At 42.7% G+C, this 288,358-nt stretch overlaps 6 protein-coding genes and 3 long non-coding RNA genes across 14 annotated transcripts in view; 7 read left to right on the top strand and 2 right to left on the bottom strand.

Annotated features, from left to right (window-relative positions):
• Nucleotides 1-2,078, top strand: part of LOC147304541 (ubiquitin-conjugating enzyme E2 E1-like) — a 15,221-nt gene extending 13,143 nt beyond the window's left edge. For all 3 annotated transcript variants that reach the window (XM_086281136.1, XM_086281138.1, XM_086281137.1), the window contains exons 4-6: nucleotides 1-21; nucleotides 327-474; nucleotides 1,342-2,078. The exon at nucleotides 1-21 is cut by the window's left edge and continues 112 nt beyond it. In XM_086281136.1, the coding sequence (XP_086137262.1) occupies nucleotides 1-21; nucleotides 327-474; nucleotides 1,342-1,439 (267 nt within the window). In that variant the 3' untranslated portion in view covers nucleotides 1,440-2,078. The remainder of the gene's footprint in view (nucleotides 22-326; nucleotides 475-1,341) is intronic.
• Nucleotides 2,079-2,114: 36 nt separating this feature from the next.
• On the bottom strand, nucleotides 2,115-6,300 carry nkiras1 (NFKB inhibitor interacting Ras-like 1). The gene is made up of 4 exons (XM_086281139.1): nucleotides 6,162-6,300; nucleotides 5,858-5,958; nucleotides 5,385-5,626; nucleotides 2,115-3,839 (listed from the first exon to the last, which is right to left on the bottom strand). The coding sequence occupies exons 2-4, from the start codon at nucleotides 5,949-5,951 to the stop codon at nucleotides 3,597-3,599; spliced, it is 579 nt and encodes a 192-aa protein (XP_086137265.1). The 5' UTR covers nucleotides 5,952-5,958; nucleotides 6,162-6,300; the 3' UTR covers nucleotides 2,115-3,596.
• Nucleotides 6,301-6,627: 327 nt separating this feature from the next.
• rpl15 (ribosomal protein L15) lies at nucleotides 6,628-9,417 on the top strand. The gene is made up of 4 exons (XM_086281135.1): nucleotides 6,628-6,762; nucleotides 7,546-7,727; nucleotides 7,825-7,961; nucleotides 9,056-9,417. Exons 2-4 carry the CDS (start codon nucleotides 7,556-7,558, stop codon nucleotides 9,359-9,361), a joined length of 615 nt encoding a protein of 204 aa, XP_086137261.1. The 5' UTR covers nucleotides 6,628-6,762; nucleotides 7,546-7,555; the 3' UTR covers nucleotides 9,362-9,417.
• A 17,209-nt stretch (nucleotides 9,418-26,626) lies between these two features.
• nr1d2b (nuclear receptor subfamily 1, group D, member 2b) lies at nucleotides 26,627-36,131 on the top strand. Its single transcript, XM_086279245.1, has 8 exons — nucleotides 26,627-26,988; nucleotides 29,046-29,276; nucleotides 31,561-31,649; nucleotides 32,005-32,149; nucleotides 32,829-33,529; nucleotides 33,896-34,081; nucleotides 34,161-34,371; nucleotides 34,890-36,131. Exons 1-8 carry the CDS (start codon nucleotides 26,970-26,972, stop codon nucleotides 35,084-35,086), a joined length of 1,779 nt encoding a protein of 592 aa, XP_086135371.1. The 5' UTR covers nucleotides 26,627-26,969; the 3' UTR covers nucleotides 35,087-36,131.
• A 10,075-nt stretch (nucleotides 36,132-46,206) lies between these two features.
• thrb (thyroid hormone receptor beta) lies at nucleotides 46,207-162,325 on the bottom strand. Of its 4 annotated transcripts, none has more exons than XM_086279248.1 (11): nucleotides 161,933-162,325; nucleotides 90,496-90,559; nucleotides 74,144-74,213; nucleotides 72,188-72,238; nucleotides 56,270-56,370; nucleotides 56,049-56,196; nucleotides 55,220-55,425; nucleotides 54,166-54,252; nucleotides 53,892-54,038; nucleotides 53,484-53,742; nucleotides 46,207-51,975 (listed from the first exon to the last, which is right to left on the bottom strand). In XM_086279248.1, exons 3-11 carry the CDS (start codon nucleotides 74,148-74,150, stop codon nucleotides 51,734-51,736), a joined length of 1,248 nt encoding a protein of 415 aa, XP_086135374.1. In that variant the 5' UTR covers nucleotides 74,151-74,213; nucleotides 90,496-90,559; nucleotides 161,933-162,325; the 3' UTR covers nucleotides 46,207-51,733. The 4 variants fall into 4 exon arrangements, with proteins under 4 accessions (XP_086135374.1, XP_086135375.1, XP_086135372.1 ...); XM_086279249.1 differs by having other exon boundaries at nucleotides 54,166-54,192; nucleotides 161,933-162,319; XM_086279246.1 differs by lacking the exons at nucleotides 72,188-72,238; nucleotides 74,144-74,213; nucleotides 90,496-90,559; nucleotides 161,933-162,325 and adding an exon at nucleotides 58,171-58,683.
• LOC147304546 (uncharacterized) lies at nucleotides 122,048-126,225 on the top strand. The gene is made up of 5 exons (XM_086281001.1): nucleotides 122,048-122,462; nucleotides 122,651-122,975; nucleotides 123,225-123,337; nucleotides 123,443-123,619; nucleotides 125,051-126,225. Exons 2-5 carry the CDS (start codon nucleotides 122,967-122,969, stop codon nucleotides 126,153-126,155), a joined length of 1,404 nt encoding a protein of 467 aa, XP_086137127.1. The 5' UTR covers nucleotides 122,048-122,462; nucleotides 122,651-122,966; the 3' UTR covers nucleotides 126,156-126,225.
• Nucleotides 161,544-164,302, top strand: LOC147304547 (uncharacterized). Its single transcript, XR_015126789.1, has 3 exons — nucleotides 161,544-162,447; nucleotides 162,954-163,083; nucleotides 163,517-164,302. It is a non-coding gene; the product is annotated as an uncharacterized LOC147304547 (long non-coding RNA).
• A 33,211-nt stretch (nucleotides 164,303-197,513) lies between these two features.
• The window catches only part of LOC147304548 (uncharacterized), a 109,725-nt gene continuing 18,880 nt past the window's right edge, over nucleotides 197,514-288,358 (top strand). The window contains exons 1-2 of the long non-coding RNA XR_015126804.1: nucleotides 197,514-197,660; nucleotides 286,890-286,977. This is a non-coding gene — a long non-coding RNA (uncharacterized LOC147304548). The remainder of the gene's footprint in view (nucleotides 197,661-286,889; nucleotides 286,978-288,358) is intronic.
• Nucleotides 233,899-235,674, top strand: LOC147304549 (uncharacterized). The gene is made up of 3 exons (XR_015126980.1): nucleotides 233,899-234,793; nucleotides 234,956-235,452; nucleotides 235,535-235,674. It is a non-coding gene; the product is annotated as an uncharacterized LOC147304549 (long non-coding RNA).

Raw genomic sequence — 288,358 nt, forward strand, 5'->3', positions numbered from 1 at the left:
TACCCCTTCAAACCACCCAAGGTGAAACTGAATGCTTGCTATTCAAAAGACATGAACGAATGTTTTATTTCAGATTGTTCACTAGAGGGCGCCTCTGTCCTGTGGAGAGTAGCTACATGAATTTTAGCAGCTTAACTAAGTTTCAGACCTCATGTGGAAACAGTTTAGCCTCATGTGTGACTCTTTTCAAAGAGTGTGTGGGGAGGGGGGGCATGTAGTGCTGGCCTTTAAACCCACGAGCTGCTGCTCTTCTGTAATGTTGACTCTTGAGTGACACTTGATTGTAACGAGCTGTATTTTTATGGAGTTTCTACCTGTGTGATCAGGTGACGTTCCGTACGAGGATCTACCACTGCAACATCAACAGTCAGGGCGTGATCTGTCTGGACATCCTGAAGGACAACTGGAGTCCCGCCCTCACCATCTCCAAGGTCCTACTGTCCATCTGCTCCCTGCTCACTGACTGCAACCCAGGTGAGAGCTTCACGTGCATACAAACTCTGTTAGACTTACAAAACCGAGATATCGAAGCGTGGATCAGATCCTGTCCAGATATCGACGAAGCCAGGGTCTTCACTGCAGTTGTAGCTTCTACTCTGACATGCAGCAGAGCGCTAACGTTGGCAGCAGAGTCATCAGTTTAGATGCATGTGCGGCTTGCTGCAGCTTTACCGTAGTCAAATGAATCAGCACGTCTGAAAAGCTCGACAGCAATGCTGTTTCTCTCAGCCACATCAGGAAAGCTTCTCTTGTACTTAACATAATGTGCAGTTCCATGAATTTCAGTGTTTGGGTCCTGATACTCCACGGTGTGTTCAACAGCTGCCACATAAAAACTGAAAATAGGACCATTTTTGTGATCCAGCTTTAAAATGAATAAAGACCTTTTGTCATGTTGTTTTCATGCTTTATCCATGTAGGACTTCAAAGGAAGCTGTGGTACAATGTAACTGATCAGGTTAAACTCCTGTGGCGTGGTGGTGCAGTGGGAAGTACTGGTTTGACCCACAAGCAGATAAGACGTTGGGCTTCTACATCAGCCACGACGTGTAGCTTCAATGGTAGAATAAATGTGACCAGCTGTGAGCGCTCAGTAAGGCTGTATTTCAGACCAGTGCGTGTCCACGGTGAGCACTGTGGAGTGTCCTGGGCCAGAGGGGTTTTTTCTTCTACGTAACAACAAAACAAACACACACGACATTCAGCCTGTGTGTGTTTGTGATGACCGGTTTCATCCCAAACAGGACTGTCACCCACACACAGCTCTGTGTACTTTGCTGTAGTTTTTCAGCCCAGCTGGAGGTGTGTAAATAAAGTAACGTGTTGTTGTTTTGTTGACAGCTGACCCTCTGGTTGGAAGCATCGCCACACAGTACACAACAAACAGACCTGAACACGACAGGATAGCCAAACAGTGGACCAAACGCTACGCCACATAGTGGCCCGAGCTGCTGCTGATTGGACGACCTGGGAGGAGGATTTGTTTTTTTAATCTTGGAACTGAAGTCTTCAATCCTGACATTATGTTGTTTATTGTATTAAGTTATCCTTTGGCCTGACTATAATCAGATCTGCCAGTAGCACATTTAGTGTCTCCTCTTTGCATAGTTTGCCCGTGCTTGACGATGGGCATTAATACTTAACTACTAGATGAAATGTGTCAGCATGATTCCCAGTCAGTGGTGTCAGTGTAAATTTCCACTTGTATTAAACTTCCAGTTAGTGTTGCGAGCTGCAGCCGTAGTTTACAGGCTGCACTTCTCAGTATTTGTGTGCTGCTGAGAATAAAGAGAAGCTAACGTTTACCAGCACCCATTTCTGCTTAAGCTCATTCACATATTGAAGTGACCGTCTGAAGGTTTTCTTACTTTGTCACAGCGAGCAGTCACTCAAACACTGGGATAACTGCGCTGGGACCCGAGGGCCGCTCTGGCGTTTGCTGCCACGCTCAGACTTAGAGAAAGTTGTTTCCACATGTAGACGTGTTTAGGTGGATGTTGGTTGTGGTTTGTGTTCTGTACCGATGAAGAGCAGCACTGTTTCTCCCTTTAAGGATTAAACATGACCAACCAAAGCGACCCACTTGTTTCCCATCATTTCAGGAGCTGATAACATGAAGGGGCTACATTTTATTCAGTGCATCCTCAGACTGTTACAGAGCAGAGTACATTAGCCAAGATATTTCACCTCTGTTCTACTAGCAGCACATTAAATGTTATTACTGTTAAAACACTTTCAGGACACGTCAGATCATCATTCATCACCATTTTCACAAGTAAAGGAATGAGGCTCAATAAAGTGACAAAAATAAATTAGTTAAAAATATTTCCTCTCAACAACGTCTACAGTTAGAAAGGCAAACACATCCCTGTCGGATTAAACCGACTGCACTCCTGCGTGTACAGGAAACATCACGAGTAAAGGCAGTACCATGACTATTATTGCTACCAGGCCATACTTGACCGCCGCAGTCGTATCAGAGGACAGGAAGGATGCGGCGTTCACACTGAATGGGAAACGACAGGTTTGTACTGGCCTCCTGTTTTTGAAGGGAGAACTCATATTAGTAATCTAATAACAACACGTCTCCTTAATGTGTAACGCTGGGGGTCAAACCCTCCCAAATCTTTGGTTCTCCATTGTTAAGATGGTTTGAACCTCCCCGTGTGATCACCTGTGCGCACGCAGCTTTTCAACGCCTGCTTCTCTACCAGGTTTGGGCCCTGACACCTCTCTAATATTTGGTTCAGTTAAAGTCACTGTCCACGTCAACAGGTACAGACGATAAAGGATCGATCCATCCAACAGAACATTTCATTTCCTGAAGTTCTTTCAAAGTTTTCTTCAGATCTGCTGTTTAACACTGATCTGTGAATCATTCAAGCATACAAAGGTGCCTAACTCAAAGGACGAACAAGTGTGACACTCATTCCTGGAAAAGAGCCGTCTGTGACCATAAACACCTGGATTACTTAGTTTCACTTCATAGTGGACACATAACCTGTTTAAAAATCTGATTATTCTAGCTCATTAGCTAACTACTTGCCAATCATGTTAGCCAATGAGGTGTGGTGTTACAGTGAGCTCCACCTCTCGCTGTCACCACCTTAGTTTCAAAATCCTGACAGCAAAGACACATCTACGGCTTCATCATGAGACTTGATGAAGTGGTGATGTCACAGAGGCGGCATCCATCTGTAGTTTCATCAACAGCAGGCACAATCCAAAACTTGGCAGACGTATGGTCATGATAAGCACGACAAACTGCAGTCAGAAGAAACGACTATTTAAATAAAAATACATAAAATTCTTCTGAGCTTGTACAGAGATGAGTGACCGCAGCAGCGCTGGAAGGATGTATAACCTACTGAATATTTCCAGCGTGCCGTTACCCTTAAAAAGTTAAAAAAGAAAAACTGTACATTCCTGTATCAGAGGAGTGCCTGTGTGACCACATCCTTCCTCCAGGGCTGTACTCGAAGCAGGCCATCAATTATGTCATCAAGCAAAAATCCCAAACGGTTAAACGAGTCCCACTGCTAAACCGAAATCCCGTCCACAGCGTGCTGCTGGGAGTGAACGCAGGAAGGAGTGTGTCAGATGTCATTGGATGGGGACCCCTTGCTCTTACGTCCAGGCAGAGGGAAGGCCGACTTGCTCTGAGGCTGCGTGAGGCGGCTGGTGAGCTGGGTGAACGGTTCGATGAGCGAGGTGCGTTCAGTGACGCTCACCTCCCACAGCTTCACCTTCTCGCCTCGTGCCCACTGCTGTGCTGCCTCGTGCTCTACCTGACGACGCTCCCGCAGGTCTGTTTTGTTCCCCAGCACTATGACCATCACCTGCACCCAAAACAAAGCCACGTCACTTTTAAGTGATCTACATTTACACAGGAGAAAACACGAATACATGCAAGTGTGGAATTTTAGAGTCCAACGTCTCTGTAAAGTTTTTGTTTTTCCCAAATATCCGCCTGTCCGAGAATATTCTACACATTCAAGGGTTTTTTTAATCCAACATTATAGAAATATACTGAGGCTATCAAACTACGAAACATGTTTTTATCTCTATATATCAATACTGTGTCTACTCGCAGTCAGGAGGCTTCATGTTCGCTTCTTACTGCGTTTCAAACAGTCGATATAAAAGCTCACACCCGTGGTGTTCCCCCCCAGCTGCGACTGTGGACGCTCACTGGAGCTTTTCCCACACATGTCAAATCGTTTCTGGGCGAGATACCCAAATTGCACCCGATGCATCCATCAGTGTATGAGTCTGTGCTTAAAATGCATTTGTTTTAATGCTGCGTCGACCTCACACAGCGCAGGTGTTTCGAAACATCCTTGTCACATGACCACGGCTAACTAAGGTTTTGGTGCATTCCATCCCAGTTTGAACATCTGGCTGACCGACTGCTTTTAGGTTTGGTTGACAGTGTGCAGAACAAACCTGATGACACTGCAAAGTCACAGAAAGCTTAACAGTCAGCAGTAGCAGCGAAAACACCCACAGTGGAACTGCTCATGGCACTGTGGAGGTCCATAGACGCCTCACTGAGGCCTTTGTTTCAACAACGCGTGATCCACTAATTTAGTGATCAGAGATCAGGCTGTCAGAATGTGATGAGCGGTGAGGATGACTACAGCGAAGCTGAAACATAAGTCAGTTTAAAACTCAAATGCTAATGCTATCAGAGTTCAGGTTTGCAGCTTCCTCTGTGTCTAAACAAAATTCGGTCAGAGCAGATAACAAACTGAACTATGGAGAATAAAATGCCGTAATGTTAAATGTGTCAAAAAGGCTAACAGGCCCTGAACTCAAACTGGTGGAGCTGCCCTCTCCACCCGTGATATTGTAGCAACATAAAGTAGCTTCCCTAAGTGTTACACGTCGACTCCTTTCTCCACCTTTATCTTCCTGTTTAGGTCTGCTCTGTCTGTGGGTTGTTATTCGTGTACGCTGAGGTTCTCTTGGTGCTGCTGGTCATGTTTTTTGGAACAGTGACCTTATTATATGCATATCTTTAAAATGATACAAGTATTCACTTTTAAGAGCAAACATGTTTTATACTCATAAATGTATAGATTTGTCTATATAAAACCATTCAGATGATTTCTAGCAAGTTTTAAAGACACGTCCAAACATGTCTTATCTCTTTCTATTCTCCATAAGGTCCAGTTTACACTGTTTAGTACTACACTCACTGTAAAGCTGTACAGCTAAGAGGCGGAAACTAGAGCTGTTAAGAAATACTCTAAATGTAATTATATTATTTAACCAGGCAAAAACTAGACATCTGCTCACAGAAAAAGAACTTGTGAAGTTCTGGGATGATATGCCAGCAATCTGTGCAACGTTTGCCCGAGCAGACTTCAACCCAGCCTCACCTCTTTTTTATCTCTGGACTTATCTATTTCTTTCTTCAGAACGTCCACCCTCTTGAAAGACTCCAAGCTGTCAACACTGTAAACAAGCACAAAGCCATCTGCCACTGAGTAGTAGTGCTTAGGGAGGTCTTGTCCATCATTCAGTCCCTTGGTGTCATAGAGCCTGAGCTGTTCCTTGACACCTCGGTCGGTTTCCACAGAGGCCACATACACGTCCTCCTGTGTCTCGTTAGACTCTGACCCTGAAAGGTACAGACGAAAAATAAAAAGAGTTACTGAAACAGCAAATGAGGATCTTGGCAATGAAGCATTGGAATGCTCTCATACAGCATGATGTATCAACACCATGTAATATAAATATACCAAACAATTCATGTCCTGGAAGAATGTACGTATGCTATGCCAAATAAAGAGTGTTCAAAGCTTCGTCACAGAAACAAGTAACATCACGCCCCTGTACGTCCAGTCCTCACCTACACTGTGGTTTCCGTACAGCAGCTGTTCCAGAATAGCAGTTTTTCCCACAGCCGCCTGGCCGCACACCACAACTTTACAGCCTTTTCCCATGTCGAGTCTGTGACATCAAGACAGAAGGTCACGGTGTGTACAGAAACGCGTTAGAACCACAGTAACATCAAAACGCCCCTCAAAACATCAACAGACATGTTCACCCTTAGCTTGTACCTAGCTGGCTAAAGCTAGCTATTGTTTAGCCAGCTAGCCGAAATACGAACACATATTTTTAAATTCTTTGTATGTTTGAGAAAAGTCGCTAACTTTAGTGAGGAAGATACGAGGCTTCCGTCAGGTCTGCAAGCGTAGAACCACGACCGGAGGATCCATTCTGCTGTGAGATTATAGAGCGACAGGTTCTGTCAGAGCGCATGCGCAGTTCACCATACGTCAGAGCCCTCGAAGATCACCAACTTTGCTCGCGTGTACGTTATTATTTATTTATTTATTTATTTATTTATTTATTTATTTATTTATTCATTTTATCTGTAGAAAATATGAAAGCTGATTAAAGACAAGTTAAAATTACATTTAAAAAAAAGTTTAGCGCATGTTATTAATGTTGACTTTGTAATTGACTCCTAATTAATATGCAGTTCGACGCAGTAAATTATGGCTCCGAATTTGTCTTTATGTTTACAAATATTTTTGCTTTATATTTGTAGGAATGAAATCACTGGAAACTGGACAATGAGCGCGTGTTTGATTCTGAAAATTACCACATAAGTGACAAACGCGAAAAGTCGAAGAGAAAAGAAGACCACATTTCCCAGGAGCACTGCGAAAAGCGGAAGTACGCTACTGCCGTTTTCCTTAAGGCATGCTGGGTACTTGCCCTCTCTCTTTCCGGCTAGTACGCCATCATGTAAGCGAGTTTTTCTGTGCTTGTGACCAAATAGTAATCCGTTAAAATCATCATGTATACCCGTTCATCTGTATCTGTGACTCGGGCTGTAGCTTAGTGCTTTGTTATCAATCTGTACTCTGTGACTATTTCGTGGAAAAAGGTTAAAGGCTTTGATTAGAATCCTGTGCTTTAGTGGCGTTCAGATGCTCTCTGTCTGGTAGCCAGGGACCGCTAACGTGTCGTTTCCACTGTGGTTTATTTATATAAATGTAGAGTTCTAGCGTTTGGATCACTGTCCCACGTACGCGTGCATTTCTGTGGAGTTATTTCTGTGGGTATTTATGCGACAAAGAGCCGGCCAACTGCGGTGTGCTGCTGTCGGCTATGCTAGCCTTGTATACAGCTTATGCTAAGCGTGGAGTGGCTACATCTGCTGTGTCGCTATTTCATTCTCTTCATGTGTCTGAATGTTTTTGGGGAAACCTGAAGCATGGACGTGTTTGCGTAGCCTTCATATTCTGAAGGTATCCAGTCCAGGTCACGTCCAGCCATGTGCCGTTTGAAATGTAGTAATACATGAATTTCTATTTAAAATGTGCCGAACTAATCTTGTAACTTGCCAACAGTTCAGTGATTTAAAGACTTGTTAGACCGTACCTGTTGGGCTCTTCAGCGTAGCTGCCGTAAACAGTGTTGCTCTGCTGAACTGTTGGTTGCACTGTAAAGGAAGGTAGCGCCTAATGAGCTTTTAATTAACAAGCTGACAAAAATGACTTGACCAAAGTTTCTTTTTCTTCTCAGATAAATCAACATGGGGGCATATAAGTATATGCAGGAGCTATGGCGTAAGAAGCAGTCCGACGTGATGCGCTTCTTGCTCCGCGTCCGCTGCTGGCAGTACCGTCAGCTGTCCAACCTCCACCGTGCTCCCAGACCCACCAGGCCAGACAAGGCTCGCAGGCTGGGCTACAAGGCCAAGCAAGGTGAGTGCTGTGCCTGTGGTTGTTCGCCTCCACGTCTGTCACCTGTCATCATCTGTACCCGTTCGGGTAATTGCATATTTTTGTTCGATCGAAACAGGCTACGTGATCTACCGTATTCGTGTGCGCCGTGGAGGTCGTAAACGCCCCGTCCCCAAAGGTGCTACCTATGGCAAACCAGTGCATCATGGTGTCAACCAAATCAAGTTCGCCCGCAGCCTGCAGTCCATCGCTGAGGTACGTTCATACCTGCTGATCCAACCTTGGTTTCATGAAGCTACACCAAGCGTCAGATAGTTCAGTACTGAATGTGACATTGAGCATCATTAAGCCTGTTACTCATTTTATTACATTAATGTGAATATCGTGTTAGTAATATGAAAGGATGCCTTACTTTACTGCCCACAGTAGCTTAGTGTGATGGTGGATTAACAATGTTAAAGGTGTAGTTGCCACTCACACCCCAGCAAATAGTTTTCATCAGTGGTCGTATCTTGTGTTGAAACCTACAGAATGATGTGATCTGTGAAATGAAAAGTGTTTGGATTCCTGTTTGTTTGTTATAATATATTCTTGGCCAATATCCTGCACCCCTCAGCAGTCCTGTATAAATGTGCTGTGCAATGTTAGACGCTGCATTACTTTAGTATGTGCTCTCTGTCTTGATGTAAATGTGTGTACAATTTTCCTTATTGCAAAATTGTCCGCTTACAGATTGGACAGGTTCTCTGCAGAGTGTTAATGGAACACTAACTGCACTGGTCATGTTCATGCAGCTGGTGGGATGAGTGGGCACAGTGGGATTGACTTGACAAACATGGGCTTATCCACAATCTTTAATCACCACTTTAAAAAACGTGCATCTGTTTTTGGAAGAAGCAAGAATACTGCACGCTCTCTTGTGCAGCAGCTTTCATAACGTTATCACGTTTACCTGTGATGCTACACCTAGCTCTCTGACTGAAACTAACTTCACAGGATGTTGGTGTGGAATTTTCTGAAGGGGAAACATCCAGTGAACATGTCTGGCTGTGAAATGGGAAGTTGCAGTGGTTGGAAGTTATTTTTCCCAAATGAAGCTGTGGCGTTGGTGAGGTTTGAGGCCTGCACTCGTGCAGACGTCTTTCTCAGTGGTGAAGGCTGCTTGCTTTTGTTTTCCTGACGTGAGCACACAAAGGTTAGCGGTGTGACGAGTGGCTCGGGCAGGTCTGACATTGTCTGTGGGTTTTGAATATTGGATTCAAAGCTTGTTGCCAACAGGAGCTAGCAGATATTGAATGCTTTAGAATGTGATTACCCTGCTAAGACTAAACATGACTTTTATTTTGTAGGAGCGTGCTGGCCGTCACTGCGGTGCCCTGCGAGTGCTCAACTCTTACTGGGTGGGCGAGGACTCCACCTACAAGTTTTTCGAGGTGATCCTGGTCGATACCTTCCACAAGGCCATCAGACGCAACCCAGACACCCAGTGGCTCACAAGAGCGGTGCACAAGCACAGAGAGATGCGTGGCCTGACATCGGCGGGTAAGAAGAGCCGCGGCCTGGGTAAGGGCCACAAGTTCCACCTGACCATTGGAGGCTCCCGCCATGCAGCCTGGAAGAGGCGCAACACCCTGCAGCTGCACCGCTACCGTTAGAGCGTGCCAGCCATGCCTGTACATTTACAAAAATAAACGGCTCTTTTTATGGGGGTGATCTGTGTCGTTTCATTGTGTTTGTAGAACGTGAGCACGCTCTTTACTGATGCTCTTTCAAAGGGTTATCACAAGTCCTCGTGCCAGACCTGTGCAAATGAAGACATTTACACTTTACTGGATTAGGAACAAGGTTATTTTAAAATAACTGGGAGCTTTCTGTACCTGTGGCACTCTGGAGAAAAATAATTCAGATGAGCTGCAGCTCAACGTCTTTGAAAATGTAAGTTAAAAACTAAAGAGATTATCATTTAAAAAAAACACGACACGATATGAGACATCACAACGCAACACAAACAACACAACACAGTATATTAACTTGGTAATAAAAAAATAAGTATGTGTATTGCACACTGTTATTATTGCACATTAATTATTATTGCAGGCTTTTAGAAGCACTGTAGTTTCCTTGTACTTAGTGCTGTAATCGAAGTGATTCTTAGTTGGTACTAAGAAGCCCAAACAGCCATCACACGCTGGGAGGAGGCGAGCTGCCTCTGTGCTTGAGCGTTGTTTACACCAAACTCTGAACCTGCCATCCCACGAAACATTTAGCAAATCTGTTGCTTCGGTTTCTCATAAGTATGTGAGGAGTGGTACCTGGCACATGCTTTGCTCCATAGAACAGCAGATTTTGAAATACTCAGTCTGGCAACGAGGGGTGCTTCAATCAGCGTCTCCCCCCATATTGATTTCATGCTCCATATTTCCCCACCCAAGGTTCATTAAGTTCTGTATTAGGTGGGTGTATTGTCACGTTACCTGGGGTTGAAGACACTGGGTCAGTTTTGCTCATGTTGAATAAAATACAATAAATAAAAAGTATGTTTACATTAACCAGTACAAAGGATCGGGTGTTAGAATAACCGTGATGCTAATAGAACAGGCCTCACTGAGAGCCTGCACAGTCTGACCTGTGTGGTGCAGAAAGAGTGACAGTGACACACTGGATGACTTAGAAAACAAATAAATGGTGACTGATCCAAACAGAGTTTTAAGAAGTAAAAGTATTCCTGTGTATGTGACGGGATTCATGCTCATGTGAAGATGTGCTGAGGACAAATTGAAGTGAAGTGAGCAGGTGGGCCGTAGAAGTTCGTTCACAGTTCCAGGTTCCAGCAGGGACACTAGAAGGAGGACTGAAGTCCAACCTGTGAATTCATTCTGTGCTTTTCATCTGCTCGTTTGTGCCGTGGTAGACGGTTGGTTCAGAACGATTTGGATTTCCACCACACTTCCTCTGGATGCCCGGCTGCTTTCCTGTTGGGTGACTATCATCAACTGAGAACACGGGAAGAGGTGCAGCTTTAGGCTAAGCATAAAAACAACATCAGCACCAGCTCAGTATAGTTCAAGTGGTTTGGTTATTTTTTGTGTGATTTTAAAGTCTAAATTGTGAAATAACCAGTGCAACAGGACTCGACCTGCAGGGTTAGCAGGGAACACACCTGGATGATTTTGACCCACATCAGCTCTGTCTGAGTTCTGTATGCCTGCTGGGTAAGAGCCATAGGATTTGTTTAATCCAGAGGGTGGGGAACTCGAGGGCTGGTGTCCCGCAGGTTTAGATCTCACCCTGGGTGATGAGTTCATTACCAGGCCTCTGGCGAACTGCAAGACATGTTGAGGAAGTCATTTAGCCGTTTAAATCAGCTGACACGTCTAAAACCTGCAGGACACCAGCCCTCGAGGCCTGGGGTTGGACACCCCTGGATTAATCAGAGAGCCAAAACTGAGTGAATGTAAAACTCTATTTATATGAAACTATGATAAAAACTGTGACACTGATGCTCAAAGTTGGTCAAAGAAAAAAAGAAATATATATAGAAACAGGAAGCAAATGATTATTTGTTGCAGTTATATTTTTAGTCATTCTGTGCTCATGAAGTTTGAGGCGTCAAACATCCTGACTCTGAGATTGATCATGAAACGACCCAACAGGAAAAGAAGTTCGGTTTTCCTTAAGAAGCTTGTGGTTGATCCAGAGCGCTGCAGGTAGAGTCTGACAGGGACTAGCAAACAGAGACCACAGACTTCACTGGTTCCCCGTTAAATCCAGAATCAGATTTAAGATCTTTCTTCAACGAGAGCTTGACTGATCGTAAAGACTACACAGTATCATTTTGTGCTTCTGGAGCACTTTGCTGTCAGACTGCAGGCCTACCTGTGGTTGCTAGAGTTTGGACCCCTCACCATCAGTGTTGGGCAAGTAATTAGTTACTAATTACTGATTACATCTCCAAAAAGTAATCCTGTTACATTACTGATTAAGTAATTAGTTACTTAGTTGTTTTTCAAAAACATGAGTTACAACCTGAATATGTAATAAAGCAACAGTGTTAGCTTTCAGCTGTGTTCGACTGTTTCTGCATAATCCATCATATGAAACTGAATCCAATGAAAAAGTATTTTTTAAACTTGTTTTATTAGTTTTCATCTTTTTAACTTTATGCATCATCATCATCATCATCATCATCATCATCATCAACTTTATTTATAAAGCACTTTGAAACAACCACAGCTGACACAAAGTGCTGTACATTGGAACTGTAAAATAAAATTACATGAGATATAAATAAAAAACAAATAAAAGAAGAGTGAAATCATTAATTAAATAACTACTTCAATTAAAAGAGAAACTAAGTCTCACTGAGGTTAAAAGCCAAGGAATAAAAGTGGGTTTTAAGACGTGATTTAAAAGTGGACAGTGAAGGGGCCTCTCTAACATGCATGGGCAAATTATTCCATAATTAGGAGCCACGATAGACAAGGCCCCGCCCCCTCTGAGCTTCCTCCTGGATCTCGGTACCTCCAGGAGCAGCTGGTCAGCTGACCTGAGAGACCGACAGGGTGTGTGGGGATGAAGAAGCTCAGAGAGGTAAGGCGGGGCAAGACTGTGTAGACATTTAAAAACAAACATAAGAATTTTAAAATTAACTCTAAAAGACACAGGCAGCCAGTGCAGAGAGGCCAGCACGGGGGTTATATGCTCTCTTTTTCGAGTTCCTGCTAGGAGTCGTGCAGCCGCATTTTGAACCAGCTGCAGACGTGAGAGCAATGACTGACTGACCCCCACATAAAGTGAGTTACAGTCGTCCAGGCGGGAAGAAATAAAAGCATGGATCACTGTTTCAAGGTGCTGCCTCGAAAGAAAAGATTTTAGTCTTGCCAGTCGCCTTAAATGATAAAAACTGGACTTCACCACTGCTCTGATTTGGTTGTCCAATTTAAAATCACTGTCCAACTTAAAACCAAGGTCAGTAACAACAGATTTAAAATAGACTTCCAGGGATCCTAAAACAACAGAGGAGGACTCACAGGGACCACTGGGTCCAAACACCAACACTTCTGTTTTCTTTTCATTAAAATTTAAAAAGTTTAGAGCCAACCAAGCTTTAATGTCATCTAGACATGTTAAGAGAGGTTTTATGGAGATGCCATCCTTGTGTTTTAGTGGCAAATAAATTTGGCAGTCATCGGCATAACAATGAAATGAGATCCCATGCCTTCTAAGGATAGAACCCAGAGGCAATAGACACAATGAAAAGAGCAGTGGCCCTAAAATTGAGCCCTGTGGGACGCCGCATGACAGAGGAGCAGAAGACGATTCGTAACCGAGAAGGCTGACAGAGAAAGTTCTATCTGATAAATAAGACCTAAACCAATTGAGTGCAGTGCCACCAATACCCACTACATCATGTAATCGAGAAGTTAGAATATTGTGGTCTACGGTGTCAAAGGCAGCAGTTAGCTCAAGCAAGACAAGAACAACATGGTTACCAGAATCACATGCCAGAAGGATGTCATTAAAAACCCTTAGTAATGCAGATTCTGTGCTGTGAAGGGTTTTAAAACCTGATTGAAAAACCTCAAAGATGCCATTTTCATCTAGAAAATCTTTCAGTTGACTAAAAACAATTTTCTCTAAAACCTTGGAGACTAAAGGCAGCTTGGAAATAGGCCTATAGTTCGCTAAAACTGTGTGATCAAGGCCAGGTTTCTTAAGCAGTGGCTGTACTACTGCATGTTTGAAATGTGCAGGAACCACACCAGAAGGCAGACTGCTGTTAATAATGTCAAGGACATACTGTTGTATACTAGGAAAAATTTCTTTAAAGAATTGTGGAGGGACAGGATCCCGTGGGGAACCTGTGGGCTTAATATGGCGAACCACATCCTCTAAAGTGGAGAGCGTCACAAGCTCAAACTGAGTGAAAACAGCAGCGCAAGGGACAGAGACAGAGGGGTCAGAGTCAGGAGCTGTGATAAGAGCCCTGATGGTGACAACCTTTACAATGAAAAAGTTCAGAAAACCATTGCAAATCTCAGGAGAAACTTCCAAACAGACATTCAAAGGAGTATTAAGAACAGTGTCAATGGTCCTAAATAACACACGTGGGTTATGACAGTTGGAAGAAATAATATTTGCAAAATATTCCCTTTTTGCCTCTTTAACAGTGTTCTGGTAGCGATGCCAGCAGTCTTTGAGAATTTGAAATGATACATGCAGTTTATCCTTTTTCCACCTCCGTTCTGCTCGACGACATTCCCTCTTAACAGCACGACTGCTCTCATTAAACCAAGGCTCAGGTTTAGCCTTAAGCTGCCTGGTTTTTAAAGGAGCCACAGAGTCCATGATTTTTTGACAGCAAGAATAAAACCAGGAATTTAGCTCTTCTGTATCAGAGGAGACAAAGTCAGAAGGGCCGCCGAGCTGATTAAAAGCAGCAGAAAACTGCACAGCAGTGGCGGGGTTAATAACCCGACAGCACCGAGTAGCAGCGCCAGGTTTAACTGCGGTATATGTCAAACCAACGTTGAATAACACAGGCATATGATCTGAGAGTGCACAGTCACAAATCTCCAAGTCAGTGACAGGCAGACCATACGACAGAACAAGGTCCAATGTGTGTCAGTGCTCATGTGTAGGGCCACGTACGGACTGTACCAGGCTAAAAGAGTCAATAAGGCTTAAAAAGTCCTTTACCAGTGGCTTATCAGGACAGCATACATGTATATTAAAATCTCCAACAATAAGAACTCTATCATAGTTGGGCATAATCCCAGCTAAAAAATCAGAAAAGTCGTTTATGAAGTTCTTATTGTATTTCGGGGGGCGATAGATGACAGCGCAGAAAACCGGGTTTGTACGACTCACCTCAAACGAGGTAAGTTCAAAGCTGGAGAACGAAGGCTGTAGAAAACACTGCTTACATTTAAAATCCTTTTTGTAAACAGTCACTGTGCCTCCACCTCTGCCTGACGTCCGTGGCGAGTTAAAATAGCAACAATCCACAGGTAAAAGTTCAGATAGAACACTGGACTCACCAACACTCAGCCACGTCTCAGTCACACACAGAAAATCCAGATCACGGGAACTGAAGAAGTCCCGAAGAATAAAAGTTTTGTTTAAAAGTGATCTGGCGTTCACCAGGCCAATCCTAGCTGGAGCTGGAGTTGGAGCTCGGGGTTCAGGAGGTCCAGAAACCCGCCGCAGCGATCTCAGGTTCCGATAATGTTGACAGCGGAGGTTTAGCCTGGGAGGGCATGGGCAGCGAGGCCGAGGAGCATCATCATCAAAGCCGACCACAGGCACCAAACAGGCATCAACAGGGTCCAGAAAACGCCGAGACGCAAACAGCCTTGGCAAGAATCCATGCACTGGTCGGAAAACAGCAGAATAATTCTTTAGGTAAACCTTTAGCTTCACCAGGCGACCGCTTCGTTTACCCCGGCGACAATGACGCTTTCGCCGGGAAGGTAGTGTGGGAACCCGGTACAGGTAACCCGGGGTTTCCGATGCAAATGGGGGCAGGGGTTGCTGCCCACCAGCTCCAAAGGACACAATATTTTGGACCACAGGTTTGAGGTCCAATAGTGTCTGGCGATCATACCTCAGCAGAGACTTTGTTTCATGGATGACACAAATTAGAAATAACATAAACAGGAACAAACTTGGCAGTGACAGACGAGCAGCCACACACACCGGCACCATCTTGCCATTAACAGACATTAACATGGAAACCTATCGTCTGCATGTTCCAGCAGATAAAATCATGTTTTGTGTTTACACTCTTTCAAATAGATGCGAGTAAAACAGCAGAAAATAAATAGAATCAAAGACTCAGCAGCTCTTAAATCTATTGCCACCTGTTTATCAGGAGTGGGGCGGGTGGAGGTTTGCCCACAGCGGTCATGTCAGTGGGGGGTCCGGGGGTTTCTCTGTGAATGTCACGTTGCCGTGGCGGCGCGCTCGCTGCTCGCTCAGATTTGAAGTTTCATTTTTTCGCTGCAGAAAGAAGTTTCCTTCCCACACAGAGTGAACAGCAGACGCTGATGTTTGTGTCACTTTTAACAGATTCAAACTCACAGTAATCTGATTACTTCCGCAACGCTGCACGGTCGTACTCTCTCCATCACTCCATGTTATCCACGTCTGTTGCTGCCACGGACGTCACACGCTCGTACGTCATTGTCATGAGACACTCTCACAAACAAAATCACAGTTTAGTAACACTGTACCGCAGCGTGCTTACGGGAATGTAACTGTAATGTAACTACTTTTTCTGCAATAGTAATCCCTTACATTACTTGTTACTTGAAAAAAGTATTCAGATTGCGCTACTGCATCTATAAGACGTATCTCACCATACGTCTTATAGATGACCTGAGCAGCACTGACCAACCATTCTAAGATCAACGCACTCCCACCTCTACTTCCACGCAACAAATCCCAGCTGCTTTTAACCGCATCCTACAGTCCCAGCAGCTGTGCAGGGAATCCCACCTGATATCAGTCACATGTTTACATTTGTTAAAAACACTAAGGTTCTCCCTCAGGATACATTCTGCTTTGGAAATATAATATATAGCATGTGATGATATATGATGTATGAAACGCACAAGAGGAGGGAATTCTGCAAGAGCTCAAGGCCAAATCCTAAATGTCATCTAAGAAGTTAAAACCTCGGTCCTGTTCCGTTTAGTGATTCAGTCTGACATGCAAGAGACCTTTTCAGGACACAGTTTAAGATAGATGTTACCTGTAACTGGGCCAGTGTTTGTATTAAATGTATCAGTCATTTAAGAAAAAACCTTAATAAATTATCTCATTCATGCAAATACCAGAAAAATAAAAGTTTCATTTGTGCTATCAGGAGTGGACTGATACATAACTAATATACAGCTTACTACAATCTGTGGCAGGCAATAAGCCTGTGTGCAGCCATAAACCTCCATAAAAGCAAAGGTTCTGGATGAAAATGTATCCAGGTCAAACAAGATAGCTACAGTATAGATAAGATAAGATAAAGATTCCTTTATTGTTGCTGTACTCAGGCATTGTACAGAGGAACTGGATTTCAGCAGACTAGCATACTTAAATTCATTCATTCATTCCACAGATTAAAATAGTGAATATAAAAGTATAAATACACATAAAATGCAATTCAGCAAAACCCAAAAAACGATATTGCGCTACAGCAGTAAGCAGCAGCCGTCATGTCTCCCGTGTGCTGCTCCTAAAAACATCTATTTTAAAGTTTCAGTGGGAGATCCAATAATAAGTTCCAATCATTCTTGCATAGCTGAAACTAGCACAAAGTAGAGGAAAGACTCCATCTGTTGGTGAAAAGGTGAAATTAGTTTGAATTTTATGATTAAAAAATGATTAGACACAATAATGCCTCTAATATAATATGAATATATAAGGAAAGATATGGATATATTTACTGGTGTACTGTAAATGACCACAGGTCTTTATCAATAGGAAACTTGTGAAAATACAGTTAAACGTCCACAATTTACAGCAGGTAAAATATTGAACATGTGACTTTTGTTGTGATTTGGCGCTATATAAATAAAATTGAATTGAATTGAGGGTTAATGCGACGTCCACCCACCCTTTGTGAGGTTTAGGAGGAGGCCTGGCTCACAGGCTCTGCTCTAATTATTCCCAGTGGTGTTCTCTTAGGTTGATGTCAGGACTCCACTTCTTCCACACCAAAGTCATTGACCCACATTGCTTTGTGCACTGCAGTCATTGAACAGGAAGGAGCCATCCCCAAACCGTTCCCACAAAGCTGGGAGCGTTAAATTGTCCAAAATGTCTCTGTATACTGAAACATTAACAGTGCCTTTCACTGGAACTAAGGGACCGACCCCGTCTCCTGAAAAACAACCTCACATCAAACACGTCGAAGGTTTTCTACCTGCAAGTCAAATTTGGCAAACAAAACACTGGATTCTCTTGGTGAAAGAAAGAGTGATGAATCTAGTTTAAACTTTGAGAACTGATGTAAAAACCAGATAGAAACCAAGTAACTATGTAACAGTCCATGTGAGTCAAACGTTTGAAGACATCTCTAATAGGCAAGGCAAGTTGTGAAGTTACCTATTGATACAAAGTATTTCCTGTTTTCTACGTATGTTTTGAACCAGTTTAGTACAGTTCCTGAAAGACCTGCCCAGTTCTCCAGTCGTTTGAGTAATATGTTGTGGTCGACTGTATCAAATGCTGCACTGAGATCCAGTAAAACTAAGACTGACATTTTTCCACTGTCTGTATTCAGACATATGTCATTAAACACTTTGGTCAGAGCGGTTTCAGTGCTGTGGTTCTGTCTAAAACCTGACTGGAAGGCATCGTAGCAATTATTCTGTGTTAAGAAGTAACTGAGCTGTTGAGAAACTGCTTTTTCAATGATCTTACTTAAAAACGGGAGATTTGAGATCGGCCTGTAGTTGTTCATTTGTGTCTTGTCAAGATTGTCAATAATAAGTAATAATTATTGACAATTATTGACGGCTCTGTTCTAGGATGCCCTCTGGACCCAGTGGAGGTGGTGAGTGACAGGAGAACGGCGGCTAAGCTGTCATCCCTGTTGGACAACATCTCCCACCCCATGCAGCAGACTGTGACAGCACTGAGCAGCTCCTTCAGTGGGAGACTGCGGCACCCACGGTGTGGGACGGAGAGATTTCGCAGGTCTTTCCTCCCCACTGCTGTCAGACTCCATAATAAAGACTTTAACTGATCAAGCACACACATCCACACATGTGCAATAATACTAAGTGCAATAATCCTTTCTGGCATCGTTGTATTTTTACTCAGTTGTATATAGTATTTGTATTTGTATTCTATTTTTATCTTATTGTATATTTATTTTATTTTATTCTACTGTATATAGTATTTTATTTTATTCTATTCTGTACAGTTGTGTACTGTATTTATTCTTATTGTATTCTAATTTTTGCCTCATAACTTTTGCACTGTCCACTTCCTGCTGTGACAAAACAAATTTCCCACGTGTGGGACTAATAAAGGTTATCTTATCTTCTCTTATCTTATCTTAATAAGTAACATTTTGACAGTTTTGTACAGTTTTGGTGGATACAACCATGTTCATGTCAAAGCTGTCATCAGAGTAAACAATGACTATTTTAAGGACTCCGATATTTCAGCATCAGGGTGTTTGAACACATTTGCTTCATAAATCCAAATGTGTCATGTTCTTACTTTCTACTGCTACTTATTACAATTGCAGCAATGTCAGACGATCACCAGTATAACCAGTAACTCCTTTAGCTACACATTAATCGAGCGGCCAGCCTGTTCCCAGTCTCCTGCTAGCTCTATCATGCATGTACTCGCTTAAATCAAAGCGAGTACCCAGAACAAATATGGACTTTCTGTGCTACTGCTGACCAGGGACATTGTTGGACCATAACCTGATTCTCTGAGACTTTCCATGGTTAACTGGTGAAAAAGGCTTATGACGTAAATGCAAGGCCACTTCGTCCCCATTAAAGTACTGGTATGCTGACTACTAGGTGAACAAACCTTCTAGGTCATGATGACAACACCTTAGCTAAAACATTGTTTTCCTGACCTACATAGTGAAAGAGAAACCTGAGAACAGCAGACAGCTCTCACGTTACTGCCTCTCTATTGTCTGCTTGTAAACTAGTCTGCATAGTAGTGCTAACCCCTGACCCGTCCTGCACGACAGAGCAAATCAAACAAACAACCACAAAAGAAAGAAAGAAATTAGAGATTGAGACGGTGCAGTGCGTGTGCGTGTGTGTGTGTGTGTGTAGTCAAGCATTTTCATGTCATGCTAGCTTAAAACGATGCAGTGTGTGTATTTGCAGAGGTGTTGCACGATAAACAAAACCTCCACCCAGGCAGCTCCACCCTCCAGGCCGTATTTACTTTTAATACTTTTATTATATTTTGTACATTTGCTGTTCTTTGTAGTTTTCATGTCCTGTAAGGACTTTGCAGTGCACTGAAAATAATACATTTTGGAAGTCAGATGTAAAAGTGAGATCAGAGTCAAATGTGACATGAGTCCCCACATACAGGTATCATTTCATTAATATTACTAATATAAACAACAGCAGTAGAGTTTTAAAGGTGACAGTTTGACCTGTGGGCTCACAGTAGTGGTCAGATCGTTCCTTTATGCTGATATGTTGTCAACACAAACAATGGCAGCTAGAAGCAGAGCTTTACATGGCATGATTATTATGATGATTATGACCTTCAGAAGTACAGGTCAAAGGTCAAATGTGACATGATACTTTAAATGTGCCTTCATAATTGCTAAGTTCTGAGGCTGTTCTCAATTTTCCAAGGGTGAGTTATTAAGATGGATGATTCCACTCTACACTTGTGCTTCAAAACTTCGTGAACTGTGGTGTTCACAGGCGAAAAGAATGACAAACGTGCACACAAGCAAGATCAAACCCCCCCACTCTCTTTGGTGGAGGCAAGAATACTATTCCCCAAAGTTTGATTCTGTTCATCTGGAGGTTTTCAGTGGGAGAAACGTTTCGTCGATGGTCATGAGATGAAGGAACTGACCTCACAGCCCATTGTTCCTTCAGTGCTGCTGGTTTCAGTCATTGTGCAAATGTCCTGTTTAAAGGTTGGAAGCCTGCAGTCAGCTGAGACTGGAGACGTCACCTGATGATGAAACGTTTCTCCTACTGAAAACTTCCAGATGAACAGAATCAACCTTTGGAGATTTATTTAAATAGATGACTGAGCATCGAGACGTAAACATATTCTTCTTATAGTTATTATTATCTGTCACTGTTTTAGAGTTTTTGTGTTTGACTGAATCTAGTGTGAATTTACTTTCATCCTTGTTCCCCTTACCGAATTTCCCAGAGGAACCCACCCGAGGGATTAATAAAGTTCTATCTTATCTTATTTCCCAAGAAGTCCCCACAGTGGGTGGATCTATTAGATTTGGTATAAGTTTTACACAGGATGCTCTTCCTTATGCAGTGCTTGTATTTTGTGGGGGTGAGACTGGGCTGATCTTAGCTTGTGACCCTCTGAGGCGAGGTCTTTCATGTGTACACCGTGCAGCCATAACCTAAAACATCATCAGAGTTTGAATTCAATTACATTTGATTTATATTGTGCCAAATCACAACAACAGTCACGCAGGCACTTCATATGGTAAAGACTCTGCAATAATCCAGAGAAACCCCAACAATCACATGGCCCCTCTGAGCAGGTGCTTTGGTGACAGTGAGAAGGAAAACATTCATTTTTTTATAAATACAGATTCACAAAACTCATTTCCTTTTCACAAGATTGATGGAGCAGGAGCAGAATGCAGAATTTCAGCAAGAAAAAAAGACGAATACAAAAGCATCCACAGGTGTTCACATGGTGCCAAAGCCCTCCAGGAGTAGACATCACAGGAAATCTACCAAAACTTAAATTGCAATAAATAAATAAACAAATAACATAAAAACTAAAGGTGTCACAGCTGTTACTCTTCACAAACAATACTACCCCAACTGTCTCACACGGTGGCAGAGAGGTGATGATCTGTATAACAAAGTGTCCTGAGTCAGATGTGAGGCCCTGCGTCTGTCATGGTTGAGTTCGGGCTGGGGCCATGGAGCAGGCTTGGAGCGGTGCTAGCAGTTAGACCAACTTTATTGTGGAGTGGGCAGGTGTAAAGGGGCGGGGTTATGGGGAAGTCGGCCAGGCACGGAGGGAGTTGGCAGCTGACAGTAATGTTCAATAAAGTGCAGCTAAGTGGAGAGTAAATAGGTAAGGACGGGCTAGCAGAAGCTTTGGCAGAGCGGTGGTGCCAGAGAGAAGCAGGTGAAGTGAAATGTGGTCATTTCAGAGAAATCTTGAACGAGCTTCCAGACGAGATACTGCGGATGAGCCGACAAGACAGGTGAGGGTGAAGCACGTGAAACCACGAGGAGCCGATCATCACCATGATGGTGGAGAAGAACCACACAGCCCAGCACCAGGATATCATTAAAAGATCTGAAATCATACATTTCTACACTGTGTTGTATTCCTGAGTGACTGACACGTGTCTTTGCTACAGCATACAGGTATGAGTCCGGCCTCTGTGGCAGTCAGGTGAAGAGGAAACTTAATTCTGTTTACAAGAAACATTGTGAAGAATCTGTTTTTCCAAAACAGCTGCCGGTTGTCAAAAATCCACAGTGTTCATTCTTAATGAGACTCTTTTCTCTCGTAGGTATATTGCTCAGCTTTAAGGCGTGCCCCGTGCTTCTGAAAACAAGATGAAGGCGTTCACAAACCGCAACAACGATGCACTGTAGACCACGCAGTGAGCTGCAGGCTCACAGGGGAACCACAGAAACTACTCCGATGTTTGTGTGAACATCTTTAACCAAAAACAGAACAGAGTTGTGATCAGAGGGACAGAAATCACCATCACACATATTTAGTATGTTTTAACTCTCGTTTTGACTCTATGCTAAGTGAGTCTGACAAAGCTGTGACTCTTCAGTTTCTGAATGTTCCAGTAAATCTACCAGCTACGTGCTTCATATGCTGTAAGCAGTAGAAGCGGTTCAGAGTTGGATACAGTTGACATGTTTTCATATGCATGTGACGGCTTGGTTCATTTATTTTTACTGAAGGATGCAGCAGATACACTAGTACACTGCTGTGTAACATCAGAGATTTGTGCGAGTGTCACACTAGCTCTTGGTAAACCTCCACCAACCCACAGCTGATAAAACCAAAAGCTTCTGTCATACGTTCTCTAAACAAATTACATGGTCACTTACTGAATTTACATGGTCCTATAGATGAACTACAACACATGACATTTTACACTGTTTCATTCAAGCAACGTGTGAAAAACCTACATACAGACCAGTGAGAGCGCTGCTGCTATAATCTGAACTCAGATAAGAAGGATGGATGCAGAGAAGAAAGGGGGGCAGCCATGTGACCAGCTGAGGTGAGGAGAGGAGGATCAATTATAAGACAACTTTCATGTACCCTAACGCACAACCCAGTTATACAACGACGCATTTAGTCATTTATTCCATCCACGTTTTTCCGCTTATCCAATTTAGGTTGCAGGTGGGGGGTGGAGCCTATCCCACCCTGGACAGGTTGACAGTCTGTCACACAGACAGACAACCATTCACACTCACATTTCGACTCACCAGTTAACCTGTCCTCACTACCTGGATGTTTGACCGTGGGAGGAAGCCGGAGTGAACTCCACATGTAAAGGCCTCGGCCAGATAGACGTAGATGGTTCTTACACAGCGCTTTTAGTCTGACCACTCGAAGCACTATACACGACTTGCCTCCTTCACCCTTTATACAAGCACTTTTTATAAGCCTTCTCTGTGTAAGTGCTTTCTAGCTAACATTCACACATTCAGTGATGTTTGGCATACAGACTGGTGCAGCCAGGGTGTACTGTCTTTCCCTCTTCACACTGCACAGAAGAGGAACCGGCAGCAAGGTTCAACACTTTTCTTCCATCAAGACTCTGAAGACCATTACCATCACAGGTTTAATGATGTAGAAAGTGTGAAGCTGAAACAAACATAACACAATTACAATTACAGTATATTCTTTAAATCTTACATATACACTGTACCTACAAGTCTACAATAATCTAAATCAACGTAGCGTAGCACTTTAGCTGCAAGAATAAGCATTAGCCGTGCTCTAAACATGTGGTTTCAACAACGTATCAAAGTTACACATTAAACTTCCCTCATGTCACAAAATACAACCACAGAACTACAGATAAGCATCAAATAAACAATATACATACAGACGATGCTCCAAAAGACGAAGGATTGAAGGCAGATGCATGTGGATTCATGGCAGTCTCCTTGGCCATGTGCAAACTTCACTAAACCTTACTACTTCCTGCTTCCTGTGATGTCACCAGGTATCAGAACTCTTAAAGGGACAGCTGCCCTAACACTATCGGCACACAGGGATCAAACCAGTTAGCTTTACCTCCTGAGCTACAGCAAGAAGGTCCTTGGATGGGAGCCTTCTTGCTGTGAGTTAACAGTGCTAACTACCATGCCAATGGGCTAGCTACTCATTTAATTAAGTATAAAATTAACATCTCTATGAGAAAAAAACCCTTTGTTTTCAGTATCCTGTGGGGCAACTTTGTGAAGTAATAACTAAACAGTTCTTGTAGCTGTTGTTCAGTCCTCGATGGCTTGAGCTCATTCGGACGAACTTCAGCCGTAAGATGTTGGTGGGTTTCCTCACATGTTCTCCATTTTACTGGATAAAGATCATGACTCTTAAAGTCAAAGTTTCTACTTTTTTCTCTTTGACATTTCTTTGTTAGGTTGCTGTTTTGCTGAAGACTTAGTTTAGTGAAAGACGTTCTGAGATTTGCCTTTTGAAGCTAATGGGACCAGTTTCCTAATATGATCCCATTAAGTTTTTATCTTACAATATGAAGAGTTGTCCACACAACATTGTTCCAGTAGCCTTCTAGTTTGTTACATAATCACAAACAGAGTGGTTGCTTTATCCTTCAGCTCCTTACAAGCTTCGTCCTCCCAGACTACAGACTAATCTTTGTTGGTTGGCCAGCCGGGGAAGGTAAAGATGGTCATCACGCCCATCATTTGTACCAAATCTAAATGCTTTAGTGACGGTTCTGTATCATTCTCAACCTGATAAAGATCACCAACAGAGGTGCCCACTCAAACCAGATTGTTATCCAATCGCAGAACACGAGTGGGTGTTCCTCAACTGTTAGATGGGCTGATTTACAGTTAGAGCCATGCCTGGATATCAGCCAGGGCGTACAGTAATTCTTAAACATGACTTCATTCTGAGCACTTAATGCTTGAGTGTCAAAATGGGGATTTTTCAAAACCCTGTACAGACTAAACTTTCCTGTTATTACTGTTCTCATTTATAAAGTTGTGTTTCATCAACATGAACATTATACCTAACAGGTGAATGTCGGGACAGTATGTCCTGGTTTCTTAACATAAAACTCATTGCTGCAGCCAGAGGCAGCACAAATATGGTCCTCTTAGACCAGGGGTGGGCAACTCCAGGCCTCGAGGGCCGGTGTCCCTGCAGGTTTTAGATGTGTCTTGAACCAACACAGCTGATTTAAATGGCTAAATTAGCTCCTCAACATGTCCCAGAGTTCTCCAGAGGCCTGGTAACGAACTAATCATGTGATTCAGGTGTGTTGACCCAAGGTGAGATCTAAAACCTGCGGGACACCGGCCCTCGGGGCCTGGATTTGCCCACCCCTGTCTTAGACTAGTTTTTAGTTTTAGTCCCCTTGTTTTCGAGTGAGTTATCGGTTCTGTCACTAGTTTGCTAACGTAAACTAATGTAAGTCTAAGAGCCGTAACAAACCTACTGACCCTGTGATGCTACGTTCTGGCAAAATGGTGCTAAACATGATCTAAAAAACGTTAACTTTCAGCTCTTATTTCTTAAACGCAGCTCCCAGAAACTGTTGCATCTACGTCAGCTTTTAGAGCAGGGCTCCATGGTGTAAATCAGCCTTTGTAGTGTTTCACCACTGCTTTAAAGTACCTGTGTTTTCACTTTTCAGACCCAGAAGATATTACATCTTTTATACGAACAGTATCAAACTCTTTGTAGCGTGAGTGGACCGGAGCAGAAAAAGCTTTGCTCAAACGAACCGTCCATTTACAAAAGAGATTTTAAAAAAATGTCCATTTCTCTAGATTCAAACTTATTACAAAATCGACAAAAGTGCAGAAGTTGACTTTGGAAAGAAAAAAGATATTATGTTGCAGCTGAACTATATGTCAAACATTTTAAATAGTAATAGTAATGCTGGTGTCCCTGCACGACTGTGTTCAATCTAATCAAAGTGGTCTTTTCTGCAGCTTTCAGACTTGCAGTGGAAGCTTTAGCAGGAACATCAGTGCACTGTCACATAGATAAATATAAGGTGTCCTGAAACTTTTGGACTTCAATGAAATGTTTCAGCATATGATAAACGCTATCAGGAGGAGATGCTGTGTCGCAACTAGTGATGTGCGATACCACTGATTTCCTTTCCGATCCGATACCAAGTAAAATTCAGGGTGGTATCAGCGATACTGATCTGATACCGATACTCTGTACAAAAACTTAATGTTTCATTGCATTTCATAATACAATATATAATTGTATTATGTAATTGTAATAATAACATAACCATATTGCTTCATAATGATTAGAGGACATCAGACAACTTGTTTTTATTGCTTAATAATGCAGAATAATCATATAGAAATAAAAAAAACTGACGTTGTGCGCCATTTGAACATGCTGCCTGCCTGCAGCACTAAAGGACTCTGCGAGAGATGTCTGTCTCGCCCTAGCAGCACCTGTCCCTGTCCTCCTCTTCAGTTCGCCTCAACATAAGCTTATCATATTCTGTGATGTGATTTACTCCGAGGTGTTTGACGAGGTCAGTGGTGTTGCCACAACAACGTGTCCACACAGGACTCTGTTTGCGCTCAGCCATTGTTGTGAGTGTGCATGCCAGGGGCTGCAACACATTTATACAGCCGTATTTCGCATATGACTATGAAAGGCGTAAGAGGAAGTAGTTCCTTCCAAATTAGACGATCCGAATTGTATAGTTTCTTTCCACTGCGTTCATTTGAATAGAAAAACTACAAATTTACCCCAGAGTACTAAAATATCGATAATATAATATGAGAATCGATTCTAGAACATAAATTGCTGGTATCGGAAGAATCGATATTTCAGTATCGATCCGCACACCACTAGTCGCAACCCGCTCGTCTTTTCTGACATTGCCGAGTATCTTTGCTCCGTTTCACTGGTGAAAGTATGTCAGTGGGTTACATTGACACAAGTGCAAAGCTGCAGGGAGGGGAGGGAGGAGTCAGTGAACTGGGTCACATGGTTTTCACACTGATCGCTACTCGAAACAGAGCAGAAAGCCGTCGAGCACACGCCTGGACTGGAGCTCCAGGAACGAGTGAACGCTGCACATTTGATCGTCGCCTCGGCCGATTTTCTGGTTGTTTTAGGGGGAAAGTACATCTCCACCGGGCTGCTTGTAAAGCCGACCGTAGCGTGTAGGGTCTGAATTAGGCTTATGTCTTTGGTTCAAACTTAAAGACGGTTAGTTTCTCTTACTGGGACCAATCAGCGACTTTTCAGTTGCTGAACACTAAAACTGAGAAAACGGCTTTGGCACCGAGGTAGCAGAGGAGGAAACCCCCAGACTCACAGGACATGGAGTCCACCAAAGCTGGTAAGTACGCCTGACAGCATCTGCACCCGGCGACGGGGGGCGTACTGTACTTACCTCCTGCCTTTGGCTTCAGTCGAACCGGAAAAGTAACACGACCGGTCACATTCTGACTGTATTTCTTGTTTATTGTGGACTTTCTGTCGAACCCACTTGTTACTGTTAAAGTGGGTTAGGGCCACCGTGGGCGGTTGTTGTTACACCAGTGTTTGGCTTCCGTGGCACTGCAGTCATCTCGGCTCACATGGACCCGCCAGCCTAGCCATGTGCACTTGTGTTTACGCTCCCCGTGCGTCTCAGCTCATTGGCCGCGCGGTGCAGTGACGTAGGCGTTGCATAATTTCTCCCAGCTCGATGTGTGCAGTCTCGCCGTGATACACGTGAGGCCTCTCATGGCAACGCGAGCTGACCTAGTTTTCCCGGGGAAAGCGCATGCGTGCTCCAGGTGGGGTGCGTTTAAACCCCAACACCAGCAGCTGTGGTGCTTTGCTCATGGGACGGGGAAGGCTTTTTGTGTAAGAAACGTACGTTAGTAACATGATTAATAATAAACGTCGCGATATGACCCGCTGTATTCAGTTTCTATGTTACCATTGATTTAATAAAAACAACATTGAATAAAAAAATAATAATAAAAAACCGGAAGTCCACAGTTGTCTTCGTTTGCTCAACTCTCGAGCTCATCGTCTGTCCGCTGACAGCACTCGAACGAAGATATTTCCCGAGGGCCGTAAACGCAGCCTCGGTTGTTTCCAGCTCGTATAAAATGATCTAATTACGCAGAGTTAGATAAACATTAGAGCTGGAGACGGTCACTGAGTTAGTTACAGGTTTGACTCATATTTTCCTGTTTCACTCATGATGCTGGATACACAGTAACCTGATAATCCCATGAACTAAACCTCATTTTTGAAGCATTCAAAGAGGCTGCGTGAGCTCTGAGTCATCACTGGCACTTTTTCACCTCATACTTTTCCTTTGCTGTGTATTAATGGGGGACAATTTTTATATATTTCTTTTAAAATGAAAAGTGTATAAATGAAGGCATGTATTCGATCTGTTTTTACGACTGTGAATGACTGAACTACATACACACCCCTGCCAGGCTGACATTATGTAATCGCTGTTACCTAATCATAAAGAATGGGAGAGGAAGAAATCAGGTCAGCCTGTGCTGAGGGTGGAGCTCCCTGGTGCAGCAGCCCGTCTCTGCGGCGTTTACTGGCCCAAGAAATGTTTGTCGTATTCTCGTCTGCCCTCTTTACTTTAAGCTGGTTGGTTTTCACACAGGGAAGGTGTCTGTAGCTGGGGGGGTAAGTCAGGGAGAAAAGCGCCACCTACAGAAAGCATGGCGACATTACAGCGTTCAAACAGGGCTCAGGTTATACCGATGAAATAAACGGTGTAACTGACAACGAGCAAAAGAAGACACGCACATCTGGTAGCTTCTTGTGATTGCAGTAGAGTGTGACGATGAAGTGAGTTTCCTTTTTGTCCTAATGCAGAAACAATCAGTAAAGTTTGATAAAGTGCACATTAAAATCAAATCAGAAATGTGTTATCAGGCACGAGATGGACTCATTTTATTACAGTGAGGTCACCCATTACTGAGGTGTCTGTCAGGCCCTCAGCTGAGCGTTTCTCTCCGTTGCCGTCTTGCTGTTCTGAGACTGCATATGAGGAGCACGGGGTGGGTCCTGAACCACACACTCATCCTCTGATGGTTGTGATTGGAGGAGCGGTTAGCCACTGAGCAGCTCCTGGGTGAGCGTCCTTATTGACTCTAATAAAGACCATAATTGACTGAATGGATTCATATGACCTGAAAGTAAAGTGAGGAAAGCATTTACAGAGGTCACAGGGACACGAGGGCTGGTTGCAGACCATTAGACCAATACAGGTCACGTTTCAGGAGCTACATTCATCTTTGATACTGTCTATTTTCCTCATAAAATACATGAGAAGTTTTCAGTGCAAGCTCACACAGTAGGCTTTGCTTCGTTGTTACAGTCCCTGTTCTCACAGTCCGTTTCCTCCCCTCTCTGCTGATCGCTCGCCAGGAGGCGTAATAGCCTACATCAGCTCGTCCAGCTCTGCCTCCAGCCCAGAGTCGTGTCACAGCGACTCCTCCAATGGCAGCTACCAGTCGTCCTCCCCGCCCCGCGGGTCCCCGCCTAGCCACGGACAGCTGAGGCAGCCGCTCGACCCCACGATGGCCGTAGGAGGCCTAAAATTGCCACGGACTCAGAAAGGTGGACGCTCGTCGTCCACAGCAAAGACTGGCATCACAAGTAAGTTGGACACTCTCATATGTGTCTTCAGATGCTGCCTGTGTTAAGTCTAGGAATCAGTGCAGCATGTCAGGCCAGTGAGAGCATTATATGACTTAAACATCTCAAGGACATTATTGGAATCTGCCCAAAACAAATGTTGACATTTTAACTTCCAGGTAGCTTGTTTCAGCCGCCGTCACTTAGGGCTGAACGATTATGGAAAATAATCTAATTGCGATTTTTTTTGCCCCAATATTGCGATTGCGATGCGATATGCGATTATTTTTTAAGGTCTTTGTCTTCTGTATTATTAAACAAAGACAAGCAATACATCATATAGTATGGCCAATACTATATTACATTAATTTTAAACTGTTCTTTCCTGGAAGACAGACCTCTGTTATGATGACATGAGGTGATGCATGAATTGATGACTGACATTTTTATTTAACTTCTTCAATCACAACAGTATATTTGAACATACACAATAGTTTATTTTTAGCTTACAAACATCTGAGCATAAAGTGCTGACAAGGAACCCTGGTGTAAACATTAAAATGAAAGTCAGTACAATGTGCAGATTGCAGAAATATACATAAACAAAATCAGTGGCTTTACCACACTCAGTTTTTCGACATCTGTGAACTACTAGACAGTCATTCAATTAAAAAATAATATTAAATAAATAAAAAATACACACATCTTACTGATCTCTGCAGTCAGTAACATTACACATAAAGTGCAAACATAATAGCAATTGTATAAACACACACACAAACACGCCTTTAAAGTTTAAAGGCGTGAAATTGGACGGTCTAGTTCTGATTAGCGTCACCGCTGTCTCGGTGGAGTTTAATAAACTCGGCCGTCTGCTTCTTGCTATCTAAAATATAACCAGACACTGGTGTAAATTCTCGACTGTCTCATACTTCTGTTTAATAAGTTTTCTGTTTGACGTTTAGTCAGCTGTGTGAAAACCAAGGAGGAACCCACCCGGGGGATTAATAAAGTTTTATTTTATCTAATCTAATAACTTTAATCTCAGCCAAACCGATTTACTCACGAACAAACAAAACACTGAAAAAAGCCCAACAATAACATTTTTAGGTTGTCTAAGTGACTTATATATCACGTTTAACCCGAGCAGCGAAACTCCGCGGTGATCTGAAAATGATGTGCCGGGAGTTGTGCCGTTCTCGGCCGCATCAGTAACCCTCGAGCTCCCGGCTAGCTGTCGAGCTGGTGGGTAGCAGACGCCTCTGAAAACGTCGAAGCACTTTTGCAAATATGGGATATCTTGATAAACCGAGCAGATATTTGATGTTTACACAGCTACTTTCTCGCCTGAAAATATGTTAAAAGTTTATTTTGTGACCCAGAAAGATTAGTATGAGTAATTTTAAAACTTAGTAGCGGACGCCATTGCTGGAAACTGGAGTTTGGCTGGGCCGCGCTATGAATTCTGGGATATGGTAGTAATTTGGACAGCCTTCGGCGCGTCGCTGTGACGTAATCGGTCTACAAATGTGGCCTCAGGAGGATGCAGCCCATGAATTTGGACATGTCCAGAGTATAATCGCAGCCTTTGCGGTTAGAAAATTGCACTTGATCATGTCGCGATATTATCGCAAATGCGATATATCGTTCAGCCCTACCGTCACTGCACCAAGAACATCTCACAACTAATGTTCTCTCTCTGAAGACGGTTGAAATGAAACCAGAGGCTGTTTAGGAGAAACCCAAGACGGAGCCAGCACGAGCTTCCTGTAGACGGCTAATGACTTTTACATGTGACGTGTTTGTGTCTATAAATAAATTCTCAACATAAACCTTCACAGAGCAGTTTATCAGAAACAGCAGTGTGATGTTGAGGCTGTAGTGACGGGCAGGGATGTGAACTGTACCACATCAGGGCTCGCAGAATCGCTAGCCCCACGGAGCTAGCTAGCTATCTCAGCCCCGCCCGTCAGGCTATATGATAACCCGACGGGCGGGGCTGAGATAGATTTTGGTCGCCCGACCAGAGATATCGCTAGCTCCGGGACGTCGGGCTAGCGATTGTGCGAGCCCTGCACATAATATAGCACAGCAGGTTATTTGAGAGTGGTTTAGTTTCCTCTTCTTCTACTCCTGTACCAGGACTGATGCAGAGGGTTTGGGGTTTTTTGTGAGTGGCGGCACCTACTGTTCAGGAGGAGCACTGGCGTAATGACTCGATGACCTCGTTGGGAATAATCGGTGGGTTCCCAGTTTTGTTTTTTTTTCCAGATAAACTGTAAGAATTTGTTTTTGTATTTCTCAGAAATCAACGGCCTGGTGCTGCTCTGTAAAGTGTGCGGGGACGTGGCCTCTGGATTTCACTATGGCGTCCATGCCTGTGAGGGCTGCAAGGTGAGGCTGCCTCTTTGATACGACGCAGTGTGAACTCGCAGGCAGCACAGGATGAGTCTCTGTGCGACACAGACACGAGCGTTGCGGCGTCTTTGGTTGAAGCGGGTCACTTTAGCCATCTGCACAGCTCAGACTGAAACTAGTTCACTCTGCCTTTATTTATATCTGTTACCCATCATGCTTCATGGTGCTGTGTGGCCCAGTTAGCTGGAGAACAGTGTGCTACATACCACAGCGCTCCTTAGAGGGCGAACACGCACATAATTCAGACAGTTATAAGTCACACTGTAGAAACTGTTCATTTATCTAAGAAAGAGGACAAAAGTAAGCTGCCTGTGTCTGTGAACACACTCAGGGCTTCTTCAGGAGGAGCATCCAGCAGAACATCCAGTACAAGAAGTGCCTGAAGAACGAGAGCTGCCCCATCATGAGGATCAACAGGAACCGCTGCCAGCAGTGCCGCTTCAAGAAATGCCTGCTGGTGGGCATGTCCAGAGACTGTGAGTACCCGCGCTCGTTCACTGACTCGCGCTGTGTTCGGTGAAGAGATTAGCGAGGCTGGTTTCACAGAGTAACGCTCAGCACGCCATTTTCTAACACGTAAAACAGGTTACGGTCAATTTCAAAGCTATAAAAGCGAATAAGTGTCATTTTCTAGTCAGACGGTTGGTGGTTAGATTCCCCCGTCTGCTTGCCAAAGTTTCCTCAGGCAGAGTTCTGCTCGTGTGAGTGTTAGCAGAGAAACAACGTACCTGTGTGAATGCGTGTGAATGGAAAATGAGGCATTCTGCAGGAGAGCGCTACATGAAAACCAAAGTGTTCAAAATACAACATTAAGAAACGCTTTTAACAAAGAAATCACGAAGCTCAAACTTTTAATTGAGCCTTTTCTGTTATTTTTGTTTTAAAAAGATGCCGTTCATTAGTCCTTTTGGCTCAGTTAGTAGTGACAGATGGAAATAGTCCAGCATCACTGACTGTGGAAGGACGTTGGAGTTTAATGATGACATGGTTAAGGGGCAGTAATTCTCAGTATGACTGGATTTGTTTTGAAGGCAGTAATCATGAGGTGTGAAGCTAACGGTTGGAGAAGAGTAAGATGTCCTCCTTTTAAATTCCTGTTTAACGAATGTCTGAGACTTGGGCAAAAATCAAGGAGATTCTCTTCTCGCTCTTCAGCTGTACGCTTCGGCCGGATCCCGAAGCGAGAGAAACAGCGCATGCTGCTGGAGATGCAGAGCGCCATGAACAACATGATGAACAACAGCCAGCTGCAAAGCCAGCTGTACAGCAGCCAGAGCCTGCCCATTGTTAAACCGCTGCCAGCCGGCGCCACCGAGCCTACCTCAGACGATGCCGTCCCCGCCGTCTCCTGCTCTCCTTCCTCCTCACCTCACTCCAGCCAATCAGACTCCAGCTTAGACCCAGAACCCGCCGCGTCGATGGACACCAGCCCCAGCTCGGCCTCGCCCAGCGCGTCGGACAGCAGCGAGGAGGAGGTGATCGGCTCGGTGACCAGGGCCCACCAGGAAACCTTCATGTACAACCAGGAGCAGAGCAGCCTGCCATCCCAGGCCTCGCAGCCCGCGAACACCCTCGGCTGTGGCCTCGCCAAAACCCCCACCGACAACCAGACGCAGGAGCGGCAGGGCACCTGGGACCACCGCAAGAGCCCGGTCACGGTGGCCCGGCACTCCACCTTGAGCCTTGACCCCCAGGGTCAGGAGGTCAACCAGTGCCCCTTCGGGCTGTCCAGGACGGCTGCCACCAGCCACTTTCCAGCATATACACATGGAGCTTTCAGGGCACCGTCCACAGAAGGCTCCACCAATGGATCGTGCAGCATCGCCCTGTGGAGAGGAGGCAACAGGATGCATCTGGTAAGCTGAACAGAGGGCAGTGGATGGTAACAGTTTAGGCAAGCCATTAAAAATCAATGTCAAGGTGTAAAAGCGGACTTTGTAAAATAAAAAGCCTTTTAAATGAAAGTGTCTGTTTGTTGTTTGGATAGATGCTCCTGCCTCTGTATGCATGAATAGATGTGAATAGAACAGCTGCTTTTAGGGCAAAAACAAACTCTAGAAGTCTCACCAAAACAAAGCTTCTGTTTTAGAGCGCAATGAAAATCACTCCGTTTGTCCCAACAGCAGCATGAAGCCATCGTGTCTGTGATTAGTTAGTGAAAAGGAGGTTTCAGAGGTGTGGATGCACTCGTGTCCAAACTGAAGGCCCGCTCTGATCCGCAGGTTTGTCCGATGAACACTTCGCCTCACGTGGACCCTCAGAAGTCCGGCCACGAGGTGTGGGAGGAATTCTCCCACAGCTTCACCCCGGCGGTCAGGGAGGTGGTCGAGTTTGCCAAGAAGATCCCAGGCTTCAGAGAGCTTTCCCAGCATGACCAGGTCAGCCTTTTGAAGGCTGGCACCTTTGAGGTAATTCATTGAATTTTCTTACGTATTGCAGTCTTGTTTAGTCTGTCTGTAGTAATCTGGGGCACTCTGTGGCCTGCAGGTGTTGGTGGTTCGGTTTGCCTCGCTGTTTGACGTGAAGGACCGCACTGTCACCTTTCTCGGAGGGAAGAGGTACAGCGTGGACAGTCTGAGGGCCCTGGGGGCCGGGGACCTGCTCAACTCCATGTTTGACTTTAGTGAGAAGCTCATGAACCTGGGTCTCAGTGAGGAGGAGATGAGCCTGTTTACTGCTGTGGTTCTGGTCTCTGCAGGTGGGTTATCAGACGATCCATCCACTGATAGCGACGCATAAACCACCGTCAGTGTTTGTATCCAAAATGATGAGAACAGGTAGAAAAATTGGCTCATTAACTTTGTTTTTCCTGCCTGAGCTTTGACTGCACTGTAATGGTACAGATTGGCGAGTTGGCGCCACCTGCTGTTTATCTGATGAACACTCACAGCAGGACTGAGCTCAGCTGTTTCAGTGTAAACACATTTAAACTGAGTCAGGCTTTAAAATATTCCTCTGCTGTGACCTGAGCACACGTGAGGCAAACGGTTTCAGTTTGTGCAAAATTGCATTTATTCCTAGAGCATCACGGACACGCTGAACACTGACTTTGGTCAATCATATGCTGTAGAGTGACAGTCCATCATGTCATTATCACAAACACGTTAACCTGACACGAGACTGCGACTAACCACGCGGGTCACACGGCCGTTTTTCTTGTTTGTCAACGTATCGCTAACTGAGGCCTCTCCTCCCTGCTACCTCTTCCTCTCCCAGATCGATCTGGCATCGAGAACGTGAACTCCGTGGAGGCCCTGCAGGAGACGCTTATCCGCGCCCTGCGGAGCCTCATCACCAAGAACCACCCCAACGAGGCCTCCATCTTCACCAAACTGCTGCTCAAGCTGCCCGACCTGCGTTCCCTCAACAACATGCACTCTGAGCAGCTGCTCGCCTTCAAGGTCCATTCCTGAACTTTCCTAAAGTACTTGACGCCGTCCGCCCCCACTTCACCTGAAAACATTGCACCCGAGACAAAAGCAGCCCTAAAGGCCGCCTGGAGCACCAGCTCCACCCGACCACACCTGCACGGGCCTTTGGGTTTAGCTCTTTGTCTAAAAAGTCAAGTGGAAGTTGTACTGTAGGGCGTGACGGCCTGTGTGACGGTAATGCAGACGCACAGACACTCTGACTGGTGTACATGTCTCTCGTGTTTGTGTGTAGCAGCTGTACAAAGATTAGATGCACTTTCCTGTATAGTGTCGATGGTATTTTTGCATTCATAGTGCAATATGTGACTGCTTCTGGGTCTGAGTCTAAACGTTTCCCTGCGGTGGTGCACGTTAAATTGAACTGGTGCTGCTCTCGCGGGACGAAAAACGCGCTGGAGGTAAAGTTCTCTTTAAAAGCAGCTGAAACTGAGGAGTCTGTGCAGGAAAGCTGCTTTCAGTTGGAGCAGCAGGGAAACCTGAACGTGGCGTCTTTGGACAGATTTGGGAAGCAGACGCTTGATTTCATCCACGTGTGTTCGTGCCATGATTTGTTTGTTTTGTGTTCTAAATTATTTGGGCATTGTGACAAATCGAACGTGTCAGAGTCGCTCTTTACTGAGATCAGTATAAATGAAGACTGAAGCCATGAAATGAAATTGTGGACTTTGTCTTCTTTCTCGTGACATCTCCGAGAGTCTGGACAGAAATGTCACCTCGTAGTCACCAGCAGCTTCTGCACGCTTCGTTACACGTCTCTACGTTTTTACAGAGACTCTGTTCTGTAGCTGATGCAGGTCCATGTATGACGATTTCACATAAGTCTGATTGTAAAAGTGTTTGTAATGTAAAGACATGAGCAGAGCTGCTGGTGAAACACTCAGCCTTTTATTCTCCACGACTTCTATTATTGCAGTGACATGTTCTGAAAGGATGCAGTATGCATAGATTTCTATAGAAATATATTATCATATAAACATAACTGTATGTGTGTGTATATAAATAATATGAATGAATAAATTTTCTAAATGGTGTGTACAAGCTGTGGTTATTTAAAACGTGTCGTTCCCGATAATCATGACGACTGCATCTTACCTATTTGTAGGAAAATGTTCTCTTCGGCAGTTAAGAAGCCTTTGCCTCGTCTCCATCCTCTGACCTCTGACCTGCGTCTTCATTTTCAAAATGCATCATGAGGAGGACGGGGGAGGCCTACGAGGAGCTGTTCCTGAGCATGACTCAGATAATCAAACTTTCTGCTTGTTACTGTTTCTCCGTGTGATTAAAAAAAAATATAAAAATATGCGCACTTTTATCTGAGACCACGTGCAGCTTTAGTGCAGTTTGAGTAAAACAGTGATCTCTGAAGCAGGCGACACAGAACTCAGTTTGAATTTTAATCGTCTCGCATACACGTGAATATTCTCTTCTACTTATCCTTGTCAGGGTCGTTGGGGGGCTGGAACCTGTCCCAGAGTGAAAGGCGGGGGCACACCCTGGACAGATCGCTAGTTAGTTGCAGGGACAGAGAGACCGCACTCACGATCACCAGTTAACCTCACCCCACTAACTGCACGTCTGTGGGAGGAAGGCGGAGTACCCACACAGACACAGGAGGGAGAACATGCAAACTCCACACAGACCCCGGCCTGCGACGCTGAACCAACCACCTTGCTGCGAGGCAACAGCGCTAAGCAGAAATACTTGGATAATGATACTTCCTGTAGTAACTGCAACTCATTTAAAGTGCAGTTTCAGCTTCATGATTGTATGAACTGCTCTGACCGTCTGAGCTGGCCTGTGTGTTTCTTCCTTTAAACAGTGGATCAACCACAGGTGTGTCATGTGATTTATTTCTAACGACATGAGGGAAGAATCCAGACATTTCCTGTCAGACTGCTTGTCAGTCAGCTGTCCTTCTGAGCCTGTGAAAATGGGAGGTTATGTATAAAAATGCCTGTAATTCCTAAACAGTTGAAATAAACGCCTTAAATGCATTTTAATCACATTGATGGAATACAGATGCAAAATCACACCTATTATCCTCTCCTGTGCTCTTCAAGAACAGTAAAGTAGAAATGAAAGTAAAACGTGTGATCGTTATGGATCACCAATAGCTAATTAATCATGTGAAAGGTTCAGACAAGAGTAGAAATTTCAGACGGTTTTATTCAATGCCTCAAGGAGTGAATAAAATAGGACCTTCACAGCAGGGTTGACATATAAACGCACACACATCTATGTAATTCTCTCTTAAAAATGCAGCACTGAATGAAATGAAGGTTTGACTATGGCCTTTCTTTAATACGTTCTTGTGACACCAGAGGGATTCAGTAAAACGAGGTTTAGAAAGGCGACGTCTGAACCAAGTCGTGCTTATCATCCATCAGCAGATGGCAACAGTGCAGCTCAGTCTGCGTCCCTGGCTTCCGGGAGTGGCACCGAGTAAACAGACACTAACATTCACTCGACCAAATCACACAGAGCTCCAGTGTTACCACCGAGTGATGGTGGTAACACTTAAAGTTTTAAACTCAGACCTCTGTCTGCGATAATCAGTGAGAACCATCGGCTCCACCCACGTGTCCACTTCAGTTTGATTGCTGTCCTGTAAACAGAGCACAATCTGGAACCTGTCTGTTCAAACATCCTCTATCGTGTGTTCACTTATGACTTCACAGGACAAGAGCTAGACTCTATTAATGTAGTGCCGTGTCTTTATATTTTCTATTTTGCAAGGAAAACAGGAAATTAGTTCATAAATGTATTGAAATGTGCAGACACATCAATGATAGTCAATCCAATTTTATTTATGCAGCACCAAATCACAACAACAGTCGCTTCAAGGCGCTTTATATTGTAAGGTAGACCCTACAATAATACATACAGAGAGAAAAGCCCAAGAATCATATGACCCCCTGTGAGCAAGCACTTTAGCGACAGTGGGAAGGAAAAACTCCCTTTTAACAGGAAGAAACCTCCGGCAGAACCAGGCTCAGGGAGGGGCGGGGCCATCTGCTGTGATTGGTTGGGGTGAGAGAAGGAAGACAGGATAAAGACATGCTGTGGAAGAGAGACAGAGATTAATAACAGATATGATTCAATGCAGAGAGGTCTGTTAACACATAGTGAGTGAGGTAGAAACACCCAGTGCATCATGGGAATCCTCCAGCAGCCTATTGCAGCATAACTACGGGAGGATTCAGGGTCACCTGGTCCAGCTCTAACTATATGCTTTAGCAAAAAGGAAAGTTTGAAGCCTAATCTTGAAAGTAGAGATAGTGTCTGTCTCCTGAATCCAAACTGGAAGCTGGTTCCACAGAAGAGGGGCCTGAAAACTGAAGGCTCTGCCTCCCATTCTACTTTTAAATACTCTAGGAACAACAAGTAGGCCTGCAGAGCGAGAGCGAAGTGCTCTAATAGGGTGATATGGTACTACAAGGTCATTAAGATAAGATGGGGCCTGATTATTTAAGACCTTGTATGTGAGGAGCAGGATTTTGAATTCTGGATTTAAAAGGAAGCCAAAACAGGAGAAATCTGCTCTCTCTTTCTAGTCCCTGTCAGGACTCTTGCTGCAGCATTTTGGATTAGCTGAAGGCTTTTCAGGGAGTTTTTTGGACTTCCTGATAATAATGAATTACAGTCGTCCAGCCTGGAAGTAATAAATGCATGAACTAGTTTTTCAGCGTCACTCTGAGACAGGATATTTCTAACTTTAGAGATGTTGCACAAATGGAAGAAAGCAGTCTTACATATTTGTTTAATATGTGCGTTGAAGGACATGTCCTGCTCAAAAATGACTCCAAGGTTCCTCACAGTGTTACTGGAGGCCAAGGTAATGCCATCCAGAGTAAGAATCTGCTTAGAGACCATATTTCTAAGCTTTTCAGGGCCGAGTACAATAACCTCAGTTTGATCTGAATTAAGAAGCAGAAAGTTAGCGGCCATCCAGGTCTTTATGTCTTTAAGACATTCCTGCAGTTTAACTCATTGGTGTGTGTTATCTGGCTTCATGCACAGATAGAGCTGGGTGTCATCAGCATAGCAGTGTAAATGTATGCTATGTCTTCTAATGATGCTGCCTAAGGGAAGCATGTATAATGTAAACAGAATTGGTCCTAGCACTGAACCCTGTGGAACTCCATAATTAACCTCAGTGTGTGAAGAGGACTCTCCATTTACATGCACAAACTGGAGTCTATTAGATAGATATGATACAAACCACTGCAGTGCAGTACCTGTAATACCTACAGCATGTTCTAATCGCTCTAATAGGATATTATGGTCGACAGTATCGAACGCTGCACTGAGGTCTAGCAGGACAAGCACAGAGATGAGTCCACTGTCAGAGGCCATAAGAAGATCATTTGTAACCTTCACTAAAGCTGTTTCTGTGCTGAGCTCTGAAACCTGACTGAAACTCTTCAAATAAACCTCTGCAGATGATCTGTTAGCTGTTTGACAACTACTCTTTCAAGGATTTTTGATATGAAAGGAAGGTTGGAGATTGGCCTATAATTAGCTAAGACTGCTGGGTCTAGAGATGCTTTTTGAGTAAAGGTTTAACTACAGCCAGCTTGAAGGCCTGTGGTACATAGCCGATTATTAGAGATAGGTTGATCATATTTAAGATTGAAGAATTAATTAATGGCAGGACTTCTTTGAGCAGTTTTGTAGGAATGGGGTCTAAAAGACATGTTGATGGTTTGGAGGAAGTAATTATTGAAGTTAACTCAGAAAGATCAATTGGAGAAAAAGAGTCTAACTTAACATCAATGGTACTAAGAGTAGCTGTAGATGATATTACATCTGTGGGATGGTTACTGGTAATTTTTTCTCTAATGATAAAAATTTTATTTGTGAAGAAGTTCATGAAGTCATTACTAGTTAACGTTAAAGGGATGGTTGGCTCAAAAGAGCTCTGACTGTTTGTCAGCCTGGCTACAGAGCTGAAGAGAAACCTGGGGTTCTTATTTTCTTCAATCAGTGATGAATAGTAAGATGTTCTGGCTTTGCGGAGGGCTTTCTTATAAAGCAGCAAAATGATGATCCTCTAAATTTGTGACACGCCATTTCCTCTCCAGCTTACGAGTCATCTGCTTTAGGCTACGTGTTTGAGAATTATACCACGGAGTCAGGTACTTCTGATCTGAGACCTTAGTTTTCACAGGAGCTACAGTATCCAGAGTCGTACGTAGTGAGGAGGTAAAATTATTAACAAGATGATCGACCTCTGTTGTTAGTCAGCATTTGCTATGAGCACCTTTATTCTTCAGCACAACCTGAACTCTCTCAGGCAGCTGTCTTTAAGCAGCCTTCAGGACAACGCTCCGCATCTCTTGAGTATCACTCCAAAGTGCTTCTTTGTAGGTTGGCTACATTTTGCTCTCTCTCTGTGATCCACACTTCTTCAGGGACGCTGGCTCCCTCAGAGTGCTCCACTGTCTTTGTGTTTCCAGCTATTCTTTTATTGCATTGGAATCATCATCATTGCCAATAAGGTGATTTCCAGATGGTTTCACATGCTGGATCAAAATCTGGCTTTTCTGTTTATAACTGGGTCAAACTATGAAAGAGGCTCCACCATATTTTATACACGACTGTAGACCTTCACCTTCCCTTGTCCTCGCTCACACATATCGATGACAATTCAAAACAAACATTTCAAATTTGACTGATTCAGAAGTTTGCAGATGACACGGCCATCATGGGGTGTATCTGGGATGATCAGGAAGAGGAGTACAGAAGTAACGAACTTCAACATTATGCACTCCACACTGTATATAAATGCCACTTGTTTTGCTCTGTATATTTTATATATTTTATTATTATTATTATTATTATTATTATTTTATTTTTTTACTATTTAATTTGTAAAAATGTGTATACACACACACACACACACACACACACACACACACACACACACACACACACACACGTAGGAAAATATTTAGTATACACATCCAGAAATGCATACACTATTATATATTGTACATATATTTATTAGTTTCAGGTTGGCCATTCTTGTATTTTGCTCGTTTGTGTTGTTGTGTTTGCACATCTCTGTTGCTTGTGGGGCTCGCACACAAGAATTTCACTCGCATGTGCTGTGCCAGTGTGCCTGCACATGTGATGTGACAATAAAAAGTGATTTGATTTGATTTGATTTGATTTGATTTGATTTGAGAAGTCTGGTGAGGAACTTTGTCGCATGGAGTCACACAAACCACCTGCAACTCAACACCTCAAAGACTAAGGAACTGGTTGTGGACTTCGGGAGGTCCAGAGAAGGTCCACTGCCGGTTCAGATAGAGGGGGAGGAGGTGGAGGTGGTCAACAAGTACAAGTACCTCGGGCTGTGGGTGGACAATAAACTGGACTGGTCATGCAACACAGAGCACCTGTATAAAAAAGCCCAAAGCCGACTGTACTTCCTCAGGAGGCTGAGGTCTTTTAACATCTGCAGGAAGCTCCTGAGGATGTTTTACCAGTCGGTGGTTGCTGGAGTACTTTTCTATGCTGTGGTGTGCTGGGGGAGCAGCACAGCAAAGAGGGACTCATCCAGGCTGGAGAAACTGATCAGGAGGGCTAGCTCTGTGGTCGGCATGAAGCTGGACACTCTGGTGACAGTGGCAGAGAAAAGGACATTAAAGAAACTGATGGACATTATGAACAATGCTGGGCATCCTCTGCACACGGCCATAAACAATCAGAAGAGTCTGTTCAGTGACAGGTTGCTTCTCCCAAAGACAAGAACTAACAGACTTAAAAACTCCTTTGTCCCACACGCCATCAGACTGTTTAACTCCTCTCTGGAGGGGAGAGGGAGGGGAAACAGGAGGACAAAGGAGGGGGGAACAACTAAGCTGTAGTGCCTCTTCACCTCACTGTACAATACCTTGTGCAATACTTTTGTAAATAGTCAACAGTGCAATAGACTCAATACTTGAAATGTGCAATTCACTTGTATTTTTATTTTTATTCCTATTTATTCTATTTATCCCCTTCGTATATTTTATTTATATTTGTCTCTGTATTTATATATATGTGTGTGTGTGTGTATATATATATATATATATAATATTCTGTAACTGTAACTTCGGTCGTTGCTGTGCTTTTTGGAAGTCGAATTTCCCAGAGGAACCCACCCGAGGGATTAATAAAGTCCTATCTTATCTCTCTTATCTGATTAGTTATAGTGTAAGGCAAACCTCAACCTATTCTCCCCGTTTCCCTTCGCTAAGAATGACCTCTTGATGGCCCCCCTCCAAACGAGACCATACCTTATAGTTCAACAGCAGCAGGACCGTGATCACCCCAATTCTCATGGACTTCACTTTAATTAATTAATTTTTATGGAGATTCACCTAAAGAAATGGGAATAAACGATATCATTTTAACGTTGTCCCTCGTGTGTAGACAACACTGGTTCCTCTCTTACATTAAATTCCTGTTTTATGCTTTAATGATTGATAGGTCAGTGTTTAATGGTTTAACTAACAACAACAAAGAAAACGTCTTTAAATCATCAGGCACAAGAACTGGAATGAAAATTAGGAGCCAAAAAAAACTTTGAAAGATCATCAGAAAGCTCAGGGAAATATTACTTAAGACCACTTTTTACATCCATCCATCCATCCATCTTCATCCGCTTTATCCGAGGCCGGGTCACGGGGGCAGCAGCCTAAGCAAAGAGGCCCAGACCTCCCTCTCCCCAGCCACCTCCTCCAGCTTATCCGGGGGAATACCAAGGCGTTCCCAGGCCAGCTGAGAGATATAATCTCTCCAGCGTGTCCTGGGTCTGCCCCGGGGCCTCCTCCCGGTGGGACATGCCTGGAACACCTCACCCAGGAGGCGCCCAGGAGGCATTCTTGTCAGATGCCCGAACCACCTCAGCTGGCTCCTTTCGATGTGGAGCAGCAGCGGCTCTACTTTGAGCCCCTCCCGGATGGCCGAACTTCTCACCCTATCTCTAAGGGAGAGGCCAGCCACCCTTCGGAGGAAGCTCATTTCTGCAGCTTGTATCCGCGATCTCGTTCTTTTGGTCACTACCCACAGCTCGTGGCCATAGGTGAGGGTAGGGACGTAGATCGACCGGTAAATTGAGAGCTTCGCTTTTACACTCAGCTCCCTCTTCACCACGACGGACCGGTGCAGCGTCCGCATCACTGCAGCCGCAGCCCCAATCCGTCTGTCGATCTCCGGCTCCCTTCTCCCATCACTCGCTAACAAGACTTGATACTTGAACTCCTCCACTTGGGGCAGGAACTCATCCCCGACTCGGAGTGGGCACTCCACCCTTTTCCGGCTGAGAACCATGGCCTCAGATTTGGAAGTGCTGATCCTCATTCCCGCTGCTTCACACTCGGCTGCGAACCGTTCCAGTGTGAGCTGGAGGCCCCCACCCGATGAAGCCAACAGAACCACATCATCCGCGAAAAGCAGAGATGAGATTCTGAGGCCACCAAAGCGAAAGCCCTCCGCCACTTGGCTGCACCTAGAAATCCTGTCCATAAAAATTATGAACAGAATCAGTGACAAAGGGCAGCCCTGGCGGAGCCCATCACCCACCGGGAACGAGTCCGATTTATTGCTGGCAATGCGAACCAAGCTCTTGCAACGGTTGTATAGGGATCGAATGGCCCGTAGCAATGGGCCAGACACCCCATACTCCCGCAACACCTCCCACAGGACACCCCGAGGGACACGGTCGAATGCCTTCTCCAAGTCCACAAAACACATGTAGACTGGTTGGGCAAACTCCCATGCACCCTCAAGTATCCTCGAGAGGATAAAGAGCTGGTCCAGTGTTCCACGACCAGGACGAAAACCGCATTGTTCCTCCTGTATCCGAGGTTCGACTAACGGACGAACTCTCCTCTCCAGCACCCTGGCATAGACTTTCCCAGGGAGGCTGAGGAGTGTGATCCCCCTGTAGTTGGAACACACCCTCCAGTCTCCCTTCTTAAAGATGGGGACCACCATCCCGGTCTGCCAGTCCACGGGTACTGCCCCTGATCTCCACGCAACATTGCAGAGGCGTGTCAACCAGGACAGCCCTACAACGTCCAGAGCCTTCAGGAACTCGGGGCAGACCTCATCAACACCAGGGGCTCTGCCACCAAGGAGTTGTTTAACTGCCTCAGTGACGTCGCCCCCGGAAATTGGCGGGTCATTCCCCTCATCCCCAGACTCTGCTTCCTCCTCGGAAGACGTGTCAGTGGGATTAAGGAGGTCCTCGAAGTATTCCTTCCACCACCTGACAATTTTCGCAGTCGATGTCAGCAGCGCTCCGCCAGCACTATACACAGTGCAGGTAGAGCACCGCTTTCCCCTCCTGAGACGCCTGACAGTTTGCCAGAATCTCTTCAAGGCAGTCCAAAAGTCTTTTTCCATGGCCTCACCGAACTCCTCCCACACCCGAGTTTTTGCTTCAGCCACTGCCCGAGCCGCATTGCGCTTAGTCTGTCGATACCTGTTGGCTGCCTCCGGAGTCCCACAGGCTAACCAAGCCCGATAGGACTCCTTCTTCAGCCTGGTGGCTCACTTCACTTCTGGTGTCCACTATTTGGTTCGGGGATTACCACCACGGCAGGCACCAACCACCTTACGGCCGCAGCTCAATGCAGCAGCTTCGGCAATGGAGACGCTGAACATGGTCCATTCGGACTCAATGTCCCCAGTCTCCCTCGAAATGCTGTTGAAGCTCTGCCGGAGGTGTGTGTTGAAGATCTCGCGGACTGGGGCCTCTGCTAGACGTTCCCAGCACACCCTCACTACGCGTTTAGGTGCACCGGGTCTGTCCAGCGTCCTCCCCCCGCCACCTGATCCAACTCACCACCAGGTGGTGATCAGTTGACAGCTCAGCCCCTCTCTTTACCCGAGTGTCCAGAACATATGGTGACAGGTCTGGTGATACGATTACAAAATCGATCATCGACCTGCGGCCTAGAGCGTCCTGGTGCCACGTACACTTCTGGACACTCTTATGTTCGAACAAGGTGTTCGCTATGGTCAAACTGTGATTTGCACAGAAGTCCAATAACAAAACACCGCTTGGGTTCAGATCAGGGAGGCCGTTCCTCCCAATCACGCCCCTCCAGGTCTCGCTGTCGTTACCCACGTGAGCATTGAAGTCTCCCAGCAGGACAACAGAGTCTCCAGGTGGAGCACCTTCCAGCACCCCCCACAGGGACTCTAAGAAGGCTGGGTACTCTGAACTGCCACTCGGCGCATAAGCGCAGATGACAGTCAGGACCCGTTCCCCGACCCTAAGGCGCAGGGAAAAAACCCTCTTATCCACCGGGAAAAACCCCAACGTACCGGCAGCAAGCCGAGGGGATATTAGAATACCCACCCCAGCCCGCCGCCTCTCACCAGGGGCAACTCCAGACTGAGACAGAGTCCAGCCCCGCTCCAGGAGACTGGTTCCAGAGCCCAAGCCATGCGTAGAGGTGAGCCTGACTATATCTAGCCGGTACCTCTCAACCTCACGCTCTAACTCAGGCTCCTTGCCCACCAGAGAGGTGACATTCCATGTCCCTATTGCCAGTCTTGGTAGCCGGGGATCAGTCCGCCAGGGCCTCCGCTCCTGGCCGCCACCCGGCACACAATGCGCCTGACCCCTATGGCGCCTCCTGTGGGTGGTGGGCCTGCGGGAGAATGGGCCCATGTCTCCTCTTCAGGCTTTGCCCGGCCACCAGACGCTCGCCCTCGGGCACCCTCCCCGGGCCTGGCTCCAGGGCGGGGCCCCGGTAACCCTATCCCGGGCAGAGTAAACTGTTCCCTTGATGTTCTCTTCATAAGGGTCTTCTGAATCGCTCACAGGACCAATTTGCCATGGGAGACCCTACCAGGGGGCAAAAGCCCCCAGACAACATAGCCCCTGGGATCCCTGGGACACACAAACCCCTCCACCACGATAAGGTAGCGATTCACGGAGCAAAATTAAAGCAAAATACAAAGAACGAGGTGGGCTCAAGTCTTTTGCACAGCACTGCACATTAACCTGTGTTTCATAAAATGGGTGCACAGTGAACCATTCAAACAGCCATACAGAGCACCTACAAAGTCTGAATAAGTGAAGACACCAAATCAAATTCTCTCAAAACCATCTTTATTCTTAAGACCCAAATCACAAATTCTGCAATCATCCCCCATCAGGCAAAATCAAAATCATCAGTCCTCCAAGCTGAAAATGTCCAACAGCCGTTTGAGGAACACAATATTCTTTGTTCTTCCTTTTTTTCTGCCACAGATTCACTTTCACATCTCTCTGCACCTCCTGGTCGAATTCCCGGTTTGCATTAAACAGATGACTTAAACAAGAAGACACTCAAACACACAAGGAGAGAAGAGAAATCTGTGCCGACTGTGGATGACCGCCTCCTTCTGACCACGCTGTCCCTAAACGTGCTCATGTGTGGTTTCTTTTGGACATGAATCCAGCTAATTTAACTGTTTTTATCATTTGTTTTTTTAAATACGTCTCCATCAGATGTGGAAATACATTTGAGAGCAACACTGTATCTTTTTAACACTATGCAAAAACAATATGTTCATATTATGCTAACATCCGTAAAAAAAATCTGCAGTCTGAAAATATACATCCTTTTCCTTTGTACTGTAAAATAGCTTCTCTATGGCGCAACTCTTGCTATTGGTTGTAACTGAGAAACCTTACGAGCAACAACTCACGGGAGATATCACGGCCAACATTCACCTCCTCAGGTAAAATGAACATGTTCCTAACCAGCGGTGAGCAATGACGACGTTTACGTGCACCACAGCTCTGCGTATGTGCTCAGTGAACACAGCCAGGATACAAGATACCCAATTTATAGCCGTCCCGCAAAAAAGGAAAAAAAGAAAAGTGAAACTATGTATCAAAGTGTAAAAAAACATGTCGATTATTTTGGATTAAAGCTGCATTCATCATCCTGCTGTGAACTATTTGACTGTTGCAGATCTTTGCAAGTTTTAACTCCTTGTTTTGGTTTCACTTCCTCTTCAGTGCTTTTTTCAGTAAAACGCTCAGATAACTGATCAACATGCCAACAAAGTCATCGGGAGAACCCAGAGGAACGTGGGTAGGAGCTGTCAAAGAGCCCGGCTGCTCTCCAGCTTTTTAAGCTAAACTTTCAGGATTCATATTAGAGCGCCCACAGACTGAAATAACTTTACAGGTTTGATGATATATTACTACATCAAGGCCATCATTTGCCTCAACCATAAAACTGACAGGTTTATTGTTATGAACTGCTCGACTTTATTACATTTATGAGTGAAAGTATTACTGACAGGTTATTTATATTTTTTTTTACAGAAACCAAATAATGCCCTCCTCATTGTTTTTATCCAGGTCACTGTTTCACACTGGTTCTTCTTCATGATTATTGATTATTGTGTTTTTCAGCAGTTCTTTAACTGTGACCTGCATTAGTTTTACAGTATCTATGTGACTTTTATGATAACTGTGAGACGTCTCTACCTTCAAGTTCATTCTCTGACAACGGGGCTGGCTGCACAGACAGGCTGGCTCCATCCATCCAATCACAGGGCTAGGCTTTAGATACAGTACTGTGCAAAAGTTTTGAGCCACCCTTGCCTTTATGTTTTGCCTCCAACGAGTAAGCCTGCAACGCTCTGACTTTCATCTCTTCTTCTTCTTTGTGTTAAGCTACTCCACACTGACCTATAAACCATCGGGCAATATTCAAACTGTATGTTTAGCATGAGGGAGGTGGTCTCAGTAATCCCCTCGTTGTAGCTGAAGTCAGCAAATTGAAAAATGCAACAAACTAGAAAGTAAGGAGGAACACGGGCTGATGTGAAAGAAACTGACGGCTGTCACTGTCCTGATCACACAGTGGCTCATTTTATGCTTATGATGAGCATCCTGAACATGAAGCCACAAAGAGAATGACTGCGCTGTCGGGCAGCTTCAGAGAGGGGGTGTGGTTTCACAGAAATATCATCAGCCTGTTAAAGAAACCTTTGTTCAATCTACTGCACGCTACAAAAACACATTACACATAAAGCTGTTAATCACCTAATTTTGGACTTTCAGTGGTTAAAATCTGTGCAGCTTTCTTAGTGTCTCTTTACCTGCACAGGAAAACAGAATCATCTGCACAAACTCGGGAACTGTTATTACATTTGACAGCAGTAACAAAGTTCCAGTTTTGATTCCCAGGCCAAAATTCCCCGCTCATGAGGTAGCGGCTAATTACAGCCCAACAACTATCCTGGTGGAGGACTGGCAGGCCAAATCAAGAGCAAACACAGCTTTTTGTTTTTCGGGCTGCAAACAATAGTTGCTGCTACTTTAGCTGAATGTCTGAAAAGTTACACTGCCAAATTCCTGAGACTAGACTAAAAGTCTTTAGTTAAAAAAAGACGTGAAAGAGAGCCTAAGAACCGGGAACGTGCAACAACAAACCATGTTTACCGCATAAAAATGATGCTTTTTACATGACTTTGTTCAATCTACATGTTCTAACCAACAGAAGCACACCAAAGGGACATTGAAGTCCTGAGCTGAGATCCTGGGACTGTTGGGTTGAACATTAGATAGTCAGCCAACTTCTGATGTGTTTGTGCAGCCAGCCCCTGCTACTGAGACATGAAGACATTTATTTCATTAGAAACACAGGTGATGTTACGTTAATGAGTCTAGCTCGTTGATGTTGGATGCGCGTTCTGACAGCTTTCGTCGAAGGCTTCTTCACATAACAAAGTCTTTCGTTGGCTGCAGACGCAGGGGTGCATGTAAACGTGGCCAACCGTTACGTTTCTGAATGGCTCCGTCTCAGCGGGGCCCGGCCCGGCCCTTCATGTCGACGGGGACCAGCCTGAGCTCGGGTGCCTCTCCCTCTGATTGTCTGTGCATTTATCTGAATCTGTACAGTTTGCGAGGTGTATATGTGTGAGGTCCGGGTCATTCAAACACTGCAGCAATTCTATTGCTTTGATAAAAAGGCATCACTTCACAGAAATGAGAAGAAACAAAATAAAATACAAGCTGCTTTGAGGAGTAGTGTGAAGCTCGAAAAAGCGAAATATAAAGAGCCGAGGTCTGTCAGATTGCAAACGGCAATACCATACCGAGGCTTTTTCAAGAAAAAAAACAAAACCAGAGGCTAAAGAACAAAGAGCTCTACTTTTCACAATCTCACCAGCCTCGTCAGTGTACCTTGGTGATGGCGAAGCATACAGTTTACTTGGCCTCTGAATGCCACAGGTCGGTCACAGTCGTGGAGTCGGACCCATGTGTTATCTGTGTGAGCGATACACCAATCAGCCACATCACTAAAACCAGTTACAGGTGAACACTGGTCTTCTCTGCTGGTAAACTCTCCCATTTACCAACCCTCCAACCGAGGCAGACAGAGGCCCACTCCAAAAACCACTGCCAGTACCCGAGTGGGACCCAGCATCTGTGCCAGTCTTATTGTTGTGGCTGATCAGTTGCTGCACAACAGCTGCACAGATGTACTGTACATTCTGTATATGTGCATGTGTGTTACTGTACTATATGCATGCCATCCTGCTCTTATTCAGACATGTATATAACAATACGCTTCAATCAGCCATAGCCCCAACTCACCATAGCACCATGACTTCACTGTTTTAATAGAAAGCCCACGTCCACTCACGGAGACACTAAACAAACAGAAAAAATGCTGACTAATTATCTGACTTTGAGGCAACATGGCTGAGATGAAACACTGAAATCTAATGCTGGTCTTATAGTTGAAGTTCCAACCGCAGACTGAAACACAGCAAATAGGACAGCCTGTGTGTGGACCGACAGGGAGCCAATTTATACTCAACTAAGGAAGTGGAGGGAGGATGCAGTGAGGGCATTGTTCACCTGGTTTTGGCACAACATGCAGTACTGTGACACACAGACGATCCTGGCCTCAGTGCCACCGTGTGACGAGTCTCCGGCACGACGAGCGGCTCATTTTAATGCTGCTTCTGCATTCCATTCACTGTCGCTCACGTCTACATCGCAGTTTTGGTTTTGTTGTTTCGTTGTTTTGTTTCTTGTCGAAATAAAGACAAACAGAAACTCGAGCAAGATTTTTTGCACTGTACAGGTTTGAACGCACAGAACCTCTGCATTTTCAGTTAATCTGTCAGAGTTGCATATGAAATGCTTTGAGGTTGTGCTAATTAATCATTAGTCTATAAAGTATCAAAGCACCGGTCATATCATGCTGTCTGACAATAAGTCCAAAGGCAATTAACAACAAGCGAGAGACACTCTCTCAGTTTATTAGTGTCCACACTCTGATTTCATAAACACTCTTTGCTTTCAGCCAGACACAAAGATGCTTCCTGCTCATAAACAGAGAGCTGACCTTTGACTATTTCGCTGGCCCATATATGCTGCTGTAGTGCAACAGTATTTATGCAATATCCTGCAAAATGCCACATATCATTTTAAGGGTTGAGTAAGTAGACTTACTGTTAGCTGAAAGCCCAGCGTGTGTGTGTGTGTGTGTGTGTGAAGGGCCAGAGAGAAGTTGTGTTTGCAGTGTGCACTGCCACCGTGTGAAGTTTGAGGGGACTCATTACTCTAGTAGAGACACTCCAACAGACTAGTGTCCTTAGATTTGTGCGTCATGCAGACTATCGGTTTATCCTTTGACTAAAAGCATCCTGTTTAGCGCTGCCTCGTTAAGGTTCGCCTTACCTAACGAGCCACTTTCTTCCAATAGGACGGCTTCGGGAAGCCTGGCTCAGGACGAGCTCTACCGCCTGCAGCAAACGAGTGTCACAGAAGGTGCGAGAAAAACCTTTGGAAACCTCGATTTAATAGCAGTCCAAGTGCTGGGATTGTTTTTACATATATTTAGTAAATGATTTGAAACTTTGGTCATGTTTAATAGGAACAATCAGCATTGCAACATCAACTGAGAAAAGACACACAGGTCCCCTTTAATATTGCAAAATCCTGCTCAGGTTTCTCGCTCGGAGCGTGTCTCGAGCTGACGTTTGTTTTTCCGACAGCTCTGGAATGCAGCGTTGCAACTTAACCTCGTAATGTGCGGCTGCCGAGAGACTTGCAGACACCTGCGAGCTGCGGTCCGTTAGAGTACGCGTTTTTAACGGTCACAGTAGGATGGCGAGGCACCGGACAGACTGGACACTCACCAGATGGACGAAGGTTGATATATTAATGCGGTAAAGTGGAGCGGGTTTGCTGACGGCGTCTCGTGTCGTGGATGAGGCGAGCAGCCGAGTATTTCAACATAAAGGAAGGAATATACAACATGTGCTTGGCTTCTAACGAACAAACAAGTGTTGATAAGATTACCATGATGCAATAATGAAAACAAAAAACCTAGAGTCAAATCTGAGGTGAGATGTTATATCCATGACAACAATAACAGAACAAACCAGAAAAGTCAAAAAGCTATTCACATGTACCCGCACTGTCAGGAATGGTTTCATCCAAAAATAGACCAGAGAGCTACTCTAAGGTGGAATGAAGTGACACTCAGTAGTGCTGTTAGAAGGTTCGTTGTGACGGGCTTTCTGCTGGTTCCACCCCTGAGACCACCAGGGTGCCCAGGCGCACACACACGCACGCACACACACACAGAAATCCACTGGTCAGTCCTCGAAGACCTCCAGAAACAGAGGAGGGAACAGCTCGGTGGGACACTCCACTTTCATGTGGAGGAATCGGCTGGCGTGGCAGGTGCCGATCATCCGCAGGTCTGTCACCTTCATTAGCAGCTTGGGCCAGAAATGTGCCACTTTGTGTTTGCGGTAGTTGATATAATGTTCAAAGGCCAACAGGAACTCCTCTTGGCAACGCTCGATTCGCTCCACACTAGTTAGGCCTGGACGATCTGAAGACACAAGCACACCAACAGTGTTGTTATGCAGCGTCCTGCAGAGCTGTAAAGCGTTTGTCCCTGAGGAACAGTGCTGAGAGAACCCTGATAACCTTTGGTCTTCCTTTGCTAATAGGAAGGATGGCTTACAATAGCTTAATTACAACTCACAAGGGTCTATCTATGACTGATTTGATTATGTGTTTGGGATCACTGTCATACTGGAATATGAAGATCATCCCAGTTGGATCCAAATCTGACTTAACTGGATCTCCAGCACCACTGGCTGCTGTGTGGATGCTCCCTCACCTCCTTCCACCCAGTTATTGTGTATTTGGCATATCTGAGCCTATTCCTCCTGTTTCCCTCACTTAGGCATGGCTTCTTCTTCTGCGATGAAGCCCTGTGCATGAGGAAGCAGCCTTAACACAACTGTCAAATACTGTTCTTCTTCTTTTGTCCTCGTTGTTTTTAAGGACACGCTGCACACCGCGCACAGTTTCAGTCAAAAGCTTTTTATGGAGAATCACCTGGTTGCTGTATTTGTCAATTCCTGTATTATTTGGGATGATTTGGAACAAATGTGGTGGAGGTAGGGCTCTGATCAGGTGTGTGGTTTATATAAGTAGATATATCTGTAAACATATATATCGTTATACGTGTTACCGAGGTTATAAAAAAATACATGTAAGAAATTATAATGAAGAACTTGTGATGGAGACGGCATGAACAGGAGGTTGGATTAAATGAGCTCGTGCTGCTCGTTTCTGAACATGTAAGTTATTTATAATTATTATTGTTTTGTTTGTTTGTCTGTTTTTTCTCTCTTGTTGTTCTTATACTATTTAAACATGTCCAAAATAAAGATCCAGTACAAATACATTGTGTTCATGCCTTGAATGACTCTTATGTCATTTCTGACTGAAAATGAGTTAAACACAGGCGCAGCTGTGGATACACTACAGTGTCAGTTATTATTTATTGCAGTACTCACAATTATTTTTCTTTTTTGGTACAAATAGTACGAAACAAAAAAAATTTAAAATTTAAAGATGATCAATAAACACAAATAATTAACTTTCTATCCCAAAGCGATTCGTTGCCCCAATAGCAGTGTTATCTAACCGTCAGTGGATACTGTAAAGTGTCAGGACAGATGGGTCTGCACCATAAAGCACACGAGTATTGATCTTCAATGAGAGTATTACAGAGAAATGCCAGTGGAGCCAGAAACAAGCTAACAGGCCAAAGCTCCTCACAATGATTACGGTGATTAATTGATTAAACTGTGGTTTGATATAGATTTCATGTCAAAACCAAGTATTCACACAAGCTGTGCAGCTGCAGATTCACGCTGCTGTACTTCCTAAAAATCTGTTCCCTGTAAGCCGACGTTACCAACGGTGTAATAAGAACGCAGTAACGCCGCTGTGCTAAAACAGAGCGAGACCTAGAAGAGCGAGAAAGAAAACCCTTTAATAACCTCTTATGTACTCGGATAAGTGTGCACTCTAGGCGATTACCGGATGAAAGCAGGATAACAGCTTGCAGAAGAGCCACCTCAGAGTCATCCAAGTTAAAGGAGGACAGCGACACGCCAAGGTCAAAGATGGCGTCTGAGACGACGCCCAAGCCTCCGTTCTTGAGCTGACCTCGTGTCACTGCCATCTCGCCGTTGAGTGTGAGGGTCTCGCTCTCTGGATCGTAGCGAACAGCAGCCCGCAGCGACATGATCTCCATGCAACAGCCTTTCAACAGGATGATCTGGTCTTCACAAGGCAGCTGGGTTAAAGAGAAGAATGGCTTATTTAGGGACAGGTGGAACTTCCATTATGTCAAAGACTGTGAAAGATTCATATTCAATCTGAATATACAGCTTTAACCACTCAGTGACACATTCACAGTCACCCTTTCCACTCAAACAAACCTACCTCACAGAACATAGGCAGTTTTTTGGCAAAGTCCACCACTCGGGTTATGGCAGGGGTGATAATTTTTGTAAACTGACTGAAGGCTTCTATGTCCACTTTACTTCCTTCAGGTGCATTATCCGTGGACGCTTGACCAATATCCTCAGGCTGAAAGAACGAGGAGTGGACATCAGCTGGTTTCATCGCATCATTTGTTATTTATCCATCGTTTTACATGTAAATGGCTGAAAACCCGTCGTTAGGCTCAACTGAACCGTGTATCTGTGTGTCTTACCTTAGCTTCCTTCACCCCCGCTGCACTCTGGTCAGAAGTATAGAATAAATTACATGTTATTTCATTAAGAAGCATTGCTTCCTCGACCTGTTGGATAATCAACAGGAATCGTGAAGTTTCAATGAAGAACCCGTGTCAAGCCAACTAAAATAAAACAAGTTAAAACTGAAGACAGATGAAAGAGTGCGCAGACAGAAAACAGGTAAAGACAGAAATAGGACACGAGTTTCCACAGCAAGACTCGGGACCACGGATCAAACGGGTCCTCGGGAACGCTCTTCATCGGATCTTTGTATGAGACCTCAATCAAATCTTTGGTCACGTTTTCAACACTTTTTGAAACAAATTGCATGAAAAACAACAGTTTGCAGACAGATTAGGCTGTGTTCATGTTGCTGCAGGGAAAGTCTTTCCCCCCCGTTTCCCCAGTATCCTGAAAAATAAGCCTTCTTTTTTTGCCAAACCCCGCCGATCAAATAATTCTGCGATTAATGAGCGTTCCCTTTAATCGTGCCATAGAAACTCAGTATAACGCCAACAAACAGCTGACAGACTCTCAGTCCGGACAGAGTAATCAAACTTAACAGAAAAAGCAAAATTAGTCAAAAACAGAGTGAGGTGTGAAATCAAAAGCTACAAACAGAAAGAGAGGAAAATTTAACAGCACGAAAAAAAGCAAGTCATTAGTATTAGCAATTAAAAGTTGCTGCTCGGCAAAACATAAGACAAGAGTAAGATGTTCCAATATAAATTAGTGCTGCTGCGTTGAGGAAACACTTTTCTCCATCGTCCAGCTAATTCTCCCCACTCTACAAGGAGATACAAAAAAACACATGGACATATTAACATAGGGAACAGTGGAACAATGGTGGTGGAAGAGGAGGAGACGGGGACATGAAGCGGAAGGGGGCTGGGACGGGTTGGAAGCGGGCTGAGATGGGCGGGAGGGGGAGGTAGGTGGGGGTCAGGGGGGTTGGTGGTTTGAACAGGGCACAGTAATCGATACAATCAAGGCTTTGGTGAGGAGGGAAGGAGGAGGAGGACGATGTCTCACCAGGAATTTCCGCTTCTGCTTCCAGTGGTTGCCCTGGGCGTTTGTGGCCATATGGGCTTCGGTCACCATACGGATGAGGTCCCACTCCTCTTGGGTGGGCTCCAGTCGGTCCCACGCCGTCTTCTGCAGTTCCTCCCTCCGACGGCGCTCCCGGTTCTCCTCGATTAGCTTCCGCTTGGCAAGCCGCTTGCTGTCATCCAACACCACTGGGGCAAATAAAGGGGGTCAGCAGGGGTCCAAGGGAGGCCAAGAGAGTGGACGGGAAGGAAAAGGAAAGAGGGAGAGGAGGGGGGAGGGTAGGGGGGCATAAAATGATGACTCGCTGAGGTGCAGAGTTGTTCCAACACAGAACATGACATCCCGCTGAGGTGACACTTGTTCATGCTTCATGATTGTTCTTGTGTTTTGAACCGTTTTATGTTTTGGACGTTCAGAAAATGATGCAGATACAATGTAGCAGGAGGCTTTAAGAGTCAAATGACCCACACATGAAAACAAACTTTCCATTGTATGAAAAATGTGAAAGGCACAATCAAACAAAACGTGAATATGGAGACCATTATTTGTTTTTCCATGTGGTGAAAAATCATCACTGCTTTTATTTGGAGTAAATATATTTCAGGTGATGACAAACCCTGATGAACTTTCTTTAAATCCAACTTTTCTTTGTTGATTTTGTTACTAATTCTGCACTTTCTTTATAAATGGCATTGTTTTTGTAAATAAATGTCAGAATTCTTTTTTTCCAATTGAAGAACAGCAGAAATGCAAAAGTGACATAAAAGCTATAAAGACAAGAGTCAAATATCCTGTTACTGAGGCCACTTACAGTCTGTTGCCATTCCCACTGCAATGCACTTCTTGAAGCGACATTCCTGGCACTGGTTCCTGGTCACTTTGTCAATAACACATTTGCCCTCGTACTTACAGGCGTAAGTTGGATTGAGATTCTTCTGGATTGTCCGCCTGAAGAATCCCTAGAAAACAGAAGGCGACGTGATCAGAACAGGGAGACGGCGAAGGCTGAGGCCATGTGGTCACATGGTTTACCTTGCAACCTTCACAGGTAATACAGCGATAGTGGTAGCCTGTAGCTTTGTCCCCACACACTACGCATAGCTCATCCTTGTCCAGGTAACTTGGTATGTACCCTAGAGAGAAAAGAAGGAGACAACTGGATTTGTTTTAATTTTAAAAATAAGGCAAACGAATGTCAAGTAAATTTGACGACTGCCATTCACAATGTTTGTCCAAACACATTCATTTTTTATTAGATATTAATTAAAATTGGGGCAATGTACTATTCTTTGCACAGTAGTAAAAAGATAATTGTATACACACTCACACACACACATATATGAATGAATGTGTGCATTTGCATAAAATACACACTACAGAATGATGTAACATGACTCGTTGTAGTCCTGTTAAAAACTACACCCCCCATGACTCAGCAGTGGGCACGTCTGTCGCTGGCCCATCTTCTTTATAATATTTCTTCACTTTGTTGAGATTTGCAGGGAAGTTTTCATGCACAGCTCTGACACTGAGTTGAGGTCTAGATTTTGATCAGGCACCACTCCCCCCAAGGCCTTAGCTTTAGCTTGAGTCTGGAATACTTTTGTATACAGAGACGTTCATGGTCAGCTCAGAGACTATAACGTATTCAGGATCTGTGGCTGCTAAACGAGTCCAAATCATCACTGCTCCACTGCTGTCCTCGACAGTTGCTATGCAGCATTTGTACTGCCCTGCTGTGTTTGGTTTTCTCCAAACAAGGTGCTTTATCTCTTGACATCGCTGCTTTGCAAAGTTCTTGTGGTGTTGAGGTTTGTTCCTAAGTCTAAGCCATGCTGTCATGTTATTTTAGAGGCTTTCTTCTGGCAACGCTTACAAACAAGCGATAGTTGTTCAGTTTCTTTCTAATTCTACTGCTATGAACATGCTAACTGAAGCCTGTAGAGTCTGAGATGTTGGTCTTGGATTTTTGGCATTTTCTGAATATTGCGTAGTTTGACGATGGGGTGAATTTGTTGAGACCTTGGCTCTTGGGAACCTGTGGAATTGTTTTAGTAGTTACCTGAATGCTCTAGATGAGCAAACTGCCAAAACCTGTTCTTTTCTGTAGGTGGTCACACTTGCTAACAGCAGAGTGTGGAGTGGCAGGTAAACGCTGATGCTTCTAACACACTTCATGGAAAAATCTTTGTAGACTCTAATATTGTGGAGTCTATCTTGTATTTGAGATTGGGTTGAGTGAATTCTGTCACCAGGACAGCAGGTTAACAAACCGATCAATATCTTTTGTCAGCCTTCTGTTGCCTCAACAGCAATCAATAAGGAACCCCGTCTACCTCAATCAAACACAGCTACAAGCCCTGATCACAGACCAGCGCACGATGCCTTATGTCTTGGATTTATGCTTATCGGACTTAATTCGAAAATCCCAGACATCATTGATCGATGATCAAGAAGGACCAATCATCAGTTTGAGCAAGTGTATTACAAGTCTGTTATATTATAGACACACACACACACACACACACACACACACACACACACACACACAGACACACACAGCTAAACTCAAATACACACACACACACACACACACACACACACACACACACACACACAACTAAACTCAAATACACACACACATGTGCACACACACACACATGTGCACACACACACACACACACACAGACACACACAGCTAAACTCAAACACACACACACAACTAAACTCAAATACACACACACACACACACACACACACACACACACACACACGCTTGCATACACACAAACCCAGTTAATTACAGACAGTGGAGACTGTTTAAGTTACTCGCAACTTCAACAAGTTAAACAACCTGAACACGTCCGAGCTGCAGTTCCAGCCCCTCAGGTACTTTGTTAAAGAGCTAAATAATCACAGCCTGCATGTCGTACCTTTTCTGTGCGCACTCTGCATCCACCGCAGGTGTGAAAATTCAGGTTTGATCTCGGGGAAGTACTCAGGCTGGTGGAAGTGACTGAGAGGGACCTCCATGCTGCAAAACTCACTCTTAAAAACAGAAGGACCCGCGGCGTAGGAGCACGAGTAGTGCTGGCTGGGGGACCAAGCCTGCTCCATGCAGGGTGGATGATGAAGGGGCTGAGGCTCACAGTTGCCATACCCGGACCCTTCGTCCGAGTACATGCAATATTCCCCACCTCCCTGCACCGAATAGCTTCCGACGCCGGTGTGAGGCATCTCGTACATGTCCGGAATGCAATAGTTCATGATGAAGACCTTCAGCAGAGCACCATAAAAACTTCTGGGTCTACCCGGAGAACTATCTGCTCTCAAAAAAGAAAAACCTGAGCTGGCATCAAGCCACGAAATGAAGAAAATAACTCCTGATCTGAAAGGACTTGATGGAGTTGACCGTACTTAGGAGCAAACGCTTTATCCAACAAATCCACAGACCACAAACAACACCTTGCAACTGCCCCACCCGCCACCACCCGGCCGAATTGGGAAGCAGAGATTTATGACGACATAGGGCTCTAATCTTACACTTCACAAATCCGTGATGTACCACAGACAGTGGCGATGTCACAGATTAAGACATTACATGATGCACCTACTGTAAGAAACATCTCACACACACAAATCTAAAGAAAAGCTGGTCCACGAAAACACAAATGGTTAAAAAACCTGCCTGAGGAGGGGTCGCATATGATACAAGAATTATCTTAACCGCGATCCTTTCCTAACCTCATAACCTTGGCCTTTACATTTTGACCATTGCTTATCCTCTGGGTATTTTAACAGAACCGACTAACAAGTTCCCTTAGGTCAGTTTATTCTTGAAGCCACTTGGTGAGTACTACAACACTAAGAAGGTTCTAAGAAGGGTTTTAACACATGGCCCTGATTTTTCACCAATAAGACTCTAATGTGTATTTAGATCCTGCTGTGCAGCTTATGGAAAGATAGGGCACATATTAGTGCAATTATTTGGGATTTACTTAGAATAATGAATACCTGCACAAAAACCAAAATAACATTTTGGTTTAGGTCAGCAGCTAAATCAAATTCAGGGATTGCGCCATGAAAAACTGTGCGAATGCATGTAAATGTACAAAATAGCACTAAGATTTATTGTCTCTTGTTGCGCGAAGAATTTTAAATTGCTGAAAAACATTTAGTGTGGAAATTTGTAAACCAAAAATTCCAATTTATTTGTTTTTCTTGTCACTTTTAGACTCAACTAATTGTTTGCAAAATTAGTTGAGTCTAAAAGTGTTTTATATATCTCTATATATTTATATATATCTATATATATAGATTTAAACAATGAAACATTGTGTGGTCCGTTTCTGTAAAGGCACTTATTAATCCCAGAGAGGTTATGCTCAGTCATACTAATGAGGCGTCCTCGTCAATAATAATGACAGCCTTGAGATTTAAATGTATTTCAAATTTGCACGGTAAACAATATTTTGTCACACACAGGTGTTAAAGTGGCAAACAGCGGGTCAGCATCATTAGAAAATATGAATTAAGAATGGAAGTCACTGACATTAATATGCATCTCGAGGCAGATGACCAAATATTATAGTCCATTTATGAATTACAGTAAATTATCATTTCATGTCAAATCATTGAAACTCTGCATGATGCCATGGACGAGCTTTTAAAATAAAAACTCTTTTTTCTTTTAATTTAGCATCACCAATGTCTCTAGTTAAGACTGACCAAAAAAAGTAGACCACCTGAAAATAGTAACAGTGCCACAATCACCTATTACAATCTGTTTAAAGGTCTGTTTTGGTATGTTGCATATCCATCCAAGTCAACCAAAAGATGTCATCTCTCCAGCGTATCCTGGGTCTACCCCGAGGTCTCCGCCTGGTGGGACATTACTGGACCGCCCCACAGAGGAGGTGCCCCTGGTCATCATCCCATCCCAACTGCCTCCTGTCGACACAGAAGAGCACGGGCTCTACCCCAAATATCTGGACTCTACACCCTGTCTCTGTGGGTGAGCACAGCTCAATCCAGCCACAAACCACTCCAGTACAAGCTGGCAGTCATTACTCCATGAAACAACAAAACCACGTCATCTGCCAGAGCTAAAACTGAACCAGACACTATGTGCCCCATGACTGTGCTTACAATTCTGTTCATAAAAATGATGCAGAGCATTGGTGTCAACGAGCAGCCCTGGGAGAGTCCAACACCCACCAAGAAACAGTCAGACCAATGCAGACCAGCTCTGGTGTTGCAGGGACAAATAGCTTGCAACAACGAGCATGATATCCCATACTCCCAAAGCACCCGCCCTGCACAATAACTTAAGGGATGTGGTTGAATGGTACTAGTACTACTACTACTCCCATCCAATGTTGTGCAAATCTGCGTTGCGCACAAAAAAAAAAAAAAAACTAACCTGAATTGAAATTAAAATTAAAACTTTAACAATTCTGTTTGCAGTGTGAGTCAGTGACTGGCTGCTCCCGTATGGGATCAGAACGATGCCACCTTATCCCAAAGTCCAGCCAATGATGTGATTCACATTCGTATATACGCAGCTGATCAACGTGGCTGACAGGCTATGACAGCGTCCTTATGTGCCGGTGTTTTAGCAAAGCGGCTGATGTGGAGTGAAGCCACGTTAATGACAACGTGTACAACCATTGGAGATGTGAGCAGGACAGACGGAACAACTGACGGGAAAAGTGTGGACTTTATACCAGTTTTTAAATCGTGTTGATCGGCCACGTAAAACCAGAGTTATGATAAAATATCTGCAGTGTTTGGTTTTCTTCCTGAATACTGTCGTTGTTTATATTTACTGCAGGAAGAAACGGTAAAAACGGCGTTTTATAAGGAAAACGCTCGAAAGCCTGTGAGCAAAAATACCAAAACTCCCAGCCTTTCCTATTGGTGGAAAAATGTACCATGTGGACCAATCAAAGAATGATATGGCAACATGGCCTTTAGTTGTTTAGGACGGGGGAAGTTTTAGGAGTGACGGCGTGTTTGAGATGTGAGAGATTTGAGACGTTTAGCACAAATCTTGTGTAGTTAGTGTGTAGTCAGTGTGTAGTCAGTGTGTAGTCAGTGTGTAGTTAGTGTGTAGTTAGTGTGTAGTTAGTGTGTAGTTAGTGTGTAGTCAGTGTGTAGTTAGTGTGTAGTCAGTGTGTAGTTAGTGTGTAGTCAGTGTGTAGTTAGTGTGTAGTTAGTGTGTAGTCAGTGTGTAGTTAGTGTGTAGTCAGTGTGTAGTCAGTGTGTAGTCAGTGTGTAGTTAGTGTGTAGTCAGTGTGTAGTCAGTGTGTAGTCAGTGTGTAGTTAGTGTGTAGTTAGTGTGTAGTCAGTGTGTAGTTAGTGTGTAGTCAGTGTGTAGTTAGTGTGTAGTTAGTGTGTAGTTAGTGTATAGTTAGTGTGTAGTTAGTGTGTAGTTAGTGTGTAGTCAGTGTGTAGTTAGTGTGTAGTCAGTGTGTAGTTAGTGTGTAGTTAGTGTGTAGTTAGTGTGTAGTTAGTGTGTAGTTAGTGTATAGTTAGTGTGTAGTTAGTGTGTAGTTAGTGTGTAGTCAGTGTGTAGTTAGTGTGTAGTCAGTGTGTAGTTAGTGTGTAGTCAGTGTGTAGTCAGTGTGTAGTTAGTGTGTAGTTAGTGTGTAGTCAGTGTGTAGTCAGTGTGTAGTTAGTGTGTAGTTAGTGTGTAGTCAGTGTGTAGTTAGTGTGTAGTCAGTGTGTAGTCAGTGTGTAGTCAGTGTGTAGTCAGTGTGTAGTTAGTGTGTAGTTAGTGTGTAGTTAGTGTGTAGTCAGTGTGTAGTTAGTGTGTAGTTAGTGTGTAGTTAGTGTGTAGTCAGTGTGTAGTTAGTGTGTAGTTAGTGTGTAGTTAGTGTGTAGTCAGTGTGTAGTGTAGTCAGTAGTGTTGTTGTGTGTCAGAACAATGAGGTGCCTGCTGAGTGTTACAGGTGTTACAGCAGTGACACATCTGCTGCTGTCAGGCCTGCAGGTATCAGGCTGTTGTTCTCCTTCATCTCATAGTGGACACAAATTATTTTTTGGAGCGGCACAAATAATTTGTGTGGCATCAGATTTGATGCAGAACAGCTGATTGTTCTGTGAATAGTTTGAAATGTTTGTTTAAAAAACGCCTCAGTAACTTTTTTGCAGAAGTAACTATATAATTAATTACCCAACATTGGTCATTATTTACTGTATTTTGCAGACAGAGTTACAGACTCTCTCCCAGACCACAGACTCAGAATACAGTCAGAGCTTTATAAAAAAAAAGAAAAAAAGAAAGAAAGTTGTGTTTTCAAAATTGGAGTTCAAATTATTTTTCCTTCCAATAGTGTTAACATGCTGCACAGGACAGGAACACGATTTTTATAATTTTCATTGTAAGTGGGCTAAAGCAGTTAATTAAAAGTAGTCTAACATAAATGCTGTAATTTGATTACTTTAATAAACATGTAACTTGGATGGATTGGATGCTGGCGTGACCACAGTGCTCACGTCTGCTGTTGCTCACAGTGGTCCAAGGGGACGCTCAGGGAGCTTGTGTTCGCTCAGACACGTGAAACATTAGAGGGAACATTGCTCCCACCCACGCTTAAATATCCTTGACAGGATGAAGAGCTGGTCTCAGTTTCTGTGACCGAGACAAAAACTGCTTCTCCAGAATCTGAGGTTTTAGTACCAGGTGGATACTCGTCTCCAGTACCCTGACATAGTCCCAGGGAGGCTGAGAAGCACGATCCCCTAAAGCTGGTAGACTTTCTCCGATCCCCCTTCTTGAAGAACTACCACACCGTGTACCAAATTTCACACTTAATTTTATATTTAATCAAATAGGTAAGAAATAATAATATACATCTGACACACAAGACATAAATATGTGTAACAGACGTCTCCCATCCAAGTACTAACCAGTCCCGACCCCGCTTAGCTTAGGGCTGGGTATCGTCACTGATTTCTAGAATCGATTCAATTCCGATTCACAAGGTCCCGAATCGATTCGATCCACGATTCGATTTAATTCGATTTGATTCGATTCGATTCTGGGAAATTTTGACAGTCAGAAATATTATAATTCAGATCAGTACATTTACATATTTTTGTATCAATAAAAAGGAAGCTGACACACGCAAGACTTTATCAAAGGTGTGAGCATCACAGCGAGGCCTTTGTGTCAAAGTAGCTGAAGATAAAACACAGAAAAACATGAAGGAGATTTTCCTGTTCTGGGATTTTATAAAAATATTCTGCAGTACATCAAAAACGAAAGAAAACCATTAATCAACACATGAACATTACCTCTGAAGTTACAGCGGTTTTATTAGAGACACGGCTAAGCGTTTTGCATTTTGCTTAATTTTAAAAAGTTTAAATTTGTTCAATATTGAACAGCAGAAATTAGGTTTACTTTTCAGAAGTAAGTAAAAGGGAAAAAAAAACGTCGGCCGACAGCGCTGTAAACAACGGTAGACTTGTGTGTAACAAGCAAGCGAATAATGCAGAAAAGAGAGAGAGAGAGAGAGAGAGAGAGAGCTGTGCATGAAGTGTGATTTTTATCCTGAAAAGTCAGCAAAAGTCAGAGTGAATTCATGACGATGTTTATGTGAAGCGTGGTTTGGATCTTCTTTTGCTGCTGGTTCGGTCAATATTGTTTGGAGAGAGATAAAACTAACAGCCATATGATCAGCGCAAAAAGGGCGTAAACACACAGCACGGACCCGCGGATCAGAATCAGCGAGCTGTCGGCTTTCAGCCCCGACCGTCAGCTGAGAAAAGCGACATCTAACTGATCCTGATCCGTCGGCGCTGTGTGTTTACGTCTTTGTGCAGAAGCCGTGCACCTGCTCTCATTTACTGTCTTAGCTGTTTGGTGGTTGTTGAAATTTTGTGATCTTTCACCTGAGATTCTGGCATTTCGGGCAAAATAAATTTATATTAAAAAATCGATTCAGGATTTTAATGAATCGATTTTACGTTATCCAAGCTAGAATCGATTTTAATCGATAAATCGATTATAAAAACCCACCCCTAGCTTAGCTCCTGAAACCAGACAAGCTCAGGGTGGTACGGTGGTAAACTAACAGATGTCCAAAGTTATTACATTTTAATCTGAAACGTGGTGGTGGGAGTAGAGAACCACTTTTCTATGCCTTGTGCAGGACTCACAAAGTTTGTACAAAAAAGGGAACTCATTACATACAATAATCCTCATATACTGTAGCATCTACATGTGTGTGTTTATAGACAGAAGCTGGCTAGTGTAAGACCAGCATGAGTAAAGAGTTCATGGGGAAATACGAGAAAGCTTTGTTGCTGTGCTAAAAGAAAACGATCTACTGTGTTATTAATAAACTTTCCTCATTACCATTTTCCTCTTTCTCTGTAAAAGTCTTCTGGATGTCTGCCTCTCTGTGACTGAATGTTTTTAACAGACAACCTTGACCTTGATTGTTGTTTATTTATGGAAAGCTCTCTAATTGTTAATTGGTTCTTCATTAAAGACAGGAACAACAGATAGAACAGTTACCGTTAAATACAGGCTGCTGTCAAACATGCTTTGCTGTACTTGTAAGACTCAAAGATTTCTTATTAAAATGCAAGTTGGAAAACTCCTGAGATCAGCTGAAGATCAGTAATAAAAACAACAACAATAAGGCTTTAAAGACAAGTGATAAGTAATAATAGTATATAGCTAAAAATACCTGTCGTGGAGGTGAGTTATAAAGCTGCTTTATCTACTTAAACAAAGAGTAGTGACTGTGTAATAAGATTGAACATTTTGACTTGTTCCGTTAAAAATACGTTTCAGTGTTCAGCGTTTGATTGATCTGCCTGGGAGAACAGTTAAAAAGGCTTATCGTGGGATTAGCAACTCCATTAATGTAATAAGTGTGAGTGTGTGACCAGTAGATGTGATCAACATGCAACAGCTGGTAAGAGGCTGGTCCTATGAGGCAAATCTTCTTGCAAAGAGGGCTTGATACCAGTTTAACTTTTTGATGAGGTGATGTCCTGGTCCTGAACTAATCTTGTTTGTAGTTTCTTAACAACTGTTAAGCATTTGTCAGACAGAGTTTAACGCCTGTCAATAATGAAACAATCTGTTGTCTGAGTGGATGGTGTGACTGTCTACGCTTTTTTCTATGCCACGTTTTGGACTTTTAGTGACGAATTTAGTTCATTTGTCACATTTTTTAATCTCCAATTCTTTGTCTTCTTCGTCTTTGTCACATAAAGTGAAGCTTTATTAGATGCTGAAAAGCTGTTTAAATGCAGTATTAAAACAGCATAAATAGAAAATAACCTTAATATTTGCATATGACTCACATAAATATCATTTATTAAGATATTTATATATATATTTCTTTAAATATATACTTTTGTCACTGAGCTTTGAGAAGACAATCTAGCAAGTGTAGCAGATCTGAAAGCACTTATGTCTTTATTAAAATTAAAATATTAAAATAGAGAATGTTAATATGGTAAAATGCAATATACTCAGATGCCCGGTGTATCACTTTTAGTATCTGGAAAACAACAAGTACTAAAAAAGGAAAATCTACAGTAAATTACGAGCCTCTATGAATTTTCCTACTTACCCGGGGTGGTCACATAAATGCCAGCTGTCTCTTTTTTCCTCCCCTATGTAAAAAATACAAATGTACAAATACGATCCAGCATGGTCTCTAATGGATGACTCGAGGTATTCCTGCCAACAGCTGAAGTAACCAGCGAGGCCTTTGACCAAAAAACGCCCCAACTTTCCGTGCCGTGCACCTACGAGACGAACTTCGCTCCCAGTGGCTCTTTACCACACTGGCCCCGCGGCGGGCTTTTGTACATTCCCTCCCTTGATCGTTTGAGGACTCGGGGGTTCAAAGCTGGTCATTAACAATTTTTGGGTGTGAGGAATCTCTTTTATCCAGTTAACATGATCTCCAGTGCCAGTTGTCCCTGGCTACTCTTTGTTACCTGAGGAGGCCACATTAGTTGGTTAACCTTTCCCTTAAAGTTCAGGGTAAGCTGAGGGGAACAACAGAAGGCTACCCTCAGTAAAGGTTAAAGTTGGAGAGGATTATCCTGCACTTCAGGATAAGGTGGGTGAACTTGTTTTGAATCCTGCTCTTCCTTTTTTCTCATTATAAATACTGTCATTGCCTTCTCTACACAACTCCACAAGGATTAGACGCCCAACACGCCCAGAACTGCAAACATTTGCTGAATGAATCATCATATTGTTAAAGAAATATCACCTTGTTTATGAACACGAATCGCAGAATTTAGACAAACTTGTAGGGTTGTGTTTATATTCTACAACCTGATCCTGTTATGAGGGATCGAGTGCAGATCACCAGCAAAGTCCAAAAAAGGTTTTCCAGGCGAGACAAAAAATGCTGTTCTTACAGGCGTGTCCGCTTCCAGCACCGATTTTATTAAGAAGTCTAGAGAGGAGCGACTGCTGAGAGGCAGTGTGCAAAGCATCATGGGAAGAGAGTTTAAGAGCCAAATATTACTGAATGCGATTTTGCATAATACACAACTGGAAAATGAAAACAAAGATGACAAAAACATTTCAGGTAAACTTAAAACGCTCCACATTCAGGACATGATACAAATGCATGAGGGGGCGGGGGGGTGGGGGGTGTCATTTGTTTTTGTTTACGTTTGGAAAAATGGAAACGTGATGATTCATATTATTCATTCAGAAAGAATACAATCAAAGTTAAATCTGCAAAAGGGATTTTTCTTATTAAACAGAGTTCAACACCATCTAAAGAGTTGTCCTTTAACACATGAAGCACACAGACAGATGCTCTACACTTTCCGCTCCTCTGTTTAGTTGAAAAATGCTCTGAAAGGAAACTGAAAAGTAACTGTCCTTTAACTGTACGCTCAAACTAATTTCCAATTAAACATTCGTTCCATCCGCCATCAGTTCTGCCTTTTGGTCTAAAAGAATCATGAAAACTTCCTGTTTGACGCTAAGATGACCTTCAGGGTCATCCGTCACATGAAAACCAAAATAGTTCCAAACGCCAGATCTGAATGAGGGTGGGGGAGGTTCAATTTGCCATGTTGCAACGAGCTTAGCTTCTGTCTTGCTAACTTGCGCTGGGCTCAGTGGATCTGCGCTCGACAGTGCAGCCTAGGCGGAGTAGTCGAACGCAGATTCACTGAGCGCTCAACACAGACAGCATCGTCAGAAGAAAAGTTGATAAAATAAATTACAAATGTTGTATTGTTCGATACATATGCGTACCGAACCGAAAGCACTGTATCGAACGGTTCAATATCGATACGAATATCGTTGCACTCCTAATATATATATATATAGATTTTTTTTGATTAATTGAGTGAGCCAAAGCATGGCTGCTGTTTTCTGTTGTGTCCACAGTACCTACAGAAAGAAACATCTACCTTTAGTCAGATCTGTGAATTTGAAAGGATTTTGTATAAGTTCATACTCAAGTTTAACTAAACAACAACACTAAAGCTATTCTGTTATACCTGTATGTAAAAAACACACTGCACCCAAAATATTTCATAGTTCAGCAAAACTGATCAATCTAATAAACTTAAACCTGCTCCATCCTCCCTACTCTGGTATTTTAAAGAGTACTTACCAGAAATATTAAACAACCTAACTAACAGGGCTGCAAACTCCCAGCAAAAAGAAAAAATAGGGAACCACCCCCCGCCCTCCACCTCATGATGCTTAATCAACTTTAATTTAATGCACATGTAAAAAAAAAATGCACAGAAATCAATTATTTTTCAAGAATAATTAAACAGATTCAACATCTTTCTTCAACAGAACTGCAGACTGCACAGATGGTTCCCAAAGGAAAAAGTACTACAGCTTACTAGGGTATATTAGACTTAACAGTTACTATATACAGTAATGGACTTCTATATATTTTACATCAGATTAAAACTTTGGGTGTCAGATTCAGATAATTATTTATTAAAAGCTCGACATTGTAAATGAGAATAAGAAAGAAAAGTATGTCTTTGTGCCCCTTTCCCTGTTAATGCCCTATCGGCCCCCTGGCTAAACTTTGCTAGATCCGCCCCTGCACAGTTACCAGCGTCAGCTGTAGAAAAAGATCCTGGTGTAGAAAGTAATATTAAATAAATTCTAACAACAGTCAAGCTTAAACGTGCTGCTGTTGTTCAGCCGCTGGTTTCCTCTTTCTGGCGCAAAAACAAAGAAGAGAGACGATCAGCTGATCATTGATCAGTTTCATGACTGAAGTAGCAGCAGGAGAGAGAGAGAGGCAGTCGCTCCATATATCGGTTGTTAAGCTTAACGCTGGAATGCTTTACAAACATTCAGAGATGAACTTACACACTTGCTTTACTTCTCTCTGGGATCACTTCCTCAGAGATGAAATGCCGGTTTGGTAGCGAGGCTACAAACACACAGCCGCTCTATCACGTGACCACACTGCTGCGACGTGCTGCGGTTATGAGCAGAGTTACGCCGTGTAGTTTAGTGAGGTGCTTTTTTTGATATTTAATGTTTAAATATGTTTATATTGTCTATCCTGTAAAATAGTCAGATGTCTATTCATATTAATGTACAGAATTCACCTGCTTGCTGCTACTACTGCACATTCACCCAATGTATATACTATATGTATATATATATGTATGTGTGTGTATATATATATATATATATATATATATACACACACATACATATATATATATATGTATGTGTGTGTATATATATATATATATATATACATACATACATACATACATACATACATATATATATATATATATATATATATATATATATATATATATGCTGTCCTTGTGTGTTAGCCCTGCGACAGACTGGCGACCTGTCCAGGGTGTACCCCGCCTCTCTCCCTATGACAGCTGGGATAGGCTCCAGCGCCCCCCCGCGACCCGGAAAAGGATAAGCGGAAGCGAATGGATGGATATATTATATTCTTCTTTTTTTGTACATTTTTTAAATTTTTAATTTTTTTAAGACTTGTGGTGGTCTGCGAGCAGACGATGGTGATCTGAGGGGATGAAAAAAGGAAAGAAGTTCCATGTAGGCGTGTTAAACTGCAACAGTTTGAATATATTCAATGAATATTTCAACAACGTAGTGCACTCTTATACAAAACAACACCCACTTACCTGTAGCTTTATTACAAACATGTTTAAAGTGTAATTTTAAAAAGAACAAAGACCTCTTTCACTTGTAAGGTTGTATCAGTATCAGAGTGTAATGAAGTGATCTGGTCACAGGCGCACGGTGCACCAAACCAGGCTGGTATCCACGTCCCATAAATGCAACAGGCGTTTAGTGTGGGTAAGAATGATTGCAGTGAACTCACCATCAAATCTATAACACAATTACTTATGAAAGGAAAATCAATGTGTTGCCGTGGCAACGTCTGAACCTGACTGAAATGCTTTCATACAGAAAATGATTCCTGCAGACTTTATTTTTCACACATGGCTTTTGCTGGTTTCCTTCATTTCTATTAAAGAAATAATAATAATAATAGGTCATGTGATTATAATAGGTCATGTGATTATAATAGGTCATGTGATTATAATAGGTCATGTGATTATAATAGGTCATGTGTTGTTATCATCTGAGGTTTTTGATTTTAGGAGCTGCTAATGACCTGATGATTTGGATTACTTCCTGATATGTGAACAATGAACACACACACACACACACACACACACACACACACACACACACACACACACACACACACACCTTATCACTTATTGAACAGCATTCTGTAAGGAGACACTTTAAGAGCCAAATGTGTTCTCATAGTTGCTGACACAGCATTTCATCTGTGCAGCAGTTCGGGGTCGACTTCTTCAGCTTTCAGTGGGTGACAGGGCTGCAGTGCTGTGGAACCACGGTGTTGGTATATGTGCAGAATGTGGTCAGCACTGTCTCAGGAAGGAAAGCTCCTTCTGAATATAATAATAATTATGGGATCTTTATAGGTTTGCTATGTGCACTTATGCAACCCTGTCACCTTTTAAGGACATTTCTTATCACTCCTTAAGCCCCAAGATGATTCCAAGCTACAGATCCTGCATAGCTGCTTAGACTCTATTAAAGCTTGGATGGCAGACAGCTTTCTCCGACAGAAGTTTGTGCTCCTGACAGATTTGTGTCTAAGGTAATAGAAACCTTTGGTCCCCTTGCATACGTCTGCTAAACCCTCTGTCTCCGGGTAACTTCACACTTTTACATTGATGCTCGTGTCAAATCTCTGCTTCACTCTTGTTTTTAAACCACTTAAGAAATATTGCCAAGTTAATCCCACAGTGTCACACTCTGAACTGTAAACTGTTATTGGTGCATATATTTCAACACTGTAATTCACTGTTCACTAGTCTAAGCCAAATGTCTCCAGCATGCTGCGGCGAGGCTTCTTCGTCCTCACATATCACTTTTAGAGCTCTGCATGGAAAAGAACCTGCACACATCTGAGTATGTGCTCAGCAGGTCCCTGGGTCATGTGATCAGGGCTGTGCATTACGCTGAAAATGAAGGAGTAACAGTGACCCCAGAATCTCTCCCTCTGTGGGCTCTCCCACACAGCTGAGAGTCAGCTTTTTAGACTTGTGTTCGACTGACCTTTGTTTTCAGGGTTCTGGTTAACCCTTTAAGACCTACCACAGAACCAAGTCCGCCAGAGCTTATATCATATTTTTACAGGCTGTGGAGCCATTTTTGGGAGCATTTCAAGTTGCTATACATCAATACAACTGTTATAGCCCATATTTTAATAATATGTATGCATTAAGTCCATAGTAATTACATAAATTGCAAAAAAGTGCAATAAACTACCAAAAAATTGAAAATTGTTTTTGTTTTTTTAACATATATTTCTAGTTAGAGAAATTTAAGAGGCTTATCCCTCAAAACTGTAAATACAAAAAAGTTTCACAAAATAGTTTCCCACCACAGGAAATTTATTTTGAGTGTCTTCATAGTTCTATTTTTGAAATACACCAATTTTTATATACTGCAGGAAAAACGGAAATAAATATTATACTGCAAATTTGCAAAAAAGCAGCATGTGCATCAAAATAAACTATTTCCAGCAGTGCAACATGAGTCCTCAGCATCCCAGAAACGACACAGAAAGTCATAAAGTCAAACATAACTTTTAAAAAGACCAGCATAGGCTCATGAGGCCCTGATGGTAAAAAACTACATTTCCACGAAAATGACGTCACTTCCGGTTTCGGGCAGGTAATGGCGGACGTGCGAATGTTCGCGCTGACGTCTATTCCAAGTATGAAGTGTTACGAACAGCTGATGGATCGGCAAAGCGTGTTTCTGGAATATTATGTTTTTGTTGCTGCAAGTGCTTTTTATGCTGTTTTTGCAAAGCTATATGTGGAAGGAAACCGTGACCGAGGACAAGCTGATGGCATCAGATGTAAGTACAACTCCTCCGGTTTCATATGCAAAAAAAATTATTGCGCTAGCTTACGTGGTTGCAGAGCTACCGGGATTTAAAAATAGTTACACAAAATTGAGCGTGTCTGCTCCGACCGGCTCTAAAGGGTTAAAGGTGCAAATAAAGCTTTACTTACTTATACATTTTGAACCTCTTTCCTCTTTATTATTATTGTTATTATTATTACAATAAGTGAATGTCCCACTTTTTGAAAGCAAACTCTAAATGAGCTGATGTTTAAACGTCTGAGTTCAGTTACTCTACGTGTTGTAACGTGATGTCTGCAGCTTCCCAACATCGGTGAAACTGAAACGACTGGGATATGATTTATTTTGAACTGAATCTACACAAAAATGTTCTTAAATCAAATAATTCCAGTTTTTGAAGCCCTTTCGAAGTTTTTCCTTAACAAATCCAAAGCTGCGCCATGCTGACAGAAGAAGGAAACAGCAGTGTAGAGAGGGAGGAGAAATATTACCATTTTGAATGGCCTCATCTTTCCAGCGGGGGGAGCATTTTTCTGCTGGCTCTAAAATAGATGGGAGAGGCACTTTAAAAAACACAAGCGACGTTGTCATAAAACAGCTGAGAGAGAGAGAAGCTAATGCTGCTCTGCTTCGTACATGAACTTAAAAGCTTTCAGAAGTTGTTCCAACAGAGCAGCAGGTTCATGTAAAAACTAAAACAGCATCTCAGATACCAAAGCAGTCGTTGTCCCCTTGGAGCTTACATGGTGAATGAAAGCTTAAGTTCATTTTGTCAGTGTGATAACATGTGAGTGTAAGTCTGTCGGCTATGTAGGGATGGCCAGGTCACTGAGGTCGCCCAGGCTGGTTAAATCCAATTCCAGCCCCGCTGACCTCACTGATGCCCAATTTGCTAGTTAAGTAAATAAATGCAGAGCTACATCCTGTCTTGGCTGTTTAATATAGGGCAGCATGGCTGCGTGCAGCGTCCTGCCATCTTCACATTTCTTTGCCTTTTTGATGCTTCGATTTGGCCGAATGAAGTGGTGCTGCTGTGTGTGTGAACAGGGATGAACCATGTTATAGAAATGAATGGTTAATATGTGTGTGTGTGGAAAAGAGCTGATTTTGCCATCAGGCTCAAGCTGAGACCTTTTCACAGTTTAACACTGATCACCTTGATTAAAACATTGTTATCACTCTAAGACAACGTGGACCTCTGGTGGTGAGGGCAGACTATCACTGTCCAACCAAAGTGTAGAGTGTGACATGCAGTGGTCGGGGTTTTGTACTGGTCACTGATCTCTACCAACAAACACTGCATCAGTCCTGCTGCTCGAAGGGGCCTCCCTGCTACGAGTGTGAGCATCTTCTGTCAGTTACAGCTACCAGGTTAAAATGTTAGGTTATCTTTACAAGCTGATTATTGAGACCTGACCATGTTTTTAAAGCCAACAGCTACAGTCGAGGGAAAAACTGGCTGAGCAATCATTTAATAACAGGTCAGGAAATGGAAAAAGTGGATTATTTCTAAGACCAATACTGATATCTGGTGATTTCTTCTTCACTAGCATTTGTTATGTGCTTGTTTCTGTTTCTTTGCTATCGTAATATGAAAATGCAGTTTAAAAATAGGTTTTAGAAAAGTTGAGTTTCATGGTAACGCAGCAGCAGTTTTAACTGCAGCTATGATACGAATCAAGTTCCTATTGGTGCAAATTCATTTGTTGTACTTTCCAAATCCCTTCTTGTAAAAGGATGGTCATAATTCAAACACTTAAACTTATTATTAGGTCTCGACTCCCTTTTGCTTCCTCTCTGCTTCCACAGCTTGTAGCACCATCATGCAGTCTGTCCTGGATCTGCACATCGGACTCAACTCTGTCATACTGTACATGTTAAAGCAAATATTAGCTTAATGGAGTTGCACACTACTAATTTGATCCTGAACTGCAGTAAAAACTGATTTTTAAAGAACTGTTGAGGAGTTAATGGTTTATTATCTCAGTTGTTTAACACCAGGCTGAATGACTGACTGCTGTCAGATTATGTGCAGAAACTGTTGGGTGCCACAGCAAACCTCACACTTCATTTCTGACCTCGTTGCCGAGCAGCTGACAAATAAACTGTGAAGCAGAGGTCCTGATGTCAAACCGGCTCAGTGAGAAGTGGTGACACAAAGTCATTCTGCTGGTTACTGTGTAGCAAGTCACATATTTACTTCTGTTGTCTAACACAGTGTTCTGAAAGCACTCGGCGTTGGATTACTCGCGTTACAACAGTGCTAACCTGTGCGCTTGTACTTTGCTCAGTGTTGTTTCCCCGATCAGAATTAACCAGTAAAACAGAGTATTTGCTGTTTTTTTAGTTTTCACATCAACTTTCACACCAACTAAAAAATAGAGAATAATAAGACTTTTCTTTAGGTTCCATCATATTTGGAGTGAAGCTGGCAGTGTGAGCCTTACCTGACATACTGGTGGGGCTTCAAGGCAAAGACGTCATCCTCAGAGCCTCATCAGACCTCTGGGTTCCTACCTACCCAAACACAGAAACAAACGCTCAGTCATTCTTTATCTAACAGAGCAGCTTCACACACATCTCTGAACAGCGTCTTTTCCTCACAGCTCGTCATTTTAAAAACATAAAGTGTACAGGAGTGATCACCCAATGTTAGATTAAACGAAACTGCACAGGCTGCCAGCTCTCAGTTCTCGTCCTCTGTGCAGGATGACATCTAGTGGTTACATGCTCATGTTACGTCTCAGGGTCCAGGTATCATTTCTTTCCCTCTGAGGTTTTGTTAGTGTGCATCCAACACACAAACAACACACTGCACACACCAGGCGTTCAACTCTGCTGCAACGTCCTTGTTTCACTGTTTGTCAGCTAAAGGTTACTCTTAGTAGCAGTTCTTATTTGCACTGATGCTCCTTTGTGTAAAATAGGTGTTTATAATGCATGCAGCACTTAAAACAACTGCACTCATGCAACAACTTCATGTGCCAACAAAGATCATGTGACATCATCACAATCATGGTGTCCAACATAAGGCCCGGGGCCCAGAATTGGTTTGGCCAAGACTCCAATCCATCCTGCACGTTTCACAGCTTTCTGTGACGATAAAGACTCTGCCTGACTTTGCCGTCCACACGACACCACAGAAGAGAAAGACAAACACTGAGACGAGAGACAAGCTTTTGTTTTTCCATCATCTACTATAAAATGTATGTTTTTATTCTTGTGGTCTCACAGTTAATTAACAAAACTGGGGGATGAGCTAACTTTTACATCGTTATCATGTAAAGAAACTTAGATGTACTGCTATATTAAAATATCTCAGGGATTAAATGTTTTACACTGACAGGATGATTCATCCTTTGAGCTTTTAATGCTAGAATGACTCACAGGGTTGTGGTGAGAGGCTTAACAGCCAACGAGACCAACAAGGACGACCCACACAGAATGTTAACTTCACTATTTGGCTTTTAAAATTCAGATAATGTCTCTTGTCTTTTCACTGGGCGATACATCTGATGCTGAGTCTGATAAACAACTGTCAGTGCAGCGGTTTATTGAAAAATGAATAATAAATAAATGAATCAAAGCCACAGCAGCACATCCACAGTGCACAGTGCAGCACGCTATCTGGCTGTTACTGTACCTGACCAGGGTGCAGCTGAAACTGTAACTTGCTACAGTAAGACGAGAAAGCAGGAAGCTGAATGTCCTTGAGCAGCTGTCCTCAGGAGGCCACATATGCATCACACTTTCCTGTAGCTGAAGCCACAACAAGAGGACTCCACCTGATTGAGATTGGACTGATAAGAACATGGAGGGCCGCTCTCTGCTCACATAAGCACGTATCCTCTCACTGCACGCCGATCAAACCTCACGTACTGTCACTGTGCTACACCTGACACTTGCACAGCCGATAAAAAAGTGTCAGCATGAAATATCTTCAAGGTTAATAAAACGATTGGAGGATGCAAATATTATCATGAACAGGTCAGGATGCAGGCTTCAACACATTATAACTAAAAAGAAATGAATAAAAACTGAAGTCAAGCAGAGGTCAGATTAACACTCACTGAACACGCGTGTGGGTATTCCTGAGGACCATCTCAAAGGTCTGGATGCAAACAGGAATACCTGAGTGTTTGTTCCCTGGGTGGTAGGTGCCTGGAATCTGAGGTTACGTGTGGTGGTAACATCTTTTGGTCAGGCCCTGTATACAATCTGCACTTCAATTCATTATGTGCTTGAAACTAATAGGTTGTGTTAAGCAGCGGTCTCCATTAGAATGAGCATTAATGGTGGAGGGTTATGGTGTGATGTTGCTGTGTAAGTAACATCACACATTTTTTAAAAACACGATGCTGCACGAGGAAATGCATAGTCTTCATTCGACAGTCACATGTTCGGCACTCTTCAGAGGAGGCGTTTGAGACAACCTGATGCCATCAGACAGGAGGTCCACAGATGGTGAAAAGGATACAGAGTTGATACAGCTCAGTGCTCTTTATGACTTTCTATAATTACAATTTCTGCACATTACTGTCCCGACTTCCACTGCAGGCAGCATTAGCTGCATTAGCTGAGAGCAGAACAGCCTACTAGACACTTTTTCTACCTGCTTTTGAAAAGACAGAAGCACTGCTGGAGCGATGGTATTTCTCATATTTCTCTGCTTGAAGTACATGTGCAGGTACTGATTTTTACTCTTGAGTTTCCTGGAACAACTAAACTGAGGTCCTGAAAGAATCAACCTTTTGTCTTTTGCTTGATGAAAATGCACCAAGTTGTGACGATCATCAATTTAAACTGTAGCCTTTTGTTTCTCTGAGTGTCAGGTTGTGCACCAGGTTGTGTACAGAGTGCTACACAAACACCATAAATAAATGTGAAATTCTCTCATAGCTGTACTTTCATCAGATAACTGAAGTCAGAAAAGTAAAAACGCTCGGGTAGGGACACGACATGCTATACAAATGGCTTCAATACGTATGGTGGATTTAAAGATCGCATGTGTTGTGCTTCAGCTTGACTGGGCTGATGGAGACCAGGTTTGGGAAAATCCAGACCAAGACAGAATCACCCACAGTTAGGCCAATACAGTCGAACACAAAGATGAATGAAACTCAAATGGTCACCAAAGTCATCGAGTTTCAGATGAAAGCAGCTTCTGTCTGTTGTAATCAGATTTGAGCCGCAGCTGCAGTCAAATCACAATCATGTGATCTCCGGTCACAAAGTGAAACCGTAGTCAGTGCATGCTGTCCTTTACAGATGTCACATCTTACAACTGCAAGCTCACTGAACTCTGTTTGCTTGGAAGCTAGGTTTATTCAAGGGTTTGCACTGCTTTGAGGCTGCGTTTTTCCTCCTGCGGATGACGACAGAGTCGTTTTCTGAAGACGACGGGTCTTGTTTACAATCCTAAATAAGCCTTTGTGAATATGTGTATATTTATCAGCTATAACAATCAGACCCTTACGAATTGATTAGAGCCTTAAAAACGTGATAAAATCGTAACTCCTGTGCTGTGGTATGGTTTCAGCATCAGTCCTTGTTTATGGAGAACCTTTGGTGAAGGTAAGTACTGCTGCTTTTCCACAATCTGAAGTCTGAATTAAGGATTCGATAGATTTCCATGAATTACTTTCAGTTTGGGTGTAACATGGAAGTGGACACCAAAAAGCCTCACACTGTGTGACTACTGATGGTGTTTATCTTATTCAACCTTATTACTGTTGGTGTTAAAAATAATTTCTTCTCCAAAATGTCCAGATAGACACACTAACAAACCAACACTACATCAGGTACCATCACTCTGAAATGCTGGTTCTTACTCTGAGCACTCAAAGCGTTTTACACAACTTGCACATTCACGTTTTTTTCTATGCTGCTTCCTATCTAACATTCACACTCCGATGGATGCATCGGAGAGCAACATGGTCATATTTGGCATGCAGACTGGAGCAGACTGGGATTGAACCACCAACCTTCCAGTTAGTAGGTGACCTGCTCGACCACCTGTCACTTACAGCCAGGCCACAGACACATCTGAGGCAACAACAGAGGGAAAACAGAGTGGCTATAAAGAACGAGATGTGACTTACATGTATGTGTTCAGAATCCTGAGGTAAGGCAGGAAACAGGAAATAGGCCTGTAATAGGGCACATGCTGTACACTTCCTCGCTGCTATCATCCAAGGACCAGATTAACTGATAGTTACTGACGAGTACTAAATGAGGCATTTCATTGTCCATTTTTATTTCCTTTATACTTTTATATAAAAGTTCAGCTGTCTGAACTTGTAACCTTGTTCTCTCAGCATTGAACTGGAGAATTGCAGATTTTAACTGCTGAGCATTTTAATTTCCCTTCATTATCTTCATTGTCTGTTATTAGTTAGTTTTCCTTATTTTCTTCCAGTGTAATTACCTTGTAAAACCTTTAGGCAGAGGGTAACGGATACGCAAGAGACACAAAATAAATGAAAAGCATGCTCGTGCATCACCGTGCTCCACTTTTAAACAAGTTTTCTATCTGTAATGTACCGTCACCACATGCGTCCTTCAAACCAGACCCAGCTGACAGAAACTGAAGCTGCATGAAAGTCTGGATCAAAGGTTTGCTGCACACACTTAAAGCCGTTGCAGTGGTGTTTAGCTAACAGAGCAGCACAAAATCATACAATGCATTTCCAGGTTTGCTTACATTAACATTCATGCCAACTTTTACAAGTGCTGAAATGTAAACATGCCATTACTGTCATAAGCACGGTCACTATCAAAGTGTAGTTTGGTCACACCTTAATTCATTTCCTTGTACTGTAGTCCAGCTAATTATTCTTTTGGCAAGTTCAGTAGCCCGGGTCTCGTTTTGGTTTGGTCAGTAGCTCCTTTTCTGTGTCTGAGTTGACTACCAGCACAAAAATCAATCAATCATCAAGTGTCCAAGTGCAGTAATTTATGACCACCGCTACATGTTTCTACTTGCAACTGTCCATCCATCTGTTATCTTCCACTTACCTGGAAAGTCTCCCAAGGGAAGTACTCAGGAAGCATCCTTACCAAACCCACCTATTAACACACAGGAGCAGCAGCTATACTCTAAGATCCCTCTGGATGTCTGAGCTCCTCACCCTATAACTTAAAAGTTTGCTCACTTACCAAGAAATGAACAGTCTCTAACTTTTAACGTAAGTTCAAACTGTATATCAACCAAAAATCCACAAAAAAATAATGATACCAAAGTCATAATTTGAATATCATTACTACTTTTGGAGAAACCGTGTTGACAAGCACAGTGGTAAGACGTTTCTTGTAGTTGGTCTCTAGGTTTGCGAACATCTCAGCGAGAATCTGGCCCACTCCTCTTTATAGGAATGAAATCTTTCAGGTTTCTTGGCTGTCGCTTGGACACTTGAAGCTTCAGCTCTCTGCACCTACAGACCTGAGGTCTGGAGACTGGCTCGGCCACTCCGTCATGGCTTCTCTGAGTCATTTGAATATTCACTGGAAAGTTTAAGTTGGGCCTATACCTGAGCTTTCTTAGGCACATGACCTGGTGGATGCTGCAAGATTTCAATTCATTAAGGCGTAGTGTGTTATCAGTTTTTGGTTGTAGTCCCAACTGCCATCATTGGGATCACTGATCAGGCTCCACCCAAGCGGTTTCGGGCTGATCCCTGACCTTTCTCATCATCCTCACCCCATGAGGCAAGATTTTGTATGGAGTCAAACCAAAAGCAATTTAAAGTCTTTTTTTCTTGCATCTCTGTTGTCACAGTTGTCACTTTTTCACCAAGCTTCTTGCTTCTTGTGGTCTACAATGTTTTTCATTGACTTTCTGGTCTGGCCATGGAGGTGGGGAGGTTGGAATGGAAGAAATGAAGTCTGTGGACAGGTGTGCTTTATGAACACGGAGTATTTGTAATTGATTGATTGTAGTTGTTGGGTTATAGGACATCACTGAATTTTATTTCATTTCATTGAATAACATGCAACTGTAATGTGCTTTGTCTGCAATTTAGATTGATATTTTGACTCTCTCCATTACAGTGAAACAGTGACTCTCAAAGTGAATCTCGACCAGCGCTGCTACCAGGGAGCTTCTTAACTAACGCAGCGACCTCTGTCAGTGTGATAGATGTGGCTTCCCATGAGTTTTCAGGCTCTGCCTTCTCTATACTGGAAGTTTTGCCTCAGATCATCAAAGTCCTTTTTCCACTGCTAAACAATATCCCAAATCTGGGTCACCAGTTCTTCCCTCTGGCTGAGCACAGCTTGAGCCAAGCCCTGGTTTCCCTTCCTGAGTCCACGGAGAGCTTGCCAGAACAGGGCTCCCAAAAGTCCTCTTCTGTGACCTGCTCTGCTGACGTCCTTTTGGCCCTTTAATACTGTCGCTGCTTTCTTCAGCTTCAGCTTCGTCTAGCAGCCGCCCTGCCCTTTGATTTAACTCACTAGGCAGTGATCAAATAACAGGTCTGCTCTTATCAGATGATACAACAGCAAAGTCGATCATTGCCATGTACACTATGCACATCTTGTGCTTGAGCATGGTGTTTGTTATGGCCAACCCATGCCTAGCACAGAACTCAAGACTCTTCCTTCCATCATGCATCTCCAGGTCTCTGTCAAATTGTTAAAGTCTCCCAGGAGAACTATGGAGACTCCAGGTGGAGCCTCTTCAAAGACCCACCAACACCCAAATAAGATGTCTGTGGGTGGTGCATCCACGGAATCACGTTTTGACATTTTCGAGCAACAACACAAACAAGAATTTCTCTCTTTTTTCCATGAATTGGCCCACTGGCATAGTCAGGGTGACTGAAGTTGTGAGAAATATATTTCTTTGATTTTATAGCAACTTCTGTTTTTTGAATTACCTTCTAATTATTCTGTTATAGGGCATCTCATTTTAACTTTTCTCATTTTAAGGGTTCACGCATAAAATATTTGAAATAAGCCTGGAAATAAAGGATTTAAAAAACGGTCCAACAATGAAGACCTCGTTGTTTGTTGTCACAGCCCATGTGGCCTCACTTGCTACTTGTGGCCTTATGTGAGAGTGAGAACACTTTCACACACAGCTCTCTCTTCACCACACCAGACCATTACAGTGTCCAATCTCGCCGTCATTTCCCATTTATCCTTTTCATACTTGTGAGCGTCCTCCAGATACTTGAACTCTTCTGCCTCGGACACCAACACGGAGATGGCACGGGGAATTTTTCTGTCTGAGGACGATGATCTCAAACGTGCTAATTCTCATTCTGGCCGCTACACACATCACCTGCATACATCAGACATGAGATCATATGGCCACGAAACACAACACCTTCAGCCTCAGGCTGCCCCGAGACAATCTGTCCACAAAAATTATGAACGTAATCGGTGAAACAATGTTAACAGAATTTTTAAATGTTAGAATATCTGTCACAGATAAAGTATAGGGGTGATAAAACAGTATTCCTGCATAAAATAATAATGGGAGCATAAACGACCAGTTATACTTGTTGTATATAAGAGCTTGGTCACCTGAGGTTCAAGTATAGTTTGCTGCTAACTGCTTCGGAGGCAGGATTGTCAGTTTTTACTCATTTTGATAGTAAAACAACCGTGTAGCTTTCACAGTTCAACCATAGTTCAACAGTTCATCTCTGCACTGAATTTGTGTCGCTTGACAATTTAAACTAATGCACAAAACAGACAAATAAATGATAATAAAAATGATAACTGTGGTTGTTTTGAAAAAGCCTTATCTAAAGCCAAATGTCAGCCCTGCCCAGTCTTCAGTTTACATCATGCATCATGAATCAGCACTTACAAGGAACAGTCAACAATAACCGTCATATTGACCAATATGCATGTTATTTGAACTGGCATTTAGATAAGAGTCCATCTTCATCGGACGGCCACTACGCCTGGAGCTCTAATACTTGATTTACAAAGCTGCAACACACAATGCGACGTGATACACGCTCATCATCATGGCAACCTGCATCACACAAGGGAGAGCAGATGGTGCTTTCATTAAAGAATTCAAGCTGACAGAAGAATCAGCTGAATGATCAAGTCTCCAGTGCACTTATCATATTACATTAAATTCTCTGTACACAGAGGCTGCCCACTGTGGTTTGTTATACTGCGTGCACCGTGAGTTGAGTAGGTCCGAATAATCTACTGGGAGCAATGGGACCAATAAGTCATGCTCAGCAGCAAGAACACACATCATGGATGACAGCTGGAGCTGCCAGTCACCTGCAGACCCATGAATGATATTTGGTGCCTAAAGTCATCATCAATAAATATTCCTATTTAAGTGAAACCTTTTTATTTTCACTTACTAATCTCCTCAGAGAGACACAACCCATCTGTTAGGCTTCATTTTTAATAGACAGACGTTGGCAGGCGTGGTTGTGGCACGGCTGCATTGGGAGCTGACGCACTGGAGCTGCATCGGTTCATCACGCCGACCTGCATAAATGGTACTTGGTCCTGAGTGTGGGGTTTATTGTTGATGCGAGTACGGCTGGCAGTGGGAGAGCTGCGGCCACTGTGTGTGTACAGCAACCGTGTGCGTAAATCGTGTGGCGAATAAAAGATGCTGGAAAGCATGGACATGTGGTCAGGTCTGCTGTGCATTCACTTAAGTGGTGCCGAAACCCAGGACAGGCAGCAACAGGAGCAGGCAGCGGTGTCACGCTGCAGGACCAGACCGAGCACCATATGGAGGTGATTAAGAATCTGGCAGCTCGGATCCAGTCCTGGCCGACACCACCCCACCAGCGTCCCCCGGTGGCGTGGGTGTGGAGGAGGTCCGGACTGTTCAGGCCCCCGTGCAGGCCCCCAGGGTGCGACCAGCCAAGGTGCAGCCTGCCTCAGCGACCATACCCACTCCTCAGGTGGGAGCGGCTGGGGCACGGCAGGTGCCTGCACCTTGGATTGACCACAACCACGCCCGCCACACAGTCATGTGTACAGCAGGTAAAACAGGTACTATACACGTCTTTAAGTTTCTAAGTAAATGCATTTCTAAAGGTGCCTCTGACCTGAAACTCTCACCAGATGCTGGTAACACGATGCACATGCATTGCTCAGGTGTGATTTCGGCCCATTCGGCCACATAAACAGTCCTATAAACCCCAAGCTTCAGTCCTTCCACAGAGTTTCAGTTGGAGTTGATTGGCTGGGCCATGCTTTATTTTCTTTCTGTAAAACCAGCTGAGCGTTCCCTTGGATGTGTTTGGGATCACTGAAATGCCCATCATTGTTTCAGCTTCATCATCCTGGCAGCAGATTTTTATCAAGATTGTCTCAGTACATTCTTCCATTAATCATCCCTTCATTTTTATTATTAATATACAATAATAATGGGTAGCTCAGGTGGCAGAGCAGGTCAGCCACTAATCATAAGATCGGTGGTTTGATCCCAGGTTGCCTCCTGGCTTCATGCCAAATATCCTTGGGCAAGACACTTCACCCGTTGCCTACTGGTGGTGGTCAGAGGGCCCGGTGGCGCCAGTGTCCGGCAGCCTCGCCTCTGTCAGTGCGCCCCAGGGTGGCTGTGGCTACAATGTAGCTGCCATCACCAGTGTGTGGATGTGTGAATGACTGAATGTGTGAAGCGCTATACAAATGCAGGCCATTTACCATTTTACCATAATATACATAATGACCAATGTTCCCTCTAAGCTGCGCGCGTGCGTAATTGCGCACTGCTGGTCTCTGTGTACAGAAAATCTGCGTTGCGCACACAAATTTTTTTTAACCTGAATTGAAATTAAAACTTTAACAATTTTTTATGAACAGCTGTGTGCAGGCAGGAATAGGACCCAAGGTGCCGACACTCGGAGGCAAAACTTGAACTCAAAACAGCTTTAATGCTAAACTCAAATGCAGCATAACTGGATATATCAAAATAAACTTACACCAGAAGACTGACAGAACACACAGCAAGATAAGGGTAGATCCCAACACGGACAAACTGAAACACAGGGCTTAAATACACAGAGGGAGCAATCAGGGAATGGGTAACAGGAGGGAAACACAGCTGGGGCAAATCAGGCCTGACGAGACAAAGGAAGCATATCTCACAGTACAATAATATTGAATGGGTGCATTGTTGTATTTTGTCATGTTTCTCAGGTCTTTGTCTGAATTTCTACGAACATTATTGCTAAGGATTGTCTTATTGCATTGGAGTCACACTGGGTTAAATATGTACACTTGGGTTTTAAGGGGTATTTATTATTTTCTTCTTTTTTTTTTCTTTTTTTCTTTTTTTTTTTTTGGGTTGTATGGAAGCCCCAAACGCAATTTCATTGTTCTTGACAATGACAATAAATAAATAAATAAAAAAAATAAAATAAAATAAAAAAAGCAAAACCAGATACATTAACATCAGACATGGACCTTCAAAATAAAACAGGAAACATAACACAGACTGGACTAAAGACACAGACTCACATGCAGGCACTACAACAAAGGGAACAAAGACATGGGACCAGGGCAGACAGACACTGACTGGACACGAGGATATAGCAACTAAGGATTACACAGAGACATAAACCATAAGACAGAACTCTAACGAAGAAACCAAAGAATAGAAATGATAAATAATACAATAAACTCAAAACCCTGGGTCAACGACCCAGGCATCCTAACACAATTCTGTTTGCAGTGTGAGTCAGTGACTGGCTGCTCCCGTATGGGATCAGAACGATGCCACCTTATCCCAAAGTCCAGCCAATGATGTGATTCACATTCGTATATACGCAGCTAATCAGCGTGGCTGACAGGCTATGACAGCGTCCTTATGTGCCGGTGTTTTAGTAAAGCGGCTGATGTGGAGTGAAGCCACGTTAATGACAACGTGTACAACCATTGGAGATGTGAGCAGGACAGACGGAACAACTGATGGACAAAGTGTGGACTTTATACCAGTTTTTAAATTGTGTTGATCGGCCACGTAAAACCAGAGTTATGATAAAATATCTGCAATGTTTGGTTTTCTTCCTGAATACTGTCGTTGTTTATATTTACTGCAGGAAGAAACGGTAAAAACTGCGTTTTATAAGGAAAACGCTCGAAAGCCTGTGAGCAAAAACACCAAAACTCCCAGCCTTTCCTATTGGTGGAAAAATGTACCATGTGGACCAATCAAAGAATGATATGGCAACATGGCCTTTAGTTGTTTAGGACGGGGGAAGTTTTAGGAGTGACGGCGTGTTTGAGATGTGAGAGATTTGAGACGTTTAGCACAAATCTTGTGTAGTTAGTGTGTAGTTAGTGTGTAGTTAGTGTATAGTTAGTGTGTAGTTAGTGTGTAGTCAGTGTGTAGTCAGTGTGTAGTTAGTGTGTAGTCAGTGTGTAGTCAGTGTGTAGTTAGTGTGTAGTTAGTGTGTAGTTAGTGTGTAGTCAGTGTGTAGTTAGTGTGTAGTTAGTGTGTAGTTAGTGTGTAGTCAGTGTGTAGTTAGTGTGTAGTCAGTGTGTAGTCAGTGTGTAGTTAGTGTGTAGTCAGTGTGTAGTCAGTGTGTAGTTAGTGTGTAGTTAGTGTGTAGTCAGTGTGTAGTTAGTGTGTAGTCAGTGTGTAGTTAGTGTGTAGTCAGTGTGTAGTCAGTGTGTAGTCAGTGTGTAGTTAGTGTGTAGTCAGTGTGTAGTTAGTGTGTAGTCAGTGTGTAGTCAGTGTGTAGTTAGTGTGTAGTTAGTGTGTAGTTAGTGTGTAGTCAGTGTGTAGTTAGTGTGTAGTCAGTGTGTAGTCAGTGTGTAGTTAGTGTGTAGTCAGTGTGTAGTTAGTGTGTAGTTAGTGTGTAGTCAGTGTGTAGTTAGTGTGTAGTCAGTGTGTAGTCAGTGTGTAGTTAGTGTGTAGTTAGTGTGTAGTCAGTGTGTAGTTAGTGTGTAGTCAGTGTGTAGTTAGTGTGTAGTTAGTGTGTAGTCAGTGTGTAGTCAGTGTGTAGTTAGTGTGTAGTTAGTGTGTAGTTAGTGTGTAGTCAGTGTGTAGTTAGTGTGTAGTTAGTGTGTAGTCAGTGTGTAGTCAGTGTGTAGTTAGTGTGTAGTTAGTGTGTAGTCAGTGTGTAGTCAGTGTGTAGTTAGTGTGTAGTTAGTGTGTAGTTAGTGTGTAGTCAGTGTGTAGTTAGTGTGTAGTCAGTGTGTAGTCAGTGTGTAGTTAGTGTGTAGTTAGTGTGTAGTCAGTGTGTAGTCAGTGTGTAGTTAGTGTGTAGTTAGTGTGTAGTCAGTGTGTAGTTAGTGTGTAGTGTAGTCAGTAGTGTTGTTGTGTGTGTCAGAACAATGAGGTGCCTGCTGAGTGTTACAGGTGTTACAGCAGTGACACATCTGCTGCTGTCAGGCCTGCAGGTATCAGGCTGTTGTTCTCCTTCATCTCATAGTGGACAGAAATTATTTTTTGGAGCGGCACAAATAATTTGTGTGGCATCAGATTTGATGCAGAACAGCTGATTGTTCTGTAAATAGTTTGAAATGTTTGTTTAAAAACACCTTGGCTGCATTTTTAGGTAAACAGCTGCAAAACACTTTGTTGTTTGCATAACTCAGTTACTTTTTTGAAGTAGTAACTATATAATTAATTACCCAACATTGGTCATTATTTACTGTATTTTGCAGACAGAGTTACAGACTCTCTCCCAGACCACAGACTCAGAATACAGTCAGAGCTTTATTTAATAAAAAAAAGAAAGAAAGTTGTGTTTTCAAAATTGGAGTTGAAGTTATTTTTCCTTCCAATAGTGTTAACATGCTGCACAGGACAGGAACACGATTTTTATAATTTTCATTGTAAGTGGGCTAAAGCAGTTAATTAAAAGTAGTCTAACATAAATGCTGTAATTTGATTACTTTAATAAACATGTAACTTGGATGGATTGGATGCTGGCGTGACCACAGTGCTCACGTCTGCTGTTGCTCACAGTGGTCCAAGGGGACGCTCAGGGAGTTTGTGTGTTCGCTCAGACACATGAAACATTACAGGGGACATTGATTATGACACGTGCCAGTGTCGCACGCTGAAGAACAGCCTCACACTATGATGTTCACACCTCCACACCTTGGTACGGTGTTTTGGGGATGAGAGCCTTTTGGCCTCCAACCACGGTGTGCATTACAGCATCCAAAGCGTTCGGTTTTGACCAGACTATATCCTCCCCGTATCTCACAGGCTTGTCTAAGTGCGATGGATCCTGCATGAGTGAGCGCATGTACAGGCCATGTTAGTTGAGTGCACAGCTCATCGTTTTCTTTAAAATAATTGCATCTGTCTTCCTGTTGGCCATCATGAGATGTTTCTTGTGTGACGTGTTGGTAATGACCATCAGTTGGGACTGAACCAGCCTTACTTTCTCATTTCTGACAGATTTCTGCTGGTGTCATGACTGTCCTGCCTGTTTGCACCTCCCTTTCTTCACGTGTTCAATACTTTCCCCCTGTTTCATTTCTTATTATTATAAGTTAATTTATGGATTTGATTTCTTTGGATGGGTTGTTACCAACATTTCACATCAATAGCACCTTTACAAATATATAATACAAAAATATTTACTTAGAAAACTGTGTTCTATACTTACTGTACGTACTGTACTTACTGTTGTATTTCCTGCTTGCAATATACTGTACATCATGCTGGAATGGCCACAGCTTCAATTATATGGTTGCAGAAGTCTGTGACTGTAGCTGGTGGCTTTAGATAACTGTCCAAACAACTGCTGACTGAAATCTATGTTTCTTTTAATTAGAGGATGTTAGATTAGTCACAGGCAGCTAGTGCAGGGAGATATTTACTGAACTTGTATTTGGGCAGTAGCATCTGACCCAAGGAAACTTGGAATGCAGACTGTTTTTTTTCTTTCTTTTTTTTTTACTTACTTCCGAAAAGAAAGCCTCATTTCTGCTGTTCAATACTGAACAAATTTAAACTTTTTAAGATTATGCAGAATTGCAAAATGCTGTGTCTCTAACCCTCTGTAACTCTGTAACCCAGGCCAGGAAAACTGCCTTCATGTTGTTCTGTTTTATCCTCAGCTACTTCAGCACAGAGGCCTCTGCTGTGACGCTCACACCTCTGATAAAAGTCTCGCAAGTGTCAGCTTTCTTTTTATAGATATAAAAATATAGATATGTACTGATAAGTGATCAGAATTATAATATTTCTGACTGTCTGAGGCAAAATTTCCCCGAATCAAATCAAATCAAATCGGATCGATTCTTGAAATCAGTGAGGATACCCAGCCCTACTTTAGTGAGGAACGTAACTTTCAGGTCCCTTCTAATTTACATGAAATGTTATCTGACATAATTACCGTGAAGTACAGCCAGAGCTTAGTATCACAACCTGCTTCTTGATTAAAACCTTTTATTGATTTAATAAAAAGAAACTGGGTGACTATGATTTCACTCTTATTCCGTTTCATCACTGCAAATAATATCAGCATATTACTTATCCTATGAAATGTTTCAGTCATTAAATCCAAAATGCACTGTAACCATAACTTCATTAATTCAACTTACAGCTAATAATTTGCATTTATGAATCAGTGATATGGTAAAGCCCTTCATACAACATGCCTCATTCATCCATTCACACCCAACTTATACAAGAACCTTTCCCCCCCAGTTCTTCCTAACATTCACACTCTGATCAACGCGGCACAGAGTAACGGGACACTTGGACTGGAGCACGAACCTTTCGATAAGAAGCTGAGCAGCTCTGTCTCCTGAGCTACAGTAAGAATAAAAGAGAACAATCAGGAATCGCTCGTTTTTATATGTTTTCATATGTTTGATGGCAGTCTCCTCCTAACCTTAGCATCATTCTTTAATGTGCAATGTAGCACTGCAGCCTAGCACCCTGCTATGGTGAATAAAAGCTTACACAGGCTTGTCTAATTAGCAGGCTTGGTAGCACAGTAGCATAAACCACCGGACTTCCACCCAAACGAGTTAGCTGCAGCCTGCTATTTGTAGACACGTGTCTGTGATTTTGATTTTGAATCAAAATTACCTTCAGGTTGACAGATTTGTTCCACTTTATAGTATGGTTTCAGTTAAAATATGTCCTTTCACAACAACCAAGTATAAAATATTGATACAATTTCAGAGTCTGAAAAGAGACACTGAAGCAAATGTGCCCTAAACTCTTTTAAATGTCCATCAGGGACATCTGTGGTTGCAAAAAAGCCTTATTGTCCTGCAGACAGGAGAACAAAGCTCTGCGCCTTCACCTCACCAAATGTGATGAATCCATGTGCTCAGTCGCTGTTCGTGACATAAAGACACAGTGAGGGAAATAATTACTTGATCCCCTGGTGAACTTTAAAATTTGCTCATTAAAAAAACAAAACCAGTCTGTAGTTTTTAATGGTAATTTAGAGAGAGACAGACCATCAACACAAAGCAGACAGCCAGTATTTGATCTCCTGGCCAGAATTCTTGCTCCCATCGACTTGTTACAGTCAGTCAGTGACAGATACTCTTGATCTCAACTCATTCTGTGTCCACATAATGAATTTCTTCCATTCCAACCTCTCCACCTATCACAGACCAGAGAGCTGTCAAAGGACACCAGGGACAGGATTGTGAATGTGCACAATGCACCACTGGTATTTGGCAGCTTGTCTAAATGATTCAGAGGTGGCTTGGTAGAAAGCGCTACGGTCAGATGAAACCAAAATCAAGCTCTCTGCCACCGACTCAAGTGGATCCGCTTGGAGGACAGAAAATGCCAAGTATGACCCAAAGAACACAATCCTCATAGCCAAGCACAAGGGTGGAAATATGCTTTGGAGCTGCTTTTCTGCCAAGGATACAGGACAACCTCACCGCACCGAGGGGCCAGCGGACGGGGCCACGCGCTGTAACACTGGAGACGGGGAACGGACGGGTCGTCCAGCACGACAATGACCCAACACATGTCAACATCTGGTATGTAGAATAAAACTTTTCTAAATGATGGTCAGGAGAGAGGATCATCCAGGGCTGATGATTTGTGACAGAGGATCTACCTCGTGCTCATCACATCTGATCTCAAGACACCAAAGACTTTGTAAGGAGACTTTACAAGAACGTTTTTTGATGCTTCTTCTAAACGGTCTATGCGCTGACCGATGTTCTGGGCCCATTATAGCACCTGCAATAGTCATGTTGTGTGCAGTGATACCGCCACAGCTTTTGTCAAGCCTTTATTTTGTTGAATGAACTGCAGTGCTGACACAAGCATACCTGTCTATATTTCATGTCTTCATGAAGAATGCAGCTATCCATAGGACTATTATTATTATTAGGACTAGAACTATGTTTGCTTTTGTCATGGTGGAACCACAGTTAGTTCATTTATCGTTACATACGATCGGATTGGACTGTTAGTGGAGGACAAACGTTAGAAGAAGCAGAAGCAGGTAAACATGACAATATGTTTGACATCGAGTTCTTCAGCTGATGTATGTCCAATTTTATTTACCACGTACACACACACACACACACGTACACACACACACACACGTACACACACACACACACACACACACACACACACACACACACACACACACACACACGCACACACACACACACACAGGCAACAAACAGAATAAACAGAGCCTGCTGTGGCACATAATGACTTAGGCTAAGATATAAACAAAGATTTGAGTTTAATTGTGTGTGTGTGTGTGTGTGTGTGTGTGTGTGTGTGTGTGTGTGTGTGTGTGTGTGTGTGTGTGTGTGTGTGTGAGATGCTGTGTATTGGCATTCTGCAAGCTGCAGGACTCTGACTGTGCAAAATGAAGCAACATGAAGGTCTTACCAAAATAAGTCAAGTCTGACTCGGGGCCGTGCTGAGGAGCTGCTGAGCTCCCCCAGAGAAACACCTACGAAAACACAAGGAAACACACACTGAGATTTGGGAGAGTAATGACAAACTAAGATGATAATCACAGTCTAGCTATGAAATCCCAGTAGGGTCCCAGTAAGGTTTTGAACATTGGAATGAAATATTTAACTAAAGCGTAGGTACAGTTGAAATCCAAACCTCACGCTGAAGCAGACACAAGGTGGGAAAGCTCTTCCCTTCTATAATTTGGATTTCCTTTTTGGACTGGCTGCCTTGCAATGGATCCATTTGTCTTTTTTCTCTGTGTGCAGCCTTGAAGTCAACAATGGCCATGAATATCATAGTGATGACAACACAACATGTGCAGGGAAGCAGAAACAAATCATTTGTTAACTTCATGCTGAGATCACGGGGAAAGATGAAAGACGCCTACAGGAGAGAAGCTGGTCTGATGAGTGAGAGGAACACATTCAGTGCAGGGCAGTGGTGATCATCCCTCTCCAATGAAACACTAATCACTCGTAATCAGACTTACAGCTGATGTTGTGTCTGCAAACAGGAGTGTGTATGTGTGTTTTTCACATCTGCACTGGGAAACGTTGCTGCCACACTTTCATCTGACAGACAGTAATTGTTTTAATACTGCCGTCTATTCAAAACAACAGTGCACAGCCCTGATTAGTATGTAGTGTCTACAGATTTCATGCACATGCATTCATTCAGGTGCAGCTGAAACTGCAGCTCAGAGTCAGCTGCAGCTCTGTTGTGTTAGCTCACTGTTTGCTGCAATCACAGGTGACAACAATTTATTACAGCAAGTTATAAGGACAACTTTTTTTACCCAAGATGACAGCACACGCTGTTTTAGGCAAACTGCAGGTGTTATTTCTACAGTGTATACTGGCTTTACTTATGAAGGCTGTACAGTGTCTGTGTATGCACTTGTATTCATAAACAGTCTGAGAGGAAAGCAAAACAAAAACAGAGTCATGGGATGTACTGCATCTAGGACTGGGCGATATATCGAGTTTTTAAATATATTGATATATTTTTATACGAGATATAAGATCTGACAACATCGTTTATATCGATATAGTCTGTGTTACGTTATATTTATACTTGTGGAGTTGCAAGTTTGCCTCTCTTTCGTCCACTTTTGTCTCTGCGCAGCATTACTCTGCCTCGCCCATCGCTTCACCTGCAGGCAGCACAAGACGGACACGGCAGCTGTCAAAGAGGAGCTGCTCGGTAAAAAGAAAACATTTGGAGATTATTATTTTAATGCTGGTAGCGTTAATCTGGTTAAAATGACGTTAACGGCATAACTGCATTAACACGGCAAATCTCTGTTACCGCGGATCGCCCCGTGCGTGGGGATGGACAGCGAGCTGACTGCGCTAACCGCGCTAACAGTTAGCGTCTTTTAGTTTACATTTTGACTGCACAGTTGTGAGCTCTTTGTTACGCACAAAAACAACATAGTTTTATTTTATTTATGCAGCATTATTATTTAATAAATGCTGATAATTTATTTTTTTTCATGCACATCTGCGCTGTATGTTAATAAAAGTGCCTGTGTGACATCTGGGACACAGCTTTGACTAAGAACTCTCTGTTTGTTCTTGCTTTATGGCTTAAAAAAATATCGAGATATATATCGTAGATCGCCATCCAGCTAAAGAATATTGAGATATGAATTTTGGGCCATATTGCCCAGTCCTAGCTGCAGCCTTAGCGTACTTTCCACTTTTATATACACTCAGCAAGTAAAAGTCTTAGTCCTGCTTTAGGATCATACTTCTAAATTAAGGCTTGTGGAACAAATTTTTAAAACTTGCTTGCAGCAAACATTAAAAGCAGGAATGAAGTTGGTCCTGGAAACCTGTTGCTTGACGATTGCTCATTAGTTGGTTAATTAGGAGAGCACAGGGAGGGGACAACACACAGTGTGGGAGAGAGGACATCGTTTAATGTAGTCGTGGTGCGTTCAGTGCATCACGGGAAGACGGACGAAACATATAATGAATTGATCGTTCAGAGTCACCTGACCACAAGGGAAGCAGTCTGATTATTGGCATTATTAGCAGTACTGTTAGTAGTATGACAGCTGTTACAATTATGGATGTGTCTGTGGGAAGGCTGTGAATATAGATCTAATATATACCTGTTGGAGCTAGTGAAATGTAGGCCTCTGTCAGCCTGGCTGGAATAAATCAGAAACTCTGAGTACAGGCAGACGAACAATAGTTACGGTGAACAAAGCTAAGTGTAAAATGAATTACAGCCATGGCTGCGTCTTTGGCTGGATTCTGACACACGGCCACTGATCCATTGAAACAGTCTTATTGCAACTATAGGACAAAAACCAGCAGGTTCAATCATGCACACTTTATTGTTTTGCTCTGCGCTGCTGTTGAAACTGTTATTCTTTGTAAATGTGTAAATAGTGCTTTTGCTGATATTTGGTTACGTCAGCTGAAATAAGCAGACACGGCTTCTTTCTCACAGCCATACTGGGGAAAGTTTGCCAGTTATCTATGAAGCTCACATTGTTTTCTAGACACCACCCGACAGATAGCTGTAGACCTGCGGCTACACGTGTCGTCACTGGTCAAACTGGGGAGAGGATCTTCAGAGTCTGACATTGTTCTGGCACAGTCACACAGTGATGCTACTATTAATCTTAGTGGTCACTGATTGAAACAGGTGGTGTCATTATAATTCAAATTTTACTAATTTTACATTGATCCATTGCCAGTAGTTGGCCACAGGAATACTCTGGTCATTCAGTCTTTAGCGCCACATTTGTAAGGACACTGACGCCAGGATGTCTCTTGAGCTGTCGAGAAGGAGAAACCCATTTAAAGATGGCTCCTGGCGGTGCATCGAGGGCTTTGCCGTGCTGGCCACCCAGCTGGGTGCTGAGGAGGACCGAAAGACATCAACATTAGACTGTCTCTAAAACTTCTACACCTGGGCTTGTCCAAGAATCAACACACAACTGTTCTTAATACTGATTGGTAGGTAGGTGTTCATTTTCTATGTTCATCTCAAAGATAACCTGCTGTGGAGAAGGTCAGGTCTGCAGTTGGAGTTACTGTCCTGTGTACATCTGTAAGAATGTAGAACTGCAGTTCAATCCAAAGCTACTTCACTAGGCTCCAAATCGTGCTTCAGACTTTGGCTCCCTACTGGATTTGTTCAGCTTTAATACAAACGTAGTGTTCATGACCTCAGCCTGGTGGAGCCTACAGCGTGTTTGGACTTCAGCTGTGCCTCATGTGACCTGTAGTCCTATTGGACTGGTTAATGTCAACAGTCTTTGTGGTGTAGTAAAAATAAAATCTACTTTATATATTGTGTGTATGAAATTGCTCTACTTTGTGAAACTTGAACGCAGCTACAGTTATAACGTCTGTGTACATATGGGCCCAGAGAATTCTGCTTCCAAAATATGTTCAACAAACAAGTGTTTTTGGACCGAGGGCCATCTGTTGTTAGTCAGAAGTGTGTGTTTGTGTGTCTTGGAGAAGAAACGCGAAAAGCAAAGACATGACAAGAAGGTGTGTGAGTGTGGCTGAGGGGGGGAACCCTAGACGATACACTCAGTTTCCATAGTGATCGGAGTTATATTTGAAAATGTGACGCACATTTCAACATCCACTTTCGCCTTTTGCTGTTAGTCATCTTCATGAGTTACATGTGTGAAAGGTTTACAGAGAAGAAAAGTGAGATAAGAATGACCTTCTCTCTGGGCCTGGAGAGAAAAGTCAACGAGGGCTTTGATGTGCTGAGCTGTAATGGTTGTAAATGGTTAAACATCTGGATGGGCACATCTGTTGATCCTGCATTGATAATAGATTGCATTTATATAGATTGCATTTATATTATGGCGCTTTTCTAGGCACCCAAAGCGCTTTACAATACCACTATTCATTCACTCTCACATTCACACACTGGTGAAGGCAGGTACAGTCGTAGCCACAGCTGCCCTGGGGCAGACTGACAGAAGCCAGGCTGCCATATCGCGCCATCGGCTCCTCTGGCCAACACCACTAGGCGGTAGGGTTGATCCCAAGTCGAAACTTTATGCTTACAGCCTGATGAGTACTGAGTGCTCAGTTCCTTCACTATTAGCTCGCAGACTCCGGTACTGTGCGCTCTGACCTACTGTGCTTTACACAAGACCCAGGGATCTACACTGCAGTGTTTCTGAATGTCATGTTATGCAACATTACCACATTTTGGAAGAAACCAGTTTACAGACCAGAGACATACTGGACAAACAGGGCGCCTACACAACTTTTCTGAACCAACTTTGATCAGCGGTCCCCAACCTTTGTCGCTCCACAGACAGGTCAGTATTATCAGGCACCGGAGTTTAAGGTGTGGCGGATAAATACGACAAAATAACAGATACAACAAAAACTGTGGTATTTTGTAAATATAACACTAAACGCAAATTCAGTGTGTAATTGTGTAACTTTATTAGCAGCGTCCTCCTGAAGTGCACCAACAACATTGAGAGTAACGTCCTCCTCTCTGCCCCTCAATGCTCTCTGGTCGCTATGGTAACACATTTCTTTCAAAATAAGACGCACAACTACAACACGGGAAAGACCCAGGGAACCGAGTTAACGATAAAAACCCTGAAAACCATCAATTTCACACCCGAGCCTCAACTCTCACGGCCCGGTACCAAACGACTCACAGACCGGTACCGGGCCGTGGGCCGGGGGTTGGGGACCGCTGAATTAAATGACCTTTGAAATATTTTAAAGATAAAGGAAAAAAAGATGCGCTCAGTACAAACTCTAGAAGCAAAACTCATCGTTATATTCAACAGCTAAATAAAAGCCCCGAAAAGACTTTTTACAACAAGAAAAACTAACAAACAATAACAAAAGGAGTTGAAGGCGACTAAACTAGCTCTACATATTTAAACTGTGGTAACGGATGAAGAATGGGAACCACAGAGACGCAGTAATCTGATTAAGAATGAAGACACATAAACCTTATAGGAACTCTTTAAAAAACTCCTTCAAGGTGTCAAAACAGAAGAACGTAAGCTCAACGGTTCAGATAACTGAATGGACGGTGAGAGTGCCATGGGCCAATGAGAGACCCAATCAAACAGCGAGAACCACAGTGAGCTAGGCTGCTCAGAGTTAACTCTATCAAACCCTGAACAAACCAGCAAGTGAACATGCACCAACACTGACGGCACTAAAACCAGGTTCCTAATATTGTGGCAGCTCATAAGAGCGCAGCAATGTGCTAAAAGTCCAGACACTCCAGGAACAAACACAACATAGAGAGCAGCTCATCACCCCAGCCCTCAAACTTTCACAATCCCAGTTCGATGACATATCTGAATGGGATTGGACCGACTCACCGAGAGCCCGCAGCCTTCTTACACCGATGTCTACCAACATGTGATTGGTCCTACATTAAGTACTGAGAACACTGTAAACCTGGAGTTGGAGTCACTGTGATGTAAGAACTATGGTGTGACCAGTTTCTGCATTATGCTCTCGAAAAATAGGTTTCATATTTGCACATAGTGACATAATTATAATATCAAGAAGAGGCCAGTATCAGTCAGTACTATCAGCTCCGCGTAATATTTACAGCTCCAGAGGAGACAGTGTGTGGATGGAGTGCACACACTAAGACATGGACATGCTAAAAATATATGCAGGCAAGCATGTCATGCATCTGTTTGCCTGCTGAAAGCCCCACGTTACACACATGCACTCACACACAGACGCCTCCCTTCGAGCTCGCTGCTGCCTTTGCCTCTGTGAGCGAGTGCGGGTCGCGTCAGGACAATTCCCCTGCATGCAGACTGTTTGCAGCAATAGCGTGTTTTTTTGCCCCATTTTTTCAGCCTCGTGGACACTGTCTGAGGGGCCAGAATGGGGGAAAAAGGAGGGAAGAAAAGAGTCCTTTTCAAATTGATGACAGCAGTTGCCGCTAAGGGAAACTATTGAAAGGAATATATAAAGCAACATCGTAGCATCTACCCACCACACAATCCTCTCTTCCAACATCAAAGTGCACACCCATCTTGAGCTGACAGAGCTCCAGATCACTCCAGTGCAGGCTGGGTACGAGAGGACAACTAAGGACATAGGCAAGGGACTTTAAGGATACTGCAGTAAGCTGCTCACAATGGAGGGAGAAAGGAAGAAAAGAGCGAGAGAAAGCTGCAGAGGAAGGATGGGAGACGAGATGAGAGGGGGGGCAAGATACTGGATTAGTGAAGGACAGGGGATAAACTAAGCACAAATATATCATTTGGAATGAACTACTGCTTCTGCTACTCCCTAAATATGAACAATTACCTAGATTATTTCTACCATACCACTTAAAGGGCGGGCCAATCCTAATGAAACTTATGTCTTCACACACAGAGGAGCTCCACTGAGACGTATAAGCCACAGTTTGATGTGTATCTCCTTCAGCCTCGTGTCCACACCTGTTTTTCTCCATTTTGTGTCTTTTTTTTATCTGGCACCTAAAGACAGTTAAATGGTAAATGGCCTGTATTTGTATAGCGCTTTACACAACCAGTCACACACACATTCACACACACATTCACACACTGGTGATGGCAGCTACATTGTAGCCACAGCTGCCCACTGACAGAGGCGAGGCTGCTGGACACTGGCACCACCGGGCCCTCTGACCACCACCAGTAGGCAACGGGTGAAGTGTCTCGCCCAAGGACACAACGACCGAGACTGTCCGAGCCGGGGCTCGAACCGGCAACCTTCTGATTACGAGGCGAACTCTTGGGCCACGATCGGCCCCACTAGGTTAAAGTACCCAGTGTCAAACGATTCACCCCAAACACAGAGCAGGTCTCTTTAGACCAGACAGAACTACTATCCACACGGGAATACATGTATAAAATAATAAGAATGGATCAATTAATGAAAGACCAAAAAATGAATAATTAAATGCCAGATTTTACTTTGCACTGAATTTGATTAGTTTTATCTGTTTACATTGATTTCTGCATACAGTTTGATCTTATTACATGTAATAACGTCATAAGATGCCAAAGACACGCAGGTACCGTGGTGTAAAAAACAGGATCTGATGAACTGATTGTCCTACAGCTGCTGATCGTATCTTTTAAACGTTTAGCCTCTTTTACACAGTCTGAAGCGCTCCGTCGAACCTTGTTTACACTGTTTTACCCGGCAGTGTTGTTAACATTGACCTTGTGTGCCAGCTCGCTCTTCTCGGTCCTGCTGCTGGCCTTTAGCAGTCCAGCTCCACAGTGACGGTCGCAGCTCTGACACAGCAGCATATGCTGGATGTTGCTACGTGAGATGGAGGAGTTGTGCGCGCACTGACACAGAAGTGTGAATTATTTTTCTGTTGATTCAAAGGATGCACGTCTGCTGCTCAGTGCAGTGACAGTGTTAACAACGTTACCTTCGTATCATTACCATAAACAGCTAAGAATACAGTTCAGTCTGGTTGGGACAAATGGATCCAAATTTGCGTTTTGATGTTTTTTGGCTTGATCACAACCTGCAAGTGGGAAATGACATATCGTTTACCCACTGAACCAATTATTTGAACCTGTTTTCACTCAGCTAATCATGGGAGCTTTTCATTTAATGCTTCTTCAGCTGATCATGCCTCAGACACACCGGCCTAGAGAACGGTCAGCAATCTCCCGACAGCCCCTGCTGCAGGCGCCTGCTGTTTGCGTGGAAGTCGCCATTTACAATTTGTGCTAGTGTGTCCGCCGCAAACACGAGAAAGTTCGCCTTCAAAGTAAAAGGTGCACCTTTTATGTTTGGTTGCAGCCACTGGTTTCCAGTGGGTCACTGACCAGTCTCTAGGCCTGTGTGAGTGAGGCTTTAGCAAACTGTTTATTCACAGCGACTCCCAGCAAAGTCCAGCAAACACCACCAACTGGTTGGAGAATACAGCGTTTGTTCTGCTGTTTCCTGCCTGTCTGTAGGCCTGTGAGACTTGGAGCTTAAATTAAAATAAAAAAATGATAATAAAATACAAAAGTTACAATTTTCTTTTTTGATGTAAAAAAATAAAATGGGTATAAAAATAAGCAGTATAATATGTCCGTGTATCAGTTTCTATGTATTTATTTGACTTCTAACTGCACATTTAATAACATGTCTAAATAAACTGAATAAGGCTCTGCGCCCTGAAGTTGTTGCACTTGAAGCAGCGCCTAACTCAAGTACTTGTTAGCTTAAAAAAAAAGTACTTCAACACAAAGTAAAGAACTAGTTTATCACTGACAGCCAGGATTAGCTTTAACTACATCGATTTAAACAGAACGCAGGATTTAAACACACAGAGCTAATCTCCACAGCTATGTTTTTACATTGTTACTTTAAAGACGAGATCGGTCACATAGCTCAGGATGTCCTCACCATCACCACACAGTCTTCCTTCCTTTTTGAGAGAAAAAATGAGACTGGATATACAGAGCAGCTGGACACGACGCACAGCTGCACAACGTGTCAACGATCCATTGGGTTGTATATAGAAGATCCACAGTTTTCACGAATGCAAAGCCCTGTTGTAGCACCAAGTAGTACTGTCAGCATGTACTCTGTGTTTCTTGTTTTGTTTAAGATAGCACACTGAAATAACACCCAAATTCAAAATTTGGGATAGAGAGCATTTTAGTGAATCACACAAGACTGATACTAAGATGTGAGTCAGTCAGGTTACTGGTATTTGTGCCATTATCTACCATTAAACCATCTGTTGGATCATTTGATGCAGCTGTTGAAAGAAAATCTGGCAGGTCTTTTGCATGTCTTCAGTTTGTACACAACATATTTCTCATCAGCATTACAAATCAGCTGTAATGTGTGTTCCTCCTGTTTTTGTCAGGTGCATCATTGTGATAATGTCTGTCACAGTATGTGTGTTCAAGCAGTACGATGGGTAACCAGCCTCATAGGTTTGACTGTAACAACCAAATTACATAAATACTACACAGTACTGATGTACTCTAAATGAATCAGTGTCACATTTCGGTAGCAGAGCACATCGAGCTTAGAAAAGGAATAAAAATGAGACCATGTGACCGTGTGTTAGAGAGCAACAAACACACCGGCTGGAGAACAAAAGCCGTACCGAGCGTGGTTACAAAAGTCGACACAGACAACGCTGTCTGCAACATTTGTGATGCAAAATGCAAAGCTGACCATGGCAAGACAATCAAACACAAAATACAGAGTGCAGTGTATTTGACAGCCTGTCTGCAATATTTAAGAAGAAGAAGATGAAACTTGTAGTGAGGCATTGTTTGCTCAGAAAGAAACACATTATATGAGAGGTTTGTCCAAACCCTCAGTATGTAACCATGACCGATAACAGTCCCACTCAAAGTATCATTTAATACTGTAACATGTACATACATACTGCCAACAATGATATCAACGTCACAGAACTGTGAGACGAAGGCTGGCGTGGTTTCTGAAACGGAAACAAAACGCTTCAGTTGAGAAATGTGGACCTACTGTGGAAGAAAGAAAATTGGATTCATTATTTCAGATCCATGGAAATATGGAAAAGGATACTGCTGCCTACCGGTACCAGATTCCAGGTACAGTTCAGAGACGAAAGTTACTCAGGAACATCTGCAACATGTTAGAATAATGTTTGAGTTGCACAATCATCCCAAACACTGGATTAGTCCGATGTGGTGGGAAGTAATGTTCAGTCTTCTTCTACACAGATTACAGGTCTATCCAGGGGAAACGCTGCGTCTGAGCTGCCGGGTTCATGTGGAACAAACATTTCTTCCCAGTAACAGAACATACTCGCTCTGCTCTAACTCGGTAAATTGTTGCTGATGGGAAACACATACTGGGTTATATGGTGGACCATCACGGACATGAACAGTCTGTGTTTGTTCATAAAATGACATCCTGTTGGCAGTTTATGCAGAATTATCAGTGCAAAGCAACCACAGGACCAAAAGCTAAAGCATAAATAACTGTGCAAGCATGTGACACCATTGCTCACAGTCACAGTTAGCTTACAGCCAGCGTGAAGTCTGGGAATCTACCCAACACAAAAACACGAGGAGAGCATGTTTTTTTCATTATATGAACACAAGCACAATTTACATTAAAAAAACATTATTTCTGCTGATAAACAACAATAAAGTCCTCAAACAAACAAACAAACAAAAACTTCTGCTGTTATTTGTGTGCAGAAAAAAACTGATTTGAAGAAAGGACCTTTGGACTCGAACTGCTGACCTTTTTTTAGTATTTTAGCTCCTTTCATTCTGTAATTGTTTCATGTAAGAGCAAAGTTGACCCAGTAATATCAGCTCAAAGTCTGTTCACAGAACATGCTGCACTTTGACCTACATTATAAAACACATGGGTAAGAAAAATAGGGCCCAAGGGCCAGAAATGCTCTGTGGAACATGTCTAAGCCGGGCCTGCGATCATACAAGGAAAACTAAACATTTATCAGAGTAGCAAGAAGGACGGCGCCTACCCAAGGCATCACCGGGCAAATGGCAAGACAGACCCCGGAAAGGTGGCCAATCTACTGCAGCGCTAACACAAAGACATGACACCTATGGCCAATCAGCAATGAACCAAAGGCCATGTATGATTTTGCACTGTAGAAATCTCTGCTGACCATTATGCTCTGCAACTTCTATTTGTTTTGGGGTTTTCTTTAATGTGAGACCTTTTGCTTCAACCAGCCGCAAAGAAAAATGTTGCCCACCCCTTCCCCATTCATCTAGAACAAGCATTCTGCTCTTTATCACACATGCAAAGAGTAGGAAGTGATCGAAACACTAAACTGAGACACCTATAGGAGAGCCCACACTTGTGTTGTGGTGTTGCCAGGTTCCCTGGAGAACACACTGGGCTGCAAAGACAGGACAGAATAGAAAAACGGTAAGCTAATAAGTAAGATGGGTGGCAACCTTCCCGTACCAAAGAGCTGGATAAACAAGCAGTTTTTTCATGGCGGTGGATGTTTGGTGTAACATTTCAGGCACCACAAATCCAACAGACACTCGTAAAAACAGAGAAAAAGAGTAAAACAAGTCTGTTTAAAAAAAGGTTCATGGGGAGAAGGCCGAGCTCAAACTAAAGTAAAGAACCTCTGCGACTCATTCACAAAGTGTTGGTTTGACTTGTGTTCAAATAGTGCCAAAGCCTGCCTGACTGCAAGTAGGTCAGTAATGGTCAGCCTACGATTTTCTCCAAAGCTCCTCCTGATTGGGTAGTTTCCATGTCTCTGGGGCAGAAACCTGGATATCACACAAACACAACCCCTGCTTTTTCTAGGAGCCCTGACAGATTTTAGGAAGCACATGTGTACGCACACATTTAGCTATAACTCTCCACAACTTTACATGCATTTGGGGCACAACAGCTCCCACACACACCCAGACAAAACATTCAGTATCCAGTCTCATGACATACAAGTATGTGAAAGCGATGATGTCAGGATGAACTAATAGCTCTGATTCTGGATGTTAAACATTCGGCTTTAAACCCTGGAAGATCTGCATGTTGCTTTCAGGCTCAGAAAAACAGCTGTACAGTTAATGCTGTTCCTTCACGACTACATCAGATCTCTGTGCTCTTGTCTTCAGACAATCATTACAGTTACAAGAAAGACTTTGTCAGGGAGACATGAAGGAATGGACAGCTGCCACTAATCAGTCTTGCCCCAAGGTCAGGACAGACAGGACACAAACCAGTTCACTACACAGACCTGTATACAAACGAGCATTTTATTCAACTTTGCCCTACTGTTCTAATGCTGTACAAATATTGTATATAGGTCAAGTTTAACTTTAATGCCAGTCAACATGAAATCTGTACTTTTGACCGACAGAAAACTGTCCTCACATTGATAACCTCCATGCCTGAGTCATAGATGTACTTAACGAATGTGGTATAACGAAGGAGGAGAAAGAAGAAAATATCCAAATGAAGTTAAAACAAGCTGTTTTGTTGTTGTCTTGTCCTGCATGCACTGGGCTATAACAGCTGCTCCTTCACCAAAGTGACTAAATGCCAATAAATGTGTTGCTGCTTCCTCTCCTGGCAGCCGATCGTGTGCTTGGATCCACTAAGACAAGTGTAAGTGCTTCTGACCTCGATTTGTCTCAAAGCAAACACTTCAATGGTCTTTACTGGCACAAAGCCTTACTAATCACCCCCTCTGTTTGTCAACTACCTTTAACAACCCATAGCTTCTTGGTACGAGTCATCAACTTTATCCCACTGTAGATACTACACCTTTGTACTTCAGCCTAGTTCTTAGAAATCTGTACCGGTACGTTAATTTTAAACCTGGAGCTGTTTTGTAGTTATTGACATGAGGATACAAGCCTTACAGGAGTCTCTGCTTCATTCTATAGTACGGCATTGACTAAGTTAGCTTTAGTTTTAGATTACAACACGTTGTTGGGTATGAAAACTGTTTAGTTTTAATTGTTTTATAATGAGCTGTATCGCTGTACAGAAGCTGGTTTGTGCTAAATTCAAAGTTGTCAGTTGACAAGGGTTAAAATCATGTATTTTGTGCTGTGGTGGTTGGTCCCACTGCCTTACAGCAAAACGGTCCTGGGTTCAAATCCTACAGTCGAGGGATAAGAATGATGACTCCAAAGTAGCCACAGGTGTGTTAGCCCTGCAACAGACGGGTAACCTTCCTCAGGTATACGCTGCCTCTCACCCAATGGAAGCTGGGACCTCGAATTAAAAAAGAAAACAGATGTTGTCTTAAATATGTTTTATGTAATTTTCAATATAGCCATAGCTCATGAAGCACAATGTTGAAATGAAAACGATAGTTGTTAATGTAAGTGCAGCAGCTACTCCAGCGTGTAGATATTTTCCCAGTAAGAGTAAAATTGACAGCTGGCGTTTGCATGTATTTAAAACAAAAAGAGAAAAATCATTTTTGTTACGATGCATTACGCTGAGTCAGGTCATAATGCAAACCTGTGCAAAGTATAACTTAGCATATATGAGAAACTATGAGATAATATGACACAAAACACGTGACAGTCATTCTTCAAGAGACAGAAACAGAGAGGTAAATGTTCTTGTTCTTATAAAGCACCTTTCTATCTAACCCAGTACTCAACGTGCTTCATACAACATGCCTGAATCTACACTTAAACCTAACATTAAACACCATCATATTCAGCTTTACTTAGAAAGCTCCTCCCAGTGAAGACCTGAGCCTCTTCATCTCTGCCACCACCAGCTCGGCTTCCTGTCTTTTCGTTAAGTGCTTTTTGTTGATGGAATTATAGATACAGAGAGGGACTGTCAGTGCTGGCAACAGCTTCATTTTACAGCAGGGCAATGAGCCAAAACAGAGTGTGGGTGCAGTAAAAGCACAGTAGATCCCCATCAGTCACGGACCGGCCTCCCCACAGCCCAGACCGCGACATTACTGAAGCAGCATCAGCCCCATTTGCTCCTGGCCAGCAGATAATCTAGTGATTCCTCCATGATATAAATATTATACTCAGTTGAGTTTGAGTTAAGAGAAAACAGCCTTTTAGATCAACTCACTACAGCGACAATCCCAGTCTGATTAATCGATTTAGTCTAAGTAAGCGAGCTCATGCCTGCTGTGTGAGCCTTTAAAAAGGCCCCACGTATTCTTTAGATGCCACCAATGATGTGGATGATCCATGAAATGACTCCGATCTCTCTTTGGTGAAGTGTGCAGGTGATTTGTTCACTGAGATGGATGTACAGTCTCAGACCAAAGCACAATTTGAAGACGATCATTAATCTGAGCAGAAACAGACAAATAAAAAACAGTGCTAAAGATCCCGAGTGAGGGTTTCTTCACATGAATCTTTCAGTCTTCTTCCGCTTTAGGGGATGAGCAGATCACCTGCCAACCTTCTCCCATTCTGTCACACCAACCCTCTGCTTGTCGTCCTTCATCACATGCATGAACCTGTGCTTTGGGCTTACTATTTTACTCCTGCTGCCATTTCCGTCTTCAGCAGATCCACTTTCCCTCCTCTGCATGTCCAAACCAGTCCAACCTTGACTTTGTCTCCTCTGATGTACTCTTTTATTATTGTGTCCTTCCCAGTCACCGTCAACAAAGAGCCCAGCGTGTTTTCATACTTGGATCATGCTTCTCATACGATTTTGTTTGGACAGACTGAAAACAGATTCTGCATCTGGGATTTTTTCTGATAATGTAAAAATTTGGTGAAGTATGCTGGTGCTGTGGTAAGCAATGCTGCCTTACAACAAGAAGGTCCTGCGTTCAAATTCTGTGTGGAGTCTGCATGCATGTCCCCAAGACTCTCCCAGGGTACTCCAGCTTCCTCCCACAGTCCAAAGACATACAGTTAGTGGGGTTGGGGTAACTGGGAAATCTAATGTGCCAGTGGTTGTCTGTGTTTCCCTCTTAGCCATGTGACAGACTGGAGACCTGCTCAAGATGGGGTGAGATCTGTAGTGGGAACAGCATGAAGAGGTGGAGGTACACACTGGAAACTCAGTGGAAGTCAGATATAATATGTGTGCGAGTAAGAAGGAGACCAGTGGAAAGGTGAACATGTACAGAGCAGAGGCAGTGAAAGCAGATACATGGTGTCAACCATCGAAAGCAGGGCTGGGCAATCTCAGTCCACGAGGGCCGGTGTCCCTGCAGGTTTTAGATGTGTCCTCGAACCAACACAGCTGATTTAAATGGCTAAATTACCTCCTCAACATGTCCTGAAGTTCTCCAGAGGCCTGGTAACGACGAATCATGCGATTCAGGCGTGGTGACCCAAGGTGAGATATAAAACCTGCATGGCCCTCGTGGACTGAGATTGCCCACCCCTGATCTAAAGCATCTGAAATGGAAGAAGAGACTGTCGGCAGGGTGGAGTGGGTGGACATGAGTGTCAGGGGTGGCTTGTGACAGACAGGATAGTGAGACCTGCTGTGATGTATGGTTTGGAGACGCTGGCACTGATAAACAGGCAGGAGGCCAGTTTGACAGAAGATTTTCATTTGGAGTGAGCGGGATGGACAGGATTAGAAACGAGGATATCAGACAGACTGCTTGGAGACAAAGTTAGAGATCAGGCTGACTGATCTGAACATGTGAATGTGCAGCATGCAGAGAGTTGTATGTGACACTAAGACAGGAGAAAGGATACGGAAAGCTTCATATGGAGCTGCTGGGAGGAAAATTCATGGATGTAGTGAAAGAGGAAATGCAGAGGGCTGAGCTGGAAGCGTACGATCTGCTGTGGCAGCCCTAAAGGCACCAGCTGAAAGAAGACGAGAATTACTGAGAAATTTCTCCTCATTTGCTTCTTTTAGATAAAGAAAGAAAACTCGGTTCTTCTAATCTGTGTTAACAGAGATAACTGAAATGAATCTGATGATTTATTAAACACAAAATTAAATAATGACGTGTTCAAAATAGAGCTGGGCGATAGAACGATAACGATATGTATCGCGATATAACTTTTTCTCGATAGAAAAATTTAACTATCGCGATAGACCTCGCCGCTCTTGTCCTCTTAATAAAAAAAAAAAAGAACAGCCAATCCAAATTAAGTAGCGCAGAGCCGAACCAATCACAGCCGCAGCGTCACGTCGCGTGGCTTGTTACGTACAGCACAAGTGCCAAGCCGCACGTGTGTTTGTTTGGGAAGCAGCCAGCGCGTAATGGAGGAAATGAGTGTGCCGACTAGAAAAATCAACCGAGCGTGACCGAAGAGAAAACAGATGATGGTTCCAACGCCGGAGAGATTGTCGAACGGAAGAGCCATAGAAGTTCCGTAGTGTGAAGGTATTTCAGCTATTTCAAGTCTGACAAAAAACAGAGTAGCGTGCACTGTAAATGTGCCGAAAGCAAGTCTGGAAATACAATAAACTGGTGCATGCGTCACACTGTGCGCCACGTTATTGTTTCGGTGAAATGAATTTCTACAATACTGTTAATTCTACTCTCTGCAGTGTTTAAATGCTTACATATACACACAGTTACTGTCCCTCCACACATACGACTCTGTTCTGCTTCTATGCCCCAGCTTTGTTTACTTTTTCCCACCGAGGCTTCTAGACTTCTGATTGGCCAACATTTCTGCACGGTTAGGAATCTAGCGCCACCTGCTGCTTTGGCATGTTCATAGCAGCGTTTTCCTTCATTTCTGCCTTTATGTGTGGACGGGATTATTTTTAAAACGAAAACGGAAAATCTCCGTTTTCAAAAATACCCGTGTACGTGTGGACGTAGCCTCAGTCTCTGACTGGAAGCGCTAATTCGTCATTCGGCTTTTGTCAGACTAAAGTAACTGTTAAAACTGTTTGAAAAGCTCAGCTATACAACAAGGAGAGATTGAGAATTTCCTTTTAGTTCTCAGTTTATTTGATATTGACAAAAGTTAGTCAGTTTTGTCTGTTCTTCTGTAAAACAAACTAAGATTTATTTTTAGAATTAATATTTTGTTTCTAAGTGGAATTGACAGTTTAGTCTGTTTTGTTTGTTCTATTTTGAAACTTAAACGCTTTAGCGGCTGCCTTTTGTGTAGTTTGCAATATTTGCCTTTATTTATCTGAAAAAGTCTCATGTTCCTTAAGTACATCTACCCTGTTGAACTTATTATGGGAAATAAATATTTAAATAAAAACAAGCTGCTGATTATTTCACATTTTACTTGTGAGCAACGGCACATTTAAATCTTACAAATATAGTTATTTGGCTGATATCGTGATAGATATCGTTATCGCCTGAAATGAAAAAAACATATCGTGATATGAAAAAATCTTATCGCCCAGCTCTAGTTCAAAACAATAGGATAGTAGTTCTTTATTCTATTGTATATAGTATTTTATTCTTGTTGTATAGTACGTTATTCTATTATGTCTTTTCTTAACTTTTACTGCTTTTAAAATTGTACTTTCTGCCGTGACCTGAACATTTCCCACCCGTGAGACTAATAATAATAATCTTATCTTAATAAAAGCCTCCATACTTTTATTATCCTAAAATATATAACAACAGAAAAGATACCTTTCTTTCATTAATTCTGAATAAAATGTAAATATACTGAAATGGACATTACAAGCAAAAGTAAAACAGTTACATTTTTTACTTGCCACAGGTTTTGGGGATGATCACACAGGAATTAACGATATTAAAGAAGTGGTTTGATATAAATAAATTATCATTGAATCTAGATAAAACAAAATTTATGTTGTTTGGAAACCAAAAGAAAAACATCAAAGTAGAAATATGTGTTGACAATGTATATTTAGAAAGAGTAAATGAAATAAAATTTCTTGGGGTGATCATCGACCACAAGCTCTGTTGGAAGCCACACATTACTTATGTTCGGGGGAAATTGGCACGGGGCATTGCCGTCCTGGGAAAAGCAAAGCACATGTTGGATCAGAAAGCACTGCACATTTTATACTGTGCTTTACTACTGCCATATATGAGCTACTGTGTAGAGGTCTGGGGAAACACATACAAAAGTAACACACAAACAATAACTATAATACAGAAAAGGGCCATTAGATTAATAAATAATGTAGGGTACAGGGACCATACAAATGCACTCTTTGTCAAAATGCAAGCTATTAAATTCCAAGACTTGGTGAAGCTTAAAACAGCGCAAATAATGTATAAAGTCAGAAATAAATTGCTTCCCAAAGAAATCTGTAAATTATTCATAGAAAGAGAAGGTGGGTATAACTTAAGAGGGAAGTGGAATTTAAAAATACAAAGTGCTAGAACAACTTTAAGAACTATGTCAATCTCAATTGCAGGAGTTAAATTATGGAACAGTCTAACAGAAGAAATAAAAGACAGTCAAAACATAAAACAGTTTAAAGTAAAATATAAAAACCTAATTTTAAATAAGTATAAGAATGAAGAAAACGGGGTTAACCCAGGACGGTAATGTTGCTGGTAATGGTGTTGCGGTTCTTTTTTGGTTTTTTTGGTTTTGGTTTGTTTGTTTTTCCATAACTTGTGTATCTGCAAATATACACATTCTGTATTTATCATATGAAAGAAACTATACTGTGGAGGGGCTTGCTAATTTCTTGTTTTTGATTGATGTATGTTTTGTTTTGTTTTGCTTTATTTTTGTTGCATATGTTGTTTGTTTAATTTAAGACAAAAAAAACAATTAAATGAATGAGAGGTAAAACTTAAGGGGGCAGGGACAAATAAGTAAATACTTCTACCTACTCCTTTTCAAACAAATAATGGAATAATAGTTTGTAATGATTGTGAAGGCACGTGTTTGAAATAAAAATGAACTGAACTGAACTTGAAGCCACTAAAAGAAGTATAAATGAAGTGAAATAGTCATCATCATCATCATCATCATCTGTGTGGATCCATAAGTGGAGCTGATAACACATTTGTCTAAAGTGTAAATCATCCCTGGCTCAGGCGTGAAGCAGATCCTGTAACAGTCGTGTCAGGAACGCTACCCGACCTTATAATCCACCAATCGACTCTTTCACGGTGTTTTTTAACTCTACTGGAACAATCAAAGTGATTTATACAACTGCATTCACCCATTCATCCTTTTTCTAAGTGCTTTCTAACATTCACACACTGACAGATGTATCGGAGGAACTTGGAGTTAGTATCGTATCCAAGCATATTTCCCACACTGACTGAACCCCCAACCTGCCAGGGTGTAGATTACCTGCTCTGCTCCACCCTCTAAAGTGGTGACTCTGGAATAAGACATTTTAAGTGACCACATTAAAGTGGATTTAAATGGGAATAACTAGGAAACCTGCTCCAGATCACCTGAGGGAGCTACCTGGACAACAGCTGATGGTCATTCCTTGGACAGCACAGGCATTACATGGTTTTTCAAATCGATCCTCTTTACTGAAAGCTGAATGAACTTCCTTAACATCTATATCTCCAAACAACAACGTCACAACTATTGTGATTAGAAGAACCTTTGCGTTCCTCTTACAGTCATTGACCTCACCAATCCCGTTTGATCAGAAGCCATAACAGACCGACTGTTTCCTGTGTGGGTGTGGTCTGTGCTCTCCTCCAGGCTGAGGTACCACCCTTCAATGCAGCTGACTCCTCTCAGCACTGAGGCCTGGGAGCACTTAAGGTCAGAGAGAGTGGAGCACTTCAGTCCTTACAGTATGCTGCAGGTTTATGGCTGCTCTGTGGTGAAGAGCGTGTTACACTAACTACATCCTTCTTTAGAAGCTTTTTGAAGCGTTTCTCTTTGCTTTTGAAAACACAAACAGGCTGAAGGTGTGTTTGTTTCCTAAAACAGTGGGTTTTGATTTTGCTCCGATTCAGCCTCCTCGTGTCCTCGACACTCGTTGTTACTTCCCGTATCCCCTGGACATCCATTCTGGAGAATGTAACAAAGACATATTGAGTCATATTGCTGGATCTGTGGCTAATTAAGGCAGCGTATGGACTGCAGAGACTGAGAAGAAATCAGTTCTGACCTGAGAAACCACACAGAAAGAGGGGGTGGAGATGGTGCCAGGGCAGAGCCAGCCTCCAATTAAGACCAAAATAGAAAAACAAACATTGAAATCAATGGGCTCTAATGTGTTATTAGAAGGCAAAAAGCTGCTTCTGCCACCAGCCTGAAGGCTGATACAACATGTGTGTGCTTTGATTGTGATCTGCGATCCCAGCATTTGGAAAATAGCTTCACAATATGTTTCTCAGCCTTGTTTTTTTAATCCAGTACTTCCTTCATTCTCTGAGCCTCTCGATCGCCTCCTTTTCTCCCTTCCTGCACATAGTTTGGCAGGCGCTTTGCTATTTTCCCTCTCCTGCTCCAAGGACTGTATCCACATCAAATTCTGCTTTTGTTTTTACATCAATGGACCAAAACAATTTTTTTAAACTAAGAAAACAAACAAATAAACACCTAAGATATTTTTTCTCACTCGTAAAATTATTAAAATGTCAAATTTCAGCATTAAAAAACAAAACAAAACAAAACCTGGCTTCAACTCAATTTAACTGTATTTATACAGCCCCAAATAAAAGCATTGTGTCAAGCAACTTTATATTGTAAGGAACAGACCCTACAAGCAAGCACTTTGGCGACAGTGGGAAGGAAAAACTCCCTTTTAACAGGAAGAAACCTCCAGCAGAACCAGGCTCAGGGAGGGGCGGGGCCATCTGCTGTGATTGGTTGGAGGTGAGGGGAAGAAGAGAGGACAAGAAACATGCTGTGGAAGAGAGACAGAGATTAATAATAACTAATGATCAAATGCAAAGTAGTGTATAAACACAAACAGTGAATGATAAGACGTCAGAGAAGAAGAAACAGCCAGTGCATGATGGGAAACCCGCAGCAGCGTAGGCCTATTGCACCATAGCTAAGGGAGGATTCAGGGTCACCAGGAATGGTTTGATTACAGGACAGCTTCTCAAGTCTTAATGAATGTACAGTTTTCTGTAATTAGGCAAATATTTTATAAGAAATGTCGAGCCTTGTATAGACGTTAAATATTTCCGTGAACAGATACAGATGAGCTATTTTAAATAAGGAATACAAATTGTGTCATGAAAAAATAAGCCCCTGTGAACAGGTGGGAAACAAGTCTGAATCCATGCTCATTGTCCACTCTGGACCCATCCAGCACAGAAAGTCAAAAACAAAGAATCTCTAAAATACATTTAATCCCATGTAGAGCTGGGCGATATATCGAGTTTTTAAAAAATATCAATATATTTTTATACGAGATATAAGATGTGACAATATCGTTTATATCGATATAGTCTATGTTAGGTTACAATTATACTTGTGGAGCCGCAAGTTTGCCTCTCTTTCGTCCACTTTCGTCTTTACACAACGTTACTCGGCCTCGCCTCTCCTTCAATGAACACAGCTCCCCCTCCTCCCCCATCGCTTCACCTGCAGGCAACGACAAGATGGACACGGCAAATCTCCGTTAACGAGTTACTGGACGGCGTCAACGTGTTAGCTAGCTAACCACGCTAACGAGCTAACCACGCTAACGCCATGCAGCCCAGAGGTGCTGCACGGACTAAAATCCTTTCATTCTCTCAAAAGTTGACAGCGCGCCTTATGTATGAATTCTGGTTGTGCTTGATGGCCGCGAACCGATTTTTTGTGGAACACGGCGCTCAGCAGCTTGTGGGGATAGGTTAATTGGATAATCCAAATTGTCACTAGGTGTGAATGTGAGTATGAATGGTTGTCTGTCCCTGTGTGTTAGCCCTGCGACAGACTGGCGACCTGTCCAGGGTGTACCCCGCCTCTCGCCCTATGACAGCTGGGATTGGCTCCAGCACCCCCCGCGACCCTGAAAAGGATAAGCGGTAGCGAATGGATGGATGGATGGACGGCGCTCAGCAATCTGTTGGTAAGCTACGGAGCTGCACCGCTTGATGGTCGGAGCAAATGCTCATAATTTATTTTTGAGTAAATTTTATGTACATCTGCTCTATGTTAATAAAAGTGCCTGTGTGACATCTGGGACACAGCTTTGACTAAGAACTCTCTTTTTGTTCTTACTTTATGGCTTTAAAAAAATATCGAGATATATATCTTATATCGCCATCCAGCTAAAAAATATCGAGATATGAATTTTGGGTCATATCGCCCAGCCCTAATCCCATGTCAGGCCTTCATTCTCTGTAGATCATCTCCAACATCACAACTATGAAAGATATTTGTTTGTTTCACTCTGTGCTCGAACAAATCCTCCACAGTCTGGACGCGATGCTCAGGTCAGCTATCATCGCCATTGCTGTGCACAGCCAGACCTGCTCTGTCTGTAATCACTCTGCAAGAGGAGATTCCAGAAGACAGACACCTGTCCAGTGGAGCTGGAGAGGGCTCTGCAAAGTCCTTAACTCATCAGTAGGACTGGTATCTTCTCTTTTGTGCCAGAAGGAACAGAATGATCGCTACCAGAGTCGTATTAAAGGACGTTGAGCAGGCCATTCGTGTGACTGTTTCATTCAATTCATGCAATTTTACGAAAATGAGGGCCAGCAAACACTGGAGAAAATGTTAAAAATGTCACCTTTAGATTGTATAAAAAGCACATTAGTTCTAACCCTACTCGTAGCATTGAGCTTCACTGCTTTTTGTAGCAGCAGCTGAACTGCACAGTGAGAGTTCTTCTGGATGTTAAGCAGGTTTGAAGTTTGCAGAGCCACAGCCATATACCATTTACTGTTATAAACAACCTCTTCTGCTGTGGCATACATTGGATGTCGTCTCTCAACATGAAATGCTTTAAACAATCAAATTAGTTTGAGCTTCTTTCAGGTCTAAATCCATTTCGCCTTCTGTGCCGGCACTTGAGAGTGAACAATGCATCCCATCCTCCAGAAGATGGCAGTAATACTACTACTGCACTGAAACCTTAAACCCAAAGTGAAACTACAGCCATTAAAAGTTCTGAAAAATAAGCAAAATGAAATTCAGTGCAAACCATCAGAGAGAGCTAGCATATCACCATAAACCATCACACAGACATGCCCGAAACACCTGACCTAGGAGGCCCATCCTAGTCGAACACACAAGCTGCCTCAGCAGGCTTCTGATGGAGAGAAGAGCAGCAGCGCTTCCCTGAGTCCCTCCCAAATAACCGAGCTCCTCACCGAAATGCTTTGGAGGTCACCTGCTTGCATCAGCCGTCTGATTCTGTTGCTACACAGGATTGTTGGAGTCAGGTGAGCGTAGGAACCATTAAATCTGTCAAATTCCAACTGCCTTCTTTTCTCATGAATAAGAACCTGAGATAATGTCCTCTATTTAGAGCACCAAGTAATTCCAATGCAGAGTGGGAGGAACAACTCAACGTCTTTCCAAAGAATAGTTTGTAACCATCTTAATAATTCCACGTCATAGAGATTCACGTCAGTTTTATCCTTTTGAAATCACATATCCTCGTAAAATTAGGATGCTTAAATTACCAAACGATGGAAACCACCAAAGAGAACTCCCCTCAAATATGTTCCTGACAGAGGTTGTGCATGAATTTTCTTTGGGTTTTGAAACAAGTTTTGACCATCCAAGCGAAAGTCATATTATTCTTAAAATCAATTCCTTTTTCCAACCCATATCCTCTTGGAAGTGACTACAACCACTCTGGCAAGATGTAACTCACTCAAGGCATCTTGGAGCCCCGACAAAAATGCTGGTTTTAACCACAACACCCAGTTTTGGAAATCTGGAGCACATCATAAAAGTAATAACACCAACTGCAACAAGTAGGACAAACGGGGTCTTTTTTAGTCAGTGTCGATATTCAGTGTTTTCACATTACTTGTTTAACCTGAAAGCTTTGTGTCACTCTTTCAATTCTGTGTGTGTGTGTGTGTGTGTGTGTGTGTGTGTGTGTGTGTGTGTGTGTGTGTGTGCGTGTGTGTGTGTGTGTGTGTGTGTGTGGCCAAACTAGGGCAGTGAGTCCAGCTGAAGCCTCATGCACAGCTGCAAGTCTAGAAGAGGCCTTTGTGTTGTGCTACATTCACGGCCCCTGAAGGAACAATAAAACTGTAAGTCGCTACATAAGACAGGGTGGTATAGCAGAGTAATGAGCACATTTTGAATATCTAAAGCCAAGTGTAAGGTCTTCACTGCTGTCTTCCCTGATAAATATCCCCATTATCTCATTCTACATTAGTGCTGGGTCACATTACTGCATCCCCCGGACTCCCAGCCAGGGAAACTGCTCACACTCACACCATCAACATCAGCTAAGATAAGTTAGGTTTGCTGGTAGTGTGTGAGCTCGTTTGTTAGTTGAGGAAATTTGACCGTGGCCAATCTTTTCTTGCCAACAGGCTGCCAACAGTAATTCACATTTGTATTCTGGTCTGGTGCCAATTTGTTTTCATCTTCCTTCATGAAAAACAACAGTTTGATCACTTAAAAGGGAGTGAGTTGCAAACATAAGCAATTTTCGCTCTAATCTTTGTCAGCAGTCAGTTTGCTCAGCTGTATAGAGTGCATCTGCACAAAAAGGTGAAATTAGGCTAACAAGTAGACCTTGACTGATTAACTTTCTTTAATGAAATGGAAAATATGGAGGGAAGAAAGTTAAATGCAGGCTATAAAACCCATCCCAAAGGCTCATCTCGATGAACACTGCAACACAAATGAACATTGGAATTATTTATCAGTTTGACCTTAAAAACTCTGTGTTGCTCACCATGGTGACAGCAAACTACAAAGAAACTAAAGAGGTTTCTCCATATCTTCACTCAACTACCTGGAGTTTTAGACAGTGTATCTCAGAAATGCTGTGCAAATGTAAATAAAAACACAAAGCAGTAATTTGCAAATATTGAATCCATATATGAATCTCACAGAAAGCACAGACAATGTATTTCATGTAAAATGTTGGCTGATTTTCAATGTGACGCAGCAACATGTCTCAAAAGTTTGGACAGGGCTACAAAGGCTGGAAAATGAAGTATTTCTAAAAATACACATCTACAAGAACATTTAGATGTGGGTAAGGGTATTAAAATGACTGAGTACAGAACGTGTATCTTAGAGAGGCAAACTACTTCAGACGCAGATTAGCAGAGATTTAGCAATATGCAAAAACTCCCAAAATCTTGGAACAATTTCAGATTAAAATACATCAAATGAAACTGCAAATATTTGGGATCTACAACAATATCACAAGAACCCAAGAATCCAGAGGAATCTGTGTGCACAGTGGACAAGGCCAACATTCAATACTGGATGCCCATGATTGGGTCCTGCGCTAAAAAAAGAGAGGAAAAAAAGCATTATTCTGGAATGAAAAGGCAAAGATGTTTTTCTTCTGTTCGGTCAAAGGTCAAAGGTCAAAGGAACTAAAATCCGATTTGGGTAAGACATGGACGCTGCGTCCCGCAGGCTAAACGGGAGGCTTGTTATCGGCACTCATTTCAAAAGCCTGCATGTTGGCTGGTATGAGGTGCATCATCAATGATGACAAGTATACACAGGTTTCAAAGCAAAATATGCTCCCATCAGATTACATCTTTTTCAGGGAAACCTTGCTTATGTCAGCAAAACAATGCTAAACCACATTTATTACAACAGCATGGCCTCATAGTGGACGAGTCATGGTGCTGGAATGGACTGCCTGAAGCCCGGACCAAGGGTGGAAATTAAAAATTGATGCAACACAACACAGCCTGTTTTCTCCAGGACCGCAATTCCTTGAATGATGCATTTCACCTCTTTGTGGCCTTTAGATGATCCCCGGTCTTTGATGACCTCTAATTTAGAGTATTTTGTGCCTACAGTAAAGCTATCAGTCTTGCTGCTGGAAGTCGTGTATCTCACGGTTGTCACCTCTTTTCCATTTTTTCATTTTAAAACTGCCGTTTAACGTAAAACCTCTTGAGAAGAGTGTTTGTTTCTGCCGCCTGCTCAACTCCACAAATGCAACGCCACATTACTAAAGTTACTGCTTCCTTTTAAAGCCCCTTTTCCGTTAGTACCTGCTCGGATCGAAGCTGCGTGGTTGTCGCCATAGCAACGCACCCAAGCGTCCCGTGACGCAGTTAGTAAGCGACACAAACGCTACAAAAAAGATGGACGTCGAGGCGACGACATACCTGCTGCTCAGTCTGTGGCTTTGCGTGCATTGTTTTTTGCAACCATGTCCCTCGCTGCCCAGTTTCAAAACTGGCGGTTTAAATTTTCGTGAAAGAGACGCGCTCACGACTCATCGACTGACGCTACTGACGTCACATTTTAGTACCTGCTCGGATCACATGACGGCGTTTAGAGCAGACTAGCAGCAACTCAGGCACATTGCTGCCCCCAGCAGGTCAGGAGCCACGGTGGTTTGTGCATTGTTCAAATTTACACGCCACTTTATAAATTTTACCCGCATTTGGCCAGTGGTGGCTGCTAATTTCCACCCCTGGTCCAGATTGTTCACATATTGAAAACATTTGGAGTATCATGAAAGAAAATTATGACCAAGAGCACCCAGGACTGTTGAGAAATCCATCTCTAACCTGGGACAATTCCTAACTGTTTATAGGGGATAAATCCCCAAACCCACCTGAGATACGACAAAGTTTATTCCCTCTAAAGTGTTCATGGACCCCATTTGGTGAGATGAAGGTTCAAGTACTCTGAAAATTCTGCTTAATTAGATTAGATTAGATTAGATTAGATAGAACTTTATTAATCCCTCGGGTGGGTTCCTCTGGGAAATTCGATTTCCAAAAAAGCACAGCACCGACAGAAGTTACAGAGTTACAGAATATTATATATATATATATATATATATATATATATATATATATATACATATACATACACACACATATATATAAATACAGAGACAATATAAATAAAATATACGAAGGGGATAAATAGAATAAATAGGAATAAAAAATAAAAATACAAGTGAATTGCACATTTCAAGTATTGAGTCTATTGCACTGTTGACTATTTACAAAAAGTATTGCACAGTGAGGTGAAGAGGCACTACAGCTTAGTTGTTCCCCCCTCCTTTGTCCTCCTGTTTCCCCTCCCTCTCCCCTCCAGAGAGGAGTTATACAGTCTGATGGCGTGTGGGACAAAGATCTGTGTTTAATCTGTTTAATCTGTGTTTAAATGAACATATACAAACAATCATCCTTGGCTGCATATTTAATTATAGAAACATTGAATACCTTCTCAGGTGCTTCAAGAGTTTGGGGTATATTACCCATTCATACACACCATTCAGTGAGAGCTCGGTCAGCATTGCTGCCAACTCGATCTCGGTGGGTGTTGCACTTCGTCAGGCCTTCCCTTTTGTCACAGAGTCTAGTCATAATTTTTATGAACTGTAGGGGTAAGTGGAGGAAGGCTTCCGTTTGGTAGGCTCAGAATTTTATCTCTGCTTTTGTGGATGCTGTTGGCCTCATCAGGTGATGACCTCCACACTGAAGTGGTCTGCAGAACAGTTTAAAGCAGCAGAGATGAGAATTAGTCCAAGTCTGAGGCAGGAAAAGGCTGGAGTGCTCATTCTGGGTCAAGGACAAAATGTATGTCAGGGCCTGATACCCGATGATCTATGTTCCTGTTCCACGAGCTTTGGTTAGTGACCAAAATAATTAGATTGTGGGCAAAAGAGGTTGAAATCAGCTTGGAAGGGTGTCTGGCCTCTCCCCTTAGAGATAGGGTGAGAACTTCAGTCACCCTCAGCTGGCCTGGAAAAGCCTCAGTCCTCCCACCTGGATAAGTTGGAGGAAGTGTCTGATGAGAGGGAGCTCTGGGCTACTGTGCTTAAGCTGCTGTCCCTGTGACCTGGCTGCAGTTAAGTGGAAGAAAACAGATGGATAAACGGCATGGAGATAAAAAGGTGGACGAATATGCTAACCCTGCAGCCACCTTTCATGCCAACAATGGACAAGGAAGCTAAATGTTTCTTCCCCACACTGTGACAGCTGAACTGGTACGTGGATAAAGCCTTAATGAATTTAAACTGGTGCCTTTGATCATTAAAGGCGATTTGTTCCAACAGACAACTTTTCATATCTGACGTCATCATTTGGTTCTGAATACTGAACCTGTGCTCTGCTGCCATGATGGCGACTAAAATTCAAACATTATGTTTTTGCAGACCACCACCAGGGAAAATGATTCCCAACCGTCATGCCTCGCTCCCACTATAATGGAAGTTCACTTGCTTCCACCATTATAACCAAATCTGAGTGCCTAATCCACGCTCACAGGTTCTTGTCAGGCACACTCTCAGTGAAGTGCAAACCACAGAGGACAAGCAGATATAAAAACAAAATGGTGCAATAACACTGTGTGTGTGTGTGTGTGTGTGTGTGTGTGTGTGTGTGTGTGCGCGCGTGTGTGTGTGCGTGCGTGCGTGTGTGTGTGCGTGTGTGTGTGCGTGCGTGTGTGTGTGCGTGCGTGTGTGCGCGTGTGCGTGTGTGTGCGCGCGCGCGTGTGCGTGTGTGTGTGCGTGTGTGTGTGCGTGTGTGCGTGCGTGCGTGCGTGCGTGAGAGAGAGAGAGGGACAGACAGACAGAAAGGGAGTCGGCTATTTCAGTGCATTATAATTTCAGAGAGTGCAATGAGTCAGCAGAAGAGGAGAGCAAATGAGGAGAGGGTTTAAAAGAGAGAGACTACTAGGGAGGATGACAGATGGCTGGTGTAAAGGAGAGAGGAAAGGAGGCAAACTAGGCAAACTACAGAGCAGTGCTGAATAATATCCAGAGTCCAGAGGGCCCTTTGAAACAGCAGGGTGATGAAACCTCCTGTGCTTGTTGGCAGTGGAACAGCCCAGGGACCACGCAGCTCTGAGCGCCACAGCCAAGGTCTTACATAACAGGCAACAGCGCTGAAAGCTCCCATTCCAGCACCTCTTAAAGGTGAAGGCACATCAGCCACGAGCCAAAAAGACGGACAAACGCGCCTTTCTAGCTGCACATCTACAGTTAATGTTACATGTTAGTTACACTTGGAATGGAAAAAGTGTACGAACCTAAGATAAGAAAGAAGAACGTGAGTTTGAATATAAAGCTGCACAGTGTTCAATAGATGTTGTGAAAGCATATTTATACAGCTCCTTCCACTGTCATTCAACCCGCTCTACAATATATAAGATTTAAAACGTATCACAGCCCCGTGACACAGCTACCAATACATTTGTCACCATTACAAACACACATATATGTATCTACATACATAGGAAGAAAATACAAAATCCCCCAAGCCTGAAAAACAAAGAACAAATCCATGTTTACATTTTGTAGAGCTGGGTGAAAAACCCAATAAAACAACATCCTGCTGCTTTGTTTTGGTTTGCTGTCTTCTTCAGTTTAAAGTATCGCTGTCCACAGTGTCTCAATGGAAACACTCGACGCCATCTAAAGGTCTTTGCACACCTATAGTTCGTTACATTTGGTCAGTTGATAAGTTTGTAAACTTGTAGCTTTATCCCAGGGTTTTCTTCTCAGGGACAAAAACAGAAAAATGTGTCACTACACACCACATTTAGTCCTCGTATTGGTCAGATTTGTCTGGGGCAAGAGAAAGAAAGGCGGGTGCTGTGTCCCAGAATGCAAAGCATCCCTGGCTACAGGATGGCATTGAGCTAAAATACACCAGATACCTGGTGGACAACTCAAATCCCATCACACTATAAACCAACCGCTCCACAGACCACGTCCTCCGAAGGGTCTCGGTGTGGCTCTTTTGGTCCACATCAAAGTGCAGTCCCCACGTTCACAGGTAAATATGGTCTTTAGTGCTGTTATAGTGTTGCACACCTAATACTGACTTTTACTGCTGAGCCTTTTTATGGGCTCAAAATGTGGTCATAAATATTTTGTACTTGTAAATCAGGATTTGTATGTGTAAAAAGATTTGTGTGTGGACTTAGCCAAAAAAACCTGCAAGTTACAAGTACGAATTCTGACCCTATTTTTCTTCCTTTCATCTGATTGGTCAATGTCATGTCAATCACAAATGTAACTATCCAATCAGAGAACAGATGGGTTTGGCTGTCGGAGGGGCGCTTTTTTGAACTGCAGGTCTTTGAGGGGAATAAATGCAGTGTTGCCAACATAGCGAATTTGTCACTATATTTAGCGAGTTTTCAGACCCCTTAAAAAAGACGTGAAAGCGCGTATCTCTTTTACTCTCAACAAGCAGCGGGTGCTGTAACGCAGTTAGTTCTTCTTTTACTGTTATGCTGTTTTGTGGATCACAAGGTTTAAAACTACTTATAAACACACACACACACAAAGTAACTCCACCAGAGTGCCTATTTCGGGTCACTTGCCGGTCCAAGCCCGGGTAAAGGTGCAGGGTTGGAATTGTGACATTAAAAAAAAACAATAATTGCTAAAAGAAATTTAATTTGTAGCTCTAAATAAACTCTAAATGCATTTAGGACATTTTTACTCACTTTATGTCTCTTCCACGATGTTATTTCTCTCTCCAACAACATAGGTTACAATTAGATTAGCATTACCAATTATGCAAATTAGGCGATGACGTCATTTAGCGACTTCTAGCGACTTTTAGGACAACCAATAGCGATTTTCCTTACTGAGGAGTTGGCAACACTGAATAAATGCCCTTTTACATGCCTGCCCAGCGTTTTCCTTCATCACCACGAAGGAAAACAGTCTGTGGTTGTCCGAGTTTGGTGATTTTTTGTGTCACAGGTTTACGTGCTTAATACAGGGACCTCCAGAGCCTTTTCAACAGCGCTGCGGACCTCGGGAGAGGGGGCAGTGTTGTGGAAATGGCACAGTCTTCACTAGTGGGGATAGTTACAAAGCCTTCTTCATTTTGAATTAGCGATACGTTTTTATTGAACATTTGAAGATAAAAAAACAGAAACTCTTGTAGAGGACATAAAGTCAGAGATAGAAACGACAAGGAGCAGGTGAATCTAGTACAGGTAGAGCTGCCGAAAAACCCCACAGAGCTCAGCAGCCAGCGCAACAAATTCTGGATCCTTGGCCTTTAGCTAGCAGTTAGCATTAGCAGCACATGCTGCTTCCGATGCAGTGTTGCCAACTCCCCAGTAAGGAAAATCGCTATTGGTTGTCCTAAAAGTCGCTAGAAGTCGCCAAATGATGTCATCGCCTAATTTGCATAATTGGTCATGCTAATGTAATTGTAACCTACGTTGTTGGAGAGAGAAATAAAATCATGGAAGAGACATAAAGTGAGCAAAAAATGTCCTAAATGCATTTAGAATTTAGAACTACAAATTAAATTTTTAACAATTTTTGTTTTAATGTCACAATTCCAACCCTGCACCTTTACCCGGGCTTGGACCGGCAAAAGTGACCCGAAATAGGCGCTCTGGTGGAGTTACTTTCTCTGTGTGTGTTTATAAGTAGTTTTAAACCTTGTGATCCACAAAACAACATAACATTAAAGAAGAACTGACTGCGTTACAGTCAGTGCGGAAGCAGCGGCTTCACTCATTTGCAGTTTGGACGCAAAGATGTGAACATCTCCTACCCTGATAGCAGCTGCGTGAGGACTATCCTCCGCCTGTGAGCGCTTTGGCACGGGTGAGGTGCCCACGGCAGCACCTGCTGCTTGTTGAGAGTAGGAGCGATGCGCGCTTTCATGTCAAAAAGTCATTATAAATAAGTCTCCAATAACACCAGAAAAAGTCGCCAGATTTGTTGCTAGTCGCTTTTTAGAAAAAACGAACAAATATAGAAAGGATTCATGGACATTATTGTAGAAAGTTGAACACTTAAAAGGAAATTCTGTTACTAAGACTTCATAAAAAATATTTATAATGATCGATTTTATATGTGGAGGACGCAGACAGTCATAGTTTTCCATCAGACGGAGGGACTCATCTATTCTCTACAGCAGCGGTCCCTAACCCCCGGGCCACGGCCCGGTACCAAACGACTCACAGACCGGTACCGGGCCGTGAGAGTTGAGGCTAATAATTAACTCGGTTTCCCTGGGTCTTTGCCGTGTTGTAGTTGTGTGTCTTATTTTGAAAGAAAGGTTTACACGTTACCATAGCGACCAGAGCGCATTATGGAGGATGTTACTCTCAGTCTTGACTGGCTAATAAAGTTACACCATTACACAGTTAATTCGCGTTTATTGTTATATTTACAAAATACCACCGTTTTTGTCGTATCATGTTATTTTGTTGCATTTATCCGCCACACCGTGAAAATACTGTCTGACGTTAAACCGGCCAGTGGAGCAGCGAAGGTTGGGGACCGCTGCTCTACAGCCGTAATCAATCCCGGCCCTTTCAGTTGTAATGAGGCTTGCTGTTTACGCTTCAGTGCCAGGCAGTCAGCAACAAGGTGATCCTTTAATAACAGTATTCACCATCATGTGGACGTGAGGGGGTCTCACGACCAGACTCAAGCCTCGCACGGCGCAACTCGACATTAACGTCACCTTGTGTTCATTTACGAACATTATTCATCTCTCGGGTAAGGATGCTTAAAATCCTCCAATAGCATTGGCTCACGAGGTGACTCATAATCATCATTAACTGTCTAATTAGTGGCCTGAGCTGTAAAGCAGGGCTGGGAGAGCTGCGTTCACATGTTGGCGCCATACTCTGCGCCCTTCTCTAAACAAACGCTTCTTATAGCAAAGACACTGTCCTTCATTTCAGCTAAACTTCCACTCGAAGACGTTCAAACGATGCCTGGAGCGCAAAAGACCGCAGTACTGCCAGGTGGGCGTGTCTCAGTAGCTATGCCATGAAAACTACACAGAAAAGCCGCACGTGAAGTCAACGCGAAGCATGCGCATGCGCCACGGCCAAAGGCGCTGAACGTTCGAACCGACGTCACGTCAGGTCCCCTGATGGTCAAAAGTACACAACTATCCAGATCTAGTGTGAGGACGGAGAGTGAAAGATTGGAAAAAGTGATCATTTGTGCAAAGCTGTCGCCAAAACGTGAATTCACGGACGAGATTGTGGAAACATGAACGTGGTAGGACTCTGAAAAATTGATCAGACCACCTCTCATCAATATTTTAGACATTTTGAAAATGCAATAATTGCAATGATTATATGTGAGAAGCTTAGTGGTACTGGTGGACTAACTGTTACAGAAGCATCCAAAATGAGCACCAATACTGTTTGTGCAGCTGTGACAAAAACCTTACATTGGCTGCTGGTCTAATTCTTGTTATTTTGGATGTGTAACGCCTGCTCCCTGACATCTGTCTGTTCTTTCTAGATCCCATTAGATGAACGTGCTGAACCGAGGTGCAGTCATCTCAGCGTGCCTCTGTTCAGATTTGGAGACATTGAACGATGCCTCAGAAACTATTTAGACGATTTATCGCTCAGGTAAGTCACAAGCTCAAAGTCAGCGAGACAGTTACCAGCATACACAGACATATTCACTGGTTACAGGTTTGTTTCGCTCAACCAGTCTCAATGTTTTTCTTTCAGACAGTGGACGGCATTAGCCACCGATGACGTCTCCTCGGATGTCGTCGATCTGCTGACCGAGATGTGCCGAGCACTCATAGGGCACATTAGCACCGTAGTGTATAAAGTCATACGCCGACAGGTTTCATGCTGCCCACATCGCCATGATCGTGGAGACAAAGAAAGCTCCGCTGACCGGTAAATCTAAAGCTTGCTTTATCAAACAGTTTCATTCAACAACAACAACAACAACAATCTTTATTTATAGAGCACATTTAAAAGCCAACGGCATGCCAAAGTGCTTAACATAAAACAAATGAACACAAGTATAATTTCATAAAAACAAAAAATAAAAGTGTAAAATTTGTTCACAGGAAAAAGCCACCAGCACAATATAACTATGCCATCAAAACACAATGGCGATATGACATGCACAGCGCAAATAAAAGCATGATAGGAAAATTAATAGAATAAATCGCTGCAAACAAGGCCAGCATTTAACCGGTAGAAAAAGCAAGATTAAACAAATACGCTTTAAGCGGTGATTTAAAAGACTGAATAGAGTCAGACGCCCGGATGCCAATTGGAAGGTTGTTCCACAACTCTGGTGCAGCCAGAGCAAACGCTCGATCACCTCTAGATTTCAACCGAGATCTAGGCTGCACCAACAGTAACTGTGAGGATGATCTTAAAGCCCTAGCAGGAACATATGAGCTTAAGAGTTCCTTAAGATAGCTCGGTGCTGTGTTGTTAGTGATTTTAAAAGTAAACAGCAGAATTTTAAATTGGATACGGTATTTCACAGGCAACCAGTGCAAATCAGCTAGGACGGGAGTAATGTGGGCAAACTTCCTAGTTTTGGTTAGAATGCGTGCAGCAGCATTTTGGACTGTCTGTAATCTGTGAAGGAGGGCAGAGTGGAGACCAAAATAGAGTGAATTGCAGTAATCCAGTCTCGAAGTTACAAAGGCATGGATGAGCTTTTCCAGGTCTTTATGCGGGATATACTGCCTGGCCTTAGAAATAAGGCGGAGTTGGTAAAAACTGGATCTAACAACAGCAGACACTTGTTTATCAAGTTTAAAAGAGCTGTCAAGTAACACGCCCAGATTCCTAACAGTGTCGGAAAAGGAACTAGTGAGAAAACCAAAAGCATCACGAAGTTTGGCACGAAGGACGTCACTGCCAAAGACCACAATTTCAGTTTTCTTATCATTGAGGATAAGAGTATTTGCCAGGAGCCATTGCCTGACCTCACACATGCACTCTCGAAAACAATTCAAGGACAAAGCTAGGTCATCATTTAACTCAAAGTAGATCTGAATGTCATCGGCATAATAATGAAAAGCGATGTGATATTTCTCAAAGATAGCGCTTAAAGGAAGCATGTACAATGAGAACAGAGTAGGGCCTAACACAGATTCAGTCTTTCTTCTTCTTAGACGTTTTACATGAGATGGTTCATCGGGTAATCCTGGTGACGGAGGGGTTTTTCAGAGGACACAGCATTGCTTCGTTTACATCACGTGTGAAGTCGTCCATGTGGTTTCTTTTAATGACGCCTGTAGATTTGGACAAAGCAGTGATAGTGTGGGAAGATGACTACGTTTCTCTTCTCTCCCTTTTCAGGATGAAGGTTGAACCTCTGCTTGATGGGTGCAGTGACTGCAGGGTGACAGAGGATGATATTCAGGCCAGCCTCAGAAACATCTTTCATTACTGCTTCGGTTGGGTCTTGGGTTTTGGGCAACGGCGGTCTTGTGACTCAGACAAACTACTGACTTTATTTTCAGTGTCGATTGCAAAGAACGTAAACTCAGCCCTGAGTCGTATCACAGGGTCCACGTCCTTGCAATCAGATAGATCCACATCCCCAACAAACTTTGTTGGGATGGTTCACAGTGTAGCGAACATTTTAAAGGACTTTACAAAGACCTTAGCTCCCCCTTTTGTAGATGGTGAGAGTCGCAGCTACAGCATTGTTGACTCGCCAAACTCTGAGGAAGATGACGACTTTAAACCAGAGTCTGCAGAGACTTTTAAAAGCACACAGACTCCAGCTTGTGTAGGTGAGGGAGATGTGGGTAGCGAGGGCAACAGTGATGCATTTCAAATCACTGATGTCCAAAATCTTGACCGTGAGAGTTCAGAGAGTGAAGAAAAATGTAGCGACGCCCCGCAGTGCTCGTCTGGGGCGCTTCCTGCGCCCGCAGAGACCGATACCTTTCTCATATTGTGTCTTGCAAATTTAGTCGCTCACGTTTCTGAGAAAACACAAACAACTGCTGTAAAGCTGAATTTTCAGCAGATAGTGACTGATATAAGAGAGAAGATTGGGGGAGACTTGACTCCTCTAAAAACTGTAAAAAACTTGTACATCATAATGTACAAAGACCTGTGTCGCATATTTGGATCCAAATACGTGCTTCAGTTTGTGATGGAAAAGGGTGACGCGACTTTTGTAGCAGCCGTTGTGGAGCTATTAAAAGCAGAGCTAAAAGCATCGAGCGGCTCCGGTCACGCGCTGAGACGTTTAGAAAGTAACAAAAGCGTTTCTCCAGCCAGTGAGAACAAAACGCAACAATCTGCCAGTGAGGACAACGCACAAAATGGATCCACAGGTTCCCAGAAAGACAGGCCGAGAAACTGTGTCGTTAGGGCCCTCGCTTCTTTTTGTAGATCTTTGAGGAGGCTGTTCAGTTGCTGCATGAGCAGCGAGTCAGAAACAGAGTGATTATCTTCATAATTACTCACATAATTTGCTTCTTAATTTGGAAATAAAATGTGTTTGTCAGATCATTTAATTGTTAAATGTGTATAATGGTTTGTAGTCTCATCAGTCACAATGTAGAGACAATCGCACAAACTCGATTTAGTCAGAGCACTTTGAGTTGGTTTTGTCATTGTAGGTTAAATGTAGATATTTATTCTAGATATTGGGCACAAAGGCGTCCTCAGCTCTGTAACAGAGAGGTGTTGGCTCAGTGTGGAAATGTCCTGATGACATCAGTACTTTTGATTCTAGCCTGACTGATCAAGTTCCAGTTAAAGGGTTTTGACTGTCTTGAGAGACGGCACGTTGTAGACAGAGACATATTCCTAACTGTAAAACTCAAGAAACAGTCTGAGGCTACGTTCACTCTGCAGGTCTTGATGCTCAATTCAGATTTTTTGATCAAACGCGCTCTAGTGTGAACGCTCAGAGCGGCCGCGTGCACAAAAGAAGACGTCACACACGACGCTCTGTTTAGACCCAGAGCAACAGGATGTGTGACTGATGGCCTTAATGTAAAGACTTCAGACTTTACATTTCCCAGTTTTGCTTTAAGTTATAAAGTTTTGTTATTTACATTTGTCCTAATAATGATCCTTACTGCTGTTTCAGAGGAGCGCTGCTTCTAGCTGCAGATTTCTGTCAGAATCTGCAGATTATACAGTACAAAGAAAATGTTCACGTTTCTCCAACGCTGTCTTCCCAGCAGTTTCCCTGGATAGAAGCGTTCACCATGTCGGGCGCTGATAGTCGGCGTCTGTCTTGTGTCGGTGACGTAAAAGACGGATTTAATGCGACGTGACCGTCAAACAGCAGTCGCTTTCTAAAACATCGGATATGTATCGGATTCAGCACCACATACCAAAGTGACCCAGATCGGATTTGAAGATATCGGATTTGTGCCGTTCACACCGTCACACCATGATTGGATAGATGGTCGCAGAGGGTCAGAGAAGTCTGATTTGATGCGCTTTCCCCTGCATCCGATGTGAAAGGACCTTTATGCTGCGCACTGTGACTCACAGCAATGGTCCCGGGTCAGCCCAGACTTTGTGTTAAACTAATCCTAAAATAATAATGGTATTTCTAACCACTGATATAGCACAACTTTATCCTTTCAACAGCTGCTGAAAGTTAGGGGACCTAACTGCTATCGGATATTTATATAGAGATCCTCCAGCTTCAAACTGTATCACCCTTCAAGGACCTGCAGTCCAAAAAAGCACCCCTCCGACAGCCAAACCCATCTGTTCTCTGATTGGATAGTTACATTTGTGATTGACATGACACTGGCCAATCAGATGAAAGGAAGAAAAATAGGGTCAAAACTTGTACTTGTAACTTGCAGGGTTTTTTTGGCTAAGTCCACACACAAATCTTTTTTACGCACACACAAATCCTGATTTACAAGTACAAAATATTTATGACCACATTTTGAGCCCATACCTTTTCATTAGTAAGGATACGCTTCACAGAATATGACAGACTTCACTGAAACTTTCAGGACTGAGCACTGAGGTGGATGAACACATCAACTGTTGACCATTTGTTAATACCAACAACTACAACTACTACTAGAATTATGATCATTATTATACAGTATTGTAGAGATATACAAAGGGGGAAAGTGAGTTTATTTATCGTTGATTTATTATTATGCCTCCTCAACAGGTGAACTGAGCATGTGCAGTACAGACAGAGGCTGTGATTATATAAACTGTGATGGACATCTTTCACAAAGATGGGGCAGACTTGTTGAGGTGCAACCTTTGCTCACAGATTTGAGCAGATGACCCACAGACTGTAAGGCTGCTGCACAGCTTTGAATTCCCCACACAAAAGCATATTTGCAGTTGTGCTCTGGCATTGTTTAAGGGCGTGTGATATTCACCTACTTGTTTATTTAAAAAGGTAAACGGTGTCCTTTTAATCTGACTGCTTTGGCTAAGCCTTCTCTTTAACTCTAACAGTAACTCCATTACAGCCTGTGCTAGAAACACAATTCAGAAAGACGATTTTACTGCACATCACATCAGGTAAATGTTTAACTTTATGTGCTAGAGAGAAAATTCAAGAAAGAGAGATTTGAGTTATTTTGTAAATTTATAGGCAAGGCAAGGCAAGGCGAGTTTATTTGTATAGCACAATTCAACAACAAGGTGATTCAAAGTGCTTTACAGAGACATTAGAAACAAAAACAAATAAAAAGTTTTTATTTTATAGCCAAAAGTACAAAATAAGCCCAGAAGGCCTGTGTGACACTTGGGTGACAAACAGTTCATTCTGTTCAATAGAAAATCTCTGGTTTAGGATAAACTGACCAGTCTAGACAAATATATACAGGTCAGAAACAGTCATTCCTCCCTGGCTATGCACATCAACAGGTAACAGGAATTTTACATCAGGTCCATTCTGTGCCAATGCCAAAGACATCAAGCCTCCCTGATGGTAGTGAATCATTGGTAATTAGCTGGAGTAGCCAGCCACTGTTGCTTGTGGAGAAATCAGTATCCTCCACATCCTTCACAGCTCTTACAGACTGGTACCCAGTGGGTTTACTGGGTCTTAATACCCTCTTAACGCTCTTACCCTGATAGTCCATGTGGTACTGATACTCTACAAGCATAATCATGTGCCTTCTTACCCCTACTCACCCAATCACACCAAAGAGCAGCACAGCCAGGGGCAGAAAGCAAAAATGAAGGCTTTTACTTCTCCTCTCACTCTATCGCCATGAATAATTCAACTCCATCTAAGCCTGAGACCATTTTTTTTCTCCAACGTTCCCTGAAGCATGAAAAGACAGCGCAGACTCCACGGTGGCTGCCAGGGGGTTCATAAGCTCCTCATACCTAACATAAATCCACTCCTGATTACAATAAGATCACATTAGGCCATACAACCAGAGCTCGTGCTGTAAGCACAGATGTGCATATAGTGTTTAAAAGGCACACAGGGCCCTGTGTTATCTGCTCAGGAATACTACAGAAACTGATAAACTACATGACAAATCTGCTGACAAAACAGTTCAAGTGATTCTACAAAAACAACCCATTTAAATATCAGCAGAGCTGAATGTGACCAGTTAAATGATCTCAGTGCACAGAGCGGACCAGCAACTCCCGTGACCTGAAACTGAAGCGGAAGAGTAAAAAAAACCTTTCCAACTTATCCTTTACACTTGAGCATCAACATATACCACGCAAGCAAAAAACTCAACTCCGAGCAAATTAAACATGAATATGAAGAGATGCTAAATGTCAGACTTCAAACTTTGCTTTTTACCATTTTGCACAAATGTCACATTCCAGCTGGAAGCCAAACAACCATCGAGGACAAACTCAAATGAACAGCAATACACAAAAATCAAATGGGAATGGAATATTTCTTGCAGCACAGCAAATACAACACCTGCCAGCTGAGGTACTCTGTTCTCCTTCAACATGAAAGGAATGAAGAAAACTTACCTGTGGTGGTGTCAGTGGATGGTTCCCATTATCCAATCACATAGAAGAAGAAAGAAAACAAACAAATCAGTTTCTTGTGTCAGTCAGCCCTCCTGTTTCAGATGCATAACCTCATTCGCTGCATGACGAATTATTCTTTCCTAAGAACTAGGGCCGTGCGATATGACCAAAATCTCATATCCCGATATAAGACATCTATCGTCCGATAACGATATAAATCACAAAAATGTAACATTTTCTGTAAATTCTGTGAATCTCGGGCAGCTCAACTTGCGTGAAGTGTTTCCAGCTGGGCGTCGTGTAGCTGGAGTGTTTTAACCGATGCATGAAACGATACATTTTTAGACATAAGTTGTAACGGCCGCCATTTTCTTTGTGAGTATTTATTACACGGCGTGCTGCGGGGAGAAGACGTTTGAGTCTAAGGTTTATTTGGAGCACCTGGCGGCTCTTTTTTGCTTCTCATCCGTAAATACTCTGCATACTCTTTCACGTGGTTCAGTTTATTTTGAAAAGTCTCAACAGGATCTTGACCTTTATTGTGTAAGGTTTATGTGGAAAATAAACAAGCGGACATGCGATGGTTTTACCGTCATTGTTGCTAACGACAACCCATAAAAACAGGTGCTAGTGTGGTTATATTAAATATAAGAGAAAGAGAGAACTTTAAGAAATTAATATAGCCACTACAGTGACCATCAAAACATGAAAAAATATTGCCGTAACAGTTTATTTTGCGACACCACGAAACAAACGATAGCGTAAAATGAAACGATAGATGTTTTTATATCGTCATCCGATACATATCGTTATATCGAACTGCCCTTCTAAAAACGATTGGCTTTGCTCAAAGAAACCAGTCTGCTTATTCCAATGAATTGAGCGTTAAATACTACGGGTGCAACGATATTCGTATCGATATTGAACCGTTCGATACAGTGCTTTCGGTTCGGTACGCATATGTATCGAACAATACAAAGTTTTTAATTTATTTTATCAACTTTCCTTCTGACGATGCTGTCTGTGTTGAGAGCTCAGTGGATCTGCGTTCGACTACTCCGCCTAGGCTGCACTGTCGAGCGCAGATCCACTGAGCACAGCGCAAGCTAGCAAGACAGAAGCTAAGCTCGTTGCAACATGGCAAATTGAACCTCCCCCACCCTCATTCAGATCTGGCGTTTGGAACTATTTTGGTCTTCATGTGACGGATGACCCTGAAGGTAAGCGAGTCATGGACTAAAGTAAAACAGTATGTTGGATGTGCCAGGCAATGCTCAATTACATGGGTGGGAACTAGTGTGTTAGCGCAGTTAGCTCGTTAACGTGTTGGCCGTCTAGCCCCATGCACGGGGTGATCCGCGGTAGCTCGTTAACGGAGATTTGGTGTTAACGTCATTTCAGATTTACGCTGACAGCACTAGTGTGAACACAACGAATATGACTGCACATTTACTCCGACGTCATCCTAGTGCAAAGACAAGTGGAAGCCGACAAAAACAACAAGCACGCATGCTACAAACTTTACCCGAGTCATTTAGACAGGCGTTAGCACAGGATTCTCCTTATGGGGACCTGATATGTTTAATATGCTGAGAATATAGCCCAGAAGAAGCGTATAGTATAGCTTTTATTTTGGAAAGAGCCATTTCTCTGTAATAAACTCTCTTTTCCAAAGATGAGTGGTATATATATATATATATATAGATATATATATATATCTATATATATATATATATATCTATATATATATATATATATATATTAGGGGTGCAACGATACACAAAATTCACGGTTCGGTTCGATACTTTGGTGTCACGGTTCGATATTTTTTCGATACAAAAAAAATGTTCATGCATTTTTAATTTGTCATTTATTAAAATTATAAATATATATTTTAACTCAAAAGTACAGTTTTTAAATTTAACCCTAACCCTTGTGCGTGTTTTTTATTTTGACAGCGAATGCGCACCTGCGGACCACTTATGTGCAGCCCTGGTTATTTAGCTCGTCATATCGCAGCCACAGAAATTCTTTTGTCCATGAAACCATAAAGCTGCACTTTCTTTTTGCCTTATAGTCTGATTTGTCATAACTTCTCCGTTTTGTGGTAAGCTTTTCTTTGGCTGTCACTTCTTCACCCTGACCTGTCTTATTTGGCTCAGCAGAACTGAAATGCTTTTACACGCTCACTCACATAAGCTCAGCGATTCTCTGCGATCAACCTCTCACATGTTTAAGCTGCGGGAGATTTCACTTGTCATGTTTGCATAGTAAGCTAACGATTAATAAGACGATGTCAGAGGAATTGGTGCACAAATTATCATCACTCACAGATCAGTGCTGTCGCTCTCTATACACAGTTCGCACGATTGCAAAGTGAAAGCAAAAAAACAAGCGCAAATTCAAACACGATTTCAATATGTCACATATTGACAGTGGCTCACCGATGCCAATGACATAATTACCCAGCTACATTTCTGAAAGAATGCAAAAGCATTGACATATATTTTTCCTACAATAGCCCGACAGGCAGGGAAGAGATAGATTTTGGTAGCCCGACTGAAAAAATCGCTAGCTCCGGGACGTCGGGCTAACGATATTGCAAGCCCTGTATCTGATTGAGGAATCACTCATCTTTGGAAAAGAGAGTTTATTACAGAGAAATGTCTCTTTCCAAAATAAAAGCTATACTATCCGCTTCTTCTGGGCTATATTCTCAGCAGCATAAGGAGAATCATGTGCTAACAGCTGTCTAAATGACTCGGCTAAAGTTAGTAGCATGCTTGTTGTTTTTGTCTTTGCACTAGGATGATGTCGGCGTAAATGTGCAGTCATATTCGTTGTGTTCCCACTAGTGCTTTCAGGTTAATCTCGTTGAAATGACCTTAACGCCACAACACGGCAAATCTACGTTAACGAGCTACCGCCGATCGCCCCGTGCATGGGGCTAGACGGCCAACACGTTAACGAGCTAACTGCGCTAACACACTAGTTCACACCAATGTAATTAAGCATTGCATGGCACATCCAACATACTGTTTTACTTTAGTCCATGACTCGCTTACCTTCAGGGTCATACGTCACATGAAAACCAAAATAATTCCAAACGCCAGATCTGAATGAGGGTCAATTTGCCTGTTGCAAGGAGAGCTTAACTTCTGTCTTGCTAGCTTGCCCTGCGCTCTTCCTTCTGACTATGCTGTCTGTGTTGAGCGCTCAGTGGATCTGCGCTCGACAGTGCAGCCTAGGCGGAGTAGTCGAACACAGATTCACTGAGCGCTCAACACAGACAGCATCGTCAGAAGGAAAATTGATAAAATAAATTACAAATGTTGTATTGTTCGATACATATGCGTACCGAACCGAAAGCACTGTATCGAACGGTTCAATATCGATACGAATATCGTTGCACCCCTATATATATATATATATATATATATATATACACACACTCAACAAAAATATAAACGCAACACCTTTGTTTTTGCTCCCATTCCCCATGGGATGGTTGTAGAGACCTAAAATTCATTCCAGATACACAATATAACCATCCCTCCCAAACAGTGGTCACAAATCAGTCCAAATGTGTGGTAGTGGGCACATCTGCTATATTGAAATAATCCATCCCACCTCACAGGTGTGCCACATCAGGATGCTGATCTGACATCATGAGTAGTGCACAGGTGTACCTCAGACTGCCCACAACAAAAGGCCACCCTGGAATGTGCAGTTTTGTCTTACAGCAAAATGCCACAGATGCCACAAGCAATGAGGGAGCGTGCAATTGGCATGCTGACAGCAGGAATGTCAACCAGATCTGTCGCCCGTGCACTGAATGTTCATTTCTCAACCATAAGCCGTCTCCACAGGCGTTTCAGAGATTATGGCAGCACATCCAACCGGCCTCACAACCGCAGACCTCGTGTAACCACACCAGCCCAGGACCTCCACATCCAGCAGGTTCACCTCCAAGATCGTCTGAGACCAGCCACCCAGACAGCTGCTGGAACAATTGGTTTGCACAACCAAACAATTTCTGCACAAACTGTCAGAAACCGTCTCAGGGACGCTCAACTGCATGCCCGTCGTCCTCATCGGGGTCTTGACCTGACTCCAGCTCGTCGCCGTAACAGACTTGTGTGGGCAAATGCTCACATTCGATGGCGTCTGGCACGTTGGAGAGGTGTGCGCTTCACGGATGAATCATGGTTCACATTGTTCAGGGCAGATGGCAGCTGAGAATGTCCCAGTTCTTGCATGGCCGGCATACTCACCGGACATGTCACCCATTGAGCATGTTCGGGATGTGCTTGACCGGCGTATACGACAGCGTGTACCAGTTCCCACGAATATCCAACAACCTCGCACAGCCATTGAAGTGGAGTGGACCAACATTCCACAGGCCACAATTGACAATCTGATAGACTCCATGCGACGATGTGTTGCACTGCATGAGGCAAATGGTGGTCACACCAGATACTGACCGGTTCTGGGTCCCCAGACCCCCAATAGTGCAAAAAACTGCACATTCCAGGGTGGCCTTTTGTTGTGGGCAGTCTGAGGTACACCTGTGCACTACTCATGATGTCAGATCAGCATCCTGATGTGGCACACCTGTGAGGTGGGATGGATTATCTCAATATGGCAGATGTGCCCACTACCACACATTTGGACTGATTTGTGACCACTGTTTGGGAGGGATGGTTATATTGTGTATCTGGAATGAATTTTAGGTCTCTACATCCATCCCATGGGGAATGGGAGCAGTAACACAGGTGTTGCGTTTATATTTTTGTTGAGTATATATATATATATATATATATATATATATATATATATATATATATATATATATATATATATATATATATTTATTTATTTATTTATTTATAATTTTAATAAATGACAAATTAAAAAAGCATGAACATTTTTTGTATCGAAGAAATATTGAACTGTGACACCAAAGTATCGAACCGAACCGTGAATTTTGTGTATCGTGGCACCCTTATTAAATACATTTATGTATACATGAAGATATCTTTGGACCGACTTTGGACCAATATCTTCTTCAAAGCCCAACCAAACTGACAGGCGCCAAAAACTGAAACATTTCATAAGCAGTGAGACATGAAAATTTTCACATGAAGAATATTATTATCAAAAACATAATTTTGGGTTACAAGAGACAAATATCTTCAGAAATCAAACTTCTGAAATATCAGTACTGGCGTTGGCTGTCTGGTAAAGGCGAGGTTTGTGCAGCTGCTCTGCACGCGGTGAACAGACACCACATCTATGATGAAATGCTGCCGGCAACAACAGTGAAGGAAGTGTGTGTTTGAACCCCACCACACAGGGTTCGCTGCCGTGGACGAAGCAAACACGCCTCTTTGTAGTAAATGACAGATATAACATTTTCCAATCACAGTCGGGTGGGTATTCATTTATTACTTATCTCTGCAAAAACTGATGATGTAATAAAGCCTCCATTTGTTGCACAACACAGTTCTTCATAAAGGAAGCTGCGACACAGCCTGTCTGTCTCGTTAACCCAGTTATCGTTGTGGTCGCTTAGTTAACATTATATAAACGTTTAGATGAACTCGTGTATCACAATAAATGGATCCTGACTGGAAGGAAAGAGTGAATTGAAATGAACATGAAGACTGCACCACTGTACGTCCAACATGCATGTCCCCTCCATATGATGGTAAAGCACAGCGCTGCTCCTGCCTCCACTCACTCCACAAAAATAACTATTTGTTTTAATCTGCTGAAGTAAGCACATTTCCAAAAACAATTTCCCTTTCTTGAATGTTTCACCTTGAACAGGCTCGATTATCAAACTCCTCAGGATACTGACGTGCTGTTAGAAAAGATTCTAAAATCAGCGTCCCGCTGGCCATCTTTGTCTTTTGTAAATGAAGTCTATAATTTGAAAGTGCTAAATTCCTGCGACAGTACCTTCCCACACACTTTGGTTAAGAGAGCTGTCCCCAGTTGAAAGTGAAAGTTGTCTGTTACATTTTCGTGGTAACCCGTTTCTTCAGAATAGATACCACCACAGAAATCTCCTGGAGTATTTATTACCGTTTAACAGCCTTTAGCAGAAGCTTAACGACACATGCTTTATCAGCATACTACTCACTGAGGATGTCTCAAGCTTAACAGCACTGATTAAGTTTCAGTGGCAGTCATTTCAGTTTATTTACTGAAGACCAGTAAATAAACTAGCTAACTGGAAGAACTTAAGGGATACAAGTGGAAAAGAGCCATCATCAATGTTAATAAGTATTCCTGCAATTTTCCTCTAACTAGCGTAAAATATCTGCTCACTCCCTTTCTCATATCATAAACTGGGGTTCTTCATAAAGGACAGGAAGCTGTCCCACAGGCTACATGGTCCTGATACACAAATCAACATTGCATTTGCTGTTTTCCTTTATGTCCATTTTAGTTTGCATTAAATCCCGTAACACAGTGGATAAGGTCGACTACAAAGAAAGAGCCACAGAGCCAAGAATGATTACTTCACGCTTTACTTTCTATACGTAGCTCATACATGCCAAACTTGTTTTTAAGTTATAAGGCGTTTTGTCAGTATTCGCCCAATAAATAATGAAGCTGACCTTGAGGGCCGTGGTGGATGTAAGCCAGGTTTGAATGGACAGTTAACATGACCCCACTCTACGTCCCTACTGAGAACTGATTTTAAAATTTGAGCCGTCATGTTTACTGACAGAATTCTAACATGCAAGCACAAACAGACGCTACCAAACGCCTCTCTGGTGGAGGTAATAGACGTCTTTCTACCTGAGGCGAGCTTTATTGTAATTTATTTATGTTCTCCAGGCTTTTTAGGAACATTAGAAAGCTCTTCTTTCGAAGTTTGCTGCCTTTTATTCCATTCTGTCAACATTATCCCAAACTCTTCAGTACCGTCGAGCTCTGGGGAGGCCAGTCCATGACAATGTTTTAGGAAGAACAACAAATTACAGAAAGCTGACAACAACAAAAACAAGCGGGTGCATACAGACTGAAACCACAAACATCAACAATTCTAAAACATGGCTGTAGGAGCCTACATGCAGTTTAATTTGAAATGTATGTTTTTATTTTGATAGTGCAGCAAAAACAGGAAGTTAGGTGAGAGGAGAGTGGAGCCACTTGGTTTTTTGTCCTCGCAATCTCTCTTTTGAATTGAGCTTCATAAGTTTTCATAATTTGGAATTCTGTTGCTGTGCACCTGTTTGGACCTTTGAAGTAAATATTGAGAAACTATCAAGGACTGTTGGTTTTTTTTGGATATGGAAAGAGGGACTAAGTGGAGCGTCAAGCTAAGGCTCCATTCGCAGGAAACCTACAACGGCTACATCTTTTACTTAATGTATCCAATAGCACTTCAGTGTTTTCTTTGACAGTGTGTGTGTGTGTGCGCTTTCTGGAAGCTGTTGCAGTTTAATAAACCTTACATTTGTATGCTGCACAGTAACCTCTGTGCTCAACATCAGTGTTTTGAAAATCTACAGGGGTTACACTTAAAGAAATGTCAAAGAACTTTTTCTTTCCAACAGAATAAAGGACACATTAGTTCTGAGCCATTTTGCTGAAATGCTAATTAAAAACCACCCTGGAGGCTAAGTAAGCTGAGAATGCACTACTCAACTGTTAGAAAAGGACAAAAGACATAGCCTCATATGACATCCTCAGTAAATATATATGTATCATACATCTGCAGAGACACTAGATAGACAGACACTACTTGCCTGCTAATTTGCTTAATTTAAATGATTAGGCTGAATGATTGCACAGAGTCATCTTTAAGGAGCTTAAACAAGAAGCACTAGGTACAAGTTTGTCCTTTGGTCAGTGTGTCACTTTACTCTAACACAGCTGACCTACAACCACTCCAACTACTGTTCTGTTTACTTTCCCTGCTTGTTTTCATCCTACTGCCACAGAGAGAGAGGCCACATGTCTGCAGGCAGGTAGGCCTAGGTAGTGACTGCTGCACTGCAACATCTTCAAACTCACAGGTAACCACCATCGGACTGACATGTTCACCAGTGACTGGCTGATTAGCAAGGGCAGCAACATTTAGTCAAGCAAATGATCCAAACTGTTGAGTGACTCAAAATGATCAGTTATAATAGAATATTTAAAGCTTTGTGGTTTCAGAAGGAAAGTCAGGCTGTGCTTTCGTAGCAATCCGGTGCACTGTTGTCTAATTTACATGGTTTGCAACTGAACATGACATCTATTTATCCCATTTACTCCCAGTTTTATCAAGGCATCTACAGTACACACACACACACACACACACACACACACACACACACACGGGCATGTACCTGGATATTTAGACGCCTTGCATAGGTTACAACCTTTCCTAGCACATTCCCAGGAAAACCAAATCTTTGATAAAGTTCTAAATGTTTCTGTTATTTTTATTATTATTTTCCAAATGATTATACTTTTTATTGAGATGTTCAACTTCCATATTCATTTCCTGTATCAAAGGAAATACCAAAGCAGGTTTAGCTCAAATAAAACCACTTGGAACTAATCGCAGTAAAAAGGTTAAGGTGTGAGGCCAAATCTGATTTGCTCTCAATCCAACATTAAGAGCAGTTGGAGAGCCGCGACAGAAGCACCAAAGCCTTTTGTTTACTTCTCAGCCATTTCCTCCAAATCTGGCTGAGTCATCTGATTACTGGATGCCTGTAAATCTAATTAGCCTTATGTCTCTCAAAGCCCCAGTTACTGAACACTGACACTGAGAATTTTCTCTCCCAGTATCGTCAGCAGCACCAGTTTGGTCAACAAATGTGTCATCTTTATTTTCTAAATGCTGAAAGTGAAATGCTAAACGTACTCTTTCTTTGCAGTGCTGATCAAACCATCAGGCTCTTAGTCCTTTGGAATTTTCATACATTTTTTGATCAATTACAAAAATACATTTTGCCATAACTTCATATTTTATTTCCTGTTCAGCCAGTTTTATAATGAAAAGACGCCCACACACTTCCTCTGTGCCTCGCTGTCATGTGTACTTCCTTCTGTTTGGCTGGCTCAGTGATAAGCTGAGGAGGGGGTGAGGAAATGCAATACAAACAATAAAACTTCTCTGAAGATCATAATTAAATGAAATCCTTTTAAACTATTTAGTCGGCTTACTTTACACTTAACTTCTCAGGAAACTTGGCGTTTTGGGGGCAATTATGACTTTTCTCCAAGTGAGCCCTCACCCCTTTAAACCTGTGGACTTTACTTCCTGTTTCCTGTTAAGGCTGTGACACGATCACAGAGCGATCAGGTGTGATTTACTTAAAATGCATCATTTGTTTTATAATACAAGGTAAACTAGCTCCCAATGTGACGCTTGACTTTTGCCTCAGTACTCTGAGGTAAAACAGATCCAGTCTGCAGCCCGACTGACAGACTGATCACCGATCAGCGTCTCGTGATCTGCAGTCAAATATCAAAAGAATCAGCCAGCTGCTGGCACAGCCTGATAGTAAAGGGCTGCACAGTCCACACTGAATAAAAAGCCACATTTCATTTAAAAAGACTGAGTGAGTGGTTCGGGCGCATTCTACATGGGTGAAAGTGTCCCAAACAGCAGAGGTCCCACGCCCAGTGGGCTGGACTGGTGCTGCATGGTATTCTAATGCTCTCTTTCCCACATGTCCCGCCTTTCTTTTCTGAAAAACTACCCAATAAAAGGCAGAAAAAATAGTTTGTTCAAGGTTTTTTTAATTTCTCTGGTCTTTTTCTGTTGAAGGAAGCTATACTGTTGCTATTACACATCACCTACTGTTTTCTATCTGACTCAACAACATGCAGTTAGTGGGGTTAGGTTAACTGGTCACTCTAAATTGCCCGTAGGTGTGAATGTGAGTGTGAATGACTGTCTCTGTGTGTTGGCCCTGCGGCAGACTGACGACCTGTCCAGGGTGGACTCCGCCTCTCGCCCTGTGATAGCTGGGATAGGCCACACTGAGGTTCAGAAGGTTCTTGTCCATGCATTTGTGTCCTCACATATTGATTATTGTAATGCTCTTCTTTCTGGCCTACCAAAGAAAAGTTTCAGAGGTCTACAGATGGTGCAAAATGCAGCTGCTCGCATTTTAACAAGAACCGGGAAATGTGAGCACATCACCCTGTTCTGAGATCTCTGCATTGGCTACCCTGTCAGGTTCAAGCAGATTTTAAGGTCCTGCTGCTCACCTACAAGGCTTTAAACGGATCGGCACCTTCATACGTCTCCAACCTTTTACACCTTTAGTTTCCATCCCCTGCTCTCTGATCTCAGGACTCTGGCTTTCCAAAGGTTCCTAAAGCCAGAAAAAAGACTATTGGAGAACATGCTTTTCTTTTCGTGCCCCGTTTCTGTGGAACAACCTCCCTCAAGATGTTAGGCAGGCTGCTCTGTGGAGGTTTTTAAAACTAAGCTGAAGACACATTTGTTCTTACAGGTCTTAATTCTGTGGCTTTTAGTTTTTACATTTTTACTGTTTTTAACTTGTATTGCTATGTATCGCCTTTATTTATTTAATATTATTATTATCCAGTCATTGCTTTTATTTTAAAATTGCCTTCACATTTGGTTACAATTCAATAAAAACATTGAATAAAGTCATGATTGTTTATCTAGAGCACTGTTTACCACGACGTTCACATGCGCCTCGTCACTGGACCTGCAGCGTCCCTCTCTCTCATCCTCTGTCCACAGTGTTCCACGTCACACCGGTCCATTTCAGACACACTGCTCCATATTTTATTCTTGGCCAGAATTAGCCCCATTCTAGACTCACTGTTCAGTGCAGCTGTTTCCCCTGCTGCTCTGCAGCCAACAACCTGCCCGGACCTTCATGGGTTCTGTCACACATTCCCCCGTTCTGGCCTGCTTTGTCAAGTTTCCATCTGCCAATCGTTCACCCCAGAAGTATGTATTTATCTTCTACCTACAGACAGGCCCCCATATACATCGATCTGTCATAGCCAGCTAGCTCTGGCTCAGATAATCGCAGCCTTCAGATCACAATGTGTGTAAACAATACAGGTCGCTAGGAAGTTTAGCTTCCTAGCGACCTGTCATGGCTTTATAACGGGACTCTACCAATGTAGAAATATATTTATTTCTTTTTTCAGGGTGGGAGAACCCACGCAAAGACGGGGAGAACTCCACGCAGAAAGACCCGGCCTGATGGTGGAATTGAACTATATATACACACTTACTTACTCTGACTTTGTACTATTCTATTATGAATGACACTGGCAGGAAGTCTGGTCAGAACTGAGGGCACTACTGTACATGCAGCCAAACATACAGATATTAGAAGTAACCTGCTGCTGAGCGCAAACAGCCAACAGCAGAAAGGCAGAGCACGAGTGGCTGAGGCAGTGAGCCAAAACAAAGCTGGACGAGCTTTAAGTCTGAGTGTCCTTACATGACCCAGCTGGAGTTTGGACTCGGCTAAATGTACTGAGACTCAAAAATTCGTTTCAACTGTGGAAAAAACCTCTTCTGGGCAAAAATGAGAGTCATGCAGAGGCAAACTCAACAAGCCTCAACTTTCCACTGTTACCCACGATTACTATGATTTCCTACTATTACACATTAATGGCAAAGCGCTTCTCTAATAAAACTCCTCTAAACTAGTGGAAAATAGAAATGTTACAAAACACCTACAGGAAGCTCAGTCATGTTTGGCATTTAGTAACTGACCCAACAACACAGCAGCAGGCTGTCCTGTCTGCTGCCGGGCCACAGCCTCGTCAGCTCTTTGTAAAAGAAGACTCCTTAATGTTTCTGGGCTTCAACTCACATTTTATAACATTATGTCCCAAATATTTGGGCTGTGCAATGTTGGAAGAAACTAAATCTTCTACTACTAAACACTTAACAGACTGGTTGATGATGTTAGCACAGGCTGTAATACAGGCTGTCGTTTTAATTTGGATTTTGCAGGATATTTAAAAAACACTTTCATCCTGTCATGTCTTATAATAAAATATACATACGCTTTTCTTTTGATAAATGGGAACATCAGCTGACCCGATGTTCATGGAGTCACTGCTCGTAAATGAAGCGATGTATTTGTTTTCATATCATTAGAAAGAGTTTCTGAGGGCTCAGATCAAGAGAGCGCTCGTCAGAAAAAAGAAAACATACTTGGATACTAATTGGTACAAAAACTAGATACAAGATACTTGTTTGCAACGGTATCAACACCAACAGTGTCGTGTTGGCCTCGTCCAGCCGACACACAACTTTGCACAGCACCACTGCACACTAACAGCAGGCGTACCTAGGTTTTGACATTTTATAAACACTATTAAAACATCACTATTTCTGAAACAAAACCAACATATGACCGGTGCTAACATTAGCCACAGCAGTTACTCGTGTTATGCTCGTGTTGTTTAGGACATAAAGATCCAGACAGCAACAACTTTAGCATTATTAGCACTATTACTAACCCTAACTTGAGGGGGAGAAGAGAGTGAAAGAAAACTAGGTGCAAATCTTTAACCAACAAGTGACTGAAATTACAAAGGTCTACAACACAACCAAATCCAAAGAATAAGGACAACCGCCGTTGGGTGCCTGAAAGAGCCTAGCCTGCTGGGAGGAGGACTGCCATCCTGGAAGAAACCCAGCTTATATAGGCCCAAACACATGACGTCATCTCTTTTAATGGATAAAATAACAGCCAATAACAACGAGCCCAGAGTCGTGAAATATTGTTAGTTTCCAGTTCCACACTAAAAAGACTGAACAACAAAAGAAGTCGAAAAAGACAGTTTTCATATCTCTTCAGCAGATTTCTTTTTCAGTAGTTTCTTTGAAAGCGTGTTCTCTGTAAAGTTTCTTCATTCGTTAACTCTTGTCTATGACAACATTTCAAGTTCCTGTAAATGAAATCAACATTTCTGATGTGAAACAGACATTAAACCCATTATTTTAAAGCTTTCATACACTTTGATTACCTTGTTTATCCAACCCAAACACCATACACTATTAAATACAACAAAACAATGCTAAAATCCCAGATACCATTCTTTTGTATAACCAATAGCATATATCCAAAAAACAAGATTCTTCCAATTTCCCCTAAACTGCAGTCAAACAACTGAACTATATCATGTCTGCAGGGGAGATTTACATGCAGATATCTAACAAAACAAAGTTCAGATACTTGCATAAGTTCAACCCTTTGGTCTTTTTTCATTTTTACTGCTTTGATCCTTTGCTCATAACATTGCTTTCACTGAGGCTGCGGCTTGTGGCCGTCTCTCTTGTTTCGGCGACTTTCCCTTATTAACTTTTGAAATGTCCTTCCAGCTGGGCGAGGGTTAGTGCCCAGTTAGGTTTGTTGTTATGAACACTGGTGTGCTGGTCCACCTACACTTTACTATGGGGGAGTTTGTGTCCACACTTACAGTGAGGAGCTCTAACAGGAACGACATGTTAGCATGTAGCTGTGAGGGTGTTGTGTATGAAAGGAAGAGACCAGCTTATAATCCGACATGTGTCACTGACTGACCAATTATCGGTCTGTGCTGTGAACACTGACGATTGGACGGCTCAGTTTTAGGGTCACTGCTGGTAGCATGAGGCCTGGTCCTGCTGAGGACCGTGCCATTGTCAGAAGGTTTGCTGCGTCTCCCAGCACAGTCTCAAGAGCATGGAAGAGCTTCCACGGGACAGGCAGTTAGTCAAGGAGAGCTGCACAGGGCCATACAAGCTGTTTAACCCACCAGTGGGGTCAGTATTTGCTCCAGAAACCACACCCCTACAAAATGACCACCAGTACGGCAGCGTGAATATGGCCAAATAGTCAAACTTCTTGAGGGTGTCCCGAGGGCCCGACATCCTCCTCATTGGCCCTGTGAGCACTGCCCAGCACTGGTATTGAGAATGTGCAGGTCCTCCACTGGCTCCCGCTGCTTTCCACAGACAACAGCAGGTTCACCCCAAGCACAGGTGGGAGGCCGTCCCCCAGGACACGTCTGTCATCTCATCAGGAGCATGCCCCAACCCCACAACACGCAAGCACGTGGGGGCCACACAAAGCGCGTCTTTGAATTTCGCCCTGTTTGTTAGTAATTTATAACTCCATCACACGACAGAAAATGATCCCGGCTGCATCAGTACCAATATCCAGCATTACCACTGACATGTGATGTGTTCTTATTCAAAGAGCTCCTTTAATTTTGTTGAACAGTCTCCATCATCGTCCAGCTGATTATCACTCCACGTTTCCAGGTTGGTAAATGAATAATTTAACCCTTTATATAATGCCTTTGGGTAAGCTGATGTGTTAAGGATTAAAGTATTAAAACGTATAGTATTACTGAAATATCTGCTAAAAATACAAACCAATGTAGTTCTACAGATTCAAAATGCGATTACAGATGTTCCTGCTGACTGACTACCAACGGCACCAACGTCTCGGATCTATCTGACTTGTTCTGCACATCTTTAAATGCAATAACGACGTTTCTACTTTTGTGTATTTAATGCAACTTAACTGGGTCAAGAACTCAGTCAGCCTGTGACCTGCAAAGTTTGGACACTAATGATGGAAGGACTCCTCTGGATGCTCAATCTTGTATATTACTGAGCATCAGTTTACCAGGAGTAATATAAATGCACAAAAAAGGAAATATGATCCAAAGTAGGGTGAAGTAGCAGTCACGCCCTGAAGTTTGAGCTGCGTGTCTATAAAAAATAGGACGCTGCCAAAGGCTTGGTGGTTTCTGCCTGTTATTCTGTCCTGATGAGGCTAATGTTAAACTCACAGACAGGGACTGATACAGTATTACTCACACTGACACTGCTCATCAATACTTACTGCTGTTCTTTTAGTTCAAAATGGGCCCGTAGCTATTAATAACTTTAGTAACTGAGCATTATATCAATTATGACACCGACTAATCTGATAATACGTTTGTCTTATTAATGAGCAATACTAAACATTCAAAAGCGAAATAAACTGTTCATTGGTTTTCATAGTTTTCATACATTTTATCTACAGTTTTTTTTCATTTAACCTTTATTTATACTGACTCAATGTCTCATTTACAGGAGGACAGACCTGTTTCAGACAAACATGCTTTATAAAAGTTACAGAATTAAATCCTTTCACTGTTTATGTGCCAAAAACATCATTTTTATTCTGAAGAAAATATTTTCTGAACTTGAAAAATAGCGCAGTGAGGTATACCTAATATCCAGCCTTTAGTCTGTCTTCTTGGAATCTGTTCCTATTTTAAAAGAAGCAATCTTTTGTGTCTCCAGGATGATTTGAAAACAAATGGCAGCAGACGGGAGCAGCTTTCCTTCACGCTGGAGCTTGTTAACCAGGCGCTTTGATTAAGGACTCCTGGCAGCTGTTCTCAGTAAAGACCTCAATGCTGATTATAGTTGCAAAAGAGAACAAAAAAAGTTTCCCTTCACACCACTCGAGCTCATCGTCTTGGTAAAGGTTGGGCATTTTGCTTTTTGCGGTTTTAAAAAGACTCCACGTTAAACTACAACAGCATCTTCACAGCTGCTGCTGTGCTATCACACATTCGGTTGAGAAAACGCGGAGCTGCTTGGGCTTAACGTCGCACTCTTTATTCAAAGCTTTGCTCCTGGATACTTTTCACCAGCATGTCTGGGTGCAGATGTGGGTGAAACGCATGCAACTCACATGGTGAGACTCATGCATCATATGAAGCATCAAGTCACTCAATGAACCATTGCAGCCCAAGAAATAATTACACTTCTATTACAACAGCTCACAATGAGTTTGAACGAGGCCCCTCTGAGACACACCCCTGAACAAGTGATTGCAGCCTGTAGGCAGGTTTACAGGGAGTTGCCAAAACCTGACGTTGTGTGTCAAAGAGGAGTCAGAGACACACAGACAGCACTGCTTTTGTTATGCCTCACTACAGTGCTGTGGTTGTGTAAAACATAGAGCAGTGGATAGGATCAGGACAACAGTACAATCTGTACATCTTTAATGCTTGTTGAACCAAAAAGACAAAACTAATCAGGCATGTTCTCTACACAGATATCCAAGCTGTCTGACGTAGTGCAAAAACTACAGTAATGTAACTTTTTGAGATTCTCTTAGTGCCCAAACAAAGGAGTACTTCTGGTTGTCTCAGGCAGTGCTGTGCTGCCAGCCTTCAGTCTAGTTGTTGGTGGACTTCTCAGCCTCAGTCTGGGACTTTCAAAGCAACAGAATACTCTAGAACAAACAACCTAGTTACCGGTTACATTAACATGGTTTATCAACTAGCAATGACTGACAGGTGCGACTGATAATACTGAAAAGTAGGCAGCAAATGTTAATGCTGTTGCCCTAATGTTAACCATAGCTTCTCCTTTAATAGTGACTTCCCATCAAAGGCCACTTAAAGCCAATTTTAACACCACGTTTTTCACAGCTTATAATTTGCAATGCCAAGGTGTGAGCTCTAAGCATAATCCCACGTGTACACGGAGTACCAGACCTCTTAACATTGTTTTTTTTAATGAGCATACTCAGCCAAATGCACATTATTTCTAAGCACGGAGCACAAATGATACTGACGTTCTTCTCACTCGCAGCAGTGATCGTTTGATAGCGTGTGGCATCACTGCACACGCCAGCTGTGGCAGTGTAACGTCTAACTACGACATTTCATTTTCTGATTGTCTTTCTTGAAAAATAACGTGTAAAGGACACATTTCACCATTAAAATTCAACTTGCTACACTTGATAGCCGAGACAACACGAGGGCGCATGTTTTCATGACTTCACAGGTTGGACAGTTGTCTGTATGTGAGCAGTTGTTTCTGACAGCTGCAGAGTACAGTGTGTACAGCCAGGCACAGATCACACCACCCAGCACAGTTTGTCAAGACTTATTCCTCCTCGTCACTATGACAGATTCACACATTATAGTAGTGCCAACCAAATACTTTCTATAGACAACGAGACCGTGTACAGGGCGAGACTTACATCGCCAATATTATGTAATCAAATCCTGCAAATGTAGCACTTGTAATGCGGGAAAATCCCACAAAATTACAGCAGTCTCATTATGTTCATGCTTTCTCGCCGTCCCTCGTAGGATTCACAGATTTCCTTTGCAGGAAGGCACACGGACATGTGCATCTGTTGGACGGCTCCATCAACTCATTATTTTATTATTGCAGAAGGACAGCATTAGCATAACGCTAACGTGTGTGTGTGAACGACTAAACTGACTGAGTGCTAAAACTGACCTAAAGCTGGCTACAACAATATAAAAAGCACATTTGAACAAATCAGTGTAAGCGTAGTAGTTGCTGGGTGAAGATTATTACGTGCCTGCAGCCTCACGCTGCTCCACCTGCCCCCTCTGCTCCTCGGGCCTGAAGCACACTGACCGGGCTGCTCTGTATTTCTATTAGCTCAGGTTGGTCCTCCACACTCTGGACTCTCCTCAGTCCAGCTGTGGTCCCCTCGCTGCTCTGCACAGCCTCAGCATGGCACAGCTCAATATTCCATCTGCTATCTGTCATCTTTTACATAACTGCAGTCTGCTATGTTAATGACGACAGACGGCTAATGTGGCTGTCGGGGAATTCATTGAAAACTCGTTTAAAAAAATTTAACAACACCAATCTGACTTTGTGCACAATCATATTATTATTTTACATAAGAAAGTCCTTGTGTGTGTTATACTACTACTACTAATAATAATAGCCGTTCATTAATCAAATCACTCAGCCTTTGATGTTAAACTGAACAGGGACTCAAACCAACAACCTCTGGGTTAATTTCAATGAAGTCCCCCATTATTTGTTAACACAGCAGACAGAAACTGTCCAATTACCCCCCAAAGTGTAGAAATGCTTCCACGGGAAGCCCTGAAGGGGAAGTATATGTCAGGCTCAAATAACACATGGACCTATGTAGTAATAAAAAGAGTGTAAAAAAACTAAATGTACTGTTTCTTGCAATTATCAAGCAAGAAAAGAAAATCACAGAAACAAAACAGAACTTGTCCCAGTGAAGCTGCAGCACCCAAATGAACAGACGAGATCTTTGCTGATCAGCTGACAGCTTTGCACGCCATTGGCAATAAAAGCACAGGCAGGATTTCTACCCCTCGACATTTTATAGCAAGCAGACCTTTGCAGTGATCCTTGTTATGAAAAGAAGTTTAGTTGGAGCATTTTAACTTAGCAATCAGAGTTCAGGCTTGGATCCAGCTGAGCATGGTTTGCAGTAAGTACTGAAAGAAAAGCAGCTAAATATTGCTTAGCATAAGAGTTAGCTTTAGTTAACTGTTGGAAAACCTGCAGGTGACACAAAGAGCTCGTTACAGATGTGGCAACACTCTGATAGGTTTGCTGGACTGATGTCATGCATCCAAACAGACACTAGCTGTGCCTGAAGTCACGCTGCGTACTCACACACTACATTTAACCTTTGCTATGTTATGTGAGATTCCATATTCCAAAGGTAAACATTTTGTTTACTTGATGCCCTGATAATGACCAATGCAACACAAAGGTTTGTGTTTATGACGAGTTCCTGCCATAAAGGACATCTACAGGAAGCAGAATCATCAAAGACCCCAGTCACCCTTCACATGGACTCTTCACCCTCCTGCCCTCTGGGAGGCGCTACAGGAGCCTCCGGACTAAGACCACCAGGTACCGGAACAGCTTCTTCCCCACAGCTGTCAGACTCCTGACATCTGACCCACGTTAAACTCAAGGACTGAACATACACACACACACAACCACCTACACACACACACACACAATGGACAACTGTACCCTCAAACACACAATAATAACATGGACTGAACCACCACTCACAACCACTAGCACTTTATATACCTCTTAACTGCACTACTGTATAGTTCTGTGTAAATAATCATTCTGTACATACGATAATTTTTAATCCTACAACTGTTTACAACTTGCATAGTTCATATTTCTGTATAGTTTCATATTTATAGCCTGTACATAGCTTGTACTCACTACAGCCTGTACATACTTATAGTTATAGAATATTCACAACATACTTCATACCGTGTAGGGGAGAGCGGGGTAAATTGTCACACTGTTCATAACTCCAACACTAGAGGCTCTATCTCAAAAATGAAATAGCCACTTTGTGTGACTTCTTCTTCTATAGTCAACCTCCTGTTCACATGTGGTCAAGACTGCTCTAATCTGAGGTGAGCACATCTTTTTTATTTTTTTGACCTAAAAGGAAAAATAAATCACTTTAAATTTTCTTCAGTACAACTTTGTTAGGTATAGATGTTACAGATTATTATTTTACACAAAATAGAGGAGACATTAACGTGTCTTTTGATACTTCAGCTGATGTGCTATGTTGAGCTAACCCTGACATTTAGCCAAAATTAGCATAAATGTCAGTTTGGGGCAAGTTGTCTCATTAACTTTGGGGCAAGTTGTCACATGTGACGACTTGCCCCAGTACAAATAAATGCTCCAAAAAATTGTGATATTGTAATTCATTTGTATTTGTAATAAGGTTTTTGAAGAAAGGAAGGAGAGGCAGGAATTAAGGAAGGAAGGAAGAAAGTAAGATGGTTCGAAATTATCAACGAAAGACAGAGCGTGGCAGAACACCACCTGACATTATGTTAAAGGCAGTCAGGCAGGTAAAGATGCAGAACAAATCAATCACAAGTACAGCAAAGGATTTTGACATAAATTACCGCACTGCAATTACTGACAGCGGACTACCAACTCCAGAGGACATCCAGCCATATCCAAAAGCTGGCCGCCGAAAACCATCCAGCAAAGGAAGAAAACGACGCAAATCAGCAATTCTAACCGACACGCCAGTGAAGCAGCAACTAGAAAAAGAAAAGAATAAGGCTGAATCTAGCAAAAAGCTGTTTCAAAAGAGAGGGACGCGAGGGGGGAAAACATCTGGACCTATGAAGAACAACGCAGCTAAAAGAAGAAAAATAATTCAAGAGTCATCATCAGATGATGAAGAGTGCTTCTGCCTTGTCTGTGTGGAGCCATTTTCAAACAGTCGTCCAAAAGAGACCTGGGTAAAATGCGTAAAATGCAACAAATGGGCCCATGATGCTTGCACCTCAGGCCAGGCAATTTATGTGTGCCAGAATTGTGACTATGAAGTTGAGTCTGATTAATCAGAAATAAGGCATCTGTTTTGTTCAGAGTATAAACATGTTAAGTAAAGCAAGTTATTTGCAGCATTCCATTCAGTTATGATGGATTTATGTGCAAGCCAGAGAACATTTGAGTTTAAAGTTCAAACTAAAGTTTTCTTTCTACTTAATGTTTTGATTAAAATGTGTATTGGATTGAAATAATTGTTTTTTTCCAAATTCTCTTGGCATAATTGTTCAAATTTCCAGTTTTGGTTTGAATTTAACAATTAAAATCAATAATCATAATTAAGTATTTGTGTTCATATTTTAAGATAATCTAGTGTGACAACTTACCTGCCGATGGGGCAAATTGTCACAAGTGCACATTCTCCTTTCAACAGTCTACAACTCCGTAATGAGATAAGATATGAAAATGTAATCAATACATCATATGTGCCCGAGACTTCCGTCTTTCATTTGGTGAAACATTTATTACGTTGTGATGTATGGTGCTCAGTAAAAGTTAGTCAGTGTGAAGAGTGTGACAACTTACCCCGCTCTCCCCTACATTATAACATACCATAATAGACCCATTTCTGTAATATACTCACATATATTATTGCTAACGCACTTTCTGGATGGATGCAAACTGCATTTCGTTGCCTTGTACCTGTGCAACCCGTTCTCACTCCCAAAGCGTAACATTTTACGCTAGGTGACAAATCGTCACCATATTACGTTTTCGGCTACCCACCACATTCCTAAATGACGACCTCGGAAAAAGAGGAAATATGAGAACCGTCTGGACTGAACCTACACATGTTCGCTCTTTTTCTTCAAATCGCTTAGAAACACGCTATTTAACATCATTAAAGTCCTGGTTAAGGTCAGGAATAAGGTTATGGTCAGGGCTAGGGATAAGGTTAGGTTTAGGGCTGAAATACAGGGCTGGAACGTCTATTACCGCGGGAGCGTCATTGCACTGGATTCCAGCAATAACCCGCCGCGTACCATAAGAACGCCGAAGGTCTCCTTTTGCGTTCCTCAGGAACGCCGCGGGACGTGACAAAACGTTGACATGTTACGCCTCGGGAGTGAGAACGCTCTGACCTGTGACATGTGCAATGACAATAAAGTTGAATTCTATTCTATTCTATTCTATTCTACATCTCTGCAAACACTGACAGATTTGATCTTCTAAACAGCTGCTGCAGCACGCTCCAGCTGTGTCCAAGCATTCCTGAGCAGAGTGGCAACACCACTATTTGAATTCCATAAAAGAACACATAATCATAGCATTTTGGACACAAACTGTTGCATTAGTCAGACTTTTAGTAACTGCCAAAGATGTTGCAGCAGGGAGGAAACGTTAGGAACAACAATCCCGACCATAGCAAAATGCAAAATACAACAGTTCTGCCATGAAATAATGAAATCCACAACACGTTCATAGAACCCCGTGTTGGGTTCACAGCGACGAGACTTCGGCTGTCTTTTGAAGATAAGATTTCCCAATCGCACGTCCCTGAGGCGTAAAGCTGAGCTTTAACTACGGTCAAGAACAGCAGAGGTTGCATTTGAAAGAAAGAGCCAGTGTGATGAAACACAACATATCTGAGCCATCAGCTGGATGAATGCTTTGATCAGAGCACAGACAGATGTGGTCTGTGGGATATATGAAGTATCAGGTACAATAAAAAGAGCAGAATGTTCAAACTTGTAGAAAGGCTGTTACTGAGCTTTGTCTGGTTTGTACAGCCACTCAATTAAGCACTCACTCAGTCATCCAGTGAAACTGTGTGAAACTCTACAGAAACATAAAACAGTTCATCAGGTTTGTTTCACTTTGCATCCTGACACATACTTTCAAGTGTTTTAACGAGCTGCCACTAGTTTAAAGGGTTTACAACCTACAAAACACTGCATGTTTGAGTACAGTTGCAGGTTTTGCCTTCAGCTTCAACAAGACCCCACATCTACTTAGGGCAATAAGTAAGGGCAGCCAATAGTGAGACAACAAACCTAAGGGCTCAGACGTCACTGTGCCACTTACTGCTGCTCACTAAGTTCATTGCTGAACTGAGGCGTTCATATTTTACCAGCTTCTCTCAGACACACGAAAACTTAGTGAACGTGTTTATCCTGAAGAACATTTAAGGCATCAGCTCACTGACGAGTACAACTGTAGGAAAGCTGCATTCATGTGGATAGAACTGAGATCCAAAGCCTTTTTTAAAAAACACAACACAGCAGGTTAAGGGCTGTGTCAGCAACAACGTGGGACCACAGGGAGATTAGGTAGGACTGATTTACCACACAGGATCATCTCTACTATGCTCAAGCTCATCTGACTCCTCAAGGCCAGTTAGTAGGACAGGGCAATGAAATGGCAATCATTTCAAAATAACTTTCCCTCTGTCCGGTCGTTAAGTGATGACGTGACGAATCCTACTTCCGGGTCTAAAGTAGTCTGCGTGTAATATGGCTTTTGTGTTGTTAACATGTTTAATGTTTTGTATTTTCTTCTATTTGATCTCAAAAAGCTCCTAAAACAGTCAGTGATCACTGTTGACCTCCCTCGGCTTTTATTACCGCTAATCATTTATTTAAGCTCAGTTTTTAAAACCTTAGGATGTAACTACAGCCCAGCCCATGCAGCAGTATATGAATGACTAACCTCGTATTGTGGATGGATTATCTCAGTTGTTCTCCTGGCTGAAGTTTGGTCCTTTTACAGCATCCTGCCATGCGATTACATTTGTTCCTGACCACCGAGAACACTCACGTTAACTTTTATCGAGTGGCAAAAAAGTTAGCTTGTTTATATTATGCTAACATAGCTGTGTCGCTAGCGGTCACGTAGCACATCATTATATACCAGCTAGCCCAACTTCAGTAACCCTACAAACGTCACTGCTGTTTAGTTTTCTGTCTTCATTTATGCTGGAAGTGATAACAGAGCTGTACGTTTTAATTTGTTTCCAAAACCCCGCAGTCAGGACATGCTATATTGTATTTAGATAGAAGCTAGCGAGCTAACTTCCTGCTAACTTCTAACTCCGTTAAATGTCATAAATTCCGTTTTCATGGATGCCTGGATGTTAAACTCAATTGTTACACCTGGTAGAGCAGAACGCTGATCATTTTATTAAAGATGAAAGACTTTAGACAGTTTTCAACTCTCAGTAATGCCACAGTGATCGTTTGATATATGGACCTGCAGCGGAGTTTAGGCCCAGACACGGCTAGTGACGTCAGACTGAACAACCGGATAGAAATAGACTGTCGAAATAAAGTCGACAGAACTCATTCCAGCCACATCGTGACAGACGCAGCGCACTATAAAATAAAGACTTGTGAAGATAACGGGAGCCAACTTATTTTGGTAACTATGGGGTTCTGTGTGGTCAAACCATTTGACTCCAGGCACACAACGCTCAGCTGAAAACACTTCACACAAGTGTATATCACAAGTGTCAGGCCAAAGTATTGGAGGAAATCCACAACGTGGCCCAGTACACAGCAACAACACACAGCAACAACACACAGACAACCAGCGTGTCCAGAGACAGACGGGCTGGTTTCCTGCCGACCGCAGTATTATGTGCTAATATCTACATTACTTATTTGGAAGTGACCAAAGAATTTAGTTTTCCATTTTGTTTGTTTTTGCTCAGAATTTATTTATTTTATTCAACTTCTATTTTTTATATTTAGAATTCTGTGGTGTGATGTTCCACAGCACATTTATCTGTACATTGTTTCACTTTTGACAGAAAATAAATCATATTTAAATCAAATGAGTTATACCTTTACTTTGGAGTGAAAATGAACTTTCAAGCTTTCCAATCATTTGATTTATATGAATTATTGATTCTCATTGGCTCCGTTTTGAGAGTCTCCCTCATCACTAAGCAGCAACGAGGAAATTCCACTCATCCACATGAATCTGATGCTCTGCGTGTTTGTGGAGGTACGCTGCTTTCTATTTGTCACGATTACACATATTACACACAACACTTACTTAAAAGTAATGCAGTAATCACTCCCAGGGAAAAGTAATTCATTACACTACTTGTAACGTTACTTTCATGTTACTCTGTGAAACACACTCATAATTTAACAATATAAACCAGAGGCTACACCCTCACACACCAACACAAATCCCGAATGAGGACACACACGTCTCTAAGATCTTAGTGAATACGAAGCTGATCGCACAACGTGAAACTGAACAGCAGCACAAAAAGGTGATCGACACAGTGCTTCTGCTTTAGGAACCTGAACAGGTAGAAAAGGAGGCTGTTTGTTACCTGTTGACGTTCAGGCTCTGCTGCTCGTGTTCAGCATTCACTCAGGTTTCACACTGGGTCCTTGGCTAGCTTAGCGTTAGCATGCTGTCTGTGCAGATGCTTGCAGAGAACCAAAGTTGTGTTAGCAGCACAGTGCAGTTGTTTCTGTCCCGGATGCAGGACATTTACTGTTTATCGTGTCCTTTTGTGCAATAAAAATAATCCATGCTTTAGCCTGTATGGCAATTTCCCTCCTCTGACACGCCAACTGAAATCAGCTGATTGTAGCACGAGTGCAAGACCTGATAGGCGGGACGGACACTTTATGTTTCCCCTCACAGCATACCACGGTCCAGCTGCTTGGGCCTAAGCAAGGTTCTGTTGGACTACGGTCGAGCTCTTACCAGAGCCAAACAGGAAGCTCCATAACAACAGCTGCCTCTGTGAACATCACTGTGTTCAGTAATAAACAGACAGCAGGCAGCTAGCTCATTTTAAAAGTGGCTACCAGTAGCCTGTCTAAAATCCTGTGATACCCAAACATCACAGGATCAAATAACAACAGTGAAAACTGATGTAGCAGAGACTGACAGATTCTCCCTGTCACTGCACACATGGTGTGGCTATGCAACTATGAAAGCCATAATGCAGCGATTAGAGCCATCGATCATTTGACGTGTTGCACAAATTCAGTGACTGATTTGAAGTGTATAAAGTGTATAAATTCCAGTTGTCTTTCTAAGAAATATACCTGACAGCATATACCAAGAAATTCTATTTTTTTCCATGGACTCTGAATTTCACTCCAACCCAGACGACTTTGTTCAGGCAAACCAAACTTCTCATTCTGTGAGCAAAAATGATGATTACGACTACCACAGCATGGTTATTAAAAGAATGTGCACACAAATTATAATAAGGCTTCCAGACAAAAGAAATAAAAGAGTTAGCTAAGATACTGAAAGTATCCAAAGACTTCGCACACACCACACTCAATAAATCTAGCATAAGCCACAGCAGAGGAAACAAGAGAAGTGTGCGTTTTAGCTGCACACTAGGATGAGAATGGGTTTCAATTAACCAAACAGTCCTTTTTTGTCTACAGCAGCGGCCCCCAACCTTCGTTGCTCCACAGACGGTTTCATGTCAGACAATATTTTCACAGACCGGCGTTTAAGGTGTGGCGGATAAATACAACAAAATAAAAGATACGACACAAACTGGTATTTAGTAAATATAACAATAAACGTGAATTCAGTGTGTAATTGTGTAACTTTGGGAAGATGGCGCCGGTGAGGTCGGCTGCCGTCACGACTGCTCCGACCACTTTTTCTTTGTCTTTGTTTTTTAAGTTAGTTTTCAGCGTTTCTAAATCGGCAAAATCATCACCATTGGGTACATTAGGTATGACAGTGACACTCTTGTTTCTATTGGTATACAATGTACTCACAATTCGAAGTTTTTAACTCCGGATCCGAGCTGGCCGAGTGAGATCTCGAGGGAGAACAAAGGGAAGCGGCGGCGGCCTAGAGGGAAGCGAGCCGGCGTCAGGAACAGGCTGAGAGCTCGTGCACACCGCACACCTCTGCCTAGCATCCTGCTCGCCAACGTCCAGTCACTGGAGAACAAGCTTGACGACCTCAGGGCCAGGATAAAGTTCCAGAGAGACATTCGGGACTGCAATCTCCTCTGCTTCACCGAGACATGGCTGAACCCAGCGGTGCCGGACCACGCCATCCAGCCGGCCGAGTTCTTCTCGGTTCACCGCATGGACAGGACACGGGACTCGGGGAAGTCAAGGGGAGGCGGCGTGTGTTTAATGGTGAACAACAACTGGTGCAACAGTGCGAACGTTGTTCCTCTCACACGCTCCTGCACACCAAATCTGGAACTACTGTCCATCATGTGTCGTCCTTTTTATCTACCTCGGGAATTTACATCGGTCATTGTAAGTGCCGTTTATATTCCACCACAACGGACACGGTCACCGCCTTATGCGAGCTGCATGAGGCACTCACACAGCACCAGACACAACACCGGGACGCTGCGCTTATTGTGACGGGGGACTTTAATAGCGCCAACCTCAAACGCGCAGCGCCGAACTTTTATCAACACATCACCTGCCCCACCAGGGGTGAAAGGACACTGGACCACTGCTACACTACGGTCAAGGACGGCTACAAGGCACAATCCCGCCCCCCGTTTGGCAAATCTGATCACGCCGCCATCTTCCTCATGCCAAAATACAAACAAAGGCTGAAACAGGAAGTTCCGGTTCAGAGGAAGTTCGCGCGCTGGACGGATCAATCGGTGGCCGCGTTACAGGACGCACTCGATGACGCAGACTGGGGCATGTTCAGAAACAGCTCCGACGATGACGTCAACGTGTTTACGGAAGCGGTTGTGGGATTCATCGGGAAACTAGCGGATGATACCGTGGAGACAAAGACTATCACAACGTTTCCCAACCAGAAGCCGTGGGTGGATAAAACCATCCGCGACGCTCTGAGATCCCGCACCGCTGCCTACAACACGGGACTCATGACGGGGGACATGGACCCGTACAAAGCCGCGTCATATAACGTGCGGAGGGCGGTGAAAGAGGCGAAGCAGCGCTACGGGAGGAAACTAGAGTCACAACTCCAACAGAGTGACTCTAGGAGCCTGTGGCGGGGACTAAGGACAATAACGGACTATAAAGCACCAACAACCGGTATGACGAACGCGGCCGTGACTCTGGCAGACGAGCTGAACACTTTCTATGCTCGCTTCGAGGATGCAGCTAAGGTCTCCAACAATGCTAGTGTTAGCGGCGCTAACGGCTGCAGACAGGAAGATACTGCCAGCACCGGAAACGTGCTCGTCATCTCCGAGCATGAAGTAAGGAGAGCCTTCAAAAGAGTGAACACCAGGAAAGCAGCAGGACCAGACGGCATCCCAGGTCGTATCCTAAGAGACTGCGCATACCAGCTAGCTCCTGTGTTCACTGAGATATTCAACATCTCTTTATCTCAGTCGGTGATCCCCACATGCTTCAAAGAGTCCATCATTGTTCCTGTCCCGAAGAAACCCCACCCTGCTTCTCTCAATGACTATCGCCCTGTAGCCCTCACCTCAGTAGTGATGAAGTGCTTTGAACGCCTGGTCAGAGACTTCATCATTTCTTCACTACCAGACACACTGGACCCACTACAGTTGGCTTACCGTCCAAATCGTTCCACAGACGATGCCATCTCTCATCTCCTCCACACATCACTCACTCACTTGGACACTAGAAGGGGGAATTATGTTAAAATGCTCTTCATAGACTACAGCTCTGCATTTAACACCATAATTCCCTCCACACTCACCACCAAGCTGGAGCATCTGGGACTCAGCTCATCTATGTGTCAGTGGATCTCCAACTTCCTAACTGGCAGACCACAGGCAGTAAGGATGGGCGGACATGTCTCAGCCTCCACCACTCTCAGTACTGGAGCCCCCCAGGGGTGTGTTCTGAGCCCCCTGCTGTACTCTTTGTACACATATGACTGTGTGGCCACTACCAGCTCCACCACCATCATCAAGTTTGCTGACGACACCGTCGTGGTGGGCCTGATCTCTGATAACAACGAGACGGCCTACCTGAAGGAGATTAGGAATCTGGAGAACTGGTGCCAGAGGAACAACCTCCTTCTAAACGTCAGTAAGACAAAGGAGCTGATAGTGGACTTCAGCACTAAGCAGGAGAGGAACTACCGGACCCCCGTCATCAACGAGTGCCCAGTGGAGAGAGTGGACAGCTTCAAATACCTCGGAGTTCACATCACGCAGGACCTGTCATGGTCCTGTCACATCAACACCGTGGTGAAAAAGGCCCGACAGCGTCTCTACCACCTCAGACGCTTGAGAGACTTCCAACTGCCCTCCAAGGTGCTCAGGAACTTTTACTCGTGCACCATAGAGAGCATCCTGACGGGAAACATCTTAACCTGGTTCGGGAACAGCACCATGCAGGACAGACGAGCTCTACAGAGGGTTGTGCGGTCAGCTGAGCGCACCATCCGCTCCGAGCTCCCTGACCTGCACTCAATCTACAGCAGGCGGTGCTGGACCAAGGCCAGGAAGATCGTGAAGGACCTCAGCCATCCCAACAACAGACTGTTCTCTCTGCTGAGGTCAGGAAAGCGATTCCGCTCCCTGAAGACCAACACAGAGAGACTGAGGAGGAGCTTCTTCCCGCAGGCGATACGGTCTCTCAATCACACCACCACACAGTACTGACCCACACATATGGTTCTTACACACACACTGGACTTTCTGGACTTTGTTTTTGCACACATTGTTTTTTTGCACAACACTGGTCACTATATTCTTCATTTCCGGTTAATACTTGTACAGCTGCTGTTATTGTGTATATATTTATTTATATTTAGATTTCTTCATACATTCTTATATAGTTCTATATTGTGTATTTTGTTGTACAGTTATTTTATTTTCAACTTTAATTTATATATTTTATCTTATTCTTCCCAGTTAAATTTACCCTTCATTCTAATTTGTGTTGTACAGTTATTTCATTTTTAACCTTAATTTATATTTTATTCCTTCCTAGTTAAATTTACCCTTTTTAATTTTTCATATTTATTTCCTATCTTATTCATAGCCTTTTCCTTTTTTGTTTTCTTTAGGTCACGAGCAGTTGTCCAAGCATTTCACTACATATCGTACTGTGTATGACTGTGTACGTGACAAATAAAATTTGAATTTGAATTTGAATTTTGTTAGCAGCGTCCTCCTGAAGTGCACCAACAACATTGAGCGTAACGTCCTCCTCTCTGCTCCTTAATGCTCTCTGGTCGCTATGGTAACGTGTAAACATTTCTTTCAAAATAAGACGCACAACTACAACACGGGAAAGACCCAGGGAAGCTGAGTTAACAATAAAAACCCTGAAAACCATAAATTTCACACCCGAGCCTCAACTCTCACAGCCCGGGACCAAACGACTCACAGACCGGTACCGGGCCGTGGCCCGGGGGTTGGGGACCGCTGCTCTAAAACGTCCATTTCCCTCTCATTCTTACCGGTGCCTGGTGAGATACGATGATCTGGTGGCAATGGAAAGTGGCACCTAGCAAAGCTGTTTGCAAACACAAATAAAAGAATGCACTACCAACTTCAAGCAAATATACTGTGAGATAGTGTGACACTGATTCGATTTATTGGCACTGTGCAAACATTAAAAGAGTAAAAGGATAAAACCAGAGGCGACTACAGCTTCAATAAGCCCTGTGTGGAACTTCTTTATGTGATAATTAGTAAAGGAGGTCGAGTGCAAACTGTCAGGTAAAGCTAGCCAGTCTGCCACAGCTACGCGCAGTCATTGGGGAGCAGTTTGAGGTCTTCGGTAGTAAAAAAGTCAAATCGTTCCCATTAAATTCAAATAGTATTTGTGGTTCAAATGTGCCTTGTTTGCATTAGCATGCCCATTAACTGCATACACAGATGAGTTCACGCAGTCTTGCTGTGTGAACTCATCACAGGGGCATCGTTGGCTGGTCTGTAATGTTATTGCTCATTGTTAATAATGGACAAACAAGAGACTGCGTCAGGTACCTCGGAAATTGGAAGTGTTTTCAGTCCCGAGTTTGTGCATTCAAAAGAAAGCTTCTTAGTAAGGTAGAGCTGTCAAGCATCACAGCACAAGACTCGTACTGCTGAAGTACATTCATGATAGAGCCTGGTCAGTAGGCTTATTTAGTGAGTCACAAATAGAAAAAGTGGCAGGACAGTTTCAAAGTTTCCGTTTTATTACTGTTTATGTTCACTGCCACCATCTCGGATTGTTGGTAGTGTTGCTCTGACTTTCCAAGTAAGAAACCCTATTCAGACTAGGAACTCTGAAATTGCACCTTCTGAATTCATCTGGATTCTTACCCTGGTTGATAAACACGAGTGTGACCCAGAAACATGTAGACTCTACAAACAGGAATGTACACAGTCACTGAGCACAGCAGCAAAATAGTGTAATGGTTTACACAGTTGTCTAACATGCAAGAGGTCCCTGGCATCGCATCAGGAAGGGCATCGGGTATAATGATCTGCCAAATCAAATATGCAGAGCTATTTGCTGCCACGACCCCTTGTGAATAATGGAACAGCTGATAGAAGCTTCTTAGAAATGAAATCTGCACAATACCTTTGATCTCTCAGAATTTTATTAACGGACTTGTCAGAAACCTACTTTGCGGCGCCTCAGCTTTTCTTTATTAGGGGACAAAACTGACGACTGTCAAGGCTCCACCTTAAATACATTCAAACAGGTTTCAACGCACACAAATGCTTAACAACAGCCAACCAACACATTACATCTATTTGCTGCAGCTGGTTCTGCTGCAAACAGTGCAGATTAGATATACTGATGTCACAAGTGAATACTGTCCTCACACGCTCTTGCAAAAAGTTGCAAAGACCTTAAATACCATTCATTCAAAACCACTGCTTCCTTTAATTTCTCCCTTTTTGAAATAAAACGTACGGTGCTTGAAAATGTCTGTTAATTCTGAATTCTATAATTGAAATGATCTTTCGATGTTTTGGGCACAGAGGGCAACGTTTTCACCTGGATTAATGCTGTTACTGTTCACTTGGAACAGCAGCTGCAGTCATATAGTAAGTGCTGTGCAACACATAAAGCCTCTCATCACAGCATCAAGGCAAAAACGAAACAAAAACAAAAGAACACAAATTCCCACAATCAGCTGTCTCGCTCAGCCTCGCACGCGTTAGCCCCCCCAACAGTGCGTGAAAGTATCACTACAGCTTGTTAAACGAATATCGCACTACGACGAGGCACGTAGGACAGGTGACGCTTGTTTGTAAATAGCTTAACACTTGGGATCGACTCTGTCCACTAGAGCCAATCATCCAGCGCCGCCGACTCTATGTAATCCCAAACACTAAAGTCGCTAATGCACTGTGGAAGGGTCTGCTTGTTTTACACGCCAGATGTTAGCTGGACACTTGAGTGAAAGTTCCTGTTGTTAAACCGAAAGCAAAGGTTAAGGCGGAAATGTAGGTGACATACATGTATTTAAGTCAAGTGACAGAAGTAAACCGAGCCGTGCTCACTGCTCGTGGGATACTCTGAGCTATGAGGGAAACGATAACTTGGGCCCGAAAGCAACTCCCTCAAGTCTTTATCAAAGCCATTCCGGGGTACGCGCTGTTCTGTTTTCCTGACAGAACCTCGAGCCGAATATCTGACAACTGCACGGCCTCTCGCTTTCTGTTGACATTAGCCAACTATGAAAAAACGCGGATGAAAGTTTCTGCATTATTACAAGCAAGTGTGCAATTCGGCGACGGTAAAACACGCCGGGAACGGAAAAAAACTTTAACTTTTAGCGAAATTCTTCTTTTATTCCTGCTGCCTCACTCCGACAACACACACCGCCGTGGACGCGGAGAGCAGGGTCAGATCGCTGTTATGTTTAAATATGTGTTATGAAACGTTGCTGTTTCAAAAAGAACTGCGCACCGAACTGCTACACAGAACCCGACACTTCTGCTGAGGTCCAAGTCACGTTTGTCCACGAACCAACAATCCCACGATTAGCACGGCACTTGAATTGCACGAATTGTGAATGAAGTTCGTTATACGCCGTCCCTTCATAGGACATAAACACATTTGCGGCTATGTTAAAAATTAATATGAACATTAGCTTAGGAAGCGCGACGCACCGCGATTTAGCTACCACAGTGGCGCACAGCTAGTTTCTGGAGAGGCTGCTGTTAATAGCAAGACTGCTGTCAAAAATACCCCCAACCCCACCCTCTAAAACAAACATACCGCATATGCAAGACGAAGCCCGTGTCCAAATATCACTCGGAGTCCCAGTGGGTGTGCATTCCGCCTCAACTGGAACCAGCGTTGATCTCCGTCGGTTAAAGTGAACGGGACACAGCGCCAGGGTTTAACCTGAAATGACCCGCGCCAGTGCAAATCAGGCGAGGTCTATGCGCGCGGAGCGGACTGAGTGCAGGGTGAGCTAACGGTGTGAGCGACTGTGTCAGTGTTTGCTCTGGACGCTGAAAACTTCAACGTGGAAGCGAAAACAAACGCTGGAAAGAAGCAGCTCAGACACATTACAGACGACACAATTGCAGCTCTCCGACTGAACGCTGTGGGGAATTAGAGAGCAGAGCAGGAACTGCGCGAAATAAGCCTCGCCCTTATTACAAACTCCAAGTTTTTTTCTCCTCGCTCTTTTTCGATGGCGGTTGGCTGCTGGTACAGTAGGCCCGCCTGGTACATGCCGACAGGGCAGGAAACGCTGCTCCGGCTTTATTCTGCACTCGTGTGAGGTGGGCTAACACACTACTACTGCATATATACGCAACACTGGCCTAAATACAGCACATATATTGGACTTTAGTCATTTTTGCGTCACTTTCTATAGCTACATTAGAATGCAAGTTATGCATGTGCACACAAGTATGTAACAAATGCTTTATGCAGAAACCTGAATACTGTTTTCTAATCGTGTCTTTGTTTCACATAAGCCATCATTTACTCGATTCATTGTTTCACGTGTGTGCAGAACATTAAGTAAGGTTGGATTTCCACAGCAATGCTCTTGTTTTCACAGACTGCAGCAACAACAGTGAAAACTATTAAAGTAAACCACTGATGAAAAGAAGGATGTTAATCTGGCTGTATCATAGAGAATTAGGTCATCTGAACTTGAATGTCAATATACTGTGATGTAATAAATTTGTGACTTCAAAAGTTACTCTGTCTACCAGAAATATAACATCTTGGGTTTTTCCTCACTGCTTTCCTTTTGGCGGGGATCCTCCTCACCGTGCAGGGTGGGCAACCCTCCAAGTTGTGAGTGTAATGACTGGAGAACAAGGTGACATCGGATTTTGAAATCGACACCACAGGTGGATCTACTAAAGCCTTGGATGAGTTCGAATCTCAGTTAGCGCAGCCTCAAGGTAAAGCTCAGAGGTCAAGTTTTCTGAAAATCTGCTGAATGTGAACATTTGAGAACGAGACAATGCAGAAATGTGAAATTATTACCAGGTTCATCTCAGGTACTTTGATGTCAAGTAATGAAAATTACTGAGGGGTTTCACATTTATACCACAGGTGCTTCTACTACGTTCTTAATAGTTTTAAATGAACTTTTTGCAGGACTGAATATTCAAACCTTGGACAGAATTCTGTCTGATCACAACTTGACAGGGACGATTCATACAACTGTAAATGATCTGTTAACCATTTTAAGACTAAGAGTCAGTGACATGTGGGTTTTGGTTAGTGATCAGTGTAACTGTGGTTTGTACAAAAGACTTGGTTTGACACTTATCACAGCTTTCACAAGGCTTTTGCTTCTAGTGAAGTAGTGTTTGTCCTTAATTCCTGTAGATCACTTCAAGCATATAGTCAGATGGCCTTACAGCACAGCGAGAAGAGTCAGCGTCACTCCAGAGCTCCAGTTTGTAATTCTTGTAATTATATTAAACCAGGTTTTTTTCATTTTTACTTTCACACTCTCTTCAGACTCTTAACCTCAATTAGTTGACTTGACTTAAACCATTTAAGGCTTCAGCCTGCTGCCTTCTGGCAAGAGGTACCAGAGCATTCGGGCCAGACTACGAAACAGGCCATCAGTCTCCTGAACACTCAGACACTGGTCTGAGACACACACACACACACAACCCCGTTCAGCTATCTTAGTGAGGACCCTCATTGACATAATGGTTTCCCTAGCCCCTGACCCTAAACCTAACCATAACCTAATTGTAACCCTGACACTAAAACCCCATTTTGAGCCTCAAAAATGCCTTCAAATGCCTTCAAAAATGTGAGGACCGGGTTGTGTGTCCTCACAAGCGACTGCTGGTTCTCACAAGTATAGTAGAATGCAGATTTCGGTCCTCACAAAGATAGCTAGACAGGAACACACACACACACACACGTACCTTCATACATTTCATTACCTCAAGTACCTTTTGCACAATGCTCAGTCTTTTTGCACAACCCACTGTCATTGTTGCACTTTCCTGTTGCACTGTTGTGTGCTTACATCGTTCTGTTCTTTCTGGGGTTGCACACGTGCACTTTCTGTCGTCCTGTGTTGATTTACGCCGTCTTTTCTTGCTGTGTACTGTACCACTGTATGTGGTTGAAATCACAATAAAGCCATTTGACTCTTGACTCACATTTTTATACAAGACAAAGCTGCATTTGATAACTGGATGCAGTAGAGAAATCATCATCAAATGTTGCTCGGCTACGAAGAAAAATGCACTGATTAATAAAACATTTTCAACTCTGTTTGAGTTCAAATATAATCTAAACATACAAACTTAAAATAGTTTAAACAATACAAAGCCTAAAGACTACAGGATGGTTTTAACAGGTGAATGGCATATACAGGAGTACAAAATATAAAGTTTGAATATCTGGTCCAAGCTAAGAAGATCAGCTCAGCTGACAATCTGCCTGGAGATTCATTCTTCATGGTCTGTATTTATTTTTACTCTGATGTGGAGTTTCATGAATGATTTGAGTAAAATGAAGTATATTTTGAACATTGCGAGGCACTTTAGAGCAAGTAAGGAAAGCGATAAGTAGATGGCATCAGCAGACTGGTACTTTATTTCCTGGCATCTTACAACAACCCCAGTTGTCAAAATCTTACTGGTTTTATACAGTTTTACACACACCTGAACCTCATTAGTCTCTACCATTAAGAAATAGGTTACCCCAAACAATGCAACCTAAACAAAGAAACAGGAATAAGATTATTCACCCCATTGACAAACCCATTCACACAGCTAAATGGTCTGAAAGGTACAACACTGCATAAACTCAAAGGCTACTTAAAAAACAAACAATACTATACAAAAGGAAAAACCCTTCGTTTGGTTGCACCCAGTGAGGCGGTCAATGATATGGTGACCCTATATAAACAGGAAGTGATGGGTCAGCCCCTCCCACACACCTGTTTTGAGTATATGACCAGAACAAAGGGACAACCAAAGGTAAGTATAAACAAAGCAACATAAGCTAACATAATTTACCAGACATTTACCTGTCAACACAAGAACATTTAAATCACCTGAAGGTTGAGTAGTATTAGCTCTAAGAGCATATGCATGGATGTAAACTGTGCTGCCACAAACAAACCCAGGATGGTATGTAGAGCAAAGTTACACCAGCAGTGCCTAAACTAAAGCATTATGGCCAACTGTAAAATAACATGGGATAAATTATCAATATGTTTAAGGGACAAGTGGTAGATAAGTTCAAGCCTACCACTTCGTCACAAGCATTTTAGGAGGCTGACGACTGCCCTGTTTATGCAATTTTATGTGAGTTCTCAACACGCTGAATCTCTGCATTGAAGGCCATGATAGCAATGTTAGCACAACTATCAGACAACTTTTTTAATAATAATAATAATAATAATACATTTTATTTAAATAGCGCCTTTCAAAGCACCCAAGGACACTGTACAACAGATAAAAACTGGAAATATACACAATGATAAAAATAGAAGATAAAAGTTAAAACATACAGAAATTTAAGAATAGGCAATTTTAAACAGATGAGTTTTGAGGGTGGACTTAAAAAGAGAGAATGAACTAATATTTCTGAGGTCCAGGGGTAGGGAATTCCAAAGTCGAGGGGCAGAGCAACTAAAGGCCCTCCCTCCCATTGTGATCAGACGAGCAGAGGGAACAGAGAGAGAAAGAGAAGATGAAGATCTGAGGCAGCGGGATGGGAGCTTCATCTGTAATAAGTCAGAGAGGTACGGTGGAGAGAGAGAGTGAATAGCCTTGAATGTATACAGAATTATTTTAAAATGGATGCGAAATTTGACCGGGAGCCAGTGAAGTTGCTTCAGGATTGGGGAGATGTGGTGGGTAGAAGAAGTCCTAGTAATAATACGGGCAGCAGAGTTCTGGACACGTTGGAGCTTGTTGATAGATTTTTGTGTGAGGCCAAATAATAATGAGTTGCAGTAGTCAATTCTAGAGATAACAAGATTATGGATGAGAATGGCAGTGGCGTGAGGTGTGAGGAAGGGGCGGAGGTGATTAATGTTACGGAGTTGGAAATATGCTGCACGTGTAATATTATTGATATGTGAGTTAAAGGATAATGTGCTATCGAGAATGACACCCAAGCTTTTCACAGAGGGAGAGATAGGGACCAGCGAGTTATTGATGGTGAGAGAGAAATTGTTAATTCTGGATAGCAGTCGTTTAGTGCCAACCAGAAGAAGTTCCGATTTATTGCTGTTGAGTTTAAGAAAGTTGGAGGAGAACCAAGAATTAAGTTCAGCTAGACAGAGGATGAGGGAGGGTGGAGGAAGAGTAGAGTCAGGTTTGGTAGAGAGATAGAGCTGGGAAATACAGTTGCTTTAAAAGTAACAAATGTCAATTAAAGTCGATGCTTAGGAAGGATTCCAATGTCAAATGAATCACTAGAGTTGCTGTCACTTGGTATTTCTATCACTATGATGTTGGTTAGCCATCACCAGTTTGTCCGCCTGTATCTGGAAGTACCACAGGATCTTAGCTTGGTCATTCTCCACCACCCTAGGGGGACATTTTGCGCTTGGACTTGCAGGCCATACTCGGCACAGATGTCCCTATATATTATGCCGGCCACTTGGTTATGGTGTTCATTCTATAACCTGCCTGCTAGCATCTTGTGTCTTGCCATTATGTGCTGGATTGTCTCGGGGGCATCTTTGCCTGGTGTGGTAGACCTCAGGCTCTATAGATCTTGTTCTTTGAGCTTGTTCTTGTGCTGCTATGATTAGTGCCTCTGTGTTGTCTTTCAGCTTTGTCCAGCCACTGGTAGGACTTCCTCAGATCAGCCACTTCTTCTATTTGCCAGCAGTAAATATAATGCTTCCAGCAGCTCAGGAGCAACGTTCCCTCTAATGTTTCACGTGTCTGAGCGAACACAAGCTCCCTGAGCGTCCCCTTGGACCACTGTGAGCAACAGCAGACGTGTGCACTGTGGTCACGCCAGCATCCAATCCATCCAAGTTACATGTTTATTAAAGTAATCTAATTACAGCATTTATGTTAGACTACTTTTAATTAACTGCTTTAGCCCACTTACAATGAAAATGATAAAAATCTTGTTCCTGTCCTGTGCAGCATGTTAACACTATTGGAAGGAAAAATAACTTCAACTCCAATTTTGAAAACACAACTTTCTTTATTTATTATAAAGCTCTGACTGTATTCTGAGTCTGTGGTCTGGGAGAAAGTCTGTAACTCTAACTAATTATATAGTTACTTCTTCAAAAAAGTAACTGAGTTATGCAAACAACAAAGTGTTTTGCAGCTGTTTACCTAAAAATGCAGCCAAGGTGTTTTTTAATAAACATTTCAAACTATTCACAGAACAATCAGCTGTTCTGCATCAAATCTGATGCCACACAAATTATTTGTGCCGCTCCAAAAAATAATTTCTGTCCACTATGAGATGAAGGAGAACAACAGCCTGATACCTGCAGGCCTGACAGCAGCAGATGTGTCACTGCTGTTACACCTGTAACACTCAGCAGGCGCCTCATTGTTCTGACACACACAACAACACTACTGACTACACTACACACTAACTACACACTGACTACACACTGACTACACACTAACTACACACTGACTACACACTGACTACACACTGACTACACACTAACTACACACTGACTACACACTAACTACACACTGACTACACACTGACTACACACTGACTACACACTAACTACACACTGACTACACACTGACTACACACTGACTACACACTAACTACACACTGACTACACACTAACTACACACTAACTACACACTGACTACACACTGACTACACACTGACTACACACTAACTACACACTGACTACACACTGACTACACACTGACTACACACTAACTACACACTGACTACACACTGACTACACACTAACTACACACTGACTACACACTAACTACACACTAACTATACACTGACTACACACTGACTACACACTAACTACACACTGACTACACACTGACTACACACTGACTACACACTAACTACACACTAACTACACACTGACTACACACTAACTACACACTGACTACACACTGACTACACACTAACTACACACTGACTACACACTGACTACACACTAACTACACACTAACTACACACTGACTACACACTGACTACACACTGACTACACACTAACTACACACTAACTACACACTGACTACACACTAACTACACACTGACTACACACTAACTACACACTAACTACACACTGACTACACACTAACTACACACTAACTATACACTGACTACACACTGACTACACACTAACTACACACTGACTACACACTGACTACACACTGACTACACACTAACTACACACTGACTACACACTGACTACACACTGACTACACACTAACTACACACTGACTACACACTGACTACACACTAACTACACACTGACTACACACTAACTACACACTAACTACACACTGACTACACACTGACTACACACTAACTACACACTGACTACACACTGACTACACACTAACTACACACTGACTACACACTAACTACACACTAACTACACACTGACTACACACTGACTACACACTAACTACACACTGACTACACACTAACTACACACTGACTACACACTGACTACACACTAACTACACACTGACTACACACTGACTACACACTGACTACACACTAACTACACACTGACTACACACTGACTACACACTGACTACACACTAACTACACACTGACTACACACTGACTACACACTAACTACACACTGACTACACACTGACTACACACTAACTACACACTGACTACACACTAACTACACACTGACTACACACTGACTACACACTAACTACACACTGACTACACACTAACTACACACTAACTACACACTGACTACACACTGACTACACACTAACTACACACTGACTACACACTGACTACACACTAACTACACACTGACTACACACTAACTACACACTGACTACACACTAACTACACACTAACTACACACTAACTACACACTAACTACACACTAACTACACAAGATTTGTGCTAAACGTCTCAAATCTCTCACATCTCAAACACGCCGTCACTCCTAAAACTTCCCCCGTCCTAAACAACTAAAGGCCATGTTGCCATATCATTCTTTGATTGGTCCACATGGTACATTTTTCCACCAATAGGAAAGGCTGGGAGTTTTGGTGTTTTTGCTCGCAGGCTTTCGAGCGTTTTCCTTATAAAACGCAGTTTTTACCGTTTCTTCCTGCAGTAAATATAAACAACGACAGTATTCAGGAAGAAAACCAAACATTGCAGATATTTTATCATAACTCTGGTTTTACGTGGCCGATCAACACAATTTAAAAACTGGTATAAAGTCCACACTTTGTCCATCAGTTGTTCCGTCTGTCCTGCTCACATCTCCAATGGTTGTGCACGTTGTCATTAACGTGGCTTCACTCCACATCAGCCGCTTTGCTAAAACACCGGCACATAAGGACGCTGTCATAGCCTGTCAGCCACGTTGATTAGCTGCGTATATACGAATGTGAATCACATCATTGGCTGGACTTTGGGATAAGGTGGCATCGTTCTGATCCCATAATTGTTAAAGTTTTAATTTTAATTTCAATTCAAGTTAGATTTTTTGTGTGTGCGCAACGCAGATTTTCTGTGCGCAGAGACCGTACCAGCAGTGCGCAATTGTGCACACGCGCAGCTTAGAGGGAACATTGCTCCTGAGTCTACCCTGGGGTGCAGATGGACATTTTTAAATTCAAGTATTGAGTGGCCTTGGAAATTGGTACTTTCCAAAAAATAAATTTTGCAGGGATTCAGCCCATAGATAATTGCATTACATTCTAATTTTGCTGATACATTTGGTTCGAGTAGTTGCAAACTCAAGTCAGGTTGTAGACTATAGACTGCACTGCATCTACCTGTCATTAGCATAAGTACCACATTTAGTCACAATGTCAAAATCACAGGTGAAGTGAATAATCTTGATTATCTTGTCACAATGTTATGTTGTATATTGCTGAAGACCATGCACATCACCCAAGCATACTCAGTGACGGTGGTCACTTGAACCTGTAAGGAAATACCACTCGCCACAAAGAAACATCCCAGGGTTTTGGCCTAGCTGGGTCCTGACCGCCCTCCCCCTAGGAGCTGACGCAGGAGCTCGCTGGGTGCCAGCCACCTCCAACCAAGGAAGAAATATTGGTGTGGGAGAGGACTGGGTCACAGCTGCCCTCACCCTGGACACAGTTGCCGGGACCCACCAGACACCAGCTGCTTTCACCTGAGAAACAGGCACGGGTACTGAGGAGGACTGGCTTACAATTGTCCTCACCTGGGGAGCCGGAAATGACTGAACACCAGCTGTTCCTACCTGAGGAACTGGTACAGGTGCGGGGAGGAGCTGCGTCCGAGCTGCCCAGGGATCAGGGATACAGACGGACAGGGAGCAAGTTCAAGCGGGACTTCAGATAAAAGCAAAGTCTCTTGCGAAACAGTTTTTAGATTCCCAGTCCATACATTCATGTCTGTGACTGATTTGAAGAGACAGAGAGAGCCCCTGGAACACGGAGGCACTAAAAACAAGAAACACTGGGACGGCACAGAGACAGAAAAAGACTAAAAACTATAACATGAGCACAAACGTGTAAAGAGAACCAAAACCATGGCTGACACAAAGCCAAAGAATATTAACAAAACTCAAACATGAACACTAGGTCACCAAACCCAGCACCATGACACAGTGTTGCCCGTATTTGTGCACATCCAACAGCATAGGTGACTTCACTATTATATAGTGATATAATTAGGATATAATGGTAAACTGCAATCTTTTCACCACCTCACATAGTTCAGCTGTCCAATTAAGCAATAATCATTAAAAAAATATCCATTTTGGATTCAGGTCAAGACTTAAAGTTCAGGCAGATGGCCTCATCAACAACAACTGTGGAGGAGAAAACCCAAAGCTTTAAACACATGATAATGTTGGCGTGGAGACTTTTGTGATCTCTTGAGAAAATCTGGTTAATTTGTCAATATAGTACCTATTTGCTGGTGTGATGACCACGAAGCCTCCTTAGCTATCGAGCTGCTTGGGCTGATAAAACTCCACTAAGAAAAGCCCGCTCTAGGAAGACTTCTGTTTCCACATTTCTTGCGGGTTCTGCTGTGTCTCTTGAGAGTAAAAGTATGCAAATTCTGGGTTTATTTCTATCTAGTTCAGTTCTAGTCCTAAACTCGATGACAGTTGTCTGGCCATTGTTATAACTTAACTTAAATTTTACTCTAAGTTTAGATTTATTATTGTTATATATGGACAGAGTTTTCAGGGTTTCTGAAATCATAACCCTTAACCCTTGTAAATTTAACTTAGTTTGTTAAGTTAACAAGCCTTTTAATGCTGTTAGCAGCTGACCTCATGAACCCATCTTCCCTCTGATCTGCTTCACCTATAAAGGATCTGTGTGCAGTTGAGCGCCCATTCCTTTTGGCAACTAGGGCATTTTGTTCTGGGAGCTGTCAAATGCTGTTACAGTCAACATCAACACATCCCTCTAGACCAGTACACACACACACACACACACACACACACACACACACACACACACACACACACACACACACACACACACACACACACACACACACACACACACCTTGCCCAGTTGTTTCACAGATGATGATGCAGGTCAACTGACATTAACCATAAATGTATAATAGATCCTGATAGTTTGCTTGGTCAACCTGATTATTCCTGCGATATCTTTTGAATGCTTGACAAAATGCTGCATCATGTATCAGGTCCTGGCGTCCTGGTGCAGCCACAACAACCTGGTGCTGAATGCCCAGAAGACAGTGGAGATTATTGTGGACTTCAGGAAGCACACAGCTCCACTCCCCCCCATCATCCTGACTGACACCCCCATCACCTCCGTCATCAAGAAAGCCCAGCAGAGGATGTACTTCCTGAGGCAGCTGAAGAAATTCAACCTGCCAACACGGACGATGATGCAATTCTACACTGCAATCATCGAGTCCATCCTCACCTCCTCCATCACCGTGTGGTATGCTGGAGCCACTATCAGGGACAAACAGAGACTGCAGCGTGTTGTGCGCTCTGCTGAGAAGGTGATTGGCTGCAGACTCCCATCTCTGCAGGACCTGTACACCTCCAGGACACTGGGGCGTGCAGCTCGGATCTCAGCTGACCCTTCTCACCCTGGACACAGTCTGTTTGACCTGCTCCCCTCAGGCAGGAGGCTCCGGTCCATTCGCACCAGAACCTCTCGCCATAAGAACAGTTTCTTCCCCTCTGCTGTTGGACACATGAACAATAAACATATGACTGTCCCCGCCACTAACACATGACCCTACGCTGTGGTCACTGCATCATTCCATGTTTGGCACTGATCACCACCTGCACTCATGTATATATCATGTATATATCTATCTACTTAGCACTTTTAATTCTTATTTTTATGTCTATTTAAGCGTTATATGACAGCATGTTTGCACTGAAGCACCGCAGCAATTTCCTAATGTTGTAAAGCTGCTCAACATTTGGCAATAAAACCCTTTCTGATTCTGATTTCTGAGGTCATGTATCACGTTGTCCAACTGGCATTTCATTGTAAGGTGAGCTCTAAGAAACTTGACAGAATTAAGAGGTGACCATGCTCATCACCTTGTTCACCCCACAGTTTACCACATGACTCAAGATTTTTTAAGACTCTGGTATTTTAATGTCAGTCTTATTTTTATAATAAAGAAGCAGACGTGACGCATTTAGCAGCTAAAAACACAGACCCGGCCAGATGGCAGATTTGAACCCAGCACTGTGTAGTTGTGAGCTGGCAGTGCTAACCACTGCATGACTGTACCAAGGGCTCAACAAGATCTTAATATTGGCTTTTATAGATGTGGTCAGACCAGCAGCTATGAGAGGGTAACATTAAGTAAGCTGGACATTAAAGTACGGTACTGAGTCCATCAGCTGGTGGTCCCACAGGCCACAGCTACATGCATAACTTGTGTTACAGCATTTGGTTATTTGTGTTCATCACAGTTTGAGTAGAAAACCCATCAAATGAAGTGTTCAGGGAGCACAGTGCAGACATAATGTAACAATTTCAGAGACTGTAAAACTTTCTAAATAGAGAGATACTCGAGATACTGGAAGCAATAATAAAAAAGTGGACTGGTGGCTTCCCTTAGCCAAATTAGTATAAGGCACAGTTCATCCTGTATTTAGTGCCCAGAACACCTCTGTTCTTTGCACAGCTGCATTTCTGTTGAGGGTTTATAAACAGCGCTCTAGCCTTCCACATTCCAGGACCGATTGGGGCGATCGGAGCACATTCTTGACTTCCAGGCAGATATTGCTTTGGTCTCTCGAGATCTGTGTTCGGCTGCTAGTCTATTCATTACACCGCTACCATTTTCCCACGCTGTCCATCTCAATACTGTCATCGTTACTCTAGTCCAATCATCTTCCTGCCTTCTTCTTTGAGTCACAGCCTCCGTTCTGCATGGTTTAAATCTGTGCTCTCTCTTATTCTCCTTTGAGATTCACATTTGTGTTTAGAGAGCAGTACTAAGAACACGTGTGTACATATGTGCACACATGTGCACACATGTCTCACTTCATGCGTGCTCCTCCCTTACTCTCTTGTGTCACTTTTGTCCTATTATTTGTTGCGATTTAGTGTCTGTGAGCACAAGCAGAGGTTTTTGCTTGGGAAGTAACTGTGACCTTGTTTTCAGAGGCTTCTCTAACATTTATTGGTTGTGAAATATGTCAAACTTTTCTCCCCTACCTGAAGTTAAACAGCTGAGAGCATCTTGAGCACAGAAAAAGCTGCATTGAGGATTTTGAACTAAGCATTGTCACTGCTGAGGATTAGTGGATACAGGAGATGTGTGGACACGGATCCTTATTCACTACGCTGCTGTTTCCAGTTTAAACGCCTTCATCAGAGCAAGCACTTCGATTATACTTTGTTCCTCACTGTTTTTTGAAAAGCAAGAGTTAACAGAACTAATCCAGTAAATGCACTGTTATCTGTAAGTTTGGTATAGTAATCTGTCTTTATATTTATTATATGGGGGAAAGTCCTGTCAGCCCTGTGCTGAGAGTGCTGTGGTCGTTCGTCCATCCTGTTCTAATAAACCCAATTTTTTTTTCTTCCAAATCTCTTTATTTGGTTTTCAAGTTTTCTTTATCATAAAGGCAACAAAGATTCAAATATAAATGATTACATAGATACAGTAAAAATTAAGCAAAGAAAAAACAAAACAAAACAACGAAAAAAAGTTGGACAGAGGATGTTATTTATCGAACTACCAATGAGGCTCAATTCAATTCAATTTCTTTATTGTCCCACAAGGGGAAATTAGTTCAGCAGCAGGATAAAAATAAACAGAACAATACTATAAAATAATAATAACAATAATAATGATAGAAAGTTCAAGGACAATTATTTGCCATTAAGGAGACAAGTAGGGATAAAAGAGACCTGGAGTCTTTTAGTCCTCCTCCTCGGAGGTACTCTAAAACGGCAGCCGGAAGGCAACAACTCAAACTCACTGTGAAGTGGATGGTTCACACAATTAACAACAGAATGAGCCTTTCTAAGCACATTTCTATTGTAAATGGCCAAAAGTCCATCTTGCCAGCGCCCTGAAATTTTGCTAGCAGTTTTTACCAGAAGTCCCAACCGATTCTTGTTCTTCACCGTCAGGTTACCAAACCAGGCAGCGACACAAAAAGACATCACAGATTCGATAAAACTTCTATAAAACAAGGACATCTCAATGAGACATTCAAAGATCTCATTTTCCTTAAAAAGAACAGTCTTTGTTGAACTTTTTTAGTAGTGGCATCAGCATGAGATTCAAAACACAGTTTATGGTCAAGTACCACACCTAGATATTTATAACTCTCAACGATTCCAATATCGGCAGTTTTAATGATAGTGGGTGATGAGCTATAAGAGGACTTCCTAAAATCAATAATCATGTCTTTAGTTTTTGACACATTAAGTGAAAGGAAGAACTCATCACACCAATTCACAAAATCATCTACAACCTGTCCATGGCCTGACTCGTCCCCCACTAGAAGACTGACGATCACTGTGTCGTCAGCAAACTTCAGGATGTGTCTGTTCGTGAAATTGCTGCCACACTCATTTGTGTACAGAATGAACAGAAGGAGAGAGAGGCAACAACCCTGGGGTGATCCAGTGATCATTTATATCTGCACTGTGTTGAAGAGATCTATAAAAGGTTGCCAGGTTGAATGGAATTCCTCCAACCTCCCCCTTAATAGGAGTTTAATTCTTTCCAGCTGCAAATGTCTCAATACATCTTGTAAGGCTGATGTGGTAGGAGGCACCTTTTGTTTCCAATTTAGTAGAATTAAACGGCGTGCCAGCAGCGTCACAAAATGTATCACATTATTTTGGGTGGCTGACAGGTTTACAACAACCGGCTTCACTCCAAATAAAGCACAGATTGGGTCTGGCTTAAGTGGTTTTTTAGAATTTTAGACAAGATATGAAAGACATTATTCCAGTATGCTGCTATACAGGGACAATTCCAAAACACATGCGCCAGTGAAGCAGGTTGCTGTTTACATCTTTCGCAGGACGAGTTTACATCGGGGAACATTTTTGACAGTTTCAACTTTGATAAATGGAGTCTATGTAGCACTTTAAACTGTAAGAGTCCATGACGAATGCAAACAGAGGAAGAGTTTACATTTTCCTGGGCTTTTGTCCATTGACTGTCTGTGATTCTCGTACCCAGGTCACACTGCCAGGCCTCTCTCAGATAGTCAAGTGTGGTAGTTCCATCCAGTTGTGACAATGCATTGTGAACTTCTGTTATTAGTCCTTTTTTTTTTTTTTTTTTTCTTTTTTTTGCCTGTCCCGTTTGGCTCTTTTGCATCAGAATTGTTGTCTAAAGGCAAACAAAGATGCCCAACGGATTTACTTTACCAAACTGACCATCCCAGCCTTGCCGTAATGGTCCATTTGATTCACCTTTTATTGTTTATTTTATTTTCACTTGCTGAATACGGGACAGACTTGACTGGGGGAAAGAAGGGGAGAAAGAAAGAGGGAAAGAGAAACAGCTGAGAAGAGGGACGGGGGAACAAGCAGGAAAAAGAAAAAAGAAAGAAAAAGAAAAAAAATGCATATATCGATCACCTGGATCACCTGTTGAGAAAGAAAAAGAAAACAAGCAGAAGAGAACAAGAGTAATAGAATAAACAACATCACAATGATATATGGGAATATGACAGTAAATACTAAATGTTAAACATTATTGTGCAGCACATAAGATCAACAGAACACAGTGTGCTTTGAGGTAGGAGCCAAAAAGGGTGTAGTTTGTGGGTGTGATCACCCGTGTGTACACCTGTGAGCATGGACGCGCTTGTTTTTTTTTTTTTTTAAAGGTTCCTTCATGTAATGATCTGCTAGAGGGTGTGGGGGGGCCACAGCCCCGTCCTCCAGGGCATGAAGCAGGTGTGGAGGAGATCAAAACTCCAGACATCCAGAGGCCCCCAGAACACAATAGACCAAGGAAGACCAACAGAGGGGCAGCTGCGCCACTGTCCCAGAAAGAGCTGAGGAGAGTCCCAGATGAGGGCTCACTCAGCAGCCGCGGAGTCCTTTCTTGAGTGGATCAAACTGGAATAAGTTATCTAAGGCAGAGTCTGGGGGCCGATCTGGAAAAGATAGAAAAAGCCTCCTTACAAAGCTTCTGATCTGTAAGTATTTGAAAAAGTCATTACTGTGCAAGTCAAATTTTTCTTGCAGTTGCCGGAATGTGGGAAAAACCTTGTTGATGAATAAATCCTTTGAGTGCAGCCCTGTGTGGTTCCATTGGAGAAATGAGATGTTTGAAAGTGATGGTGTGAATGTTGCGTTATTCATGAGTGGAGTTAGTATGGAGGCTTCCTTCCACCCGTAATGTTTCCTTATCTGTGTCCAGATTTTAATTGTATGAGAGACTACAGGATTTTTATAGTCATGTTTGGGGATAGGGAGAGCTGAATAGATCATAGCCTCTAATGAGGAGGGTAACAGCTTTCATTCTCCATCGTTGTCCAGTCGGCCCCCTTAGTGCGCAACCAAAACGACATGGAACGAACATTACATGACCAATAATACAGACGGAAGCATGGTAACCCCATCCCTCCCTGACCTGTCGGTCTCTGCAGGTAGCCTTTCTTGATTCTGGGATTCTTTCTGTTCCATATGAAACAGGATATTTCTCGTCTAATTTAAGGCTTTATTAATCACAATAGGGACACACTGAAATAAAAATCAGAATTTGGGAAGAATATTCATTCTAACAATGTTTATCCTCCCTGCTAGTGGAATCGGTAGATTAATCCATTTGTCTGTTATTTTTGGTTTCATCATATAAAATAGAAAGATTATGTTTGAATAAACCATAATAATCCTGAGTGATATTTATCCCAAGACATTGGAACTGATTAGAAACCCGAAATGGTAAAGTATTGAAACAACTTGGGTTACCTATTGCTTTAGAGTTGACTGGGAACACACTTTTAGATCAATTCAATTTGTATCCTGACACTTCTCCAAAGTTCTGCAAAATTTCCATGATGACTGGGGCTGATTTTGCAGGGTTAGAGATATACAGTAGTAAATCATCTGCATAAAGCGAGACTTTATGTTCTGCTTTTCCCCTTCTGATCCCTGTGTATTCGTCTGTTGAGCGCAGTAGAAGAGCTAAAGGTTCAATAACGAATGCAAAAAGCATTAGAGAGAGATAGATAGATAGATGCGCAGAAGTAACGAGCCTGTTTTGAAAATGTAAAGTGTACAAAGTAAAGGTACTTGTTCACAAACTTAGGCAGTAAAAGTAAAAAGTAGTCAGAAAAAAAAACTTCAGTAAGGTACAGATAACCGAATTTTGTACTTAAGTACAGTAACAAAATATTTGATGCTTCCCACGTCTGCCTAAATGCACTTGTGACCACCTGATTAGATATTTGTGTTAAGGAGTACGTGAGCAAGTGTACCTGAAACAGTGGCCAGTGAGTGTATTTTAGCCATTAGGCCATTTAAAATGTATTGTTGCCATTTCGGTCTTAATATTTCTAGTATAAACCTTCTTAATTTAAGAGAAACCATCGAGTTCAGAGTATTTTCATATCTACATTTTACCTTACGCTATGGAGAGTATTTGACTCTTTTCTTTCCCAGCTGTGATACAACAACAACATTTCAATGGAAGCCAGTAGAGGAATCTACAAACGCATCAGGGTATGTGACAGTTTTTGTTTTTACTGCATTTGAACAGTTTAAAGAATTTGATGTACACTCAACAAAAATATAAACGCAACACCTGTGTTACTGCTCCCATTCCCCATGGGATGGACGTAGAGACCTAAAATTCATTCCAGATACACAATATAACCATCCCTTCCAAACAGTGGTCACAAATCAGTCCAAATGTGTGGTAGTGGGCACATCTGCTATATTGAGATAATCCATCCCACCTCACAGGTGTGCCACATCAGGATGCTGATCTGACATCATGAGTAGTGCACAGGTGTACCTCAGACTGCCCACAACAAAAGGCCACCCTGGAATGTGCAGTTTTTTGCACTATTGGGGGTCTGGGGACCCAGAACCGGTCAGTATCTGGTGTGACCACCATTTGCCTCATGCAGTGCAACACATCGTCGCATGGAGTCTATCAGATTGTCAATTGTGGCCTGTGGAATGTTGGTCCACTCCACTTCAATGGCTGTGCGAGGTTGTTGGATATTCGTGGGAACTGGTACACGCTGTCGTATACGCCGGTCAAGCACATCCCGAACATGCTCAATGGGTGACATGTCCGGTGAGTATGCTGGCCATGCAAGAACTGGGACATTCTCAGCTGCCATCTGCCCTGAACAATGTGAACCATGATTCATCCGTGAAGCGCACACCTCTCCAACGTGCCAGACGCCATCGAATGTGAGCATTTGCCCACACAAGTCTGTTACGGCGACGAGCTGGAGTCAGGTCAAGACCCCGATGAGGACGACGGGCATGCAGTTGAGCGTCCCTGAGACGGTTTCTGACAGTTTGTGCAGAAATTGTTTGGTTGTGCAAACCAATTGTTCCAGCAGCTGTCTGGGTGGCTGGTCTCAGACGATCTTGGAGGTGAACCTGCTGGATGTGGAGGTCCTGGGCTGGTGTGGTTACACGAGGTCTGCGGTTGTGAGGCCGGTTGGATGTGCTGCCATATTCTCTGAAACGCCTGTGGAGACGGCTTATGGTTGAGAAATGAACATTCAATGCACGGGCGACAGATCTGGTTGACATTCCTGCTGTCAGCATGCCAGTTGCACGCTCCCTCATTGCTTGTGGCATCTGTGGCATTTTGCTGTGAGACAAAACTGCACATTCCAGGGTGGCCTTTTGTTGTGGGCAGTCTGAGGTACACCTGTGCACTACTCATGATGTCAGATCAGCATCCTGATGTGGCACACCTGTGAGGTGGGATGGATTATCTCAATATAGCAGATGTGCCCACTACCACACATTTGGACTGATTTGTGACCACTGTTTGGGAGGGATGGTTATATTGTGTATCTGGAATGAATTTTAGGTCTCTACAACCATCCCATGGGGAATGGGAGCAGTAACAAAGGTGTTGCGTTTATATTTTTGTTGAGTGTATTTTAAAAGCTGACAAAGTCAGAATCGACTCAAGTAACAATGAGTAGCTTCTTATTTCTTTGACAGGTGTTGTTCAACACACCCATTTACAACACGACTGTGACGACATGCTGGGGTCCACCGGGTTACAGGGCTTAGGTAAGACCCAGATCCTTAAAGAGAAGCAGCAGGAAGCACAAACCTCCAAACTGCACAGGAAGTGGTGATAGAGGTAGTTCCCAGCAGGGCTTCTGGGAGCTTCCCCCTCGCCCTCTCTTGAACATGGCCTCCCAGAGTGTGAGCATACTCTCCAAGGCCACTTTGGATAGAGCCTCCAAAAATGTTACAGCTATGGAAAGCCAGGCCATCTTCACCTGCTCCATCAGAGATGAAATCAGAGAGAAATATCCACAACAAATTCTACTCAACAACAGCAGCACTGGTGCAAACTTCCACCAGTTGAACAACCTCTTTCATTTTATGTACTTTCTTTAAAATGTACATAAAAGGTTCTTTTGTCATTAGTCAGTTTTTCTATAGGCAGAAAACATTTGAATGAATATTAAAAGCTCATATTCTTTAAATCACTGGAATAGTGGAATTGTGTATTTTAAATGTCTAAACTCAACAATCTTAAATGACAAACCAGAAAGTCTGTGAAGGTTCTCAGTCATCCAGGTCATCGTAGTCAAAGGAGCTTGCAAAGAAAAGCGTCTGGACTTCTTTAAGTTGCTTGAAGACGTTTCACCTCTCATCCGAGAAGCTTCTTCAGTTCTAAGGTCAAATGGTGGAGAGTCCCAGATATAAACCTAGTGGGAGTTTCCCCCCACAGAGGGACAAAAGGACCCCTGATGATCCTCTAATCGCCTGAGCCAAGGTGTGAAACTGGGTGTGGGTCCCAATCAGCCAGAGTTTCGGGTGAGCTCATTGTGAAACCTGGCCCCACCTTATCATGCGAATTCCTGAGGTCAGATGGCCCAGGATGTGAGTGGGCGTTAAGGCGTCTGGGAAGGATCTCAAAACTGGATTATAGATGGCAGAGAGTTGGTGTCGTAAACCCCGCCTCTGTTCAAAGATGGTCGCTCACAGTGGACATAGATGCTTCTTTCACTCCTCTTTCAAACCATCTGTCCTCTGTCCAAAATGTGAACATTGGCATAGTTAACATCTTTTGTGAGGTCGCATCTGTTTCAAAGAACAATTCTAGAAAGATTAATGGCTTAAGCAGTGAGAGGCGAAAAACTAATATATCCATAAGTGATGGTGTAACATTCTGCATTCAAGTTGTTCTAACTGCTAAAAGTATTTGCTAGTTTTTGCCTGTCACATATATTTGATATTTACAAAATGTGAACATTGGCATCCTCAAAAGAGTGACCTTTATCCTTAAGATGCAGATGGACTGCTGAGTCTTGTCCTGTGGAGGTGGCTCTTCTGTGTTGTGCCATGCGCTTGTGAAGTGGCTGTTTGGTCTCTCAAATGTAGAGGTCTGGGCATTCCTCGCTGCACTGTACAGCATACACCACATTGTTAAGTCTGTGTTTTGGAGTTTTGTCTTTCGGGTGAACCAGTTTGTGTCTGAGCGTGTTGCTGGGTCTGAAATGTACCGGGATGTCATGCTTGGAGAAAACTCTCCTGAGTTTCTCTGATACACCGGCTACATCAGGAATGACAATGTTGTTGCGTCTGTCCTTCTTATCCTCCCTCGCTGGTGTCTGGTCTTCTTTTCTGTGCCTCTTTGCTGACTTTAAGAACGCCCATTTAGGATAGCCGCACGTTTTGGGTGCTTCCTTTACATGTGTGTGTTCCTTCTTTTTTCCTTCAGGCTTAGAGGGAACATGTTCTGCCCGGTGGTGTAGGGTCCTAATTACTAATGGTAAAGGCGGTGATATGTAAGGCGGTCAATGACTTTGTCCTTTTCAAAGTCTTGAAGGCAAGCTATAACTTTCTTTTTGTAGCTGCTTGTGGGGTCTCGCTTTAGGGCTTCGTAGGTATTGTTGTCACTGAGGAGAGTAGTGATCTTTGTGTGGTAATCTGTAGTGTTTAGGACCACGGTGCATCTTCCCTTATCAGCTGGTAAAACAGTGATGTTGTGGTCTTTGCTCAGGGAAGCGACAGCCTTCTTTTCTTGTATTGTGAGGTTGGATGGAGGGACTTTGGCACTGGAGAGGGTGGCTGAGACTTTCATCCTGATTTGCTCTGCTTCTGTCTGTGATAATTTATTAATCCGTATGGCGGTTTCTGTGGCTGTGATGAGGTCCACTATGGGCAACTGTTGTGGAGAAATGGCAAAATTGAGTCCTTTGGCTAATACTCTCTTTTCAGGTTCAGTGAGATTCCGGTCTGAAAAGTTCTTCACCCATTTCTCCTGACTGGCATCAGGTGTGTTTTCTTCTCTGGGTTGTGTAGGTTCAGGATGAGGAGTGTGTGTTTTTGAAAGCAAGGTGTGGAATTTCCTGCGTTGTCTTTCTTTTCCTTTAGAGTGTTGGGCCCGCTGAGCCTTGTCCACAAACTTGTAAACCTCTTCTAAGATTGGAGAGGGTAGAAGGATTTCCAGTTCCTGCAGGGTCTGGCTGATCTTGATCTGGAGGGCATCTATAGTGAAATGGACCTGTCTTATCCTTTCACTTAAAAGGTGATTTTGTGCTCTCTGTAGAATCAAGTCTGCTCTGTATCCCCTGACAGTGGATCCAAGGCGCAGGCTCTTAGGAACAACTCTGCTTTGTCTGCATCTTAGGTTGAAACAGAGATGGTTCCTATAATCCGCTAGTTTCCTTGATTCCCTTTGTGATCAGGAGATATTTTATCAGTTTTTCTGATAAATACACTTTCACAAAATGCACAATGTAATACACACTTGTTTTTCTCTTAAGAGTAGCAGTTGATGTCTATATAAGGGAAAACTTTGGGATAGGCGGGGAATTGTTATCATTTGAGATCATTTCCAGTAAAGATCCAACTGTGATGTCATAAAGGCAATATAAGGAGACTGATGCTTCAGTTGACGAGAGGATTCGATTGCAAATTGTCTTTTCCCACTCTTGTGCACAGAGTGTAATAAAGATCACTATTTTTGACACCTACTTCGACTTGGGCTTGCTTTCTTCTCTTCCCTAACTCGACCGAACCTTAACACCTTTCATAGTCCCGCACCAGTTGAAGGGTGTTCCTCCCAAAATGTACGGCAATATGATCATTGACCGCCTTACATATCACTGCCTTTACCCAGGGGATGCCATACCCTGCATTTACGGACTTCCTAAAATCCACAAGGAAGCTGTCCCACTCAGACCCATAGTCAGTAGCATAAACTCAGCCACTTATAACATTGCTAAACACCTTGCTACCATCCGTGCTCCTCTCGTGGGGAACACCCCACACCACATCAAGAACTCCACCGACTTCACCGACAAGGTCCAGAAACTTCCCCTGGATCCAGATGAAACCATGGTGTCCTTTGATGTAGTCTCTCTCTTCACTTGCATACCCACCACGGAGGCCGTGGAGACTGTCAGAAAACGACTACAAGAAGACAGCTCCTTGGAGGACAGGACCAACTTCACACCCGATCAGATCTGCACACTGTTAGACCTCTGCCTCACCACTACATACTTCAAATACAACAAAGGCTTCTACAGACAAAAACATGGCTGTGCCATGGGCTCCCCGTGTCACCTATTGTAGCAACCTTTACATGGAGGAAGTGGAAAGGAAGGCTCTTGGCTCTTTCAAAGGAAGAGTACCCAGCCACTGGTACAGATATGTGGACGACACCTGGGTCAAAATCAAGACACAAGAAGTGGAATCCTTCACTGCGCACATTAACGCTGTGGATAAAAACATCAAGTTCACCAGGGAAGACACAAAGGACAACTGTTTGCCTTTCCTGGACTGCGCTGTGCACATTGAAGAGAACGGCAACCTCAACATCGAAGTTTACCGGAAGCCCACACACACGGACCAGTACCTCCTCTTTGACTCCCATCACCCTCTGGAACACAAACTTGGAGTAATCAGGACCCTACACCACCGGGCAGAACATGTTCCCTCTAAGCCTGAAGGAAAAAAGAAGGAACACACACATGTAAAGGAAGCACTCAAAACGTGCGGCTATCCTAAATGGGCGTTCTTAAAGTCAGCAAAGAGGCACAGAAAAGAAGACCAGACACCAGCGAGGGAGGATAAGAAGGACAGATGCAACAACATTGTCATCCCCTATGTAGCCGATGTATCAGAAAAATGACATCCTGGTGCATTTCAGACCCAGCAAATTATGAGAAAAATACAAGCACACATGTCTAAAGGAAGAAGAATCTAATGTTGGCTGAATGGTTTTCTGCTGACTTCAGTCCTGACGTTCTTGTGAATGTAACAGACATCATGCTTGTGTTAAACTCAGGTTTGCTCTCATATTTAATTTCTAAACACATTTAGATGAATAAATTTACCAAGTCAAAAAACTTACAAACTGTACGACTTACAGAAAATCTTCATGTTTGACTGCATGAAGACCATGCTGTAATTTGATTAAGGTATTTTTAAAATCTTCAATATTAACAAAATGAAAAGAGAGAGTAAGACATGGTTTCATCTTTCAAAGTATTTGACTCAGGTAATAAACATGTCAAGTGTGGACATGAGGACACACAATGCCCTGTTATGCACGGTCTTGGAAACATGGCACATGTCCCAACTATGTTCTGGAACGGCGTTCAAAGCACGTGGTTATTGATTGGTCTCATTTATTATCTGCTGGGTTTGATTAAGGCCACAAATCTATTAAAGACACAAGCAGGACTTCTGACCTATTGAGATATCTATGAATCTTGCTGTTTATTGTCTCTCACACACACACACACACACACACACACACACACACACACACACACACACACACTCTTACTTCAGTGTCTATGACAGTGTCTTTCCTCACTGTAGGGTATAAGCACATATAAAACAGGAGTTTGTCAGCGCTCTGTGTGCGGGCAGGCGGAGAGGAGGATCCAAACGCAGGACTTGAACACTGAATTGTAACTCCAAAAAACCTCAGCTTTATTTGCTGGCAGAAAACAAAAACTGAGCAATGGTACTGAACACAAAAACACACAGGCATAATCCAAAGGTACGACACAACAGGGAGCACACGAACACACGGCTTATATACACAGGGAGGTAATCGGGGAATGAGAAACAGGAGGGAGACACAGCTGGGAGAAATTGGACTAACGAGACAGGGGCACAGTCGAACCAAACACACTCACATGAGACACAGACCTTCACAATAAAACAGGAAACAAGAACCCACTAAACAAAGACGCAGACAGACAGAATATAACACAAGCAACTCAAACAATACATGAAACAACAAATCCTTAAACACTGATAAACAGAAACAAGAAACTGATAATAATCTATCATTATCATCACCACCACCACAAGCACTACAAGAGAATAAGAAAACAATCCATAATGCAAAAACACACCAAAATAACTGAAACACAGATTCATCATAAAACCCAACAAAGCACCAGAGAAACATAAAGAACAATCCATCCATCCATTCACTTCTGCTTATCCTTTTCAGGGTCGCGGGGGGCGCTGGAGCCTATCCCAGCTGTCATAGGGCGAGAGGCAGGGTCCACCCTGGACAGGTCACCAGTCTGTCGCAGGGCCAACACACAAGGACAGACAACCATTCACACTCACATTCACTCGCACATTCACACCTAGTGACAATTTGGATTATCCAATTAACCTATCCCCACAAGCTGCATGTCTTTGGACGGTGGGAGGAAGCCGGAGTACCCGGAGGGAACCCACGCAAACACGGGGAGAACATGCAAACTCCACACAAAGAACAATCCATCATTCAAAAATAAACCAAACCATAACAACTCAAAATACTGGCTCAAACAGTGTTAGTCATATATGTTATTTGCTTGTGTGGCAGCTTTATGGTAAATGGTTTTATCTGGTGATACCGTGTGAAACTGTATAATATGAAATCCATGGTCAGCTGCTACCATCAAGTGTTCATACACAGGAACTGTTCTCCACTCAGATACTGAAAAATGTGGAATTAGAAGGGTCGTGAAACGTTTCTTTATTTGGCACAAAATTACTTGAATAAAACCTCATATTTCTAAGCTCATATCTATATGGTCAGAATAAATAGTGTGTCTGTATTTATTTGCAGAAACCTAAAATTTTATATTTCAGTTAACAACAGCAAACAACAAAGAAACACATCGTATTTTATGATTGTAATGGCAATTTAAAAAAAGAATATAAGGAAATTCCAGCAAAACAAACTCTCAGACTCAAAGAGCCAGGTCAAAAGCAACAACAGCACTACCACCAGGCTTTTACTTAATAAGCTGAGCTAGAGCAGCTGGTACCCTAAAGAACATAAAATCTGAAAGTGGTGACTCTCCAAACTCACCATCCGCATGCGTTTACTGCAGCCACGCCTCTCCAGGTCTAGTAAACTTGCAATTAAGCCCTTACTGTTAATTCACATTGATCTAACAGACAGGAAGGGTATATAAAACGTTCCAACTACAAATTAAAAGTCCTAGCAGGATGTCATCACTTTAACCCTCATGTCTGGGTTATATTCCAGTTATGGATGATTGCCCAGTAATTTCTACAAGTCTCTCATCTTGGGCTGACGGCCATTGTCCTCCACATTTTTTTTCTAGGTTTTTTTCAAGCTATTCTTGTTTTGCATCCAGTTTTGTGTCCAACCATTTCTTTTTCACCCAAACCAAAGTCCCCATCTCAGAGGTTGTAATGTTCGGTGCTTCTGTTTTTATTCCACGTTATAGATACAAACTGAAGACATCAAATATTTGGAATTATGTAGCAAAGAGAAAATTGATAAATAACTCTAAATATGTTTTATAGTTTAGATTCCTGACAGTAGCCGCCCTTTGCCTTGTTGACAGCGCTGCAAACCCTCGGCCTTCTGTCATTGAGCTTCATGATGTGGCCACCTGAAATCTCACAGGTGAGCCTGTCAGGGTGCAGTTGTGGAGTTTCTTGCCTTCTTAATGGGGTTGGGACCATCAGTTGTGTTGTGCAGCGGTCAGGTTGGTGCACAGCTCACAGCTCTGTTTGACAACTGATAGAGTTCATATTATGGCGAGAACCAATCAGCTAAGTAAAGAGAAACAACAGCCCATCATTACTGTAAGGACTGAAGGTCAGTCAGTCTGCAACACTGCTAAAGCTTTGGCCCCAAGTGCAGTCGCAAAAACATCAAGACTACGATGAAACTGTCTGACATGAGGACGCCCCAGGAAAGGAAGACCAAGAGTCCGTCTGCTGCTGAGGATACATTCATCTGAGTCACCAGCCTCAGATCAGAGCCCAGATAGATGCCACACAGCTCCAGTAGCAGACACATCTGTACATGTTCAGAGGAGACTGTGTGAATCAGGCCTTTATGGTCAAATAGCTGCTGAGAAACACGACTGAGGAAAAGCAACAAGAAGAGATTTGTTTGGGCCAAGAAACACGAGGAATTAGACCATCTGTGCTTTGGTCTGATGAGTCCACAGCTGAGATCTTTGGTTCCACCTGTTGTGTCTTTGTGCGATGGTGAACGATGGTCTCTACATGCACTGTGAAGCCTGGAGCAGGAGGTGTGATGGTGTGGGGGGGCTTTGCTGCTGACACTGTTGGGGATTTATTCAAAATTGAAGGCAGACTGAAGCAGCATGGCTCCCACAGCATCCTGCAGCCACATCCCATCATTTATTCTTCAGCAGGACAATGGCCCCGAACACACCTCCAGGCTGTGTGAGGGCTCTGTGACCAAGAAGGAGAGATGGAGTGCTGCACCTGATGGTCTGGCCTCCAGTCACCTGACCTAAACCCAGTGGAGATGGTTTGGGATGAGATGGAGGAACAACAAGAGCTCAGCATCTCTGAACTCCTTCAAGACTGTTGGAAACCTTTTCAGGTGACGACCTCAAAAACCATTAAATGAGAAGCTGTGTCCAAACCTTAGACTGGTAGTGTAAATATGCATATGTGAGCTTTTGCACCGACATATTAGACAACACTCAGCTTCATCATCACAACAGCAAACAAAGGAATACATTTTGTAGTAGACTTCCAGAGACTTGGTTCCAGGAAGAGTCAATGGTTCAGTGAAGCTGTTCTGTTAGTGTGTGGTGAACAAAATGATTTAGTTCCCTATTTGTAATTGTCCATTATAGATATGTAGCAGATAGAGTCTAACACAGGGGTACTGGGGAGAGAGAGAGAACACCACACAGGGCCAGTTTACAATCAGCGGTTATCCTAAAATAGATTCTTCAGACTCTTTAAGAATCTAGTTTTAATGAAACAGCATAAAAATGCAAACTCCACACAGAAAGGTGGTTGGACACTCAGAACCCTGTGAGGTAACAGTGTTAGTCCACTGCATCATCATGCTGCTGAAGGTGGAACATGAGGTTTGTAAAGACCACCCGTGTCTCAACACTAGGGGGAGTACTTGTTTTCCGTATCTCTGTCACAATATTTCCCAACATATGATAGCCCTGATGACAATTCAGCCATTTTCAGAGGACTCTATTGTATTGTGTCATCATTTGCTCTGTGTTATTGTTTCCTGGGATGCCCTCACACTGACCTCTTCCCCTGAGCTGTAGTGCAAATAGATGGTCCTCTGGTGCCTGGTGAGTTTATACCACTGCCTGCCGACAAAGATAAGAAATCATACACCACAGGATGAATATGGACCATCATCCATCTGAAATGAGGGGTGTTGTTCTCGACAAAAAGCCTGGAACAATGTCATTTAACTGCTGCAACACAGTGAAAAGGTCGGGAAAATCCAGAAAGGGCGAAGGAAGGAGATGGATACATGTGTGGTTTCTGAATTAGAGATGAAGTGAGAAACTCATGTATGCTGGGGGTTTGATGAGCCTCCACTGTCAGTGTTTTCATCTGATGGTGATAAATTCTTCTGTTTCTGTGATGATGCATTCATGGTCCAGTCTCTGAGTCGTGAAAGGCTGTATCGAGACTCACCTGTCCACCACAACCCAGACCCAAAGGAGGACCCAATTACATCAGCCAGAGTTTGATAAAACCAAGGCACAAAGTCCATCATAACCACAGATTTCACATGATTTCCTCTGTTTTAACTGATGTGAAGCCTTTGTAATCATGGCCCACGGAGTTAAGGTTAAAGTATATCTACTAACGATTTTTACAAAATGCAGAGAAACAAAAAAAGAAGAGTTCACACACATCCTGTAACTAACAGCCATATAAGCAGTTCTGTGAGGTCTGAGCCATTCTCGGTGACATCCCCGACCCCACAACACCCAAGAAATGCAAAAAGGTTTTGGTGCGTGTCAGCTGAAATGATTATTTTTTTGTCTGCTAACTGCCAAGACTTGGGAGACCTGTAAAGCAAAGGGTTGATGGCATTAAAATAATGTACACAAGAACAATCAATTCATGAAAATTACATTAATAACAGGCCCACTAGAGGGGACACAGTGAGACAGCCCCCAAATCAGGAATGGGTTTTACAGATGGTGTCACAGGTGGAGGCCACTGACATCTTTTTGTTTTTTGTATTTGGATGGGGTCAGTGTCACCACAGGTACTGTGAGACAGTACTTGGACCCTACAGAGGGTTCCAGGAAATATGCAGATACTCTAGGAGAGCTGGACAGGCCAGCAGAAGCTCTATCAGCAGGACTGGTATCTGCTCCTCTGGGTGAGGAGGAACAGTGTTCTACAAAATAACCTCCAGCAGGCCACTGGTGTGAATATCTCTGATCAAACAATGAAGGTGACCGGAGGGCCCGACATCTACTAGTGAGCCTGTACTGTGGAACCTGATTGCATTTGACATAGAAGACCAGAATTGTTTGGTCCTCCACTGGGGCCCTGTGTTTCACAGATGACAGCAGGTTCACTCTGAGCACAAGCCACAGACGTGAAGGGGACTGAAGACCCCGTGGATAACGTTATGCTGCCTGTAACATCATTTAGCATGACCAGTTTGGTGATGGGTCAGTGAGGCATCTCCAAGGAGGGATGCACAGACCTACGCTGGTTCCTCCTGGTGCACAATAATGTGTGGCCTTGTGTGGAGTATATGGGCAGTTCCCAAAGGATGAAGAATTTGATTTTGCATACCATCATAAACTGCTGAGACCATTTTGAGTTGCTGTGATGACATTTTGGCCCACATGTTGATTTTTGGTCTGTGAATTCAGCCCTCTGTAGGTTGATCATTTTCCATCAAATACTGTGGCATACATTACCCAGTAAACATGTCCATAATGATTTTTCCCCACTGAGATCCTTGTATTTATGAAGCGTTACTTTAATTTCTGAGCAGTGTAGCTGAACCCTTTCATGCATGAATTATGACGTCAGGATTTTTTTCTTAAGTATTTTTATTCATCTTTAGGCATTAAAAGATGAATAAAGAGGAATAAAGTACTTAAGAAAAAAATCCTGATTGAGGTTGTCATAATTCATGCATGACAGGGTTAAATAACAATAATTACAATGAAACACCTCACACACCTATAGTTACATTAAACGAGCAGCGGGTGGCAGGGTGTGGAGTGAACCATCAGTGTCCAATGTAGTGGTTAATGTGCAAGTACACCATCAACACTGACACAAACACAAGGAAACAGCGTTTGAACAGCTGTAACTGTAGTGACCACGGTGCGTGAAAGGGTTAATAGATAATCGACAAGATCACAACAATTCAATAAAATCCTAATAATTCATTCATTCACTCCAGTTCTGGGCAGTGGAGGTGTTGGAGCCTTACCCAGCTGTATGGAAGGAGAAGGGTGCTAACAAACCCACTGAAATCGATCAAACATACATATATAGTCATGTAAAAAAGAAAAACGGATGTTACCTGGTTTGTAAAACTCAGCTTTAACATTTCTGGGCTACATCTGAATCTGTTGTTTCAGGACTGGATGTCATATCACTGAATGACTGGATACCTGTGTGGTGAAGCAGTTATACAGCTGCTCATTGCTCTGTACAAAATAAATGAGGAGTCAGGTCTGTGTCAGTTCAGTATTCACACTGTGACAGAAATAAAAACATGAATAGTGTGTATCTGATGTACCACACAAACAATCGCTACCTCAGACACGAGCGAGGTGTGAGCTTTGATCTGTTGATGTGGGCCAACTCGTCTGCATTTTCCTGCTCTGTCTGTTGTTGTGGGTCTCTGGTGCTGAGCTCTACAGAGCAAGTGGGTGTGGGAGACTAACTGAGTGTCGGAACTATGTGAATAAAGCCACTCTGGTAATAGTCTGGCCCAGCAGCAAATGGGAGTGATAAGTAGTGCCAAGTTGATATGGCATCAAAAAGAGGAGTTTTCTCCCTCTTTGCTGCAATCAGTCTTTCCTTTCTCTGGCTGTCTGCAGTAGAGGCTCAGATAATGTTCCTAGGAAGAGGAATGCACTCTCAGCCCTTAATGTTGATAACAGCATCATCGTTTGCCACTGAATGGGCAGTGGGATGGTGGGGCGGGGGGGGGGGGGTACATTAGGAAGGCAGTGGCAAGCAGTGCAATATGTGAGGCGCCCTGTGCATCTGCAGTACCTGAAGAGATCGACCGTATCTCTGAATATGTACGTTTACACAGACGTCTTAATGCTTTGATTATTTTCCTTCTGTTATTATGCTAAAGCACCTTACTGTAACTGTAGCTGAGTGCCCATGTTAATTACTGCGGTATATTATTAATGTAATCTTTACTCAAATAATCCTGGACAAGTAGAAGACTGAATTCATTTTTTGCTATTGTTTTTCTTTTTCAGTTAATTGTCTAACAACAGTTAAATACTCGAACCGCCACTAAACTGTTTAACTGGTAAATGGACTGGTTCTTATATAGCGCTTCTTTCTACTCATCTGAGCACTCAAAGCGCTTTACACAACTTGTGCATTCACCCATTCGCACAAGCACATCTTTCTAAGTGCTTCATAGCTAACATTCACATACATACTCCGATGGATGCATCGGAGAGCAATTTGGGGTTAATATCTTGCCCGAGGATATTTGGCATGCAGACTAGAGGAAGCCAGGAATTGAACCACCAACCTTCTGATCAGTGGATGACCTGCTCTACCGCCTGAGCTACAGCCACCCCCAGCTTTTAGTATTTAAAGAGAGTTGGTTTAAATCAGGGAACAGAAGACAGACTATCATCAGATAGTCAGAGACACAGTTTCAGATGAATGACATTGTTGCTTTATGCTCAAAGTACAACAGAACTAACGCTAACTATAGCACGATTAACTAAATATGAGTTTATACATGAGCTCAGACCTGCTGAGGTCTTTGTAGTGGACACAGATCGTTTACCAACGTCATTTGGTCTTAATCGAGACTATCCAAGAGGTCCTTCATGTGTTGACCACAGGCCCTCTGTCTGGCACATTACCGTTTCAGCAGTGGAGGAAAATAGTCATGAGTCATGAGAGGGACTCCTTCACAAAAGTCAAAACCACCACATAGTCAAATAACTACACATAAACCAACAACAAAGTCCCTGTGACTGACAAAAAACCATAGACGGAGCAGCAGCTGTACCATCGACTCTACGCCCTCCATTGTTGTGTTATGTTTGTGTCGTGGGGCTTTTAGCTGCTATAATGACACCACGCCTATCGTGGTGGTACTCAGTTATCATGGAAAATGAAGGAAACTGAGCAGAGTCAAGTCGAGTTGGTACTAGTGGAGAGACGTTACACATGTCCCAGCAGGTCCTGACACAGGAGGAATACAAATCCGTAAAACAAAAAGCATAAAAATATTTAATGACTAATTGGAATATTCTCTCCAATGATAATAAACAACTTAATCAACATTAATGAAATGATGAGCATGAAATGCAAAAATCTGTCTCGCCTGCTCTTCAGGGGACAGAGCAGGACATGTCTCCTGGATTTCAGAGACTGCTCTCTCCATCTCGACAATCTCCTTCCTCCTGAGGGGGAACGTGAGAGCCATCTTTTATCTGATGAAATACCTTTGCCTCTTTCTTTCATTGCACCAATCAAGATGCATCGTTGGCCTTTCAATACTTCACGATCATTTATTTCAGGTTGGAAATTTTCCTTTATCTGCATCTTCATCCCTCAGCCTTTTTCTGTTTTACACAGACCTCATTATAGCCAGCTTGGAGCAGCTTTGATTGGTAGTTTCCCAGTTTGTATTTATGCTGGTTGTCCAGTGATCATATCCTGTAGGCTCCCTAAGGCAGGGATGTTTAGTGACAAGTTCAAAGGCAGACTGTTTCTATTTCATGTCTGTCAGTTTAGCCTTTTAGGAAAATATCTCTTGTGCCAGCTTGTCAAGAATTTCCATTTTCATGTCTCTCATTACATTTAGACCTTTTCCAGTTTTCTTATACACACATTGTGCTCAGCTTTAACTCAGCATCATATAAGAAAGGGGTGTAGAGGCAGGTGAACTGATGCTGGCTGCTCTGACCGATCAGTCTGGAGGGACTCAAACACAAGACTCAGGAGTGCAAGTTCAGTGATTTTATTTACAGTGCAAGTAAAAGTTGAGCCATAAAAAAAGTCCTCAAGCAGGTCTCGATTCAGAATTTATTTACAAAATCCACAAGTCCATCAGTGAGCCCTGAGTTTCAGATCTGTAAGTAGACACACACACACACACACACACACACACACACACACACACACACACACACACACACACACACACACACACACACACACACACACACACACAGAGATCAACCGGCATACAAACAGAGAAGGACAGTGACAGAAAGAAAAGACAGACAAAGAGAAATGGCAGAGGCCCACAGGAGGACTGGACGACCATGGCACCATGGCAGCTCTTCAAGTGAAGACCTGGAGGATGCATGAGACAGTGTTTGTGACTCACCAGTCTAAAGATTGATGTGCAAGGCAGCCCATTCTGCAGGCACTTAACAATGCTTGTTAGTACAGAGGAAGAGCTTTTAAGATCAGGTTTTTGTCATAGGTTATCATCTTCCAGTTTCTCTGTAGACTCTGGGCTCTCTGGAGTTTCTACACGAGTTTTGGGTTTATGTTTACTTAAAATAAAAGAGTGAAAACAAACAAATCTACTCTGCCTGAACTCATGTTAATAATTGAAAACTCCATTAATTGCAAAATGAATCACAAAGTTTGGAATCCCCCACGTCTGGGATAACAAGTCAGTTAAACCCGAAGTTAAGTAGTTAAGGGGGTTGTTAAACAGTTTTAGCTATTTTGGTGTTAATAAAACTGATAATAAATCGTTAATAAAAACAGGTTCACCAGAGGGGTAACAACGAGACAACGCCCAAACATGGGTATACTTGAATAACAGATCTGGCTGTACATCCTGTCAAACCACGTTCTTCCTCTCGCCCCTGGTGCCGGGGCGTTGGGGTTCAACTGGCTCATCTTTATAGTATGAACGGCCATAAGGGAGGTTTTTTATCAGGAGGAACAACTGTAAACTTACAAAAATTCAGTTGAAAGTCCACAATTTCTGCTTGTGCTTGTTTGCGGTGAGCAGCAGATCAAACAAGCTAAGAATTATAAATGGCTTCAAGCGCACATTCAGGCCTGTGAGGCTCATTTATGGACTCAGACACCCAAATAACTGAAATGCAGCCAGATGCTGCTCATTTTACATTTTGACTCATTTCTTCACCTTTTCCTGACATGCTTGGGCTCTCCTGGGCTGTACCACTACACTTGTTGTCTTTGGAACATCTGCCCTCCTTTCTTTCACATAATGGTTTGATCCCAGTCTCTGCTGCATGGTCTGCCACACCTGCCTGCATGGATTCTCAGCAGGGCTGAAGATTCAGTTCCCACACAGGCCATTATTAACTGACATGTGAAATTTTCGAATGGGCCGGATATCGTGGACCACGCGTTTTATTTTATTTTATACTTCTTACTTCTTTATTCGGTGAATAATAATTCATGAAAACCAACTGTGAGATGGTACAAAGCCAACAAACTGGAGGGTGTCCTCAAGCATGTGTTAAGTGACCTTCGTATCACAGTGAATGCAGTAACATGAGATGATTCCCTACGGTACTTCTTATACTAACATGAATTATTATTATTATTATTATTTTTTTACTTGTGGTTTGTATGACATTTATTTAAACTGTTTTTATTCATTATCAAGAAAAGCATAAAACATAACAAAGCAGACAAAAAAGAACGAAAGAAAGAAAAGAAAAGAAAAAACCCAAAAGGAATATATTAAAGTCATTATATACCTGTACAAATACACACACGAGGTAAAGAGGTGGACCATGCGTTTGACACCCCTGCTATATGCAGAATCTCTAGTTAGTGTTTGTGCGGTGTGATACTGCAAACTTTGATATCGATCCAATACCAAGTAAATTAAGAGCAGTATTGCTGACATTGACACCAGTATGGGTACTTGTAACCTGTAAAGGGAGCTTATTTAGGGGAGAGCAGTGTACTGTGATTTTTGAGCTGAATCATTGTGAATCATTGTGAACTGGCCAAATTCTGAACATATTTTAATGAAGAGTCATGGTGAAGAGTCATGGTGCCACGACAATAACTTGGTCTTAAACACCAAAAAGACCAAGGAGATCATTGTAGATTTCCGGAGGAAGGGTCATAACAACCATCTGCCTCTCTTCATTGGCAGTGAGGCGGTGGAGAGGGTGAGCAGTTTTAAATTCTTGGGGGTAACTGTGACCGAGGACCTGTCCTGGGGCAACCATATCACCTCAGTTGTACGTAAGGCCCAACAGCGCCTCTACTACCTGAGGAGACTGCGGAGCGCACACATTCCCAGACCTCTGATGTTGAACTTCTATAACTGTGCCATCAGCAGCGTTCTGACGTATGGATTTCTAGTGTGGTTCCCCAGCTGCACCAAGGCCGATCAGCAAGCACTCCAGCGGGTGGTGAAAGAAGCTGGCAGAATTATTGGAACAAGTCTGCCAGAGATCAGTAATATCTTCCCCACTCGCTGTCTGAGGAGGGTGCACTGTATCCTGCGGGACCAACATCACCCTGCGCGCCACCTTTTCCATCTGCTGCCCTCAGGGAGAAGGTACAGGTCTATACAGGCCAGAACATCCAGACTGGCCAACAGCCTGTATCCACAGGCTGTGAGGCTCCTGAACTCTCTGCCCCCCTCCCCTCTCTGCCCCCCTCTCACGGACAATAACCATATCCAACTTCTTAATAGCAATGAACTGGTCTGCATTGGTGCATTATATCTTTATTCTCTCCCCCCCCCCCCCCTCTTTCTTAAATAGACAACCATCATATCTCACAGTACAATAATATTGAACGGGTTGCATTGTTGCATTTTGTCATGTTTCTCAGGTCTTTGTCTGAATGTCCTATGAACATTACCTGTCTTGTTCTCATGTTGTTGCTAAGGATTGTCTCATTGCACTGAAGTCACACTGGGTTAAATATTTACACTTGGGTTTTAAGGGGTGTTTTTTTTAAATTTTATTTTATTTATTTTTTTACGGGTTGTACGGAAGCCCCAAACGCAATTTCATTGTTCTTTGACAATGACAATAAATAAATACTTGACTTGACTTGACTACTTGAACACCAACACAACAGTGTTGTAAATTTAACCACCCAAAAATAATTAGTTAACACCATCTTCTTATATATTCATACTGTGTGTTTGTAGAGACCTGGAATGTAAACGTTCCTGTCTTTAGATACTTTGAGTCAGCTTCTGTTGTTTAAATGTGCTCTGTGAGGATATTTTCTCATTAAAAAAAGAAGAAGATAATAACACGTATTTAACACAGTTCAGTGGGATACAGTGGGTGAGGTTAACTGGTGATTCTAAATTGCCCTTAGGTTTGAATGTGAACGTCTCTGTCTGCTAACCCTGCCAGAGACTGGTGACCAGTCCAGGCTGTACCCCGCCTCTCGCCCTGAGCTCCGATCGACTCCTCCGGCCACATGTGACCCTGAATTGCGGAAGAGAATGGATAGATGGATGAACAGTGGGAAACACACTGGACTTTGAGGATAAAACCAAAGTATCAGTCCAATTGTGTTAGTATCAATCTGATACTGACACCAGTATCAATACTATCGATCGATCTGCCCACCTGTAGCTAGCGTAGGTTTGAGAGAAAATTAAGAAGGGGAAAAGGTTTCCCTTTTATTTATTTGTGATTTTAGCTGAAGGACTCAGAACAGCAGTAACAGAACAACGTCAGTGCTGAATGCCTGTGTGGAATTTTACATGTCCTCATTTATACAAACAAGTGGTACATACTAGGTGCTATAAAGAATCTATGGTAACCACTCTACAACCCAGCATGACAGCCCAGACTAACACCATCCGCCTTTCCTTCGTACAAAATGATTTCTTAAATTCAGAATTTCTAAATAAACGTGACCTTCAGATCTGAAAGTTAAAGATGAACTGTTTGGGTTAAAGCACCACCTAAAGGCTCTCGTCATGTGGTGAACGGTGTCAGTCACTCCGTCACGCGGGGTTAGACCCGGTACTGCCATGTTGCGGCAGCGCGGCGCAGCTGCGCGCCATCAGGTCGGGTGCAGCAGCCTTTGGCAGAAGGACTTCACCTCCTCCACTCTTCCCTGCTCGGCTGCGCTCAGGCAAAGGTGGCGTGGCTGAGGGCGGGGGAAAAAGAAAAGAAAAAAATAGGATGCCCATTTGTACTAAACATACCGAGAGCAGCTGCGCGACGGGGGTAAGTTTCTCCATGAGAAATTCTAAAGATTGGTGCAAAGAGCTATTGAAAAGTTGTGAGCAATACGCTGCTGTTAATTATTCTGTTAAGTGGGTCACAGAGGGACCGTGATTTCTTGTGTCCGGGCACCTGACCGGTTTGTTTTGGCGCCGCCGGGAAGTGATGGATCCGGACACTTGGTCACATTGTGCGTCGCGGCATCCCTGAAATTTTAGTTTTAGATTTTTTAAAAAAAATAATGTAATATTTGAGGTGGTCTGGTGGTCATCAGCGGTGAACGTGGTGCACTGGAGAGGAGATGGTTTGTACAGTAATGATGATGTTGATGTTCATGGGGATGACCATGATGGCATTTACCTGTTGCAGCCCACTCCTGACTGTGAAACGGTCCATCAGGGGAAGTGCAGGTTTGCATCACCTCGTGATATGATGTGCAGCAACACTCCCACCCAGCATGCCCCTTCATTCATTCAGAGTGCTTTCAAGCCAAGAATTTAATTCTGATTTCAACAGAAAGGAAAAGGAAAGCCCTGGATAAATGTATTTATTCATACATTTGTCTTGAAAACAGTCACAACAATATCATAACTTCATTTCTTAACACTGAGTGTTTCTGCTCTCATCCCCCATCCCCTCCTCGTGGGAGCAGGTGGTGGTATGAGGACATAGTCGCAAGCTCTCGCTACCTGAGAGTCAAAGAGAGGCTCCTCTCTTCCTGCAGGGTTTGGAGGCGCTTCTCAATGTGAAAGCTCATTTCCCATGCTTTTCATGCCTGGAGTTTAAACCCTTTGATGTTTTCTAATGCTGGAATCGCTCTCCAGTATGTCAATGTTCTCAGACTGACTTATGAATCTTTTAATTAACCCACTTGTATGCGCACAGCAGCATTGTCCTCTGTGAAATGCCATCGAGGGGGTGGGGAGCCATGACAGAATGGCATGCTGTCAGTGGGAATTTCAAAGTCAATGGCAATTTTAGCTGTAAATGATGGTTGGTTTGATAGTGCCTCCGACTTATTACCACCAGAAAAAATTACTCCTTTATACAGTACAGCAGTGAAGCTGGTGATTAAGACTTCAGCTACATGATGCAATATTAATGACTTTGGAAGATATCAAAGGATAACATCAGTGGCGCAATAGCCTGGAGTAAGCCTGCATTAATAATGTGCTTAATTCCATCAGCAATGTTTCTTCAGCGCCTTTATGTTGAGCCCTGTGCCAAAATGAAAGATCTTTAATTATTCCATACATTTTAATTTGACTCTAATGTGCATCTCCTATTCCTCGTTGAACTTCTCCTTCTATAGCTCCATCACATGGATCATGGATTTTTCAAATGTGACTTTTTCTTCATGGATGACACGAGTCATATCGTTACGCACCGTGTGCCTGAACTATATATGAATCTGAATACTTTAATGATCCCTAAGGAAATGATGTTAAAGCTGCATATAAAATGCGATTGGTCATGTGATTACCAGTAACAGTCAGCAGATGGCAAAATGCTCTCAGGGATAGGAGATGGCCTGTTAGGCTGCTGTGTGACATTCTGAAGTGTGACGTGCTCCACTCCACAGAATGCTGGCCGAGTGTCAGAGAAGTAGCTGCTGCTTCGCCTCGCTTCTCTTTCTTAGTTCAGTTGTAACTCTAAACTCAGGAGTCTTCAGTGAAAAGCATTCAGCCTCATTACATGAGAGGTTCTTGGTTAGTTCAGTAGTTAAACTCTGAAGAATTCAGAGGTTGCAAAATTTTGTTCTTAATAATTACAAGTAACGATACTTGTGTTAAGTAATACTCTGATAAAAATAAAACTACTGATTCGACTTTTTTATTCAAAGAAAAGGAAAAAAGTAAGAAATTACAAAGTCATTCTCTTTGCTATATTAATTTAACATACAAGTGGGACTTGGCAGGTAGGGGAACCCTGAAATTGGCTGTAGTAGCTCTGCGTGTGAAACATAATCACAGCTTGCAATAATTTCTATCCAGCGATCCAGCAGGTTTTCTTTGTGTACAGGCTTTGATCACCTGACCTGTGCTGCTGCTCTGAGGTTTACTGCTCCTCGTGGATTTACACAATGACTTAAACCAGATGTAAACAGATGTTTCCCAGCTAAGCTATCTTGGCTGATATTACAATTACTATAACGGTTGAATCTAAGCTGCTTAAATTCAAATGAATCTGTTACACTCGATGCAACCAAACTGACCATGAACACCACAGCCACTGAGTACCAGTCCATCATAGACCTTTACTGTAAAGTCATCAAAGGAAGTCACGCTAACTTGTTCATCCTGCACTAAGCTTCCACGTCATGCAACATTTGAATAACAGAAACTTTGTGTACCTCATTTTTATGGGAAGTTTCATAAAAAGGCTGGAGCCTATCCAAGCTGTCTTAGGGCAATAGGCAGGGTACACTCTGGACAGGTTGCCAGTCTGTCACAACCATGGCCACCTATGGCCAATTTAGTGTTACTAATTAACATATCCCCACCGCATGTCTTTGGACTGCGGGAGGAAGCCGGAGTACCTGGAAAAACCCCACAGAGACATGCGGAGAACATGAAAACTCCACACAGAAAGACCCCAGCCAGGTGGTGGAATTAAACTCAGGCCCATCTTGCTGTGAGGAAACAGCGCAAACCACCGTGTTGCCAGATCAGCATTTAAATGGTTTACTTTCACAAGTTCAGAGCTTCACACTTGACTTAAACAGAAAGGAAGCTGTAGACTTCAGGGTCTCCAAGGCCAAAACCAAAATTCCCCATCCTGGCTAAAAAATAAAAACAATTCTTATCTAAAAACACAAAAGTACAATGTCTAAACTCCCTGTCCAGCCACAAAACAGGAGAAAACTACTTTAAAGAAAATGGCAGAACTTTACTTTTAAAACAGAATATCCTAACAAAGTTCACCAAAACAGAAACATCTAAGTACAGAATTACTCAGACACCGGGTACACAGGATTAAGTTTCATATCTGCACCAAACATGCTGTTTTGGTTCCCTGCAGCCTCAGTACAGCTCTATAAATGTTGCATCAGTTTTTTTGATTTAGCCTCTTTCAGCTCTTTGTATGAGATAAGCTGTGAATGCCTTTACTTTGTTAAGGTTCCCTCTGTTTAGGCTCACATTGGTTTGGTGTTTAAAGGCAATGATGTCAAGTTAAAACTGAAATGTTATGGTGTACAAAAAATAAACTCCAAACACGCAACCATGACATGCGGTCATGGTATTTGTTTGCCTGTTGGTCATAATTTATTACAGTATAGAATTCCCTGTTATTCAACATTTACACAGTTTTTCCTACTAAATTTGCATTTGTGTGTTTTTTTTTAAAGAGACATTTGTAGAAATGTACTTGTTTCTATTGTCTGGGTTAAGATGGGCAGATGTGTTACGGCATGTTTACACTGAGGGACTCTGCTGGAGGTGAACCAGTTCAGTTTTTTCTGCTCTGATCCAGTACCAGTTTCTGCTGACACCTGATCAGTATCAGGTTTAAATAAGCTGTTATCCTTGCTGTGGGGCAGTGATTTGGAATCATTCTTTCACCTGTAAGACAACGTCAGGCTTGAAGTAAGCAGCTTTGCTAGCTTAGAAGAATATAATTTTACTCAGTTTATGTCAGGTCTGAGGTAATGAGAGGACCCAAACGCAGGACTTTACAGCGGCAAACAGTGAACAAGGATGTGCAAATCCCAGCACTCTGTGCCGTTTTCTGCCAGATCCCGCACAGGGCTCGTGTCCATGGCATGAATCGTGGAACAGCAACTTCCAATCTGTACAGTGGCTCCGCTGCTGTGACAGACTCCTAGTGAAGAAACACTAACACTGAACTTCCTGCCCTGACACAGGAAGTGTATGCTCTGCTGGGCCTTTTTGGTTATTGTGTCTATGTTGGTTGAAAACATCAGATCCTGGGTGACTGTAGAAGGTTTCCACAGCAGACACAGTGCTGTTGAGTAAGGTGAGGTATCCTTTTAAATTACTTTCAGCTGGATCTGGAGCTATTCTAAAAAAACAATTAAAATCCTTAACAAATTAAAATAATAAAGTAGCCATCACCTCCCTGGTAGGGATGGGTATCGTTTAGGTTTTATCCGATACCGGTGCCAAACCGGTACTTTTGAAACGGTGCCGGTGCTTAAACGGTGCTTAAAGAATGGAGAACACAAACTTTGTCCAAAAACCTCTCATGTTCAGCTGTTTTTTGTAAAAAGATAACAATGTTAGCCTTTTCTGCAGCTATGGGGCATATATGGTATCACTCTTGGCTGGAAGCAGTGCTTAAACAATGGAAAAAAACACAAACTTTGTCCAAAAACCTCTCATGTTTAACTGTTTTCCACTTTTTCTTTGGTCATTTTAGCCTTTTTGTCCAGGGTGAAGGGAGTATCTGCCATCAAACAAGAAGACAGCCGCATGTAGCTATGATGATGTTTGCTAGTTCACCTTACATGCATTAATGTAATAACGTGGTTAGCCTACTCAACGTAAATTACACACGAACAACATTAAGCTACTCACGCAGAGAAGAACGGCTGCTGCTGCATCATCATCCTCATCATTTCTGCTACACTGGCAGGGCTAGGGGCCAGGACTCTCCTCTTCGGGATTTTGGGGGATGTTGCTAACTCCGGGTCGATAACAGGCACCACACCCGCAGTAGATGTGCTCGGTGTGAGGTCTCGCAGCAAGCTATCAAATACAGCGCATTTCTCGGCTTTAACAAAACGCTATACGTCTCCAGGTGTTTCATCGGATTCGAGGTGTTACCTCCTTTGACAGTATCACAGTATCAGCTTAAAGCACTTGTTGCAGGCTGCTGGGAAGTACAGCCAGACTTTTGACCGCTTCGCCTTGGGCATTTTTAATCTGTAGCTCTGCTCTAAAAGAACGTACGTACCTGGCCCCGCCTACTATCCTCGGAAACTTAAAATGATTGGCTAGAATCTAAAGTGTGTGACATCTCAGGAAAAAAAAGCACCGAAATAAAGCCCCGAAATGTGCGGTGCTTTTCGGTCTGGTTACTACCGTTTATGTCAGAACCGATACCGGTACCCATCCCTACTCCCTGGCTGGCAACAAATGATATAGAAGCAGACTAGTCAGTCTTAAAGCTACAATAAGCTCAAAATCTATAGTGATCTAGTTTACATTAGCAAATGTTTTTAATGTGATTCAGAGTACAGATGAAAAGCAGACACAGGTAAAGGTAAAATGTGTTTTACCATGAAATTAACTCTTTATCTCCTTTTAACTGCAGTAACGCACAGTCGAACCGTTTTTCATTCTAACCTATATGGTCTTCAATAGACAATATAGGGAAATATTAACATTACTGTAAAAGACAATGTCAGAAAATACCACTGAAACTGCTATTTTTATCTTAAGTGATTCTATGATGAAATTTAGAGGTCTAAGGCTCGACTTCACACAAAGACAGAAAGGCAAACAATCACAGAGAGAAGACTGACTTAGAAGGTGTGAGGAACACAGGGGAGCCATGATAACAGAAGCAAGAGATGAAATGTAAGGAAACTAAAATCTAGATAACAAAACTAAGAAGACTTGAGAAAAAAATATGACGCACAGAGAAAACCCCAAACCAACAAAGAATCCTAAAAGAAAGATATTTAAAAAATATATATCATAGATTCATTTCAATAAGAAGACTTGAGACTAACATGTTTTATTGAGATAGAGAAATGAACACATTAAACGTCAATAACCATGTTAGCAGAACAGAATCACAGCAGTGATAGGATTTAGGACAGGACCTCCTGGGGTCTTGATGGTGGTGGTGACGATGAGGCTTGGATGGAGCTCTAAGGGAAAGTCTGATGGGGAGAAAGACGAAACATTTGTAAACCAATCTGAGTGGACGCTGACTGGCTGAAATAAGGTCGGCAAGAAGGTGACTGGACTAGAGTAATGATGTCAGTATTGTGTTGGACATGGTGGGAAAGTGGTAATGGTGTAACGAACAGACGAGCAGCTGAGCACCCAAGAAAGCAGCAGTGATTACAGATTTTCCTTACTGAACTTGTCCATAAGCTACATTTACTGTATATACCGTACTTTCCACACTCTAAGGCACATTAAAATCCTTTAATTTTCTCAAAAATCAACAGCGCGCCTTATGTATGAATTCTGGTTGTGCTTACTGACCTCAAACCGATTTTATGTTCTACACGGCGCTCAAAAATCTGTCAAAAAATATTTTAGTGCGACTTTGGTAAGCTACGAAGCCGCACCACTTGATGGATTGTCGGAGCATTACAGCTACCGTAGTCAGGAGCCTCTCGGAGTAATCTGGGTCCAAAACTCCGTCAGCTTCAGGTCCCAAAGTCAAAAGAAACACTGTGGCATCACTGAGAATGAAAAACTGTCTAAATTCTTTCATCTTTAATAAAATGATCAGCGTTGCTGCTTTACCAGCATCAGTCCACGTAACTATTTAAGATGCATAATGTGCAGTATAGTAAGACTTAAGACTGGGCGACATATTGAGTTTTTAACCCTTTAAAACCGGTCGGAGCGGGCACGCTCCGTTTTGCGAAACTATTTTTAAATCTCTGTAGAACTGGAACCACGTAAGGTAGCGCATTAATTTTTTTGCATATGAAAGCGGAGGAGTTGTACTTACATCTTATGCCATCAGCTTGTCCTAGGTCACGGTTTCCTTCCACATATAGCTTTGCAAAAATTGCATAAAAAGCACTTACAGCAACAAAAACACAATATTCCAGAAACACGCTTTTAACTAGGTTGGAATAGACGTCAGCGCGAACTATCGTATGTCCGCCATTACCGGGCCAAAACTGGAAGTGATGTCATTCTTGCGGAAAATGTAGTTTTTACCTTCAAGGCCTTATAAGCCTATACTGGTGTTTTTAAAAGTCATATTTGGCTTTATGCTTTTCTGAATAGTTTCTGGGATGCTTAGAACCCAAAAGGCACTGCTGGAAATAGTTTATTTTGAAGCACATGCTGGTTTTTTTTGCAAGTTTGCATTATGATATTTATTTTCGTTTTTCCTGCAGGATATAAAAATTGGTGTATCTCAAAAATAAAACTACGATGACACTCAAAATAAATTTCCTGCGGTTTAAAACTTTTTTGTGCAACTTTTTGCACGATTTACTATTTTTTTATAGTTTAGTGCACTTTTGGATTTATGTTGTTCTTTGGACTTAATGCATACATAATATTAAAATTTGGGCTATAATGGTTGTATTGATGTATAGCAACCTGTAATGCTCCCAAAAATGGCACTACAGCATGTAAAAATATAATGTAAGCTCTGGCGGACTTGGTTCTATGGTAAGGCAAGGCAAGGCAAGGCAAGTTTATTTGTATAGCACAATTCAACAACAAGGTGATTCAAAGTGCTTTACAGAGACATTAGAAACAAGAACAAATAAAAAGCATGATTTAAAATTGAATAAAACAAGCAAATAAACTAACTAACTAATTAACAAACAAACAAACAACAGTATATAAAATCAAAACAGATAAAATCAGAACAGTAGATAAAATCAGTAGTTAAATGTAAGTTTTGAAATTTAAGCTTAAAGTGTGGATTTGGTGCTTTATTCAAATGCAGCTGAGAACAGGTGAGTCTGGTAGGTCTTAAAGGATTAAATATATCAATATATTTTTATATGAGATATAAGATCTGACAATATAGTTTATATCAATATAGTCTATGTTATGTTATAATAAATACTTGTGAAGCTGCAAGTTTGCCTCTCTTTCGTCCACTTTTGTCTCTACGCAGCGTTACTCTGCCTCTCCTTCACTGAACACAACTCCCCCATCGCTTCACCTGCAGGCAGCACAAAACGGACATGGCAGCTATCAAAGAGGAGCTGCTCAGTAAAAAGAAAACATTTGGAGATTATTATTTTAGTGCTATCAGCGTTAATCTTGTTAAAATGACGCATAACTGCATTAACACAGCAAATCTCCCTTAACAAGTTACCACGGATCGCCCCATGCGGGCTGCACGGCATCAACGCATTAACGAGCTGACCGCACTCACTGCGCTAACCCGTTGACGGCCTAAAATCCTTTCATTTTCTCAAAAATCAACACCTTATGTATGAATTCTGGTCGTGTTTACTGACCGCGAACCGATTTTATGTGGCAATCTGTCAAAAAATATTTTAGTACGACTTTGGTAAACTATGAAGCCGCACCGCTTGATAATGCTCCTTGATTGGAGCATTACGGCTACCTAGGGCTGCTCGATTATGGCAAAAATGATAATCACGATTATTTTCACTGAAATTGAGATCACGATTATTTGACGATATTTATTTAACCCTTTAAGACCTACTATAGAACCAAGTCCACCAGAGCTTATATTATTTTTTTTACATGCTGTAGTGCCATTTGTGGGAGCATTTCAAGTTGCTATACATCAATACAACTGTTATAGCCCATATTTTAATAATATGTATGCATTAAGTCCATAGTAATTACATAAATTGCAAAAAAGTGCAATAAACTACAAAAAAAATTGAAAATTGCTTTTGTTTTGTTTACATATATTTCTACTTGGAGAAATTTAAGAGGTTTATCCCTCAAAACTTTAAATACAATAAAGTTGCAAAAAATAGTTTACAACAACAGGAAATTTATTTTGAGTGTCTTCATAGTTTTATTTTGGAGATACAGCAATTTTTATATACTGCAGGAAAAACAAAAAACAATCCTATGATGCAAATTTGCAAAGAAAACAGCAGGTACATCATTTCACTGTGGGAAGTGTTACGAACAGCTGATAGGAACGGCAAAGCGTGTTTCTGGAATATTATGTTTTTGTTCCTGCAAGCGCTTTTTATGCAATTTTTGCAAAGCTATATGTGGAAGGAAACCGTGACCGAGGACAAGCTGATGGCATCAGATGTAAGTACAACTCCTCCGGTTTCATATGCAAAACAAATTATTGCGCTAGCTTACACGGTTCAGGTTCTACAGGGATTTAACAATAGTTACACAACACGGAGCGTGCTGCTCTGACCGGCTTTAAAGGGTTAACAATGACTTTAAAAAAATAATATAAAATAGTGTGCAACACCACTGAAGTTTTTTTTTTTTTTAAACTCTCTTTTCAACCAACGGCAGTCACTCTCCTCTCCAAATAACTTCTGCTTAGCTTTCCGAGCTTCCCTCGGGTCCTCTTAATCAGCGGTCTCCACCCTTTTTTGCGCCACGGACGGTTTATGCCCGACAATATTTTCACAGACCGGCCTTTAAGGTGTCGCGGATAAATGAGGGAGGGGCTAATAATCGGCTCAGTCATTTTTAATGATCGTTGAAAGCCCAGATCGTAATCGTGATTAAAATTCGATTAATTGAGCAGCCCTACGGCTACCGTAGTCGGGAGCCTCGCGGAGTGATACGTACTGTGCTTCAACGTAATATTACCGTATTGTGTGTGTATAAGGGCCACAAATGGCACCTGTTCAGAGACGTGGTTACAAGGAGGATTTCAAACTCCAGGCTGTCAGTCACGCAGTAGAAGTTGGGAACAGAGCAGCTGCTTGTTATTATGCTCAGCATCTGTTAGTTTACATTTTGACTGCACAATTGTGAGGTTTTTGTTATGCACAAAAACAACATTGTTTTATTTTATTTATGGAAATGTATCATTTAATGAATGCTGATAATTTATTTCTGAGTATTTTTTTCTTGTACATCTGCGCTGTATGTTAATAAAAGTGCCTGTGTGACATCTGGGACACAGCTTTGACTAAGAACTCTCTTTTTGTTCTTACCTTACGGCTTTAAAAAAAAAAATCGAGATATATATCGTATATCGCCATCCAGCTAAAGAATCCTAGTCCTAGTAAGACTGTTTCTATGCAAAATATTTACCTTTAACTGTAAAAATCATTCTTAATAAAGATATCACAAATATCGCTCTCACTGTTAGGTTGTAAGTTATGACGTAATTAAACATGCATGGCAAGGGAAAGCAGTAATTACAAACCATGTAATGTAGAGAGTCGGGATGTGGATAGGTCAGAAAAAAAGTAGACAAGATTATATGGAAGCCTTTGATGCTGTGTCTGGCTATGGGAATCTTAGGGTGCCTTCCGGGAAAGAGCCTCTCACACAACATCAATAATGAATGAAAGATATCTTGTTCAGTGGAAGACTGAACTTAACTGGCATACTGATTTGCTACTATGAACCTTATGTAAAAATTGCATCAGTGTGTTTGTTATGCTTCATTAGCTAGATAAGGAGCTGTCACTGATGACTGTGAATGCAGATGGGATGTTGAAACAGGAATCAAGAAAAAAGACGACTTTCTGCATCATTCCATTGTTTTGACTGGTTTCTTAGCTGTTGAGGTGTTCACCTCATTTGTATAATACATAATAATGGTGGTGTCCATATGGGGAAGTGTACTATTGTACCAGCCATTTATACTATTCGACACGCCGCTGATCAGCTTATTAGTCTCAGTAATAATAATAATAATAATAATAATAATAATAATAATGATGATGCATTTTATTTATAGGCGCCTTTCAGACCCTCAAGGTCACCTTACAGTAACACGTAAACAATACCATAAAAAAACATAAGAAAAATGTATATATAGCAAACATGGTAGATAAAATTTAGACATAAACAGTCATAAAAGTATAAAAGCAAATATAAAAACTGAGCAAGGTAAAAATGGTCTAAGACAGATCAGGTGTATGCAATTCTAAACAGATGAGTTTTGAGTAGTGATTTAAAAGTGGTGAGACAGTGTGTGGTCTGTAGAGCAAGAGGAAGTGCATCCAAAGTCTCGGGGCAGAACAACTAAAGGCTCTGAGTCCCACTGTAGTCAGGCGAGCAGGTGCAGTAATGGTGTTTGTAGGTATCGTTCGTAGTGCTGCATTAACATCATCTAGCAGACCTTCTGAGGGTACTTCATGTAGTCTTGGTAATACTGTCATAATCTCTTCATTTCTATAATGGAATTGTGTCGTTTGATATCTATCTATCTATCTATAGATATATATGTATGTATATATATATGATTTCTCAGGCATTATAAATAATTCAGACATTATACCAAACTGTGAATAGGATGCTATGATATTTTACTTTTTTCTAAAATTTTTTATCTACATTCTAATAATTATTTGTAGAAATAAGAAGAAACTGGCACCCAGAAAATGTGGAATCACAGTGAAATTCAGCAACCCAAAGTTATCAGGTATAAAATTACACTACTCTCAAGTTTGAGGCTATGGGCCTTAGTTGATTGCATTGTATTGTCCATTTTGATTTTATTAATTGGTTTTATTTATTTCATTTTAATTTATTTAAATGTTGAGTATTGTGTTAAAATCTTCTGGATTTTTAGTGTAATATTACTTGTAACTATATAATTTTAATGTTCAGCACTTAGGTCAACCCTGTGCTATATAACTAAACTTTACATTGACTTCTCTGAGAAGTCAGAAATAATCAAGTATAATGTTTAACTACTAAAACTATTTTTTCTTTTCAGGAATGCAAGTAACAAACTGTAACTTGGTATCTTAATCAAAAATATTCATGTGGTTAATAATAATCATTTTGCATTAAAAATGTGATTTTGATTAAAGAGCTTATGCATGCTGGTGGATTAAAATGATTCTGATAACCATTACAATACATTACATTACATTCAGTGGTGGTTTAAAAAATTTGTGGCACACGACACAATTCCATTATAGCAATGAAGAGATTATGAGGAGGTGGAGGAGTTTCTATGAGAAATGGAGGATCCAATGATAATTCAGTGTGGCGGTAAAGTTTAACATGGAAGTGCTAACTCTTCTTGCCTTATAACTTTTTTAACACTGAGGAGAGCTGGGACTTCTCTGCAGCAGGAGATATTTGAAGGGCATGTTGCTGTGCTTTAAATACTGTTCTAATTTGCAATGCTAATAACTTGATTCTTATTTGAATAATCCTCTTTGTTACCTAATGCTCTATCATGTGCGTTGTAGGCTTGCTGCTTTGATAATCCACCTGTATTCTTTGTCACTCCCTGCTACCTAAGCCAAAAGCTCTTAAATAATAACAGTGGTTGTTTGCTTTTAACCTCTGGATTAGTGGGGTTTCTCATTTTAGGGCATGTTTTTTTTGTGACTGAAGCCATACAGTCTATAATGTGCAGTATTTAGCCTAAACATTGTGAAGAATAGTGATTATTAGCTGGTAATCGAACTGCTCTTCCCTTTTCATGCATGATCTCTGGAAACTGGTGGGGGAATCAGGCTACGACATTGTCTGAAGTTGTTCTTTCTTACATGCAACACACAGCAGCAGACAGTGTGCTTTATATATATACTCACCAGGCACTTCAGTTTGTAGACACATTCAAAGGATTTTTAATGCAAATATATAATTAATAAAGTCCAGTTAGCTAAGAACAGGAAACTAAAGCCACAGTTTGCAATGTTCAACAAAATTGGACAATAGACGACTGAAAACGTTGCCTGGTCTGATGAATCTTGATTTCTTCTGTGATATTTGGATGGTAGGATTAGAGTTTGGCATAAACAACCTGAATGAATGGATCCATCCTGCCTTGTGTCAAGTTTTCTGGCTGGTGGTGATGGTTTAATTGTGTGGGAGTTATTTTGCTGGCATACTATGGGTATCATGGTTTTGGGTCTTTTTTTAAATGGAACTTTTAAGAACATTTTATACAAAAGAGAAACAAACAAAAAACGCAATGAAACAAAAACAATGGGTGGAGAGATGTTATACAAAGTCACAGGATTACAAATATAGTGATAAGTGGACATCAAGCACACAGCAGCATGAAGCAATTCCAGAATTGGTCCAGGAAAGTCCAGGGATGGTTTCCAGATGGCCTGAAAACTGGTGAGAGACTTGCCTTTACAGCAATGAATCTGCTCAAGTCTAGTGAGAAGTAGTATTTCATTGAGCAACCTTTTGAAACAGGGAGGTGATGATAGGATTTCCATTCTAGTAAGATTATCTAGTAAGATTATTCTCTTTATCATGCCTTCCCTGAGGAGTTTCCTTTGGTGAGATGGAAGTGGCCAAGTCCTCTCAGAGCAGCAAGTGATGGCCAGGTTCCAGTCTAGTTGGATGTCCCTAACAAACTGTTTAGAAAACTTCAAAAATGGCCCTCCAGAAATTGTCTAGGACCACACCAAAACAGTTGTGAGAGTGACTCTTCTGTGACACCACATTTATCACATAAGAGGGAGACAGTACCAACAGTTTTGTCGAGTTTTGTCTTGGTGATTCTGACTGAAACAGCACAATCCCCCTCTTTTTCAATCGAGGAAGACTGTATTCATCAGCGCTGGCCGATGGCTGTTGGTCATAGAAGAGTAAAAAAGGGAAATGCAGATGGTTCCAAATCATCAGAGTTTCTAAGAATGAAGTTATCACCAAAGGCGGCATAGGAAGGCAGTTGTCCAAAAACAGCAGCGCTGGAGGGGAATAATCCATAACTAATGAGGATTCAGGCTTTAGCTTTGGAGATACGAGGTTTATTCCTCCACACAAAGGAAAGAATAAGAGAAGCACATTTTTTAAGAAAAGACACTGGTAGATAAATGCACACGTTCTCAGAGAGATCTAAAACATTTTTACACAACCATTTTTATAAGGTTGATATGGCCAATCATAGAAAGCAGGAGGAGAGACCACTTTTTACCACTTGGCTTTTAATTTATCTAACCAGTCTTCTCTTGTGCTTTTACTTTTATTGTCTTGTTATCCCCGATTTGTTCCCACTATGTCTCCTAGCTGTTTTTTCTCCCCTCATTATCTGGTGAGTATTTATTGTCCGAGTTGTAGAGGATCAGAAGAATCACACGTAGCAAATTTGTTTTGAAGTTTCTGTCCTGCATTTGGGTTCACATTGTGCCACACAGTGACATACGACAAATGAATGTAACTAGATTGGATCCAGCAAGCATGGATTTGGATGTGTGGCAGCAGTTGGCTCACTGTTTTAGAAAGGACTCTCAAATAAATGTCCTGGCTCACCCCAGGGTATGAACCGCACTACTGGGGAATGGAGATGCTGTTCATCTTCTTCATGAGAGGTGGAGCTCTGCTGCTTTACACTGGCGCAGTTGTTTGCCTAGTTTTCTTTCCTTCTTTTTTTTTTTTTTTGCCTGTCCTGTTTGGATCTTTAGCCATCAGAATTGTTGTCTGAATCATGGCCTTGCCATATTGGCCCATTTGATTGACCTTTCTTATAATTATGTATTTATTTGATTTGATTTTCGGTTGTTACAGACGGGACAGACATGACTGGCGGATAGGACAGGGAGAAAGAATAAAAGAAGGAGAGGGAGAGAAAGAAAAATAGAGGAGGAGAGAAGAGACGGTGAGAAAGGGGGGAAGAAAAAAAAAGAAAAACAAACAAAAACATCTTGATCACCTGTATGCAGATAAAAAAAAACAGAAGAGAAAACAAACAAGAAAGAGCAAAATAATAAATACAACACCATCACAATAAACTAGCTAACAGTAGATAACAGTAGATACTAAATATTAAACGATATTGTGCAGCACGCAAGATCGACAGCGCACAATGTGCTTTGAGGTAACAGCCAAGAAAGGTGTAGTTTTAGTCTGTGAACACCTGTGTGTACACCTGTGTGCACACCTGTGTGGATCGGCACGCTTGTATTCCAAAGGTTTCTCCATGTAACGATCTGCTAGGGAGTGTGGGGAGCCATAGCTCTGTCCCCCAGGGCATGAAGCAGGTATGGAGGAGATCCAGGCCCCAGACATCCAGAATACGAGGACCCAAGGAGGACCACCAGGGGGGCAACCGTACCACCCTCCTGGGAAGAGCTGGAGAGCCCAAACAAGAGGTCACCCAGCACTCTGCTCCGTGGCTGAGGGCAGACGCCTGAGGGCACCTCAGCTCCCGGAAGGGGCTCAGCTGGGCCACAGGCACCAGGCCCCGCCAATCGGCCACCAGGAGTGAGCCGGTACATACATGAGCGCCCAGCCCCAGACACCAAGAACCACCAACACACCAACATCTGAGGGCATCAGCCACCGGCAGGGAGTGTGGTGAGATGGGCCTCCATACCTCGGAGAGCCTGAGATGCACCCAGAGAGGTGGAGTCTAAGACCCAAGCTGACATATAGACACAGACGAACAGGTGCACGCAGACACAAACGTGCATTCCCACCCCCATATACTAGAGGTGGGAATCCCCATACATCCCACGATACGATATTATCACAATACTTAATGCACGATACGGCATTATTGCAAGTTTTTAAAAATATTTTGCGATATTCAGATTCTGTACATAAAGGTAAACTTTATCAATATTAATTTTATCTAATAACAAAGTCTCACACTCAGTCTTTCTCTCGTTTCAGTCAGTTTTATTGTTGACAAACTGAACGGTTTGTATTACAGTCTAGTCCAACTTAACTGAATGCAACCATCTGGTACAATTACAGCTATTCTGAACTATGCAATTTATGAAAACTATGCAGCCCCTTCAGCAACTGAAGAATTTGAAAGTAAATTAAAACAAAATATAATTTTACATTAAATAAAAAAGTTTTAAACTTAATTAAAATAAAACATGTCTTAAATTAAAATAAGTAAACTGTCATGTTTATTGCTGTTAAACACATTTGGACAGTGAAGGAATGTCAGGATTCTTGCTCAGAAAAAGGATCAACATGCTCTGAAGTCAGAGTTCCAGTCCACAAAAACTTTTTTTGTAACAAAATATCGATTTCTGCTGTCCCTGTATCGATACATTATTAGCAAACAAAATATCACGATACTACACAGTATCGATTTTTTCCCCCACCCCTACCATATACACAACCAAATACTCGGCACTCACCCGACGTGGAGACAGACACAAATAGACAATCACACTCCCCAAACATACTCTATATCCCAGGTCCAGGTACCCCTGCCCCCAGAGGAGCAAGCCGTACCCAGACCTGGGCAAAACATAAGGTTTATTAACAAAACTGAAAACCGTTAGTGAAACAACTCACTAGGAAAATGAACATAACATTTTCAGACCACTTTTTGTGGTAAATACTTAAGTTGTATTGCTGCAACAACAGAGCCCAGCGCACAAGCCGCTGGTTATGATTAAACATGCGAGCAAGGTTCAAGGTTCAAGGTTCTTTATTTGTCACATGCATAGTTATACAAGTATAACACACAGTGAAATGTAGCCTGACACGCTCCTCGACATGTGCTGAACGGTTTGTATTACAGTCTATATATATATATCTATATGCAGTCTATATAGATATTTATATAGACTGCATATAGTCTATATATATATATATATATATATATATATGCAGTCTATATATATATATATATATATATATATATATTAGGGGTGCAACGATATTCGTATCGATATTGAACCGTTCGATACAGTGCTTTCGGTTCGGTACGCATATGTATCGAACAATACAACATTTGTAATTTATTCTATCAACTTTCCTTCTGACTATGCTGTCTGTGTTGAGCGCTCAGTGAATCTGCGTTCGACTACTCCGCCTAGGCTCAACAGTGCAGCCTGGGTGGAGTAGTCGAATGCAGATTCACTGAGCGCTCAACACAGACAGCATAGTCAGAAGGAAGAGCGCAGGGCAAGCTAGCGAGACAGAAGTTAAGCTCTCCTTGCAACATGGACCTCCCCCACCCTCATTCAGATCTGGCGTTTGGAATTATTTTGGTTTTCATGTGACGTATGACCCTGAAGGTAAGCGAGTCATGGACTAAAGTAAAACAGTATGTTGGATGTGCCATGCAATGCTCAATTACATGGGTGGGAACTAGTGTGTTAGCGCAGTTAGCTCGTTAACGTGTTGGCCGTCTAGCCCCATGCACGGGGCGATCGGCGGTATTTGCCGTGTTGTGGCTTTAAGGTCATTTCAACGAGATTAACGCTGACAGCACTAGTGGGAACACAACGAATATGACTGCACATTTACGCCGACATCATCCTAGTGCAAAGACAAAAACAACAAGCATGCTACTAACTTTAGCCGAGTCATTTAGACAGCTGTTAGCACGTGATTCTCCTTATGGGGACCTGATATGTTTAATATGCTGCTGAGAATATAGCCCAGAAGAAGCGGATAGTATAGCTTTTATTTTGGAAAGAGACATTTCTCTGTAATAAACTCTCTTTTCCAAAGATGAGTGATTCCTCAATCAGATACAGGGCTCGCAATATCGCTAGCCCGACGTCCCGGGGCTAGCGATTTTTTCAGTCGGGCTACCAAAGTCTATCTCTGCCCTGCCTGTCGGGCTATTGTAGGAAGGAAAAATATATGTCAATGCTTTTGCATTCTTTCAGAAATGTAGCTGGGTAATTATGTCATTGGCATCGGTGAGCCACTGTCAATATGTGACATATTGAAATCGCGTTTGAATTTGCGCTTGTTTTTTTTGCTTTCACTTTGCAATCGTGCGAACTGTGTATAGAGAGCGACAGCACTGATCTGTGAGTGATGATAATTTGTGCACTAATTCCTCTGACATCGTCTTATTAATTGTTAGCTTACTATGCAAACATGACAAGTGAAATCTCCCGCAGCTTAAACATGTGAGAGGTTGATCGCGCAGAGAATCGCTGAGCTTATGTGAGTGCGTGTGTAAAAGCAGCAGGATATATATTTGACTACGATGACCTGGATGACTGAGAACCTTCACAGACAGACATATATTTTAGTTCTGCTGAGCCAAATAAGACAGGTCAGAGTGAAGAAGTGACAGCCAAAGAAAAGCTTACCACAAAACGGAGAAGTTATGACAAATCAGACTATAAGGCAAAAAGAAAGTGCAGCTTTATGGTTTCATGGACAAAAGAATTTCTGTGGCTGCAATATGACGAGCTAAATAACCAGGGCTGCACATAAGTGGTCCGCAGGTGCGCATTCGCTGTCAAAATAAAAAACACGCACAAGGGTTAGGGTTAAATTTAAAAACTGTACTTTTGAGTTAAAATATATATTTATAATTTTAATAAATGACAAATTAAAAGGTGTACCCTGCCTCTCGCCCTATGACAGCTGGGATAGGCTCCAGCGCCCCCCGCGACCCTGAAAAGGATAAGCGGAAGCCAATGGATGGATGGATGGATGGACAAATTAAAAGGGCATGAAAATTCTTTTTGTATCGAAAAAATATCGAACCGCGACACCGAAGTATCGAACCGAACCGTGAATTTTGTGTATCGTTGCACCCCTAATATATATATATATATATACATATATATATATATATATATATATATATATATATATATATATATATATATATATATATATATATATAGAGGCAGCAGAAACCCAAGAAAGAGGAGGGAGACGAGGAACCATCATGGAAGGACAGGCCCCTGCACGGTATGTACCACCGGCAGATAGAGGAGGTGGCTGATATCCAGAAATCCTACCAGTGGCTGGACAAAGCTGGACTGAAAGACAGCACAGAGGCACTAATCATGGCAGCACAAGAACAAGCTCTGAGCACAAGATCCATAGAGGCTGGGGTCTATCACACCAGGCAAGACCCCAGGTGCAGGCTGTGTAAAGATGCCCCAGAGACAATCCAGCACATAACAGCAGGGTGCAAGATGCTAGCAGGCAAGGCATACATGGAACGCCATAACCAAGTGGCCGGCATAGTGTACAGGAACATCTGTGCCGAGTATAACCTGGAAGTCCCGAGGTCAAAATGGGAGATGCCCCCAAGGGTGGTGGAGAATGACCGAGCTAAGATCCTGTGGGACTTCCAGATACAGACGGACAAAATGGTGGTGGCTAACCAACCGGACATAGTGGTGGTAGACAAACAGAAGAAGATGGCCGTAGTGATCGATGTAGCGGTTCCGAATGACAGCAATATCAGGAAGAAGGAACACGAGAAGCTGGAGAAATACCAAGGGCTCAGAGAAGAGCTCGAGAGGATGTGGAGGGTGAAGGTAACGGTGGTCCCCGTGGTAATCGGAGCACTAGGTGCGGTGACTCCCAAGCTAGGCGAGTGGCTCCAGCAGATCCCAGGAACAACATCGGAGATCTCTGTCCAGAAGAGCGCAGTCCTGGGAACAGCTAAGATACTGCGCAGGACCCTCAAGCTCCCAGGCCTCTGGTAGAGGACCCGAGCTTGAAGGATAAACCGCCCGCAGGGGCGTGCTGGGTGTTTTATTGGGTGAATGTGCAGCAGTAGCCGCAAGCAGGTGAATTCTGTACATTAATATGAATAGACATCTGACTATTTTACAGGATAGACAATATAAACATATTTAAAATTAAAGGAATTTGAAATGTACATTGTGCCTTGGTTTAGTGTCTGGAAGAGTCCTGACTCAGTCAATTATAGATGATGTGAGAGTGTGTGTGTTTAGGGCACGGATGGCTTGGGGATAGAAGCTCCTCTTGAGTCTCTCTGTCCTTGCCCGGAAGATGCGGAACCTTCTACCAGATTGCAGAAGTTGGAACAGTTTGTTGCCAGGATGGGACGGGCCCTTCAGTATCTGCGCTGCTCTAGTCCGGCATCTCCTGGTGTAGGTGTCCTGAAGCGGGGGGAGAGCAATCCTGCAGCAGCGTTCTGCTGTACGGATCACTCTCTGGAGAGCTTTTTGGTCCTTCACACAGCTGTTCCCAAACCACGATGTCATGTTCTGTGTGAGGATGCTCTCCACAGCGCCTGTATAGAAAATCCTGAGGATCTTTGGAGAGACCCTGAACTTCCTCAGTTGTCGTAGGTGATACAGGCGTTGCCTAGCCTGCAGGGCACTATTGTGTTAAACGCTGAACTGTAATCAACAAACAGCATTCGCACATAGTTACCCTGTTTCTTGTCCACGTGGCTGAGAGTGGTGTGTAGGACGTGGGCGATGGCATCCTCTGTGGATCTGTTGGATCTGTAGGCGAACTGCAGCGGATCTGTGGTGTCTGGGATGGAGGAGGAGATGATGTTCTTCAGCAGCCTCTCAAACACCTTCATTACTACCGAGGTCAGTGCAACTGGCCGGTAATCGTTCAGGGATGAGGGTTTTCTGTTCTTGGGCACAGGGATGATGGTGGATCTTTTGAAGCATGTGGGGACCACAGACTTCGCCAGGGACTCGTTGAAGAAGGAAGTGAACACACCTGCTAGCTGGTCAGCACAGCAGCGCAGCAGACGGCCGGTGATGCCGTCTGGCCCCGCCACTTTCCTTGTGTTCACTCTCCTCAATGCCGCTCGGACGTCATGCTCCGCGATGGTGGTCACCGGTCTCTCGCTGATGACGTCACTGTCCTCTGTAGTCAGGCGGTAGATAGCATTAGCCGCCTGGCTAACCTCAAAACGGGCGTAGAACTGATTCAGCTCATTGGTGAATGCAGAGTCGGCGTTGATCGGCGCAGTGTCCCTGGCTTTGTAGTCCGTAATGGTGCGTAGTCCGTGCCACATACTCCGTGTGTCGCCCTGGTGGAATCGGGACTCCACACGTTCCCGGTACCGGCGTTTGGCATCTCTCACCGCGCGCCGCACGCCGTATGAGGCCGCTTTGTAGGCGCTCATATCGCCAGTGGCGAGACCCGCGTTGTAGGAGGCGGTCCTGGCGTTTACTGCAGTGTGGATCGATCTGTCCATCCACGGTTTCTGGTTTGGGAATGTGGTGACTCTCGCAGTGGGGATAATCTCCTCCACTAGCATATTGACAAAGCATACTGCTACTTCCGTAAACTCGTTGATGTCGACTGCGCATGCTCTGAACATGTCCCAGTCGACGTCGTTGAGTGCGTCCTGTAGCGTAGCTTCTGATTGGCCAGTCCACCGTTTTACTTCCTTCGTGGTCACGTCTTCCCTCCGTATGTTTTGTTTATACTGGGGAATGAGGAAGATGGCGTTGTGGTCAGACTTCCCAAAAGCCGGGTGTGAGACCGCTTTGTAGCCCTGCTTGTATGGCGTGTAGCAGTGATCCAAAATTCGATCCCCTCTCGTTGGACACGAGACATGCTGGTAAAAGTTTGGCATGACTTGTCTGAGGTTCGCTTTGTTAAAGTCTCCTGCTACAATGAGGGCTGCGCCCGGGTCCTTGTTTTGAAGCGAACTCAGCACATCATGTAATTTGGACAAAGCCATACCTGTGTCCGCTTGGGGTGGGATGTAGACTGCCGTGGCGATGACCGAGGTGAACTCACGGGGCAGATAGAAAGGGCGGCACTTAATGCTCAGGAATTCCAGATGTGGCGAGCAGCCGCTGGAGAGAGTAGAAATGCTCCTGGCATCACACCACTTTCTGTTTACCATGAAACGCACTCCTCCACCTTTGGTTTTGTTCGACTCTGCCGTTCTGTCCGCGCGGAGCACAAAGAATGAATCCGACGGAGTTACGGCCTGGTCCGGCACGGTGGGGGTCAGCTATGTCTCCGTGAAGCACAGAATGTTGCAGTCCCTCATGTCACGTTGGAAGGTGACCCTTGCTCTTAGGTCATCGAGCTTGTTCTCCATGGATTGTACATTGGCCACTAGGATACTTGGCAGTGGTGCGCGATGCGCCTGCTGTCTCAGTCTGTTCCTAATACCAGCGCGTTTCCCCCGGCGCTTCTTTGTTCTGCGCCTCGGATGAGCGGCCCGTCCTTTGTTGTTCTTCGCGCCGCGTAGAATCTCTGGCGGCCAGGAAGGGTCGGGTTTAAAAGTGTCCAAGATTAGATGTGCAACCTTGGCACCGATGTTTACAAGTGATCCGCTGTCGTAAACTATAAGACTAGAGGATTTTGGGATGTAAACCAGAGCAAAAAATAAGTAAAAAACAAGAAAAGTAGATAGTCGGAGCGGAGCGGTCAGGAAGGCGTCTGGACGTGGCCGCGCCGTCTTGTTTACCAAGGAACACAAGTGGGTTGTGGTCAGTGTACACAACAAGAGGTAACATGCTGGACCCCAGGTATACGTGAAAGTGCTGAAGAGCCAACAACAAAGCCAGGGTCTCCTTTTCAATGGTGGAGTAGTTTAACAGATTTTTATTAAACTTGCGGGAAAAGTAACAAACAGGGTGGTCCAAACCCCGCAAGTCTTCTTGCAACAGCATTGCCCCAGCCCTGACAGCACTGGCATCAACCTCAAGTTTGAATGGTCGCGTCAAATCAGGTGCTGCTAACACGGGAGTGTGGGAGAGAAGGGCTTTCGCACTCTCAAAGCATCTTGACACTCACTTCACCATAGAAACTCAACCTTTGGGCTGAGTAGGTCAGTCAGTGGCTTGACCACAGAAGAGAAAGTTTTACAAAAGTTTCTGTAGTAGCCCACCATCCCTAGAAACCTATGCAACTCACGCCTGGTGGTAGGTGTGGGGAACTCTTTAATCACTGCCACTTTGGCATCAATGGGTCGGACCTGTCCACGTCCCACCTCCCTGCCCAAGTACATCACTGTAGCTTTGGCAAACTCACACTTAGCGAAGTTGAGAGTTAGAGTAGCTTGAGCCAAACAGTGAAATACCTGACGTAGAGTTTCCAAATGATCTTGCCATGTTTCAGTATAAATTGCTAGGTCATCTAGGTAGGCACTGCAGTTGGACAGGCCACGTAGGACTTTATTTACCAGCCTCTGGAAGGTGGCAGGAGAGTTACACATGCCGAATGCCATGACTGTGTACTGTAGAAAATCATAGAATAGAATAGAATAGAATAGAATAGAATAGAATTCAACTTTATTGTCATTGCACATGCACAGGTACAGGGCAACGAAATGCAGTTTGCATCCATCCAGAAGTGCTTTAGTGATATAGATATATTACAATATATATTAGCAATAATATAGATATGTGAGTATATTACAGAAATGGGTCTATTATGGTATGTTATTGTCACGGTTCTGGGTCCGTTGGACCCAGTATTTTGAGTTTATTATGTTTTGGTTTATTTCTGCTTCATGGATTGTTTTCTTCTCGTAGTGATGATGATGATTATTATTAGTTTCTTGTTTCTGTTTATCCGTGCTTAAGGATTTGTTCTCAGTTATATCTCACGTTTAGTTTAGTTCAGATTCCATGTGTCATTCTGTCTGTCTCTCAGTGTAAAGTCTGCATGCTTGTTTAGTAATTCATGTTTCCTGTTTTATTGTGAAAGTCTTTGTCTTATGTTAGTGTGTGCAGCTTAGCTCCCCCGTCTCGTTAGCCCTGATCTCTCCCAGCTGTGTCTCCCTCCTGTTGCCGATTCCCCCGTTACTACCCTGTGTATATAAGCCCTGTGTTTTCCCATGCTCAGTGTCGCGTCGTACCCTCAGAATTATGCCTGTGTGTCCTTGGTCTCAGTGTTCCATCCTCACTCCATGTTTGTTTTTCTGCCAGCAATAAAGCTGAGGTTTTTTGAGTTTCAATTCTGTGTTCGAGTCCTGCATTTGGATCCTCATCTCTGCCTGCCCGCACACAGAGCCCTGACAGTTATAATGTACACGGTATGAAGTATGTTGTGAATATTCTATAACTATAAGTATGTACAGGCTGTAGTGAGTACAAGCTATGTACAGGCTATGAACAGGATATAAATATGAAAAACTATACAGAATATGAAATAAATAACTTTACAGAATCTGAGATATACAGCTATACAGAAATGGGAACTATGCAAGTTGTAAACAGTTGTAGGATTAAAGATTATCGAATGTACAGAATGATTATTTACACAGAGCTATACAGTAGTGCAGTTAAGATAAGTGAGGGTGTAGATAGTTTCTACAGAGGCTATATAAAGTGCTAGTGGTTGTGAGTGGTGGTTCAGTCCATGTTATTATTGTGTGTTTGAGGGTACAGTTGTCCATTGTGGGTGTGTATATGTTCAGGCCATTATTTTAATGTGGGTCAGATGTCAGGAGGCAGAGTTCAGGAGTCTGACAGCTGTGGGGAAGAAGCTGTTCCGGTACCTGGTGGTCTTAGTCCGGAGGCTCCTGTGGCGCCTCCCAGAGGGCAGGAGGGTGAAGAGTCCATGTGATGGGTGACTGGGGTCTTTGATGATTTTCCCAGCCCTTTTCAGACACCGCTTCCTGTAGATGTCTTTTATGGCAGGAAGTGGTGCTCCGGCGATGTGCTGGGCAGTTTTCACGACCCTCTGCAACGCCTTCCGGTCCGAGGCAGAGCAGTTCCCGTACCAGACTGTTATACAGTTGGTCAGGATGCTCTCGATGGTGCAACGATAGAAGTCACCAGGATGTCTGAGGACAGGTGGTTCTTCCTCAGAGTCCTCAAGAAGAAGAGGCGCTGGTGAGCCTTCTTGACCAGCTTGGAGCAGTTGGTCGTCCAGGTGAGATCCTCGGAGATGTGGACTTCCAGGAACTTGAAGCTGCTCACACGCTCCACAGCCGTCCCCTTAATGTGGATGGGTGGATGTGGGTCAGCATTCCTCCTGTAGTCCACGATGAGCTCCTTGGTCTTCTTGGTGTTAAGCAGCAGGTTGTTTCTGTCGCACCACTCAGCCAGACGATCCACCTCCTCCCTGTAGGCGGCCTCATCGTTGTCACTGATGAGGCCAATCACCGTGGTGTCATCTGCAAACTTAATGATGGTGTTGGAACCATCAGCAGGTCTGCAGTCGTGGGTGAAGAGGGAGTAGAGGAAAGGGCTCATCACACAGCCTTGTGGTACACCGGTGTTCATCGTGATTGTAGATGAGCAGTGGTTATCCAGCCGGACATGTTGGGGGCGGTTGGTCAGGAAGTCCAGTAACCATTTGCAGATGAGGGAACTGATACCCAGGTCTGTCAGTTTCCTGATGAGTTGTGAGGGGTGGATTGTATTGAACGCTGAACTGAAGTCTATAAACAGCATTCTGGCGTAGGTGTTGTTGTTGTCCAGGTGTGAGAGGACAGAGTGCAGTGCGATGGAGACTGCATCCTCTGTGTTACAGAGGATGCAGTCATCAGGTGTTACAAAGGCAGAGATGTTAGACGCACGTTCAGTTAAAGGGACCTGCCAGTAACCTTTAAGAAGATCTAATTTAGTGACATACTGAGCAGTCCCAATACTGTCCACACAATCCTCAATTCTTGGGAGAGGATGTGAGTTAGCCACAGTCACCTTCACCTTCTGGAAGTCTGTAATAAAATGGGGCGAGCCATCTGGCTTAGACTCCATTATACAAGGTGAGCTCCAGGGGCTTTGACTGGGCTTCGCTAAGCCATGTTGCAGCAAATAGTCAGCCTCCTGTCTCATGAGCAAGCGTTTATGGGGGCTGGCTCGATAAGGATGCTGCTTAATAGGTTTAGCTCCCTGGACATCAATATCATGCTCTAGCACTGTAGTGCGGAACATCCCCGAATAAACAGGTGTATTTATTAATCAAGAGAGTTATGTCTTCTTGCTGCTCTGAAGACAGATGCTCAAGCAAACTTTCAGCATTTCTGAGTTAGACAGATGGGATCTAGAACAGGTGGGATAACTTCATCAACCATCAACCTCGTCCACCCCTCTTTTCTCTAGGTGACTTGAGGCTGCAACAGGTGCACAGATGCCATCAGGCTCTGGTGTCGACTGAGGATGGTATAATTTCAACATGTTTATGTGGCAGACGCATGTTTTGCGTCTGCGGTTGGGAGTGCAAATTACATAATCAGTCTCCCCTCTCTTTTCACAGACTTTAACCCTCAGAGGTCCTTAGGGACATTTATTGTCTTTTGCATTTTTAATTTTAAAGGGGCCGCTATACCTAGCAGACAAGGCTGAGCCCGGAACAGGCAAGAGCACAAGAACCTGGTCACCCACCTGAAAGGTTCTTTTAACAGAAGCCTTATCGTAATGGCGTTTCATCTTTCCCTGTGAAACAGCAAGGTGCTGTTTAGCCAGAGCGTTGGCTTGGTTCAAACGCTCACGGAAGTGCTTTACATACCTGCTTACATTTACTTTGGACGCCCCGTGTGGGGCCAAAAATTCCTCTTTCAGAGCTTTGAGGGGTCTGCGTGGCCTATGGCCAAATACCAGCTCAGAAGGACTAAAACCAAGTGACTCCTGCACAGCGTCACGGGCAGCAAATAACATAAATGGAACTCCTCATCCCAGCTCTTTTCAGACTTTAGGCAGTATTTGCGTAGCATTGCCTTTAAGGTCTGATGCCACCGCTCTAATGCGATGGCAGGATGCAGAGGACACGATATGTTTGACACCTAGAGTGCTAGCCACTTGTTTGAATAACTTAGATTGAAAGTTTGAGCCCTGGTCAGTCTGTATGACCTTTGGCAGACCAAACACGGAAAAGAATGTTGTTAACGCTTTAACAACTGATTTTGCTGTAACCTTATGTAATGGGACAGCCTCGGGGAAACGGGTAGCTGCACACATGATTGTGAGAAGGTATTGCTTTCCTGATTTTGTTCTAGGTAGTGGACCCACACAGTCTACTATGACATGGTCAAATGGCTGATCCACTACAGGAATGGGACACAACGGAGCTGGGGGTATGACCTGATTAGGTTTACCTGCAATCTGACATACATGGCAACTGCGGTTGCAACGCTTCATACCAGGCCAAATAAAATGCTTTAATAGTAGCTGGTATGTTTTTGTGATGCCCAAGTGTCCTGACCACTGGCTTTCATGGGCAAGAGCCAGGATTTTCTGCCGGTACACAGAGGACACGACAATCTGCTTGACTTTACTCCATTCTGCACCTTCTGCACCAGGTGGAGACCACTGACGCATTAGAACATCATGTTCTACAAAATAGGCTTGTTGCTTTTTATTGACTTGCTCAGCACTTACCGTACGTTTGAAACAGCTCTGCAGTGTTTCATCAGCTAATTGAGCTGCTGACAGCTGGTCTCTAGTCAAGGGCAGCGAAGAGACCTTTGGAAATGGATCAGGCTCCTCAGGTTTCACTGAGTCTGGGAGTGACAGAACATTGTTTCTTTTAGTTGGTACATCATTCTCCTCGGAAAATGAGGACATCAACACCGAATTAGAGAGGGCAACATCAGTATCTTTACGAGCTTGTGCTCGAGTAATCGCCCAGGGTGGATACAGCCCAGGGTGGATACAGCCCAGGGTGGATACAGCCTGGGTGCACGGAAAATTCAGAAGTCTTCTTATTTAGGGGGTTGTCTAAAACCTCCAGACAAGGGAGCACTAACCCTCCTTGTTGTCATTGCCCAACAACATGGCCACACCCTCTATTGGCAAGGCCGGGCAAACAGCAACAGGGGAAAATCCTGTAACAAGTTTTGATTTGATAAAAACTCTGTGAACTGGTCTGGGAGCGTAACCCATCTCTATCCCCCGTAGAACAGAATTAAAACCACATTCACTTTCAGCAGAAAATGGTAAAACACTCGAGAGGATGACTGTCTGAGAACCTCCAGTGTCCCTTAAAATACGCACAGGTTTTAAATCAGAGGGATTGTCGGTTAGCGATACTGAGCCATCACAAATGAATGGTTCGAAACAGGGGTCCGGCACCTTACCACCACAACTATGGACCTCATTACAGGCCTCAGCTTTCACAAAACCCACCCCTTTGGGTTGCTGAGCATTTGATGTTTGCGTTTTAAGGCTAAACAGTCAGCAATCACATGTCCAATTTTATGACAGTAAAAACATTCACGGTTTTCCCTGGACCCCGACACTTTAGCCGTGTGGGGCTGTTGCACAGCGCTAACCCGTGGCTTCTCACTGCCAGTAAACGAGGCTTTATGAGTGAGCACGAACTCATCAGCAAGAACAGCAGCAGATGCGAGAGAAGTCACTTTCTGTTCATTTAGATATTGCACAACACGCTCAGGAATGCATTTCTTAAAATCCTCCATCAAAACTAACTCGCGCAGAGCATCATAGTCACTCACTTTTGAAGCAACACACCACTTATCAAAGAGAATCCCCTTTTCTCTAGCAAACCACATAAGTTTGGGTCGGCAATTTCTTTTACTGGCGAAACCTCTGCCTATAGGCTTCGGGGACTAACTCATATGCCTGCAAAACAGCTGTTTTAACACACGAGTAATCTAAACTGTCCTTTAAAGAAAGTGCAGCCACCACCTCTTGGGCTTTGCAGGACAGTTTGCACTGCAACAAAAGAGGCCAAATATCAATAGGCCACTGCAATGCGCCAGCGATACGCTCAAATTCTGCAAAGTATGTATCAACCTCAATTTCTCTAATGGTGGGCACTAAAGAAATGCACTTGCTGATATCAAAAGTTGAAGCGGACGAGGAGGTGGAGCTGGAATTTTCAGCAGAGACAGATGAGGCTTGAGGCTCCATCTCAAGCTTTCGCAGCCTAACGGCTTTGTCTGCCTCTATCTCCAGCCTTCTTATTTCAAGCTCTAGCTGAGCCCGCCTGTTCTGGGCCTTCTCCTCAGCCTCCAATTGGAGGCGTGCCAGCCGCACCTTCAGCCGAGCTCCTTCTCTGCCTTCTGAACTCCCAGAGGAGAGTGGATCATAGCGAGGAAGCGTGCGCGGCATTTTTCCCCGCTCATCCCCCTCGCCATCCCCACTAGAACCATTCTTATGGCCCTCCTCAACTACGGCAGCTTGGCTTGGCACACCAGAGACCACAGGCAAAACAGGCGCTTGAATCACACCAGCTCCCACCAACTTGTCCACCACTAAAGCTTTCAAATCACACTTACGGAGGGTTTTTGAGACTTGCAGCTGAAAGTGATCCACAATTTGCAGCAAATCATTTTATTGACAGCTATTTAAAAGCTCAATAGATGGGGCATCTATAAAGTGCTGTAAACAAAACGCAGCCGACATAGCACCTAAAGTGATAAGGCTACTCTAAAACAAATGCCCCCTTTTTTTCTTTTTTCCCCCCCCACTTATGTTACGACCCGGCTCTGCTAGGCGACAGGGGATGTAACATAAATGAGCCCAGAGACAGGAGGGTTAAATAAAAAGAAAAACATAAGGTTTATTAACACAACTGAAAACCGTTAGTGAAACAACTCACTACGCAATGGGGTGATTTAAACGAACATAACAAATAACTCATTCAAATAACACTAATAACACCAGTAGAACACTAATCATCTAAACATCTCTCAGGCAGTTACTCAACACAAAGGTTGCAAAGGGCAGCAATACAAAGGCAAAGGCAGTCTACACAGTCTGTTCGCATCAACAAGTCCCCCACAAATGAAGACTCCTCAGCCTTTTATACTCCCAGGTAAATGCAGGCAGCCGCGTCATTGGTCCGTCATATTCATGGCTCCTTCAGCAGCCAATGGTGTGAGTGGTCTGGCACACTCTGATCTGCATGAAGTTGGGCGGGCATAGGTCCCTGGCCAGCCAATCACCTGTGAGTCCTGGAACGCTTTGATTTCCATAGAGGAAGGCGGGGCCACCTGAGGCCAGGGGCCATAACAGTGACACACCTGCACCCCAAGCCCTGCGTGTGTGTGGATGTGGTGGAGCCGGAAGAGGGAGGCAGCTGAGGATGGGGAGGGAAGAAGGGGAGGGGCAAGCGGCCCCTCCCCCGCTGACCCAAGTAGGGACCCCCACACTCTGGAACCCACCAGGGCAAGGGGGCCCAGGCCCATCCGGACCGGGGCCCACAGCAGCAGCACTGCCCCACCCCACCGCAGAGAAAACTGCACCCACCCCATCATCCAATCATCTCCCAGACTACACAAGACAATAGACGCCCTGGTTGAGTTCATTCTCCACCTCTCCTATATCTCTCCCCCACCTGAAGAATGAGCTCCTGTAGAGAGGAGACCTCCTGCAAAGATGTAACAGCCTCCCCACCAGTTAGAGAGCCCTCCAGTTGGGCCGTTGCACCAGAGGTCCCCCGCACCGGGGCTGAGCCCCCATGCACCCACCCGCCCACAACACTGGCGACACAACAACCAGGACCCAAGCCCCGAAGGCCCAGCCAGAGCCCCAGCCCGAGGGCGGAGCACCCCCAGATCCCCAAGCATCCACGTCCATCCCGGACCCACCCAGGGGCAGCCAGGCTACCAGGCCAGTAACCAACGTCTGCCAGCACAGACCCTCCCCCATCTCCGCTGTACGCAGCCACAAGGAAAACACCATATACGAGCCACCAGAGCCCCTAACCAGGTCATGGCCACAACCCCTGGGTTAGGCCCTCCAGGGAAAACGTCCCTAGGGACTCTCCAGACGCCCTAAGGCCGTCCCTACCCCCATATCAACCACAATAGCGAAGGCAGGACCAAACCATGACCCCCCACCCCCACTAGGTGATGAAGCCGATCAAAGGAGCCCAGAGGGCTTGATCAAATGTGATGGCAGAGGCTGTATCGAGACTAATGTGATCCATTAGATGGTTTTTATATTGGTTAGAATTAAGATTATTTTTATTTTTCCAGTTAATGAGGACCATTTTCTTGGCAATGCATAGGGCCGTAAAAACAACGTGGGCTGTGTTTATTTCTGCAGTGACCTCATCCAAGTTGCCCAGCAAGCATACTAAAGGGGAGGCTGGAATGTTACATTTCAGACACTTCGATAAGTCTTCACATATCTCACGCCAAAATTTCTGAACTGGTGGACAGAACCAAAGAGCGTGAATGTAATTGTCCGGTGTATTTGCTTGACAGTGTGAGCAGTTGTTGGAAGACATAAAGCCCATCTTGAACATCCTATGACCAGTATAGTGCACTCTATATAATATTTTGTATTGTATTAATTGCAAACTGGGATTTCTGATCCATTGAAAGGTTTTTAAGCATATCTGAGACCAAAGGATTGGGTCTATGTTGATTGATAAATCTGCTTCCCATTTTGCAATAGGAAGGGATATTGATTCATCAATTTTAGAAAGTGTTCTGTATATTTTAGACAATAATTTGGGGGGTTTTAGATTAAAAAAATGTACCACACTTGGTGGTGTTTGTAATTCAGCTTCACTGGGATTAAATTTCTTTTTTACTATGGATTTAATTTGTTGATATTCCAAAAATCTTGTTGATCCCATATTGTGTAACTAGTCTGTCAAATGAAATAAATTCTGTTCCTTCTAGTACATGTTCTAAGTATTTGATTCCTTTACCACTCCAATCTGAAAATTTTTATCATATTATTGTTTTGTAATATGTCCGAATTGCTCCAGATAGGTGTACGTTTGCATGGGATTAATGAAGACTCTGTCATTTTTAGAAACTCCCACCATGCTGTCAGAGAAGAGCTGATGTTGATGCTTTTAAAGCATTCATGTCGTTGGATGTTTGAGCTGATAAATGGTAGGTCTGAAATTTCTAGACTATTACATAGTGCCCGTTCTACATCTATCCAAGGTTCATCTAAGAGGGTGTATTCTAGAAATGAATTGAAGCCTGTTGGCTAAAAAGTAGTGATTAAAGTTAGGCAGATCTAGTCCTCCGTTGTCCTTGGTCCTTTGTAGTGTTTTTAAGCTGATATGCGGGGGTTTGTCTTTCCAAAGAAATTTAGAAATATATGAGTCTAGAGATCTGAACCAGTCTTGTGATGGCTTACTTGGGATCATTGAAAATAAATAGTTTATTTTTGGCAAGACCATCATTTTTATAGCGGCAACCTTTCCCATGAGTGATATGGGTAAAGATTTCCATCTAGCCAGATCGCCTTCTACTGACTTGTGGGATGTGGTTTAATTTAGTTAATTCTGCAAGCTTAGGAGAGATATTGATACCTAAATATTCAATATTTCCAGATTGCAGTCGGGTAGATGAAGAATTATGGAAGGAGCAATTAATCGGAAGAACTGTAGATTTTGAGCAGTTAATTGAATAATCTGAGACGATATTGGTTTGTGAGTTTTGGAGAAAAAGTAACACATCAGCCGCATAAAGGCTGATTTTATGTTCCACGTTCTTGCATTTTATGCCCTTAATTACTGAATTCTGTCTAATTGCTGCTGCTAGTGGTTCAATAAAAATTGCAAATAGTGAAGGGGAGAGTGGGCATCCCTGCCTGGTGCCCCTCAGGAGACAGAAGCTGGAGGATGTCTGGTCATTTGTTCTAACACAAGCTGTTGGGGAATTATATAATATTTTTAACCAGCTTACGAAAGAGTTTCCAAAACAAAATTTGTGTAAAGTTGCAAATAGAAATTTCCAGTTAACTCTTTCAAATGCCTTTTCTGCATCAAGAGACAATATTATGGTTTCAATGTTTTTGTCATGGCCCCCGTGTCTGCCCGGCCAGCTCCACAAGGCCACATGTGTTTGGTGTACATTCTCCTCTCTCCTCCCCACCAGGGCGGAGCTCACTGCAGGCTCCCGCCCTTGGCACACACCTGCATCTCATCAGACTCTGATTACCTGTTTGGACTCTTAAGGCCGGGACGCAGACAGCCTCACTGCTGGATGATTATGCGAGCCTCGAATCCTTAAGCTTTGTAAACTTGCTGCGATCTCTGTGTAACCTTATTTTCTCCTGTGCACAGTTTTCCCCGGACCCGTGACTAACCTGCTGTTTCAACCACTGTAAAGAAGAAGAGCTAACGTGTGTGTGACTCCAATCCCGGACTTCCCTTTCGGACCTAGGACCCCCTTTCCCCTCACTGTATATATCTGCACCTGGTGATTGTGTAAATAAACGTTGTTTTCCCCTGAACTCTGCTCTGCGCCTGAGTCCTACTACACCGCATGACAGAATCATCCAGCCAAGATGGACTCAGCAGACCCAGCGACATCCACTCCTACTCTCGCCACCCTGACTGCAATCTTGGAGCAGCATGAGCAAATGTTTGCCCATATCAGAGGTGAGCTTACAAGTCTTAGACAAGCTGTGGCCCAGTTAACTCCTCTGCCTACATCTCCACCTGCCGCCGCTGCCCGACCAGCTGAATCAGCTCCTCCTGTAAGTGCGTCTACCTCCGCACCCACACCTGTTCATTTTGACAGATTCCTTCCCACTCCCAGACCCTTTACTGGTGAAATTGGTAAATGTGCTGGATTTCTCACTCAATGCTTCCTTCAGTTTCGACAACAACCTCAAGTGTTTTCTACTGATGGGTCTAAGATCACGTATATTTTCCAGCTGCTCCAGGACCGTGCCTTGATGTGGGCACAGGCGGTGCTTCAGTCTAACCCTGAAATTTATTTTTCTGTCCTCCTTGAAAAGTTCAGGAGTATGTTTGACTGCAACCACACTGAGAAGATTTGGTTTTTCGCGTTCAAAGCGCGCTGTTAGTATTGGGCCATCCCTGGCTCCATAACCCACATATTGACTGGACAAGAGGAAAAGTAATGGGATGGAGGTTGACTGTCACATGCATTGCCTTCGGGCCGCCGCCCCTCCCGTCCCGTCTCGTCTCAACCCACTGCTGCGTCGCTCGACTCCCCGGACCTCTTGGGGGTCCCGCGGATTTATCGTGATTTGCGAGAGGTTTTTTGTAAGGATCGGGCACGCTCGCTTCCCCCCCACCGCCCGTATGATTGTGCAATAGATCTCCTCCCTGGGGCCCCGTTACCTTCCAGCCGGCTGTACAGCATCTCTCAGCCTGAAAGGGATGCTACATTACGGAGTCGCTCGTGGCGGGGTTGATTCGCCCCTCATCCTCGCCTGTTCCTGCTGGGTTTTTTTTCGTGGATAAGAAGGATAAGTCTCTGCGTCCGTGCATAGATTATTGGGGCTTGAATCAGATCACGGTTAAAAACAAGTATCCACTGCCCCTGCTTTCATCTGCTTTTGAGCTGCTTCAAGGCATGACTGTTTTCAGCAAGTTGGATTTGCGCAATGCCTACCACCTGGTGCGAATTAGGGAGGGGGATGAATGGAAGACTGCCTTTAACACCCCTTTGGGCCACTTTGAATATCTGGTGATGCCCTTTGGCCTGACTAACGCTCCTGCGGTTTTCCAGGCCATGGTTGATGATGTGCTCCGTGACTAGGGATGCGTATTGATAAGATTTTCACGATTCCGATTCCATTTTCGATTCTGTTTAACGATTCGATTCTTTATCGATTCTCTTATCGATTCTTTTTTAAAAAGGAGAACACTAAGGTCGATTAGCTTAGAACTTTGTTTTATATCTTCTCTTTGAACAAGACAGAAATTTAGGAGTAACATGGCCTTACAAACCCAGCAGTGAGATCTTAAGAAATCCAGCCTACGGCTCTTCAATGGGGTGTCACAGGGACCCCGGGGGAAAAAAATTGTAAATGTAAAATAATAAAATAAATATTCTTCTGTAGCAATAACAAAGTATAACATAAATTATTCAGTAGCAATTACACAAGAATATCCAGTAATGTCCCTGCCTACAATTAAACACATTCACTTACCGAAAATCGGGGGCATCTGCTGTGGCAAATGGGTGCAAGCCTTTGACCAAAAACGTAGTCACTGCTCGGTAACATTAGTCTATCCTGGCTTGAAAGGAGACGCTACCGGTAGACTGCAGCGAGAACTGCCAGCGAGCGCCAGCCAGACTCTGTCTGTCTCATCATGGTCACTAAATGCACAGTAATGGCAGGTTTTGTAATAAGGCAGATCGCGCTAACATAATATGCACTGTTAGTTGATTATTTACCTGCCGCATTAATGGGAGAGGACGTGCAAACGTTACCGCTGCTGCTGGGCTGAGATTCACGAGTCTGGAGCGGAATTAAAAACACGACATTCATTTAAGGTCATCGTGTGTTTTGTGAGCAAATGCTTTTGCATATTCGTAGTGTTTCCTCCCTTAAATGAAATATCTACTTTGCAAGTATTGCAAGTTGCCCTGTTGTCTTCCGTTCTTGTAAAGTATAACCAAACTTTTTAGCGTTTGAGCCGCCATGTTTCCTGCCAGGTAAATGACGCTCCGCAACGTGGTGACGTCATTCGGGGCGACTGGAATCGATAAGGGAATCGTTTGCAAAAACGGCAAACAATTCCAAGGAATTGAAACAGTGGGAACCGGTTCTCAACAAGAACCGGTTTTCGATACCCATCCCTAGTTACAAGTACCTGGGGATCCCGCAGGCAAATGGGAACCATGAAGAGGCCGCTAGAAAAGCTGCAACCACCAAGTACCTGCAGAGGGTCAGGCAAGTCCTGAGGAGTCAGCTGAATGGTAAGAACAAGATCCGGGCCATCAACACGTACGCCAACAAGACGTAAGTAATATGTAATAAATAGTGTTATGTATATACAGTTGAGTTATTGCACATAGAATTGGTATTGCACAGTGGTGGTCCATAGAGGAAGTGGGAAGTGGGGGGCTGTGTTATCGGTGCATGTGTGAGTTCAGGGTGGTTATCGCTTTGGGGAAGAAACTGTTTTTGAGTCTGTGGGTTTTTGTGTTGATGCACCTGTAGCGCTTCCCTGAGGGAAGCAGGCTGAACATGTTGAAGCCAGGGTGGGAGCTGTCCTTGATAATGTTTGCTGCTCTGCTGAGGCAGCGGGAGGAATAAATGTCCATCAGGGAGGGGAGAGGGCAGCCAATGATCTTTTGTGCTGTCTTGACCACACTCTGAAGCCTCACTCTATCTGCTTTGGTGCAGCTGCCGTACCATACCGTGATGCAGTATGTCAGCAGGCTCTCAATGGACGAGCAGTAGAAGGTCAGCAGCAGGTTGGAGTTCAGCTTGTACTTCCTGAGGACTCTCAGGAAGTGCAGCCGCTGTTGGGCCTTCTTGATGACCGCTGAGATGTTGTCTGTCCAGGAGATGTCAGCAGAGATGAGGACACCAAGGAACCGGAAAGTGTGGACCCTCTCCACACACTCCCCGTTGATGTAGAGGGGGCCAAGTCAGTGCTGTGTCTCCTGAAGTCAACAATGAGCTCTTTGGTTTTCTTAGTGTTCAGTGCCAGGTTGTTTTCTGAACACCATGCTGCCAGCTTCAGGACTTCCTCTCTGTACTCTGCCTCGTCTCCCTTCGAGATGAGTCCGACTACCGTGGTGTCATCAGCAAACTTGATGATGAGATTGTTGTTGTGGGTTGAGCTGCAGTCGTGGGTGTAGAGAGAATACAGGAGGGGGCTCAGCACACAGCCCTGTGGGGAGTCGGTGCTCAGTGTGCGAGTGGAGGAGAGATGAGGGCCGAGTCTTACAGTCTGGGGCCGGTTTGTGAGGAAATCCTTAATCCAGGCACATGTGAGAGGAGGGAGGCCAAGAGTGACCAGTTTGGTGATGAGGATGTCCAGGATGATTGTATTAAAGGCTGAGCTGTAGTCCACAAAGAGCATTCGGACGTAGCTTTGCCGCTGCTCTAGGTGACTCAGTACAGCGTGGAGGGCTGTGGCGATGGCGTCTTCTGTGGATCTGTTTGCACGGTATGCAAACTGGTGGGGGTCGAATTCTGGGGGGAGGTAATCCTTGATGTGCTGAAGGACTAGTCTCTCAAAGCATTTCATGGTTACCGGTGTGAGGGCCACAGGGCGGTAATCATTCAGGCTGGAGATGGGAGACTTCTTCGGCACTGGGATGATTGTGGCTGATTTTAGAAAGGATGGGATGGCTGCCTGATCCAGTGAGAGGTTGAAGAGTCTGGTGAAGCCTTCATGGGGTTCAGGAAGGAGGAGAAGTGTGAGTTCCATGTGACCTCGGTGGCGTTCTTGGCTTACATTATCGAGAAAGGGAACCTATGGACCGACCCGGAGAAGGTGAGAGCGGTGGTGGAATGGCCGGTTCCCCCCAACCGCTGGCAGCTGCAGCCCTTCCTGGGCTTCTCAAATTTCAACAGGAGATTCATCCGGGACTCGTCCTTCCGCTCACTAAACTAACCTCTCCCAAAGTACCGTTTCATTGGGGTGTTGCCGCCCAGCATGCTTTCACTCTGCTTAAAAACAGGTTCTCTACGGCTCACTTCGTCGCCCTTCCGAAGCTGCCTTCTGCCTTGGAGACAGCTCGACTCCTCACCACTCACGTCTTCCAGCTCCACGGGATCCCTGACGATGTGGTTTCGGATAGGGGTCCACAGTTCACCTCCCGGGTTTGGAGGGAATTCTGCTCCGCCCTGGGCGCCAAAGTCAGTCTCTCTTCCGGGTTTCATCCTTAGAGCAATGGTCAGACCGAGCGAGCAAACCAGGAGCTTGAGGCTGCCCTCCGTTAGGTCGTCTCCCACAACCAGTCCCTCTGGAGCGAACAACTACCCTGGATAGAGTACGCGCACAACAGCCACACCTCCACCTGCTCCGCACCGCAGCTCAGAATAAGATACGTGCGGATCGCCGTAGAACACCTGCCCCGGAGTATGCGGTGGCCAACAGGTATGGCTGTCCACTCGCTTTGTGCCTTTGCGGACTGAATCCAAGAAGTTGTCGCTTCAGTTTGTCGGTCCCTTTGCTATAGCAGCGATCATTAACTCTGTGTCTGTACGCCTCAAACTCCCTAGCAACATGCTCATCCACAGTGTGTTTCATGTGTCGCAGATCAAGCCGGTGCTCTCCAGCCCGTTGTGCCCTCCTTGCAGGCCCCTGCCCCCCCCCCCCCCGGCTCGTGGATGGCCAGCTGGTGTATGACACCTCCCGCATTATGGACTCCCGACGCCGTGGTAGGGGATTCCAGTACCTGGTGGATTGGGAGGGCTACGGGCTAGAGGAACGCTCCTGGGTGCCTCGGGCAGCTATCCTGGACAAGGGCATGCTCCAGGATTTCCATCGCAGGCATCCAGGTAAGCCTGGTGGGTCGCAGGGAGGCTCCCGTTGAGCGGGGGAGGGACTGTCATGGTCCCCGTGTCTGCCCGGCCAGCTCCACAAGGCCACATGTGTTTGGTGTACATTCTCCTCTCTCCTCCCCGCCAGGGCGGAGCTCACTGCAGGCTCCTGCCCTTGGCACACACCTGCATCTCGTCAGGCTCTGATTACCTGTTTGGACTCTTAAGGCCGGGACGCAGACAGCCTCACTGCTGGATGATTATGCTAGACACGTCAGTGAACGTCTGCCTCAAATCCTTAAGCTTTTTAAACTTGCTGCGATCTCTGTGTAACCTTATTTTCTCCTGTGCACAGTTTTCCCCGGACCCGTGACTAACCTGCTGTTTCAACCACTGTAAAGAAGAAGAGCTAACGTGTGTGTGACTCCAATCCCGGACTTCCCTTTCGGACCTAGGACCCTCGTTCCCCTCACTGTATATATCTGCACCTGGTGATTGTGTAAATAAACGTTGTTTTCCCCTGAACTCTGCTCTGCGCCTGAGTCCTACTACACCGCATGACAGTTTTTACTGTATGAGTAGTCTATCAAATTAAGTAATCTACGTATATCTGTTGATGAGTGCCTACCTTTTATGAAACCAGTTTGGTCAGGATGAATTAAGAGGGGGGTTATTTTCTCTAATCTCTTTGAGAGAACTTATTTTAAGGTCTACATTTATAAGGGATATTGGACGATAGCTTGAGAGATATACAGGGTCTTTGCCTGGTTTCAGTAAGAGACTAATACTTGCAGAGTTCACATTTGGTGGTAGTCTGCCCTTTTCTTTGATTTCCAACAACGTTTTGTAAAAAAGTGGTGCTAGAATCGTCCAGAATTCTTTGTAAAATTCTGCTGGAAAGCCTTCTGGACCTGGGCACGCTTATCAGGTCTCCCTGGAGTTCATCCTTGCGTCAGTGGCGAATCCAGTGCCATTGCTTGAGTGTCTAATAATTTTGGAAGAGTTATGTTGTCGAGAAATTGATCAATTTAGTTTTTAGATGGGTTTATTTGTGGTGTATATAAAGTTTCATAGAAATCCCCAAAAATTGTGTTTATTTTTTTAAGGTCATGTATTGTATTCCCAGATAAATCTTTAATAGCACATATAGTTGTTTGTTCTTTATTGATTTTTAAATGGTTAGCTAGAAATTGTCTGGATTTGTTAGTGTGTTCAAAATTTTGTCTTTGGACTAAGAATTGAGTCTTTTTCTTAATAATTTCATTTAATTCTAGTTTTGTTTTGCGTATTTTGGTCAATGTTTCCTGATCTTGGTGTGACACATAGGCTTTTTCTAAGGATTTGATGTTTTTTTCTAATTCCTGAACATTTTTGTTTTCTTTTTTCTTTTTATGTGATGAGAAAGAAATTATTTTACCTCTCATCACAGCTTTCCCTGCTTCCCAGAGAACAGAAGCTGATGTTCCGGGAGTGTCATTATAGTCCAAATATGAAGTCCACTCTTTTTTAAAATATTTAATAAAGTCTTCATCTTTAAGCAGTGATGTATTAAATCTCCAGTTTTTACTTGGCGTCGTATTATTCTTGTGCATTAGTGTTAAAGATACAGGAGCATGATCGCTGACAGCTATAGGGTGAATCTCAGTGTCTGAAATGTCACTCAGCAGTGAGCTGCTGACCAGAAAATAATCCAGACGAGAGTAAGAGTGATGGACATGTGAGAAGAAAGAATATTCCTTACTGTTGGGGTGAAGGGAGCGCCATGCATCGCAAAGACCAAAGTCGCTCATATACTGTTTGATTATATTTGTGGCCTGCCAATTACGCTGAGTTCCTGCTGTATTGAGCCTATCCATGTCTTCATTTAGCCCCAGGTTGAAGTCGCCCCCAAGAATAAGTGTGCCATCTAGGTGTTCAGAGAGTGTACTAAAGAATCTGTGGAAGAATGAGGGGCCATCAACATTTGGACAATATATACTTACAATACATAGCTTTTGATTGAGTATAGATAGTTTAACGATTAGGAATCGGCCCTCTGGATCTATAACTGTATTGAGTACTGTGAAATTAATATTTTTATGTATTAAAATTGCTACTCCCCTTTGTCTAGAATTATAACAGGCTGAGAACACATTAGGAAACTCAGGTGTTTTAAGTTCATTCAAGCCTGTGACAGGCCTGTGAGTCTCTTGTAATAAAACAACGTCTGCCTGTAGGTATTTAAGTTGGTTAAACCCTTTTAACCTTTTTTCTCTGGAGCCAGCTGCATGCACACTCCATGTGACAAACCTTAGTGCGCCCATAGTTGTGTGTGTATGGCGAATACCTTGACGAGGTATGGGAATCGAACTACTGGTTCCCAGTTCAAATCCTTAGAATTATTAGTCTGCTTGCCTATTGATCCTGCTTATTGGTTCCACTTGCGCTGAAGTGAACTGATTTCAGTTCATCTATCCAAGGAGGAAAATAGTGGCACAGTCTAGGGCGTGGGTATAAATATAAATATATTATTTTTATTGTTATTCCACAAAAGAATGAGGGCGAGATGATAAAGTTCAAACTGCATCCAGTACAGAAACAACTGTATTATGCTGTTAACACAACAGCGACTCTTGCAATCACCTGCTAATGCTAAGTTAGCCAAGAACCCAGAGTGATGTTAGCTGAGTGAATGCCAGATACCTGCCCAACACCCAGACCCTGAACTTCAACGGGTAACAAACTGATAAGCAGCAACCCGACGGTCTTTGATGTCATTGCCAAATCCCAGCCATGCCACATCTCCATCATCCCCATACATAGTGCTGTGTGGCAGGCAGGGGTAGGACCCAATCAGATTTAATGAGACAGGGAGGAAGCAAAACCGAATACAATGAACACGAGACAAGGGACTGTCAAAATAAAACAGGAAACATGAGACACAAAACAGAGAATTGACACTGGGACCGGGAAGAGACAGACGTGAAAACAAAAGTGACAGGTGAGACAGAAAGGAAACACAGAACGAACACAAAGACGACAGTGATTAGACGTGAAACGTAGAACACGGGAGAGGCACAGCAACAAGAAGCCAAAGACTAATAAAATAACTAAGAATAAGAAATGCAAATGATTTGGCTAGGAAACTGAACCATGAATAACTCAAAGAATCTAACAAAGAAACACAAAACATTGGGTGAAAAACCCAGGAACATGACACCCCCCTGATACCAGCCTACAGTTGAACCACCTGAGGTATCCTGTCACCTCTGCTGCCGTCAGCCTCCTGATAGTTCTGGTTCTGTTGTGGGCCTCCTGGCTGGTCCCCAACATCTCTTCCTCCCTGTCACCAGCCTCTGCCTCTGAACCTAGCCCAGTGGCTGGGCCGACCTCCTAAACCGCTTCACCCTCCCTGTCTTGCCTCTTTGCCAGGCCAACCCCCAGACTTTTTTCTGTTTTGTTTGGACTAGGAAGTGCTCTGATTTTTCTTCTGTTATTTTTTTGTTTTATTTTGATAGTCTCTTGTCTCTGGTACTTTGTATTTAGTTCTACTTTCTTCCTCTTGTTATCTCTAATTTGTTCCCACTTTGTCTCCCACCTTTTTCCTCTCCCCTTATTGTCTCCTTCTAATCTGTATCTCAAACATAGGTGCCCTAAGAATTACTTCTTATGCAATACTTATTTGTTTTGTGTCAACACTCTTTAATTAACCCTCTGGGGCGTGTCAAAATCACATGACCAATTTAAGACGACACAGCTACAAGATGCAGCGACCCAGAGTCTCCATTTCAACTTGGGTTAAAGTGCGGACTTCAAACTATATACCAGTTTTTGAATTGTGTCGATGGGCCACATAAAACCACAGTTATGATAAAAAATACACGCAACGCTTTTTTCTGAACAAAACAGTGGTGTAAAAACGGCGTTTTCTACAGACAGCGCTAGCAAACACTCTCCGCTTGCGAGTGAAAAAAGAGAAAGAAAAAACACCCCTTCCCTTCCCTATTGGTGTTAGAGTTTACCATGTCAGCCAATTAAAAAATGATATGGCAACATGTGTCACTTGGTTGTTTAGGGAGAAGGAGAAGTTTTAGGAGCAACACTGACGAGAGAAAGCAGGCAAGCGAGAGAAAGAGAGAGAGCGAGTTTTCACATGTGAGACATTAGTGACATTTAGTGTGTTTGGAGGTTATAGTTAGTGTGTTGAGTAGTTATTGTTTTGTATTGTGTGTCAGTCATACTGCTGAATGTCACACTTGCTCCAAAAAAGCCACTGAAGGCAGATTCCAGTGTAAACGCTGGACTGATGCACCTCCTGCTGTCAGACCTGCAGGGTTTAAGCCTGTGCTGTTCTCCTCTGTCTTATACTGAACACAAACTAGTTTTTGGACTGGCACAAATAATTTGTGTGCCTTCTTATTTGATGCAGCACACCTGATTGTTCTGTAAATAGATTTAAATGGTTATATAAAAAAAGTCTGAGGCCTTGGCTGCATTTTTAGGTAAATAGTACCATATAACTTTGTTGTTTGCAAAACTTGTGCATAATTTTTAGAAATGTATAATTTTTATTTGCATTTCAAGTTATGAAAATGATTCGTTAAACATGTTTGTGGGTTTTACAGTCAAAAATATAACTTTTTTCTACTCGGATTTTAATTTTTTTGTCTAAATTTAGATCAGCTGTGCTAATATAGTAAAAATGAAACAATAACTCCAATTTCAGATAGTTGAGGTTGTGCTGAAAATAGTGATACCAAACAAGGCGAGATGAACAATTTTTAAAGGTGAAATGTAGAGGTCAAATCAAAAGTAGTCAATTATACCCTGGAGCCCAGAGGGTTAATCATAAAGGCAAAACATTCTAATTGAGAATGTGTTGCTTACAGTTTGCTGCCACTCATTTAGTCAAAGAGCGAATGGGCAGTGTTGCAAAGTTCAACTTTATCAGACTCTTGCAAAGTTGATGTTAGTTTTGCAGCTCAGCTGTGGAGGTTCTCCTTCCACAGCAAATCTGTCAAACTTTCTAAAAATGTGAATTTATATTTGACATAATTGCTACAGTGCTGTAGTTCCTCTGGTGAGGACTGCCGCTTCCCTCTCTTCTCACCTTCATTGAACGTCCTGCTGCCTCTGCATCACCCAGGATTTTATTCCTGTTTGAGGCTTTTCTGAAGGTAATTAAGGCAACCACACATATTACTAAATAGCAGAACATAGCTGAATTTTAAGATGCATAAAGTTATAGCTATAATGAACTATACAAGTAAAGTGAAGTTAACAGACTTACGCCCACACTGTTTCTTCTTTTCCCTGCTGAGAGGTGGGAGGAGCATTTATAAGTTTGATGCATGTCTAGTAAATCTGATTTACTAAAAAACAGTACTACCTTTTAAGATCTTATCATTGTCTTAGGGTTTGCAATCAAGCATTATTTTTGAAACTCCTTAGTGTTATATCAGAAGATGCTTAAATGTCTGAGGTGTTAATGTTGTTCCTTCAGGCGACTGTTATCTTTCAGTTTAATATTGAATTTCAGTCATCTGCAGAAAAGCCTGGCTAAGCTGTGAATTTAGATGTTTAGTCTTCAGCTCTTTTGTGAAAGCACCAAGCTCCTACATGCTCACAAAAATGATTCAGATACTGATTAAAAGTAATAAAGTGTGTGTGCGGAGATTTAAAGTAGATGTAGTTTACATCTGTATCTTGAACCTGTATTTCTCTCTGTACGTAGTTTATATAATTTTGACTGATATAAGAATGAAATTGCTCTTATTGTATTTTAACTCTTTATTGTCATTGCACAATAAATAAATAAACAGCATATATACAGAATAAATTGTATGTGCAGACGCGCAGTAGTAGTACCACATATACATGCAGTAAATAGAGCACCGAAATAGCTGCTTGTCTGGTTGGCTTCTCTCAGTTTATAGTAAATATAATATTGTAATGATCTGGTTGAACTGGTATGTAGACTTTGACGATACTTGGGTGGAAGTGGACTGTGGGCTAAGGAACTGTTGCATTTCTTGAATGAGGTTCAAATCATCCTTTGACATCAATTTCTATCATATTTGATTTTTCATTGGTGTAGGTGGTTTTCCAATCTTTGAACCAAGCCTCACTAAAGTTATTCTCCTGTGAGGTTGAAACAATAAAACATTTGTCTAATTTTAGCTCTGCATGTATTTCTCAAACATTTGTGCCTTTCAAAAATTAGATTGTGTGACTTTGGTTTTAGTTTTTAGTTTACTTTGTTTTAATTCTTTATCATTAATAACGAATGATTTATTTCTTTAACCCCAATAATCTGATACTGACATAGTATCCTACCTGTTCCACGCTATCACAACAGGACTGCATGTCTGTTTTAGTTTGTTAGTGAACTGTAAAGTGTAAGATGCTCTGCACCTACAGTTTGTGTAAGTGAAGAGGACAAACTGGCAGATAACATTTGAAGCAGAAACACTCCTGAGGGTCATGACTCCAAAAAACGGAGGTTTAAACCACTTCAGCGATCTGTGCTTGTGAAAAAAACATGATTATCATGCTTACTGATTTTAATTTCAGTGTTAATATTTCACCATGTAAAGTTGACATGTCAAATATGATTGTATTATATATCATAAATTAGTAACTGGCTTTATAAAAGGGATCTCTGAAACTGAGACAAAATTTGTGTTTTTGTGAAATTAGAAATTAGCTTCAATACTGCTGCATTAGTGAAGTGTTTAAGAGAATTAACTGCTGCAGCTGTGGTACTGGTGATGTTGGTGATTCACTCATTTAGTAAAAGTAAGGAGATTTAACATGGGCCTTCTAATTTGTTGCATCTAATGACGTTAATTTAAAACAAAACAAAGCGTTTCATATTTACATGTTTGTATCCACTTAGCAGTCTGTGGACGGAAACACATAGGTGACTTGTCATTGGCTGGTTCTTAATATAATTGTCATTTTTTTGGTTTGCAGTTTCCGGCTGCTGATATTTGCAGCTGCAGCTCGTGGCAGTGTGTATTGTATGGTATGTCATTGCATTTCTGTGTTTGCTTCTGGTGATAGATGATTCACCTCTCACTGAACCTTCAGAGTCGATGGTTGCCAGAGTAGCTGTTGGCAAATCTGTTTCCACACTGTGCCAAGCGTTTGTACCCATCCACTGTGTCTGGCAAGGGAACTGTCCCTGGCATGTAGCCACCCCCAGTCTCCCCTTTGACAGTGATAAGAGGGCTAGTTTTGGGGGTGGAGGGGTGTGTGTTGTAAAAATCCTCTTCATACTCTCTTGCGGGGCGAGAGCCATTTACTTTGTTCCTGAAAATCATGCCCTATAACGACGAGTTGCCAGAACAGCCAATCACAGGAGAACTAAATAGATGTGAAATTCTTTATTTCTTTTAGTTATCCATAGTGTTAGGTTTGGAAGTCAGCGTGAAGGAGAAACAGCAATTAGACAAGAATTCCTCTGAACGGCTTTAATAGCCACTTGATTGGTTCCAGTACAGCAGCATAAGGGATGCATTTTCCCACACATTTGCTCTTACGCGCCGGTCCCTCAGAGCTCAGCCTCATCCTAAAAGGCCACCTAATGGTGAACACAACATCCCCCCTTACTTGAAAAACTGCATGTATCCATTAAAACACATCGATGAACATCAACCTTAGTTACCTGATGTATATGATGTCATAACTGTTATCACTTCAAGTTAAGTGGTTATTTAAGTACTCAAAACCAACAAAGTAAATGGGTATTTTATAACTCTCACAGTTGAATTTACTGTATAACAAAATTATCACATATCAATGACATTGCAAAGTACAAAACCAGTTGTTTCTACACAAACCTTCACCCTTAAGAGCTGCGAACAGCCCCTTCAGTCTGTGTGGACCCAGAGTCAGCAGCATCTCCCAGTACAGCTCGCATTGGTTCCACTACTGTAGCAAAGCGAGTCGAAGAGATTAACCCCAGAACGCACAGATGCAAGATCACATGGTGGTGGACAGTGTTGGGAAGGTTACTTTTAAAATGTATTCCACTACAGATTACAGAATACATGCCCCAAAATGTATTTTGTAACGTATTCCGTTAAGTAACTCAATGAGAGTAACGTATTCTGAATACTTTGGATTACTTAATATCTTATCATGCTTTTTACAACTACATGAATGTGCTATTGCTGTGTGATTTATTACTGTTACTGAAGGTTACTCTCCATACCAACACCAACTAGATTTAAATCTTAATATAAACGAGTAACCGTAGGTGGACATTAGGTAAGGCTGCACTTTTTGCAGCGATCTCGTATGTTTTCTTTTGTCTGTTAATAATCATGTGGAACTGCACATGACTATTTGCAGCTAGCAGGTTGTTCATGCTATCCATCAAGTCTATAACAGCATGTTAATGCGTGGAGATCCTGAAGGCTGCTCCAAAAACGATCAGATTATATTTTAAATATTTGTTCAGTTCTCTTCCAAACTCCAGCGACTGTCTATTGTAAGTTTTGAGTAATTACTACAATACTAATAAAAGTGTTCTAACATCTCACTTGTTTGTTTTTATTCAGGCATACATGTGTACCATGTTTATTAAGAGCGATGAAGCTTATTAGACATTATGAAACAGATGATAAGTAAAAGCGAATTCTGCCAAAGTGCTTAAGATACTTTTTTAAATGATCTTTTTTTTTCTTAAAGAAATCTAATACATCATGTGTAATTTTCATTGCAAATATTATTCACAGTTAAATTCGGAGGGGATGGAGCTGTGATGTCATCAAATACACTGCCATTCCAATTGTAGAATAACCCTTCTCGGGAAGTCTGGACTCCTGTGTGAACTTCTGAAGTCCGGGCTAGCGAGAATGCGAGTACGGACTCTTGTACTTGAGTATTTAGAAACGGCCTAACAGTCTGCAGTCTATGAACTAACCCCAGCTAACAATGTTAGCTCAGTGGCGAGTAGCCTTCATTTATACTAATAAGTATCACATATCAAATATCAGCAATAGTACACTGAAGATACTGAAGTTTCACCGTCCCATTCTTCTTACGAAGTGGTGTCAGAATTTCCAGGTAACAAATGCATTCCTGCCCGTGCACTGCTGCTCTGTTGTGCTGGCTCTGGGTCCATTGTGTAACTGACACCACCAACATTAACATGACACGTAATTTAGAGCCTGTTATTGCGTGTTTTGTTTGGATTTTCGTTAATCAGTATCAGAGAAACTGTATTGATCCCAGATGGAAAATGAGTAAAAATTATTATGTTTTTAAATTTCTTTTAAAAAAAGGGCTGCCGGTCACTCTCAGCTATGAGCCATGTTATTGCATGCTCATCCAACTGAGCTAAACCTGCGCCTAATTGGATTTAATCACAAAAATTGGAGAAGCAATGAAGAAGGGATAGCCTAACATATGAAACAGGAAGTGACCCCCGTGTATTCTATTTATTTCAACAAAGTAACTGTATTCTTATTGTTACCTATTTAAACGGTAACTGTAACGGAATACAGTTACTTATATTTTGTATATTAAATACGCAACACTGGTACATGTATTCCGTTACTCTCCAACACTGGTGGTGGGGCATCACGGATGGCTGCGCTATGATCTGTGTCAGGAAGAATATCATCCTTGGAGAGCTAGGAATCTGAGGCTGGACTGTCTAAATGAACATTTTTGCATGTTGAGAACATCACGCAGGCATTCATTGTGTCCTGCACAGAAGATCCTGCAACAGTTACATCATCGAAATAATTATGCACACTGGGTAGAACTTTAAGCACAGTTTCAATAACTTTTTGGAGCGCCGATGAAGCAGAGGCCAAACTGTAAGGAACACGGCAGTAGTGGAAAAGTCGTTTGTTTGTGATAAAAGCAGTGAGGTCATGACTGTCCTCGTGCAGTACAAGCTGGTGGTACGCAGGGGACAGATGGAAAACAGGTGGAAAACACAGAAGCAGCCCTGAGCTCACTCAAAAGCTCATCCCTGTGGGTCAAGGGGTGGCTGTGGGCAACAAAAGCTTTATTAGGTTCACTTAAATCAACACAGTCTTGGTCTGCTGTCTCTTCTTGTTGTGACTAAAATAGGTGAAGTCCAGGGAGAGACATTCAATAATGCCCTCCCTCAGAAGCAGTTCCAGTTCATCTGACACTGCTTCACGTCTTGTAAAAAGAAGACATCAGAGTTTTGTTGTACCTGCAATGTATCCTCACATATTTGAACTTTGTGCACAAACCAAGCAACAGGATCAGTGGAAGCAGGTCTGGTTTTGTTAGCATGGTCAAAACCAGGGGGTGGAATCATGAATGAGTGTCTATTTCAGTAATGCATACCCTCCTTGCACCACATTCCCATCAAACTTGGCAACCTCACCTTGAAAACAAGGATCCATGAAGCTGTCCATATGTGTGACGGTTTGCCAAGAAGTCATTCTAAAACATAATCTCCTCTATAAGACTTTAAAAACTTAGTTAATTACCAAAATATTTAGGATGTTTATAATTTTATCATTCAATTAATCTTTATTTATATAGCACAAATTCACAACAAAGTGCTTTTCATTGCAGCCTAAAGACCCTACATTATCAGAATGAAACCCCAACAATCAGATGACCCCCTGTGCACTAACATCGTTCTTCCTATGCTGTATTTTCTCTCAAAGGGAGCTTCTTAATACCTAGAGTGAATATCCAGTCATGTTGCTAATCAAATAAATGGGAATTTTTAATTTGTCCTTTAACTCACAGGTTACTAGCTTCAGCTCTGACATTAGCATCTTATCTGACTTAAGTTTGCTAATTATTATGCATATTAGTAGAGGAATGTGTGATCACTAATAGGGAGATATAATGTTAATTAGTTAGTTAATTAATTCGGATGTTTCTATTTAGTATCATGTTAATAACTGATGAAAGCAAACTTTAAGATGCATGATGATTACGTAGAAATATCTGTGGTAGTTCCTGAAGCCAGAATCAAGGGTGCAAAATGCAAAACTGCCCGTTTATATTTAATGCAAAATTAATAACCTGTTAAAGCATGCTTCAAGAAGTGTGATGATTACCTGAAAAGGAATTACGGCAGCAAAATGCAAAACTGCGTTGATTCCTTTTTAATACTACATTAATGAGTGATTAAAAAACAGTGTCCAATAATTCTGATGATGAACTGGAAATAATGTTCCCTCTAATGTTTCATGTGTCTGAGCGAACACACAAACTCCCTGAGCGTCCCCTTGGACCACTGTGAGCAACAGCAGACGTGAGCACTGTGGTCACGCCAGCATCCAATCCATCCAAGTTACATGTTTATTAAAGTAATCTAATTACAGCATTTATGTTAGACTACTTTTAATTAACTGCTTTAGCCCACTTACAATGAAAATTATAAAAATCGTGTTCCTGTCCTGTGCAGCATGTTAACACTATTGGAAGGAAAAATAACTTCAACTCCAATTTTGAAAACACAACTTTCTTTCTTTCTTTTTTTTATAAAGCTCTGACTTGTATTCTGAGTCTGTGGTCTGGGAGAAAGTCTGTAACTCTAACTAATTATATAGTTACTTCTTCAAAAAAGTAACTGAGTTTTGCAAACAACAAAGTATTTTGCAGCTGTTTACCTAAAAATGCAGCCAAGGCGCTTTTTAAATAAACATTTCAAACTATTTACAGAACAATCAGCTGTTCTGCATCAAATCTGATGCCACACAAATTATTTGTGTCACTCCAAAAAATAATTTCTGTCCACTATGAGATGAAGGAGAACAACAGCCTGATACCTGCAGGCCTGACAGCAGCAGATGTGTCACTGCTGTAACACCTGTAACACTCAGCAGTCGCCTCATTGTTCTGACACACAACAAAACTATTGACTACACTACACACTAACTACACACTAACTACACAAGATTTGTGCTAAACATCGCAAATCTCTCACATCTCAAACACGCCGTCACTCCTAAAACTTCCCCCTCCCTAAACAACTAAAGGCCATGTTGCCATATCATTTTTTGATTGGTCCACATGGTACATTTTTTCCACCAATAGGAAAGGCTGAGGGAGGGGGTTTGTTTTTGCTCGCAGGCTTTCGAGCGTTTTCCTTATAAAACGCAGTTTTTACCGTTTCTTCCTGCAGTAAATATAAACAACGACAGTATTCAGGAAGAAAACCAAACATTGCAGATATTTTATCATAACTCTGGTTTTACGTGGCCGATCAACACGATTTAAAAACTGGTATAAAGTCCACACTTTTCCTGTCAGTTGTTCCGTCTGTCCTGCTCACATCTCCAATGGTTGTACACGTTGTCATTAATAGTGATGTGTCAGTTGCGAACGAAATGAGCTGGATCTTTGACATGAACGACGCGAGCCAACTCCTTATCTTTTTTTTTCTTTCTCTCACCCTCTCTCTCGCACTTTTTTCTGCTTCACTCTGCATGCCAGCCTTGTGCTTTGCACTGGGCAGAGGGGGGAGGGGCGGTAGTTACACTCAGTAGCACAGGAACAGAGCGGGAGGGAGAGAGAGAGAGAGAGAGAGCCAGGGACAACAACGTCACATTAGAAAGGTATAGTAAACATCCACAACTATTTTCAGTTGCAGATGATAAAGGATTCAGAAAGTTTATTCATGCAGGCCCATATGACAGAGAATGTGCATCTTCTTTTTGTTTTCATATTTGATTGATTGATTGATTGATTGATTGGTAATTTATTTCAACATATTTCAATTTATATTTAATTGTGGTGTGGTTTGCAGTGTTTTGTGTTGTTTCACTTTAAATTTGTTCAAAAGGAAAAAGCTGAAAATTTAAATAGTTAAAAGTTGAACTGTGACTAGTTGGCTTTTGCATTATATGATTTATTTATTACATTTTATGTGGAGTGAATGAATAAAAGTATATTTACGGTGGCCTAAACTCCAAAACACGTACAAAAAACAACAGAAGTGCTCCAGGACACTAGGGGGCAGTGTTGAGCTTTTGTTACCTGGTGGCTACACAAGCCAGGAAGTATCAACGACCGGATTTGGTGTGTGGTAGTAACAGGTAAATGTACTTTTTTTAAAAAATTATTTGAATATATATGAGTGCTTGTGTAAAAATACACAAACAATACACACATGCTTTCGATTGTTTAATTTAAGTGATCTAGTAGCTCTGTTTTGGAAGTTCAGTTCATGCTAGAAATGCGTTTTGGAGTTTGTACGTGCTTTGTCTCTAGGGGCCACCGCATATATTTATATATAAACATTTATAAATATAACCACTTTTTTTTACATTAGTAATTCCTTTTGTGCATAATTTTATATTGTTGTTAATAATAAATAAATTAAAGCAACAAAACAACCTGAAGAGCCGGTTCGGAGCCGAAAGAGCCGGCTCTCTAAAAAGAGCCGGAAATCCCATCACTAGTCATTAACGTGGCTTCACTCCACATCAGCTGCTTTGCTAAAACACCGGTGTCGCACATAAGGACGCTGTCATAGCCTGTCAGCGATGTTGATTAGCTGCGTATATACGAATGTGAATCCCATCATTGGCTGGACTTTGGGATAAGGTGGCGTCATTGTAATCCCATACGGGAGCAGCCAGTCACTGACTAACACTGCAAAACAGATTTGTTAAAGTTTTAATTTTAATTTCAATTCAGGTTAGATTTTTTCTGTGTGCAGAGACGTGCCAGCAGTGCACAATTGCACACGCGCGCAGCTCTGTGAGTGGATTAAAAAACAACAACAACAAAAAAAAGAGTTTGCAGTAAACAGAGTGTCAAGTCTTGGTTTTAAGTACATTTGCAAAGAATAGTTCCAAATGGCAAGAGTTCAACAGTAATTTGAGACTCGGTAACTAAATATTCCTTGGAGAACTTGGTCTTCTTTCAGTGTCACTTCATTAACAAAAGTGCTCATATGGCAGAGAGTGTGCTGTCTTTCAACATGATGAGTGAAGCGATGCAATGGAAGTGAAGGAATTAACATCCTAGTAGGAATACCTCTTCACTTCCTTCGTATGCTTGCCTCTTCTCCCTCAACACGACTGCGGATTTGGCACATTTGGCTGCTGCTGCCGCTCTCTTGATATTGACTGATCTTACAAAGACTTGATCTTTTCTCAGTTTAGTGGATACAGGTGTAGTATAGTATAATATAGTCAGACAAGCTTGCCTTTGCTGCCTGTTGTGTTCTGTTGCCCTACCTGTTTGGCTGGTGTGTTCTGGGCCATACTTGCTGTCATCTGTCAGCATCAGCTGCAGGTTGTTTTCTGACACAACAACATCATGTGGATTCAGGTCCTGTTTGCCTCTACCTGCTCTATTTATTCAGCTTTCCATACTCGTGTCTGTCTTATCTACTATACGGTACACTCCCTTAGAATTATTCAATCTGGCTTTCCTACACCGACTTTACTGATGTACTTGGTGTTCATGTCCAAAGTATCCACTGTGGAGCCAGACGGAGCTACAACATCAACAGCAACATTGCTCTGCTAGGATATCCAGGGGACGGACTGCTGACCATAGTGTGCTAGCCAGGCTTTCCATGCTTTCCCATATGGAAAAGAAATCGTAAAAACTTATATGTGATTACTCATGAAAGTGGCCACTTTCTCATTACTTTCATACATTGTTTTAGGAAGTATCCAAAACATACAAGTTTCATTATATAATTTTTCAAGGGACCTTATATCTGTTTTCACTCTTATATGCTTTTCATACAAGTTTCACACAAGACAGATACAAACTTTATAAGATTTATATATATCTTTTCCATATGGGTTCAGCCACTACAAGTGGTCGTCTAATGGATACGCCCAGTGATGCTTAGCATATCCTTTGCAAGGTATGGCCTAGCTTCACTGAGCTCCACTGAAGCTAGGGCATCTTACTATTCATCACTGTTCGAAGAAATTAAGAACAAATCCAAGTTTCTCTGAGTCAGAGCTCTGTTGAGCCAAGTTTTCATTAACCTTAACTAGTAATGAATTCATTAATTTCTTACGCATCAAAAACTTACAGAGAAAAAAAATACTCAGATGTATCATTGCTACCAATACTTTTAATACTATTCATATTTATTTAAACATTTTTCTCACCGATTGATCTCTCTATGTTAACTTTAGTAATCACTTAATCCAAACATCACAGTGTCCCCATAATTTTTTATTTTTTACAGTATATGTAGAAATCCTTAAGTGCTGTCCAGTTCTCTTCATGTTTTACTTACACGCTTGCTGAATGTATGAGCTGTATCGATGCTGAACATTAAATTAAATAAATTGTGGCCGAGCATGCAAAAACTGTAGACATTACCTTATACTGCCACATACGTGCAACACTTTTTCTTGGATGTACACTGCAGCAGGCTTCTGTTCTTGACATTTTATCCATCTCACCTTGGGCCTGATGGAATCCATCACCTCTTCTGAGCGCTCTGACCTAGTCCAGGCAGTCCACTCACGTCTGCAGGCCCTCAGAGCTGTCTTAAACACCGCACAGATCATTTTATTCTCAGTTGCTTTGATCTCACAAAGACAGCACTGACTTCTCAGAGGCACAATCCATACTAAAGCTTTTGGACTCTATGGTGCCTAAGCCATCGAGCAAATGATACTGGGATATGGGTTTTTCCTAAATAATAGATTGATTTCCACCTATTGAGACGGACTCCACAGAGACATCCAAAAAAGCAAGAAGGAAAGAAAAAAACAAAACAGAACAAATAATATTGCTGACTGTGCAGCTAACAGAATACTAATGACCACTTTTATATTTCACCCAGTATGCTACTTGTACACCAAAGGCACAGTGATGTGCACTGCACTGCAGAGAGGGGGTTCTGGCTTCAGAGACGAGGTTTACATTTTAATTTTTATCCAGCAGGATTTATTTTGTGTCCTGGGGAACAGATTAATAGACAGGTATAGTGAAGCAATCTGTGTGACATACTACTTATGTAAGTAAACTGACCACCTAATTTATTAAAAAGAATCAAAATATTTATAATAAAAACATACAGATCTAAATAGTATTTCACAGATACAGACGTATACATTTGTTGGTACCCTTATACAATAATAGCAAACAAACAAAAAATAATCTCTTAAATCATTTTAATTAACATGCCTCATTTTTTTTTCACAATAAACTCTGACTTTGCTCCTGATCACTGATTTGGTTGAATATTTTGTATAATATATGTAAATGGCGCGAACAAAAAATATGCTGCCTTACTTTAATATTTGGTCCTACGACGTTTTGCAGCAGTCAGTACTAACAGGTGGAATTTCCAATTTTCAGATATTTCCATAGATTTTCAACGGGATCAAAATCCGGGCTCACGGCCATTTAAGAAGAGTACAGTGGCTTGTTTCTCAGCCATTGTTGACTGTGTTTGGCTGTGTGCTTTAGGTAATTACCTTGTTGAGGCTGAGCTTTCTGACACTGAGGAGTATGTTTTGCTCCAAGATGCCTTAATAGTCTTGAGACTTCATTGTACTGTTCACAGATTCAAGGTTCCCGTGCCAGCCTAGCCCCTCCATGTTTCACAGTAGGTGTTTTGTTCTTTTAAAGCTTAATTTTTCCTTTTGCAAACCTACAGCTGATGTAAGTGTCTGGAAAACTCTGGACGTTCTCCCAGAAAGTTTTGAACATGTCAACAAGCAGGGATAGCTCAGTAGTGAGAGTAGGCCTCATCATCGGAAGGTCAGGTGTTCAATTACCCTGAACAGCTACCCCGAGGTAATTCTGAGCAAGGTACCGTCCCTACACACTGTTCACCTGGTGCCCAATGGCTGCCCACTGCTTCACTAAGTGAATGCAGAGAGGAATTTCCCCACGGGGATCAATAAAGTATCCGTTATTATTAACATGCATTTTGGTTCATTCCAGTTTGGCTTTTTTGTGCTTCTCTGTTAGTAGCTGAGCTCTCCTGGGTCTTCATGGAGCCCATTACTGTTCAAAATGCGATGGATGGTAGGATCAAAAAGTGACGTACCTTGAGTCTGGAGTTTAGCACTGAATCTTTTCCGATGGTTTCCTTGGTTGTTTTTCTAACATTTGCAGTATCAACCTGGGGTTGGTAACCACATCCTGGGAGGCTGGCTACAGTCTCATGAACCATATAGTTTTTAATAATATTGGCAGTCGTGGTCACAGAAACATGAAACTGCTTGGAAATGGTCGTATGTTTAATATGGATATCTATAATCTTCTTCTGGAGAACCTCCATACGGTTACAGCAGATCGGTCTTTCCCTGAGCCTGGCTCTGCTGGAGGTTTCTTCCTGTTAAAGTTTTCCTCCCACAAAGAATGATATTGCTGACGAAAACATAGAAAACAGATGTAGGAAAGTTTAAATTGTATCGTCTCAGAACAAACTAGAATGATTTGCTCATTCTTTACTAATGTGAACATAAAAATGTCATAAAATAACAAAGAACTCCATGATTTTTTGTCATTTACTGTGAAGTAAAATTTAGCGCAGGGTAGCACGGTAGCACAATGGTTAGCACTATTGCCTTTTGGCAAAAAGGTCCTGGATTTGAATCCCCCATCTGGCCATGGCCTTTCTGTGTGCAGTTTGAATGTTCTCCCTGTGTTTGCGTTGGTTCTCGCCCATTGCTCCAGCTTCCTCCCACAGTCCAATGACATGCATTTGGCATCCAGGATATACACTGCCTCTTTGGATAGATCCTAAAAAACAACAAACTATAGTGACTTTACTGTATCTCACAAAAACAGACAAAACTCAACTGTTACTAATTTGCAAACTAAACATGTTAGTGACTAATTGGACAGTTCCATTAAATTCTATTTATATAGCACAATATCAGTCTCCTCAAGATGCTTTATATCATACGGTAAAGACCTTACAATAATACGAATGACCTCCTTTGAGCTAGCACTTGTCAATATTAGGAAGGAAAAACTCCCCATTAACAGGAAGAAACCATCAGCAGAACCAGGCTCAGGGAGAGGGAGACAGCTGCTGCAGCTGGTTGGGGTGATGGGAGGGAGATTGACAGCCTAATTTGCCAAATGAGTAGCTACATAACAGCTGGATTATCTAGTATCTGAAAGGAAGTCCAACAAACACATTGACCAACATCCTGACATATTCTGTGTATTTAATGGTATAATGCATTTTTAAAGCTACACCTCAGTAAAGTGTGTGTGTTTCACTGTATATAGCAGTATCTACTTGTGAATAAGCTCTTTTGACTTTTGCTGTTGTCTCTTAGATTGCCATTGCTCACACTGACTTGAACAAATTTAGTGTGGTGAATTGATCACGTCAGGACTGAAATAGAACTCTCCTTCCACCTGTGTATCCCCATTGCTTTCTCCCATACTCACACACATGCACCAACAAGCAAACAAAAGTATTGATTAATTGTGTGATGCAGTAGATGATATATGATGACCTCTGTTTTGCCTCTGCTATTGTCATTGTTCCATAGCATGAAGGATGGGCATGAGAAAGCAAACCAATGATTTTTCCCCATCCATCCCAAAGCCTCAGAGTCTGAATAATTCAATTTGTATCCATCAAAGCCACATTTGTCATAGCTGATATTTGCTTGGGGCTCTTTACCCAGCATGCTTTGCTCTATACACTTTGATTCGACACATTTAGAGCAGGTTTGAAGAGATCAGTGAGCACACTGGCAAGCCAGGTATACTTTTATTTCACATTTAAAAAATGTTTCCCAAAGATTCACATGATGGTACAAATATGTTGCAACATATACTGCATAATCTATTTTTTTGCAGTTAGAACAGGATGCAACTTCAACAGCATTTCTACATATACTGTAGACTGTACTGTACATGTACTGAGACATGTAAAAATGTACTGAGAAATTCTTGATATAAATTTGCTGTTATCCGCCAGTATGATGAGGATGAAATGAGGATGGATGTTTAAGCAAGGCGATGATTCCAAACCATACAACCAAGAAAACTGTTAGACTGGCCCAGCCAATCGCCTGACCTAAATCCAGTGCAACTAGTTTCTCTTTACAGGAGGCACCTTGAGGGACGCATCACCAATAAAGGCTTCTATATGAAGTACTAAATAAATTTTAATGGTGTCATTTCTCATTATTATACATAACTTAATTTATAGGCATGTATGGTTGGATGTCTTTGCATGTGTGGATTGGAGGCGGTGTTACCAACATCTGGTGAGAATTCATGTCATGCCTCAATGTCAATAGCACCTTTAGAAATAAATCCCAAAAAGTTGATTCTGTTGATCTGGACGTTTTCAGTGGGAGAATTAAGAACATTAATCAAGTCGGGTGAAGTGAATATTAGGCGTCTTTTCTCTTCTTCTTCAGCCACCTGACAATTTTCCATCTCAGTTTTACTGCACTTAGCAGTGCAATATTTCTATGGCCTTTTTCAATACCAAGATTAGTAATACATAGATCAGCATTTGGCTCTAGATAATTCCACATATAGCACACTGTATGACCCCCCTTCCTCTTTCGTCTCTACTTTCACTCTCCTGACTTTTGAGGAAATATCTGGATTTATTAGGAAATCTAAACCTTCTACCTGTCGCCTCTACCCACTTCCTGCTCAGGTGGCTAAATCCTCTCTCTCACTTTACTGACATTAATTATTCTTCCCTAATCTCTGGCTGTTCAGATCTAGTCTTTTCCCTTACTAACAATGATCTATTTGTGTCATGGGGGCCAGAAGGCCAGTATGTGGGAGTGGACTCAAATGCAGATTCAAACGTGATAAGGTCTTTCACAAGTTTATTGTCAAACACAAAGGTAGGCAATGACACGAAGGGAATGCTCTCTGACGATACTGTAAACAAAGGGAGAGTGAGGTTATGAACTGAGCCAGGGAAGCTGGGACTGGTGAGGTGAAGATTACCAAATTTGTGGCTTACTTTGCAGGTAGAGAGCATGAGACTCTGGAGGGGATATTGCCAGATGAGCATCCTGAACGGTGAGCGATACAGAGGAGACGGTATCTAACAACCCTTATTATGGTATAGCACTGCTAGGGGGTGTCGTCCAATTATTGTAGTAGTTGGAGAGTCTCCTGGTGTGAGTGCAGCGGCAGCCATTACAGCTGAGGATGCTGCTCTCTGTGCATCTGTTTACAGGGTTCGTACGGGTGCTTGAAATCCTTGAAAATGCTTGAATTTTAATATTGTCTTTTTAAGGTTTGAAAAGTGCTTGAATTTCAGATGTGGTGCTTAAAAGTGCTTGAAAGCGTAACTGCATTTCATTCTCCACAAATAACTGTCTCACTTTTTTTAATAGGTAGAGAAAAAAATGTAAAAGCAAAATGTCTCTGCCTGGGCTGCCTTGCACCTCTGTGGCTCTGTTTCAATATGTGACCCCGCCCCTCCCCTAACTGTGGGGATGAGTGCGCTAACATACCTGCAGCTGCTGTTTTAATGAGTGTTTGATGGAAAACAACAATGGCGGAGTTTGCGCTCTGCAGTCACATGATAGGTGAGTCCTAGTAAATAATTTCCCAGTACGTGTACGTTACACATGCTCATTTTTAACATTATGATGATTATTTTGCTGTCAAACCTGCTGGAGAAATGATTGAAGTGCACTGAGTGTGATGCAATGCGGCAGCGCTGTTATACAGTTAGTTATGGCCTGGACATTTATGGAATATGCTGTGAACTTAGCTAACATTACTTAGCAGTAGCAGTAATATGAGTTACTCAAGTGAAAGCTTTAAACATTAGCCCGTTACACAACTAGCCAACTTCAGGCTTTCTGATGAACCCTCTGGGGTCGACGGACGCAACATGTGGCATGTGGTTGTTGAGGAAGAGGGGGATCTTTAGGAGTGACACGGGCGAGAGACAGCGAGTGAAAGAAAGGGAGAGAGTTTTGAAACATGATAGATTTGTGTTTGGAGTCAAGTTAGTGTGTTGTCTTGTGTAGTTAGTGTGTAGTGTGGTCGTTGTTTTGTTTTGTGTGTCAGTTCTACAAGTGAACGTCACAGTTGCTGTAAAAAAGCCACCAAAGGCAGATTGCAGTGTAAACGCTGCCTCCACATGGAAAACAAGTAAACAGTACCATAAAGCTTTGTTGTTTGCAAAACTTGTGCATATTTTTAAAAATGTACAAAATGTACAATTTCTATTTGATTCTTTAAACATGTTTGTGGTTTTTACAGTCAGAAATATCACTTTTTTCTACTCATGTTTTAAATTTTGTCTGAATGTAGATAAATTGTGCCGATACAGTTTGTCAAAATGAGAAAGTAACAGATTGGCAAGATAAACCGTTTTTAAAGGTGAAATATAGAGAACAAAAACAGCCAATTATTCCCTGAACACCAGAGGGTTAGAGGCTAAAAGCAAAGCTGTCACCAAGTACTGTTTATATTTGTGTGTATTGCTGCAGCTTTTTTGAGTATTAACTTGGTGCCTTTGGGTGAAGTAATAATAATGGATTGGATTTATATAGCGCTTTTCAAGGCACCCAAAGCGCTTTACAATGCCACTATTCAGTCACTCTCACACACTGGTGGAGGCTACAGGTGTAGCTACAGCTGCCCTGGGGCAGACTGACAGAAGCGAGGCTGCCATATCGCACCATCGGCCCCTCTGGCCAACACCAGTAGGTCTTGCCCAAGGACACAACGACCAGGACAGAGAGCCCAGGGATCGAACCGGCGACCTTCTGCTTACAGATACGCTTCCCAACCCCCTGAGCCACAGTCGCCCAAGTAATGGGAATATGAGTATATATCCATATGGTCACAAAGAATAGCCTCTTGTTTCTGTGCTACCAAAGTTCCCCGGCTTTCATTCAAAATGTGTTTATCGTCAGCACCGACACATTAAACTACTTAAACTGTATAAATGTCTTCAAGCTCACACTCAGACAGTACACACATTTATATGTGTATTTGTATATGAATATTTCATACTTTTAAGGCTGCCTGTTTATTTAAGAGAGATGTGCAAAGTACATTAGAATTGTACATAATAATATCACAGATGATAGATTAAATAAATAGATTTTAAGTAGATGCTTGTGCATTCTTAAAGTCGTATATGTTGAATTGAACTATGTGATCTGTTCAAAGCCTCCCAGTCAGTGCTGTTCTCCATGCCTGTCTGACTGTACATGATGTTATTAGCACAAACACTTTAAAGGTGATCATTTAGGACTTCAGCAATAATACAGACAGCAATGTAGTTAGCAATAGAACAGTTTTATTGGGAATTAACTTAAAAAGCAAACAAACAAACATCTGTCTCCTATTTTTTGTGTCATACAGGAAAGAAGCATCAATATCTGATGAGAAGACTCATTTATTTTTTGGTTTTTTTTTTCAACAGGAGAAGAATATCTCTAACAAGTTGATTTGTTCACATTTTCATATCTTAATTTTTAAGTGAAATGTGCATTTTGAGTTTATACACAATATGCATATGAGGCTACCGTTTCCCTTTGCAGTATTTTTGTGTGGTGCGTTTTTCTATGTCTTAACAAAACGGGAACAAAGGTGTTTAAGTTCACCTAGGATGATTTGTTCCAATTTTCACAGTCTTACTGCTTGAAAGTGGACCTTGAAAGTGCTTACAAAGTGCTTGAATTTGACCCTGAAAAAGGCGTATGAACCCTGAGAGGCTGTACCATTGTAATAGCCTGGCGCCTGGCGCCGGTGTCTACCTAACCCTGGCACATGTATGTACAAATAGGGTAGAGCCGTGGAGATCTGGCTTGTATGGTCTTGTTCTGTTAATTTCAAAAAAAGGTCTTTTGTTCTATTTAACTGACTGGCCTCCAAGTTGTCCGGCTAACCTCCACACCACACACCCGCTGGACCTGCTAGCTGCTCCTTCCTCGCCAGACCACGTTACAGAGTGGCGCCTGAACAGGAACCGTTACAGGCAGGAGGCAGGAGGACAGGCTAAAGAAGCAGCCTTTTAAACCACCGCTCCCCAGCATCTTCCTGAGCAACGCACAGTCGGTCGTTAACAAAATAGATGAACTGATCCTACTTCTCGCCGCACAGCCACTTGTCCACGACTGTTGTGTCACGAAGACATGGCTACAAGAGGACATTCCTGACACTGCAGCTAGCAGGGCGCACAATGCACCGCAGCGAGAGAAAGACTACAGCGGGGAAAAGCAGAGGAGGAGGTTTGTGCATTTACACACAAAACAACTGGTGCACAAACACTAAGATCATCACCACAGTCTGCTCCCCGGACATAGAGGCAATGTCTGTCATGTGCAGACCTTTCTACTTGCCTAGAGAACTGCCTAGCCTACCTGCACGACTCAATATCTGAACAGCAATGGCCATATCCAGAGGGAGTACATTGCAGGGGATTTCAACAAAGCATGCTTGTGAACTGTGCTACCTAAATTTGTTCAACATGTGAAATGCTGTATGAGAAGGAAAAACACCTTGGACCATGTTCACTTAAATATCAGGCAAGCCTACAGATCTGTTCCCCTCACCCTCACCCTGAGGCTGTCCCACCACCTCTCTCTGCTCGTTGTCCCGGCATACACACCACTCAGGAAAAGGACAAAGCCCACCATCAGAACCATTAACACCTTTTCTGAGGAAGCTCTGGCTCAGTTGCAGAAGTGTTTTGCCCTTACAGAGTGGAGTGCCTTTGAACATGATGACCTCGAGACTCACACAGTTGCAGTGCTGGGTTACATCAAACACTGCATGGACACTGCCACCACGGAAAAGCGGGTCCGGTTCTACCCCAACCATAAACCCTGGATGACAAGCAAGGTTCAGGCATTGTTAAAGGCACGCAACTCTGCATACAAATCTGGGGACCAGGATATGTACAGCAGAGCAAGAGCAGAAAAAGGCATCAGAGCAGCAAAACTGACTTTTCAAATAAGCTATCAGATCACCTCTCAGATAGCAACTCCAGATAGGTATGGGAGGGTCTGAAACAAATGACCAATTACAAAGGCAACGGGACAAATACAGATAACATGGACATCTCATTAGCAGAGGAACCTAACCACTTCTTTGTTCGTTTCGAGAGAAGTGCAGACACCTCTACTATGCACACCGCCCTGCCCACAGCCTCCTCTGAGCACAGCCCCACACATTTAGCCTCCAAGAACACCAGGTTTGCAGTGTGTTCAGAGAAGTAAATCAGAGAAAGCTGCTGGCCCTGACAGAATACCTGGGAGTGTGCTGACCAGCTGGCTCCTGTGTTCACCAGACTATTCAACCTCTCCCTGTTACATGTCACTGTCCCTCACTGCCTAAAGTCAGGAACAATAGTCCCAGTCCCCAAGTCCACCACCATCAGTGGCCTCAGTGACTACAGACCCATGACTCCAGTGCAGGTGTCAGGGTCCTGGGTCGCTCCCTGAGCACTTATGGACTAATATTATAATATATATTTTGTATTGCTGTCCCTCGTTATCCCTGCTTGTGTGTGTATGTGCTTCTGCGGGCGCCTTCAGGCCTGGTGGGTGTGGCCCTGCTGGCGGACTGGCCACACCCGAAGCCACACACCTGCTGCTGATCAGGCCTCGTTGGGGGAGCTACTTAAGAGAGTCTTGGAGCTCCCACCGACACGGGATCATTTCGTGAGACTTCCCGTCAGTTCTCCAGCTGGTCTGTTTGTGAGTGTGAGCTTACCAAGTGAACTGAGGGTACTAACTACTGCCTCTATTTTCCCAGGAAGGATTGCTGGATGAGAGGGCAGCAGACACAGAGTGCACTGGCACGAGGGAGCAGACACATGGGCACAAACACTGGGAGAAGACACGGAGTGGAAGTCGGGAGCACACGGGGATGTATTATTGTTGTGTATCAGTTCCATCACTGTAAATAAACGCACTGCTTGTACATAGAGCACCGCACCTGGGTCCCCCTTCCCCACACCCCCCACGGTCTGCTAGTCAGACCGTGACAGCAGGGGTGGCAAACTCCAGGCCTCGAGAGCCGATGTCCTGCAGGTTTTAGATCTCACCCTGGGTCAACACACCTGAATCAAATGATTAGTTCATTACCAGGCTTCTGGAGAACTTCAAGAAATGTTTGGGAGGTAATTTAGCCATTTAAATCAGCTGTGATGGATCAAGGACACATCTAAAACCTGCAGGACACCAGCTCTTGAGGCCTAGAGTTTGCCACCCCTGCTCCAGTAGTTATAAAGTGCTTTGAGAAGCTGGTCCTAAAGCACATAAAGGACTGCCTCCCACCTAGCTTCGACCCCCACCAGTTTGCCTATAAGGTAATTTCCACTGCCCTTCACTCTGCTCTGCATCACCTGGAGAATCCTGGGACTTCAGTAAGGATGCTCTTCATTGATTTCAGCTGGGCTTTTAACACCATCATCCCACCTGGTAAAACTGGACCCTACATGTGCATGGATCAGAAATGTTCTTACTGACCGAACACAATCAGTCAAGGAGATCATCCATCCTGTCACTCAGCACTGGCTCACCACAGGGATGTGTGCTGAGTCCTCTCCTATACACCATCTACACCAGTGACTGCATCCCCACGCACCCTGCAATATCATCATCAAATTTGCAGACAACACCTCTCTGATGGGGCTCATCACCAACGATGATGACACCGCCTACAGAGATGAGGTCCAGACAGTTCATCTGACAGAATGGTGTGACTACAATAACCTCACCCTCAACACCAGGAAAACCAAGGATGTGGTCATGGGCTTCCGCAAAACAAGAACTGATCCCCCTCCCCTCTCCATAAAAGGTGGAATGTGGGAAGTGTGCCCTCCTTTAAGTTCCTCGGTACCCACGTATCCGAGGCCCGATCTTGTACCACAAACACACCAGCCCTAATGAATAAATCCCAGCACCGCCTCCATTTCTTGAGGGTTCTGAGATGGAACAGGCTGCAGACTGACCTACTAGTGTCCTTCTATTGAGCCACAACTGAGAGTGTGGTGGTGCACACCATCTCTGTGTGGCACGCTGGTTGCACAACAGCCAATAAGAAAAGACTCCAGAGGGTCATCAGAATTGCAGAGAAGGTGATCGGCTGTACACGCTCCTCCCTGGACTCCATTGCTAGTTCGAGATGTCTCTCCAGAGCCAGGGCAATTATAAAAGACCACCTCCATCATAACCACCACCTCTTCAACATCCTGCCCTCTGGAAAAAGATTCAGATCCGTCAGTTGAAAAACCAACAGACTGAAAAACAGCTGTCAGAACTTTTAATGCAAACTAAGAGTGTGAGCAGACCTCTCTCATACAATCACACTGTCGCTGCTATTGCCAGTGCAATATTTTGTTCTTTCCTTGTTCTGTGCAGTATTTTCTGAGCAGTATCGAGGCTCCGCCTACTGGGCAGGTACCGGAGATAAAATAGGAAAATGGTGGAAAAACACTGGATGCTCACTCATCTTTAAAGCCAGCCTTGAAACACATTTTGTAAAGCTTGCCTATTCTGTTTGATTTTCATTTTATGATGTGATTTTATCCATACTGTGATTTTGTTATTTATTTGCGTCTATTTTGACAGATGCCTATAAATAAAACATATTAATATTATTTATTATTATTATGTTCAGGGGAATATTTATGTAAGTCATGTAGAAAGAGAGCTTAAGATTTGCTAACAGGTCTTTGGAGGTTGAACATATATCTGCTGAAATACACGTTCATTATTGTGGATAAATGTTCACCTGGAGCTGCTTGTCAAACATAAATCTTGATATAGTTTAGTGCGACTGTGTGCAAATTTGTGCAGTCCTTAACATTAAATAGCAGTGGGCAGTATGATAAAAAATACTGCATTTCTGTGTTGCTTTCTGTTTCGATCTGTTTGTTATTCGATTAAATGTTTTAGGCATTTGTTAAGCTAAATGAATATAACCTACTAAATCCCTAGACTAAACCACACATCACAAATATTTTACAATGCTATAAAGCATTTTTTGGCAGGTGAGAGAAACCAACTTCTCTTTTTTCAAAACACGGATGCAATGTCAGACATTTCAGCTCTACTGCAGTTTAATAAACGTGTACATAGAAACAAAGAAAGAGATCCAGGGAAACAGAGATTCCTGGGAGATGGAGGAAAAAGTGAGAACAAATTGTGTAAATGTGTGTTACAGAGATAAAGCTCTGCACTATTTATGGCTAAATAAAACCCACCATGCCAAAATGTAAATCGAAACGCTGTGCTTAGCTGAAAAAAATGAAAGAATGTAATTCTGGTCTTACAAAGAGATGAATGGCTGCTTGTATTAGAAATATGAAACAGAATATGAGAGTGAATGAGTGAAATGAAGTTCAATATGAGGTAAAGTACAGTTCACATAAATATTCTGCTGTTCCACAACTAGGATTTCTTTTCTGCGATCCCTCTGAGGTGTCCTTAGATATTCACACTTTGTATTAATGAGCATCTGTGCCTGAGAACATTTTCTCGCTTGACACATCGAGGACAAAATGGTTTAAAAAGAGTCAAATCCAGACCGAAGGGTTGATGCAACTGTGTGATTGTCAAATCTCACAACGCTCTGAGAAAAAATTCACTTTGGTCACGCCGCTTAATTGTCCTACAGATGGTGGAGACTTGAAATGCAAGTGACAAAAGGCATAAACATCGGGAAATACCTTGAAGCAGTATGACTGCTGTTCTAATATCTTTTGTAAAAAAGTTGTTTTTTTTTTTACCAAGGTTCAAATACCACAGTTTGTTAATTTGTACAAACCAGTACTGAGCAAACAGGAGTAGTTAGCTAACAGCTGCTACTTTTGCTCTTCACTCTTAAAATGTTGGATGTTTCTTGTGAAAATAATGGAAATCACCATGTGACAGTTTTTCTCCTTTTATTTGCAGCAGGACAGAAAAAGGACAGGGCTGTGGAATATTTAGTTGTGAGAAAATTTCACAACTCGACTCGATGCACAGGTGGCGTCCTGTCATGGTATCATGCAGGAATGCAGTGAGAGCAACCCATTCTTTCATAAATGTTTGCTGAAGGAGCATGCTTGATTTTGTAGACGTGTGCTTATGAAAGTGATGTGGTGGATACTTTTGGCAACATAGTTTATCTTAAGGATCTCACAGTATCGTCACTGTATTGTTTTAAAAGTAGAGCCTTCAGTTTTCAGGCCCCTCTCTTATAGAATCAGCTCCCACTTTAAATTTGGGAGACAGTAACCCTTTCTACTTTTAACATTAGCTTAAAATGCGCTTTTTTGATGAAGTTTCCAAAGTGCTTTTTGAACAGAACAAAATATTTTCAACAGAAAATTTCTAAATATACTAGTTTTCTTGAGAAAGCATAAATTATTTCTATTTGCACACAATAACAGAAGTATTCCAGAAAAAAAAAACAATTGTCAAGTGAATGACTTAGTCAAGTTGGGATTTGTAGTTTCAAAGAAGACAATCACTACAACTAGGGCTGCCACAAACGATTATTTCGATAGTCGACTAGTCACCGATTATTTTTGCGATTAGTCGACTAATCAGATCATCATCCATTGGACGTACAGGTAAGCTTATTGCACCAGCAGCATCTGCTCTTATATAACTATCATTAGCTTACAGCTTTAAGTGTTTAAGGTGCTAACTACAAATAAAGACAAGATGATAGTTTATTAAAGTTTAATGAAATCTGCAGATTGTTTCGGTGAAGTTTAATAAACTCCTTCTATCTAAAATATAACAGGACACCGGAGTAAACTCTGAGCATCTCACACTTCTGATGATCAGCTGTCTGCTTGACATTTATTCAGCTGTGTAAAAACTATAACTTTAATCTCAGCCAAACCGATTTACTCAGGAACAAATAAAACACTGAAAAAAGCCAAACAATAACATTTTTAAGTTATCTAAGTGACTCATATATCATGTTTAACCTGAGTAGCGAAAGACGGCGGTGGGTTTGAAAACGATTTGCCGGGAGTCCGGTGTTCTCACGGAGCTAGTGAGCCTAGCCCCCGGCTCGCTATCGAGCTAGTGGGTAACAGACGTCTCCGAAAACGTCGGAGCGCTTTTGAAAATATGTGGTGTCCTGATAAACTGAGCAGATATTTGAGGTTTACACAGCTACATTCTCGCCTGAAAACATGTTAAACGTTTATTTTGTGACCCAGAAAGAATAATAAGAGTAACATTAAAACTAACTAGCTGCCGCCATTGTTGGAAACTGCGCTGGGCCGCGCTATGAATTCTGGGACACAGCTTCTTCTTCTTCGGGGTTTAACGGCAGCTGGCATCCTTGTACATGCAGTGCTGCCATCTTCTGTTTCAGTCCGTTATTACACTCTTAAATCCTGCCACTTATTCCTGCGTCTTTCAGGATCTTACAAAGCTTCAAACGACGCGTCGACTATTAAATCAGTCGTCGACGATTTTGATAGTCGACGTAATCGTGACTAGTCGACTAATCGTGGCAGCCCTACCTACAACTCTGCACAATAAAGGGCAAACTCCACTAATGCAGAAGATACACAAACTAGACTGAAGGATGACCTGCAGAAAGATTATAAATACTGGAAGTTTGTCATTTGGTCAGATGAGATGAAAATAGAGCTCTTTGGAGAGATGCTGCTTATGTTTGGTGAAAGAAAGGAGAGGCATACCATCCCCACACTGAAACACAATAGTGTACGTATCATGCTGTGGGGATGCCTCAGTGTGTCCCGGGCTGGGATTCTCATCAAGGTGTGAAGAGTCATGAAGAAAGAAGAATCTGTGAAGAATCTGGAAGAAAACCTCAAGCAGTCAGCTGCAAAACTGGCACTGGGTCTGGGTCATCACTTTGTCTTCAAACATGTCAGTGACCCAAAGAGCTCCTGGTGAAGAGCTACCTCCTGAAGGCCAAAGTGAACATTACTGACTGGCTTGCACAAAGCCCTGATTTGAATCCTGCTGAAAATCTTTAGGACAAACTGAAGACAAAGGTTTTTGTGAGAAGACCATCAAATCTGGAGGAGCTGGAGAGATTTGCCAGAGAACAGGCAAGGACTACTCAGGAGATATGTGTGAGAGCAAAACAAACAACTGAAAACAAAAAGGACACATGGTTGACCAGATGACTAATAAGAAGTAGTAGTCTGGAAATAATTGCATCGCAAGTCTATGTGTAAATTAAATGTCTCATTTAGTATTTGAAACTAAACTCTCCCAAATCCATCTGTATACAAGCTGCTGTGGGAACATGTGGATTTAAAAAAAAGTCCTTATCGACAAGATTTGAACTATTAGACCTTCTTAAGACATTTCTAGTATTACCATTCCTTCTGCAGTTTTGAACCACAGGTTTGAATTTGTGCCTCTATCTCTGGGGAAAATTGTTACTCTAACCTGGCTCTCCTCTCTGCTCAGTTATAAACAAGTCTGGGTCACTATTGGACCTTATATTCAAAAGCTCACAAACATCAACCTGACCTCAGGCAGGGTACCTGGAAGTTGTAAACATGCAGAGGTACAGCTCTGCTGAAATGCCTTTGTTGGCTCTTCAGTCTTAGACTAGTAGTGGCCTCTCAGGTGCTGTATTTTTAAACACTCACAGCATTTTTGGGTGTTTCAGTTAATTTTTAAAGCTTTCCAGAGCACAGTCTGCACTTTTGAAAGTTTGAAAGATATTTCCACCAAGCTGGCATTACAGGCACTGCCATGTTCAATTGGTACATGACTGACAAAGGGGTTTCTGTCTCTCTTGGTCATTTCTGTTCATCATGCTCCCTCCTAAGTTGAGTGGTTCAAGGTTCCATCCTTGGGCCACTTCTTAGTATTTACTTCCTTCCCATTGGGATCACTTATTTAAAAAACACAATGTCTGATTTCATTTTTGTGCGAATGACAGTAAGGTTTACGAAACACAGTGACCCTGGCGCTCTCAGGCCTGTGTTAGAATCCCTGAAAGACAGCAGAGTGGCTGGCTTTAACCTTGTTACATTGTAAAGAGAATAGCACCGAGGTTATTATATTTAGGCCTTGGACAGCTTTTACAACAGCGCAATAGCCCTAATCCATGCTAACAGCTGACCTGATTGGCTACCTCCCTGGAGTTTTGGGGGGTCTAATAACAATAATAATGATACTATTGTGCAATAAAAACATACACTCATTTTTATTTGTTAAGTTAAGTTACTATTTTGTGTTGTGTAGTTTTGTGCGTAGTGCCGACGTGGGACAGTTTCCAATTTCGTTGTACTAGGTATGACTGCAATGACAATAAAGAGTTATCTCTTATCTCTATTGGTCCAGGTGTAACACCTCCCCACTTGGTGCTCTTGCATGTCAGATCAGTTGTCATCAACTTTGGGGTGAACATTTAAAAACAAAAATAAAGAAACACATAAATACAAACTGCCAAAGCTTTTTTAGCTGTTTCGTTTGTTTCTTTTAGTGGCTTGGAGAGAGGCCGTTCCAAGCATTTGTGACCACTTGTCTTCAGTACTGCAATGGACTTTATGTTGTTACTGTTAAGGCCTCACAGTCACACTTATAAATGGTCCAGATTTAAAAATGCACCTTTTCTTCTCTGCATTTCAAGACTGGTACCAGAGTTAGCATCTAGTCGGTTTTAATCATTTTTTGGTTTTTTAGTATTATTTATTGTAAATATCATTTTCAGTTTTTATGTTTACTTTTCATATTTCATTGATATGAAATATGAAACTATGTGTTTTTGTATTTTATTGCTGTCTTTCAACTATGTTGTTTTTAAAGTGCTCTCTAAGTAAAGTTACATTGGATTAGATTTGCAAGCCAGTAAGGTATGTTGAGAGGATGTCTTCCTCACCTACATCACACTGCTAATGCTTTGACTGGTTGCCACCTCGACTCTCACACTAATGACTAATGCTGTCATCAGCAACTCTATTGATGACTTCAGTCATCAGAAGTGTAGATTAGGCCACAATTTTATAAATGGGCTGAGTTGTACATTATGTGTATCAACATGCATCGTGGGGAAACTTAGCTGCCCCGGTTCTCATTTCATAAAAAGCTAATGTATTATTAATGGCATGGTTACTCTGAAAAAGGAACAGTTGTGAAAAATGGGTCTGGCATTATGGCTACCATCGCTCTCCCTCCCTCATGAAATGAAGAGTTGTTCATTGTGTGTCAATAACTTTCACAGTTCATTTGTCTAGTTTGATCAAATGAAGACTCATTTCAGACTGCGGGAGTTTCACCATTCGCTCACTGTGAGTCTCTGTCGTCTGTAATTGTGCTTAACAGGTGGGTTTTTTTATTTAACGCTGACTGATGCTCACTGCTTTTTTAAGGCCCCATGATTCCAAAGGTGCTTGATGACATGCACAAAGCTTTAACTGTAAGCATGGCTCTTAACCACGTACAGTCATGTGACGAAATTAGCGCAACCTATGAAAACATGTTGTTTAGCATATTTGGACATGTAGATATATATCTTTAATATAATTGTCACAATATTAGGGGACTCCAGTACTTACATAAATCAAAAGTGAAGAAAAGACTTTTCCGTAAAATGTAATTCTTTAAAACGTGTATTTTCTGGTAAACAGTAAATTAGGACATTCCCACTTAAAATACCTAAATTCACACAGAGGCGTTTCACATCGGGTGCAAAAGATTAGAACATTGTTACTCATTGTCACGCATTTTGGGGGAGGATTGCCTTCCATGTAGGACTGGCTAAAATCCAAAACATGGAGAGTTCTGGAAGAGCCAGAATTAAACCTTCACCAAGAACAGAAACCAGGAACCATAAATACAATACAAACAGAAAAACATAATTCAAAGAGTATAACTTAAACAAAGAACACAAACACTGGGTTACCAGACATTGATATGTAAACTGTGAACTTACTGTGTGTTTATGATGTTGTATCTTACTTGGCAGCAATGGTCAGCCCAGTTGTTATATGTTGCTGTATTTATTTGGGTTTTTTTGTAAGTCTGTTTGGAACGACTTTTATATGTCAATTGGCCCGTATGTGGAAAAGTAAAATATTCTGAACTTTACTAAATGTGTTATTCAATATTCAAATGTTTCATCTTTATAATAAATGTATGAAAGCAATGTTTAGTAACGCTACATCTGGGCATAACTCACCCATGTTTTGGGCTTTACTGGGAAAGTTTACTTAGAAAAAACAACAATCTGCACTGCAACAGTAAAGCTGTCTGAGGAAACTGGTTGGTGATTCGGGGACAGCCAATATCACTGAATTTGAAGTCGTGCTGCTTTTGAATTGTTTGCTTTGAAGACCGGGAGGAGATCTGTGTGAAGACGATGGAATCAGTGTGCTCTCAGTCTGTGATTGAGTGCAATCAGGTTGGCAGTTATTTGCCATCTGTTTGCAATAATAAAGCAATTAACTTAAGAATGACAATTTAACTGCTAAATGATAGAGGTCAGTGGTCTGTCCAGCGGCCTGTTTTTCTATTGAAGACCACGGCAGTGTGCATGGTGAGCCGTCTCTCTAGGTTCCTCTGTCTGCTGTTTGTTCTTATGTTGCCCTGATGGCTCTGTTTTACTCATTTTTGAACACCAAACACTTCTGAGTCTTTGTCCAGTTAAACTGCAAAAGTTTGATCTGACAAATAAGCCAGGAAGTCTTCCTCGACTAGTGGTGGACATAACACTCTGTCTTTCTTGGAACACTTTCCCTGCGCTTGTTCATTTATTAGCTCTCCCTGGATCACTGGTTAAGGTGGCTGCTTCAGTATGTTGTTGTTGGCAGCTGTCACCTGTCTTCTAAACTAGATTCAAAGTACCACCAAAATGTGTCAAGGATTTTAATCTTGATTTTGCCAACTTGCTGGGGAGTCTTAGGATATAACTGTGTTTTAATAGTTGGTGAGTTTAACATCCATGTTTGCTGTGAGTGTAATAAAAGACTTTCTCACTCTTATTGATCCAACTCATGACAAAAGAAATACACTCAATCTGACAGAAAACTAAAGACTAGGAACTATAAACACAAAACCATGAAAAACAACTAATCAAAGAACATAACTTAAACCACATTACAATAATCTTTCCTTCAAGATGGTCTAACTGCTACAAAATCCAGAGCAAAAAGACTCAATCTTGAATCTCTGGGTCTAATCCAGTTGATCCATACCCCAGTATGGGTATGGATGATTTCCATTTCCACTCAAATCATTGCTGTTTTGACTTTACTATTCAAATTTAGAATAAATTTTTAATTATTTGATTATTCCTCTTAAAGCACAGCATTGTATTTAAACTTGATGACCATGAAGCCAATCTCCAGCAGTAAGCTGGTATCTTTGCTAAATGAATGCATCTAATTCCTGAGAGTGATGAGCTTATATTTTAGCTCTGTTGGCTCAAGCTGTGTGCCAAATGTACCAAAAGAAGCGTTCTTGCACGGTGAAATAATATGAAATTTACAAAAATATATGAATCTTTGTATGGAAATATTACAACAATTACTCAAGCTTGTAGACATTGTAAACATAAACAAGAGTAGAAGAGAACACTGTCGAAGAGTGGATCATGCCACAGTGGACTTCTTTGGTTAGTGGAGGGAGGAAAAGGGGACAACAACCAGGATGCCACGTGAAAACTCACAACATTAAAAAAAGAAGAAAATAAAAGAGTTCATGCTGAAACTATAAAAACATACATGTGAATCAGAGATGCAGCAATAATGACACTTTATAACTATTTTCAACATACAAATGATTGTTTTTATACAAGATTAGCTCCTGCTTGTGTTGAAGCAATAATTATAATATATGATTCTGAAATGAGACACATTGTGTACTTTTAATTTAAACACTTTTTTACATTTAGGGTTTTAATTGCATGACTGTTTTTACACTGCTGAATCTGTTTCATTTATTCCTCTTTGCCTGAACCATTGCATTGATGGTAATAATGGGATTTGTAGTGTTTTCCCTTAGTGGTGTCTCTGTGAAACACAACTACACAACTCCCCTTGATTCCTTACTGACTGTCATTAGCTCGTCTGTCTTACTGTCCTGCAGTCTCACATTGCCCATATCACGGTTCTGGTTCTGTGAGCCAGTGTTTGTGTTTTGGGACTTGTTGTTTTATTGTTTTGACCTTGAAGAATTAGTTTGCTTTTCTTATGTCTATATGTTTCTGATGATATTGTTTATCTTTAGTGATTCAGGTTAATGTTGAGGTTGTTTAGTTTCCTACAGCATCTCTTGTTTCCATCTTTGTCTCTCTCTCTCCGTGTCTCATATCCCTAAACTGTTCCCATGTTTCTCTCTTTTTCTTGTTCCCATGTGTTTCTCAGTGTCAAGCCGTGTGTTTTAGTTTACGTCTCGGTGTGCTTCCTGTGTTATTTTGACAGTCCCGTGTTCAGTGTGCTCAGTTCACTTCCCCCGTCTCGTTATGTCTTTCGTTCCAGCTGTGTTCCCATGTATCTCTATTTTTCCTAATCACCCTGCTGTGTTTATATTGTGACAGTTCCCCTTTGTCTCTTGTCAGGTTATCAGTTCTTCTCCCTTTGTGTTTCAGGTGTCACGTTCGGTGTTCTTAGAGTTTAACATGAAAAAGGCAACATGGCAAGAACAGAGAGAGCTCTTTCAATCAGCAAATTTAGACATGGCACAGTGTAAAAGGAGTCACCAACAATAAAGTAAATACGTGAGAGAAAATAAAGTTAAAGCAAAGGAAGCATTGGACCAGCTATTTCACTCTCGGTTTCAGCCTTAAATTAATATTTATTTATATCAAGAATAATATTAAATCTATGTATTCTTATTCTCTAATACTTGGACAGTCTGCATTGTTAAGATCAACAACATCTAGGAGACTTCTCAAATAATAATAATAATAATACATTTTATTTGAGGGTGCCTTTCTAAAACCCAAGGTCACCTTACAAAGAGAAAAATACATCAATAAAACAGTCAAATAAAATAGATTAAAATACAGAAACCAGCAAATTACAACCACAAACAACAAATTAAAAAACAAAAAACGATTTGACAGCAAGTAAAATCTGTATTAAATCGAGTAAGCCAGTTAAAACAAGTAGGTTTTGAGGAATCTATATTTCTTAAGGCTGAAGGAAGTGAGGTTCAGAGCCGAGGAGCAGAGCGACAGAAAGCTCTGTTCCCCACAGTGATGACACGAGCAGAAGGAACAACAAGATGAGTGGCAGACGAAGATCTGTGAGAGCAGGAAACAGTGGTGATATGAAGCAGATCACAGAGATGAGGGGTAAGGTTATGGATGCACTTACATATGAGATGTAAGATTTTAAAGTTTATCCTGGCTTCTATGGGCAACCAGTGAAGCTGTTGAAGAAATGGGATAATATGGTCTCTTAAGGGAGTACGAGTTATGACCCGAGCTGCAGAATTCTGAAGAAGTTGAATTTTATGGAGGGACTTATTGGGGAGACCAAATAAGAGGGAGTTGCAATAATCGATCTGGGAAGTAATAAGACTATGGATGAGGATGGCAGCAGCATGGGGAGTAAGGAAGGGACGAAGTCGGTTAATGTTACGTAAGTGATAGTATGCAGAAAGGGTTATGTAATTGATGTGAGACTGGAATGAGAGAGTACTGTCAAATATGACACCCAAACTCTTAACCTGCGGGGAGGGAAGGATGGGGGAATTTTTAATCTTAATGGAAAAACTGTGAGATTTTGTTAAGGTAGAGGCCGTGCCAACGAGTAAGGCTTCTGTTTTATTACTGTTAGGTTTGAGAAAATTGGAGGAGAACCAGGATCTGATCTCCATAAGACAGTTCGAGAGGGAAGTAGGTGGGAGGGATGAATTAGGTTTGGAGGAAATGTAGAGCTGGGTGTCATCAGCATAACAATGAAAACTGATAATATATTATATTATATATATTTTTGGAATATTCAACCAAGGGGGAGCATGTAGATAACGAATAAAAGAGGCCCTGATACTGAACCCTGGGGCACACCAGCAGAAACAGGATAGAGACTTGAAGAGTGTGACTGAAGTTGGATAAACTGGGTGCGGTCTGAGAGATATGAGGTGAACCAGGTGTGACTAATGCCAATGGATGCTAATCTGCTCAGGAGGACATTATGAGAAATTGTGCCAAATGCCGCACGAAGATCCAGAAGGATGAGAATCAGCTGCCATCAGAAGGTCATTAGTAATCCTTAACAAAGCAGTTTCTGTACTATGATGGGGCGGAAACCAGATGCAAATTGTTCGTAGAGATTATGGTCTTTGAGATGTGAGTGAAGCTGGGAGGCAACAACTTTCTCAAGGATCTTTAAAATAAAGGGGAGGTTTGATATAGGGTGGAGATTATTAAAATTATTGGGATCTGCATCAGGCTTTTTGAGAATCGGAGTGACAGAAGCAGTTTTAAAGGATGGAGGAAAAATCCCAGTGTTAAGGGAAGAGTGGATAATACTAGTTATGAGAGGAGCCAATGAGGGAACACAAGCTTTACTAGCACAGTGGGAAGAGGGTCGAGCTGACAAGTGGATCATTTAGATTTTTGAATACGATTTGATACATGTCTCACAGGAAGACAGTGAGGAAAACAGAAAGTCTACAGTTAGAAGCTCCTACAGAGTAATATTAAAATGGTTGTTTCAATTCCGACTGGTCAAATCCATTTGAGGCACTCGGGCCTCTCTCCACTGATAAGTTGTTTCAATGAGATGGAAGCTGAGGGGCTGTCAGCAGAACACTCACATCCACCTGTTAGCTGTGTCTGTGGGTTTCTTGCTGCAGACAGCTGAAGCATGAGCTGTATTTACAGAAAGCGATATCAGACGAGCACACACAGTAGAAGCATGAGCAGCAATGGTAGTTTCCATAATCTTACTCTGAATCTTTCATCAGACCCTGGTCACTGGGTGAGCACATGACTGGAGTTACTAAACAAACTTTGGGTGTTGTGTATATCCACCATATGGGGAAGAGAGCCAGCAGGCCTCTTTTTGGGCAGGCATGCTTCATGTTGTACATGATTTACAGTGAACCAAATATGTGTCAGATATCCAGTGACACATTTGGCTAAAGGTTAGTAGTCTTATTATCTTTGTTGCATTTAAAGTTTAACTTTAAACCCCCGCATTTCTAGAAATAATGAGTGCATACATATGACTAAGATGTGGCTTTTAAATTTTTTGCCAGGAAGTTTAAATCATGTCACATGAGTTTAAAATTTGATTGAAACAGCAGTTATTACACATTTATCCATTTTAATTTATAATGGCACAAACCTTGAGTCTGTCACTGGCTGGTATTCTAAATGAAAGATTACAGGCAAAGGAGGGTTGAATCAATTATTTAGGCTAAAATGAAAACTACAAAAGGCACAATTTCACTGCCTGCAGCAAGCCTTGAAAATTAGGTCAGTTTCATAATATTCTAGTGGGATCTAAGCTCTGCAGCTGCTGCACTAAAGGGAGCTTGGAAACAGCCATCGATAGACCTGAAGAAACTCCACTGCTGTCAATGAAAGCGTGTAGACTTCCACTATATATGTGCCCAGTCACTTTGGTTTGTTGTGAATTTCCCACAGGTAGTTATAATTTACAAGTACAGTTAAAGCTGTTTTATATAGCAGGCCAATTTAATTACATTTGTTCTAATTTGACCATAAAAATAATGATAATTCTGTGATAAGACTCAAACATCTATCAGGACTGTATTGCTTTCCAATAGTGCTGAAGAGTAATACAGTTTCACAGTCATTATATACTTTGGTTATTCACATTTCAAGTAGACATGGGATGAAATAGACGTGCAACACGTTGGATTGTTAAAGACAAACTAAAAGTGATACTTACAAGCAGTCACTTGCTAAACATATACAGTTTATCAAATTAGCTGTTTGTAGCGGGCGACCGTGGCTCAGGGGGTTGGGAAGCGCATCTGTAACTGGAAGGTCGCCGGTTCGATCCCCGTACTCTTTGTCCTGGTCGTTATGTCCTTGGGCAAGACGCTTTACCCTACTGGTGTTGGCCAGAGGGGCCGATGGTGCGATATGGCAGCCTCGCCTCTGTCAGTCTGCCCCAGGGCAGCTGTGGCTACAACTGTAGCTGCCTCCACCAGTGTGTGAATGAATAGTGGTATTGTAAAGCGCTTTGGGTGCCTTGAAAAGCGCTATATAAATCCAATCCATTATTATTATTTGTTTGCTGGTGAGTTAATAGAAGTTTTATAATAATAATGATTTAATGAATTATAAATAGAGGCTACATTCATATTGTTTCATGGGTAAATCAGCAACACCCAAAAAGGTTGATGCTGTTCATCTGGACGTTTTCAGTGGGAGAAACGTTTCATCATCATCAGGTGACTTCTTCAGTCTCAGCTGACTGCAGGTTTCTCCAACCTTATAAACAGGACATTTACACAATAACTGAAACCAGGCAGTAAAGCAGGCAGTTATTAGTCATACAAAGCATGTAAAAAATACTTTGAAACTCAAACAAGTCTTCTCAGCGGGAAAAAACAGACAAAGCACAAAATACTGAACATATTTATAATAATAAATAATAACAGATAATTTCCTTTGGGATTCATAAAGTATTCTGATTATTAGAAGATACAAATATAACTCACTTAGGTTCCCAGAATACTGAAATTTTAAACATGTTTTAATGCTGTTTGGGAAACATATATGGAAGTTCAAAATATAAACAGCAGGGCACTGTTAGCTGTTCTCTCTAACCTTAAGCTTATTCAACACTACAAACTTGCTTCATGAGTTTTAATCCCTGCTAGTCTACCTCTCAGACCTACGGTGGCTGGGAAGTGCAAATCACATTTACAACATCAACAACAAAATAACATTTCCGAAAACTTACATTAAAAAACTAAAAAAATTGACAACATGTTTGTTGTTGATGTTGTAAATGTGATTTGCACTTCCCAGCCACCGTACAGACCTCTGTATATGTACTGTGGATGAGGTTAGAAAGGATGCAATATGCCAGGATCATTCTGGACTCTCTGTTAGGCTTTTAATGAGTGCTCCTGTACCGACTCAAGGCCCTGGGGTTGCAATCAAAGAGGAGAGGGATTGGAGGCTGATTATCTTGTTCTCAAGTGCTGGATCTTCCTTTGATTTCAGTTGAGTACTTTGCAGCGTCTATCAGCACAACATTCTCTGTGTCTAACCGTGCATTATTACCTTTGTTAGGAAAGTAGTAGGAAGTAGTATTTCTGACACTATACTCTGGCTGGAACCTTAATTATGTGACTTCTCACAGTTTCCCACTGGTTTACAGTATTATCAGCAACATTTTAACAGCTACTGTTAGGTTCCATTATATACACCAGTGAGGCATTTTGAACACTGACAGGTGAAGTGAATAACATTAATTATCTCTTCATCATGACGCCTGTTGGTGGGCGGGATATTGAGTTAGGTCCATAAATATTTGGAAAACGTTTTTCTAATTTTGGTTCTTTGCTTTATGACAATAAATTTTAAATGAACAGAATAGAATAGCCCTTTGTAGGTGCTCCATGCCAGTAGTGCTATTTAACAGGAATAAATAGCAAACAGAAGCGATATATACAGTGGGGCAAAAAAGTATTTAGTCAGCCACCGATTGTGCAAGTTCCCCCACCTAAAATGATGACAGAGGTCAGTAATTTGCACCAGAGGTACACTTCAACTGTGAGAGACAGAATGTGAAAAAAAAATCCATGAATCCACATGGTAGGATTTGTAAAGAATTTATTCGTAAATCAGGGTGGAAAATAAGTATTTGGTCACCTCAAACAAGGAAAATCTCTGGCTCTCACAGACCTGTAACGTCTTCTGTAAGAAGCTTTTCTGTCCCCCACTCGTTACCTGTATGAATGGCACCTGTTTGAACTCATCATCTGTATCAAAGACACCTGTCCACAGCCTCAAACAGTCAGACTCCAAACTCCGCCATGGCCAAGACCAAAGAGCTTTCGAAGGACACCAGGAAAAGTATTGTAGACCTGCACCAGACTGGGAAGAGTGAATCTACAATAGGCAAGCAGCTTGGTGTGAAGAAATCAACTGTGGGAGCAATCATCAGAAAATGAAAGACATACAAGACCACTGATAATCTCCCTCGATCTGGGGCTCCACGCAAGATCTCATCCCGTGGGGTCAAAATGATCATGAGAACGGTGAGCAAAGATCCCAGAACCACACGGGGGGACCTGGTGAATGACCTGCAGAGAGCTGGGACCAAAGTAACAAAGGTCACCATCAGTAACACACTACAACGGCAGGGAATCAAATCCCGCAGTGCCAGACGTGTTCCGCTGCTGAAGCCAGTGCATGTCCAGGCCCGTCTGAAGTTTGCCAGAGAGCACATGGATGATACAGCAGAGGATTGGGAGAATGTCATGTGGTCAGATGAAACCAAAGTAGAACTTTTTGGTATAAACTCAACTCGTCGTGTTTGGAGGAAGAAGAATACTGAGTTGCATCCCAAGAACACCATACCTACTGTGAAGCATGGGGGTGGAAACATCATGCTATGGGGCTGTTTTTCTGCCAAGGGGACAGGACGACTGATCCGTGTTAAGGACAGAATGAATGGGGCCATGTATCGTGAGATTTTGAGCCAAAACCTCCTTCCATCAGTGAGAACTTTGAAGATGAAACGAGGCTGGGTCTTCCAACATGACAATGATCCAAAACACACCGCCCGGGCAACAAAGGAGTGGCTCCGTAAGAAGCATTTGAAAGTCCTGGAGTGGCCTAGCCAGTCTCCAGACCTCAACCCCATAGAAAATCTGTGGCGGGAGTTGAAAGTCCGTGTTGCTCGGCGACAGCCCCAAAACATCACTGCTCTCGAGAAGATCTGCATGGAGGAATGGGCCAAAATACCAGCTACTGTGTGTGCAAACCTGGTAAAGACCTATAGTAAACGTTTGACCTCTGTTATTGCCAACAAAGGTTATGTTACAAAGTATTGAGTTGTATTTTTGTTATTGACCAAATACTTATTTTCCACCCTGATTTACGAATAAATTTTTTACAAATCCTACCATGTGGATTCATGGATTTTTTTTTCACATTCTGTCTCTCACAGTTGAAGTGTACCTCTGGTGCAAATTACTGACCTCTGTCATCATTTTAGGTGGGGGAACTTGCACAATCGGTGGCTGACTAAATACTTTTTTGCCCCACTGTAGAATATGATGCTGAATATTAAACAGAAATTGTGTAAAATGGGATCAACATTTTACATTTTTGAGGGTCCCCATGCTTCCAAGACCACCCTTCAGATACCAATTTTCAGGTATCTGAAAATTGTAATTAAGTTCAAGTACAATATCTGTACTTTCCTTACATTTTTAAAACAGGCTCACTGCATTTTGGTTTGACACATTTTGGGAGAGTTAATATGTCATCGCTGCCAGCCTTCAAACGTGAAGCCGATTTGAGCCTAAACAGTAACACATGAAAGGTTTGTGTAATAATCACCAGTGGGTGTCACATGAAAAGAGATGACGTGTGCCAAACTCAGGGGTTAAAAGTGGTTTTGTTGTTTCTTTTTTTTTTTTCTTTTTTTTTTTTGTGTCCCGTTTGGATCTTTAGTCATCAGAATTGTTGTCTTAAGGCCAAGAAAGATGCCAAGCAGATTTATTTTACCAAGTGGATCATCATGGCCTTGCCATATTGGTCCATTTGATTGACCTTTATTATAATTATGAATTTATTTTATTTTCAGTTGCTACAAACGGGACAAACATGACTGGGGGATAGGACAGGGAGAAAGAATGAAAGAAAGAGAGGGAGAGAAAGAAAACCAAAGGGGAGAAGAGACGGTGAGAAGGGGGGGAAGAAAGAAAAAAAAACAAACAAACAAAAAAACAAAACACCTGGGTCACCTGTATGGAGAAAAAAAACAGAAGAGAAAGCAAACAACAAAGAGCAACATAATAAAAAAAACAGCACCATCACAATAAACTAGCTAGCAGTAGATAACAGTAGATACTAAATATTAAACGCTATTGTGCAGCACGCAAGATAGACAGCGCACAATGTGCTTTGAGGCAGCAGCCAAGAAAGCTGTAGTCCATTTGATCGACAGTTGTTGTTATTATTTATTTTATTTTATTTTCAGTTGTTACAGACGGGACAGACATGAGTGAGGGATAGGAAAGGGAGAGAGAAAGATGAAGGACAAGAAAAACAGAAGGGAAGAGGGACAGTGAGAAAGGAAACTTAAAAAGAGAAAGAAGAGAAAAAAAATCTCCTGGATCAGCTGTTGAGAGAAAAAGAAGAGAGCAACATACTAAACACAACACCATCACGTTAATCTAGCTAAGTGTAAACAGCAGTAAATACTAAATACTGAATGTTGTTGTGTAGCACGCAGGACAGACAGCGCACAATGTGCTTGGAAGTAGCAGCCAATAAAGGTGTAGTTTATGTCTATGAGCAGTGAACACCCGTGTGCACACCTGTGTGGATCAGCGCGCTCGTATTCAAAAGGTTTCCCCATGTAATGGTCTGCTAGAGGATGTAGAGAGCCATAGCCCCGTCCCCCAGGGCATGAAGCAGGCATGGAGGACATCCAGAGGCCCCAGAGTACGAGAGCCCAAGGAGGACCACTGGAGGGGCATCCGTGCCACCCTCCTGGGAAGAGCTGAGGAGAGCCCCAGATGAGGGGTCACCCAGTAGCTACGGAGCAGAAGCCAGAGGGGGCCGGACAGGCGTGCCCGCCGGCTCTGCTGGCAGCCAGCTGTGCCAGAGTGAACCGAGCCGCAGGCCCAGAGGCCCGAGGGCCCCCTTTGCCCCGGAAGAGGCCTGACCGAGCATCAGGCGCCAGGCCCCGCCAAGTGAGCTGGTACATACCTGAGCGCCCATCCCCGGACACCAAGAACCACCAACGCACCGACCCCTGAGGGCATCAGTCACCGGCAGGGAGTGTGGTGAGGGGAGATAGGCCTCCATACTTTGGAGGGCCTGAGAGTTGCCAGAGAGGTGGAGTGCTATTGAACTTAATAATTCTCAAGCCCTGCAATTCTGCATCTGCTGAGCTGATAATGAAGACTGTGGTCAAACTCATGGAGACCAGCTAAGACAGGACAGAACAACCTCAAGTATGCCACAAGGGTACGACACCAAGAAACTATCAGCCGACTACCCTGCCTCAATACAACATGTAGGGTCCTTTAGGGCATCACAGCAACCAACACAAGCATCCACACAAGGACAGGTCAGAAAGGCTTTGAAAATAAAACCAAAGGGTCAAAGCACCAGGTCCTGGTTGATAGAACAGTACACCAGCACTATAAGACCAGACAGACCAACCTTAGCACCACCTGGATTGGCTACAAGAAAGCCGATGACTCACACATGGATACTGGAGTGCTTGGCACTGTACAAGACTAACAGTATGCTGATAACATTAAACAGGAACCCTGTAGGACTGTGGAAGACAACAATGGAGACAACTGGAAGACAATGGCAGAAGTCACTATCAGCTGCTTATTATACCAAAGCAATGCATTGTGCCCACTGGTGTTCTGCATAGCCTCAATCCTCTAAGCCAGCTCATAAAAACAGCTATGAATGTAGCTTCAGGAGCAGAGTGATCATGAGCCACCTGCTGTAGATGGATGAGGTCAAGCTGTATATCAGGAGTGAGTGAGACACACTCCCACTGATCTAACTCCATCAGTAAGATGCTAGAATGGCCCAGCCAATTATCTGACCTGACTCAAACTGAAAATCTATAGGAAGAGCTAAAGATCAGAGTTCATAGAAGTGGCCCACAGAACCTTCAGGGTTTGAAGACTGTGTGGAAGAATGAGCAATGCATGCAACTAGTTTCTCCACTTGAAGCTTTCATCACCAACAAAGGCTTTTGAATGAAGGATTAAATGAATTTATTGTCTGTTCAGCACTTCAATAGTGTTCAATACTCAGCTGTAAAACAGCCTGTTTCAGTTGTTTTCAATAAATTGCATTCTCAAAAAATTTTTTTGTCTCACGCCCATTTCTTCTGGTTTCATGCTGAAGCTCTACTTGGAACCTTGTTAAGATCCAACCATGCAAAATATGATTTTGTTGACATTTTTTAAATGGTCTTAAACCTTTGATCAGGACTGTGAAAATAAAGCTGAAGTGGCACAGGATGAACTCAACGGTGCAATGGATCATCATTCTCAATTTTGTCCAAGCAGTGAGCGCATGCAGTTCTGCCGCTTGAACCCAGTTAGTCATAATCCATGCAGTCTTTCATTTAGCGGGACGAGCGGTTGGTGTATTGTCATATGGAAATAAGAGGAGCTGATCAAAGCTCCCCTTCCCTGGATGAGCTCCTCATTTGTCTCTCCAAGGACTTCCAGCTTGCCAGCCAGTACAGCTCCTAATACAGATGTCTCAGTGCTCATGGCCAACCACCCACCATCATTAAAATTTCATACTGACACACAGACAGATTCCTGCGAGCACTACAGACTCCACTGTATCCACCCGCGTGACTCCTTCTCACCTGCCCTGCTGTAACTGGCTTAATGGACTTGTGTGAGGAGAGCTCCATGTGTGTTCAATGTTTTCAATGTGATCATTAAAGATCAGCAAGTTATATTACATTACAATCATTTCCTCTAGCTCTTCAGCCATCCATATTTGCCAGGAAAATGGGAAATAAGTTTAGCATTTCTTTTAGAAAAATAGTTTTTTATCCAAACGAGCTTGAAAGTCACCTTTATTCTTCAACAAATCCTGAACTCTCTAAGGCAAATGTTTTTTTTTAATTTATTCTAGTAGTCTTCAGGAATAGTTCTCCAGGCTTTTCAGAGGACAATGCAAAGCTTTTCTGATCCATTGAGTTTGATGCATTTTGTTCTGTTCTCTGTCAAATTGACCCCTGTTTCAATGACCTTGAGGTGTGGGGTATCGTGAGGCCAATCCATGACTGACTGTTCTATTGTGTTGATATGCTTTTATCATCTTGTTGGTACAAAAATGTAATTTTAAGCATGACGTTTTTATATATTTAACTAAAGAAATGCAAACAAATGATCGGTTCTACGAGAGGCTTTTGCTAAGAAAGTGCATATGGACATAATCTATACAATGTATTCTTTGCCACCTTTTCTGTTATGTAGAGACACGATAGCTGAACAAGTTAGATGCAATGTTTGAGTGATTTGTAGGTCAGTGTCAAATGGCTTAACAAGCAAACAAAAAAGGTTTGTCTGAAAATGGTCAGATACAAGGAAAGGATTGAAAATGAATGGAAGTGCAGCCAATATTCAAAGAAACCCTTTGAAAGGCCTTTAGAGAACCAATGAAACTATTACTCAACATAACAAAACAAAAACAAGAACATCTGGATCCTTATAAGTGAAACACTGAGGAAAACCTTTGCAGGAGACCAGACGCTTTTCATTCCATGCTCCTTAGAGTACGATGACCTGGATGACTGAGAACCTACAGTACATGGACATGTTCCTGTATCTCCTGTACTTCCCAACCTCTTTCAGCAGTACTTTACTGCACTTCCTCGTTTCATCTCAATACACACACACACAATACAAACTAGGGCAACGGTCAATCATTACATTACACAGGTTATTTTTCCTTATTCAATATATTGATTAGATTTATGCATAATTAACTACTAGCAGAATCACACATAGATATATTCTATTATAGCACTCTATTACTTGAACCATAAAAGGGCTGATATGAAGTATTTTATTCCACTTCTGAGTAGAATCGGGGGATCTCGTTCTCCTTGACAATTAGATAAGGTCTTCTTTATTTTATTAATTTAGAATGTTTGTAAATTCTTTATAAACGTGCTACACACTTTAGCTTTAAATAAACTGTCAAATAATGAAAATCATAGTTGTTTATTAGTAACATAGTAGCAGCTTAAAAGTCAGTAATAAATATAAGAGGATCTCTGCAGTAGGGCTGGGCCATTTTATACCGTTCACAGTAATACCGGTATAATGTTGGGCAACGATAAGAAAATGAAATATGGCGATAGAATATGGGTAAAACACGCATGTGCAGAGCCTTTGTTTTCATACACACATGGCGGCGAAAGCAGATCGTTGAATGAAACAGATGAACCTGAACTGGTTTGTAAAAATGCTGCAGCTTCACTGGTGTGGAACTGGTTTGGCTTTCGTCCGTCAGATACACAACAAAGCACTATTTTTGGTAGCGCATGTTAGCGGGCCGTCGTTATTACCGTGTTGTTTGGAAAATACGGCGCACTTAAAATCAATCCTTTGATTTTTCTGAAAGTCGACAGAGCCCCTTATAATCCCGTGCGCCTTATGTATGAACTCTGGTTGTGTTTACTGACCTCGAAACGATTTTATGTGCACGGCGCTCGAAAATCTGTCAAGTGTTTCAGTGCGACTTTGCTGAGCTACGAAGCCGCACCGCTTGATGGATTGTGGGAGCATTACAGCTGTCGTAGGCGGAGCCTCGCGGAGTGATACGTACTGTGCTTCAACATAATATTACCGTATTGTGTGTGTATAACCTCTTTTTAAGTTGTGTGGATATTATACATGGTTATGCTGAGGATGTGTCGGCCAGTTTCCACTGGAAATGCCTTTTGGTTAAACTGTCAGCAAAGAATTTGCATTTGCACTGTTAAAGTTTATATAACTTTAATGCAAAAAACAGCTGCTTGTTTAAGTGAAAATACATTGATGGGTTTTTTGCACTAATAAAGTTGTGGAGTTGTAAAGTATTTTGTCTAGTGTTAGTTATGTCGTCGGTTATATCGTTATCGCAAATTTATCGTTATCATGATAAATATTGTTGGTCATGTTGCCCTGCTCTAGTGTGCATTTTCAGATGCTGCTCATAAACCAGCAGCATCTGAAAAGGCTGCTCCTCCTCAGCCTTGATGCCTCCCCCCCCCTTCAAAAGCCAAATCAAAACCAAAAAAAACCTCCTGCTTTGATTAACAGTTAATGGAGAAGTTAAGACGCATGACAACTCACTGCTCCACGCAGTGATACCAGGATGAAAATCCATCAAGACATTTATTCCATCTTCTTCCCTATTGTTGTTCAGTCATAGCAGGAATGAGCAGGTGGTGCCTTCTGTCCTTTTGTCATTCAGCTGCAGTGCCAGGATCAAGGGGAAAGGAAGTGTCAAAGCTAAATTGGTGACATCTTCTGAAATGATACGCCCTGTCAAACCGACAGCTGGAAACAACAGATATTTTGTAAAGCGGGAAGGTTGACACATTTGAATGTTGTAGCCGTTAAACTGCTAATTTATTTCTTCACAGTTTTCTCTGGTTTATATAGAGAGGGAGTTCGGGGTAGCACTTTTGTTTTGTTTGGTTTTTTTTCAGGGTTTAGGCAGCATGTGGTTGGAATAGATTGCCTTGGCTCACCCTAGAGTTTATGCTTTTAGTTTTTGGTGTTACTGGAGCAGCAGTAAACCTCACCTTAGGTTCTGAATTTGCGACTGGTCTTCTTGTTTTGGGGACAGCGAGGAGTCTCTTTTTAACCCTTATGTTGTGCTCCCATACCCTTAGACCCCGGTATAACAGCTAGCTTAAGCTTACAAATATAAAGAATATTAAATACAGTTTTGAAATTTATTAATAACAATAAAAATAGTTAATTAAATCATGAATTTGCTTTAAATCACTTTCTTTGGAAATTCAGTTTAGTAGCCACGTGCAGGCCTGACTACTGCCACTACGCCGTTACGTATTTAAAATACAAAATATGAGTAACTGTATTCCGTTACAGTTACCCTTTTAAAAGGTTAAGAGGGAGAAAAAGGAAAAGTACGAGCTGTCACCGAGCAGAAACGGGAGCTGGAAGCATGTAAATATAATAATAACCACTGCAGCCAAAAAGAGAGCCTGACGAGCCCAGCTGTAAGTAAGCTGTTAAGACTCGACTGTACGCTGTGTTCCTGTTTTCCTCTGAAACAATAAGTTCCGTTGCAGCAGCCTTTCAACGCCTCTCTCTGTCTCTCGCTAGCAAAGTTGACCCAGACAACAAAGTAAAGCTAGTTTTCAGCTGCGAGCCCGACAAGAACCCGACGTATCAGCCAGAGGTCCCTTTACTACGGTTCGGAGCCGCGGACCTGTTTTATATACGCGCGAAATAGTTTTCTATACGAGATCGCTGCAAAAAGTGCAGCCTTACCTAATGTCCACCTACTGTTACTCATTTATATTAAGATTTAAACATGTAGCTGGTATTGGTATGGAGAGTAACCTTCAGTAATAGTAATAAATCACACAGCAATAGTACATTCATGTAGCTGTAAAAAGCATGATAATATAATAGGTAATCCAAAGTATTCAGAATACGTTACTGTCACTGAGTAACGTATTCGGAATATGTTGCAAAATACATTTTGGGGCATGTAATAATAATAATAATAATAATAATAATAATAATGGATTGGATTTATATAGCGCTTTTCAAGGCACCCAAAGCGCTTTACAATGCCACTATTCATCCACTCTCGCATTCACACACTGGTGGAGGCAGCTACAGTTGTAATCTGTAATCTGTAATGGAATACATTTTAAAAGTAACCTTCCCAACACTGCAGAGACATGACCCAGCCAATCAACTGACCCGAATCCAACTGAAAAATAAAAGGAAAGGACTAATGCTCAGAGTTCACAGAAGGGGTCAAAACACCTGAACAATGCAACTAGGTACTCTATACGGGATGTATCTTGAAGCTGTCATCATCAACAAAGGTGGTGTGTTAAATAAATTTCAGTAAGCCTGATCAATACCTGTATCATCTGAACTATGGAACATTCAGTTTGACTGCATTTAGCTGGATGTGAGCAGACAGGCTGTCTCTGAACACCTCAGAGTTCACGCTGCTGCCTCTGTCCTGTGTCACATCGTTAATAGACACCAGTGTCCCAGTGCCACTGGCAGCCATGCACACCCGAGCCATCACTGTGTTTTACAGATGATGTGATATGTTTCTGATCACGAGCCGTTCCACACCTTCGTCATACTGTTTTCTTGCCATCGTTCTGGTTGATCTTGGTTTCATCTGTCCAAAGGATGTTTTTCCACAACTGTGCTGGCTTTTTCAGTTCTTTTTGTTTAATCAAAGTCCAGTCTAACCTTTCTATTCTTGAGGCTTATGGTCGTTGTTTTCCAGTGTGTGCCTGTCTACTGTTTTGTATTTGTCCCACAAGACTGCATCTACAGTGGGGCAAAAAAGTATTTAGTCAGCCACCGATTGTGCAAGTTCCCCCACCTAAAATGATGACAGAGGTCAGTAATTTGCACCAGAGGTACACTTCAACTGTGAGAGACAGAATGTGAAAAAAAAATCCATGAATTCACATGGTAGGATTTGTAAAGAATTTATCCGTAAATCAGGGTGGAAAATAAGTATTTGGTCAATAACAAAAATACAACTCAATACTTTGTAACATAACCTTTGTTGGCAATAACAGAGGTCAAACATTTTCTGATGATTGCTCCCACAGTTGATTTTTTCACACCAAGCTGCTTGCCTATTGTAGATTCACTCTTCCCAGTCTGGTGCAGGTCTACAATACTTTTCCTGGTGTCCTTCGAAAGCTCTTTGGTCTTGGCCATGGCGGAGTTTGGAGTCTGACTGTTTGAGGCTGTGGACAGGTGTCTTTTATACAGATGATGAGTTCAAACAGGTGCCATTCATACAGGTAACGAGTGGGGGACAGAAAAGCTTCTTACAGAAGACGTTACAGGTCTGTGAGAGCCAGAGATTTTCCTTGTTTGAGGTGACCAAATACTTATTTTCCACCCTGATTTACCAATAAATTCTTTACAAATCCTACCATGTGGATTCATGGATTTTTTTTCACATTCTGTCTCTCACAGTTGAAGTGTACCTCTGGTGCAAATTACTGACCTCTGTCATCATTTTAGGTGGGGGAACTTGCACAATCGGTGGCTGACTAAATACTTTTTTGCCCCACTGTATAAAGCACATGTTTGTGGTGGTTGTCCTCTGAGGACCACATATCTATAAAAAAAAGAATTGTTGTTCATGAGTTCAGTCATATAGCCCCGCACCATAACCCTCCCACCCCCTCCATCAAACTTTACACTTGGTACAGTGTAAGTCAGAGTAGTACTGCTGTCCACACCCAGACTTGTCCATTGGATTGTCAGTGAAGTTTCACTCCAGAGAACACATGTTCACTGCTCTAGAGTCCTGTGGTGGCCTTCTATCCACTCTTCTTGAGCTAATCTAAAGGCCACATAACATTTGGAGGTCTGTAGTGATCCTGTCTGTAGAAAGTTAGCAAACTGTGCCCTACGCACCAGCTGACCCTGCTCTGTGAGTTCAAGTGGCCTAACACTTTGTGGCTGAGTTGGTTTTGTTCCCAATCACTACTTTCTTTTGATACCACTGACAGTTAACTGTGAAGTATTTAGTAGCAAGGCATATTCACAGGACTATCACTATTCCTCTCACTGTACCACTGGAATTCGCTGAGCTCCTGACAGCAAATGTTTATAGAAGCAGTCTGCATGCCTGTGTGCTTGAATTATGATTCCTGTGGCTGTGGAAGTGACTGGAACGAATGTGTCAGAGGCAAAGAAAGAAAAAAAGATTCCTATAGAATGTAACCTATTAGTAATTACATACAGGATGAACTTTATTGATGGTAAATACGGAGAAAACAATCAAACAACCCCTTTTGAGCAAACACTTGGCCACAGCTGGAGTGTGTTGCTATGTAAGGTTATCAAGATTTCTGCCCTTTACATTTTGTGGTTGTCAGATAAAGAAACAAAAATGTAGAGTTACAGTGCTGTGAACAAGTATTCTCCTCTTTTCTGATGACACAGGATGTTGAATATGGAGCTGCCAGGCAGGAGTGAGGAAGACCACAGAGGAAATTCATGAATGGAGCTGTCCCTGTAGGAGACATTACAAGTAAGTACATTTTGTAAATTTACATTCAAATAGAGAAGATAATCAATCAATCAATCAATCAATCAAGGCTTTATTCGCCACGTGCAGGTTGCCCTGCAGTGAAATAGGACACCCCCCCCCCCCCCCCCCCCCCAACCTTAAACACACAACACAGACATCACATGGGGATACAGGTCGGAGATCGGTAGCGTTACAGAAAAACCACTGAAATGTACACTACAATGGGAAAGTACAAGAGGAAAAAAGAGAGCTCTACTCATGCTGGGCTCCTGGGAGGACAACATGAGAACAGGAAACAAAAAAACTCCTCTGCACAAAAAGCACATAAATGTCCACAGCACAACATTATGGAACACGTGACAAGCCACAGGGTCGGGTGGGGGGTGAGGAGTAATCTGAAGCAAACACAGCAGCCATCCTGCCCAGCACTACCATTCCAGCGTGCGCTCAGACCCGCCGTGTTCCCCAGGAGGGAACAAGCATCGAAGGCGTTTGGAAAGGGAGGGGAGATGAGAGTGTGCATATCAGTGTATATGTGTGTGTGTGCGTGTCCAGAGTTCAGCTGAGACAGTGTCCTTCGCCCTGCCAGGCTCAGTAAACAGTCTGCCAGCCAACCCAGGTGGTCTTGGATGGAACAGGAAGGAACAGACTAAACACAGTCGTTATCAGGGTGTTGTTGTTCAGCTCCAGCCTTGAGACCGCAGCTGGCGCCAAAGGGGTATCCGCATGAAGTGATGGTGCTTTTTACTTTAGTGCGAACAGCTCATATGAATTTCAAAGCAGTTCTACAGTCCAACACTGGTCTCTCAATCTCCCGTTGGAGAGCCGCGAGCTTCGCCATGATGTATCAACCTTGCGCTTGGTGATGTTGTCATTCTTGTGCTCAAAGAGCAGATTCTGAGAACTCACGACCACAGTGAGCCTCCCCAAGATGTCATCCAGTTTGCGCTCAGAGATGTTATTCTGAGCTAGCCCCTCCAAGATGTATCCAGTCTGCAGTCAGAGATCTTATTCTGAGTATTCACAGCAGCCGTAGCCTCTCCAAGATCTTATCCGTGCTGACTCAATGAGCCCATTTTGAGAAACTCACGCCTCTTCCCATCATTTCAATCCCAGTGGGCAGCCTTGTGGAGGTTTGAATAGCCGGTTCCGCTTTCTTAATTCTTCGATAAGTCAGAACCAAGCCAGCTCCGATCAGCCAGAACCCTGTTACCATGGTTCCGAATAGGTAGATATCTTCAGCACTCAGGCTCACCCAAGCCCAGACTTCTAGTTGAGAAAGGGGTGTCAATTGCATTTAGGGACCAGTTGATCAAATCCATAATTCCTCTTTTAGGTTTTAGAGAACAGACTGTGAGAGAGTGTTCCAGGGAAAAGTAAT

The sequence above is a fragment of the Aulonocara sp. 'chitande type north' Nkhata Bay genome, linkage group LG22 (assembly GCF_057382095.1).
Source record: "Aulonocara sp. 'chitande type north' Nkhata Bay isolate Kocher_YH1m ecotype deep benthic linkage group LG22, A_spYH_male_GT1.1, whole genome shotgun sequence".
NCBI lineage: Eukaryota > Metazoa > Chordata > Actinopteri > Cichliformes > Cichlidae > Aulonocara > Aulonocara sp. 'chitande type north' Nkhata Bay.

Excerpts from the sequence above, each read along its gene's own strand:
- nr1d2b (XM_086279245.1), top strand. Across the intron at positions 33,530-33,895 it reads GAGGCAACAGGATGCATCTG|GTTTGTCCGATGAACACTTC; the intron begins GTAAGCTGAACA and ends TCTGATCCGCAG. Across the intron at positions 34,082-34,160 it reads TGAAGGCTGGCACCTTTGAG|GTGTTGGTGGTTCGGTTTGC; the intron begins GTAATTCATTGA and ends TGTGGCCTGCAG.
- nkiras1 (XM_086281139.1), bottom strand. The coding sequence starts at position 5,951 with ATGGGAAAAGGCTGTAAAGTTGTGGTGTGCGGCCAGGCGGCTGTGGGA. Across the intron at positions 5,627-5,857 it reads GTACGGAAACCACAGTGTAG|GGTCAGAGTCTAACGAGACA; the intron begins GTGAGGACTGGA and ends TGTACCTTTCAG. Across the intron at positions 3,840-5,384 it reads AGTCCAGAGATAAAAAAGAG|GTGATGGTCATAGTGCTGGG; the intron begins GTGAGGCTGGGT and ends TTTTGGGTGCAG.
- rpl15 (XM_086281135.1), top strand. The coding sequence starts at position 7,556 with ATGGGGGCATATAAGTATATGCAGGAGCTATGGCGTAAGAAGCAGTCC. Across the intron at positions 7,728-7,824 it reads GGGCTACAAGGCCAAGCAAG|GCTACGTGATCTACCGTATT; the intron begins GTGAGTGCTGTG and ends CGATCGAAACAG. Across the intron at positions 7,962-9,055 it reads GCCTGCAGTCCATCGCTGAG|GAGCGTGCTGGCCGTCACTG; the intron begins GTACGTTCATAC and ends TTTATTTTGTAG.
- thrb (XM_086279246.1), bottom strand. The coding sequence starts at position 58,504 with ATGAACTATTGCATTCCGGACATGTACGAGATGCCTCACACCGGCGTC. Across the intron at positions 54,039-54,165 it reads CGGGGGTGAAGGAAGCTAAG|CCTGAGGATATTGGTCAAGC; the intron begins GTAAGACACACA and ends TCGTTCTTTCAG. Across the intron at positions 53,743-53,891 it reads AACTGCCTATGTTCTGTGAG|CTGCCTTGTGAAGACCAGAT; the intron begins GTAGGTTTGTTT and ends TCTTTAACCCAG.
- LOC147304546 (XM_086281001.1), top strand. Across the intron at positions 123,338-123,442 it reads TTAGACGATTTATCGCTCAG|ACAGTGGACGGCATTAGCCA; the intron begins GTAAGTCACAAG and ends TTTTTCTTTCAG. Across the intron at positions 123,620-125,050 it reads AAAGAAAGCTCCGCTGACCG|GATGAAGGTTGAACCTCTGC; the intron begins GTAAATCTAAAG and ends CTCCCTTTTCAG.